At 41.3% G+C, this 259179-nt stretch overlaps 5 protein-coding genes across 7 annotated transcripts; 3 read left to right on the forward strand and 2 right to left on the reverse strand.

The window, feature by feature from the left end:
- Positions 1 to 13823: 13823 nt before the first annotated feature.
- shisa9a (shisa family member 9a) lies at positions 13824 to 82508 on the reverse strand. Its single transcript, XM_033612233.2, has 4 exons — positions 81627 to 82508; positions 80815 to 80921; positions 29630 to 29809; positions 13824 to 16561 (listed from the first exon to the last, which is right to left on the reverse strand). Exons 1-4 carry the CDS (start codon positions 82139 to 82141, stop codon positions 15612 to 15614), a joined length of 1752 nt encoding a protein of 583 aa, XP_033468124.2. The 5' UTR covers positions 82142 to 82508; the 3' UTR covers positions 13824 to 15611.
- A 5658-nt stretch (positions 82509 to 88166) lies between these two features.
- cpped1 (calcineurin-like phosphoesterase domain containing 1) lies at positions 88167 to 140448 on the forward strand. Its single transcript, XM_033611719.2, has 6 exons — positions 88167 to 88381; positions 94013 to 94231; positions 113712 to 113884; positions 116537 to 116662; positions 116848 to 116980; positions 139342 to 140448. The coding sequence occupies exons 1-6, from the start codon at positions 88318 to 88320 to the stop codon at positions 139566 to 139568; spliced, it is 942 nt and encodes a 313-aa protein (XP_033467610.1). The 5' UTR covers positions 88167 to 88317; the 3' UTR covers positions 139569 to 140448.
- Positions 140449 to 188405: 47957 nt separating this feature from the next.
- On the forward strand, positions 188406 to 195932 carry ercc4 (excision repair cross-complementation group 4). The gene is made up of 10 exons (XM_033610934.2): positions 188406 to 188701; positions 190699 to 190879; positions 191181 to 191376; positions 191518 to 191725; positions 191814 to 191994; positions 192103 to 192234; positions 192356 to 192460; positions 193861 to 194527; positions 194621 to 194733; positions 194873 to 195932. The coding sequence occupies exons 1-10, from the start codon at positions 188525 to 188527 to the stop codon at positions 195610 to 195612; spliced, it is 2700 nt and encodes an 899-aa protein (XP_033466825.2). The 5' UTR covers positions 188406 to 188524; the 3' UTR covers positions 195613 to 195932.
- A 1217-nt stretch (positions 195933 to 197149) lies between these two features.
- Positions 197150 to 229832, forward strand: mrtfba (myocardin related transcription factor Ba). 3 transcript variants are annotated; one of them, XM_078163608.1, is made up of 18 exons: positions 197150 to 197328; positions 204518 to 204612; positions 210106 to 210339; positions 215830 to 215907; positions 217964 to 218029; positions 218221 to 218276; positions 218425 to 218500; positions 218732 to 218893; positions 219123 to 219304; positions 219473 to 219595; positions 220491 to 220738; positions 221251 to 221422; positions 222724 to 223746; positions 223887 to 223997; positions 224525 to 224674; positions 224852 to 224986; positions 225157 to 225217; positions 225498 to 229832. In XM_078163608.1, the coding sequence occupies exons 3-18, from the start codon at positions 210183 to 210185 to the stop codon at positions 226007 to 226009; spliced, it is 3312 nt and encodes a 1103-aa protein (XP_078019734.1). In that variant the 5' UTR covers positions 197150 to 197328; positions 204518 to 204612; positions 210106 to 210182; the 3' UTR covers positions 226010 to 229832. The 3 variants fall into 3 exon arrangements, with proteins under 3 accessions (XP_078019734.1, XP_078019736.1, XP_078019735.1); XM_078163610.1 differs by lacking the exon at positions 215830 to 215907; XM_078163609.1 differs by lacking the exon at positions 204518 to 204612.
- On the reverse strand, positions 228780 to 243043 carry LOC144459470 (uncharacterized). Its single transcript, XM_078163680.1, has 5 exons — positions 242447 to 243043; positions 240316 to 240441; positions 239955 to 240107; positions 231597 to 231723; positions 228780 to 231433 (listed from the first exon to the last, which is right to left on the reverse strand). The coding sequence occupies exons 1-5, from the start codon at positions 242721 to 242723 to the stop codon at positions 231325 to 231327; spliced, it is 792 nt and encodes a 263-aa protein (XP_078019806.1). The 5' UTR covers positions 242724 to 243043; the 3' UTR covers positions 228780 to 231324.
- Positions 243044 to 259179: the final 16136 nt, after the last annotated feature.

A 259179-nucleotide genomic window follows, 5' to 3' on the forward strand; every position in this document is an offset into this window, starting at 1 on the left:
ACACCTGGTGTGAGATCGCAAGATGGTCTCTAGTGTTGGATAACTGTCGTCATACAAATAAACTAAAGATTTTGAAGATTACAGTGGGATTATGACGACAGTGTGATCATAATATGTTGATGATGACGACAATGTTGTCGGCTAAACTGATGGAAAAAAAAAAAACAGTGACAACCAAAACAACTACGAAAAGATGATGATTGTGATGATGGTGACGATGCCCCTGACAGTAGAAGTAGAGATCAGTGCCAGATGGCTTAAAAACACACAGAAAGCTCTTGTTGTGCAGCGCCGCTCTGCTGAGCAGGATTGGGGAAGGTAGAGAGGGATTGTCAGGGGAGCGGGAGGGAAAGCAGGTTTGCTTTGTTTTGAGTTAAATTCCCTGGACTGTTTCCTCGCTGCCAATAGCACTGGCAGTAATTAGTGTAAACTCACATTGTGTGAATATGTGTGTCTGTTGTGGTGTGTATTTGTATTCGGATGGGTGTGAAGGCAACATTTGTGTGCAGTGAAAAGGTGCTTTTTTTTTTTTTGCCTTGCAGTCACAGTTCATTTGAAGGTAAAAAAAATAAAATAAAATATTTACAACCAAAACAGTAGGTTTGATTTTGTTTGGCAGTGATCTTCCGTTTGAAGCCCAAGGACACATTAACTCTCTGGCTTCAGCTCTGCATGCATGAGGGGAAGCAGCAGGGGAAAGAGGTATGAGGAGAGGACCCAGGAAATGTTTTGTATGGTGAAGAGATGTTGATTTGAATACAGTGACTTTGTAGAATGAAGCATATTTCATCTTCCCTGGGACTTTTTATCTCTGATGTTATTTTTAATGAAAGGCGTATTGCCAAAAATAATCTCCAAAACTCCAAGAGGTGATACTGATACTATTTTCAAAGAAGTATAGAGGTAAGTAGCGGAATTCTACACTCCTGGAGCAACTGCTTTGTCAGAAATACAACAAATGGTGTATCTGTTCACAGGTAAACAAACTTGCATTATAATAAAGAAAGACCGTCACTGGCATTTTTCCATCATCACAGCTCACTGTGCTCCCTCCTGTATACTTTATACTGTCAGAAAATGTAGGAAATACATATCTACATACATATCTTTCTTTGTAGGCTCATATCTGATGAACGGTCATTGTGACAAATACACTGTGTTCCCTCGGAGGAGGCAGAGCGGGTCATCCACTAATCAGAAAATTGTTGGTTCCTTTCCTGAATACTCCAGTCCGTATTTCAAAGTATCTTTGGGCAAGATACTGAACCCCAAATTGTCCTGATGGCGATGCCATCATTGTATGAATGTGTGTGATTGTTTAACTTAGTAGCAGGTGGCACCTTGTCTGGTAACTGGCCACCAGTGTGTGAATGTGTGTGTGAATGGGGTGAATGCGACAAGTAGTGTAAAAGCCCTTTTGAGTGCTCAGAAGAGTAGGAAGGCGCTGTACAGGCGGAAGTCCATTTACTATTTACTGCTTCACAATAAAAGCCACCCACATAACGCCTTTACAAACACCCCTCTATCCCCCACCCCTTACCCCTATGATCTAACATCTCACACTTTACAGCTGGAGCACTGGTTCTTGAACCACTGAGATCATTAGAATGGATATCTGCCTGCAATTGGGTCCATAGGGACTGGGTGACCAGTCATGTCAGATATCACTGTAGTCATTCTAACCCAAAATTCATACACTTTGTTCGATTCCCAAACCATGAGTAAGAAGAAATTTTAACATTTTTAGATCACATTTAAAAAAAACACAATTTAATCACTTGATTACTAACTTTTTAAGAGGTGATACATACCAAATACTTGACTGTGCTCCTTGTAGTGTCTGAGATACAGTCACCTATTTTAAAAATCGCACTATATTTAGTCTTTGGCCACATGGGACTACTGAATACTGAGAATACTTCCACCAAAGGAAATGTAAAATTTCCGTTGTGGGCAGAAATTGGTGCAGCTCTAAAATAGCATCAGGAAAGTGAGAAATAAAAAAATTACAAACTCTAGTATCAAGGTAGACTATTTATATCAATGCAAATACATTGAATGGCTTTTCCTGAAAATGAAGACCATGTACAGTTTATAAAAAAAGGTTTTTATTTCATTAAAACCTTAAGGATTGTTACAATGGATGATGCACGTTGCCACCTGTCAAATGTTCACTGTGAAGAAAATTAGAACAAGGTGCCTATTTAGCAGCGTTTTACAGACAGGAAAGTGGAAAAACTGATTTGGAATTTGTTTGAATTGACATCTGCGAGACATTTAAGTGTCAGTCTCAAAAAACAAAGAAGCAAGCAGCTGAGTATGAACGTGGCTTCAACTTTTGCTTTGCTGCTATATATAAATGTGTTTCGGAAGTTACTCCAATCTGTTCTAACAAGATCTATTTAACATCAAATGTTTGCTGGGAAGCGGAGAGCCAAGGGAAACAGAGAGGAGGAAAGTGGGAGGGGAGATATGGATAGAGGAAGGAGGGGGAATAAAGAAGAGCTGAAGGACTGTACACCATCTCTTCCTGAGGACAAAAGGACAAAGAAACAGCAGAGAAAAAGAGACGGCAAAGAGAGGAGCTTTTTTTTTTTTTTACATAAGTCATCTTTTATTGCCACGTAAGAAAGTCGTATATAGAACAATGGTGATATACTGTCAGATGGCAAATCATCAACAAAAGAAGAACAAAAATATCCCTGTCATCCCTCCCCAAAATAAGGAAAACAGACAAATTCATAGAAACACTATGGTAATATATTTCTGGGACAAAACGTCTGCTATATCTCTTTTACTAACAATATTTTAATAGTACCAAAATACAGCTTTTTCCATAACGTAATGTCACAAATTATAAAGTCAGTAAACAGTAAAAGGACAATGGGGCATCACGGTGCATATTATAAGCTACTGTGCAAACAATAGTGGGAGATGGGCTCTACCATAGAAAATATGCTTTTACTAGTCACGCATAAATGCAGTGTTGGGGCCATATGTATCCATATACACATATGCATAAATACCACAAACTGGTCTGGACATCAAAAATAGAAAATTGTATTTCATATAACTTTGTATGTAATGCATGATTAACACCAAAATGAGTTAATCAATGAGTTATTCTATAAAAGGATATGCTTGCTAATGGATAGTAGTCATATCGCAAATAGCTTATCGATTCTTCAAAGGTAATGGAAAATCCCTAGGCTCTGGACCGAAGCAGAGGTCAATAACCAGAGAATTTTTTCACATCCGCTGTGATTGATATCCCTCCGTTAATTCTAACAGCAAGTATATTTAATATATGTTTTATGATCAAAAATCATACATATAAAGCACACCATAGGAGCAAAACCCTTTTAAAAACAGATGTTGAGCGTTACTGGACAACAAACACTGCATCGCCTCTGTCTCCGTGTGCAGACAGCTCCAGATTGGTGAAAACATTGCGCATAAAGACTGATGCTATACAAAGTCGTAAACATAGCTGACAAGAACCCCTTTGATAATATAGTGATATATTGATTTTTTTGATCATACAGATGCTGCTCCTCATAGGCTGTAGTGATTACAGCTCTATCGAGTTCAGCAAACAGCGACAGTAAAGGATAGAAAAGAAAAGAGTGGAGGAAAACCTGGTGTTTGAGCCCTTAAGTGTCATTCCAGATGTACTGTACATATGCCACCTTCTGATCATAAGAACGCTGCTCTTTCTTTTCCTTAATGAATATAGTATACTAAAGAGCATTCTGCATTTTATCTGCTGTGAGTAAAGGGGCGGGAAAAGACTTTCTTCACTACCTCGAAATGAATATTTACAGACAACTGGATTGTCCTGATTCAGTCCGACATCAAGAACAACCCATGCTTCACATCTTTAGCATAAATGGGATACACAGTGTAAAGAAATACCCAACATGAGCTGACAAATACATGTTCCAGTGCATGTTAGTAATGGCCAATCTGTCTGAAGGAATCCATGATTGATTTGGGAATGTACTGAGTCGCTGCATTAATGATCAAAACAAGTCTGAGAGTCTGTGACAATACTGTAACAACATGAAATGTGTGTGTGTGTGTGCAAGCCAACAGTCATCTCTGATTCACAGCTTCCCAAATGGAGCTGTTAGCGTTCACGTGCCGTGCGCCGCCAACATTTTTTGCGATATCAATAATTCAAAGCTTCCTCCCTATCAAGTGTTGACATTAAGTCCCTTTTCTGTCTGTGTGTGCCACTGTGGACTGAGTCCCCGTTGCAGCACTGCTGCTCTTTCCCAACGTTTCTCTGGGTTTCAGTGATTAAAGACCACAGTGAGAACTCGTAAAGCCCCCCCGGCCACTGGTCCCAGTACAGCTCCTTTTCTGTCTCTTATTGAAATATTCCTTGTAGATATTCCACTGTGTGGTTTTCTCCCGGCGGCTGGCCGCTCTGCTGAACAAGAGAGGCTTGATTTCAGCACAACTTGTCTAATGGGGTTGCTTTTTTGTATTAATAAGCCTCTCTCTCTCTCTCTCTGCTAAAGCAAGAGAAAAGAAGTCGGACCATAATCCCGATTATCATATCCCATTCACATCTCACCTGCCATTTTCTGCCTTTCAATAAAGCTTGCATTGGCTAATGGGAATATAAGCTTTTGTAACTCTCAGTTTTGTTATTGTTAGCTCTTGTTGTCGGTAGGTGGGTGACTTTGTTTGGTGTTTGCCACCCTCCAGTTTTTCCTCTGACTTGTTTCGAGACATTTTATTCAACTCAAGTTTGCTTTTTGACGTGAAATCAGACAGAGAGACTCAAAACACTACAGCAAGAGCAAATAAAAAATGAACAACACCCAACTCATCAAATACTGCTGCTTGGTCAGTGGCCCTAGCGACCCTTTCAGGGCCAGCGTCACAATGTCAGTTTTTTAGCTGGAAGCAAAACATGTCTCGCCACCACAGGGCTGTAGGCTACACAGGAGTCTTAAAATGTTGTGATTGTCAAAAATGCTCACATGTGCAGCACACGTTTTATATCAGGTTATGGAAAAAGTATTTACTGTTGTAGGGATGAATAGTGTTATGTGTATTAAGGGTCATCATGTCCACCTAATCAGAAATTGGGGAGGTAGTAAGAGGAATGTTGGATTTCTCCTTAATGCTGACTTTTTAGCGCATTAGCTAATGTTAGCTTCGATAGCAAAACAAACCAAAAGAAACCGTTCAAGCGTTTCCCTCTTTTGTAAGATTGGCATAGAAATCAACCACAAACTGGCCATGCCACTTTCAGCAATCCTGTCGAGTCAGCCATCCACTGAGTGAGAGCAGATGGGTCGGCCAGCCTGGTCCCGTTGGTCAGGGTCTACTTATTCAAGTAACACTTGAAGTCCCGAAGAAACGGAGCATTATATTTCTATATGAATCAATAAACGGTTAAGTTAATCACACTGCTACTCAGAGAGTGCGTTTCTCTGGATAACCGAATGGTACATTCCGACAGTGGTACAAATTTACAAATGGTCCAGTTTGTGCCAGAGTGCACTTCGGTACTTGGAATGAATCTTCCTCCATTGTCTAAAACAAGCCAACAGAACTTGCTACATATCACTAGTTAATGTCTGTGGAGAATTGTTTTGCCTCCAGCTAAGCCCCGCCCACAAAAAAAGTCATAATGTTTACTAACAGTAGAAGGGTCTATATGTCAAAATATGTCACTCCAGGTACCCCTCCAGCATCAGTTTTGAACACTCAGGGACGGCGTGAAACTTTCCATGCATTGTGTCATTTCAAAATAGACTTCCCTTTTCACAGGAAGTATACAGTTTCCACTTGTTAAATGCATACAGTCTCTTTTCAAAATAAACTTAGAACCTTTGTAAAAAAAACAAAAACAAAAAAAACCTAAATTTTAAGGTTTACTTTTTAAGGTTTAGGCAACAAAAGCACATGGTTAGGATTTAAAAAGAAAACATCCTGGATTGGCTTTGTTACGAACATGATGTCACGTCAAGTGACATATGTCACGTGACATACATACATATTACAGTGACTTTTGGTTTCACATGAGAGACAAACAGCTCCCATGCAAAAGTTTGTTTTACATATCCACCTCCCATCACACTCGCCCTATGTGGACTTAATTGCTCTTTAATCTACAGCAGTTGCTTGGAGCTTGAAAAAATGCTGCCACCAGTTGTGTCTCAAACTGCCGCTTTAAAGGTACGTCTGTGCGTCACTATCTGATGCTGTGGGCCACTGACCAAGTGTTGGTATTTGATGAGTTGGTAGTCAGACTTGATTGTACATGACTATGAGAGGTGAGTCATGTTAGTGTGGTGGCTCAGATAATACAGGACTAAAACATTATGTTGCAGAGACCGGGGCAGAGCACAGTTGGCATTATTTTGGCGGTTGGAAACCAGATAGGGATTATTGTTGTTGTTGCCCTAGCTATTAATAAGCAGCATATTTATTGTAAAACTGGCTGTGAAGTGGCATCTGTATATCAAAGGACTGCAAGGAACACAGTGTAGTGAAAAAACAAAACAAAGAAACAAAAAAAAACATCTAGTGTCACAGCAACAAACTGCACATAGCTCAAGCTAGCTAGCTTGTGTTGCCAAGGTAGCTGGTCTGTGATGCTTCATAGCAAAGTAAATAAAAACACCCAAGGCTGAGCCCAGTGCTCACTGAAGTTTGTGTTTCAATTTGTCACTTACTTTGAAATGTCCTCGTCAGACATCAGAATTTACATGACTAGAGAAAAAGGTCCCACTTGTCTTGTCTGATGAATATTGAAAAGATGGGTGTAAATTCAGTCAAAATATTGCTTCTATAAAAAACACCCACCATATACAATTAGTCATTAACTTAAGTTCACAAAGCCGGAGCGTACCCAGCAGAGGCGTTAACACCACATAACTTCAGACTGCATGCTCGGCTGGCCTGATTCTTGCTCCTGCCTCTGTTACTGATCAATGCGCTGGTGAAACGCTGCACCCTCTAACTTGGGTCTGATTCCTATAATTAGGCCAATTGCACCTCCACTCTTCATTTGACTTCCATTCAGGCAGAAAGAAAAACAGAATAATACAGAAAAAAAGCTTTAAGCTGTGACAGGCAGTGCACCCACAGGGCAATCAGAACCTGAATGCTTTGGAGCAATGAGTTCACACATAGTGGTCATCCCTAATTTTGGAACTCATTTGGCAGTGTCACGGTAGGTAGTAAGACACAAAGAGGTGAAGGTGATCACTGACACTTAACAGCAAGGTGTCAGTTACTACAGAGTGGCCAGCTGGGTGAGGGAATTTCTAATTGACCATTCTGACCGGTCACACCAGAAGGTGGCACACTGAAAATCAACCATATGTCTTTGCTAAATACATCACCCAGGAACATGCTAGCACTGGTCAGTCACAATAGCTCTTCAAGCATCTTACATTTTGTTCTCAGGATTGCACGAGAGTTATTTGTACCAGCAACCCCTGCAACCCCTGTCTCAAACTGTCCGCAAACCATGCCACTTTTGTAGAGCAGCCTATTCTCCGGCAGAGGAGGTAAAATAAAACTGAATGGGGCTCAACAGCTGATAAACATTGACTGCTTCCTCCATGAGCGAATGCACTGATCCCGGCAAAGCCATTGAAACGAAGTGCCTTCAAATGCTTGTGTGACTGGGCCATGGCGAATTCTGTTTATCATACATCTTATAGATAATTCCTTACAGAGATGATTCACTCTCTGCCCTATTCATGGTAGTTTATGCCGTTCTCTTTGTAAGAGTGAAGCTACAGGAACTCGAGCTCCATCAGCAGAAATCTCTTAAGAAGTGTCCTTCAGAATTACAATGAGAACGAAAAAAAAAAAAAAAGAAGAAGAATGCACAGTTACTTTTTTTCTTTGGATCTGGCAGGTTTACAGTAGTTTATTAGCCACTGAATGTACCTATTATTACACTATGTTGAGCCAGTACTGATAGTAAGCGCAAAGACTATTTTTCATTACAAACCAATCGCCATAATAAATGTTGGCATTTTATTTTTCTGCAGACCACAGATATGTTACATTTGTACCGAGGCTGTAAACATGAACTCAACATTGGGGGAGACTCAGGGTGCTTTCAGACCTAGAGTTCGCTTGCTTTGGTTTGAATCAGGGATTAATTTTGTTATATGTGTTTTGCATAATTGCCTAGAGTTGGTTCATGTTCTCACGGCAGCATTTACAAGCAGACCAGATAAAATGCATTGCGCGAGAACGCCACTCTTGATTGGTCAGAATTTCTATGTGGGAAAAATCCAGGAAGTAAACAAAACGTTGAAGAAGAGTACACTTGCAAGATAAATGCGACACTTTCTAATGTCACAATGGAGGGACAGCTATGCCGGTTGAGTTTAGCGCTGGTCATCGTGGACTATATTGCTGTCATTGTTCATTTTAAGTAAACCATACAGTTTGAAAATGAGGAGTGGCTCCAACTAGGAAACAATGTTTTGATGCACTGGATGCACTGAATGTGCATATTAAGGCAGTACAGGAGGAGGCGCACATTAATAATCCCCCGGGTCTTTAACGTGCTTATGCTTGTTTAACCCAAACAATCATAATGCAACTGCAGTTGATTTGGATCGAGGTTGGAACACGTTGTCACCACAAACGAACCGCACCAGAGTTCGTTTATAACCGGACCAAGACCACCTCTTCAAGAAAGTCTCAGTCCAGTTATTTTTATGCTCATCTGAGTGCGATTGCTGTGTTCACACCTGCCTAAACAAACCACACTTACAGGGCAAACGAACTTGAGTTTGATTGAGCCGAACCAAACAGGGCAGGTGTGAAAGCACCTTAAATCCGCAGTCCAATGGGTCCAGAAAAAATTACAAATTTGAAAACTCATCTCGTGTTATACTATATTATTTATCTTAACCAAGACAGCACAGTATTTTACATTGGTTTGGCCTACCCACAGCAGTTGAGCAAGGGCTTTTACTTAGGTATGGCAACACCACTTGGACAAACCACACGTAGAACAACATTTCATTGTAATGCAAGAACAGGTATGGCAATTTGTTAAGTTTATTGCTAATGATTATTTTGGATGGTCATGTGTGTTTGCCTGCGTCAAAAATGTATGTTTCAGTTTCAAATTTATGTTATGACAATGTTGTGGTTAATGTGTGGTTAGGTTTAAGCATAAAAAACCTTTGGTTAGGGTTAGGAACACATGTTTTTGGCTAACACAGATTGGTCACCACAAACATGACTGGAAATGTCTCGACATGCCATCAAAAATACTGCTTTTGTTCGTAAGTGCTGTATCGTAGGCAACTGGACTTGCTTGCATTTCTTGAAGACGTTTCGCCTCTCTTCCAAGAGGCTTCTTCAGTTCTAACTGACTGGTGCAGGGTCACAGGCTTTAGACTCTGTGTGGATGTGAACCCTTACAGAGATGTTGAGGTCACATGTGCGCTTGTATTCGTACCAGTCTAAGGGCATTCTTCCCAAATTGATAAGCAACAAGTCAGTGAAGATTGTCAGTCATCCAGGTCATGGTAATCATAAGTGCTGTATTGTAGGCAACTGGACTAGACATTGAGGTCACATGTGAGCTCTTCGTTTCAGAGACTTTACGACTCTCAAACTAAGAGCTCACATGTGACCTCAACGACTCTGTAAGGGTTCACACCCACACAGAGTATAAGGCTTGCAACTCAGCACCAGTCAGTTAGAAGTGAAGAAGCTTCTTAGATGAGAGGCGAAACGTCTTCAAGAAACGCAAGCAAGTCCAGTTGCCTACAATATACCACTTATGACTACCATGACCTGGATGACTGAGAATCTTCACCGACATACTGCTTTTGTACTGGTTTGCTTGGCAGCTGTCTCGTCTAAGTGTCACACCATCCACCGTTTCTGCTCATATACATGTTAATATGAACTATGTTACTTTGGAAATGTTGATATGATACGTCTGAAACATACAAATGTAGCATAACCATTGTTTACAAAAAGGTACAATGCCAATTTTACTCTGGCGACTGGGCTGTTTATCACCAAATAGTGTTGTCAAAATATATAAAAACAAGAATTGCACAATAAATCTTCTGTTCCAGAGTGTCTACTGGCTCTGTTACTGAGCTGACTGTGTCCTTTAGTCTCTGCTGTGGCATTTTTTGTCTGACTGACTCGTCTGATGAAAAATGTCAGACGTGACTGCCTCCTGGATCCACTCATCTGTGGCCCTGACCCTATCAGCCGTGACCCAGCCAGCGCAACCAATTCCCCGCTTTCTATCGGGTTTATTTTGGCTTTTACCGTGTGGGATGAGGGTTTTTTTTTTTTTTTGGTTTGTTTTGTTTACCAACTGTTTCCACTGCCCTGCCTGCTTACCAATTGTTCCAGTGGCTGCGTTTGCAAAGCTGAATGGGCTTTAAGGATGGAGCAGTACGTGATGGCAAGGAGGGTTCATATTTCCACATTTCCGCCTTGCTGGATTAAGTCAATTGGGTCCGATAATGCACATCCCGAGCAAACATTGACCTGCTTCTCAACTCTGCCGCAAACAAAACCACCAGCTGTCAGGAAAAGGAGGAAATAAATACAAGGTGGAGGGGGAGAAAAAAACAACAACAAAATTTGCAAAGGATTCCCAACGGAAGCAACCAGGTTTATGGGATTGTGAACTCCATTTATATATGATTCACTTTGTTTGGCTCGTTTGTTTGAGTTTTGACTTTGTCAGAGAAGATAATCATATGCCGGAGTTGGATTCACACACACACATACATATCCACACACATAGAAAAAGTTATAAAGAGTGAAGTGTGTGCAGCGTTGAAGGGGACACACAATGGTACAAAATTGCAAACTGAATTACATTTTTTTTGGCACACAGAATCAATCACTTATATTTCCTGCTGGAACAACGCACACGGGGGAAACCAATCATTCTAAGGTGTAGGGGGTGAATTATTATTATTCACTGTCTCATCATGACTGTACTCCACTATCACTGAAAAGATTCATCACAGCCCCGTTTTTGTTTCTCGCAGATACTTCTCCGTTCAGACATGGAGGGAGCAAAGAAGAAGATAAAGGGGTGTGAAAGGAAGTGAAGAAGAGATGAAAAAGAAAGAGATTAAGAGAGAAAAGGCTATGTATATTTATATATATAAAAAGCATAATATCAGTTGTCGCTACAAAGGGCCATGGTCTGGAGTTTCACAGTCTTTCATGTACAACAGGCGCAGTAACAGTACGGACTCTTTTGTCTCCCTGCTGCGATGACGCCTGCCGCTCGGCACTGTGGGAGCAGAAGGAAAGCAGAGTCCACCCTGTAATGTATTCTGTGTGAGTGTGTATGTGTTAGGTGTGGGTGTAAAGGTGACACATTTTAATGCTCTGGTGACCTCTTATATCAGTGCCTTCAGTTTGGTCTCAGGTTTTCAGTCATATGACCCTGGAGGCAGCGGGGGGTTCCACAGCACAAGGCAAAAAACATCCCCTCCTGTAGACCCCCTTATCTTACTCTCCACTGGCTGAGCTGTTTCGTCTTTTGATTTAGACGCTGTAGTATTAGACCCCCCTGTGCAGCTCAGATCTACATGCGGTCTGGATACACAGCGTACCCAAACTGAGTGCTGCTCTGCTGGAGCTTCCATTAAAATGTGTCACACTGAAATCCACTCTTTTTCTCTCAGCAGATTGTCATGTGCACCCTTCCCTCTTATATTTACATGCTTTAAAAATGACAATTTACACCTTTTTTTCACTTTTTTTGCACGCACATTTCCAGTACATAATTGCATTTACGGTTACACCACCTCCAGAGATGGTTTAAGCAATCCAGTCATAATCCATCCTCGCTGTGTCTTTTTTTCCCCTCCTATATTAATGTGGCTAAGCATTGTCTGATTATACTTTGATCACTTAAATATGCATCTTAATCACAAGTTTAAAAAGGGTCTTAGAGGTGGAAGCAGCACTTTAGATAACAAGGTCAAAATGATAACTGTGGCTGCAGCTGCTAATAAATCTCACATCATTACAGAAGAAGCAAATAGGCTCAGAGAAGCACTTAGAAGATTTGGCCTATTTGTCAAACTTAAGGATTTATTTTTATGTTTGAGTCATGTAACCCAGATAGTTTTTTTTCTCTCCCTGCTGGTTGTGATGTTTTTTTTTTTTTTCCAGCTAGAGCTCGAGTACAGTGAGTGATCTAATCAAACCTAGTTTTTTGTGGCAGTGTCTTCTAATACCAGAAAAAGTGGTATTTTTATTCCACTTTTCACAGTTTCTTGCTTTAGTCTAAAACTAGAGAAGTAGAACATCCTATGCAAAATCTGTGCAGAAATGAAATGTTTCCAAAGCTAAAATTTGGTCCAACTATTGAAATATGTGAGGCATATAGTTGCTCAATTGACCCATATTTCATGTGTGCTGTCTGTGCTTGCCTTAATGCATACATATTTATTAATCAGTGGGTGACCACAGCTACATTAAAACTGCTTTATTTTTGCACATTTTATTCATTATTTTAAAGAAATAGTTTGACATTTTGTTGCCTACTAGTATCTACTTAACAGTTTTTGTTCAAATTAAATAAACTAGATATATAGATTAATGAGCTTTTGAGATACTTGAATGCAGATTTTGTTCCTGTACTATTGGAGAGAACCAGGTTAGCTGTTTAGCTAGCAGACTACTGACTGTAGCTTCACATTTAAAGATCCAGTGTGTACAATTTCGGGACATCTATAGCTCTTTTGCATATGATGTCATACATTGGTGTCTACAATTTGAGCTATTTACAGCTCTTCCAGTTGATCAAATTGAGAAAAAACAAGGCTCACTGTAAATCCTAAAAAAAGTGGACGTAAAGGGGAGAAGTAAAAAAAAAAAAAAAAAAAACTCACTGAGAAACAGCGGTGGATGTGGATGAAAAAAAACTCTGTCCTCTCTTTGGAGGAGCGGTGTTAACTAACATCAAATGTTAACGCATTATTTAACATGCCTGAAGTTGGATACCATAACAATATGCTGTTTCAACTCGGTGTTTTTAGCCACAACCCAGATTTTTATGGTGTTTGCCAGACCTATGGAAACAGATGACCTAATAGGTAGAAAATAGTGGCTAAAGTTAGCTAACGTTAGCTGGTAAGGTTAGCCTGACAACGGCGCATCCATGTACAGAGTTGGAATATGAAATACTGTATACTCAAGCACATTTACTCACCCTGCCAAAAACAAAATGGCAGTCGTTTCAGCCATGGACCCAACCGCAAACAAAATAGTTACAGTCCACTAGACTTTTGTACGTTTTCATCGGCTCGCCGTGTATTGTCAGTAACGTAAGGAGGTCTAGAGCAGTGGTTCTCAATTGGTCCAGAAACCGGGTTCCAGATTTGTCTCTAGTCATTTGTTCAAAGTCCACACACTTAAAAATATTTAGCGTTATACTTGTGTTTGGCCATGTCGTCAAGCTCGTTTGCTGTCTCTGTTAAGTAGGTATTTGTTATACACTCACTCTACAGCAGGAAACAGTCCCTCAAAATAAAAGCTCTGTGCTGGATATTCACTGTACTTCAAAATAAAGTGTGTCTTTTTAGAAACTTGACATATTCGCTAACCCTAATCCTAACCCATCAGTTGGGAACCACTGGTCTAGAGGACATAGTAATTCGTAAGGGTGATCGTGTCCACACCGGACAATGCTGTCAAGTTGCTGGAAAAAAATTGCTTTCCTTTGTTTTGTATGGATCACATCCACCATTAGTTTAAATTTTCTGACGATACCTGCTGCTTGCAGATTCATACATATTGTTTATGTTGTCATGTTCATCTTTTTCCAATTCAGTGTATGGACTTATAACCACCTGCTCTTCATCTGAATTTCGCGCATCATAATAGTCACATAATTGCAAACAAACTATTGGCCAAAATAGTATGTGATATTCAAAACTGTTTTTATCGGTTTATAATTACTTTAAAATAAGGATTGTGTTTTTATTACCTTAGAATGAGTTGTTTGTACCTACATACCAAGTCCGCCATATTGTTTCTACAGAAGCCAAGATGGACAAACCAAACACTGGTTCTAGGTAGGGCCAGTCACGTTTTCATGTCGGGTACTGTAGTTCTCCTGCACGCTTGGCACATGAGAGAAGTTTCAGTTGGTTGCAATGTGCAACCTCGCCACTAGATGCCACTAAATCCTACACACTAGACCTTTAACATGCAGACATAAAAGTGGTTTTAATCTTCTTATCTAACTCTAAGCAAGAAAGTAAATGCACCTATTTACCAAAACTATTCCATGAATTGTGCAACCCTTTTGTAAATAGTTTTCTAATTTAAAAGTATTTACATATCCAAAACTGTATACCCTGTCATTGAATGGATAAGATGGGTACTTCTGACGTAGCTGCCATTTCTGAATATTTTCTTGTGTTTCATTTGATAGTTTTAGAGTACTGTGGTGATATTCACTGATTATTCTGGAGGAGCACTGCACGGAGTTTTTCAAATGCAAACTGTCAAATTTAAAGACAACAAATATGCAGAAATTAAACAAAATATCAGCCATCTGTAGCTGAATTCTTAAATTATTGGTATCATCCTTTAAAAAACTCCATTTTGGTCAAACCCTGGTGTGCGACATTTCTACAGTATATGTTTCAGTGTGTTTGTGTGAAAACATGTCTGCATGTGCATGACTGTGCGTGTGTGTACGAGAATCATGCTCCGTGGAGCCTCTGCTAGCTGCAGCATCATCCAGATGCTGCCTCCCTGCCTCCTTATCCCTCCTCCGGGCCAGCTGTCACCACACAGACGGGATCAGAACAGAACAATGCCAGTGTGACAGCCTCCATTCTCTGTGCTGGAGCCTTGTGGAAAAAGGGCGACCTTCAGCTGCAGATCTTATGAAGGCGCTTCTGAATAGCCACAGTACAAAGCCCTGCATGTCTGCAGTCCAAAGCCCAGCGCCCTCATCATGTGTGTCTGTTTCAAAGCCCTCAGGAGATTTATGGGGATTGAATCATAAGGGAATGTTTTTTTCTTTCCAACTGTTCGATGCTTTGTTGGGCAGATGAGCAGAACTCGTGTTGCGAGATTTGTGGGTAAACTTGCTGTGTTTCTTCTTTCCCACAATGCTTCGATGCGTTACACTAAATCCCTTATATTGCTTCTCAGGTTTGGTTCATAAAGCCAATCCATTTTATTATCAGCACTTTCCCACTTTATCATCCGTGTGTTGAACTGTAACGCTCAGATATTGTTGTTATTACAGAGTAGATATTAGCTGTGAGGCAACACTCTAATATCACCACAAGTGTACACACATCCCTGCTCTGTAGGCGCTTTGAAGTTATGGTAACAGATGCCACCGACTTGGACGCTGAAAGGTCTGTTCAGTGATTTGATTGGTGAACTCTGTCTGTGAAACGAGGACCACTCAGACACAGTGTCACTGTCCAACCACATTCACCGGTATACCAACGAGCCACACAAACACACACATAGATCTGCACCCTTGACCAACGCAGGGGTTGGTGTCCTCACTCAGAGATTACTTGTGCCACCACCACATGCATCCTTTTGCCTTTCATTTTCTCCCTTTCTCCCTTCTCTCACACAGTCACCTCTGTCTTGCTGTTGGTCACAAAGTAGGGCTGTGTGGGGAGGAAGTGTTGGCTGTGGCTGTGGCCCCTGGTGCCGTGAAGCTGGTTGGGCTCCAGCACGGTACACTGAGGCCTCTTGTGCCCGTAGGTCTTCCTGCGGCCCACTGTCTCAGTCCCATCCCAGGCCTTAAGGCCCAGCCCCATCGTATGCCCAGACGCAATTGTGTTGGAACTGTACACCATTGGGCGGCCCATTGTAGCCGAGCTGGAGCCAAGGGAGGTCTCAGCGGCCCTGGAGATGCCCAGGGACGTGCCACCTGGCATGGTCCCTGCCATGTGTGCCAGGGAAGTAGACCTGAGTCCTGGTGGCTTGCTACTGTGGCTGTGAACATGACTGTGAGTGTGAGAGCTGTGAGAGCTGTGGCCCACATGACCATGGCTGCCTTTGGGTTTCTGGCCATTCGGCTTGAGTCCCCCACCTCCTCCGGCACCGGCTATGTGCCGTTCTGTCGGGAGGGTTGAGACAGAGGAGATGCTGGGCATCTCAGTGACATACGTGGCCACTGGCTCAGGAGTCAGTGGACCCAGGGAGGTCATAGGGGTCATGGAGGTCATTGGGGTCAAGGAGGTCATGGGGGTCATGGAGGTCATAGGTGTCATGGAGGTCATAGGTGTCATGGAGGTCATCGGGGTGAGGGAAGTCATGGGCGTCATAGAGGTCATGGGCATCATAGATGTCATTGGGGTCATGGATGTCATCTGGTTGATGGTGGGGTTCATGGGATTGGAGGCCATTTGGTTAGAAGACATGGGGTTGGTCGTCATCGAAGGAGTCATCGACGTCATGTTGCCCATGGAGGGTCTGGAGTTGCCCATGGGCTGGAGAGGAAGCCCGCCCTTCGTTGGCAGCTCCACCATCAGCCGGCGCTTGTTGTAGACTTCACCGTTGTACTTGGCAGCTGATAGAGGAGGCAGAGAGAGAAACAGAAGGCTAATGAAAATGTTACATGGACATGAAAGAGCTGCTAAAGAGCACAACTGAAATCTTGGATTAACTGTTGAGTTGTAAATGAATTTGCTTCCTCTGATTTGTCTCTTTGCTCTTTTTAGACTGTCAGTGGTGAAAAAAATGATATCCTTAGTTTGTCCATTTTGCTGCTGTGGAACAGAAAGAAAATAAAACCGTTATATAGAGTGACTCATAAAGTAAGACTTCCAGCAGTTTGCAGATCGGCTGCAAACAAGACATGTGAGCACACACACACCACACACTGGAAGAAGTTTGGATAGAAAACATCCCATCCCTTTTAACTCCCACAATCTAAAAAGGTCACAAAACAAACCCCATATATTTTAACTTTTTAGTCAGCCTACCCTCGTCCACTGTAACTGACCAAGCAGGGTGTCAGGGCCACTGTAAACGCCTGCATAAAGAGGCCCATCATGCCACCGGGGGAGTGAAATAAAAAAAAAAGCCTAGAATGTCTCCTCCACCTCGCCTCTTCCTCCCTTATGAAGCCAAGAAAACATCTCATTTCTGTGTAGTGGGAAGGTGTTCACTGTGATAAAAACGAGCATGGCACATGTTTTTTTCCCCTTTTGACGTTTCAAGATTTCAAGAAGACCTTGTTGACTGCCTTTTCTAAGGAGGAAATGAAGGGTAGTGCAATGTCAAAGCCAGAATGCTTTTTGATACAAAATTATGGATCTGTTTTTTTGCTTCTTACAAACTAGTTGCAGAAAGAACATTCCAGCATGCTCTGTAGTGGTCATTCTTCCAATATGTCAGCATTTGCACAGTTGTGGATAGTAGACAAAATTGTATTGAAGTAAAAGTATTGTTGCTTTGTAATTATATTGGCTCAAGTACAAGTAAAAGTACTAAAATGTGAATAAAAGTAAAAAAGTATCTTGAATAGTGAGTAACTTCACGAGATGCACTTTATTACATCAATGTATTATGGTCAAACAGGTCCTCAACAGGTAATAACAAAAGCGAAGTGCTAGTTTGTTGTCATTAAAATATCCAGAACCAGACCAACAGAGCCAAACTGGTGTTGTAGCAAACAAACCACCTGCTTAGGACCCTCATGGTGAGCACATGGGCCCCCAAGAGCACTTGTCCCACATGCGGTGCCGGGCTGCCCTATACTGCCCCTGTGCAGAGCTCTGCGAATCATACAAGGGCCCTGCCTCCCCCATGTGTCAAAGTGGGTGTCAGTGTGTACTACTTTGATAAGAGGAGGAAGCAGAACTATCCTTCTTGTCATGAAAAGAGGGTAAAAAAACACCATGAGAGTGAATGAAGGAACAGCAATCAGGTAAACTGTGTTCTCTTCTCTCCAAGTTTGATGTCAGCAAGTTAAGTACCGTTAAGTTGATGTACTAGCAGGCAGTGCATCTCTCTCTAGTCTGTCTGTCTAACGATAGCAAGGTAGTACATCTCTTTGTCTGTTTGGGTCTTGCTTGTTTGCTAGCCTCTTCCAGGGCTGTGTTGTGTGACTCCATTTCTGACAAAAGTGGGAGTGAAATACAACTATTTATTACCTTTGATTAATGCCAACAGGCAACAATGTTTTTGAACCGCGGCTTGGAAAAGATAACCACGTTGCACGTGAACATGTGTTCAAATGCATTTGTACAAAATGAAACTCATGCATTCCAGCAGAATAAACCTCTGTAGGGACCAGTCCAGACAATAGACCAGGGTTTCCCACAGATTCATGTATTTGTGGCGGCCTGCCATGATCAAAACATCTGCTGCCACAAATAGTTTTTTAATTTTTGGAGCTGGACAGTTTAAAGAACCATTCAGTTATTTATAGCCCCACACTTTTGAAGCGCAGAATGCACTCTTGGCACAGATGGAGCAGCAGAACGTCAGGCGCATTGAAAGTGAAACTTAACTGTTCATTCTACCGGGTCTGAACTGTGCCTAACTCTGCTCTGCAGCAGCCTCTCCTCTCCATCAATTTGATCAGATCTGAAAGGATCAACAGATCAACGATCCTGTGTTCATGGACCCACTGAAATATCTGAATTAAGAGAGGAGACACGTGCTTTAATAGAAAAAAAAGAACATTTTTTTTGATATTGCATGTCATTATAACCCCTGCGCTCTAAGCACCTGGCGCTTTTGCCGGAGTGCTTTGAACGCCTTGAGTTGAAAAAACTTCAATGCAGAGCGGAAAAATGCCTCATGTCATCTCCACCTTTTCCCCATTGTCCACTCGGATGATTCGAGAGGCGGGTCTTCTGTGGCGGTCATGACAACAAGTTTACAGCTGGCAAAGGAGAAACTGGTGGTGCTGATACCCAGAGCTGTTGTCAAACTGCCCCCGAGTCATCCTAAAATATGCCTGGAGACGGCCATCATTGAGGCGAAGCTCCTGGACCAGCTGGTGGTACTCCCCATGATCCACCCTCTTTTTTAAGGTCTCATGTACCCACACAGATCTCTGTTTCCTTGCCCCCGACAAAGTATTAACTGGCAGCCTCTCACCCTCAATCAGATACAGCAAGTACCCTCTGAGGGAACATTTTAGGGACATGATACTAATTACTGTCAATTAAAAATAAAATAAACAGTACATTGAATACACAGGAATGTTAGGAGGTGATGGGGTGGTTGCCTGGCAACAAAAAAAAGGTGCAGCAGGCGTTTTTTTTTATTTTATTTTATTTTATTTTTTTTTACTAGTGGCATTCGGCAAAAATTTTTAAAAAAAAAATAGACAGTGTGGCATCCTGTGTGATCAGGGCCTTATTGTGTATAATCACTGTGATTCGGTCTATAGCTAAATGTATCGGTAAGAGTAGTCAGAAGTGTGAACTGTCATGCATTTATCGCAGTTGTCCTCTCCACTGCAAGTCCACTGCAAATGTAACTGTCTGTAGCTCAAAACATTGAGTGAAAGGAAATCATTTTTAGACTGCTTAAATTAAGAGTAGTGCTAATATTTGTGAATGTAAAAACAGATGATTCCCATTGCCATATATTCAATAGTGTAGGATTATTGGCTCATGGCTGCAGTCTGTCAGTAGGTAAATGATTCAAGTAGCTGTGGAAATTTGCCCTTAAGATATCAAAATATATCCCTTATGAACATGTTAGCTTTGCAGCTTATTGAAATGCTACCACAGAGTGTAACAGGTGCATTTTTTTGCATTTGCATATTGCATACACAGCTTAGAAAGTTATTTTGACAAATTATTCCTCGGGGGGTAAAGAGTATGAGGAAATTCGTGCATACAGTACAAGCATGTATGCTCTTACAAATTCACAGCCAACTGACACCCACACATATTTATCTACCAAGCTTCACTGTGCTCTGTGTTGGTGTAAGCATCTTCCCGTATCTTCCGTGTGTGTTTGTGTGTTTCTTTAGCCTTGGAGCAGTCAGGTTTTAATGCCTCACATTTAGTCTTCCTCCTGTCACTCACTGTCACCCAGCTACAGTCTCTCTTATCACTGCCAAATGTGACCTTTTTTCCCCGTCAAACTCACGTTCACAGTTGAGTCATTACTCCTTAGCCCGTGTTGCCTCCACGTCCTTGAAGATAAAGTTAACACACTCAGCGGGTTTGCTTTGCCGCTGTAACTATAAATCTACTTTATCGCTCTGTGAACGGGGAGCGAAACGAGTGAGCGAGGGATAGCAGAGGTGTTTGTGAGAAGAAGCAGGGGAGGGAGGGAGGGAGGGAGAGCGGCTTCTCACCCGCTGAGTCGCCGCTGGACCGCCCCTGGGGATCAAACCTGCCCAGGCGACAGGTGAATCAATCCGGCAGCAGTGAGCTCAGCGGTACACACATCCAGCAGCATACGTGAGTGGAAATGGAAAACACCGCTGTTATGCAGTGTGGGCTCTGCATGCCTCTGCCTGAGAAAGGCCAGCATCCCACAGAGACTAACACACCGTATGCATCAGAAAATCAAGCACTGCTTCTCTGAAGTGTCAATAACATAAGGGCCTTATTAGGGTTAGACCAGTATGTCAATCTGCTTTTTATTAGCCAGTCAGCTCGTCTACTGCCATGGTGATGGAGGGTTTAAATAGTTTTAAAATCTAATCTATTCCTTAGATTATTTAGTATTTACTGTAAGTGGGTGGATCTTCCTGTCACAGTGCCGCCACCTTACCCAGAACATCCATTAGTCTGGGACTTTTATTGTCTTATGATGAAGTAAATGCTGTCTGTGAGGCTTTTTCATCCTGAAAGGTAGACTCTTTACATCTGAATGGCTGTATTCTTATGCAGGAAAATGCATCTTATGTAAAGAGAGTCAATGTTGGCACAGGGTGCGAGATGTTATCTGAGCCAGCTCGCTGTCACAGATCAGTTGCGATCTCCCAATACAAGCAGAGAGGCTGAACTATGGGCAGTTGTAGCACATAAAATGGGCTGTTATAGACACGGGTGCAGACTGCTTGGGCTTTGTTAGAAAATGCTAGAGAATGTAAAAGCTTATGGCCCATAGGACTTAACGAATCAATGCCTGATATCAGTGGAAGTAAGCCTTCAGGTGTGCTGTCGTCCCAACTATTGCCTGCCAGTCTTGTGCGCGAGCTGGGGGACCGTGGAGGCTCTGGTGATGCGGTGGATGTGGTTCGTCTGCCCGATCTGGGACCATGTAGTTGTATGATGCACAGGCGGGCACTGCCTCTAAACTCGCGAGTCACCTTGTGAGTTCGCATGGGGTGGTGTCTGTGCTGTGGGCGTGCAGCAAGTGTGGGTGGACTTGGTCGAACAGCCACCAAGTATCCTGTCACTTACACAAGTGTCAGGGTCTGGTGGCTACGGGCAGTTTACTTGGGCTTTCCGTTTGACCACGGTTTTTCTCTGCACAAGCGGCGCGCGCACACAGCTACCTACGTTTTAGCGTGTCTCTGAGAATGAAATTGTTGGTGTCTTGCATCAGACTGTCTTAGTCTACCCCCAAATATCTCAACAATTATTGTATGGATTGCTGTGGAATCTTGTACAGACATTAATGGTGCCCAAAGGATTAATTCTACTGACTTTTGTAATTCCCTAACTTTTCCTTTTGTGCCACCAGGAAGTAAACAGTTTTTGTTTTTTAGTAAAAAATCGTACTACAGCCAGATTTTTTTAGTTTTGTATGTTTTAATAGTTTTTTTCTGTATTTCCGTATTAGTTTTTGTTTTCAGTAGTTTTAGCTAGGTTCCAGAAAAGGTTTGCTTGTTTTAGTTTAGTTTTTATTGTTTAAAAATGTTTAGTTTCAGTATCGGTATCAGTTTAGTTATATTTTGTTTTTTATTATAATATGGGAGGATTTGTCGGGTGCAGGATTTAAGAAATTCCAACTACACCTTGGCGCTACCAACTCACCCTTTTCCCCTTTAAGAGCAGTGGCCTTGTGGGTAACCTGTGAGGCTGTGACGTGTACTTCATGGTATGTGTGTGGAGGGAAGCAACTCTCTCGGGGTGTCACGGTGAAGACGCATGCAGCAAGGAGTGATGATAGTCAGAAGAATTGAGTATCTAGATAATCTAAAAGCTACTGTTAAATCTCATGAGAAGGCCATGTTTGTTTGTTTTTGTGGTGAAGACAGCAATATTAGATTGTTGGTGAACGGCACCTGAACGCCTCACCATCCTTCCGGTCCACCAGAAGTTAGTTATCAGCTAATAATGAGCCGAGCTAAAATTAACGGTTTGTAAGCCAGCGTGTTCCTAACTACAGTTCGGAGCTGGTAAGGTGTCACTATAAGAGAGGTAACACTGGTAAACAATATAACCTTAACATATTAATATAATTACAACTTATAGAGTTAGGTGAGGTTACGTAATGTTAAGCATCAAATAACTTGCACTAACTTTGAGTTTACTAACATTAGGTAACGTTAGCTAGCATTAACTAGCTATACTAATGTTGTATACAGTAATGTTAGCTTACAGCTTACAACCACAAGGTTGGTTTGTTTTAAGTTTTTTGCTGCCAGACATTACCTAACTTTATAAGTTACAGTTATATCAAAATATTAAGGCTGTGTTAACGTTACTTTGGTGTTATTGGCGGAGGTTATGTGACATATAAGTTAGCCCGTTAGCTCTGTAGAATATAGTACAGTGGCATCCAAACATATAATACACCAATTTATTAACAATAAGTATGACAAAAGCGCAACAAACAATACTATGTAGCCTAAACGTAAAACCAAATGTGATCAGTCTGCTTTTAAAAGGCCTTGTAACATACATCAACGTGTGATACATGTTACTTATACAGTGACATGGACGTGATGCAATATATAAAATATATGCTCAGTTAGCTACTTTTTAACGATAGGTGTGATAAAACAATATCCTGTGTAATATAATACAGTGGCATGTATTTATTATTGAAGACCAATAAATTTCCACTATGGGTCCTAGCAAAGGAGGCAGGTTCAACTCTGGAGCTCTGCAGCAGGACACTATTAAAAAACGTAGTCAGTAGCCATCATTAGGAGACTGGCTTTATTGGGCAGCATCCCACTTGAGATCCTGAGAATTTACTTTGAGGTCTGCCCTTGAAAAAGAACTTATTAAGGAGCATGTAGGAACATGTCGACTCTTCATGGTTTAATGGCAGTTGTTAGATTTAGTGTGTGCATTAGACGTGGGCCATAATTGGTCGTTTGCACTTGGAGAAGACGGCGTCCTCCTTTGGGCTGTGTTACAGGTCTACATCCAGGGACCTTTATTAGTCAGGTTTTGCCTTGGCTGCAGTTAGAATCCGATAAAGTGACCTTATATAGATGCACAAGGGGACAGTGGAGATGGCTATTGATTGACAGAAGTGAAGCTTATCAGCTGGATGGTAGACCATTGGGAAAGTGGCAGAGGCAATTAAAGAAAAGGAAAAAAAGGCAGTTGGAGGGAGCTGTGGGGAAATGGTGTTGATCTCAGACTTGGTTCTATTTCTCATGGGGTCAGCAGGCAGCCAGAACACCAGCCTGTGTAGCGGAGGAGAAGAAAAGAAAAGCAAAGTCCATTTATGTTGCTCAAGATTAGCGGAGCTCACACAAAGGTAACTTCTGAAAGAGCCACGGCTGGCATTTTGGTTTTGTTTGCCGTCATTTAGTCGTCCCCTCTCCCTCTCTTAATCCACACACACATTTTTCACAGCTTGTGTGTGAGATGTCCCCATCATCAGACTTGCAGCTCGCCTCCTGGAATCCCAGACTCCTGTGCTGTATATCTCTGGACAGGTTTCCAATCATTTCATAGGAACCTCTTTGAATACCACTTGTGGAATTGAAATCTGTCAGTCAAGTAAGCCTGAGAGTGGGGGCCTCCCTTCAATTACAGAAATGGAATCAGATATGAGTCACTGTAAGGAAGGATCAAGATCAGCAGCCCAATGATTCTTTAAGTAGCGATATGGAGCTTGATAGATTGAGAGTTGGGGGCGAATCAGGGGGCGAAGAAGAGATGGTACGTGGGAGGGCGAGACAAAAGAAGCAAAAAGAAAAAAGTGAGGGAAAATTCAGAGTAGAGGGCAGGAGGCGGATAATAAAAGTGGCGATATGAAAGAGGAGAAGATGGGAAATAGAGAGAGGTGGGAGGGAAGGAGCGGGAGAAAAGGTGAGAGGAAATGAAGGGGAAGGGGGAGAGGACTGGCGGAGGGAGATGAGGGAGAGAAAAATGAGCCAAGACATTAAAGGTTAGGAGAGCAAACAGGAGGAAAAATGGTCTGGGAGATGTGGTGACGGGAAGATGAAGGCCATTTTAGATAAAAAGAAGCAGAGAGAAAGAAGTAGGTTCGAAAGGGGCTGAGGAGCAGGAAGGGGACAGAACTGTCAGACGTGCTGAAAGGTCTGAATGCCATTTCGACATCGTTGCCTGGACCTGATTCATTAAGGACCCAATTCAATTATCACAAAGGGGGTCTTGTGTAAATCCACATGTACAAATTTGATCCACACTGGTAGTTTTGCACATTTTATCCCATTAACTTGTAATCCGGTACAATTTATATCACTTCCGACCATTTTTCAGAGCCTACCACAGCTTTTTTTAGATTGATTTCATGCCCTCCAGCCAGTCACTGCTCTCAGAACATGTCAGTGCGTTATAAAAATCAACTTGCAGAGAGTTAACACTGCCTCAGAATAGTAATCAATCACAGCGAACATTAAAAATCCCCCTCCACTCAAAAATTGTTCCTGGAAATTTTTGGAAATATCATGCTTCGATTCTTGGTGTCTTTGATTAGGAATCATTTCTTGATTCAAGAAATAGAAAAATGGGTATTAGTTTCAGGCTCTTACTTAAGTGCACTGTGTGTCGAGCCATTCACTTGTGTTTTTTAGTCTGCTAAAATGCAATAGGAGACATAACTGGCAGTTATTAAGTTAAATGGACTTGATGAAGGTCACTGTCAAGCACAGAAAAGCAGAGGAAAGTGTGTGGGAGTATGCAGCTTCTTTATTCAAAAAAGCTAACAGCATTAATTTGGGAGAATATCACAGTCTTCTGCCTGTTTGAAAATAATGAAATCAAAGTGTAATTTACCGACCATCACTGGATAAATGTCTTTCCTAAAACACAAGTGGGTTTATGTGTTCAGAGGCGAAGAAGTGCGGTGCGCTGAAGAAGGCTGTTCCTGCTGCAACAGTAAAACCAGGTCTTTGCATTGAAACAGACTGGAGGCGGATTCTTTTCTTTGGTTGATGAGCGCTGTCAGATGGTTTTCACACACTTAGGATGTTATCACTCCATTGAATGAGCGCTGTCAGTAGTTATCAGTCTCATAGATATTTTTTAGAAAAGGCCTGGCTGCTACACCTACTAGTAGGTTCACTTGGCCATTATCAGTTGTCATCTTTGTAATTATGACAGAAGCCAAGGAGGAAGTCAGGTAACATAATGTCAGTGTAAAGAGTGAAAAAGTCTACAGAGTAGATCATGGTGGTGAATGGTTCAAACAAACACAGGACTTTCACCCAGGAGACTGGGGTTCGTGTTGCATGTGAAACCAAAAGTCAACACTGACTTGTTTTAACTGACGTACGCAAGTTCGTCAAATCACATTATTTACTTTACTGCTTATTATGTACTTATAATACACTTACGTTAAACCAAACCATCATTCCTTCATTCATTCATTTTCCGTAACCACTTATCCTGTTAGGGGTCATGGGGGGGCTGGAGTCTATCCCAGCTGACATCGGGCGAGAGGTGGGGTACACCCTGGACAGGTCACCAGACTATCACAGAGCTGACACATAGAGACAGACAACCATTCACACTCACATTCACACCTATGGGCAATTTAGAGTCACCAGTTAACCTATCCTCAACCTGCATGTATTTGGACTGTGGGAGGAAGCCGGAGTATCCAAAGAAAACCCACGCTGGCACGGGGAGAACATGTAAACTCTGCACAGAAAGGCTCCCCCAGCTAAAGGCCCGAACATATTCATACACGGAGCGGACTCCGTGGAGCTCCGCCCGGACCAAAAGCAGACGTCCGCAAGCTCTGTGTGTGCAAAGCTCAGATTTTACGACCGCGCGGACTCCGCTCCGCGCACCAGTGACTGCTCGGCATGTATTTTTCACATCGACGCGCAAGAATTGTGGGTAATGTAGTGTGTGACATTTTTACAGGAAACTACAACGCGGAAGTGCGCTCGACTATGGAAGCCCAAATGATTGCAGACATTCCTCGCGGAGTCCGCTCCGCTTAGAGTACGCCTGAGTATGTTCGGGCCTTAAGGGTTTGAACCTCCCACTCTAAGTTCAAACCAGAAACCCTCTTGCTGTGAGGTGACAATGCTAACCACTGCACCACCGTGCCGCCCCAAGCCATCATCTTTTTTTCTCAAACTAACTAAGTAGTATTGGCGCCTGAAAATTGAAAAATTACGAATCTGCTCCCGATGACAACTGCTAACGGCTGATAACAACCATAAACATACTTAAGTAGTTGGTGCAGCAGGACCCTTGTAACCCTCCTACGAGTCTGATAATGCCCTTTTAATCTAGTGATAACATTCAAAATAGGTCCAATTTTGTACAGAGTTGCAGCGTGTTGATTTATAAGTTAGTTTTCTGGTGTTGGACTTGTAACGTAATGGGTGGTGTGGTATGAAGTATTCACAAAATACTTCGCCTTTATGTTGGAAAGTTAAGTATTAAGCTCCCTAATAGGGTTGGGTCGGTTCTCGGTAATACCAATTCGGTCCGGTACTCCGTCTTGGACCGGGTTTTATTTTTTGAGACCGACCAGACCGCATACTTGGGCAGAACGTACGTGGAGCGCACGCGGAGGTCCGCCCGGTAAAAGTGGATGTCCGCAAGCCCTGTGCACGCAAAGCATGACCGCGCGGACTTTGCTCCGCGCACCAGTGTCACACAAAAGACTGTTCGGCATGTATTTTTCACATCGTGGGATTTTTCACGGACATTTTTACACGTAGTCCGCTCCGCTTATAGTAAGCCCGAGTCTGTGAGCACCTGTGTCTGCCTCTTCATCAAGCGCACAGCAAGCAGGAGAGAGAGGGGGGTGGGGCGGGGACTCCTTTTTTTTTCTCATACCGACGCAACCCTACTCCCTAATGTACCCAAATTGGCTTTTTGTGTGATTGTTTGTGATTGGGATTGAGTTCCACCATTTTATTCTGTCAACATAACTTAACTAACAACCTGAAAATTAAAAAAAAAAAAGAAAAAGAAAAAGATTTTTGGACTTAAGTCAGTCGAGGATCCTAGAAGAAAAGAATCCTGATTTCTACTTAAGTTTAACTCTTCAGTTTCATACTCATCTGTTGTGACGTGTATATACAGGCAGGATTTCGTGACATCACAACTAGTCTGGAAGCCAATCCTGATTCAATATAACTTACATAAGTGTGATGTGGAAACTTGAAGCCTTCAGCACAAATATACTGAGAATTGCCTTTTCAGTGAAGGAGGAGACGTCTTTGTGGCATCATTAAACCATCCAAAGGAAATATTGACATAGCCTATTCATTTGCATACTGATTTTTAATAAGGGAGAAAGATGAAGTGTAATTTTTAAATATTTTCAGCAAAGTAATTAAGTATTTTGGTATATGACTTAAAAATGTCTGGGAGGGATCTTAAACAGTTTAATGGATGAAATCTGACCTTATGCAACATGCACATCTCTTCAGATTTGATTCAAAGACAATTTATGGTTAGAAAGAATGCTTTTGAGCAGCAACATCTAGTGCTTCAAAGGAAAAACACATCTTTGAAAACTGTTTCTGTATAGTAAGTGCATTCTCAGTTTGTAATACTTCACAAATTCCAGTTATTTTGCTATAATTAAACCTTTCCTTGAACCTATTTTCCGTCAACCAGCCTCATCTATTTTCCCTCAAGTTAAAGATTTTCTACATTTCCCAAAATGCCATCCTCAATCCCCAGAGCTGTGCTGCATCCATCTGTTGGTTTTATGTGCGGTTGAGATGAAAGGAAAGCTGTAGCCTAACATCAGAGAGTAAGGTTTTCCAGTTGGGAAACAGTGGGGTTGCGTCTCTTCCTCAAATTGCGGCATGTCTTGTGGCTGCACTGCACTCTGCTCTATTGAAGCTCCTGTCAGAGGAGAAATTGGCATCTCTGCCTCTCCTATGATGGATTACTTCTCTCCTGGTTGAATATTGGTGCAAAAATACTGAGTCGACAAAGAATCCCTTTGTTCTCTGATCCTCAGGGACGGACACCAAGACGTCCTCCTTTGGCATTTCAGATAACTGAACAATTTTCTACAATCAAACGTAGCTGTAGCTGAAAATAACCACTGTCTACTGTCTATATTTGGCCTGTTATCTGGGAATGACAAAAATACAGTACACCATCAAATAATATGACAACAGATGCCAGGGTCCAAAACTCAGGATGACAGTGTTAATCACCGTTTTTCATTGATGTTCTTGCTGGGTGGCTTTCCGTTAAGCTCAACATGATGTGTCCACTTATCACTTATTATTCATCTGTTTAAAATTTTGCTGGCAGTTATATCGCTACTATAATTACACAACGTCGTCTTGCTTCCAGGGCACAAAGCAGTGCTCATCATAAACAAGCATGATAATCTATTACTGTAACATGTCTGGGGATGAGTCACGGCCCTCTACATGCCGCGTGGTGCAGGGAGTAACATTTAGATTTACTATACAGAGAAAGTTCACACCTACAGTACATTTGTCATCTGAATCAAATGTTTTTACTTTCCGCTGCTTGGCATGCAGAGAAAGGCTTTGTGAAGACAAGCCCTGATTATTCTCTAATAAATGCAGACAAATGGCATCTTGCAGCTGTTTATACAGATATCTGGATGTGTTTGTGGATGATATCTGGCGTGAGTGGGCTGAATTCAAGAGAGGGCAGGGTACCTGTCTAGCATAAACAAGCTGACATGCACTGAAAAATTCACAGGTGAATCTCAAATGAATTCAGGTTATGAAATAGTGATGCCGCTGCCAATAGGAGATGGGCATGGTGAGGCGAATTCAAATCAGCTGCGCCGGCAAACTGAGCTCATTGAATTTGGTGGCGTGCATTAAGCTGTCAAACAGCTTGATAAGCAGGCTGTTTCTTTTTTCTTTTTTTCTTTCTTTTTTTTTTTACAAGACTTACGTTTTGGTAGTGTGATCAATAACACCTGTCAGATCTGCCTGCAGGACTGCTGCAGTTCATTCACCTCTGGAAAAATCATCCTTTGTGTTTGGATCAAAAAGCGTTCAGTGATGGGAAAAAAAGAAAAAAGCAAGTAATTAATAAAAGCCTCCAGATTCACTGCCAGCTCATGCAGATGCATCAGATGGTGACTCCGCTGACACAAATAAGGGAAGCCCCAAGATTCATTTTGACGATGATGCACCCTCTCCAAACATAGCTGGATCCAGCAGCAATGACAAGAAAAACCCACCCGTTTTATAAAAAACCAACAGCGCAGTATTGAGTAGCCTACGCTGCTTATCTCACACTGTAACTGTTCTTCAGTTTGTCTTAAAAGTGGAGGATAATAAGAGAACTTGACAGACACTCACCCACAGCCTTCAGGGAGGCGTACTTGTTGAGATCCTTGTTCTGCTGCTGCTGCTGTTGCTGGTGCTGCTGTTGTTGCTGCTGCTGTTCGTAGACATGTGCCAGCTGGCTGAGGGCAGGGTAAGGGTGCTGCTGGCCCATGTTTGAGCCCGGTGCCACGTTGTTGTTGATCTGACCTCCCTCTGTGGGTAAGGACACATGACAGGACAAGGTTCAGGTTTAAGACAGATATGTGGGAGCGTTGATGGTTTAAAGCGCCACTTACAAGCATCCACTTACATAATAACCCCCCCCCCACACCACCACCACCACCACCACCTTTTTTTTATACTGTAGGATGTGCCGCTTTAGAAATGATGTCCCTGTTCCACAGTCCTCAGGACACATTAACAGCCATTCATGTCACCACCATCAGCTGAGGGCCTCTTACCATCATTCTACAGCTGCTGCCTATTATATGTCATGCTGCCTAATACACACTTGGACAAAATCCAGAGTGTATATGTGTACACTGATAGGCTGCATCTGCTGTCTGTTACATGAGATTTGCCAGTAATTCGACGATGCCTGCCAGTGCATTTATGTTAGTGCTTGAGCTTAAACACTCACTCCCAAAATACAGATTTCAGTGTATTGCTGAGCTGACATTTTTTTTGTACCTTTGACTCACCAGCCTACATAAGGAAGACTAACAGCAAAAAAAAAAAAAGAGAGTGTTATCCGAGGTTCTTTAGACATCCTGACACTTTGAGAATTGTCTGTCTCAACAATGTGTCCTTCAGTGAGCACTTGCTCCAGACTGGGGTTAAAGACTTTCCAGCGAGTTTAAAAGTTTGAAGTAATTGAGTGAGGGAATGTGTCTTCTCCCAGGATGCCCAGGATTTCCCACCATAGAGAAAGTTTGACATTGAAAACAGAGCTACATAAATTTAATCATAAAATTAAATTTATTGCATTTTTCTGAATGGATTTTCTCCACACATTTTTGAGATAATATTTGTGTAATGTTTTCTAGTAGAGAAACAATTCTCAAAATGCCAATCAGACAGAATCATTTAATCCACAGTTTTCAGCATATCCTCTTGACAGCATTTTTCTGAGTAGTTATATGAGACTGTATGACCGTCTTTATAGTGCTGACCTGAAGTTAATGCTGCTGCAGTAGCAGGAAAGGAAAATCTGTCACATGAAGCCATTTCACCCATTTCAACAGAATCATTGTTCTTTGACATGGCATTTGGCGATCTTATGCTCTCATTGCTCCAAATGTTGAATGCTTTGCAATCCACCCTATGCTCTGATTTCAGGATGAATGTCTGCATATCTAATTTAGTTACTTATGGATCTGTCTGCATAGTTTACAGATTATGTGCTTGGCTTTGCTCTCATAATCTAAAACATATTTCACAACACATCTAAACTATAAACTGCTGTTATAGCATTGAAATGTAGTAATTACATAATTCCTGTAAGTAATCAGTTGCATACAAGTGTTTAATAGCCTATATGAAATATACGATTTGAACTATTTAATATTTTAGCCATTATTTTAGCTAACATCTTATACATTAATTTTAGCAAACTATTTCAATTGTTTGTTAATTTTCGCTATTTTTAACTATTTATTCATTATTTTGAGCAATTTCAACTATATATCTGTTACTTTTAGCTAAGTATTTCAACTGTTAATCCGTTACTTTGAGCTATTTTCAACCATCTGTCCATTATTTTGAGCTATTTCAAGTGTTTATTCATTACTTTTAGCTTACTATTTTTTAGCTATCCATTTCAACTGTTTATCCGTTACTTTTAGCTAACAATTTCACGTGTTTAACTGTTCCTTTTGGCTAACTATTTCAACTTTTTATCTGTTAGTTTTAGCTAACAATTTCAACAGTTTATCTGTTACCTTTAGCTAACTATTTGAACTATTTATCCGTTACTTTTTGCTAACTATTTCATGTGTTTATCCGTTACTTTTAGCTAACTATTTTATAGCTATCCATGTGAACTGTTTATCCATGACTTTTAGCTAACTATTTGAACTGTTTATCCATTACTTTTAGCTAAATATTTCACATGTTTATCTGTTATTTTTGGCTATTTCAAGTGTTTATCCGTTACTTTTAGCTAACTATTTCACATGATTATCTATTATTTTTGGCTATTTCAAGTGTTTATTACTTTTAGCTAGCTATTTCAACAGTTTATCTGTTACCTTCTGCCAGCTGTTTCAACTATTTATCCTTTAGCTATTTTTAACTGTTTAGCCATTATTTTGAGCTATTTCAAGTGTTTATCCATTACTTTTAGCTATTTTTTAGTTATCTATTTCAACTGTTAAATCTGTTACTTTTAGCTAACTATTTCAACTGTTTAACTGTTACTTTTAGCTAACTATTTCAACTGTTTATTTGTTACTTTTAGCTATTTCAACAGTTTATGCGTTACTCTGAGGTAACTATTTGAGCTGTTTAGCCATTACAACTCTTTAAATTGTTCAGTCCTTACTTTTATGTATTTTAACCATTATTAATTTTAAGTATTTAGAGTTATTTTCTTACTCGCTAACTATATTTAATGCACTCTCAAATGCAACCTGTGTTACAGCTGACTGGCAAATGAACATAAAACATGAGTGTAGGGAGGTGGAGAGATAGTCTGCGACCATAAATGTGCAGTGTACAAAAAGAGCAGTTACACTTAATGGGTAGTGAAAAGGCAAGATGGCTTTGGAGGAAGAAGACAAAGCGAGGATGAAAGAAACAGAAATGATTTTAAAAGGCGCCAGATTGTTTACACAATATTATATGTGTATTAGCCTATTAACATGATATCGATATTTCATATTTTAATATCACGGTTATGGTCAATATTAGTACATCATGACACCCCTACCTGAGCTACTCCACAATCTTTCCTTGTTTCCATGTGTTTCTGTTAATATCACCATCCATTAGTTTGTGAAGTTGCCTAATGTGCCTTTAAAAGGCTTAAATCTTTTCGCCACCTGCCTCTGGTATAGGAGGTAACAGATGTCTTAATTAAAGTATTCTGGTTGCAAAAGTTTCTAATGTATTCCACTAATTTAATAAGCAGTAATTAAATTTCAAAAAGTGTGTTGAACATGAGTCTATTCTCCAACATCATCTCAGCATGTACAGCCCGAAGTTATCCAGTGCCTCTGATCCACAGTAAATCATCAAAAAACGTATGTTGGTGATTTACACAAAAAATCAGTAGGCTATGCTGTGATTGTGATTAGCAGGCAATCAGCACATTTTAAAAGTAGCCCTCGCAGCCATGGCTATATCTGATTAATGAATGGATCAGCCTTCCTCTACATCCGCACCTAAAGCTGCACCTCCTCTGAAAGACACAAAAACCAGATGGCAGGATATGTACAGATGGGTATGGAGGGCGGTGCCGGCAGCTTGACAGAGTTGTATGGAGCAACAGGGAAGTGTAGCAGAACTTACTTTAAAGCACAGCCGAATGTTAAAATATGTGTGGGAACTCAGAGGACACTCTCTTCAGCATTGTTCTCTTGCTGTGCTGAGCCTGATGGATAATTGCAAATTCCTGTTACTGAAGGCGAAGGTATCCTTGCTCAGTGAATACGTTCTGTTAAAAGCCCCTAATACTGCCACTTGATAATTTGAGAAGTACAAAAAAGCTGAGATACATGGAGGACAGAACGAGACGAAGAAAAGTGAAATAAGGAGAGAGGGATGAGGATGCATAAACAATGAAGAGAGTGAGAAGAAAAGTTAGAGAAATTGCTGCCATAGAAACAAAGGAGGTGTGTGGAGCACAGAGGGAGCTAGACAAAATCATTCAGGCAGAAAGCACAAGAATATAGACAGACAATAAAAGATGGGCAATCTTAACACAGTCCTATAAATACAAGCTCTGTCAATGCTCTGTCTCCTTTCAGTCCTCTTATAGATGCTCATACAGATGGCCTTTTGTTGCTCCACAGCAAACAGAAGGGGAAGTCATGTGGCCACAACCCGACAATATTGATTTCCTCCTCCATTTTCTCCCTGTTCCATCTCAGCGGCCCATTGTTGAGCCACGAGGTGCACTCAAAGGCCTTAAACCTGCACAGTCTAACTGTCAAGCAAAGCAAGTTGTGTTGTTACTAATTAATCACTTAGCCCTGGCACTGACTCAAACCACACATGCACACACTCTCACACACATACATACACTGACTGACAAGGTAGAGAGCGAGTAGAGACAATTAAAAAGAGTGTCAGTGAGACAGACAGCGTGAGGTTGTGTAGAAGAATGAATAAGAGACAAGATTCCCCAGTGTGATGAAATGTCCCATGCTGCTTGGTGAAAAGGAAAAGACGCATGTGACGAAAGTTCATATAGACATCTGGCTTACTAAAGGCTACATGGATTTAAGTAAATGGAAACAGCTGAAGGCATTGATTCACAATGATGCTTGAGCCCTCCTCCCTCATGCATCTAATAGAATCTCTCAAAACACCAACACTCGCTCCAGTCACGATGAAAGCCGGTCCTTTGCTTCATTTTTCATAGGAGGCCCAAATGGCTGGCACAAGGTCACCAATTTTCTCATTTCGTAATGGGTTTTGCCTGGTTGCAGAGCACAATTGTAAAATTAAATATGTTATCAAAGCACAGGTGCACCTCCTTGTTTTCGGGCACTCTGCCATGAACTGGCTCACAGTGAATGCGTGAGCAGTCATGAAAATGGCAGCACAAAAGAAAGACCTTACATTTATACTCCATACTAAACTGGGATTGTATACAAATGCTTTATGTTGTTAATAAATAAAACATGGGGAGATGATATTTAAATAATCTCTTTATCACAGCGACTATGAACACAGTGTTAAACTGGACTCAGGTCTGCTCTGCCAAGCTGGCTGGCTGTTGAGGGTGTGACAAGCTGGCAATTCAAATTACAGCCTCGCTGAGCCACAGATAAACATCTGGGTACAACCGTGTTGCTTTTTGGCTTTGAGCAATAGTTGGACATTTTGGGAAAAACACTTACTGGCTCTCTGGCACAGAGTTAGATGAGAGGATTGATACCACTCAAGTACAGTAAATATGTAGCTGGAGCCAGCAGCAGTGTAGCTTAAAGTGGACCTATCATGTTTTTTCTTATTTTCTGTCATACAGTGATATAATGTTGTGTAACGCAGGCAAAGCTTCAAATAATAAGGTAAAAGTAATCCCCAGGCTTCAGACCGTTCTCTAAGAATAAGCCTAGAAGATCCAGTCGTTGCCATGGTAATCAATATCAAAATTGGTATTCTAATGCTTCGTTTTTTTGGTTTGTGCTTTTTTCCCCAGTAAACTGATCAAGGAAATTGAAATGTGGCGCAAGTGTCAGACACAGATGTCTGACACAAGCAATTAAATTGGCTGTGTGACGAGGAAAAGCAACAGGTTAGTTGAACTGGAGACTGGTTTTCAGCAATTGTAGTGAAGCCTTCTGGGTTATTGATAAGCTACTGAAACATTGCGTACAATAGTCCACCTTCTGACTTTTCTTCCATCTCCTACTCTTTGTGACACACACACGTAGTAGCACTAAGTCCTACCAAAGTAGGGTTGGGTTTGGGTGGCCCCATTGCGTATGGTCAAAACTTTGAATATTCGCTGGTAAAAAGCGAACGTTAGGGCTATCCCGCATATCATTCGGGATAGTCCTAACGTTCTGAATACTGTTTCCAACTTTTTTTCTACTTGCAAGACAGGCTGACATCAGGAAGTGACAGATTTCTTTATATGGTCATCTGCTCCAGGCACACAACTGTAAGTGTTTAGATTTCATACCCTGCTACATACAGCTACATGCTAACGTCAAAACATCTCCAGTTATGAACATTTTTGTTTAGAAGCTTTTATTGGTGATTTTCCAAGGTAGAAAGTGCCGCTATACTCTGTTACAGTCGTTCACCGGTGGCAAAAACAAGGCAGAGATGACCAGAGTGCATATGCAGAAGACCCAGCAACACTGATCAATCAGAGCAGAATGGGCTTTTTGGGAAGGGGACGTAAACAGACAGATGCTAAAACAGAGTGTATCAGACAGAGGGTAAATCTAGGTGTTCCACTACAGACAGTATGAGAAAAATAACAAGATTTTTGAACATTAAAAAAATGTAGAAATGTTCTAGCGGAAACCCAACATACAACTAGGAACTTGACAATAATAATAGGTCCCCTTAAAGTTAGCATAAATTATGGAAACGGGGTAACAGCTAGCCTGGCTCCGAGCAAACGTGACAAAATCAGCCTTCTAGCACCAACGATTAACATGATATTATTTTTATTTAACTTTATACAGAGCCAGGCTAGGTGTTTCCCCTCTTTTTCTAGTCTTTTTGCTACACTAAGATAAGCTAAGCTAAGCTAAGCTAATTATCTAATGGGCTGGCTGTAGCTCCATATTTAGCATACAGATGTGAAACTTGTATGAATCTTCTTATCGCCAGTAAGCAAACAAGTGCATTTCCCAAAGTGTTAGACTGTTCTTTTAAATGTAGCCTAAGTTGGAACCATAGCAAAGTAAACCACGTCCAAAAGGCTAAAGTTGAATCTGTACACTGCTCTCATAATGATTTTAATCATCTGTTGCTGCAGCTTCTCCATGATGGTGTGAAGTACAGCAATAACAAATGATTAAAATTATTACAGGAGCATAAAAGAACAAGCGTTCCAGGCTAGATTTTGCCCTTAATACCCCCTGATTTATCCAGCACCTGTTAAAAATGTTATATTTGCATCATCTAATTTCAATAGTAAACTAATTTTTAAAGAACAAAAATTAAAAACAATTCAACACCTCACGAAGTCTGAAAGTAAGAGCAGTGATTCATGCGAGAAACCGCAGCAGTGCTGTTAGGGTTAGGACTTGTGGTTACAATAGGTTTACTTGTGGATTAACTGGACACATTTTCTGCAGTTTATCACATTATACCACAACATTTTAAGTGATTCAGCCTATAAAAGTTGCACTGCTAATTGTCCTTTAAGAAGCACCCTTTGCCAATTCATCTCTCTTGCTCATGCGTAAGATCCACGACAAGAATTAATGCTGTGTACTGCTGCTCCCTGTGAATCACACTGTCCCACAGTTTTCTACACTATTTACTCTAATACACTTCTGCCTCATAGTGAAAAACAATCCGCAATCTTTTCTCCTCCGCTTCTGTTTGCTTACACAGTGCTATAATTATTTCAGGTTCATAGAAACACTGTGTTAGTTCTCAGTTGACAAGGGGCACAAAGACGAAGTAAATTTGATCCAAAAGACATATAATTGATGACATCGCCCCGTGCAATCTTGAGAGATAAAGAAAAGATCCAAATATTCTGCTGCTACTGCTCCAGAATCTGTTTGTTAAAACCTCTCATCCCCGTGATTTGTTCTGAGTTGAAAAAGGATCACACACACAGAGTGAGAACAAACACCCAGATGACATCATCACACTGTGAACCCATTCACCAGGATGACTGACAGCTGTCACCAAGATGCCCATCAGGATGATGAAAGGGATGCAGTGGGAGTCTGCTGGTGTGGTCACAGTTCGTCACCAAGCTGAACCAAAACACACTGATTCTCTGAGGTCACCGTCGTCTTTTAACTATCTCCACTGACAGCCAGATTTAATTCCTGCTGCTGCTGGAATATTTCCCCAAGATTAGTGGAGCAGCAAACTACAAAGAAAGGAAAATAAATTGGATACAGTTGGGAATCAGTTTGACAAGCAGTGGCAATTACAAGCCCATTGTGGTTTAAGGTATTGGGTCAAACAAAACGGAAACTAGAGACAAACTAAGATCCCACAACAATGCTTCTCTACTTTAATTTAGGGTATTTTAGCCACAGAATGCCTTCCTCTCAGATACTGGCTCCTACTTTGTTTTTACTGAACATCTCAACAGCTTTAATGATATAACTTGCAACAGTCCTGGCAACAGAATAACAATAAATGTGCAGCAGTCAAAACGGCCAAGTCAGAGCTCACTGAAAAAGCCAATGTGTTAAAAACAAGAAAGAATCTGAGATACTGAAGGAACCTGAGGAGAAAAAATGCTGAGTAGAGCTCAATGGAACCCTCCACCAGAGTCTAATCAACTCTGTTATTTAGTGCTTTCACGACAAAGCTAGATAGATGACAGCTGTGTAAAGTGCTGGGTTAAAGGTCATGAGGTCAACAAAAATCAATAGATTTGGCCTCTTAGTAGCACGATTGTACAGAGAACATTGTGTTTATGACCAAAAGACATGATCATCTGAAAACTGAAACTATGAGGGTGACGCTACAATAAAATATTTTTTTTCCTGAAATTTCATATTGTTAAACATATCTCATGACAGTCTGGACATTGTGCTGTATGTTGGTCACAGACAAATAGATGGTTACATGTGATCACATAAACAGTACATAGCAGTTATTGCTGGAGGTACAATAGGTGCAGCTAATCCTTAATACTGAATTCCTTCATTCATTCGTCCCATTTTTCTAAAGACTTTTCAAATAAAAGATTCAAAAGGCCTTTAAAATTCCTAATGAAATTTTGATCATCTGCTCTTGGGACCCTCTCAGTGCCTTCAGAATAAAAGACTGAAGATGGATGTTTAAGATTCTTAAAATTGTCAGTCCAACCTCCAACTGAACCTCTGCACTTTGTACTTTCTTGTAAATTCTTCTTTTCTGTAAATTCTTCTTTCTTGTAAAGTCTTAGGGGGATGTGGAAGATCACAGGTCTCTGGTCTCTGAAGTGGCCTTTCTGGGTGTTACTGAAAAATATTTATTGTTGATTGTCTACGTAATCCTGTAAGGGGATGTAATCCTGTAAGAGGGCTTTTACACTAACAAAGCAAAGTGGAAAAAAATGCTTCAATAAGACTGCATCGGTGCAGCAGGGGATTTACTGTATGTTGCAGACTGCTCTGCTTGGCAAAAACATGTGCAAGCACAAATAGATAGTCAAACACTTTATTGGGTACCTTTTGGAGCAATATGTGTGAGGTTGAGTAATGTGTGCCAATAAAAACCCCAACTATGTCAGTGTATGTAAAGGTCAAAGTTAGATTTAGACTTTGGGAGTGATACCTGTTGGGATATCCAGGCCCTGTTTTGCTCACATAGTTGTTTAGTCATGTGTAGCAATGTTCTCCATTGAAAACAATGGCAGTCTCAGGCCTTGCTTGTGTGTCTGGTTTGAAAGGTTCAGGCTAGCCCCAAACTTGAAATACTAATATTTTCTGCTAGCTGTGTTCGCCGATCAACCACAGCATTAAGACCACTGACAGGTGAAGTGGATAACATTGATCATCTTGTTACAATGCAATGTTCTCCTGGGAAACTTTGGTTCCTGGCATTAATGTGGATGCCAATTGACACACCCCACCCACCCAAACACTGTTGCAGACCAAATACACCCCTTCATGGCAGCAACACTCCCCATTGTGGGGCCTCTTTGGATTGGACTTGGCTTTGACCTGTCTAGGCATGGACACAGGGTCTGTTGGTGCTGTCCTGTGGTATCTGGCGCCAGGGCATTGGCAATGCATCCTTTGAGTCCTGTGGGCTGCAAGGAGGAGCCCTCGGGGTTTGGACTTGTTCCAGCATGTCCTATGGATGCTCAGGTCCTATGAATGCTCAATCCGATTGGGATCTGGGGACTTTGGAAACCAGGTCTGTGTCTTGAGCCCTTTGTCATGCTGGTAGGGCCATTCCTGAGCAGCTTTTGCAGTGTGGCATGGTGCATTGTCCTGCTAAGGGGGGCCAACACCATTGGGGAGTGTGGTTGCCATGAGGGGGTGAACTTGGTCTGTAACGGTGTTTGGGTGGGTAGTTCGTCAAGTATCATCTACTTGAGTGCAAAACAACCAGTGTTACTTCATCCACCAATGAATGTCATGTCAGTTTTAACAAAACATGCACAAGTCATGAAAGAACTCTTTGCTCATATTTTCCTGCTAAAGTAGGGAATCCACAATTCTGATCAAATCCGTCCAGGTACACCAGACTTTTATAGGTAGACTTTTTTTCCAACTCACAGTCCATTGAATAGCTGCCAGAACATTTCTAAAGGTCAGTTATTATGATTTTCCTCGGACCTTGTTGAGCTTGATAAGATGGACGCCTGGCTTTGCGAGATTGCCTCTGCCCAATATGAAAGATTTATCAGTACCTGTTTACCACTTTTTCTTAAGACTTGCTCATGACACTGGCTCCTTGTAAAAGTATATTGTAGAAGTGGCTGTAAATTGGCTGAATCATTGCTCAATCACTGACAGGAGGGAACTGGGAATGTATGTATATAAAGTCGACACAATGTACTGCTTAAGGAATTGAGGGTAAAAGCGTTGGATTTAATTATGCATTCGGTTTTAAATGTATGCTTCCCTTTAAACCATATTTTGAACGTTAAAGAAGAAGACATTAACATGAATTCACCCTGCAGGGCGAAGGCGCAGGAATGTCAGGATTACAGTAAGTGTGACTGCATTGATGAGACAGCGTGTGGATGATGAGCTTATGACCGCCAGGTAACAGACAGTGCAGTCAGCAACATGAGTGTGCACTACATAACACTGCAGAGGCCAAGTCATACAGCACCAAAACACAGAGTAATTTCAAAGCCGCGCCGTCTCCCTCGTGGGAAGCCAGACATCCAGCTTGGAGCAGTGAGGCAATCCTCCTGGGGCAGATGTGGTATATCTGTGCTTTTCTCATGTCCCAGACAAGAATATATTCTGTTCTGCTACACACACTGAAGGGGTGGAAGTAGGGTAGACAACACATTCAACTGTGCCCCTTGATGTGTATTGTATAGTTGTGTGCGTGCAAGAGAAAATGAAGAGGAAAAAAACACAAGCGAGACATCAAAAGAGAGCCAGAGCACATGTATGTAGGAGTGCCTCTATCTCATGCTTGGCCTGACTCCATTGCTACTGGCTGTACAGTGTAATTTCACTGCTTGTTTGATTCGCTGCTGAAAATTGTAAGCAGCTGACTCATCTATTATTCCCTCTTTCTCCTCACTCTGCAAATGGATAAACCCTCTTCTTTTCTTCAGCTGTAAAACTGCCTCTCTGTCATTACTCAACCCTCTCCATCTCTCTCTTCCTCTCTCTTGTCATGGCAACAGTATTCTCTCGTGTAGTATTTGCTCTGCAGCACACGGCGAGTTCGCATTGTCCCGCAGTCACCCGCGCCCACATATCAACAGGCAGGCAGGCCGGCTGTACTGTACTCTACTGAAAAAGTCATTGTTATGCAACCTATGTTATGCTGCCTGCTGCTCTGTCGGTCTGTCTGTTCATCTCCCTCCACTTATTCTTCACGTGTCTGCTTGCCTCCTCTGAGCCTGTTCTAGGTCACATCCTAACGGCTTTGTCAGGCATTGTCAAAAAAGCATGCATGGTTTATTGAAAGACTTGCTCCAGTTTGGTAAAGAGGCAGTTTTATGAGTCATCTTCGGGTATAACCGAGCAAAGCATTTTTGACGTTGAAAAGATGTTGACACAAAAGTCTGCACCGACGATGAAAACCTGTGTAAATAGAGCCTCAAAATGAAAGATGAGACGTGTGCAGTTGTCCAAAGCTGCTGCCTGTATTGTTTTGTGAAACTGGGAGCGACAGTAAACATCTTTGTGATATTAGCTCAGAGCAGTTACATGAAAATTCATGCGCCAAGAAATGCATCCTGAGACTACAAACGGGCATTCTCTAATGTGTGAAGCTTTCTGTATTTATTATGTGGCTTTGAGAGCTCTTGACTCGTCCAAATCACTCACCCTTATGTGACAGTGTGCACACATCCCATGTGTGGGAGTGTGTGGGGTCCTCTCTGTCTCTCTGCATATGCATATTTAGTCACACTGAAAATGGTAAGCAGGTTATGTGTGAGCCTGTGTGAGGCGGGAGACTGGAGCTTCCTCTTTATTTGCCGTCCTGTCTGTTTACAGTACATAAGAAGCACTGCATCTGTCTTGACCTCATCCCTTTGGTCCATATCTCTCTCCTGCAGCATGGAGGACAGGGAGGATCACAGAGCGGGCAGAGGCCTCGATATGCGACCGCTGAGCTCACGGGAATTTTGCCAGGAGCTGGGTGTAAAATCCCCTTTGTATGGTGGGCGGTAAGGTGAGGGAGTTCATGTGGAGGCTTGAGCAAGGAAGGCGTGTTTGGGCTCCGAGGGTCACACCTACGTGATTGGTGGGCACGGCAGAGAAATTTCATCCAATCCTTATCTTTATAAATATATAAACAAGAAAGTTTGCTCGAGTGAGAGACAGACAGACAACGAGAACAGAACAGATGTCCGAGGCTTCGTGGGTCTTGCTACCTGCTGGCACTGTCAGCAGTGGGGGGCAAGTTTGAAGTGTTAGGGCCAAAGAGCTCACAGATAGAAACTATTTGACACCAATGTTTATTGCCTGAAGGAATGCCAGCTATATGAGAGCCAAGAAAATGGCATACAGCTTTTAGAGGTGCTTCTAAAGTCACTGAGTAGCCTACTTTACCATAGTAATTCCCAATCAGGGATAGTTGTTGCCTGGATTCCAGACCCTTGAATTAGAGGTTGACAGATTGAGTGGATTTTTAAAGGCCACTACAGTAACGATAGTTTTGACCAAGGACAAAATGATAGCTGATTAATCTGCTGTGGAGTGTGGCCTATGCGTCCATCAGGCACAACTGGAGGCAAGTTCCGACTATAACGATAGTTTGTGAAACGTCTTATTGGCGCCAGTTTATCAGCCACCCATAAATCGGTCAGCCTCTACTTTGAACCCCCTACTTCACTGAGTTCAAATTGACTTGTCTGGCATCATAACATGAAACAATGGATTCTCAGTCAAAATAAAAACCAACCAGTGATCTCCGCAGGGAGGACTCAACCAGGACCAATGAGGAGTATGAACAACAATGGCAAATGCTACAAGATAGACTCAGCTATCGAGGATGCTCTAAACCAACATGTCTTCTAAGTACCACAGGAAATTTATCAACATCTTAATTTGTTTTACTTCGCACTGCTCACCTCTTAACACCCCAGAAAAACAAGTATGTTGGCCATGCTACGCATCAGTGTGGCCTTAAAATAACGTACGTTTCAAGCAGATATGTTGGTCTCTAGTTGTAGGTTAGGGAAAATCGAACCCACCTTTCCCACAAAAGCTGATTAGAGTGGATGCAATGTCAGACTGAAGATGGAAACAGAGTGTAACAAGTTCTATCTGTTATCAAGTAAGGGTAGTAATACCCCAGGGAGTAATTCTGCAGTTGCCAGTAGGTGGAAATTCATTCATTCATTTAACGTATCCACTTATCCTGTTAGGGGTTGCAGAGGAGCTGGAGCCCATCCCAGCTGACACTGGGCAAGAGGCGGGGTACACGCTGGACAGGTCGCCAGACTATCGCAGGGCTGACACATAGAGACAAACAACCATTCACGCTCACATTCAAACCTATGGACAATTTAGAGTTATCAATTAACCTAGTCCCCAATCTGCATGTCTTTGGACTGTGGGAGGAAGCCGGAGTGCCCGGAAAGAACCCACGCTGACACGGGGAGAACATGCAAACTCCGCACAGAAGGGCTCCCACACCCGGGATCGAACCGGCAATCCTCTTGCTGTGAGGCGAGAGTGCTAACCACCACACCACCGTGCCGCCTTTGTTGTTTCTTTTTGATAAGAAAAAATGTGTCCACATTAAGTCAGCTATTACATCTTAACACCCCAAGTTGAGACAAAATATGTGCTAAAACTACTCAGACACAGTAACAATGCACTTCAATGTCTCTGAGAAATTAGTCTTAAGCACAGTGCTACAGTTTGCTGCTTCACATGAAAACATCACAAATCAACACGAAAACATCTTAAAATGTTAGAGACATTATACATTCAACATTTCAGTGGCATAAATAAGAGCCTGTAAGAGTTAAAGTTCAGAGTGTTGGAGTGCTTGTGTATTTGTTGCACATTGCTCTATTGCACTAAGATTTAGAACTAAAGTTCAGCAGCTTGATGGAGGCTGGAACAAACGATAGCTTCAAGCGGTCTGATTTTTCATTTTGGCACAAGGAGTTTTCCTCATGATGGCAGAGGTTCATATTCAGAGAAGAGGGGATGTTGAGAGCCTGCAATGATTTTTGTTGCTTGTTTCATTACTGCCTGCTTGCACAGGCTCTGTATGGGCTCATATTGTTTTTTTGCCTATTACCTTCATAGCAGTTTTGTGCATGCTGGCAAGCTTGCTTTTCAGTTGCACTGTTAGGTTGCCAAACCATGCTGTGATTCCGTATCTAATGATGTTCTCTAGAATTGCCCGGTAAAACATCAGCATGATCTGGCGGCTCATTCCATACTGCCTCAATCGCATTTAGAAGTAAAGTCTCAGCTGCAATCTATTGCACAGGATATCAATGTGTGTTTACCAGCAAACAAGGTTGTCTATGTGGACAACTGAGTATTTGTATGAGGACACTTGAATGATTGTCTGTTTTTTCGATGACCACCGTCTTATGGTCAGTCAAGGTCCATTTCCTGTATTTTGGTGACATTTAAAATGAGATTGTTAGTCTCACACCACTTGATGAAGGTGTCTTTTTCCATCGTTGTGCAAAAAGGCAGGTGCTGGACCAATAAAAGATAGCAATAAAACATGAGGAAAGGTTCACACACTGTAGCTTCCCTGAGTGCAATTTATAAGCACATCCACAAGAGCATTAGCTTGAAACATCACTTGATGATGTGCTAATAAATTGCACTTAAGGGAGCTACAGAGTGCAGACCTTTCTTCATGTTTTATTGCTATCTCATCTTGGTGCACAGACAGGTCCGTGTCCTTGGGGAGATGGCTCAAAATCACAGTATCATCAGCAAATTTTATCATATAAGTATAATTATAATTATTGGGGTGCACTTTCTTGCAGATCTTTGTGTACAAAGTAAAGAGTATAGGTGAAACCACACAGCCTTGTGTGATCCCTGTATTGCTGTGTATGGACTCTGACAGTGTCCATTTGACCTTCACTTGTTGTGTCCTAAAAAAGAATAGAACCATCTAATCAGGGTAGTGTCAACATTCATATCCTTTAGCTTCTCTATAACCAAATAGGGTTGCACAGTATTAAACTAAACTAAAATCAATAAATAATTCAAGCATAAGCTTTTATCTTGTCATAGAGATAAAGTGTGAAATATAGCAAGCAGGGATTTCTAAACATTAAGCTTAAAGTATAACTGTTGGAATGGAATGTAAAAACTGCTGAAATAGATAGCTTTTGGAAATGGTGAAATAGCTAAAAGTATGTGGTTGATATAGCTAGCTAAAAAGTAAGTAAGTACCAAGTAGCCACTCGCAGTATTGCAGCTGAAAAGCATTTTCCCCATAGACCACCATTATAGAAACAGATGTCTGTAAAGCTGTTGACAGGATACCTTGAAGTGCAAACAAGGTCAAATATATAATCAATTTTTGATCCATGGGGGTTTTATATTTGTAAAACTTTCCTCAAGCCGAGAAAAGCAAATTAGAAATCTGTGGGCCACGCAGAAACTTGCGAGTGGGACCAATGGGAAAAACAGCGCATATATATATTCGCATATTCGGTTGGCCATATACCGTCATGTAAACCCACAAGCCAGAAATGTTTTTGGCGTATGTGCCAGGCAAGCAATTCCACTGGACTGAATAGGCACCAACTTGGGGTCTGGTGTCTACTTATTACACTGCGTCTATGGTACATGGTTAAAATTGTTTACTAAAAGTAGGCTAATGGATAAGTAGTTGAAATAGCTAAAATTGATAAATGGTTAGCTTAAAGTAAGCTAATGGATAAGCAGTTTAAATAGCTAAAATTGATAAATGGTTAGCTAAAGGAAATTGATAAATTGTTGATATGGTTAGCTACAGTATTGTAATGGATAAATGGTTTAAATGTTTAGTTAAAATTAAAGGCTAAGCAGTTAGAATTAGTAAGGTAAAATTGATAGATGGTTAGCTAAAAGTAAGCTAATCGATAAGCAGTTGAAATAGCTAAAATTGATAGATGGTTAGCTAAAAGTAAGCTAATGGATAAGCAGTTGAAATAGCTAAAATTGATAAATGGTTAGCTAAAAGTAAGCTAATGGATAAGCAGTTGAAATAGCTAAAATTGATAAATGGTTAGCTAAAAGGAATGGATAAATGGTTGATATGGTTAGCTAAAGTAGCCTTCTTGATAAATGGTTGAAACATTAAGTTGAAAGTAAAGGCTAAGCAGTTGAAATAGTTAGCTAAAATTGATAAATGGTTGAAATGGTTAGCTAAAAGTAGGCTAAAGGATAAATGGTTGATAGCTAACCATAGCTAAAGAAACTCAGTGGATAAAGGATTGTGCATTTAGCTTCTGCCACTATCATGAATGTAAACTTTATTAAGGCAGAAACATTTACAGTTCAAGTGTATAAAAAATGCCATAAAAATATCTACTTTTATATAGTTAATGATGTGAAGTAACACCCAGTTCTAACCACATTTGGAACTTGATGGATGGTGTCACTAGCTATGTGTCCATCAGCCTGTTTAGATGCGCATCTAGAAGTATCGCATCGGAAAATTATGATGGAAACACCAAAATTCGAATTAAAATCCCCTGATTCGCACAAACTAAAATACGCTCGCTTTAGCTGGGTTGGTTGATTCGAAAAAATGGTGATTCGCAAAGCGGGGGATGGAAACAGTTATGTTCGAATTAAGTCTGACGTAGCTCACCTCTCTCCATGGTGATATCCACACTCCAGGTTGGGAAGGCGGTAATGCATTTACAAGCTGGTTGCCAACTGCCAGAAAACATAGAAGAAGAATTGCGAGACTTGTTTTGTTTCCGGTTCTGCGGAAAACTCACAGAAGTTAGTAGTTTTCACCAAAGTCCGTACATTTAATGGAAACACACAGGATTCGTATTTCTTTTAATGCGCATTTCCCAATGATTCGAATCACTTTTGGATGGAAACATAGCTACTGAAGGGGAACTTGAGTTCATCTCTGGGGGTACATCTAAAAATAAGGTTTTGAACCGCTGCTTTAGTTCACAGGACTTTGCAGTTTGCCAACACATTAAAGTTTTAGAGCCACAAAATGGAAACTTGCATACACACTTGGGGGCAAAAGCTAAGCATATGCAATATGATAAAATACTTAACTATAATAAAGGCATGTCACTGGCACCAGCATTCCTTTATTATTATTTGCCCACAAACATTGCCTCAAGGACTTGGGTGTGCATGGCCATGAATAATATATCTCATGTAGCTTAGCCTTAAGGCATCTGTGTGGCACTCAGTACACCACACTGTCTGTCTTCTCCAGTGCAATGTGTCAGATCCTCAGCCTTATATATGGCCTTGTTTTCCAAACATTGTTCATCTCATTATCATCACCATATGCTGCTAGCTTTGTCTTCGCTCATTAGCGCATCAGCATACTCCCATTTAGGAAGAGATAGTGAGAGAGAGCTCAGAGGGGGGGCACGACGGAGAGTGTGCCGTGAAATGCTCGGGAGATACAGAGAAGTGGGCTACAGAGAGATGTGTGCAGCCAACTCTATTCCAAAAGCGATCACATATCTCTGAGTAATTCTCATGAGAGCTGACCATTAAATAGATAGGAGTGTGATGCAGAGAAACCGTATTATTGAAAAGTCTGTCAAGGAAAATGGCGGCGGGAAATGATAGCAGAGAGAATAGCTTATCTACCCTTAATTGTTCCTCCCTGAGCCTTTGAAAGCACAATGACTTCCGTTGCACCCTTTTATGATTAGAGCCTTCCGTCATACCTTCCTCATTTTGAAGTGCTATCGATTTCTATTGTTCCTCACTTTTTTTTTCTCACCTATTCACAGAGGAACCTTTGTAACAGGATTCAACAACCATTTCCCTCTTGCGTTGTCTTGTCAAGGGACAATGCATTGACTCGAGTCTCACAGGACAGTATTAAAGCTAGTGACTGAATCAATAGTGAGATATGACTCTGATATCTATAAAGACCTGTTTAAACAAGAAATATCTTAGTTCAAGGGAATCATGTTTTTAAAGTGAGCTGTGAGGGAATAAAAGAAAGATACATTATCAGTGTCAAAACAATTCTGATAATGACCATCACTGTCCCTTGAGATCCTTCTTTTGAACGCATTCCATTATTTTCCTTTCCCACTGCTTCTGACACATACTGTAAACTAGGACAGTTGCATTAAATTTTTTTTTTGTCTGTATCCAACTCCTAAACCGTAGCAGATGGGGGCAGCCATTTGTAACGGCATCATAATGTGTCATTGCAGCTGACTTCACACTTGTATTTAAACGGAAAAAGAATCTACCTTGTGGCATCTACGCTGCACGAGTGGATGGAGACAGCTCACACGTGAAGGGCGTTTGAGCAAATGAAATGCCAAATAACACCTCCGGATAACAAGACCTGTTTATCAGACGCTTAAAACCATAAGTCCTCTGCGCTGCTGGGCGCTGACAGATGTGTGGGAGAATACCAGGTAGAAAGCAGAATGTGCAAAAAGTTGTTTGGAAAGGAAAGCTGCTGAATACTTCCTTATAACTGTAATTTCATGTCAACGAGAAATCAGGCCAACAAGAAATCACGCTACGCTGGCCTTGTCTCTTGTTGTGTAGAGTGCAACTGTTGAGAAAGCTTTGATAAACAGAGCAGCATGATGGACAACCAATAATAATTTATAGTATTACTGTAATGTGACGCTGTAATGACCATTAAAGAGCAAAATGCTCAGAATATAATCATGATCCAGGGAAAAATTGATCTGACTATATTTCTTACCAGATACCTGAATTCAGATCATTTACGATACGAATTCCTGATCCAATACTAGTGCTGTCTTTTACCTGAATTTAAAATCTGTGTACCACACCCAGTGGAACTTTTTGGGATCATATTACTTAAGGTAACATCAGGCTGCAGTGCTAAAAAGTATAACTCAGTGGTTGACACTGACAAAGAAAGTCCCATCCACTTAAAGGTAAGAATTAGCCCAAATAATGATCTGGCATATCAGGTCCCTTGTAAGGATTTACGGTTAGTATAACAGCAAGACATGGTAGGGTACAATCACTTCAATGTGATCTCATCCCTACTTATCATATTTTGATGTGTGGACAGAAGCCCTTAGCGTCATGATGATAATGTCAGGGGGAGCCTTTTGCGTTACGTTGCAGGGGTTCAACGATTAGGTTTAGGCAACAAAACTTCTTGGTCAGGAAAGATCAGTCAACTCACATGACTAAACTTGTGTGACAAAATAACTAAATGTTGACTGTTAGTTTCACATGGGTCAGGAACACTGGTCTTCTGGGTCAAAGTCCTGTGCTTGTCCGACCCTTCCATCTCTCCTTCTGGCCGCCCAAGGTGGACTTTCTCACTTTTTATACTACGTCCATTGCTCTGAATGTCTAAAAATGACACACATAAGTTTATATTGGAGCTGGTTGAAAGCCTGGTGTGTCTCATACAGCCACCAAAGGGTACACTGTGCTTCAGTATCTGACACCGAGTTCCGATTCCGTACCGATTCTCTGGATCGATATTTGCCCTGACACTGACCTTACCAATTCTCCTTTTCCACCAACACTGAACAGAGGAAAACCTTTTTTTAACCTGAAGTACCAACCATAATGACATCAGTTGCCATGTAAAATTTTACAGATTGGAAAAAGAGGATGAAGAAGGCAACATTGGAGACGTTATTTAAGAAATTGTTGGGAAACAGGAGCATGCAGTGGTCTCATCAATACGTAGTTAGTCCATGCTAGTTGGTCAATGTTTTTTGGTTAAAATATATGCCTGTAATATCAGAACAAAAGCTTGCAAGTTATCACTGCAGTCCACCATTTTATTACTGCTGTTACCTCCGTTGGGCATTGTGCAATGTCCTCTGTTGATGGGACATCCCTGATTGCAGTGGTTATGCTCAAAACTAGTGGAAATCTGGGCTGGTTTCTGGTTGGTTGGTACCAAGGTTCCAAGAATCCTGAACAAAACTGGTTCAAGAACCAGAGGTAGTTTGATGAAAAAGGGTATATACGAGAATCAGGTATTAGCCCTGATGTGACAATCACATTAAGTAGTTTCTTCATGTGTGTCATCATATTAAGTGTTTTCACTATCAGTTATATTTATTTCGTCAAGATGGACTGTTAGTTTTTTGTTCTACAGCACTCCTTGGCCTCTTGTTACTTAATATAAATATAATTGCAATGAGCTCCTTATAGTGAGGTTTATCGATTTTATAGCTGGGGAATAAAAGCCCTGAAAACCTTGAGAAAATGTTGGAGCGGTGCAGCCTTACCACAGAGTGGTTAGATGTTAGATTTACCCCTGAAAACTAACATTTAATCTCTCTTCACTGTTCGTTTTATTTCAACTAAAGGAAAAACCTGTGCATGTTTTTCTCCACACACACTCACCAGATCCCTATAGGGTGTCAAAGAATTTCTTGGCATATCAAAATATCCGAATTCAGTTTTCTGTCACATGATTTTATCTCGTAAGTACCTCGAGCAGTCATCTCCGGTGGCTACAGACTGGGTGTTCCTGCCTGTGACAGGGCTCATCAGTCACCGGGCCACAGAGAGAAAGACAGGCAGACAGCGAAAACAGAGAAATAAATACCTGCTCCACTAAAGCACATGATTGACAAAGAGGGGCCCCTATTCATCATGATGATGAAGCACCACTCAAGGAAATAGAGCATCCGCAATAACATCTGGGCCTATTGTTTTTCTCAATGATCTTCTGTCTCTCTCACAGAAAAATGTTCCATTTTTAAGTCATGGCCTGATTGTCTATGAATGTTTGCCAGAAAAAGGTGCCAGGTTTCTAACTTATTGTGTCCTTTGTGTTTGGCTAACTTTTCCTTTCCTCTGGGTCGCTATTTTCAAGTTTGTTTGAGTGTTTATGAGCTTCCTGATTGGCAGGATGCTACCACTGCAGTGCCACCTTGACTTACTGGGATGTACTGTTCCCCTCCCCTCCCTTCTGCCATTCAGTGTTATGAGTCAGCAGTGGGACTGCCGGTCCATCAACTGAAGGCAACATGCTGTTACAGACAAAGCGAGACAGACATATAGGGAGGGAGGAAGTGGGAGATGGTGATGATAATGATGTGTGTCTCCATGGGGGGTTGACACCTCTGACAACATGTCAGCAGGGCCGACCCAGATTCTGCAGGAGAGATGGGCAGGACAGTGCTTTCCAGTGGTTGCTTGTAACCGCCTGACAGCTGGTTATGGTATTTATGATGACAAAACTAAAGCAAAACATATGTGAGCTAACTTTGATTTTGTAAAAGGTTCTTACACGGTGTTAGGCATGTATAAAAGTTGCTTGTATTTGAGTCACGTGATTGGTCAGTTGGTTCACACTGAATATCTTATGAATTATGAGATGAATTGGAATGAAATTCGTGGTTCCCAGATGATATGTCTTATGACTATGGTGATCCCTTGACTTTTCCTCTAGCACCACATGACATTGATATTTGTGAGTGAAATATCTCAAATTTTGGATGAGTTGTCATGAAATTTGATACCCTGCTACGTACTACATTTTTGGAACCAGTGACATCATCAGGTCAAATTTTCTCTTTGTCCAATACTTTGGTGTATCACCAAAAATTTGCTAAAATGACGGCATTCCCTCAGCTTTGTGTTTACTGCTAATTACAAATGCTAGCATGCTAACACACTAAACTAAGACTGTGAAAAAAACAAACATTACCCTCTAAAGATTAGCATGTGAGCACTGTCATTAGTTGGGTTTCCAACCAAATGTAGAGCAACCTTTGACAGAATTTTGAGAAAATTGCCAAAAGAAAATGCACACTTTTTCATCAGTTACTGTATTGGGAGTTGCTTCATAAAGACAAGCAGTAGGCAGCGCTAATTCTCAAGTCAGACGCCATTATACCAATGCAGAAGAAGAGCACCAGTCAAACCTTAAACAAAGGAAAGCAATGGACATATAAAAATGGAGAGCACACTGGACACAGGAAATACAGTTTTGAACAACTAATATTACAACTATGCATTCTTGGGTGCCTGGGTGCCTCCCGTTGGACTGGTAGGAGGCCCAAGGGCAGACCCAAAAAACGCTAGAGGGATTACATGTCTCATTTGGCCTGGGAATGCGTTGGGGTCCCCCAGGAGGAGCTGGAAAGTGCAAAATGGATGGATGGATGGGCTCTTGGAAGAGTTCTGGTAACAACCCTGTGTGCATAAGCACGTTAAAAGCCATCCAGAGATGATGAGAGCTTTCAGTAGCCTATGCAATGATGGTACGTCATCATTTATTTGCTTTCTATTGCATGTAGTCGCATATAAGCATGGTCTTACTCCTAGGACGTCAATACGCAGCTATGGCAGAGTCCACAGCATCACTATAATACATATTTAGCGTCCATATGAGATGCACTGGGCTTTCATCCAGCTCCAATGTAAACTCACCAGTGTCAGTGCTAGACTGTCTGAATGAACAGCAACAAACGTAGTTTAAAGAGCAAGATAGTCCACTTTGGACGGATGGGAGTCATTAGTCGTTGGTCATGTGATTCGACACACTTGACTAATCTCAACCCTGAACTTTCCCTTACCCTTACCAAGTAGTTTCGTTGCCTAAACCTAACTGCCGACACCTTCTTATCATGTGTGTTGACTCCTGTGACAAACCACTAACACCTTCTGCATCAAGATCCTGACCCCTTCATTGTCTAGATACAGCACAAAAGCCTTCTGCCCAAGTGTGTTAGCATTTAGCTCAAAGTGTGGTGAAATAAATAATGAATTTACCATAATAACTAATTTAGATGTCACACTTGTATATTTTTTCTGTATTTCAAGAAGCATTTTAATAACACCAGCAATTAGTGATGGCAATATCAGATTTTTAATGGAGGGTTAAGTGATATAAATCTCACCTTAATCCATCCGCCTCTATTACAACAAGGCGGACGTGCTGAAGGCAGGATTCTAATAGCTGATAGTGTTTAATTAAATGTGACCTCAGAATTTATTCCCCTGCAGTCTTTGACCCGCAGTCTGCTCCTCTGGCTCCGCTGAAGAGAAGCTTTATGTTTAAAAGCTTTAGTCTGCTGCACCTGGCCCTTGGGCTGAATCCCTGGCAGGTTTAAGTGTTGGGAGCACAGCTGTGTGGGGCTTTTCTTGGCCTGCGAAGACAAGACAGGGCAGTAGGCAGATTTCCCCTCGCTCATCCCTCAGCAGCCAGCCAGCCAGCCAGCAGCAGGATGAGAAATGTATGACAATAATTGCTGAATTTTAGGCGACTCTGGGAGTTAAATGCGAGCGGTAACGGCTTAAGCTGCGCGCCGCTCACACAGCATCAGAACAATCTAATCAATCCCAGACTGCAATTAACCAGCTTCTTTTTGTTTGGGGTAACAAAGAAAGGGCTTCTAGGTGTATGTCTAGAGAGCCACAGTACAAATAACGATTTGTTACACACTTTCCAGAATCATCTCGAAGCCCAACAGCTCGATAACGTGATGCTTTATCATCATCTACAGACGTAATTTGTTTTTGCTCGCAGACTCATAACTTCATGACATTTAGAAGTTTCTACAAGAACATTTTAACCACGATTCCTCTTTTGTTTCTCTCTCATGTTCAACCCCCCCCCCCCCTCGTTCCTGAGAGCCACAGCAACACATCAATGATGAAGTGAGTCAAAGCGAGGCTGCAGAATAGCCTTGAATCCATCTGCGAGGTGAATAATCTGTCTCATGCTCCTCTAAGAACTAGCTAAAAACACTGATTTTGCCTTCTGTTCGCTAGCTGGGGGTAATCTTCAGTATCAGCATGTGTTGCTTTGCTATGATCTGGAGTGTGTGTTTTGTGTGTGTGTGCTCCTGCCTGAGCTGTGAAAGTATAATTTGCTTTAATTGAACGTGATTAGGTGCTTTATTGTAGATGTGACACGGGTTTGCTAATAGGGAGAAAGGCTTCCTCGGGGCCAGATTGAGAGGCTTGGTGTTTAGAGTGATCTCTCCTCTCCCTCTGTCTCTGCCTCTGCGTCGCTGTGCCACATGTGTGTCTGATATCAGCACACGGTAGGCAACACACTCTTATCCGGGTGTTATTTGTGTACCTGTTTATCCGTCTACTCTCTCTCACTTTGCCTCCTCTTCTCCTCAATCCCGTGCTCCCTCAGTCCATCTGTTGTCGAAAGCATCCTGAGTATTTATCTCTGCAGAGGGAGCAGGTCAGCGCACTTTCACTGCATTGTACACCCAATCACATATCAAGAAGGGCATCTGATACCTTCCCTCAGCTCGTGAAAGATGTAGAATTTGACAGGGAGAGGGATATTCTTTCAGGAACCTCCGAGTGGCCCCCGAGGGATCTCCGCTCTGAGAGGGACAGATTAGCCCTGTGAGTGAATCCCACACTGACTCTACCGCAGGACCTGTCTATTCATCCACAAAAGATGCCTCGGTGACGTTCTATTATTAGCGATATAAACTAAACGCGCCGCTTATTGATGGCCCGCGCTGCAGGAATCGACTCGAGCTAGACATCCATACTCCCTGGGAGGAGAGTTAAGGATGCGAGTGAAAAAAAAATTGGAGAGAGGGAGAGGAAAAAGTAGGTTAGTGAAGAAAGACCGGCTGCCTCACTCCATTTGTAAGCAGGAGAAAACAAGCACTGGCAGGGTGCAAAGTGTACAGTGTGTGCGCCATTGCGTTTTGTGTGTGTGAATGTGTTGCTGTCACTCTGTTAGAAAGACAGTAGCTGAAAGAACTGTGCAAAGAACAACAGAAACGGTAGTATATATTCATGCATGTGGATGCACATTGTCACATGGGTGTTTGCACCCGGCGTCCATTTGTGCAACAGTTTACAGCTGCTTTCTGTGTGAATGCCTTTGTTCCTCCACGCGCCTTTGTTACATACACCGAATGCTACGTGGTAGCGTTCGTGTGAGGGTCCGTGCAAAGGCAATGGTCCTGCAGAGTGCCAACGCAACTGTCGGCTCTCCTGCACCGCTCCGTGTCTTGGCAACAGGGAGTGTGAGGGAACCAGTGCAAGCAGACAAAGACACCTCCTTCTGTTTGACAAATGCTGCAGAGCAGGGAGGCAGGCGGGCTTGAGATGGTTTCTGTGCAACAGCATGGGGGTAAGAAGTGGGTCACAAGGAAATCCCCATATGGACGACCCCCCCCCCAACCCCACACCCTACCCCGCTGGGCACTGCCTGCACTGCCAGTAGCCCTGCAAAAACTAACCCAGAGCCGAGAGCAAGATGCACAGAGGGGACAAATGCTTGCCTACATTTACAACCAGGTGCTTTGCCTCGATACAGCTTGCGTGTTCTAACAATTCATATGTCACGTGACTGCATGGGCATAGAAAGACAAGCATTTCTTGCATCAGTTACTGTCACTTAATTTTGGACAAGATTATACCATCACCCAGATGATTTTTGTTTTGATAAGCTACCGATGATGGTGTGAGCAAAAACTACAGAACAGCTTGTGGATCAGTGAAGTCAAGGAAGAATGTCAAGAATCCTGCAAAACAGACAACCGGACAAATCACACACAAACCCAAATTTTGTCTAAAGGTCACCTCAGAGTGCGCTAATAAATGCAGCTTCATCAAAAACAGAAACCATGCTCGGTGCCAATGTTGTTGCAAAAAACCAGAACACATCTCCAGAGGGCAAAGGAGCATCAAATGTCGACCACTGAGGAGTGTCAAAAAGTAGCTTGGTCAAACAAAATCCAAAGCATTCAGTTCCTCATGCTGATGGACAAACTAACCTGAATCTGGGTCCTGGTTTAGGGTTTGGCACAAACATCATACGCTTCATGCAGTCGTGTTCTTTGGTGTCAGTGTCTAAGAGTCTGAATATTGTCGCTGACCAAGTTTATTCCTTCTTTGCTACAGTTTATTCACACTTGGATGGACCCCTCCGGCATGATAGCACACCATGGAACTAAACAACACTTGTCGTGTCACAGAATGGCTCCAGGACAGATCTCCTGCTGTAGCTTCACTGGCCTGCACAGTCTATAAGACGATGCAGAAAGGTCCATTTCTACACGGTATAATACTCACACATCTTCTATAACCTATACCCAGATGATGTCACGATGAATATTTTATTCTCTAAAGGCCAAGAAAGGTGCTAGTTAGATGCACATAATAACTGACTCAGTGTACGTGGATGCAATACACTTGTTGACACATTAGGCTTTAACTGACTTTTTTGCAGGCTGACAAAGGTTTGCACTCAGAAATGAGTCTGAAACTCCACATAAAGGGAACATAAGGCAAAGACTACTGCTGTTAAATGACCACATTTGATGGCATGATTTTACTGGATTAACCCTACCCAGAACACATCGAGACGTTTAATGAAGGTTGTTTTAACAAGACATCCAACTGTTAAAAAACAGTTCCAAAATTAAAATTGTGTCAACTTCTGCAACATTACCTGGCCATAAGCTGGATGTCCTTCCTGTGCATCCATGCAACTGTTCAACAAGTAATAAACCATACCAATTCATACAGGATTTGAGCCCCAGTCTACAGGGTGAAAGACCTGCTCTCAACTCATTTATCCACTACATTTCTTACTCTTTATACAACGTCACCTGACTTAATGGCATAAAGCCCTGAAGGTCAACTTCTTCCATGTGTGCTCAAAGACAGTTTGGAGAAAGACTTTTGGCTCTTACAGACACCAAAGGCTTAAAATGGTGAGACAGAACTCCACATATAGATATCTAAAAATGGCGAAAACATGTTTTTTACATGAACAATATATGCGCCGAGTAGTATTAGTCTTTGGACTTGAGGTGGATGTCACGGTGTGGCCGTCCAATACATTCTAAACCCAGCTTGTCAAGTAGCACTGCTTTGTCAGTGGACCTACACAGAAAAAAATGACGTGCTAGGTACCCTCCTGCTTCAGTGTTGGACGTTCAGGGATGGCGTTTCAGTTTTCAGACAATTCAGCGTGTCAAATGCTTCCATTTTCACAGCAAATGTACAGTTTCTGTTTCTCAAAATAAAATTCAATGTAAGTAAAACACTTCATTTTTAGGTTTACTTCTATAAATTTACGCTACAAAAGTTTGTGGTTAGGTTAAAGCAAAAAAGGCATGTGGTTAGGTTTAGAAAAACATCATGGTTTGACTTAAAACTAGCATGGCTGTTACTCATATTACGTAAGGTGACATAAGTCAACTGACATACATCACTGGCATAGCATGCTGCACATACTAGCACACCATGTTGTTATTAAAATAACTTGACAAACAGTGAGCTCCCGTGTGAAAGTCCAGACTTTCACATGGACTTTCACACTCCCACCCATCCTCTGTGGACTGTCTGGCTCTTTATACTACAGTAGTTGCCTGCAGCATCAGAAACAGCCGCCGCCCAATGTGTATGGCACCGCCGCAAAGGGTGCCTCTGTCTGCTGCCCAGGTCCACTGTCAAAGTGGCGATATTTGACGAGTTGGAAGTGTATTTTTTAAAAAAAAAAAACAAAGCTGCATGGATTTGCTTTTGTCAAAGCAATAATATAATCAGTATTTCCTGTTTTGTAAAAGAGGGAGGAAACGTTATCATCTGGTCATCCACCTCATCACCGCGTTGCAGCTTTTGGCGCTCAACCAGGACCACTTTGGCCAGGGGGACGTCACAGTCTGAGCAATGATTGCTACTTCACACACATTTTAGTCAAGTACAAACTACTAAAGTCTGATAGCTGATAACTTTGTCCAAGCTGTGAGCTCCAGACCACAATAGAGCTCATTGTGACGAAAAATCTCAGTCTGGAGATTCACACCTGAAAGCGCTTCTCACAAGGAGTATAACACAGTCACAGGAACACACACATTTGCATATATACTTACTGTACATACAGTCTCTAGCATTATCCTTGTCTCTTCCCCTGTTTTCTCTCGCATGCATACACACACACACACACACCGAACACATGCTTGCACACACTTCTGCACCCGCTGTCTCATACTCATGTCTTCCCAAATGAACTAAATCTAAACTGGTTAATTATGAGATTCATCGCTGTTAGCACCTGTTAGGTAATTAATGCCAATCACTGCCTTCTGGGGAGGAAAATTATCCTCCATAAAAACACGGTTTAGCTAGCATCACTCTCTGTCTCTCCCTCTCCTCTCTTGTTTCCTCCTTCCTTTTCTCTCTCCCCTGCTTATTACCCTCCAACAACCTGTATGCCCTGCGCCTGCTGTTAGCAAATCATCCCAGAAAATAAATAAGCACTGCTATAAACAAATGTTGCAGCCATGGCCATGCTCGTGGATGAAGTAGTCTTGGAACGCCATCAACCACAGATGGGCAGACAGTGTAGGAGTGCGGACATGGTGGTGGATAAACCTGAGATGTCAGCTAGCAATCAGAAAACAATAAATAAATTTAGGACTGGGCTAATGCTGGGATGGTAATGGTGCTTCTAGCCAAAGAGTGGTGGTTGGCAAAACAAGCTTGTGCTGCAGCCTCACGACTGTGTTTTGATATTCAAACAAATAGTATTCTATAAAATTTTAAGACATGATGCAAATTTAATCAGACGTGCGCCACTTGATATTAAAACCTTCACTCCGGGGTAGCTGCAGCTGTAGAGTAGGAGCCGGGTGAAAGATACTTGAGCGTGTGTTTGATTTTCTTCTCAGAATTGATATTGATACATGTCTGGCAGGTTGCAGATGTGCACTGTAAACATTGGCCTCTGAAGATAATGATGATAATCTTCTTTCCAAACACTGGCTTGTATGAAAGCTGTAAACTGTGCTATTGGCAGATAGACAGGCTATTAAAGGTGTCACATTTTAGCATCAATAAACCATTAACACAAACAAGAAATAAACAAACAGATTACCACTTAGAAGACTGGCAGTCTCGGTTGGGCCGTACTCGGCACTTTGAGATTGCTCTACAACACAGAAGCATTTATTGCTTAAATGTAGAAAGAGTCAAAGTCCAACAGTAAATTTAATTCACTGAGGAGCTAAAAGAAAGATTTTAGAAAGCAGCAGAGTTGACTGGAAACATGATAGTAATTTAATAAACTGTAATAAACAGTGCCAATGACAGGGCATGTGCTGCAACAGGGGAAGATTTATCTCTAAGAATTCGGAGTAATTTTTGAAACAACAGGTCCTTGATGTCAGACAGAGGTTGACAAAAGCAGCTCATCATTCCAGGTCAACTGTTGCCGGCAAATGTTGGCTTTTAGCTGTTGCAAGCTCACTAAGTGGCTTAACCTTAGCAGGGACTGCCCATTGTTCCAACAACCCAAAATTCTGAAGCACCATTTGTCCAAAAAATGTCCAATTGGACCAAAAGCCCATTTCTCTAATGGTCTGTTATCCCAAAACAAATGCTCATTGCTCTAAAGCCCCATGCAGTTAGACAACCCAATCGCAGGGAAAAATTCTCGCATGGAATGTTTCTGTAACCATGGATACATCACATTTGCACGTTATTTTTCTGCAGATATGTTGAATCTTTGTTTTTCAAGAATACTGTGATGAACTTGTGGTAAAGTTAAGGCACAAAACCACTTGGTTATTGTTAATAAAAAGATCATATTTTGGCTAATCCACTGGAAAAGCAGGGACAGGTTTTGTGGCTCAAACACTGCTGGGCCGTCGGAACAACCCAATGGCACCAAAGTTAGCTATATGAATTGTTTGAAAATGCCACCTCCGGCTACTTTTTAATGTTTCCAGCCGAATCTTTTTAAAATGAGAATCCTTGAGAAAAAGTCTTAAACATCTACTTTAGGGTTACATACATGATATCATGCTAAAGACTGAAGCTAAAGCTAATGGATCTAGGGCAAAATGTCCATGTAAAAGACATGGAAATAAAAAATAAGTATTGTTCTTGTATTGCAGTGAGCTAGTTAGTCCTTATTAAAAGTAGGCAAAAGAAAACTGTATGATGAGACCATTTCTTTTTTTTTTACCTTAACCCTATTTGGCTGCTTAGTTAGTTTACAAACTTGTTCATATCTTTATAATACGACTTTATGCATGACTTTAAGGATAAGGAAGGTGAACGTAGTGCTATCTCAGGTAACAGGCTGGGGTTGCTGAAGGATAAATTTCTCCAAATTCTAAAAAAGTGGTTCCTGTGTTTGTCCAAAACGCAAATGTCTAAGAATTAACAATATATAATCTTTTAAAAAATACTGACCTTATCTAGCAAGTCACATTACAAAGTGTTGAGCAAGACTTAGTTTTTAGTACAGTTACAAATGTCATTGGGTTTTTGAATACATTTTTCTGGAACAGAATGTAATAGCTGAAAAAGACACCAACCTCCAAACTCTTTAGATGCAGAATATCTCTCGTTACCTCATCCGCATTGCTTCAACATGCACAGAAATCTATACCATGAGTTCTTTTCATCTTTATGGTTATTATGCTATGATTGGAAAATTGCTGTTTGGAAGAAGGGCTTAGCGAATAGTCAGTTGTTTAGAATGATACTATGAATTATATGAAGGGCGGCATGGTGTTGCAGTAGTTAGCTTTGTCCCCTCACAGGAAGAAGGTTCTCAGTTCAAATCCAGGGTGGGGGTTCAAACCCTGGAGTGGGAGAGCCCTTTTGTACGAAGTCTGTATGTGTGTTTTCTCTGGGTACTCCGGCTTCCTCCCACATTCCAAAGACATGCAGGGTAATTGGTGACTCTAAATTGTCCATAGCTGTGAATATGAGCGTGAATAGTCTGTCGCTATGTGTCATCCCTGTGATAGTCTGGTGACCTGTCCAGGGTGGACCCCCACCCCCGCGACCCCCACCAGGATAAGCAGCTACAGGAAATGAATGAATCATATTTAATTTAACAACGGTATATTAATGTTTTAAAATGCTAAATGCTGTATGTAGCTAATCAAACTCCTCATCTAATTAAGGCAGTGACTTTGAATTCCTAAATTAGACAAGGCTGCACGGAGACTTTAGCTTAACTGAACTTTTTACCCACAGAGAGTAAAGTAGCTTGTTTTCACATTCACGGAAGAACCCAGAAGGGTGTGGGATGCATTATAATTTAGCAAGGTACCTGGAAATAGATATTGTGGGTCAGGGGGAGGCAGTCATACATAAATCTAATCTGTTGCGCAAGCAGCGCTGCATGGAATGAATTATACATCTTTTATGGCTTTTAAGTGTTGGTGTTAGGGCAGAGCCAGGTGGAACAATGTACACAATCAGAGAGGAGGAGACATATGGGACGGGCAAAGAGGAAGTGGCTGACTGTTTGGATGTATTGAAGGTGCAGATTAAAATCAATACAAACATATGGCTGGGCTAAACGACTCAGGTACAGCAAGATGGAATTCAATACAATGCCAAAATAGCACGAGGAGCAGCAGAGTGAAATGTTTGCACTTAAGGCCATGCATGTAAAATGTCACACTTTTGCAAGGCACGCACACATGCATAAACACACTTTGCATACAAGCACGCACATGATGGCAGAAACCAGATCTGAGTTGGGCTTATGGTACAAAAATGAGGACTTAAGACATGACCACTTAAATACTTGCTGTAACTTGAATCAAGGTTTTATCTTTGAAATCCCAGAGCAATAAAAAATTAATAAACAGCATCAAGCAGACTTTGCATAGCCACCAACCTTCAATATTTTATTACTAGGCTTGTGCATTAAAAGGACATGTAGCCATTTATACAACACTAATATAGCTTTGAAAGTAAATTGTTCAGATGTCATGTTATCTTAATTGTCAGCATTTAAAGATCTGGAATAGTTGCATCTTAACTCATAGGTTTGAGTCTTGACATGGAACTTTTCTAATGCTTATGGTAAAATTGTACTCACAGAATTAGTTGCAGAGACCAAGGAACACCTCAACATCACCATAAAATCTGTTGGCCAATAAAATCGAGTGACACCACATGTCTGGTGTCACTCGATTTTATGACCCATCTTATAAGTCACCACTTTAGGTAGGTTATCTAAACCAGTGGCTCCCAACTGGTGTGTACGGTCCAAAAGTGGGTTGTGTGTCCATTTTGAATGGACTGCAAGTGACTCACAAATGTGTCAAGTTTGTAAAAAAACACACTTTAATTTTAATTACAGTGACTTTTCAGCCCTGAGCTTTTTTTTTGAAGTGCTTTTTCCTGCTGCAGAGTGAGTAACTAATGGACTGCTACTTGACAGAGACAGCAAACTAGCTCAACGACATGGCCAAAGGAAGTATGGCACTGAATATATTAAACTGTGTGGACCCTGAACCCATGACTAAGGAGAACTCTGGACCCCATAGCTGGACCAGTTGGGAACCACTGATCCAAACCACTTTATTTGGAGGTGAAACTCAAAGTAAGGCGTGGAAGTACAAGAGGTCAAAGCTTATTATAAACTGCATAGTCATCTTTGCAGATTGGACAGTATACAAGAACTCAGCATGACACAATAGTTGCATAGTAAAACGTCAATCAAACTACTACTCTATAGAACACTGCTGCAGATTAAACTCCACAAAGAGACAGCACAAATGTTTTTCCAACAATGTAATTATTCGTTTTTGTTTACCGAGGTGTTCTGACGATTTCATCACCATCCATAATTACTTTCTTTGTTTGTGTTTTTCTACAACTTTGAGCAGCTCCTTTGTGCATTGTGGGAAAGGAGTGTAGATTACCAGTACATTCAAAAATCGTCTGACTTTATTTTGTCACTAACTACATAATCAAAACCTGATTTGAGGGTTATGTCATGTGGATTTGGGGCACCTTTGTCTTTACCTTCCAAATAAATCAAGTCCGCCTGGGTGATTGTTTGAATTCTGACTGATTGCCATTGTACTCGTGGTTCTTGCAACATCGGACTTTGTTCAAGTAACAGCAGGTATTGTAGTTTGGTTAGAATAATGTCAAAAGCCGAAGCTGTGCAAACAAGATCTTGGTGGTAATAAACCAGAATTACCCCAAAATTAAGCTGACAGAAAGCTGGATATGTGAGAGAGAACAAAGTTGGAGTTGCTTACAGGTAGTGACGGATCTTTCTAAAGGCTACACCCAGAGGTGGAGCACACCTTCCACACACACATTATTATCCATCCATCCATTTTCTAACCGCTTATCCTCTTGAGGGTTGCGGGGGCTGGAGTCTATCCCAGCTGACATTGGGCGAGAGGCAGGATACACCCTGGACAGGTCTCTAAATATCCCCATGTCAGCGTGGGTTATCGCAGGGCTGACACATAGAGACAGACAACCAATCACACTCACATTCACACCTACGGGAAATTTAGAGTCACCAATCAACCTATCCCCAACCTGCATGTCTTTGGGCTGTGGGAGGAAGCTGGAGTACCCGGAGAAAACCCATGCTGACACGTGGAGATTATGCTAACTCTGCACCCGGGATTGAACCAGGAACCCTCTTGTTGTGAGGCGACGGTGCTAACCACCACACCACCGTGCCGCCCACACAGTATTATGTTAGAAATAATTGAACATGAGGTACATGGTGGAGTGTATGTGGACAGAAAGTGGACATTAGGAGCTCAGTGCAAAAATGAAAGAAGACGACGAAGAAGATGAACTGGAGAAGCTTAAATGTGCTAGGTCTGGCACTGCTTACAAGCATATTTGTACCAATTGCCTGTGCAGACACACAATTCATACAGTATATCCCCATTCATACAAACGTACAATATACACACTCCAAACCCCACTGACTCTGCCCTTTTCAGTTCTCCATCTGCTTATCTTCTGCCTCCTCATTGTCTACCAGCAAAAACATGAAATCAATGTCTCTCATCTTCTACATGTAAACTATGTAAGACTGATGCACCTGCCACAATCACATCAAAACTGTTTGTTCACACTTGACATGTAACAGACTCGCAGATGCTACAGAAAATGCATACTTTGTACTCAGAGGAGCTTTTGAGCAATTCAGGACGAAATGAATGTAAGAGCACCCAAAGCCAACACCGCCACAACAGTGGAATTTTGCCATTGTGTACTCGAAGTCGAAACGCAACAAGGAGCATTGTATGAAGCCTATCTGCTCTGTGTCTCCCCTACTTTCATATCAGGAGAGGCCTGAAAGATCGATGGTCTCAGTATAAGATCTCCTCACTCAATCTTTCGCCAGACACTCGCCGCCTTCCCTCTGTGGGCTCCGTTCCTTTTTCCACAATCTTTCTTCTCTCATCTCTGCCTCTCCGCTTGCACTCTCTACCCGTCTCATTTTTTTTGTTCCGTCACTTTATTTCTCTTTCAGGCTCTATCTTTCAGACCTGGCATGTACGACTACTCTCTGTCAGCCTCCGTATATCAGAATGGGAGGGAAAAAAGGCATTTTCAGATCCCCTCTGCTTCCATTTCCCAGGATTCCTGAGGGGGACTGATTCAATCGCTGCCTGCTGGTGAGGTTGACAGTGACATCTAAAGGTACCTCTCCCTCTGGATGCCTGTCTCTTATGCTTCTCTAGAATTCCTATGCCTCTGCTCGCTGCAGCACTCGATGCAATTGCCGTCTCTCTATAGTGAAAAGTGTCTTTTCTTGTGTGACTGAAGATGTTTATCATATGTGCAAACACGTACAGAGTTGTATGATTACAGGCTGCGGGTAGACACTCAAGGGAAGTATTAAATCTGCATACAGGAGCTCTATATACAATAATGATGCTGAATAAAAGTTAAATGCGTCGTCACATGCAAAGTACTGTATATTATATATTACTGGACAGCCACCTAAATTAATGTGCTCTCTGATTTTCCAATAAGGTAAGGCCCGTCGGGATTATGAAGCTCATTAAGTTGCTTTGTGCACAGACACAGCGGCATGCTGCTGCCTGGGATCTGATGAGAAGATACTGAAATGGTGCATTTGCATTTATGCATGAGACTAAACACAGTGGCCAATGAAAGGGCAGGAAAGCAATTTCAAATTTCCATATTGAGTCAACAGGTTCACCAAACCAAAGAGTGTGCTTTTGGCAACAAAGGATTTCTGTTGTGTGGCTTTGAATTTCCAAGTGTACCCAAATCTCAGTTATTCATTCAGGAAGCACTGCTGGCATGCATGTGCTTGGATTTTCACAGTGACACACCCAGCACATGTGTAACTGCTGGTTGTTTTATAGATGTATTATCTCGCTTAGGTTCACTTAAAGAGGAATGGTTGATCAGACTCTTTCACATTCAGTTTCCACTCCCAGGTTTTTTTTATGTTAAGTAAATGATCAAATGATTTTGGGTAACAAACTAATTCTCCAATGATGTACTTCATTTGTGCCATGGCTTTACTTTCTCTTGTGACGAGTATATGCAACAATGGCTGCAAGCCAGAATGATAAACAGATAACTTTGCTAGCATCAATCGGAATCTGTGTATTTAGCTCTATTTAGTATGTTCCAAGTGTTTATTTGGATTCGGATGTTTTGGATGAAAGTAATAACTTCACATTTTGGGAAATACTGTTATTAGCTCTCATTCCAAGAGTTAGATAAAAAGATTGATACCACTCTCATATCTATACACTGATTCTGAAGCCACACCTAGCAACTGGTTAGCTTAGCTTTGCATAAAGACTGGAAACTGGAAGACACAGCTAGCCTGGCTCTGTCTAAAGGTAACAAAATCTACCAACCAGCACGTCTAAAGCTCATGAATTAACATAAGATCTTGCTTCTTTAATTATTACGAAAAAACAAAGTGTAAAAACAATCATTTGTGGTTTTGTGCGGGACTATTTTTTTAGCCAGAAGCGCTAACTACCCTAGGCTGACCAAACGTCCTCTTTTGCCCGGACATGTCCACTTTTCACGTCCCGTCCGGAGCGTCCAGGGGTTTTTATAAACTGATGATAATGTCCGGTTTTCCGTGTGTTTGTGTGTGTGTGTTAGAGTACGGCACGGGCAGCATATTTCTGTCCGAACCCGAACCGAGCCCGACATTATTTAATGACCAAAGCACTGAGTTTGTGTCACACAGTGGTTACAGGCTATTTAACAGGCTGGGCGTGCGCCGTGGGTGCTCAGCTGTGGAGAGGGAGACCTCCATGTTTGAGACGGGAGCGGGAGGCGGGAGGTCTGACTCTTCTAACCAGAGGAGAGGGAGAAATAAAACAAAATAAGATAAAATAGAAAAAACCTGTCTCCCTCTTTTATTTTATTTTCAGCGTTTGATCAAGGCGGAGGCGGGCGGCTGGAGGTCCGAGACTTCCAGCGAGGAGAGAGGGAGAAACAAACAGCCAATGTGTGTCTGTGTGTGTTGTGTTCAGGTGTTGTCACGTAAATAACAGTGCCCAAGCAATAGACAGGACAGACAATAGGATTTTATTTATTTTTACACTGTATGTGTCCCGTATTGGGGCCTATTTGAATTTCTGTCTTTGAGAGATATTATTTTGTAATATAACTGAATTTTCTATCCATACATATAAATTTTAAATATATTAAAAATATAAGGCATTTTTGAGTAAACTGCGAGTATCATTTAAGTAGGCTATGTCGTGGCTGGCCGAGTGTCCTCTTTTTTGGAAATCAAAATATGGTCACCCTAAACTACCCTAAACCTTGTTGTCACCATGACGTTGCCAGACAACCAGCCAGAGTTGTTGCATAATTCACAGGTAAGTCTCAAGTCTTTGCACTCAAATCCCAAGTCAAGACTGACAAGTCCCAAGTCACGTCCCTAGTGCTAAACTCTGAGTTTTGAGTCCTAAACAAGCAATATTGTACTCTTAACCAAATGAAATGCCATTCCAACAACAAAAATAATAATACATTAATTAAAATCATGATTGCTTTTTGTTTTTAACTTTTAATGCAAGTTTGTTGAAAGAAGTGTGACTGAACTAAAAACTAAACTAAAAAGAAAAGTGCTGACATTGCACTTTGATAGCGTATAGCACTATTAACCAGTAACATTACCACAGTTAGCTCGCTTACTACGTTAATAATAACCTTGATTTACGGCTCTTTGTGCTGCATCAGATGTCCAATGTCCAATGTCCAATGAAGTTGGACGTTTTTTGGTTTGTAACCATGTAGTTTTAGTACGCCGATGAAATTATCTTTGTAAAAAGAGAGAGATGACTGGTTGCTCTGTATAATCAAACAGAGATCAGAACCTCATGGAGAACAGGAAACAACAACATACACAGGAAGGCAATCCAGGTGCTCCAAAAATATTGTAATAAGGAAGGAAATACTAAAAAGCCTTTGTTGTAGTGGCTTAATTATAAAAAGTGCCAACATGTTCGACCACTGCAGGTCTGCGTCAGGGCTTTAAAAACATGGAACCACCGTGTAGTTTTTGTACGCCATCGAAATTATCATTAGTTTTATTTATTTACTGTTTTTTTAAGTGGCGCTTAGCAACATTACATTAGTTCTTGGTTCAAACAAAGTGGATCTGGAGAATTAAGTGTCGACCTGCTGGGAGTTATTAGTGTTGACGCTGGTTAATTCAGGGGATTAAGGTAAATGAATAGATTTGTGGTACGCTTTTTACATGACATACATTTTAATCTCAGGGCTTGGGGGAAAGTGTCAAGTATTTTCAAGTTAAAAGGCTCAAGTCCAAGTACAGCGACAAGTCACTTGTGAGTCGAGTTTTAGATTTTGTCACGTCGAGTCTAAACTCATCATATTTGTGACTTGAGCTGAAGTCATGTGACTTGAGTCCACACCAGCGGCTGTTTCCTCCTTTTCTCGGTCTGTATGTTTGGCTGAGCTAACTCTCTACTACCTTTCATTTCATATTTAACACCAGAGTGAATTTTTTCATTCACCTCTTGGCGAGGAAGCATTAAGTATATTTTGTAACATGCCATGCTACTCCTTAAATTCTTCTGTATGAAACTGGGTCACCATTGCAATCCATTGTAACTGCTGTTAATTCAAGTTGACTGCAGCTGTCTTCTGAGCAGCAAGCAAACTTTTCAGAGTCACCTTTTATACTCAAAGTGTAGCTTTTCAGTGGATCTGTCCTTTAAAAGATTTAGAAGCAAAAGTAGTTGAAAATCTCACTGATAATATTATGTATTCGATCAGTGTGTTCTCCTTGACTCTCTCCTTTGACACTGCGGTGGTTCTGGCTGTGTGCAGCTTCTACTAACAGTGTCAGGTTATATGTGGGCAAAATAAATAAAAACAGCTTGACTTTTCCTGAAGGAAGAGTTACTGAGACAAACACACAAAAAACTGTTGATCTGCTGGTTTAAATCCTCCAAGGAGGGAGATTTGTTGTTCAACTGTTGAGTCATTCCCAACCTCACGGCACAAAATATATGTAATGTTCTGAACGTATTTATCTGTGCTTTCTAAGCCTGTTGCATACATACACAGTAAATGGCTGCAGACAGAAACACACTTCTGCTTCTCTCTGGAGAAAATGGTGAGAATGTCATGTAGAAAGCGCAACAAAAATAACACCAGGAGTAGAAGGAGGAACAAATTCTGTACCCAACTACTACCATAAGAGACACGAAATGCCAAGAGAAAAGGCAACAGTGGCCAGAAGCCGAGCGGAGCTGAGAGAAGGGCGATTGCTGCAATCAGAAGGGTGGAAAACAAAACTCCTTCTCTGTATTTGTGAGTCGTTCCAGGCTGGTAATTTGCAGGCAGGCAGACAGGCACAAGATCTGTCGGAGCGAGAGCCCAGCATCGTGACGCATTTCGCCCAGCCACATGTCCCCTATCCATGGGCCAGCGCCCAGCAGGATGGGGGGTGGTGGGGGCGGGGCTGTGAGCCTGTCCACGGGTTTGTGTGTGTTCCGTGTTTGTGTGTGTCCATATGTATGTATGAGGATGGGAGGGTGAGCAGCAGGAAGGCTGCCAATGTGTCCCTACCTCCTCGGGGCAGGGTGGCGAGCGAGCCAGGCCATACTGAAGCCCGCAGGCGAGAGAGAGAGAAAGAGGTGGAGTTTGCGATGGGTGTGTGTGTAGGGAGGGTGGCATGGATGGCGCACGGGGATTGGGGGGGGGGGTTTCACAAATGTGCTCCCACGTGAGCTTTCCCTGCCTGTGACTTAACATTGCTGGTGGCATCAGTCAGCTTGCCAAGCAAATCTGCTGCCTGCCCCCGGGCCGTGTGAAACACAAGCCTGAGAGAATGTATGTGTGTATATGGAGGGTGTACTCGTGTGGGTGCCTTTTGGTGTCCATATGCATGTGTTTGCATAAGGACGAGAGAGGGAAAGAGAGCCCTCAGCACCTTAGGGACATGGGAAGTGATCTGTCGCTTTGGCCTGTTCATGCAAAACAGACTGTTCCCTTTCAAAGCCAAGACTTTCAAAATGCACACACATGGAGACGTGACGCAACACACAGCTTCTTATAATACTGTAGGTGTAATAAGATGACTGTACTCAAGGGTGTTTCTAGATGTAGGCCTATCACAGTCAGCAGATGAACTCAAGTACCCCTCCATTAAGCCAACCAGTCATATTCCAAATGTGTTCATGTGAAGTGAATTTAAACTGGATGCTATTTCAGTATATAAATATGAACATTGTAGCATACTTCTTAATGAAACTGAACTGTCAGTGTTTAGGTTGGTTTGGTAAATGTTGCATTTGTACCAGGCCTACTTGTGACATAAGCTAGACGAAACCAGTAGGTGACCCAGTAGCCTACTTTTAGCTTACCATTTACCATATATCCATTATTTGTGGCTGTCTTTTTCAAATGTTTATCCATTATGCTGGGCTCACACCATGAGTTACACAGCAACAGGCTACAGTTCATTTTCACAGGAAGCTAGTGACATGAAGCTACAAAGTGACACCTGACAGCCTGACGAGCTACAAAAGAAAGTTGCGTTAGCCTTGACTCTTTTTTTTTTCAACGCTAATGACATAAATAATCAAATAATCTGATGAATTTGTTTCTTGCTGTGTTACAGTGTTTTTTAGCTTAGTTAGCTGACACTATGCTAGCTTTCTGTTCATTGTGGTGCACATGGGGATGCAATGGGATGGCGAAATGTGAAGTTAAATGAGGTTCAGACACTGATCATAAGCATAGATATTTGGAGTTATTTCTGAGTCGAGGTTTTTTGTGGCAAGTAGCAGACAAACACAAGTGCGTTACAACAAAACTCTGTTCACAAGCGCTTGAGCAATATTCCAACATTCCAACGGCAACTTGGTGTTAATGTAGCAAGTAACACTGTTGCGTTGTTGCTCATAGTATGAACACATCATCCCAGCCAGAATTTGTATGTGGGACCCTTGTGGGTAGTAAATGGGCTGAAAACTGGCCCTATATTGGATTGTCCATGTGTTCCATATTGACCCCATGGAAATTGCCCACATGGTTGGGTTTGACCAAGTGGGTCCCACATGGGTCATACTGGGGTTATTTGGGTATAAAGTGGGTATGGGTACAAAATGGGCATCTTATCTGGGGCCAATTTGGGTAAACCCGCCCATGTGGGCAAATATGGAACACATGAACAATCCCATACAGGGCACATTTTTCAGCCCATTTACTTCCCACAAGGGCCCCACATACCAATGTTGGCTGGGATTTGGCTACTTTTAGCTAACTATGTATCCATTACTTTGAGCTTTGAACTATTTCAACCATTTATCTGTTACTTTTAGCTAAACATTTCAATTGTTTATCTATTACTTTGGCTAATTATTTGTCCATTACTTAAAGGTATTTTAACCATGTATCCATTAGGCTACTTTTAGCTAATTATTTTAGCCATTTATTTGTTACAGTGAGCTAACCAGTTACATAAACCATTTTACATTTATAAAACTATTTCAAATATTTCTCACTTTTAGCAAACTATTTTATCTATTTATCCATAATTTCAACTAATTATTACAACCATTTATCCATCTCTTTTAGCTAACTATTACAACTATTTATCCATTACTTTAGCCCTCAATGTTTAACTATCTATTATGAGCTATTTCACCATTTATCCAATTGCTATTTCAACAGTTTATCCATTATTTTTATGTGGAAATTCAACTGTTCACCCATGAGGCCTACGTTTAAGTAACTATTAAATCCATTTATCTATTACTTTTAACATACTGCTTAAACTGATATGCTTGCTTGCTCAATAGTTTTCATGCGCTCTCAATCACAACCGGTGTTGTTCAGGTGCTACCAAAGGCTGTATGAGCATGAGCATGTGGATATATACTTTTTTTTTTTAATCAAATCAAACCATCTGAGACCAAATTTGTTGAGCAACTCCACAATCTTTCCACATACTCCCTGGCAACTGCAGAAGTACCCCCAGGGGTTAAAGTACCCCTAGTTGGGAATCCCTGACATACCCCTTGAGAGGAGAGCTTCTACTGTGAGTACTATTAGAACACAGCTGGAACACTGTTGGGAAGTGGCAGGAATGTACATACTATTAATGTCAGCAATACAAAAGATTAGAGCTCGATTTTCCTATTAGAAACAGTATAAAAGGAAAACTGTGTGAGAGTAGCTGCAGATTACAAAGGATTTCACATAGCATAACACAGCTACATGTTATAGGGCCTAAATAGACTCACAACGCTAAGATTCAGCTTGCCTCAGTGTATGTCTGACAGACAGTGAGCTTTTTATTGTTAAAGGGAACATAGCTGTTTCCTCAATAGCTCCCCAAACGCTTTGTCTGCAACGACAAATGCGAGGATGCATGCATCGAGTGCCTCTCAATACCTAAACACAGCCAGAATTACAAACAAAGCCCTTGACTTGAGAACTGTTTAGAGCTATCTTTGTTAATAATTAACTTTTTGTGTGAATTCATATTCATACAAAAAATAATCCCAATATTTGCAAAAGGCTTGACTCATTAATTTGAATAGTCGATTAAGGAGAGTCAGTGTAGCAGTTAATTAGAAACCAGTGGTGATAACCACCTGTTCAAACATACAGATGGGAAGTCTGTCTGCTTATCCCATGACTGCCTGCGACTGCTGTATCATTACAGATAGCGTAATGTAAATGAGTCTGAAATAGATGAAGACAGATGAATGTAATGTTGCTCATCACACTCAGGATTGTACCGAAGTGCACCACAGGTTATGTGCATACATAGGCATGTATGATATAAGCCGACGTACTCTTGGGCCCACGTGTACACCTGCAAACACACACACACAGACACAGACGTAATTACCTGTCAAATGCAAGATGTGACTTCCTGGGAGTAAATGAAGTGATTAATATTCGTGGGGAGGGTGGGGGAGGAGCTGAGGTTCGCCTGATTAGATGTTAAGATATTCACTGTCCCTATTGCTTCTTTTATTATAGCACCACAATGACAAGATGGGAAATTACACGCTGGGTGATGCAAGACACTAAGGACAGAAAAGGACAGGCGGCATGCATTAGGCCAGTCTCTCCGCCCGTCAAAATACTCTTTGATTCCTTTAAATGTCCACAAAATGAGTGCTTGTTCCAATTTACATTACCTTCCACAGAGAAGCTAATGCTCAGTAACAGGAGCAGCTAGGGGTCGCCTGCTACTTCTCCAGGATTACGGAAAGGAAGATAAAGGGAAAATCACACTTTCTTCTTAAGTTTTTCTCTCTTCTCGTTTTCAAAAAATCTTTTTGCTTCTGTTCTCCTTCCAGTCCTCAGTCTCAGTCCTCTCCCAGGCTGTGTTGACACCTCTCTGGCCGGCCTCCCTCTGTGCCTAAACTGAGTGGATGTCTGCTGTTGGTCGATGCCTGCCGGCTGCACGGCCCCAAAGCCCTAATAAACAGGAATCTAATGGCGTCCCTGGGCTGCTGAGGGGCCTCACATTAAGGTAATTAGGCAGAGAGAGGGTGCAGGAATGAGGCCATGGAGAGGAGGAGGATACACTTCTGCACTTTGTGAGAATCTGAGACTGTGACTTGCTGTCTTTTTGCCTTGTTGTTCATGCCAGCCTGATTTACGCCTTCAGTTTATTTTTCTATGGTAGGAACGATACTAGAGCTTGTGTGGCACTAGAAAGCAGCACCGAGATGTCTGAAAGCAGTGTGATTTGTCAGGAGTGACGAGCAGTTCCGACAAACTAAATCACCTTTAATGCAAGGTGTTGTGAGGACACAGATGTTGACGTCTGACAGCTGGAAAAAAAGGTGGATTGTGTCAATGAGTGCAGACAAGTACATTATGTGTATATGTCGGGTTATATGTGGACTGAAATTAGTTTAGTCTCTAATTTTAGCATGTCTTTCTCTAATGGCCATTTGACAGGGTGCTGTCCTGCGTTCCATTTACCTCGCAAGTTGAAGCTGGAAATGACGTCACATCCGAGTTTACCAAGTTTCATTACAAAGAGCTGGAAAACCAAGTACCAGCAGCAACAACACCAGGTTAGCCATTATAAGGAATACTAGTTGATGACAACACGTTACATGGTATATTGTGCATCCAAACAACGTAACAACAAGTCCACTGATAGAAGTTGGACAGTGCTGTATGTACGACTGACTTCAGAAGACACAAATAAGAGGGAAGTGCCACTAAATAGTATTACTATTACTACAGCTTTCAACACTGATGCATGGAACAGCCATCTTTGAGGTGTGTGAGGTTCCCCTGACTTTTGTGGGGGAAGGGGGGGCGGTATGGCACCCCAAGACCGCAGGAGCACCCAGACCCCAAGACCAGGGAGGCGCAGAGGCCGCAGGACACCACGCAGGCCCAAGGACCCGCCCACCCACCGCCCGACGCGGACCGCCCCCATGGGCCCCCACCAACACACAGGAGAGAGCGGCCTGCCACGAGCAGTCAATCCCCCATCAGGACCCCCTAGCAGAGGGCCCAAAAACCACAGCCGGTCAGGAGGCAGAACCCTGGCAGGAACCCACAGAGCCCCCAGGGCGCCACCTGCCACAGGGCCACGGGACCCCCCAGACACCGGGAACCCAGCAACACCACCATGATGTAAATGGGCTCCCTGGCTCCAACCCTCAGCCCAGGAGGGCCGGGCCCCACGAGCCACGCCATGCGTATCTACAGTGTGTGTAAACCCACCACCCCCCCCTTACTATGATTTTCCAATCCCTGACGGAGAAACATTAACCCTACACCGTGAAGGTATATCAAACTTCCCTCCATCTTGCCAGCACCCAGATCAGCAAAAATTTATGCTAGCTCTTCGGTTGTTGTTAGAGTTACAGACTATTGCCTCATTTTTTAATCCCTATGATCACCATGGACACCAAGAGTTTAGAAGCAGATCGAGACAGAGACACCCCTCTCTCTCTCATATGCAACTTTAATCACATCACCCACCAGCAGGAGTGTTTACTGGTGCGGTGCAGCGCAGTGCATTCTGGTAGTTGTAGGTTTTCTACTTCTTGAGCAAAAGGGAATGCAGTCACCGCTTTTCTCTATTTCCCCTTGTCATGTAGCACCAATTTCAAAATTATTTGTGTCTTTCTATTGCAGACAGCCTAGTTTTGTGAACAAACCGTCTCCATCAGTGAATGTTTGTATGAAAATGGGCAGTAAATTTGTTACTAGTGTGTCTGTGTGTTTTTGTGTGTGCTCTAAACTTGATTTTTAGTAAATAGGCCGTGTGAACAACAGTAAATCAATAAAAAAAAGGAACCAAAATGAATATTTTCCGCAATGGCCTGGATGAAAGAAACCTAGCTGTAGATATAGCAGAATCTTAACTATCGCTCCAACGTGCCATGAGCTATGAACGACAAACTCAGGGATGGAACTTCAACTTCACCTGCTTTCTTGCGTCGTTTGAACACGAGGACAGAAGCTGAGCTTCAAACGGAGCTGTTGCTGGAGTGACGCCTCCCGGATAACTACCTCCAGCTCTGTCATTTTCTTTCTGGCAGCCTCTCTTTTTGCTTGTTTCTACGGCCTGTGCAGCGGTGTGTGTGTGTGTGTGTGTATGTGCGCGTGTGTGGGTTCGCGAGCTGGAGCTCCTCTTTCCGCTCTGACACTCTGCAATCAGATGTGACACACTGAAGCTTCAGATGACAGCTGGGAAGACAAGGTCACACAGTCACCTACTTTTAACGAAGGATATGCACAGCTCCTTTTGACAGGCCAACACACACTGTGTGCACACTGCACGCATACACCTTCACACACACACACACACACACATGTACACACAGTCACAAGGCGGAGCAGGAGTATTTTGCAGACAGGGCCTTTCCTCGTGCCTGTGCAATCTCTGAAGCAATTACCTATTAAAATTTCATCCTTCCCATCTCAGAATGTTTAGGGAAGATTATAACTGCTGGGGAGGTAATTAAGCCTGCAAATGGTGAATTGAGTTGTGAATACAGAGTAATGTGTGTGAGTGTGTGTACGTAGCTGTGTGTTTTTGTCTTAATAAAACTAATAGTGTGGCCCACCTAAAGCTCTTTAGTGTGATACCCAAAATGACAATTACAGGACTAAGAAGTACAATATTGGTCTGGAGGAATTGTTCAGTGTAATAATTCATGAAGATAAATACTGTTTTCTAATAAAATTCCACCACTAAATTCTTCATTCGACTGTACAGGGAGTGTAGTAACAAAGAGATTAGCTGCTGCTGCTGCTTGTCAATTACACTTAAGAGACTCTCGAGACTTCTGGTGCTCAAAAACTGTACTGAAAGTCAGCCTGAATTTAGTGGTAATGGCTCAAAGATGTCAGAATTTTCCACGGCAATCCAAACAAGAGCGTAGCTTTAGTGCGGCTTCAGAAATGGTTGCTGCCATCAGTCTGGGTGTTGCCACTAAGATCTCTTGACTCCTCACACTGTTCCCTCTCCTTCCAACTGTTCTCCCCTCTTTCCTCACCCCACCCCATCTTTGTCTTTTCAGCTGTTTGATGCTGGAAGTGAAGAGATACGGGATTTTTCAGCCTTTTAAGGATTCAAACAAAGTCTCTGGGTTTGGAAATGACATGAAAGTCTGCCAGCCGACCAGCCCACCTGGGGATCGGTGGTTCTGGCTGGTTCTGGTTCACAAAGCAACCAAAGTGTCTCTTCTTAATATGCAGTAGGTTGTGGGATATGCAAAGGGACCCACAACATAACAAACACAAACCTCTGGCTTTTGTATCACTAAGTGATGCTCTCTCATAGTGCTGGGTGATATGGAGGAAATCAAATGCGATGATATTTTGATATTGTAAGGTTGACTATTGGTGCTTTCACAAAATATACAGACAATGAGATTTCTGACAAATAATCATCCATAGTGTGGCTATGACTAAGTGTGTAAAGGCAGATAATAGAACAGCTAGAACAATCTGGTAGGTTCAAATCCTATTGCCAGAGAAGATGTTATTACAGTATTACAGGTTGCTACAAAACACCTGTGTTTGGAGCCTAAGAAGCTGATGGAAACACAACAACTGGTTGCTACAAAACACCTATGACTGGAGCCTGAAAAGTGGCTGAAGAAACAACAACAGGTTGCTACATAACAGACAGGTTTGGAGCATAAAAGGCTGATGGAAACACACCAACTGGTTGCTACAAAATACCTATGTCTGGAGCCTGAAAACCAGACGGGTTTGGAGCATAAAAAGCTGATGGAAACACACCAACTGGTTGCTACGAAACACCTATGTCTGGAGCCTGAAAAGCAGCTGAAGAAACAACAACAGGTTCCTACAAAACAGACACATTTGTAGCATAAAAATACGATGGAAACACACCAACTGGTTGCTACAAAACACCTATGTCTGGAGCCTGAAAAGCTGATGGAGAAACAACAACAGGTTGCTACATAACAGACAAGTTTGGAGCATAAAAGGCTGATGGAAACACACCAACTGGTTGCTACAAAACACCTATGTCTGGAGCCTGAAAACCAGACAGGTTTGTAGCATAAAAAGCTGATGGAAACACACCAACTGGTTGCTACAAAACACCTATGTCTGGAGGCTGAAAAGAAGCTGAAAAAAACAACATGTTGTTACAAAACCCCCACATTTGGAGCATAAAAAGCTGCCGGAAAAACCCCAGTGGGTCGCTACAATACACCCACTTTTGGAGCCTAAAAAGCTGATGGAAAAATACTGACAGATTGCAACAAAACACCCACGTTTGGAGCCTCAAAAGCCAGTGGAAACACACCAATAGGTTGCTACAAACATTCATGTTCGGAGCCTGAAAAGCAGCTGAAAAAACAACAAGTTGGTAAAAAACAGACAGGTTTGGAGCATAAAAGGCTGATGGAAACACATCAACTGGTTGCTACAAAACACCTATGCCTGGAGCCTGAAAGCCAGACAGGTTTGGAGCATAAAAAGCTGATGGAAACACACCAACTGGTTGCTACAAAACACCTATGTCTGGAGCCTGAAAAGCAGCTGAAGAAACACCAACAAGTTGCTACTAAACACCCATGTTTGGAGCCTGAAAAGCGGCTGAAAAAACAACAACAGGTTGCTACAAAACACCCACATTTGAAGCCTAAAGAGCAGTTCTAAAAACACCAATGGGTCACTATAAAACACCAACATTCAGAGCCAAAAAGCAGTTGTAAAAACACCAATGGGTCACTACGAAAGATCCACCTTTGGAACCTAAAAACCCACTGGAAGACATAGACGGGTTGCCACAAAACACCCACGTTTGGAGCCAGAAAACTGCTGGAAACACAGTAATGACTCAAATATCCGGTCTGCAGCTTGGCAGGTGTTTTGTTTCGTTGTTCGTTGTTGTGTCACCTGTTGATATGATATGAATAAAACATGCAGATGTAACGTATTCCTGGTTTGCATAAGTATACAACGCCAACATTTTCCTCTAGCCACATAGCTGTAAGTTCTATATATTACATCTTTTTACCATGATGCAGCCTTAAAAGACAATACTTAGGATATTGCGATATCCAGAATGTAAGACGATATCAGGTCTCATATCACGATATCGATATAATATTGATATATTGCCCAGCCCTGCTTTCTCACTTGTGTGGTACATGTGATAATGGTTACGAATGATCAAGAAAGCACATATTTGAAATAGGGGTTTGTTTATTCTTCTACACCTCTGTTAACAAATGCATTGAATTAAGTGCTAACGGTGGAGACCATATGAATGATAAGCAGCTGTGGTCATCAGTGATTCCCTTACAAATAGCATTCTGTGACTGACAGTCGCACAAGTCCCAAAGGAATTTTCTCCTCCTATATAAGCAGTTGGAAAACCTGCCAGACCAGATGCATTGATGCCGGTAATAGGGCAATCTAGCCATAAGCTATAATCAATATGTAGTTGGTACTAAAAATAGATTTTCCAGCACAATCCTGCACAACAAATTCCCTTTGTGCACACATACAGTGGCCCTTTTAACCCAAACACTCATCTTTACTTTCGCCTCTCTCTTCTCTTGTCTTCTCTCCCTTCCCTGTCCGTCCTTTGCATTCACAGCAGCGCACTTAATGAAAAATCATCTTGCCCTTTTCAGTCTATTTATCTTCCGTTAATCACTTAAAACAAGAATAACATGTCCATATCCAGCAAATCCATATCTAATTCCTCTCCCCTCCAACCGTGCCCCCGTGATGAATCGTCTCCCTTGGCCGACGGAGGGACCCATAAACCAATCAGATGGCAGTCGGGGAGGATCCCACTAGATCACAGAGGTTAATAACATTCCACATGATTACCCACAACCCTGAGGATTAAAAGGTTCAGGGGAGCCGGTTCCACATTGCAAATAATAATCACTATTTCACAGCACTGTCCTCCTGGGCTCTCAGGTGAAAGGCCGCCACGCTATCTCATCTCTCCCACACTGAGGAAGGGAAAAAAAGACTCAAGCGGACCCCAACACCTACTGAAACACCTACTGATATTTATCTTTTTTCATAGTAGGGATTGTTTTTAAGACTGAGACCCTCCTCCCCACCTCTGATGCTAAACCATATTAATGAATGCAACCTTTCTTTCCCCTTTTCCATGAGATGTGCTCTCATCATGATGTTGATGGTGCCTGTGGGCGTAGTACTTCATGCTGAGTAGGGTTATGTCACCTTGTCGTTAGCCAGGGGAGCTGTTGTAGGATTGCATATTTATCTCGTTCTCGCAAATAGAGTTAGTTACTCAACCCCCCCACCAACTTCCTTACATGAACCACACTTCCTTTCCTCTTGTCTATTATACCACTAAGGACAATAGCGCCCTAGTAGTAGTGTGCCCTAGTGTGAGCTTTCAATCACAAACCTGCAGTGAAGAAATTGGGGGATGGTATTGGCACTTTAACAAAATTAGGAAGTGTGCTTGTAGGAGGCAAGATTGGCATGAAAGAAAGAACTTTTTAGTCTTGTGTTTAGGGCAAGAAATCACTGTTTTCTCAACTCAAACAAAAGCAAGCCACCAATACGAACGACATTCTTGAGCCGCTTTATTTACACTGGAAAATTGCAGAGTTGGACCAATACCAGTATCAGAAATGCCTCCGATATTGCCTAAAACGGTAGATCGGGTATCAGCAAGTATTCTATGCAATTCTATGCAACGATCGGTAGCTTTTCAGCAAGTGCTCCGGTGTGGTCGTACCCCTTCTAGAAGCTTCGTAATCTAAGCATGGAACAGTAGTGGGGGCGGGGTTAGAGACTTTATAAAACTAACAGAGCGAATAATGAATGTTTTCTGTATTTATTTATTTATGTTGATGTATACCATGATGGATTGAGCTTGTCGACTAATCAGAGGTTGTGTTGCTGACTGTGTAAAGGCGCTGTTCCCAGAGGACATGTGCAATAAAATAAAATGACATTCACCTCCATCCTACTATCAGCAGATCTGTGCTGAAGATAGATTGTTTTTATTTGGCTTCTTGACACAGAAATAGGTTAGTAGTATACAGCTGTTAATTTTTTTGTTCTTACGCAATTGTATTGGCTGATAGGCAAGTTCAGGTATCGGGAAGGAAATAATGGAACTGGAACACCTCTAGAAGATTGCAAAAATAATCTCATGCAACTGGCAAATCTTTACTTTTCCAGCTTAACTTTCCAGCTCAACACCAGATCAAATAACTGGGTGAAATGGATTTATTTTTTTACTTCGCTGTGCACCAAAGGAGTGCAACGCATTCAAAAAGGCAAGATGCAGTCTGTTTGATGTGCCATTTCAACAGATTTCAACTGCAGTCAGAAGGAATCGTACAGGGTGCCATTCATGTATAGCTCGATAGTAACACGAGACGGTCCTCTAACAAGGCCGGCGAGAGTACAGCCACTTTGTGTGTCTCAAACAAATTCATCTTAGATCTGCTTTGTGTTTTGGCACAAGGAAGGTGATGCAACTTTGAGGGGATCTGAATGCTGTGTGCCGACTGTTTCCGTGTGTGTACTGTATGCTCAGGTCTGTGTGCTCACATTTGAGTGTGTGTGTGTGTGTGTGTGTGTGTGTGTGTGTGTTTTGTGAGGATTCATCTGTTTGATCTTCGGTGTTAAAACACAAAGAAGCTCTGTACTGTAGCAGCCCACGGGACACAACAGAAATAGATGGCATTCATACACTCTGTATTCCACCACCACCACCCTTCAAACTCCCAGCCCCCCTGGTCCCCCCTACACAAACACACTACCATCACCACCACTTACTTCCTCACCGACTCACACACACACACCCACTTCCCCTTTTCTCTCTCTCATTATATCATGTGGGCACGAACCAAAATAAAACAGTGAATAACGGTTTGGATTTGAAAAGCTGCAGAGAAAGGCAGGCAGATATTCTCTTTCTAGCGCGTTATGAAATGGATGGATATCTGGCCGCTGCGAGATAAAACAAAACCCAATGCTGTCATTTGAAACAAAATAGGAACAGGCCTGCAGGGATGTGTGTGTGTGTGTTCTCCCTGTGTGTGTGTGTGTGTGTGTGTGTGTGTGTGTATTGTATCTTTGAGGATTTTCTGACTACGCACCATCAGCTTGATATGGGTTGAGCCCAGCTGGGATGAATGACTCCTTACATCACTCCAGATGACTTCATAAGGGCCTCTGACACCAAGCTGGACACCTTTAAGCATCTTATTTTGCTGACACACACCCCGCCCACACTTCTATATGCTGTGCTAAGTTATACACATACAATAATGAGCTGCCCAAAAAAAAAAAAAGAAAAAAGAAAAAGAAAACACTCACGGAGGTTTGTGGCCCTGGAAACAAAGTGCTGCGAATGCATCCCTAGGGCCTCCTCCCCACGATACTGCTCACCTGGACACCCGCCCTGCAGCACGCTGGCGACGGCCCTGTCAGACACACAGACAGAGGGAGGAGAGGAGAGGAGAGAGACAGAGAGGCGGTGATGGATGAGGGATGCAGACATGAGGAACTGTGCATAACATGGTTAATTTAATTATTCAGTTGGGCTGCACTGCTGCACAAAATCTTTTCATGAAACTGTGAGGTGCAGCCAACTGGATACAAAAATGTGATTCCCTGATGAATGGGAAAGATTTGTCCTGTTTTTTTTTCTCCTACTGCACAAACACTCCTGTCTATTAGATTACATTATGAAGGTGTATAAAAGCATTTTATCTCCAGTCACACACAATGGAGCGCAGTGCCCATAGTGAAAGAAACCGCCCCCGCCTGATGAGAGGAGAGTAGCTCACGTAATGTTATGCTATATGCCACAATGGCTGGATTGACTGGAGTGGAGGGAGCATATGCAGCATCCACTTTTTCCACAAAGAGTGTCAATGCAGGAGATGACACGGTTGCCAAGGAACCACAGCTCTGTGTGTGACACATTATATGCCCAATGCATTATAAGCTGTAGTGTTATGTTGCTACGTTTCATTGCCATTATACACTTGTGGTGTGCACAGAGGCAGATGATAGAACAAGTTGCGCGCTCCAGACCACTGCGTGCGTAGGCTACTACTGCAAGTGTCTTTGTAAACAAGCGCACTGAGAGGAGCTGAAAGGGAGGGAGGGAAGGAGAGACTTACCTGGACATGTTCTCTCTCTGAGGCCGGTGCGCCTTTTCCAGCCCCAATTTGGTGAAAATCCCCACAAGAGCCATGATGGCCACTACTCCACATATGATGTAAACAATTAAGTTCGTCTTGTCTTTGGTGCTGTCGTGCATCTTGTTCATTTTTTTGTAGGGAGTCTGCCCGGTCTTCATCCACACCGGAGTGTCATAATTTTTACAGGTGCTCTGGTCCAGCCGCGAGAGCTTGTAGGAGCAGCAGAAGCGGAAGCCACAGGTGCCGCAGCAGTACAAATAATTGCCCGTCTTGCAGGTGAACGGCGGGTCCCACTGGCCCATCACGTCGTAGTAACCCCGACATTTGTCCTCCGTGTGCGGGGTCTCCTCGGACACGCTCTCCTCCTCCCTGGAGCCGTTGGAGGTGGCGATCATGACGAATCCCCCGAGCAGTCCTGGCTCCCCGTCAGCCTTGCACACGAGAGCCATAAGTTTGAGCAACAAGAAGCCGAGGAGAAAGTATTTCCCTCTCATCGTGCCGTCTCCTCCGTTCAACTTCACGCGGAAACGAAAAGACTTGGAGAGAGGGGAAAGGGCGCGCGGTCATGATACGCTGAAAAGTCCAGGAACACACATCCAAATAGCAACGCACCGTCACCCGCGCCGATGAGCATCTTTATTACCATATCATCATCCAAAAAAAAAAATAGAACAAAAAAAACGCGCAGAATAAAAATCACGGTGGAAAGACTTAATCTAACTAACTGCTCTGTAGCGCGCGCTCTCTGCTGCGCATCTATACGTCTTTTCAGAGAGGCGTTTGCAGGCTGTAAGATTTGGCGTTTTTCGGGAGCGCATTACATATCCATCGGTGCGCTCTTACGCACAGGAGTAGGCAGAGACACAAGCCGCACCGAGGATGAGAGCGCAGTGAGCGAATAGAAGAGCCGAGGGTGGGAGAGCCTGGTGCGCAAAAGGAGAGGAGGAGGAGGAGGAGGAAAACATGGGGAGGGAGTGAGACTGCCAGGGCTGCGAGGAGAGAGAGAGGAGAGGGAGGAGAGGGAGGAGAGGTAGAGACTTATTGTGAAATATTATGATAAAAGCCCCGAAATACGCACATCACTACTTGGTTTTGCCGTCGAGGAAAAGCGTGGGAGCCTTTTTCCCCTCCTTTTTTCTCCACTTTATTCATTTTCAGTCGTAGGTTGCCATTGTTTCAGAAATCCTGAAATCACAAGCTTAATGTGCTACAATAGGCAGAGGCTGGCACAGCTTCTAAAGCTGGGGACACAGTTTGAAAAAGAGCCCTTCAACAAAGATGTGGCCCCGGGAAGTAATGCCCACCAGATCCCCGGGGGACTTTGCGGGAAACAGAGTAGGGTTCTTAAGCAGTAATGCTCATGAGAGCCCAAAAGACACAAGCTAATACAATAAGTTGATCCTCAAAACAATGGACATAGTGTCTGACACAGATTTTTTTTTTTTTATTCCAGATGAAAAAGTGAAGAGCTTCATTCCCAAATGATATCCAACAGGAGAATGTCTCTGCCAAAGCCATAGCCATGGAGCCAACACTTGTATGTGGGGCCCATGTGGGTGCAAAATTGCCCCCATATGGGATTGTCCATGGGTTCCATATTGACCTCATGCCAATTGCCCACATGAGTGGGTTTACTGAAGTGGGCTCCACACTGTTTATGCAAGGGCAACCTGGGTAGCATTGGGCTCATTTGGGTAAACCCACTCGTGGGCAATTGACATAGGGTCCATTTTCAGCTCATTTACTACCCACATGGGCCACACATACAAACGCTGGCTGGGCCCCTGGGCGTCTATTACTCATCATAAGCATGAACAGCTACAGTATACAGTGTTAGGCAGGCCAGCCGTGAAGAATTTTCTGCAGGGTATTAAATCATAAGATCAAATCAGGAGTGAACAAATTTTTTTTTTCTTTGTTTATTCATTAAGTCTTGAGGCTACTTTAATCACATGTTGGTCAAATTGTGTGCAGAACTGAAATAGTGTAAAGAGTATATGGCTGTCAGCTCTCAGTTTTCCAGTTATACCCAAGACTGTTTAGGTACCCCTGTATGCAGAAATATTTAAATACACCATTTTGAAAATTGGCAATGGTCTTTCTTCCCTCACCAAAATTTAGCATAATTTTGGAGCGGTACTTGGTCCCCTTTCCGACAAGATAGCATAACGTGGTTCACACCAATGGATGCCATAGGTCGTCTAGGATAAAATGATACCTGTGTCTTTACTCTAGCTTTCAAACTGAGCCTGATACAGCAGGTTTTCTTACTAGCCTGCCTCACTTCTCACCTTCAGCTCTGCCTGTGATACCTGCTGCTGTTTCACTCTTTTTCCTCTAGATATTTATCCATTGCCTCTCTGCTCCTTTCATTTCTTTTTCTCTCTGTACCCTGGCTTTTCTTTTGGGAACCCCTGATTTTTGGTGAGGCACTTTGACTTAACTGGCTGCAGTCCACCTCACATGTTTACATTAACAGCATTCATGAGTCCTCTGCAATACGCATCTGACCTCCTCTGTCAGATGAACTGTACCATTTCACAATACCTGTGGGGATTGGGAGCATCAGATGGCACATTGAAATGTGTTTTAATGACCTTTTCATGCCTCCCCCGGCCTTAGGCCAGGGTCATTTGTATCCTTTGACCCCCCTGATGGCGGGCCAGGCTGTTATTTGCTCATATCACTGCAATCAACAGGCCTATATTTGGGACGGGCTTCTACATGGGACAGGCCTTTAATTCCTTTCGCACAAAACTGTTTCTCAGCAAAGGCTGGGAGATACAATCAAATTGTTTATTTAAACCAGTATGAATAGCACATGTATAAGAATTAGGCTTCAGATAACATATCAATTATGAATCATTTATTTGATCTAGCTCCAACAGACAGCAAGTCAGAGAGAGAGACACTCAAAAATCTTGGCACCCAGCAAACCAACACATCACCACGTTATTCTGTTAAAACAATACTCACAACTTGGATTAATTTTTATGAAAAAACCCCTTGATTGTTTTTTATTTGAGGACCCTTACGGAATAAAAGAATATGGATAACTTACAGGGCAATTGAGGATGTAGCCAACAACCCTGTTTTATACATCCAAAGAACTTGTAAATATTAACTGCTTCAAATGTGTAGCCACACCAGACTAGTAAAAGGGACTGGGCGTTTAATTGAAGGTTTATGGTAAATGTAACATTTGTTAGAAAATGAATCAAATGTAATAAGTTTAATCACCCTGATGAAGTAATTAAAGTTACATTACTTTTATTTTATTTTTTTTTACATATATTTATGACAGGGTAACTAGTAATCTGCAACCTATAACATTTCAAAAGTAACCTTCCTAACACTGTTGTATTCTACGCGAACATGCAATAAATGAAAGCGACTACTACCTTTATAAATTACACATGTAGCGCAACATAAATGACTGACACTTTATTTAGACTTCCTGGGCTATGTGACAAATATAACAAAAAAGACATTAAACATGAGCCATGTTCTGCTGGGGTACGGCAACACCACTTAAGCAAACCACATGTATTACTAAGGTACACCGTGATACTAGAACTGGCAGTAATAATAATGGCAATGTATTACGTGTATTTATGATTATGATTACATATGCTGATGGTTATTTCGGACAGCGGTGCTTGGTACGACAGCACTCACTTACCAGTATATAGCCATTTACAATTACTGCCTTGGTCTCTACCACTTATCTTTTTCTCAAATAAAATAGGCCTGTGCCATAAGAAAAACACTACATATGGTAGCTGGCCCTATACTCTGTATATATTTAGAGGATATCTCACTAAAGTGCGGTTGTTTTTTGTCAAGCAGGTGCTGTGAGAGAAAAAAACCCTCTTAAACTGCCTGAGTTGAGCTGAAGAGCATAAAAAAATGAAAGATAATTACCCACCTGCAAAACATTCTTAGCCCAGACTGTATGAACCTGTAACACAAGTGGTTTGTGTTGACTAATTTTGTGCTTAAAAGCAGACCTTGAAAAGACCTTCAGCGTTATTTGAACTATCTGGATGCAGTGAATGCGAGCGAAAGCAACATTGAGCACTCATTCAAATATTAAAGCAGCAACCAGATAAACAGTTTCCTCAGGTAAAAGAGGATCATTGTGTGGGCCCTGCTGAATTTTGAACCACCTCTGTCCGTGGTGCTGAAAGGCTCCGGGCTCTGTCCAAGGTCCTTCTCTCTTTGCGCACAAGGGACTGTGGGCGATCACAGGGCTTTTACAAACAAAATGATTTGATTGGATTCATGTATTTACACAATAACACAAAACAGCTGAACTAAAACAAGAAAAGAAGAAACAAGTTGTGCAGGTGAGTTTAAAAAAAACCCTTGGAGATTTATACAAACAATCTCACCTCAAGCATTACAAGGTTGTGTAATCAGCAGAAGTAGCTGCAACAAACAAGCAAACATAGCAAACATGAAAGTAACAGAGGGTTTTTATTTTTACAAAACATTATACTTTCACACTATAAAATTACTAGGAAATTAAGTATTTGAAGCTCAAACGTTTTCTTGTAGAGGACCTTCAAATACCCAGTTTTATATGTGCCCTACTACCCTGAATGTTTTATAAATAGCCTTGGATTGAAATATTACTATACATGTTTGTCAAAAATAAGAATAGGCCTAAGGAGTTGTACACATACCATATATTTTGCACCCTCAAATACATTCTTTTCTATGTAGGCAGTAGGCATGCATTAAGCACACTCAAAAGCCAAGCACTTCTTTTTGAGGGTGCAACAGCTGTGCTCTGAGATAAAAAGACCTCAACTTTTGGAACACAACAGCATGCACCGCATGTCATGAAAAATCAACCACAGTGGGCAGATATCTTTCCCTTCTTTCGAAATATTAGTCTTTGGTAAATATGGAGGAGAAGTTGATCATTTTAGTGCAGGGCTACCCAGAGCTTTACCTCTGTCTCACAGGCAATATTTTAATACATATTTAAAAGACAGCACCTAGAAACTTTGGATTTCTGATAAGTAAACTGTTATATGGTGCTGCTCATGGTTACTTAGCAACCTCAGATGCAACTTCCACGCTCTTGAGGGTGGCACTGAATAGACACAAGAGTGACCCAGCGCCCGACCTTGAGTTTTCCAGGTGGTATGTGGTGGCAGTAGCTCAGTCCATAGGGACTTGGGTTGGGAAGCGGAGGGTCGCCTGTTCGAGTCCCTGTCCGGACCAAATATGGAGCATGAACTGGTGGCTAGAGAGGTGTTCACCTCCTGGGCACTGCCGAGGTGCCCTTGACCAAGGCAGCCCCCTCACTCTGACATCTCTCTGTTTGTGCATGTGTGTGTGTCCTTCGGACCCGTGTGTTATTGACAACGGAGTGAAAAATTTAATTTCCCCTCAGGGGGATTAACAAAGTATATAAAACATGTGTACGGGCCCTAATAATAATAATAATAAAAAAAGCCACAGCATTCCATTCCATTCATACTTGTACTTTAATAAATGCACTTAGTTACATTCCACCAGTGTTAACATAAAAACATACATTTAACTATTTTTCCAACTCAAGACATGAATTTTTGATGATTGCATTTGTAAAGAATTCTGTACTCAGTACCAATCTGTAGCATCCCCAGCTCATTAATGGTCTGGCTCTCTAACTGACGGTTCACGAAACTTTATTTTCAATAATGTATCTCCAAAAATACAAAACATAAACACACTGTAAGCAATAGAATGAAACAAAACAACAACAAAATATTACATTTCTTCCTTAGCTAACAAACTTTAGGCACACTGGCCCAACAGTAATGTAGCATTTTCCTAGCACACACATGCTCATTTAAACTCATGAGAAAACTATTAAAATATAATCATAAAACAACACAATATTAAACACAATATGAAATAAAGTGTAGACAAACCTTGTGCCCATATCAGCAACAAAACCTTTCAAAATGAGAGCGCCCACCTTAAAAATTTAACTAACACAATAAAAGCAAAGTATATGACTTTAATAAAGCATGGTGAAAGACATTTACAAATCACTTACAACTACTAAAATTTTCTCCTCACAATTCATAACTAATATGTAAAATTTAAAAAAAGATTTAGGTGTATAAGGTGCCAGAGTGCTTTAAAAAGCATCACAATCGTGCTTGTTCATTTAATTGAAAAAAAAAAAATAAAAAAAATCCTGTGGAAGGGCCCCCCTGGACCCCCTACTGAGGTCTGGGCGAAGAGCCCCCAATGTCTTCACATCCTAGAAACGCCCCTGCTTATCAATACACATATACATACGTATATTTAAAAGCATGTCGCAGGTTAGACTTCATTAAACAGTACACATTATAGGCTAAACCGTTAGAGTGGACACATAAATGCGCTGCTGTCTGAGTATTTGTGAGGACAGTCTGCATTACGCGGCCACACTGGGGGCCGCTGCAGAGACAGCCACACACACACACACACACACACACACACACACACACACACACTCACGGACAGGCATACTAGTCGATCACCGATAGTCACCAGAGTCAGCGAGGCGCAAAGACAGCTGGGACGAGCCAACAGTTACACAACAAACCTGCCCGGAGGCTCCCTGACAGGCTCACAAGTCACACACTAGTTTGCTCGGACAACTGTTTAACATTTGGATCTTATGGCTGAGAGTGAGGATATCTTCCTCAGGGCTAAACATCGGACTTTCGGCGGACTGACTGAAGGTAGCTGTCACTAACTGTCATTAGCTTCGTTAGCCTCGCCGGTTAGCCAACTCACATGCTAACCCTGCGGCTAACGCTGTCTGTAACTTGGGTGTTACACAAGTCGGTGTTACTGGTTGTAGGTCAACGGTGTGGCAGAGCAAACGAAGACACTTGACAGCTTTTGTGTGGCTTTCTTTGAATAAGCGGGTCAGTGTTGGCAGCCGTAGCGAGGCTAGCATGCTAGCTTGTGTTTACAAAATAAAGCGCATGAGTAGAGCTCTGTTTAACGATAGCGTTAATGAATCAAATCAGGGCAGGAAAACAATACTCTGTGTTTGTTGCTGTTTAGAGGTGCTGTAGCCTGCTATTAATAGCTGTAGGTAACACTTGGTGGTCATTTATTGTGAATGGGCTAACACTTCAAAGTTTAGAAACCAAATCTTGTTTGGTCCACTTTGAGTCCTGAGGTTCTCCAATGAGGACTTCTCTTTTTACATTTAAGCACATTTCTGCATTTCAGGAAGAGTTGCACAACCTGAATGATTGTCACTGTGGCAAACCTCATTTAAGTAGATTAAATTAATCTAAAATGTTTAATTACTTAAGTGGTTGAGCCCTGCAGTCAGAACATTCAAGGATTCAAACCATTACAGTAATCACACTAACATGCTCACTGATGCTCTGTCAACCTTCCTGTCTGTTTAGTCTTTCAGCACCAACTGAAGCAGTATAAGAGAACTCGAGGGAAGAATCTGAAATGCTCCGTCTTTTATTATTTGCTGCAAAAGCAAGCCCCCGTGTGCTTTCATCTCAGATGATGATTAATTTTGTTTTGGATCGCACAATCTGCCACCTGAGAAATCTGTGCGATTTATGTTTGAAGTTGTGCTCGACCAGCGCAGCCACACAAGGCTGCTGCCTCTTATCTCCTGTCATGGGAGCTTTGTCGGCTTCTGCGAGTCCTGCTGGTTTTTCTTTTTAATTTCTTTTTTATTTGTGTGTGAAATAGTTCACACATCTGACTCCAGAGAGAGGCATGGTGCTGTAAAGTACCCTCAGTGTAACAAAAAGTTTGCAGGATTTCTGAGAGCGTGCCGGTAGCTCTGTTCAATCTTTGCAGATTGTGGCACTCACAAAGAAAGTGGCTAATAACTCAGGAGTAGGAGCAACATGCGTGTGGGTGTTCATGCACATTTACATGTTGTATGTGTATTTGTGTGCACAGTTGCGTGCCAGTGTGATTGAAAAACTTTCCTTTGCAAAGAAAAGCAAGTCTTACCTGCTCACTTATGTGTGTATTGTTAGGCAGTGATTTGCATATGCAAACACTCAAGCTGAGTTTAGAACCTCTTCTCAGCTGCAGGAGTTCAAGTTTTTGATCTGCTTAAAAGACAGATCTGCTCTGCATCCTCCTAAGAAGTAAACCCCGATCGACTGTCATTGGCTTCTGAGATAAAGTAGGAAACATAACTTTATACTGCAGCGGTCATGGCAGCTGTTAAAAATTAAAATTCATCAGCAGTCCTCACTGTGTAGTCATAAGTTAAGATCAAGGCCAGGCTAGTTTGGTCTGAAGGCATTCTGAAGTAATTTGGTTGAAGAGATAATGATGATAATCATAAAAGTCGAATGTGTTTCCCCTCACGGTTTTATAAATGTCAGTTACACAGAGGGGATCATTGTTAAGCTTTTACTCGCCTGATTCCCAGGAGCAAGACACTCTTTGTCACTCTTTCTTTTTCCTATCTTTGTTCAAGTTTCTCTTGAGGACAGAATTATCATAAACTCATTTGGGAGAGAGACACATGGAGAGCATGTTAAACACAGAGGATGCTGAACAGCTAGCAGTTCCCGCTGAGTGTGAGTGAGGGGATTTGCGCAGAATGCAGATGCAGAGACTCTCCACAGTGACAGCAGCTCATAACTACAGGGCTGCTTTTCACATCCTCCGGAAGCTAAATGAGTTGAGCAGAAACTGTTTACACCTGCTCTTTGCATCTGTCTGTTTGTGGGAAACAAGGGGACTCCATTTCCATATCGCTTTGCCCTGGCTTTCTCTCCTGGCCTTCGTGTCGAACTTGTCATTACCATCAGCCAGGCGGTGTCAAGTGTCTGCTTCCGTTCTTTACATGGAATGCCAGGAACAGTCCTTGTTAATGAATATTTGAGTGATTAGAGTGGTTACACAATATCAGGATTATATAAAACACTTGTTCTTTGCCATTCATGCTCCAATGTGTAGCTGTTTAATTATTTAGCGTTGGATACTCATGGAGTGAGCATGCACAGCTTGAACAAAAGGCTGTATGTTTCCCGTCCGGATCTTCAGTTCTCAGCAGTCCTGCATCCAAATCACAGCACTTTCACCTCATCAAGCATTGTGTTGATTCCAAGAATAAATACAAGGCTTTCTGTGTGAAGCTTTCACCGATGGCCTTATACCACCGAATGACTAATGCTGTAATGACACCTAATCACTAAAGCTTTTATATTTGCTACCTTGTGCAGTGCATCCTTCGACCTCAACACTAGAGAAGAAAATGTTCATTTCCTGCCAGAATGTGAATAACTTGCAGAAAAATCAAAAGGTCAGCTGCTAAGGAAAGCTGTGTCCATTAAATGAGTTACGTTTGAGTGAATGTCCGTAATTATATGCATATTACATTAACACGTAAGGTGACATTTAGCCAGTAGACCCTTTCACAGTGATGTGATGTCATCAAAAATGTGCACGTGCATGTTGGCTACGGAAGTGGCGCTTTGTTCCAGCCATCCAGACCAGCTGGCAAGCTTTAAGCCTTGAGTTAAAACTGCTACCAGCATTAGAATTTCTGGTTGTTGAGTGTTCGGTTGTCAGCATCGATATTCCAACAGCGGTCTCAAGTTCTGCAGAATCACGACAGGATCATGACTGTTTCAGAGCAGAAGGTGTTGAGGTTTAACAAGTAATCATGTTAACCAAGCCCCCAGAAAGAGCACAGGACTTTGAAGCAAATTTTACACAGTGGAATTATAATGTCCAGTAGGGTTGGGCGATAATACGGTAATAAGGTATCCCGCGGTGTCTAAAAATAGCAACAGTATCAGTTTCATTACCGTCACTAAAAAAAATCTGCCGCGCATATAGGCCTATAGGGGCCTGATATAATATTAAATATAATTTATTTAATGCCTAAATAATGAGTGTTTGTCCAGTATCTATGTATGTGTGGTTGAGTTTTCAATTTAATACTATTACAGTTTAAAACTAATAGTAGGCTATAATGTTTCTCTGATAACTGCCCTTAACTGTTGTCGGGAGATGACATTTGATAAAGTTTTTGGATGTGACGTCGTCACGTGACAGCTCGGACGTGAGAAAGAGAAGAAAAGATGGCAAGCCGCGCATCAAGCGAGTTGGTGCACAGAAAAAAAAACAAAGAAAGAAAAACAACTTCTGCAAGCAGCAGCAGTAGCAGGTCCAGTGGCCATCGGAGTGAAGGAGGGAGAAGCGCAACCCGAACCACCGAAAAACAGATGACTCTGATCAGTCTCCTTCAAAGAAGAGCAGATGCGGTGGCAGGTCCAGTCGGCACCATACGGGAGCGAGCAGGAGCAGAGATAACTGCCTGTTGTCGCGAGCCTGTTATTCAGGGAGACAAAGACCTCCTTCTCTGGTGGAAATGTGATGGAGCCAGGAGTTTTCCTCTGATGTCAAGGGCTGCCTGAAAGTACCTGTGCGTTTGTGCCACAAGCTCTCCATCAGAGCGCCTATTCAGCACCGAAGTTGTCAATCCACTACATGCCCTGCTCCAGCTGGAAAAAGTAAACATGCTGGTTTTTCTGGCGAAAAACCTTGAATCGTTTTGAAGCATAGGATGCTGCTATAGTTATCATTATACTTTGTTTTTATGTCATTTTCAATGAGGAGTAGCCTGTTCTGATGGACAGAAAAGTTTGGACTTGGAGAGGGTGAACTTTTCAAACCAAATGTAGGCTCTAAAAATAAACCAACGAACAGTATTTCCCTTTGCGTTCTCAGGATAGGATTATATATGCCCATTTTCAGTCATGCCTTGTTATTTATTGTACAGTTTTTCTTATTTGATGAGACCTAGTACTGGATGCTGTAGAGCAGTGCTTTTAATTTATTTGATTTATGTTGATAGGTTCTAAAAAATAAACCAACGGACTTTACCCGTTGCGGTCTCAGGATACGCTGTATAGCAGACATTATCGTTACTGCCGTTGTTATTTATTGTTACTTTTTTGGAAGTGGACTGTAGCTTTCAAAACCCCCAAGAAATGACTTGTTTCACTGTTGACAATATGGAGGAGCCACATGATTACAACATTTTATCCCTATTCAAGTTACCGTAGGGCTAAACTGGAAGTTAGCCGCTCAGCCAGTTACTCTCTAGTGTGCTTGCTGTATGGGCTCTTTGTTCTGTAGGAAGTAATGGAGGCCCACCTCAAACCCTGCATTCATTCCTCTTTATAAATCCACGGTGCCACTGAGCTATTTTTATAGAAGTGACCTAGACCCCGCCTCCAACACTGTATCGAGTTGTCTTTATACATGCATGGGATTAGCTGGTGACTCAGACGAATCACGGCAGCTGTTAAAAAACACAAACAGACCATGTAGTTGTCCTCGTAAAAACGTTTTTATCAGTTTTAAATACATGCTCACCTGTGGCTATCATCTACGCCAACTTTTTACATAAGTTACTACAGGCAATCACAGACACATTCAGATGTTATTCACCAGTTGACAGGGTCACTTGTTAAACCAAAACACTGGTGGCATATAGGGCTGCATATATAAGCCATATATTAAACTTGTTGACTGGACTAAGGACACCATCCAACAAAAGCAGAGTTCATGTTTGCATAAAAACTATATCATCCAGCTCTGAACTATGGTAGCTAGCAAGCTAACAAGTCAAAAAGCAGGTAGAATTCCCTATTAGGACCTAACATTGGTTGTATGGTTTGTTAATTATCACAAGCCTCAGACATAGCTGTCTTGTGTCCCTGTCTTTGGCTAGGGAGGATTTCTGATTTCAAGACTCGAAACTTCGAGTCTATGACATGTCATTTGACGTTCTCTACATGACCACAGATAACGTAATCGTAACCATCCAGTGATGGTTTCTCTTCTCTAGGTTGCTCCACCAAATACACATATATATCTGGCCACCGAATATTGGGCCACTTGCTATTGTCCTCTACCCTCTCACTAATAGCACACAGGTGTAGAAGTCAATTATCATTCGTCAAAGTCAGTTTGTCAAAGTCAGTTGGGTTGCATTCGTAATCTTTGGTGGTTAATGCCCCTTATATATGTCATCGTACAGCCCTTTGTCAACTATAAAAGAATCTATAATTAAAGCTGGATACAGTTGTGATTGTCTCCATATTTGTCATTTTGTGTACTTATTGCTAAGTGCTCAAGTTGTGAAGACTGACAATCAACAACATTTTTAGCAAACTGCATGGAACCCAAAATTTGTGTTGTGTTTTGCACATGTAAAACACTAGATAAATTTTTAACACGCTGAAGTAAATATGTGATGATGCAGCAGCTTTAAATGAAGTTTCATTGCATTGTTGTCTTGGTAGTAATTGGTGTCCTTCTCTGTTCATTCTTGTCTCTTTTTATTTCAGATGCAGAGCGTGAATGGACAGGACCGTTTTGCTTCATCCAGGCTGCGGACCCCCAGCTCGGGCTGATGAAGGCCTGGAGGGATGGCGACTGCGACGGTGGAGGGGATGAATGGGCCGAAGAGGTCGAGCTCACTAAGCAGGCCGTGGAGGCTGTAAACCAGCTCAGACCCAGGCCGAGGTTCATGGTGCTGTGTGGCGACCTGGTTCATGCCATGCCAGGTAGGGATAGAGCAAATTAAGCACATGCACTACACTTGAAAGATAAAGTTTTCAAGAACTACATGAGAAAATTGCTGCTGCCATCTCTCATCAAATGGAGAGGTTGTCATTTCGTTTTTTTGCCCGGTAAAGTCTGAGAATGAACATATTTCTATGTGTGTCCTGCTGTTGCAGTGTGATGAAACGCTGTTTTGAAGTACATTGCTCTTTTTGCTAAACATTGAAATACTTTCAAATTCTCTTAGCTATAAATACATGCTGAGTTCTGAGTGCTATAAAGAAACTACAACAGCACATGCTTACTACTGAAAACAAGCCACAGCAGCTAAGAGAGGTTCCTGTGGGCAAACCAGACACTGGCATCAACCAGAGTAGCTGCCAATTATCTGCCTAATGTTGGCGGACATTATATCAACTCACAGATGCTGGTGGTGCGAGTTTAAACTCCACTCAGCCTTTTTTTAGTGAGACCAAATGACACAGTGCATTATCTCGTGGCATCTGGTACATCACGCATGCTCATGCAAATGCTGCACTTATTTCAAAGTGTTTGAAATGGCTCTCCCCAAATTACAGATAACAGCAAACTATTTAGAAACACAAGCTGTGATTTCACGCACGATACACTGTTTCACCAATCAACTTGTTTTATGCCTCGTTTGTATTCAGCACTCCCAAAAGCTGTGTGTTGACAGATTCAGCGCCCAGAGCTGATATCTTGTTTTTCATCTAGCAGATCAAAGGATGGTTCTGAGCAAAGTTAGAAATGATCAACAGCTACCACCCAAACACTGCTAAATGATGTACTGTTCCATCAGCCATTTATAGAGACACTAGATGACCTTTGAGATTTGAGTTTTCCCACACAGGTCGTGAGGCTGCATCCTGCTTTTATTCACACAATACAGTTTTTTAATATGACTGACATTCATTTTCATCCGTAGTTCTGTTCTTATTGTAAAGTGATCTTATATTAGTTTGGATCTTGGAGAAATTAAACTTATAGTGTAGATCCAGGCAAGAAGATTAAGTCATCTATGCCTCATGATTATTAGCTGGTCTCTGCTGATCCATTAGTGTGTCTGCATTCTTGCAGAGCATGGGTTGTGGCACGCAGAAAGGTAGTAGAGGAGATGGCTTTGCTTTTAGAGTTGGGCCAGTGCGAAAATCTTCAAGATGTGCGTTACTGAACAGCAACAGATTTAAGTGAAATGAAGGGCTTTCTTTGGCTTGCTTAAGGTTGTCTTTAAGGCTGCAACTAACTTTTTTTTTGTTATCATTTAATCTGCCCTATATTTTCTAGATCCACTGATTGTAAAAAAATGCTCTGTGTATTAATTTCCCAGAGCCCAAGGTGACATCTTCACACGGTATCTGACCAGCAGTCCAAAAATCCAAAGCTATTCAGACTATTATAATGTATGACAAATAAAATCAACAAATTCTCAAATTTAAGAAACATGGAATCAACAAATGTTCGGCTTTTTTGCTTAAAAAATGACTAAAACAATTATTCAATGACCAAATAGTCAGTAATTAAATTTCGGTTGATCAAATAATCAATTAATCAACTAACTAGCAACTAGCAATATCACAAGCACCAGGAAGAAACAAGTTCTTGTCGTCTCCATGTGGTATTTATAACCCCTTCTAAACAGCTTGTTCAAGGCTGGGATCATCGCGCTATTATCCCGTATCAGTGTTCTGTATAAAAAGTAGGATTGTGGAATGGATGGACAGAGTTGTCTCGCCTTAAGCCAGCAGTGGAGGTAGTAACGGCGCCGAATCTATGTCTGTGTAAATAGGACAGCCAACAAGACAGGATGGGTGTGACATTTTCACTATGTTTTATGTGTGCAAGGTTTAAAAAGCAGCTAGAAGCAGTTAGCGGCTAACTCGAAGAAAAAGAGCAACCAAATATTTCTGCAAATTGGGAAAACAATGAGGTCCGGGTGCTCTTTGCCTTCAAGCAAAGGATGGTATCAGCTGCCGTAAAACAGGGACAGTAAATAATTGTTATCACCAAGTTCATGCCATTGTTATTGTTAGTAAAGCACTGCTGATGCATATGTTATATGTCACACTAGAGGCAGACGCTGTTGCATTAAACATTGTGCCCATCACACCTCTTTTATCTCCAGGATCTCCGTGTACAAAGGATTTATGTAACTGAGTGCTTTACTTGCTAGTGGCCAGTGCTGCCTTTGCAAGCTGACGTTATTCAGTTTGAGCTGATAAATATATTATTATTTAAACTGAATACATACAGACTTATGTATGTGCCACATCAGGCATTTGTACCGCTATATCAACCTTTTATTATTTTGAGGTCAGACCGATCAGCTGTGTTAAACTCGGCTCTGCTCGCTCCATTTCCACTGTGTGTTTTAGTTTCTGACCTGCCCAGCATGAGATGACTTTCTGATTAGGCAGGAGAGCTGCTCTGAAAGGAGCTATTATGCCAATGTCAAATATATTTGTCAAAACTGCAAAATGTGACAAGAACGTTTCTGACTGAAACCATCAAAATGTCATGCCTTTTTCTGTCATATATGATTCCAAATCAGCATGCAGTGTAATGTGAGTCTTATTGTGCAGATGCGGCTGTCGTTTCTGAGCCTCGGGCAGAATTGTTTTATTTGTGACCCCGGTGCAGCTGGTCGGAGCGGATAGTGATGACCTGTGAAATCGATGCATGCATGCACCTCTGGAGATAGTGGATGGCATTTGACCGTAATATGTAACATTGTGGATGGGTATATTAGATGTGGTGCTTTGCTCTGCTGAATTATGTCCAGATGTGGCTGTCAGGTGGGTGTGAATATATAGAATGTTGCAAACCTTTCCTATATTGCATCCATCGCTGCAGATTCTCAGATATGTTGTTAGCAGAAGGTGAGAAAGCTTCCTGACATTCATCAGTCTTTAAAGAGAATGGCATATGTCCTATATATGTACTGATTAGTGATTCTCAGCTGCCCTCTGAGCCAGTCCTAATCTAATTAATGCACTCTGTGAAGTACATCAGTGTTGGGATGGTTCAGCTACAGAATATTCCTAATTGAGGTAGGTTTGAACGTTGGCCCTCTGTTTTTCCCCACCACAGTCTGTAAACACTGTACTAGGATACCTTTTTGTTCAGTCAATTGTGAATAATCTCTAACAGTAGTGAACATTGGTTTCACTCCATCAATCTTACGTTGGGAGTTAGACATGTTAGATATCTTGGAACCAGGACAGCATGCCGACGTCTTTTGCCTCAACGGCAGCTGGTTTCAACGATTCACCAGATGCTTTCACTGTCTAGCCAAACTAACAGATTTTCAGAATAGAGCGGGGGTTTGGAAATAGTTGGTTACCTCCAGAAATGGCTGGTCGAGTAAAGGAAATAATCATTTTGCTGCTCATTTCCCACCTTGTTTGGAGCTGACACGCTGTGTTTGACTCACGCTGTGTTCAGTTGTTGCTCCCTTCTGTTTGTCTGCGTCTCTGTTTCAGTTGTGACAGAGATATGATGATTAATGCAAACCTGTAAACATAAGCCAAACAATTTCAGGTATAAAATAAAGCACCTTTTAAAGCAGTTGACAGTACTCATGTGTTTCCCAGACATTGACTGTGTAGCTTGGTGGGCATTAGTGGCAAGTGGATGTCTTTATTGAAATCGTAATGAAATGAGTGACTACAGCATGGTGTGCATGTTTCTCGATGTCCAGTTGCCTGATTTGATAACAGGGTAAGAGGACGGGCTGGCAGGACCCACTGCAGAGTTAATGTTCAGCAAAAAGAGCCGCAAGCCGCCAACCAATGCAAACTACCTTTGCATGACAATTAGGGAGTAGCATGAGGTGCCTGCCTGGCTGCCTTGGCCTCGAGGAATGGAAACAGAGAGACAAAAGGAGTCAGCGGGCAAACCTGTCTCTCTCTATCTTTGCACGTCAGTGTCTCTCAGTGCATCTGTTTGATTTGATCATGATGAAAGAATCTGGCCTTAATCCTGATTTCAAGATTATGTAAGTTGTTTAGGAGAATATTTTGTTATATGTGGTGCAGTATGTCATCTGTAAAATGTCCTTGGCCCCTGTTCATAACATTTGACTCAAGGCAAACTATTCACATGCAACACAGATTTGGCTTGGCTTAGTCATAGAGCAACTCTTGCCTTCCTCTTCTCTTTTTTGGGTCATAACAGCCACCAATTTTAGTTGCACAGCGACAGTCATGAACACTCCTGGAGCTGTCTCCCACTATCATCTAAGAGTCTTGCTGTAGGCGTCCAAGCAGGGTCTGAAATTAGCACCCGCCAAATGTGGGTAAATTGTTGGCAGTGGCGGGTAAAATCGTCAGGCCATCCGCTACTTTGGCAGACAGGGAAAGGCATTTGAAAGTTGCTTGTAAATACTACATAAAAGCAAAGCTATTGGCTGTAGAACCTTATTTGTTTTGATTGACAGTTGAAGTACACTGAATTCTTACCCAAATCCATCAATAAAAAGAAACATACACATACATACACGCTCACTTGTTATTGTAACAACTTCCTCAGGTGTCAGCTCTGAAGGAATAGGTCAGTGCATAGTGAGTGTGTGGTAGATAGAAACACATACAGAGAGAGAGTGGATGTGCTGAGAACAGAAATTAGCAGTTGCCAATTCGTAGTTGCAAAATTCACAGAATCTAGAAAGCCAGCCAAGATGTGGTTCAAATGTGAACCGTACCCAATCCTAGTTACAAGTAGAAGTCCTGCATTCACACTTTTACCCAAGTAAAAGTGCGCAAATGTTAATATTGGATAGGTCCCCAGACTATCTTAGGGCTAACATATAGAGACAGACAACCATTCACGCTCACATTAACACCTACGGACAATTAAGAGTCACCAATTAACCTGCATGTCTTTGGACTGTGGGAGGAAGACAGAGCACCCGGACAAAAACCACACTGACACAGGGAGAACATGGGAACTCCACAGAGAGGGGCTTCCCCACCCCTCTTGCTGTGAGGCAACACTAACCACTGCACCGCCGTGCCGTCATCCATATAAGTTTGCTAAAATGAGAGTTTTGTTTCAAGCTCATCTGATGTTCAGATTGCCCATGTTTGTTCCCAGGCAAATGAAGATGAATACAGTGTTATTATTAATTCAGGGAATGATGGCCGAAATAACTAAAAGAGGATACAAATTGTATGACAGTGGACTTCTCATTTAACATGCAATTCATTACCAACCAATCTCCAAAAAGCTGGATCAGTTGCTGACTAAAATACATTTGATATATATATATATATATATATATATATATATATATATATGTATATAGATATAGATATATATATATATATATATATATATATATATATATAGGTGGAGGAGGTGTGTCCAAACTTTTGGCCTGTACTATACAGTACAGGCCAAAAGTTTGGACACACCTTCTCATTCAATGCGTTTTCTTTATTTTCATGACTATTTACATTGTAGATTCTCACTGAAGGCATCAAAACTATGAATGAACACATGTGGAGTTATGTACTTAACAAAAAAAGGTGAAATAACTGAAAACATGTTTTATATTCTAGTTTCTTCAAAATAGCCACCCTTTGCTCTGATTACTGCTTTGCACACTCTTGGCATTCTCTCCATGAGCTTCAAGAGGTAGTCACCTGAAATGGTTTCCACTTCACAGGTGTGCCTTATCAGGGTTAATTAGTGGAATTTCTTGCTTTATCAATGGGGTTGGGACCATCAGTTGTGTTGTGCAGAAGTCAGGTTAATACACAGCCGACAGCCCTATTGGACAACTGTTAAAATTCATATTATGGCAAAAACCAATCAGCTAACTAAAGAAAAATGAGTGGCCATCATTACTTTAAGAAATGAAGGACAGTCAGTCCGGAAAATTGCAAAAACTTTAAATGTGTCCCCAAGTGGAGTCGCAAAAACCATCAAGCACTACAACGAAACTGGCACACATGAGGACCGACCCAGGAAAGGAAGACCAAGAGTCACCTCTGCTTCTGAGGATAAGTTCATCCGAGTCACCAGCCTCAGAAATCGCAAGTTAACAGCAGCTCAGATCAGAGACCAGATGAATGCCACACAGAGTTCTAGCAGCAGACCCATCTCTAGAACAACTGTTAAGAGGAGACTGCGTGAATCAGGCCTTCATGGTCAAATAGCTGCTAGGAAACCACTGCTAAGGAGAGGCAACAAGCAGAAGAGATGTGTTTGGGCCAAGAAACACAAGGAATGGACATTAGACCAGTGGAAATCTGTGCTTTGGTCTGATGAGTCCAAATTTGAGATCTTTGGTTCCAACCGCTGTGTCTTTGTGAGACGCAGAAAAGGTGAACGGATGGATTCCACATGCCTGGTTCCCACTGTGAAGCATGGAGGAGGAGGTGTGATGGTGTGGGGGTGTTTTGCTGGTGACACTGTTGGGGATTTATTCAAAATTGAAGGCACACTGAACCAGCATGGCTACCACAGCATCCTGCAGCGACATGCCATCCCATCCGGTTTGCGTTTAGTTGGACGATCATTTATTTTTCAACAGGACAATGACCCCAAACACACCTCCAGGCTGTGTAAGGGCTATTTGACCAAGAAGGAGAGTGACGGAGTGCTGCGGCAGATGACCTGGCCTCCACAGTCACCGGACCTGAACCCAATCGAGATGGTTTGGGGTGAGCTGGACCGCAGAGTGAAGGCAAAGGGGCCAACAAGTGCTAAACACCTCTGGGAACTCCTTCAAGACTGTTGGAAAACCATTTCAGGTGACTACCTCTTGAAGCTCATGGAGAGAATGCCAAGAGTGTGCAAAGCAGTAATCAGAGCAAAGGGTGGCTATTTTGAAGAAACTAGAATATAAAACATGTTTTCAGTTATTTCACCTTTTTTTGTTAAGTACATAACTCCACATGTGTTCATTCATAGTTTTGATGCCTTCAGTGAGAATCTACAATGTAAATAGTCATGAAAATAAAGAAAACGCATTGAATGAGAAGGTGTGTCCAAACTTTTGGCCTGTACTGTATATATATATATAAAGAGAGAGATAGTTGTGAAAGGAACCCAACCCAAAAGAGTACTCATTATGCAGAATGGCTTATTTTAGAGTAACACATGTAGTACAATTGGAATATAATCATTTAGACATTAATGTGTTCTTAATTTCAGTGTTGAAGCTGGTAAAGGTTGAGCTCATTTTAATAAGTTTATATGCTGCAGAGCAACTTAATCTACAGTAATATATCACTATTTATTAGTTGACTATATTTTGTATTATTAATAGTTTGAATATGCACAGTAACAGATTATTATTATTATTATTTTTTTTAAAAGATTTATTTTTTTGGGCTTTTTGCCTTTAATATACAGGACAGTGTGAAATGGGGAGACAGAGAGAGTGGGGGGACGACATGCAGCAAAGGGTTGCAAGCCGGAGTCGAACTCGCGACTGCTGCAGCGAGGCATCACCTCTATACGTGGGGCGCCGGCACTATCCACTAAGCTACCGACACCCCGCACAGTAACAGATTAAATGTCAAATAAAAAGTAAATATGTGTAGTGGAGTAAAAGTATTAAGTACCATAAAATGGAAATACTCAAGTAAACTACTGGTACCTTAAAAGTCTAAGAACAGTTCTTGAGTAAATGTATTGTTACATTCCACCACTGGAATTTAGCATGCATGTTATGTTTTTTGCGCAAATATATCACTGAATGACATCATTTATTATAAAAAATGATGTCTAAATGATTTAGATGTTATTCCTTCATTTAGTGCAGACTGTAGATTTCAAAAGTGGCAGATAGAATTTCTGTGTGGCAGACCAAAGGAAAAAGAAAACTTGCCTGCCACAGTGGCAGGTGATGAAAAAGTGAATCTCAGACCCTGCATCCAAGTATCCTTATCATCTCCATGACTGCACCATTTAGACCAAAACATGGCCGCCATCCATTTTCCCACATCTCTCCCCCCGTCTCACTCTGATCTGATGCATTTATAGGTCGCAGCAAGATCTATTTCAGATGCACAGTGGGACAGTAGATAGTGTAAGCGTGGGGTTTAAACCTCGAGGCCTTGGGGACCTTTAAACGCCGTGGCGTCAGCCCTTGTTACTGTCAGCCCCAGCAGAGCAGGTTGTGTGTGCCATCCTCATTACTCGCCATGTCCGTCACTTGCCTGGCAACTGGGCCGCTGCATCAGCAGGGAGGAGGGAAGAGATATTATAGCCGGAGCTGCTACTTCCGTCTCCCAGCTGACATTTCCCCTTAAACTGTTTATTTACAATACAGAATGAATGGGTGGCGGCCAGGGGAAGCTGGCTGTCAACCGGTATTGTCAACACTGCTGCCTGTCGGCGACAGGAAATTGGCAACTGTATTTCTGTTCCCACGGATTTCACTCTCTATCGCTCCTCTCCTTCGCTCTCACATTCTGCTTTCCTGTCTGTCTGTCCCTCTTCTCTCCATCTTTCTCTCTCATCTGTCTCTTCTCTTTAGCGAGCAGCTGCGGTCTCATGCCTCATACCTTATTTTGACAACCTTCATTTGAAAGTCTGACACCGTACACAAACACATTTATTCTTGCCTCTGATGAATCTATCTAAAAGCGTCCGTGTGAATTAAATCTAGTGTGGAGGAATCAAAAGTTGTGTGTGTTCTTGTAATTGTTCTGAAACAATAAAAACCAATAAGGTCAAAGTGTTTGTCACTGTTGTTACTCACTCGAGATGGAGAGAATCCCTGATGGATTCAAAGACTTTTATTCTCTTTCCATCACAGCGGTCCACGAGGTACAATCCCATTCCCCCAAACAAAACTAGGTCCCGCTTCCTAAAGATATGCTGGTCAGCGCTTGCTCCCACAACACTGTGTCATCCAGACCTCTACTGATAGAACGTTCCTTGATCCCAATTCCCTGTCTCGTCTCCAATCCAAGCCAATCCCCAAGAGACGCTTTCTCATCTCAAGGACTTCCTTCAATCTCTCGCACTCACTTTCCCGCTCTCGTGTCTTTCTCTCACTTATTTTCAAAGCTGACAAATGAAGAGGATAAAGAGCAGGGAGGGGGGCGTTAGCGGAGGGAGGAGGTGGGGAGCTGATTAGATTAGAGAAACATGCTGGACTTAACACTCTCCTAATGAGCACTACAAAGGATCCAAGCTCTGTCTCTGGGGGTTCGTGAGGGATGTTACGCATGATACATGGGGAGAACTGTTCCAAGTATGTGTGCATATCTGCAGTGTGTGAAACTCATAAAGGTGAAGTAGAGGTTACATTGGGACTTCCCTGTCCTCTCTCTGTAACTGTGGAAACCTGTTTAATTGCCATAAAAGGCCGATAAAACGGGACTCTCCATGGGATTCTTAAGAAGAGGAGTGGAAAGTATGAAGACTGTCTAGGGAGAGTTTGGTTTTGGGACATGTGGAAGCATTTTGGAATTTTTTTTGGAGGAGGTGGCTGAGCATGGGAGTTCTGTGTGTGTTTTTCTGATGGGATCGTCTAGTTCCCTGTGGGCTGTAATAGTTTTTTTAAGGGATTTGGGATTACCAAGAGGTGTAGAAGTTTAGAAATGTCCTCCAAGTCTTTCAGGGGGATTGTAAGACAATCCCAAGCCAGATGGGATATTTAGACTCCCAGATTTCTCTGAGTTTGCCCTGGTGTCTTCTCCAAAGCCCCTCTCACACATGCACCACAAACCTGAAACCTGAAATTATCTAGACATTACCCGGCAGAGCTGTATGGGAGAACACAAATGGTGAAATCAGTTGGATCAGACATTAAACGGACTTTACCTTGCCAGCAGCCAAGTCCAGAGTCCGTGTAATGTCTGATTGAACCCATGAGTAAATAGAGCAGGTAACTGTCTTGAGAAGTCACAGCGAGTGAGTGGGCGTGTTGATGACACTTCTATGATGTGGCTAAAGCAAAACCAGGAGAAAATAAACATCCGAGGGTGAAGAGGAACGGTCATTTACACAAAGGCAGCACAAGCACGTCTAACTGGTGAGACGATGAGATTCAGGAACCTTTGCCTTTGTTGAAATCTTCCCGAAAATTCCAAGGAATGGCAAGAGACTTTGTTGTTTGTGACGAAATACCGAACTATCTATGTGCCTGTGGTGTAATCAACGTCATGTCCTTCCTCCTCCAAGCTCTACCTGCAACCCCTGGCCTAAACCAAATGTAGTATGTTCAGTAGTTGAGAATGCTTCTGACAAGGACAATCTCCTTTTGTGTGCTATATGTGTGAAAGAAAACTCCAGCCAGTTTTCATAATTTTCCCAAAACTGACAATCTGATATTGATGCCTTCTTTACACAACATTTGTCCACATGTGCGAAGATGAAAAAGTTTCAGCTTTCACTGTCACTTTTCACATGAAAAACTGAATGCATGAATATCTTCCAGGTGAAACCATCTGAAAATGTGTGCCAGTGGGACCTTTTTTCCCATATTCAAATGTGGCCATTCAGAGCAGCTCTAAACGCTTGTCACAGTGTACAAACTAGTTCTCCTCCAGCATAACTTGACTTTTATCAGATGCCCAAACCACCTCAATGGACTCCTTTCAATGTGGAGCTTCCCTCTGATGTCTGGGCCCAGCCACACTGTGAAGGAAACTCATTTAGGCTGCTAGTATCCAGGATTTCATTATCTCAGGTATTACCCGAAGCTCATGACCTTAGGTGAGAGTTGAAATGTAGATTAACTGGTAAATCCTCACTCCTCGTTGCACCAGTCCAACAAAAGCCTGCATAACTGCTGATATGTTTATGCAGTGCTCACGGCATATTGCATTTATGTAAATAAGGACGATCAGAAAAACCATTGTCAGCCTCTGTGGACAGTCGAGAGTTTTTTGAAGGTAAAGATAGTTCCTGCAGATGACAACAAAGGAACAATAACACAGTTTCAATTATATTGGCTCCATTGCTCTTTTGGAGGAAAATGATAAAAGTTGATGGAGAAAAAAACGTTAATATATTGAACACACTCACAATGCTGAAAAGAGCTGACATTTTCTTCCTTCTATCAGATCTAAACATGGCATTAATCCATGTCTATGCATACCAGAATCACCATGATGTCAACCATGGTGAACAAGAGGTATAAGCTTAGCTGATGTCATGCGGGGATGTCTTTTCAGCCCAATCTTGACCCAAGTTCTTTAACATTGGATATCTTACAATTCCAAAGTTGATTTGACACTTATATTTATCTAATCCCAATGTTCAAAACTATATAAAATTAATTCACATTTACTCACTTTAATTTTAGCTGGCAGCAAAATGCTGCACTGTAGAGCCAAGCTGTCGTAAAAGAGAGCAGCACTGCTTAACAAGCAGGTTGAGGTGGCCAAAACACATTAGAGTTAAGTAAAGAAAGGAAATACAAATTATATAAAACAGATCCTTCTGGCACCTAGAAACTACACAACTCTCAAAGTTGTCAGATTGCTGCACTGATTACATTACACCGCAATCTGTCTTAAAACGGGGTATCTTAAAGTTGTTGGGTTTTGCACATTACACAAGTGATTGGGGGGGCAGACATTACAAGACATTTCACAAGGACGAATTCCAGTAAGGTCTGTCTGGTCTCCAGACTACATTAAAACATGCACATGAAGTGATAGACTAAAATATGTAAGAATACTCGTGAGACAGAAGTTCTCTCCTCCAAAAATTGATGTCCACAAGAAGCTAGTGAACCAAGTTGTTTGTGTGCTGATGTGCAGCATTAAAACAAGAAAGAGAAACAACTCCTTTCCTTTATAAACCCTTTTACAGTTAGTAAGCAGTATGATGTTTTGGGTGGGTGAGACTTGGCTGGAGGCAAACCAATTCTCTACAGACATTAGCGAGCACTAGCTAGCAAGTTCTGTTGGCTTGTTTTAGACAGTGGAGGAAGATAATGTGAGTGGCGCATTCAGAAATACTTGTTCCGAGTGCCGGAGCGCACTCTGGCACAAATTTGACCGTCGGGAAATTTGGAGCACTGTCTTAATGTACCATTCAGTTATCCCAGCACCGCACTCTCAGAGTAGCAAACGCACTCTCGGCACTCTGTCTGAGAAGACGGAGCAGCAGAACGCAGAGTGGAGTGAATGTGTGATTAACTTAACCTTTGTTAAGTGATATAGAAATATAATGCTGCGTTTCTTCGACCAACAGGGCTCTTATTTTCGTTTAGAGCGTCAGACTGAATTTATGAACACACACTGTCAGGTCAATCACTCTCCAGGAACAGGAATGTTACTTGAAAAAGTTAACACTGACCAATAAGACCAGACTGGCCAACCCGTATGATCTCAATCAGTGGATGACTGACTAAGTTTGTTGAAGCTTATGCTAGCTAATGCACAAAAAAGTTAGCGTTACCAACAAAAAATCCAACATTCCTCTTAATACTGCCCCAGTTCTTGATTAGATGGACAAAATAACCCTTAATAGACATATTGTTACTCTACAACAGTAAATACTTTTTCCGTAACCTCATTTGAAGTGTGCGCTGCAGATGCAAACATTTTTGATGATCGCTTCCATCCAGTCCTTTCATTTTATTACATTTAACCATAGTTGTCTTTGTTTTGTTGACGGGCAGTGGCCGTCAACTCCTTCTACTCCTTCTAGCCATGACTCCTTCTATTCTGTCTCCCAATAACACAACAAGACAACATTTTAAGACTCCCACATAGCCTATAGCCCTGTGGTGGTGAGTCATGCTTTGCCTCCAGCTAAGGAAATTACGTCATTGTGGCGTTGGCCCTAGAAGCGTCTTTGCTTCTCTTGTTCCATGTCTTGCGCTCTCATCAGCTTTAAGTCATTGCTGCTGTCATCACTGATCAAAACAAATTCACATTTTAAAGGATTTTGATTTGGACTCGCAGACTGCTCCAGATATTTAACCAGCTAGATCTCTCGGACGTGTGCAACACTTAGGCGCATCTCTCAGATCACACAAAAAAAAATTCCCACATTGAAGTTGTCACTCTCAGCAGCAGGATTTGATCTGCCACTGATCTGGTTCTGCTGTCGGCAAGTTGAAAATAGGACTTAAATCGCACAGTTTAAACTTTAAACATAAGGTTCAGCTCAGGACATGTCAAGTTTTATAGTGACAGTTCACAGGACATTACAGTTTACACGTTCTCCGAACCCATCGACTTCCGGCAGACGGCGATACAGCCTCTGGGGGCAGACCCCCGATTTTTTGGCATTCCGGTTTGAGGAGGCGAGTTTCTGTTTCTGACTTCCGTTTATATATAAGTAAATATGCTGAACCACTGCGATGGATCCAGAGTTTGCAGTGACGCCAATTATGTTCCGCCTCGTTAGTTCACCGCATGGAGCGTTTAACCTGGCAACAACTGCAGCCGGCTCAAACGTGATAGATCAATATCACACGGACTACAAACAGCCTAGCACCGGAAACCAGGGCTCTTCCGCTCTTCTTCCGGAGGCAAGATCTCTGGGGTTTGCCTACAGACTCTACATTCACTGAATGTAGAGTCTGTATATAGATACTACAGTTTACAGTACTTTGGGTGCATTTCAGTGCACACAGAACTGATCCAGTATATTTTAATCTAACAAAACCGTGTGTGTGAAAGGTTGTGCAATGCATTTAATACAACTTCATTCTACCTACCAGCTTGTCATGAACTGTAGGCCAGTGCCACGTCAGCACAACCTGTCAGTGCCGGTGCTGTACATGCTCGAGTTAGTCACAAATATAGAGGTGAAAAAATACAGTTGTTTAAGTGTAGAAAATGTATGTGACAGCAAGACCCCACACACTGAGGCCTGTGTGCAGTCCTGACTCTCGACTGAGAGAAGTGGTCACAGTGTTGGACAGGCTTAAGGAGAACCTGGCAAAGTCTGCTGTCAAGGTTTGAGAATCAGAGTGTTGCAATCTCATTAAATGAACAAGGCCTTTCAGTCAGAGTTCCGTAGAGAGCAGAGAGCAGCAGTGTGTTTTTATTTCTGTATACTGAGCGCCGTACATTTATCGTTTATGCCAAAAGAGTAAGGCAGCATGATAAAATGTATACATGAAAAACATTTCTCACAATGCTTCATGAGCCTTCATTTTTCCTGCTTGTTTATGAAATGAACTTACCTGCAGTGTTTTTATTACTTTTTTGTGCACACTCTTTGTCATTTCTTAATATCAGGAATACTTTTGGAAATGGATTCTCATCACAAATCCTCTACTCCCCCGTGTATTCTACCCCTTACCAAGCAAGTGGTCATTTGCACAATGTCCTATAGCAATATTACCAGTGGTTAAAGGGGAAGTGAAAAATATATCCAGATAAATATGAATCCAGATTTATAAGATTTATAATGAATAAGCAGTCTTGACTTTCCAAATGCATCAGGACATATGTATCCAAACAACCTACAAATTTTAAACTTGGTGTCTTAATGTCATGCCCATAACCACTCCCCATTAATCTAAAGCAAGGTGTCTCAAATGCAGATCGATGAGGGAACTGTATGGCGGAGGATTGGTTTACGCTGTGTAGTGCTGAAGGATGATTCATGGATATTGCCGTGTTAGCGGATGGCTGTAGTTGAGGGCAAGCAGCTGGAGGTGTAAGGAAGCAGAAGGCAACGCAGCGTCCCTGCTACTCTCTGTGGATACCAGTGCTGTTTTTTTTTTTTTTTTTTCATATTTATGTATTCAAAAAAGTAAAATGTGGCAACATGGTCTTGTGTGAGCCCCTCCCTGCTTCCCAGGCACTCAATTATACACATTCACACTCGGGTGGTGTCAAGCATGAAACATTTTTTCCGTTTTTAGCTCACAGGCTCCATTTTAGATTTATCTAAGCTTGTAAAAATACTTTGAGAAACTGACCTTATAAAAATAGAAACAAATCTCCACTTGTGAATAAATGGTTCAAATCTATCAAAATTCAATTGTCTGTAACAGCAGGGTTAGTTGAGAGCTATCAACTGCAACAGTTGCGACAGCATTTCAAATGACAACATTTATGCCCCTAACTCTCCGTCCCAGCTTCATTAGTGTGGCTGCCTTTGTTTGTATGTAATTGTGGCAGCGGTCAAATATTGTAATTGTGGAATAATGAGTCTACATTGTTGTGGCTTTTCTGTTTTCTTTAACACTTTGCTTCAGACTGGCAGCTCCCCAGAGCCCAAATTAGATATTTAGTTTTTCTCAAACTGTGCTAAACATCATCCACTGGAAACCACTGCTAATACCGCTGATCTGTTTATTGATAATCACTGATTATTGCAGAGTGTGTAAAAATAATGGAGGTAGCACAGTGACATCACACACTGGTTTGTGGACTCCGGTTTTGAAGCCTCAAGTTAGGCATTACAGCCATAGCCATCTTGTTTTTTACAGAGCCAGAAGTGACTGTATTTGGACAAAAGGGTGGAGCTGTGGAGGATGGAGTGAAGGATCTGACTAAAGCCCAGTTTAGACCAAAGATTTGCGAAAAGACAAGTTGAAACAGGCAGCTACTTACAAAGTGCCATTCTGCAATGTTCTAAAACCCTGCCGGTTTAGACCAACACAACTAGATGAGATGGTGTATCATCTCTATGCAACAACCCTCTACAGGGTTTAGCTCACCTCTGGAGCCAGCCTCAAGTGGCCATTCAAGGAACTGCACTTTGTGGCACTTTCAGTTGGCTTCATTTTCCAGGCCCCAAAGGTTGCACCTTGTTGATAACACTGTAAACTGACAAGTAGGGTATCTTGATGTGCATCACAAAATGTAATATATAGAGTTGTACCGATACCAGTATCGGAAATGCCTCCAATACTACCTAAAATGCGGCATCGGGCATCGGCGAGTACAGCCTATGACCAATCCGATACCACGCACATATCATTTGAACATCGCCATCGCAATGTGCGCATGTGCAATAGTCACATCGCAGGACATGCAATGTTTTCTCTTTTTGTAGAACATGTTAACTTTTGTTTTGTTTCAGAAAAGCAGCTCTGAAGTTCTGCCCGTTGCTCCGCTCCGCTCGCCTCTCTCTCCCTCTCTGATAACAGCAGCCCCTCCCCCTCTCATGCACACGCTGCAGTCACACACTGAAAATGAGCGGCATGCAAGAGGGAGAAACAGTAAAGGAGGATTTATGCCTGGTACACACTACACGACTTTTCTGCCCGTTCTGAAAGTCACACACTGTCACATTACATGATTGTGGAGTCATAAACTCATGCCGTGACTTGACCAACAGACATGACACACTACACGATGGTACACACCAATTATCCCCGGTAGACTTTCACGATGTGTGTGACGTCATCGGGTTATTCTTGTCCTATTTTTATTACTTTTACTGTTATTTGAGTCACTGTGTCTGTTCATGTACCAGCAGAAATGTTGTTGTAACGTAAAAAGCGCCAGCAGACGGCAGGAGCTACATTTGAAGCACCGTATGTAAACATAAAAGTCACTGGTTTCTCCACAACTAGTTCCTACAAACATTTCAGAATAAAAGCCTATTTAGAAAATGGAAGGATTCTCTCAGCCGAGGTTATGAGGGGCTTTTAATTTGAAACAAGTTCAGGAAGTGTTGAGTTTGAAATGACGGCGCGATATATTAACTTTATCAAGGCAACGGGAGCGGATATGAAGTAAAAATATAAAAACACAGAGGGAATGATAAATAACGGCCCTTTTATAATGTAGTCTGTTTCAAATGAAGCTGGTAGCCTCTGTAGTTGTGGTGAGTAAAAGCCCACTATTTTTTAATTTTCTTACTTTAAGTCATCTGGTGAAAATTCTTGTATTTGTTAATACAAGCCCTACATTCTACTGTAGCCTTTAAAATGTCTTTTTTTACCAAATTGTGTAGCTGCACTTCAACCTGTGTCAACACTGGATAATAATAATAAAAAAAAGTTTTATGGCATTCATTCTACTATTATGTATTTATTTCTTAATATTTTACATAGAGTTTTAGGAGTTGAGACATAAAACAATTCATATCCCATCCATTTTTTAGGGATGTCCCGATCCAGCTTTTTCCACTTCTGATCCAATACCAATATTACAGACTTGAGTTTTGGCCGATACCGATCCGATCCAAGCGCGTATTATACATATTCACTTATTTTGTTGTCAGTCATGTTAGAAAAGGTTTGATCAAGCGATATGATCCACAACAGTTGGTATGAGAAACTGACCCATTTATTGTTTACAGGGTTAAATAAACAAACTTTAAACTTGAACATTAACATTAAATAAAAAATATAGCTGGTTTGCTTTGGCTGCAAGAAATCTTTAAAATGTTTAATATTGAAATTAAAATAGCAACAAGAGTCCACACACTTGTGCTTTGGCCACCTATTAAATAAAAAAAAGATTAACACCACAAGACATTGTTGACATTTAACAAACAATGCAGCCTTTCCTTTTCAGTTATTTTAGTAATGTCAGTGCCAGCCTGGTGCTGCTCTTTCCTGGGACCAACAGAGGGGACAAAAAACCACACACAATATTGTACAATTGTTTAAACAAGCAATAGTCCATCCATGGCTCCAGTTTCACTAATTGTGCCCGAAACAATGCCATCAGTGCTCTTTACTTAAACAGTAAGAGTATAAACCGAATAAAAATATCACTCTCAAAAAACCAGAGCAGAAAACAAATAGTCAGTTAACTAAACTGACCGCTACTATTCCTACCCTTCCGTCCATGTGTGTCTGCCATCTGCAGGCTGGCCTGGTGGATTGATAGTAAGAGCTGGAGCAGATCACTGGAATGGACTGCTTGAATCGCAAAGTGCTGGGCTGATCGGAAAACCTGGATCGGAGTCTGTGAAAAACTGGATCTGAGTTCTTGGATTGGCATTTTTCCATGCAGTCCGATCCAATCCGATGCCGATGCACATTTTTTGCTAATATCGGCGGCCGATACCGATCTGAATATTGGATCGGGACATCCCTACCATTTTTATTTTATGCGCTGGTATCGGATCGGTACTCGGTATCGGCATCGGTCTCAGGAAGGAAAAAGTGGTATTGGTACATCTCTAGTAATATATAGTATAATAGTTTCAGTTTCACTTTTTGTGGCACAGAAGTAGTTTCCTAGAACAAAACGAAAGAAATTTACCAAAACAAACTGCACCCTCATGCTCCTTCTATTCTGCATTTCTATTTTTATGTTAAATAAAAAGAGCATTTTGTGCATGAGTGTTGTAAGGTTTGATGAAAGGAATAATCATGATCACTATGACATGTTGTAAATTATAGCTTACATATAGCTTTCCCAAGTAGTAGATATTGACCGAGACTTGCTGGAGCTGTGCTGGCAGCTCAACTAATTACAAGATTTACCCTCAGGTGTCATCAGCCCATGTCAGGCTCGCCAGTGAGTTGCAGTACTTTACGACATTGTTGACTGCTAGCGATGATCGCTGAACATTTTATAACACTAATCTTATTGTTCTTCTTGAAATGCAACCTCTTTATATGTGAGGAAATTGTTATACTGTAAATGTATATTTCACAGAAGCAGTTACTCTCTAAACCTGAGTGGGAATGCAGTAATCAAAGTGTCACACAGAATCTGTTTTACATAACAAAAAAGGCCTTCATGTCTCCTTTTGTATTTTAGTGCATGTTTGTGTGTTTGTATTGACAATTTGAAGTCTGACGGGCTGGCTTAATTATAGAAGAGAGACAAGTGAAAACGACGTTTTACCTTTTATCAGGGATGCGTTTTAAACTCTGCATTCTCTCGCTCTGTCATGCACAAGATGTTCTGTCGGGAAAAGGCTCTTATGTAATGAGTCCTATCCAAACATCCAAGGAAACGTTTGCTCCAAAAGTAGGCCAGTAAAATAATTACTCAGATGAATAAAAGGGAAATGAAATAAGAGAGGAGAAGAGGGAGAGGAAGGAATAACTTAAGAGCAGGGCCTGATAGGTTTGTTTGATATGCTTTCTAAATTATGAATAGGCTTGAGTCTCTCCCATTCTCTGTCTTTTACCTACACTGGGACTGAAGTCATGTTTTGTATGCTTGTCCTTTGGCATATAACTCCTGATTGTAACACAAACAAATGAACACCTTGTAAAACCAATAGCCTCATGTGTCTTGGGCCAGTGAACCGCTCACCTCCGAAAGGTTGGGTTTGCCATGTGGACCTGGGAGGTTTCCACCAGAGCACTACTCATCATGTCAGTAACCATGGTGATGTAAAGTCGAGCTGTACAGACTATTGATCATTTTCTGGGCTGTCATCGTTATCATCCAAATAATCCCCTTTCCCTTAGGCGACTCTCACCTGTAGTATCCTTCACACTCACATTCTGACAGTTTTCATCCCTTTTTCTCTCATTTTATGTTTTCCAGGAAACATGTTTTTATCAATATTGATTTTTCTGATCCAAATCAGTGTTGTTTTGTTTTTCTGTGCGGATGTTTGTAACTACCAACTAATAAGTTCCCCTTTCCTCCCCAGACACTCCATTCAGAGAGAGTCAGGAGCAAGACCTGAAGGCGGCCTTGAAGGGGACAGATCCCACCATCCCGCTGGTGTTTGTCAGTGGGAACCATGACCTGGGCAACACTCCTACTCCAAGGACACTGGAGCAGTACTGCAGCGCTTGGGGGAACGACTATTTCAGCTTCTGGGTAAATGCCTAAAACATTTAGTAGCAGTAGTAACCATAACATCTAGTCGCATTTGACTCAGCATTCACTTCAGAGGGGAACATAATGACACTGTGTCCCAACAGCAAGCAAGCAACTATTGCATTGCATAGCACAACACTGGAGCTCCTCACTGAATCCATTACATATGTATTTCTGTTACATTATGTAAACAAACAAGGTACCTTTCAACTGTATACTTGAGATCAGACTATTATATTGCAATATTTACTGGAAATGACATACAATATAGCCAACAACAAGTAGGTTGTTAATAGCAATGGTCATTAGCAGTAAACTATCAGCTCCCTGACGGTCTGACGATCTCCCTCCATCTAGCTGCCACCTTATGCTGGTTTTTGTAAAGAAAAAGGAGGAATCATGTAGATAATTCCTCATTTCAACAATCATGAATCAGCCATTCCTCGTCCAGTATTGCACTTTCAAAGCGAGCAACAGGAGTAAATAGAAACAGGGTGTGCGATAAAAGTTCAGCTCAAAATGGCACACTGCATCGCACCCAGAATGCTGCCTGGTAAATGCTCAGTCTCATGGAGCCAGACCATCTCCACAGCGCTGTACATGTCAGCGCTGTGGAGATGGTCTGGAAGCACCATATTATCATTCTGCTACAGGGGAAAAAATCCTGGGTGGCGATAAAGGCCAAAATACAGTGACTGTGCCCTTGTAAAACAGTGTTGGGGGAGGGACACACAGTGGCAGTGCTAACTGTTAGCATCACACAGCTAATGTTACCAAATGGTTATTAACTGGTCAAACCGTATCGTTATCTGTGTGAGTTTGTTGGGACAGTTTAAGGGCTCAGTAGTTGGGTTTCCATCCACCTATTTTTATTCGCATTTTCAACAATTGCAGAAAAAAACTTCAATGGAAACGCCAGAAATTCGAAAAAAGGCCGAAATATCGCAAAAAAGTTTTTACGCTTGGAGGGGGTGGAAAAGTCAGCGTATCGATATTAGGGAAGTGCGATTTTTGGCAATGGAAACAGATTTAGTGAATAAACGATGACGTAGGCTACCGAATCCCACTTCTACTTCACACACACAACTGTGTGAACTTAGAGAGAGGTAATTACTCCAGTGTCAGGTGAGGTGTAGGCTATTTCACAACTTACCTGAATAGACTGGACGTGTTGAATACCGACCTAATACATATCATGTGCGCTTCCTGGTGTACCAACACAGACAGCATTATGTAGGCTACGCTGATAACGCTGATTTGAGTGTGATGAGAACTCTCGCAATAGCCAAGAAGTTCCCAAGGAATCTCTCCATCTTGTCGTAGTCATGGATGTGCCAGTAGCTGTTTACATCAGTTGTGGACATGAGACACTCTCAATGACGTCATCTCACGGCGCCCTCTTCTTCTACGGGTGTTCTTTTGCATTTTTATTTTTATTTTTCACGAGAAGCGCCACCTACTGCTCAACCTGTTGACTCCCAATAGTCGCAAAACAATAATGAATGGAAATGTGCATAAAGTCACATTTTCTTTTGCGCGTTTTCACAAAATTCACTTAAAATTTGCGATACATTTGGATGGAAACCCAGTTACTGTTGGGTGTTAGTGGTGCTGCTGTGTAAGCTCATGCTTACTGAGAAAACTCACCGAGAGGAGAGAAGCTCCATTGACGACTCCGTTATCAACAAAACGTTTGCTCATCTGTCAGGGTGTCAGGACAGTCTGGGATCGGACCCTCGGTGCAAAAAGGATATAATTCAGGTATTGTTTGACTGGAGACGCTTCAAAAGATGTGGCAAATCAACTCTGACTGGCCGTGTCAGAACAGATGAACTTCGGGTGTAAGAGTCCTATAAGACGGAGTCTGGGCTTTTCTGAGGTGCATTCACTGGTTGATTTAGGCTTTGTAAATCTTAACACCAGTTCACCAAAAGAGTAAAGCAGGCATGCCTTAATCTTCCTCAAAACTTGCCATGTAGGCATGTAGGTTGTTAGCTCTGAGGTTGTTTTTGTTTCCATTAGCAAAGGGGATTTTTAAAAAATGGTAAAAAGGAGATAGCAGAAGGATGGGAAATGCTGGCCTAAATAGCCGGCCAATGGCAGGCTCATAGCCACAGTCTACATCAGGTGAGTCAGACTAAAATTGCCATGACATCATCCGCGTTATTTTTTCAGACTTCCTCCAGAGCCACAGAGCATTATAAAACAGTTTTTACAGGCCCACCTGTGTGGGATTGTGTTTTTTATTTTTTTTTTTCATGTTGAAATCTCTGTTGGCTCTTGACTGTCATTACTTAACTTCCGCCCAGCATTAACATACATGTAGGCCTACTCCCATATATACAGAGTCCTGTATACATGTGTGTACCCACTTGAACCCACTTTAAAAGCTTTAAAACTTTGTACACATGCTCACTTTGCCCATGAAATGATCCGTGTATAAACAGTAGCAGTGGAATTCTTTGAATAAAATGATTTGCCATTGATCTTCTGTGCGGAAGTTAGGAGTGAGGTGTTTGTGTGAATAGAAATGTATAGAAATAGAAAATGCACTATAAAGTGAACCCCTTGTTTCTATGTAAGTTGTTGTTATAGTTTGAAAAATGGATAAGGTGTAGTTCACTAACATCTACCACATCTCTTCTGTCTCAGGTGGGTGGTGTCTTCTGCCTGGTTCTGAACTCCCAATTGTTCTATGATGCCTCGGCCTGCCCTCATCTGAAGGAGGCCCAGGAGATATGGCTGGAGGAGCAGCTGAGCAGAGCCTCCTCCTCAACGGTAGAATTGCATCACCGACATTGATTCTATTCTTGTCTGATTTATGGAGACGCGCAGCTAGATAATGTCTCCCCTTTGCCATGTCTGGACGTTTTGGATAATTGCTGCAGCCATTAGACACAACAATTAAAATTTTGTCTTTGGGGATTGGTGCTGAACCCAACCCCTCACATCTGTCTGTACAGGAACCCAAACCCAAACACATCCTGGTGTTCCAGCACATTCCTCTGTACCTAAAGAGCCCAGATGAGGAGGATGACTACTTCAACCTGCAGAGGGTAGTCAGGCAAGGCCTGCTGGACAGGTTCAAGAAGGCAGGTAGGACAGCAAGGCTTGTTATTGTGATATAGCCTAAAAATATTGCAATGTTATGTACAGGCCATCTTGCATAGCTCAAATGCAGACCTTACAGTGACTGTGTTCATTATTGTGCTCAAGGGCACTTTACCATGACAGACAGTGTGCGTCGTCTCTTCTAACTACGAAGTCTCGTCAATCCAGATTTGTGTATATCTTTGTTTCTAACTTTGAGCTAGAAGTCACATAATAAATAAAGCGGAGTGTTATTGTTTTGAAAGTCACACAGCTTCCAAAACTATAAAATATCAGCAGTATATTTTGTAATGATGGATTTAGGCCACTGTGAAGTGGTCTTAAATTTCATGTCTTAAGACGTCTTAGCTAATATTTCTGTTAAACCTGTTCATTTCCAGCATATCTATCTTAAGCACAGTTAAGATCCCAGCCCAGAGGATTAATATGCCATTAGCCAGAACCACAGGAGGAGCTCCTGGCACACACACACACACACACACACACACAACACGGGCGCAATTGAGTTAATTCATGCATTCACTCCCTATAAGAAGAATAATTCCATAATCAAAATCCATTGTTGTCGGCTTAGAAGAGTCTGAAACAAGGGTATCAGGCTGGGAAACTCTCACAAGGACAATAAGTCTTTAAGTAAGCGCACACACACACATACACACGTCCTATCACACTCTCTGGCCACTTCTGCACAGCTGATTGACGGGACCGCTCATTCAGACACGTGTCATGCTTCTCAATCATGCATCAAGGTGACTGTCGGGGAATGGTATTAATTTCATTATGCAGCCATTATTCCAGCTTGTATTTAACCATGTTGGCCCGTTTTGGTCTGATGACCCCTCACTCTCATAATTGATTGCTTCTCTAAGGGAGTACTGGTAAAAGATTTAAAGGGCAATCCGTACAGGCTTTTTATATGCAGGAACGGAGAGTGTTTCTGTATGTGCGGAGCATGCTATGCGCAATGTGTCCTTTCTCATCCACACTCTTGTTCACACATGTCCTGCCTCCAATTATAAATTCAGACTACATGCAGGGCATGTACTGTATGAACTATATACGTACATGTACATGGTTATTAATAATTGATGACAGACATGCAGCCGCTTGCTGTAAAGCTGCACACACTACATGACTCTCACATGTTTCGTATGCACATATGTGCAAGTACACTATGTGGTACTTCCAATTACTGCGAGAGCAGGGATGTGATTTGGGACGGTTCGTGATTTATCATGTCATGTCGTATTTTGCTCATCGCCTTTCTGTCCAGTCCTGTTCCATACATAACAGTGGGTTCAGGCACAAATGTCAAGCTCTGTCTCTTGGATTTCTCTGGAAATTTCTACTGCACGGATGGAGACCTCGATGTTTCTGTAAAGTTATCCTTCAGTTTTGTGTGTCTATAAAGATTGGTAGTGATTAAGATCATAGGAAATCCAAACTTCTGTATGAAAATTACAGAAAAACACTGTGAAATACAGCACAGCTTTGTCATCATTAGAAGCTTTTGATGAGACAGCTAAATGCACTAAATCTAAAATTAAAATTTGATGACTTGACAAAAGGAATCAAACCAGTTATTATTGAATTATACAGCCTTTGTCTCTCAGTTCTTTCTGCTCTCCTCTGATCCCTCGGTTTCTCTTTCATGCTCCTCTCTTCTTCTTCTACCAGGAGTGTCTTGGTTACTGATGCTGTGGCGTTTGTACTCTACTGTAGTATATCCTGGAGGCATGCTTGAAAAAGAGACTGACTGTCATCATCATTGTGCCCGGTGTCAGTTTATGATAGAGGTGCTACTGTACATTCACACCAGATATTGATCAGAAAATAATTTTAGATTTATAACCATGCTCGCAGCGTGGCTCTGTGGAGGGAAATGTCACTTGGTTGGTCAGTTGTTTGTTGTTGTTTTTTTGTGAAAAATTACATACTGACATCGGTGATCCCTTAAGGTTTTGTTTTGTGCAATCATCAGGTCAAAGTTTTAATTTGTCCAATTCATTAATGACGAGCATATCTGAGCTGTAGGGTCCGTGTACCATTCGTTCATTTGAATTTCAATTAAGAACAAAAAAAAAAACAATAAAATGGGAAAATGATTTGTTATTTCATTATTTGTTTTTCAATGTCCAACAAAAAACAGATTTTGACTTCTTTTTCAAATATTTCATTTAGTGCGCAGGTCAAAAATAGAACATTTAAAAAACGGTCTCGATCCCTTTTTTTAATTTCATATTTAATCTCTCTCATTTCTGTGCCCCAGAAGTTATTCAGCCTAGCGCATACTTAATTTACTGTCTGATACTGATAGTAGGCTGTTGTTATAGCTATTATAGCTGCCTTGGAGTCCCAAGGATTATGCGCTTGTTGTCGCGACGTAAAACATAACTTTGACTCTGTAACATCGGCATTGCTCTCGAAGGCTCTGCTAGATCAGCAGTGATCTTGTCTTCGTCTGAGTTTTGCCACCGCTGCTGACGCTAACTAGCTTGTATGTGAGCCGTTACCATTGGCTATGTGGGGGAAAAAAGCTGTGGATTGACTTCCGGGTCATACATAAAATAATAAATAAATATCAAAATCAAAATCGAGACTGGTTTTTAAATGCTGATGCTAACTAGCTTGTATGTGAGCCATTACCATTGGCTATGTGAGGAAAAAAGCTGCAGATTGACTTCCGGGTCATACATAAAAGAATAAATGAATATCAAAATCAAAATTGGCATCGAGACCGTTTTTTAAATGTTGTATATTTGACCTGAACATGAAATTAAATATTTGAAAAAGAGATCGAAATCAGTTTTTTTGTTTGACATTGAAAAACAGACAATGAAATAACAAATCATTTTTCCATTTTATTGTTTTTCGTTCGTAATTGAAATTCAAATGAACGAATGGTACGGGCCCTGTAGCTGTGTACTTGTTTTATATTTGTGTGTTTTAAGGATAAGGAGAGATGAGTATATGAATTATTTGGGAATTTTATTATGTAAAATAGGGGTGCACCGAAATGAAAATTTGTGGCCGAAGCCGAATAATATTAAACGCTTGGCCGAATATCGAGTACCGAATACCGAATGCCGTTGTTTAGTTTTTCATTAGTTTTTGCAGATTCGGCAGGATTCGCCATTTCGTTCTTGCTGCTGGTTGAAATCTGTACTCACACAGCGTGCTGAATGATTTATTTTCCCCACACAAAACTATTTTTAGTCGCAAATGCGAGTGCGGTGACGGACGGAGTAAAATATCGCCACACTGCCGACATTTTACTCCGTCTGTCACCGCACGCTGTTTGATTGCGTTATCAAAACATGCCACTATTATTCGGCCTTGCTTTTCACTTATTCCACCGAATACCGAATGTGTGTTTTTTTTGCAATATTCGGCCGAATATATTCAGTTACCGAATATTCAGTGCATCCCTAATGTAAAACTCATATAATTTCTATATTTTTACAAAAGTGGCTCACACATTTTAAACTTGAAATCTACACTAATACATAACCAGCTACATCTCAAATACTAAGGTTTTTTACTTGCTGTACCCACATCTAATAAAGAAGCAGATACATTAGTTCTAGTGTCATAAGCTTTGTGTGTTGAGAAATTCCCACAAAACAAAATTCCAAGAAAAACTAACTGACTTGTTTGTTTTTTGTTTTTGTTTTGTTTGTTTTTTTTTTGTTTTTTTTTGTATGTTTGCTGCAAAGCGAAGGAATTGTAGGAACTTCCAAGAAGTAGGAGTTCCCCGCAGGGCAAACAGGCGCCTGGTAAAAATATCTCAATGGAGAGACTGTAGGTTTTTTTTAAGGAGAAAACAATCGAAACGAGCGAGGAATTGCAGAAACTAGGGTTTATTGTTAAGAACATATTGAAGAAAAACAGAGCACTGGGGCAAGTGTGTTGTTTGTCTTCCTGTCTGCACGGTAAAGGGCTCTGTTTCCTCTCAACCGTGGCAAATCATGTCTCTTCTGGACATACAGTGGTTACGATAATCCCCCCCCCCCCCCCCCTTTGCATTACGTTATTCACGCATCATCTGCCTCCCATGTTGATCTGTCTTCACCGCTGCACCCTATGATCTGAAGCACCCAGATGTGCTCTTATACTCTGGTGATCATTACTGTCGTTACAGTAAAGGGCAGCATCATTAACCTCACACGCACACACTTATGTATCAAGTCCTCACAGGAACAGTTAAGCATTAGCACAGATGAAGCATGAATGTCATTTTTCTACTGAGATTTTCATTAAGTAAGCCGTTGACAAGGATAAATCTCTATGTATGTTTGTGCTGGCAGCTCTCATATCATTTTCCTTGGAAGACAAATGTAGTTATATCAACAGTTGAAGGATTACGTGTTTTATAGCGCAAGAAGAATTTGGTTTCAAGATCCCTTACTGGAGCGCCGGAAAGCTCTTTATGATACTTTAACAGTGTTTCTTTGTAGCAATAACATATGGATGTTGTTCAGAAAGCTTTTGAAGGATATTCTTCTTAGTTGGCTGCCTCAAAGTTCTTATTGGTTCTTATTTTAGCAAGAGCGAAACAGCAGTCTGGCAAGAACAAAGAGGTAGAATTGGATAGCTTTCCTTGTTCTTTGTCTTGTAATTTAAAATTCCACTGAAAGCGTCCTTTAAATGGAGTCGCTGGATGTTACACAAATGTGTCTTTGGCATCAAATCAATCCTCATAAGTAAGTACATGCCGCCATGTGTAACTGAGTTCTAAGACCACTGCTGAGGTGTCTTTTGTGGTGTCGTTTGACTTGTAGCAGCCTGGGATTTGGCTCAGCATTTGTGAGGTTGTTATTGCTGCTTTCTTCCGCCCCCTCCCACCACCACTCCGAGCACATATGATGGAAATAGAGAATATAGTCCCCTGCAGACAAAGAAATACATTTAATTGATTTTTTTCCCGTGCTGAGGTATTTTTCATTTCTCTCCCCACTCCCTCTTCTTCTAGCAGGATATGGGTGTCAGGGAGACGTTTGAGTAATTGTGTTTATTTTGTACATGTTTTGTGTGTGCATTTTGCATATAAATCACTAGGCAGCAGTGCATTTTTCTATGCATGATATATTCTACAGTGAGTATCTATAAGTTATCTCAGCAGCACAGGCGCACATGGGAAAGGTGCGACACCAATTAGTCTTCCTGTGGCTCATCAGAGCGAGCAGTTCCACCCAGGGAACTGTTGACTGCATTCCAGCTCATATTAATGACACACTGTCTCTGCGTGATGACCCCCTCTCTGGCAACTAAAGTACCTTGCTTCCCCCTTTTTAATTGCACAAGCAATTACTATGGTTTCTGATCTGACAGTGATTTGGTTGATATTAAATATCGCCTTTAATTGTGCACTTGCTCTGTGTGTTTAATATCTTTTGAGTTGAAGCCAAGGCACCTGATTATAAAAGGACATGTTTTAAATGTTCAAATAAGTCTGTGATTTATTGGCTGCTTTGCAAACTTGTTATGACAACCGGTAAACAAAACAACAAGACAAGTTGTTCTTACTTCTTTTGGGATATTTACGACTTGGTAGAGGACTTTGCAGTCAGTACAACACAGCCAGTCTGTTGGTAACAATCACACAAAGCCCTAAACACCCTCGAGGAAGTTCTTTACTGTTATCATGGGTACGTCTGTGCTTCCTCGTCACTGTCATACCCGTAATCATAGTAAATAACGCTCTCTTTGCCCCAACCTATGCCAAGTTTTCAGTGCATGAATGCAGCCAGCAGTTAGTTACTGCAAGCAGAGGAAAAAAATTGTAGCTTGCTTGCTCGTTGAGGATGTCGAATTCAGAGAGAGCAGGTTTTATGCACATCCAGAATCTCTTCAGAGAAGATTGAATTCCAGTTGCCGGGGACCGGTGTCTCCTTTCCGAGAGGCGAGCAGAGTAGCAGAAATCCCAGCAGTGCTCTCAGCCTCTCCTCTCCTCCGAGATGGAGTACTGTAATTAGATTTCTCTCCTCCTCCTCTTCCTCCAAGGTTAATATACTACATTCAGGATACCTTCATCGCACATACAAACAAGGCCAAGTGAACGCACGCACAGGTACACACACTTACGTGCTGCCTCCAAACCCTGTGCATGCACAGAAAAAAAACAAAAACAAGAGTGCGGCTGAGAAATTCATTGGAATTCCCAACATTGCTAGCGGCTGTAGAGTTGTACATACAGTAGCTAATTAGAGTCGAAGATAAGCCGCGCGCCACTCTGCATAGTCTCTCCGTCTTCCCCTCTCTGTCTCTCACTCTTTCTCTCTCTCTTGCCGCTGGTTGTCTTTATCAGCAAGGGTCCTACGCTGTTCAAAAGCGAAGACACATTTATCGCCTACTGGGGATTTGATAAGAGGCCACGGTTAAGCCTTTAACCCCATTGTTTTAATGATGGGAGTGAATAATGCTTTTGCTTTCTCGTATTCTTCTTCTTTGTCTCACTCTGGCTTTCAAGCAAAGGTGAGGGATGTTCGGGGGTATTCAGACTGAAAAGAGGGGCTGCGTTGGATGGGGTGTGTTGTTTCAGGTACTGGTGAGATGATGCAGTCCAGGAAGGCCAGTTTGAGTAATGGGTTCTCGGGGCTAGAATGCTTATCAGACGTTGAACCAGTGCACAGTGGTTAATAATACTGTGAGGATTGATTTACAATGACCGTGGCAGTCAGTGTATCCTTCCTTGCGGAGATCAACAGATAAATATTAAAACTAACAACCAACCTTACAGGAACGTACTTGGGCAGGAACGCAGTGGCCTCACTGAAATGATTGGGAAGGCCCAATGTTTCTTAACACACGTCTTAAGTCTGATCCATCATGTCTTCATGCTCTAAACATGAGTACTGTTTTGTATTTGTGGAGCAATCCTCAACGCTTCTGTTCATTTACTGATTTATTTATTTAACTATTGAGAAAGGTCTTGCCTTGTTTCCGCCTGATTCCGGCGCTTCTCTTTCCTGCGGCAAGTTGAAAGTCATTAAGATTTAATGGGTAACCATAGATACATACGACTACAATGCTCTTGTTTACATACTTACTATGCAGCAGAAAGGCCCTTATCAAAACGAAATTATCATATTTTTCATGACTGTATCATCATCTCTCAGTCTGTTAAAATGAAACCAGCACTATGATGTCGTTTTTCAAAAGGGAGCTAATGTTGCCTGCTCTATAATGAATATGTGTTGGATAGTTGAATGTATAACTGCTTAAAATGTTATATATATATATATCACCAGACGAACACTGACGAACTGTAGCTGTCAAATAAATATAGCATAGTAAAAATACATATTTCCTGCTGAAATGTCGTAGATTCCAACAGTGGGAAGCATCAGAATACAGAAATACTTAATTCGCAGTTCTGTCCTTAGCTTGTTGCAGCTACATCTCACCTCGCACGTTCTCCCCTGCTGCGGGTTAAGCGGCGCCACAAGGCGTTTTACGCTCATATCTACAGCGAATATGTTCTGAGCTGAGAGCTGCCAAACGTGGGTGACCTATGCTCGGCACTGCGCCTGAACGCCTCCTTTGTAGACACTGTCAGAGGACTGAAGCTGCTGCTGCTGCTCTGCTACCTGCTGCTCTTCCTACGCCTCCTGTGTAGACACATGCACTGCAGGTGTGCTGTAATAGTACTTATAATAATAATGTAAAATTTAAAAATTGCTGAAAAAGAAACTTTGATCTGAAGGCTCTTTTAGGGTCCTCCCCAGGTTGGGGTCCTGGGTGCTTCCAGTCACTAACCACACCCCTGTCGTCCTTAAGGCCCTGACACACCAAACCGACGGTTGGTTCTTGGGTCAGTGTTGGGCCGTCAGTGATCATCTGTTGCCCTAGTCACCTCGGTATGTCATTCGCCATTGCCCTTCGTCAGCTCCTGTTGGCTTTTTTTTTTTTTTTTTTTTGCCAATTCAGCATGTTGAATCGACGTCGGCAACGTTGGGGCACAGCAGTGAATGAAACTACTTTGATTGGCAGTTTAGCTCAGCACACAAGATGACAAACGGAAGCAAGGAAAGTAAACAAAGAGCTAAAGTCAAAAGGGAGTGAGATCACAACACACTTGTTCCAGAAGGTAATTTTTCTTTAGCCATTGAGTTCTTCAGCAGAAACGTTTCCTGATGGTTTGTGTTATTGTTTACTGGCACACAGTAAATACGCTCTGTTCTTTCATCATTGGATTGTTAATTGTGTTAATGTGCTAACTGGCTAAATAGCGTCAAGACAGTCTTCCGGTGCCCCTCCAACATTGCCGATGCCAATTCAGCATGCTGTATCGGCCAAAAACAAGCGGACATGGGCTGACACACCAAGGCAACTAGGGCGACAGATGCCCTCTGATCATCCAACATTAACCAACAGCTGACTGTCAGTTTGCTGTGTCAGGGCCTTAAAGACAACAGGGGCGTAGTTAGTGATTGGAAGCACCCCAGACCCCTTCTAGGGGAGGTCCCTCAAGAAGCCTGAAGTCCAAAGACTGACAGATACAGACTACCACCGTCTGCTGGTTTGGAGAGTACTTCCTCTCACACAGGAGCAGAAGGTACGTGCTGGTTGAATGAAGTCTTTGTGGTGTGTTCATGTGCAACTTTTTGACTGAGACATGGCACCATCAGACGATGCAACAGGGGAACTTCATCACCTCCAGTTCTCTGAAGTTGGTTTGGTGTGTCTGGGCCTTAGGGAAACATACGGATCATAGCTTGGTGAATCAGGATGATTAGGTACCATGTTGAGTACCAAATGGCCAAAAGGCATGCATGCTCTCAGAGGGATAGATGACATGCTGACAACTTTCATTTTCCAGCTCCCTCTGTGATAGCGCGCGTACATGTGTGTTTGTGTGCATGTGTGTAACTGGAGAACACAGGGAGGGGATGCAGCAGGGTGACTGATGGCTGAGAGTGATTTATGGTGATCCGGGGCTGCAAGATGCCTCACCGTGGCTACATCATTTTGTATCCCTCTGTCATGCAAATTATCAACAGCCACCATTTCATGATAAATTATTTCCCCAGACCTGCACTTTAATGACAGCCGCCCTTCAGTACGAGCGCACGCGTCCCATGTTCACTCCCCCGCAGCCCGCTTTCACAGATGTGCAGATGACAGCGTTGTTCAGAACTACACTAAGAGTTTGTGTCAAAGAGAAAGATGGAGAAAAGGAAGGAGAGGTCTGAAGGGAAATGGTTTCCCGGGAGGTCATCACTGATAGCGGGAGGTTTAGTGGCAAGATAGGAACTTAGCTCGCAATTAGCAAATCCAATCTTGTACCCTGCAAAATCAGTGACCAAGAGATGAAAGGGAGATGATGGAGAGCGGGAAGGCAAAGAAGGGGAGGGCAGATTGAAGGAAGGAACATCAAACATGATTAGATGTGGACGGACGTTTCTTTACTTCCTTTATTCCTTTATTTTGCGCTCTACCTCAGCGACCGCTATTAGCATTTAAATAGCAAAGGTGTTTCAGAATATTCAAACACATCCAGCAATTAGAGCGAACATGGCTCAAATGTCTGCAGCATATGAATATCATAATAACAACAAAATCTAGTCGCATATTGGCAGGGACTCCTCTCTCCTTTCTCTGCATTTTTCTGCAACTCTGACCAGAATTCAATTTGACTCTGGGTAATTTTCCTCCGTTAGCATTCAATATGTTTTCATCACCCTGACTGCTTACTCTGGGTATTTTCTGAGAGCTCCAACCCCTCCTCCCTCCTCTCCACCCCTCCCCACCCCTGTCTGTCAAAGCAAAGGCCAGTCCCCTGATGGGAATCTTTATCACAAAGAAAAGCACAAAAGAACCAGCACTGTTTCAAGGCTGACAGGTAAATGGGATTTCCGCAGAGACCGAGACAAGATGTGGAATTATCGGCACAGAGAGTGCATGTTTTTCACGAGGGCACCCACTCAGCAAGAAAAGGGAAAGGGAAGAATGAAGCAAAACATGGCGAAGACACAAAATTTGGGTTGAAATTAGACTTAAAAATCCTCCGCTTTATGTGATACTGCCATTTAACATTCTCTGAACACGTACTGTGCCTACTGTCTGCGTATAGCTTAGTGGGTAAAGCAAGATACTTAGCATGGTTATGTCTTTCATTCTGTATATGGTTGAATGGGTTCAGTATTGTCAGAGGAAGGAGAGGAATTTCATTCTTAACATAGCTCAGTGGCTAGAGCCATGGCACTAACATTACCACAGTTAAGGGCCGCCCACGCTGATTGTACTGCAAGGCACTTTGGATAACAATGCACAGAAGGCGAGGTGTGCTACTTTGATTGGAGTGAGGCAAAGTGAAATGAGTTGTGTATCGTATTTTTTTATTGTCGAATAAGGGCCATTATCCTAGAAGGGTGCCAGCTATCATTATCCTGTAGGCAGCAGTAGCCCACAGCAGTGCACGTCAGTCCTCAGGCTCTAAAGTTGTCATTCCAGCAGTGAACTACAGCAGCTGTTCACACTTATGAGTTGTCTTTTATGGTTAAAGGTGGGAACATTGTGAGATGAGTTGCTGCAGTGTTTCATAAAAAAGTTTACAGCATTTAAAATCTCAGTTTCTTTAGTGGAATGACTTGCTGGCCAACAACACCTACCAAGTCTAAATGAAGCGTGATCTCTGGGGCTGACAAATGAAGCCAACGCGAAGTACCAAAAACTGCAGTTCCTTTAATTGCCACTTGAGGCTGTCTCCAAGAGCGAGTCAATCCTCATAGACACCCATGTTAAAATTCCTGACTTTAAGACAGAAATAAACATGTTTACAAAAGGTTTTGGTCTTTACAGCTAATTTACCCTCTTCATGACAGCTTTACTTGATATGATATGATATGATATGATGAATTGACTTGCCTGTTTACATTTTATTAAGGCTTGAAGTTATGCATACATAAGGGCGTGATCAGGTGACATAAGATAAGATTGGTTAGGAAACATAATATAGGCAGAACCCCAGATTCACAGAGCATAGGTGTAGCTGGATCCACAATCTGGAAATCCATCGGCAAAAAAAAAAAAAAAAAAAAGGATTTTTTTTTCTTCCTTTACCTCTGGAGGCACTGCCCATAGTTTTTCGACTAACGGAAGTGCAGGGGCCTCGGGGATCGCTCAACCCCTTCACTTCCGGTGGTACCCCCAGGGAATCGCCTTGTTGTTTACAAATACTTCCTTTCACATTTTTCACGTCACTATATCACCGTTTAGACTAATCTGATGTTTGTAAAGTATATAAACACAATGACTGAACAAACATTACTATTTCTGTGTGCACGTTTTGTAATTAATAACATGGTTATCGTACATTAGCTGGGCTAACCGTTAGCTGTTAGCCCCGTTAGCAGTGTCTGTAGCAACTCAGTAACTCAATAAACGGTCCGTGAAAAAAATATTTTTTCCAGCAGATATCTTAGTTACAACATGATTGAGCTACCAAAGCAGTTTTGTGTTGCTATGTGTGGTATTTATTCAGTTTTGGGAAATCACGATGTCTAGAGAGCATCAGTGGCTGCAGTTGACAGGGACAGCTAACAGCAGCAGCAAAGCTAACATCAGGATGTCATCTGTTAAAAGCCTCCTGTTGTCGGATACGACATGAAACTACTCCAGTTAGCTTGTTTCAGGTTTTGTTTTGTTTTTTAAATTTAACCACAATAGCAGCATGGCCAGTGTCGGTCGCCAAGCAGGTTCATCATTTTGGTCCAGACTGGAATAACTCAACAAACCCTGGATGAAGTGAAATGAAATCTGTTACATATATTTATGGTTTCCAGAGGGTGAACCCTAATGACTTTGGTGAAAGAAACCCTTCCCCAGTTGCTTTTTCTTAGATTTTTTTTCCCCGGTAAAGGGTTTTTGAGGGGAGGTCCTTATCTGCTGTGAGGGTCCAAGGACTGAGGCCAATTGTGAGGCAGGGATTTACATCTCCATGTAATAGGACTACCTGATTTAAGCTCTTTCTTTAATTGATGACGCGCTTGTCTTGAGTCAATAACATTTAAAAGCAGTGCCCTGTGTGCAACAGTTGTTGGAAGCCAGGCTGGTGTTACAGTTTTGCTTGGCATTTGACACTTATTACTTTGGTCTAAAAGGGGTCACTGTCAATCAATAGTTATGTACTATGTCATTACTAGGGTATTTGGGGGTTTGAAATAGTTTTTTTGCTTTTTATTTTGTGTATTTTTCAGTTTCAGGCAGGCAATCTCATCCTCCACCCCTTGCTTTGAAAGAGTGCTTTCCCCTGCATTCATTTTCTGGCAGACAATTTCAGAGGTCAGCGTCATCTTCTGACTACATTACAAAGGGGACTGCTTTTTCAACTTCTTTATTCTTTTCTTTTTTCAATTGTTTATCTTTTATTCATATAGAAAATCTTTTGGAGATTGAAAATGCTTTTCTTCCTCAGACAGGCCATCTTTTCACTCAGAGAGTTTTTTTTTTTTTTTTTTTTGAGCAGACAAGGGCCCAGGTGGAGTGGTTTGACTTCTAAAGCCGGCGTAATGACAGGGCTCTGAGAGGGACGTGCTCTAATGAATTCAGGTCAGGGTGTTATCTCTGGGCCTTTGCCAAATTGTTTCTATGAAATCGGTTTTGCTCGGTAAGAGCCGGTGGAACAAGCCGGCGAAGGGAGCCGATTCATTCCCACAACATACAAATTGTCTATTGGTTCAGTCCACTTCAGTTGTCAGCTATACTTAAGACCTTGAAGGAAAGCCTGCAGTGTGTCATGACGACCTAACAGAGATCCCATTCTGCCTGATAGACATTAGACAGGTTAGCCAAGCGCAACTCTCCAGTGACCTTATGGATTATTATTCATTTATATTGTGTAAATGTATGATTTATTTATTGTTATTTTTTGTTGAGTGTCAGATGACATGATTATTACCACTATCATGTCAGTACACTAAATATGAAGCTACAGCCAGAAACAGGCTAGCTTAGCTTAGGACAAAGACTGGAAATGGGGAAACAGCTCACCTGGCTCTGTCCAAAGTTAAAATAATCTGCCTACCAGCACCTTTAAAGCTACCGAATTAATGTGTTATACTGTGTTTGTTACTGCCAGTCTTTATGCTAAGCTAAGCTAGCCAGCTGCTAGCTGTAGCTTCATATGTAACAGACTTACATGAGTGGAGTAACGATCTTCTCTGCTAAAGTGGGATTTATACTTGTGCCTACACCGTAGCCTACACACATGGCCTATGCCGTTGTGAGCATTTATACTTGTACGGTGGTGTGTCTGTGTCACTCTGCAGTTACACCTCCAAAACACTAGTCAACATCGGGGTTTCTCTGAAGTGCTGTAAAGTTTAGTTGATTCAAAACAAACTCAAAACACATGAAACATGGCTTAGTAGCGACACAACATGCTAATGTTTTTAGCACAAGCCTAAGGCATTTTACATTGTATAAATTAACCTAGCAGCTAGCAGACTTTTCCTCTACTCATGTAAAACCAGGGACAACAGCAACATTTAACAGAGGTAACTTTACAAAATTCAGCTCCATTACAACTCACAAGGTTCACTGAAAAAAAACCTTCTTATACTAAACCCGTTAACATTATTAGCACAAGGCAGTGGCATTTTACATTGTATAAATTAGCCATGTGTCGAGCAGAGATTTCATCTATTCTTATGAAGCCGGGATAAGTCACAGACAAGACTTAAAATGCTATTTTAGTGGAGGCTGTACTGTCTTCACAATTTTGTGTTTCTTATCTGTGAAATAAAAGTAAATAAAAGCTTTGTTTCCACTGAGGGAAATTGTTTCAGCTTACAAAAACAGACAGGAGGTCTGTGTTGCCGCAACATGTAGTTACATTTCTGGGAAGGTGTACGTCAGGCTACGGTGTAGGGTACAGTTCAACTCAATGCAGAAGTATAAAGAAACTCTCTACAAGAAAGTGAATGAGTGCTTTTCTGTTTGCTGAAATGATTAACTGTATCTTTAAAAAATATTTGCTTATCAATAATAAGGTGTCCTAAATGTTATTTTATTAAATCACACAGAGGAACCATGTCTCGACCCTATCTGCCAAAATAATCTCCATTCTACATGTGCACCAAAGTTTTGTTGGATTAAGTTCACAAGAAGTTAATATATTGTAGATTCTTATTATGTTCTTCATAAAACACCCTTATGCACCGTTTTTGTTTGGCTTTTTGTGAATAAATCAAAGGCATCCATGGAAAGTTATTTTAAAACTACATTTAAAGGGGACCTAGGCCCATTTTCAAAATTTGTACATGTCCCTTCTATGGTCTAAGACAGCCACAAAATATTATTTAACATAAACAACTCACTCCCAAATCCAAAACTAGAGTGCAAAAATTCAAACTTGTGATGTCATAGGGTATAAAGTCTGGAGCTGCTCCTTGAACAATGAATGATAAAAGATGTCAGATGATGACACTGAGAGCACCCAGTAGAATACTCTAAATATATGGGTACATTTTCTGTTTCAGAACTGAGAACACTACAGTAGAATAAAGCTCATTTGGGTATTTAAAAAAAGGAAACACTCTGTGGGTCCACAAAATCAGGCTTCCATTCATTGTCTATGTAGCAGTTCCAGACTTTATACCCTATGACGTCACAACTTCAAGATTACTCTTCTGGTTTCTGGCTTTGAGAGAAAGTACAGTAGCTCATGTTCACAAATATTGATCAAACTTATAGGCCGTGGAAATAACATATTGGTGGTGTTCCCTTTAAAGTGGAAATTGAAAGACATTTTCAGTCATCATTTAGACATTTTCATTAAACCAAAATGGTACATCATGCACCTGGAAGAAGTCCCAGACTGCAGACATCAGCAAAAACTGAACAGAAATTGATGCCACATGGTGTCAAAGATGTGGGAGCCCTGAACAGCATGCTATAATGTGTGAAATTTGTCTTGTGAGTATTTATAACCTGGCTTTACCCAAAGGTAACAATATCCACCTCTCAGCAACTCTAAAGCTCACTAATTAAAACGTTAAATATGATTAAACGAGCCAGCCACTGACTGTGGCTTTATATTTAGCAAACAGATATGGGAGTAGTTTGAATTTTCTCATCTAACCCTCAGCAAGGAAGGGAATGTGTGTTTCCCAAAATTATGAACTATTCCTTTAATGTGTGCCAGGGCCTTCTCCCGTAGCTGTTCTGAAGGTGCTGCACAGTGGGGCCATTTGTGACTTATTTCTCCATTTTTAAAGCTATGAACAAGAAACATACAGCCACATGGATGCATCACAAACATGTCACATACATACGGGGGAAGCTCACTGCTGCTGCTTGGCGGTGTCATGCGGTGTGCGTGTGGGATGCGGCTCATCAGAGACACGGCGACAGAACTCAGACGCACTGACACATGTATACATATGCACACTTACACACTCCCACACACTTTATTCGGCATGATTAATCACGGCATCTTTGGGAGTTCTAGAGGAGGTTCAGAAAAACAATCTCGGCTTCAAAAAGGTTTTTTTTTTTCCCTTCTCCTGCCGGTCTGTTCGTCATTATTATTACAGGATTAATTCCCGTCTATCGCTTCTTTACTATTGCTGTCTTAGCGTCTTCCTCCCACCACCTCATCTCTCTGAGGTGATGAAGAAGTCACAGCCCTCATGCGGATACTGTAACAAATCCAACACTTCCACAGTCAGCGTCGCTATCTGAGTCATCAGGTGATCCCATCAAACATTTTCCCTGGTTCACACTTCTGCTGCTGCTTTGTTTTCATTCGCAGGGTCTGAATAATTGTCGATGAGCCGTGTGATTCCTCGTAGGACAGATAAAAACACTTAGTGTCTGTCAGCATAGAGGGACTACACCACAGAACACACACATGCCTATATACACACAGTCATACAGAATAATGAGAACATGTTTTGACCTGGAGGACATTTGTGGCCCTCATCTAGGAATAACATCAAGGACACACATGTACACACATTTGTGACTGGACCAAAGTTGAGCCAGGCCAGTTATTCAGTCACCTGGAGCAATGGCAAGGTTATATGGAAGGTTATTATTCGTGGACACATATACACGAACAGACTCATGGAATGTGTCCATAATAGGTACAGTCGGTGTCTCGTCATGGTCAGGGAGCGAGGTCAGCGAGGGGAAAAACAGTCCCTGTAAATGCTGGAAAACACATTATTTTTTAGCCCACATAAGAGACAGCACTATATTTACTATAGATATGATTAATTAAACTTAGAATATCAGTACCCTACAGCTATTAAATGAATTCCATGCATGTTTCGAGCAAGCAGCAACCTCTGGGGCTGAAAAATGAAGTCAACACAAAAGTGCAAAAAACTGCAGTTCCTCGAATCGCCACTTGAGGCTGGCTTCAGAAGCCAGTCAATTACCACAACTACCCATGTTAAAATGCCAACTGTACAGCAGAAATAAACATGTTTACAGCCTGGTTTAAAAAGACGGTTTTGGTCCCTATAGCTAATTTCGCCCCTCATGACAACTTTACAGGGGTTGATATTTTTTTTTAATAACTTACCCGTTTTCATTTTTTTTTTAAGGCTTATAGTTATGCATAATCAAGGGCGGGCCACTTTGAGTGACTGACATGACTTAGGCAGAAACAGACAAGTTAATGTACTAAAGTTTTAGTCACATTACGTTTAGTCATGTTTTGTCCTCAGAGGTTTTGACCAGTAGCTAAACAGTCTAAAACTGTTTGGATACAGCATTAGATCCTTTTTGTTCAACCACAAACAGCACTGAAATCGCAATCAGGAAACCCACCAGACTCTAAATCTAAATAATATTAATTTAAACGTGTATAGAGCCAGCATTTTATCACATCATTAAGGGTGTATTTCAACAAAACCAGAGTTGGTTATGGTTAGAACAGTGGAAAGACAAACCAAGATGTAGAGCTGGGCGACACTGCTAAAAATATTATCACAATGAAAAACTTCAGTTGATATCAATCATTATCACAATAAATGTCAATCATTATTTTCTTTCAAGTTTTAAAGTTCATTTTTGTAGTGAAAGTTTGCAGAAACTAAATTGTTAATTGTTATTTAAGCTATTTTAAGCTATTACTTAATGACAGAACATTACAAACACTTAACAGACAGCAGAACATTTCACAAATCTGACATGGAGTCAAAACAGTTATAATCAAAGTAATGTCAATTAATAAAACAATTTATAGAGGCAAAGAAATCTTAATTCTTGTCAGGAGCATGTCAGACTCTGTGCAGATGGTTTCATACATTTTGTAAGAGTTTCAGGAAACAGTGTTTTAAACCCACAGTAGGTAATTTCGGTAGTTTCTCAATCAAAACAGCAAACAACAGAAGATGGACTTTGTTGACGTTGTGAAGTAGTGTGGGATCATTCATTGCTGGTGAAAGTTTATCTGACGTGACTCAGGCAGAAATAATGTGCATGTAGGATTTAAGTTATTTAAGTTTTATTCATGTTAAGTTTAATTATGTTTTGTCATTTCATTCTAATGAAATAGAAAAAAGTTAGTCATGTTAACTTGCTAACTTACCATTAGCATTAGATGAGCTGGCTACCCATGCAGCTACTGTAGCTAATTATGTGGTGAATTCAATCATGGGATAGCCCAGTGGTGTGGTACGCATAATTAAGGGTGGTTCACTTTGAGTTACCCAACAGATCCACCCCTCGCTCCTCCATCTCCACCCTCTCGCCCAAATATGGTCACTTCTAACAGCATGTTTTTACATCTGATTTGTTGAACTAAGGGTTTATTTCAACCAAACCAAAGTTTGTTATGGTTGATCAAAGTAGGTGTTGTCACGGTAGCTACGTCCATTATTTTCACAGTCTGTGGAAGGAAAAAGCATTAAAGTGGATGTAAATTGATGGTTTGAACATACCTTGTGTGATTATATTGCAACCTGCCCACTGCTCTTGCTCAACACTGGACTAATTTCAAAAAATGTTGCTCCCATTAATCACTTAGACAAAAACATGACAAATAGGGTCCACTTTGAAAAATACCCTTTAAGTCTGTATCTTTAACTTTATTTGACATGCAAACAACCACACAGCAACTTTTCTAAATTCTTTGTTTTCCCCGTCGGCGTAAAAGAATGTGACTTTTTGTGGGCGTTCCCACAAATACCAATTTGATATAGCTGTAGGCCCACCCACACATCAGGAGAGGGTTGGCTTCACACAGCGCTGCCCCAGGTTTTGATTGTAAATTAATTTAACCCAGGTATACACACACATACAGGCCTAAACCATCAATTTCCATTTATGGCAGATTAATTATTTAATGGTCCGGCATGTGCAACTGCTGTCCTCACATAGCTCTGAACATTAAAATAAATTTAGGTCACATTTGTATTCTGGTGCTGTTTGATTATGCAGAGTGGCGGAGTTGATGATTCGGGGCAATTTCACGGTGCTGACATGGAAGTAGTAACAGCACGCGGATACATAGTTTTTGTTGTCCTTTTTTTTTTTTTTTTTTGGAGGGATCTTCCTCGTCTTTGTTGTGCAGATTTCTGGGACAGACCAATGTCTTTCTCATGCTCAGACTGCAATTTATCCTCTTTTGTTGCCAGTTTTCTTTTTTTTTTCTTTTCTTTTCTTTTTTTTTTTTCTTTTTTTGGCTGAGTGTCTCTCTGGAGACGAGGCAGCGAGCAGCCAGACTTCCCTCCATGGAAACACTTGCCGTTGGAAAATAGAGCAGCTCATTTTCTCTGCCGAAAGCCTGCAGTAGACTCATTTTAAAATCAAATTCCCTCACCTTTACACGCAGGCACTTTGAAACATGCAGGCGCACGCAGAGTTAAAATACACACATGTACTGTATCACTATTTTTACGAAGAAATTTCACAAATAATATAACCTGAAACTGTTATGTCGTTCCCTTATAGTCTTATCTTCAAGCATAAAACGCCTGACCAAGTATTTTCTTTAATCCAAATCCTGACCTCCTGTTTACCCCTCATTCAACTGTAAATTGGCCAAAAATGACACCAACTTATCAGAGTGTCGAATTTGTTCCCCTAAAACTTAAGAAACAAATTCACACAGTCAGAAGTGCTACTTTCACACACACAGCAGAATAACTCATTTTGCACCCCTCATTCACAGTGAGGCTTGTTTCGGCATGCCATTTTAAGTGTGCAGTCATTTCAACTGTAGTGACACAGTGTCAGTGCCGCAGGGCCGAGCCATACCCTCACCGTGCTATTAATGATGTTGTGTGTAATTGAAAATAAATTGAAAATCGTGGCTCCCTTAATGAAAGTTCCCCAGGTTTTTCAAAATATGCTACAAGTGAAAGGCTCCCAAGTATGTCCTGTTCTTTCTTTCTTTCTTTCTTTCTTTCTTTCTTTCCTCCAACTTTTTTCTGTTCTTCCTGTCCTCTTCTTTCTTTTTTCCTTCCTACCGTCCATCCTTCCTTACCATTTGTCTTCCTTTTCTTTCTTTCATTCTCTCTACTTTTCTTTTTCTTTCCCCCTTCCTTTCTCCCCTCCTTCCTTATTTCCTCCCTATCCTCCTCTCTGTCCTTTATTATTTCATAGTTTTCCTTTTCCTTCCTAGGTTAAGGCCCAGACACACCATACCAACTTCAGAGAACTAGCGACACCCCCTGCTGCGTCCCCTGCTGCGTTACGTGGCATCGGCATGTCTTGGCCACAAAGTTGCAAAAGAACACACCGCAAAGACTGCAGCCAACAGCCAACAAGCACGTATGTTCTGCGCTTGCGTGAGAGGAAATAGCTTTCTACACCAGCAGACGTTGCAGTCTGTATTTGTCATTCAAAAAGGGAAACCGGAAGACTGACGGAACGGATTTAAGATGCTAGTTAGCCAGTTAGCACATTAACAATGTGATCCGATGTTGAAGAAACAGAGCATTTTTACCATGCACCAGTGAACAATAATGTTTCGGCTAATGAACATTGGATAAAGAAAAATAATCCTACCTTATGGAAGGAGTTTGTTTTGAGATCACTCCCTCATGACTTCAGCTCTTTTTTTACTTTCCTCGCTTCCGTTTTGATTCTGGTGCGCTGAGCTGAACTGCCAGTCAGAGTGATTTTATTCACTGACGTGCTGAATGCCAAAAAACAGCCGGCAGGGGCCAACGAGGGCCAACAGTGTAGGACACACCGCACTAACTCGGGCAATGACAGATGCTCACTAAAGGCTCAACACTGACCGATGGCCGACCATTGACTTGTTGTGTCAGGGCCCTTATGTTCATTATTTCTGTCATCTTCTCCTTCCTTGATCTTCTCTATCTTTTCTTTCTGTCTTTACTCATTTATTATTTCATCCTCTCTTTCTTTCCTTCATTCTTTCTTTCCTTCCTCTCTTCTTTCTGATTTTTTTGTTCTTCTCTCTCCTCCTTTTCTTTATTTTTTCCTTCCTTCCATCCTTTCCATTGTATCTTTTTCTTACTCTCTGTATTTCTATCTTTACATTTTCTCTCTTTTTTATAGTTTCTCTTTTCTATTTCTCCTATTACTTCCCTCCGTCCCTTCCTTTCCATCTCTCTACTTTCCTGTTTCTGTTTTCCTCCCCTCTACCTGTAAAACATTTTGTCCAGACAGTTGTAGTAGATGCTAATGCATTAAAGAAATGATTTTAGATTACACTTTAGCAGTGCACTGCTGTTGCATATACTTATAAAATGAACAGGTGTGACTAATAATGGTATTATGTTAATGTGTAACTAAATTATTCATTTATCCATCAGAAACTGAGTAGCAGGTTCTTGTTTGGGCTGTGAAGTGAGTTATTTAAAGCCAGGAATCCCCCGGTGGAGCAAACATTGAGCAAACATTGATGACTAACCCTGTAAAGTCCTTGTGGACATATTTTGGTCATCTTGGGCCTCGAGGTGTTAATAATTGTACACCGTGCACCTTTATTTGGGATACGTGAGGGACAGAGAGGTCATACGTGGTGTGAATTGCATGGCACCCTACAGAGCATGATACCTATTCATAGTAACATCCCAGATTAGATCAGTGACGTAAGCAGAGGCTAACTCAGGCCACTAAAAAAAACAACTATAAAGCTGTGGTAGGCAGTTTTATTTTGGCGTCATTGGGAAAAACAAGCCCACAACAAACCTTGGGCGTATTTTAATGGTCTAAAAGAACACAAACTTCTGCACCCCTCCTTGTTCTGCCTTCAGGCTTTAGAAAATCTAGGCCATGACGGGAGATTTTGGGGAATCACAGGTCATTTCAGAGAGAGGGCGTTCCTGTTGGTTGTTCTACAAATGTAGATGCACATGCATGTCCCTTTGATGAAAGCCTGATTCAATTGCAGAAATTCCTGCAGAGAAAGTTGCTATTCCAGCATTAGCACCAACTGCCTACACTGCAAAGCAACCCAAAAACAAAAAAGATGGACTTATCAAAAAGATAGTCTGACAGTAAATGAGCGAAAACGTGTCAGTATCGGCGAAGTGTTTCAGAGATGGAGAGAAAATTATGCTAATAGTTTAGCCTTCTGCTAACCGGAGCCAAAGGCTCATGACTGCATCTAAGTTCAAGTTTATGTAGCTAACGTTAGCTAGAGCCTCAAATCACAGTGTGTCCTCCACCTCACTTTCCGCCGCAACAGACCACCTCACTGGGGGGAGAGCAGACAGCAGCTTCGGAAATGGTCCCCCAGTCATCAGCCACAGCAACCCAAATCCAGCCAGTGCGAACCCAAGCTCCAGGGAATTGCACAGCCCCAACTCTTCACCGGATATATAAACTTTATGTTGCTGCCATTACACAGGTTAGACCCAGTGTTGCCGTTGGCCACCAGCCTGCTGTGACACCTGGCACCGGTGAGGTTTGCACTGGCCAAATTCAGGACTCTACAGCTGCCAACCAGAGGTCTATTACAGAACTGCTGCCTGTCTTCCCCCCGCTAAGCAGTCCACAGAGGTGGAGAGTGAGGCGAATGAACCGTGGGGTGGATAGCAGCTAATTCTTGTCTCATTTTGGTCTGATAAACAGAAAAGGAGAGTAAAGCAGGGAGGGGCTGAGAGAGTGGGCTGCAACTCTCCAAAGGAATAGGATGAAATAAATCCAAATGTATGGGAAATACTGGGTCACTGTATGAAGAGCGAGTACATGCCCGTGGTTGTCTGGTGGGAGGGGCTTAGGACAGAGGGAAGAGCTGCAGATTTTGGGGGGTCACCCTTTTTTTTTTCTTTTTTTTTTTTTTGTTGCCTTTTCCAGATTTCTGCCTATCCCAGCTCTAAGCTCTTGTGTTCCACCCATTCTATGTTTGGATTTGTGTAGTTTCTTCTTTGATGAAATCTAGCACTCTCACACCTCTCTCATTGCCACAGGGGTGAAAGCTGTGTTCTCTGGCCATTACCACCGAAACGCTGGCGGTTGCCACGGCGGCTTGGACATGGTCGTGAGCTCTGCCATCGGATGCCAGCTCGGCGAGGACACTCATGGCGTCAGGGTGGTGGTAGTGACCGCCGACAATGTCATCCACCGCTACCACAGCCTGGAGCAGCTGAGTGCACAAGGCATGGACGAGGACCTCAGGAAGCTTCTGCAGGTCTGAAGGCCAAAGGAGGGAAAAATCACAAACATGTAGCTTGTTCTGTTTTTTTTTGTTTTGTTTTGTTTTTTTGTACAGTTCAAGCCCCTGTTCTTAGAGGCACACAAGAAGAGGTTTTTGGAGACTGGCATGTTGGTCAATTCATATCAGCAGATAAAAATGTGAGATATTAATTCAGTCATACAATATGTTTCTTGTAAATCATTTCTACCAGCAAACAAGTCTTTAAAAAGGGTAAAGTTGACCAATGGCTCAATCTCCCAGAATTCTACGTATTCATTAAAGTGAAAAAAAAATATGTATGTTTGACTGAAAAGTGGTCAATTTAAACCAACACAGACGAGACTACATGCCAGCCACACATTAGAAAGTGTACAGAATCTGGAGCCTTGACTTTAGTTCCTCTCTCTGCTGAATGTTTTCCTGGGAAATGAATCTCTGCCCCCGGCGACCCAACAGGGGCACATAAAGATCATTGAATGTGTTCTAAAACTGTGTTCTAAGTCAGATGTTGTCAGTGTAACTTTAAATGTATCCAAACTTTTCTATCGTTAAAGTAAAATTCCACCCTGAAACACTGAAACCTCATTGAAAACAGCCCCTGCAGGCAGCCTCTGCATTTTCTCCCTATTTCTGCAGATAACCGTGGCAACAGTGCAAACAGAGATTCAACATAAAAGAGGAAACAGAAAGAAGTTCTTGACCAACCGTTGACAGGAAGGCAGACGTGGCTTGTGTGCGAAATTCACTTAAGCAATGTTTAAAGGCTTTTGAAAAGCATCATGGGAGATGTAGGAACTCACTAAGGGATATAAAAATAGATCAGACAGGCTGAGACAAAGTGTGGATAAGGAAAAGATATATTTCATTGTCATCCCAAAAAGTCTATTGTACTGAATGTAGCATGTTTATGTTATCTGACATGTGACAGAATTAAAGGGTGGAATTTTCCTTTAATGATCCTACAATAACCAGCTGTTGTAGCTATTTCTACTAAGCTTGCTGTTGCTACAGTCTGTTGCCTCGTTGGCTATCCTATGCAAGCTATTCACATTAACATATTGTGTGTGTTTTATATGTTTAACGTGGTACAGTGTTTAAAAGTGGAGCTGACTGCTGACCTCTGATCAGATTATGAGCTGTCTGTATATAGCCTCTTACACTGCCCTTACAGGTAAAAGACAGGAAGCTTTTTTTTTTTACTATCCAGTATACAGGGAAATATTTCGCAGGGTGACATCTGTAGCAATAGTTACACCTGATCTACTGTTTTAAAAAAAAAAGCCTTTGTTGTGACTCCCTCCACAATAAAAGCCACCCCATGTGTTGCCAGTTTTATACTTTTAATGCAGCAGCAGCAGAAAATTACCAGCTTTCATGAGAGGTAACAGTAACTTAATACAGCTCTGATACAATGTTAGACAGAAAACAGCATGGCTAATTTTAATCAGATAAAACAGCAAGGCTGAAAAACAGAATTTAAAGCCAGCGCAGGAATGGCGGACCCCACCACCAAGAATGAAAACTACTATATGGAGAGGTACTGCCAGAATGGAAATAAATAGAAAGGGGATTATAGAAAAAATGGGTTTTATTTTGTGAAAATCTCCAGGATTATCATTTTAAAGTCTCAGTGAAACAGAATTTAGAGTGTCTTTAGCTACTGTGCTTTGATGTATTTTCCACTTACACAGAATATTTGAGCCACATACACTTACAAGAAGGATTTTAATCAAATCTCTTGCATTTGGTGCATTTGATTGGAACACTTAAAAGCGGCGGGCTTCAAGTTAAGCACGATACGGAGCTACAGCAGACTGTTGGCTCCACACACCTCCATTACCTGGGGCATGTTCGGTCTGAAAACAGTCTGCACTGTTTTGCTCCAGTTTCTGGGTTGGAAAACATGTTTCCTGGAAATCTTAGTACACTATCTGCCAGGGCTTTATGGATATGTTTGCTCTCGTTTGGTGGGTGTGTCAGATGTGTTACCAAATTAGCAGCAATGTGTATATCCTCCTGAGACCTGACCTGGTATGCATTTTTAATTTCCCCTAGCTGTTTGGGGTTAGTAGGACACGATAAGTATAAAAAACGAAACATTGTTGACGATAATTAAGTCCCAGTGTCCTCAAACGAGTGCTTCCTAATTATCAGTGTCTTAGCTTGTTACCGTTACTAAGATTAGTCAAACATGTTGCCATATCAAACTACAAACATTATTAATCATAGAGAAACAAGTTTCAACCATAACATTTGATCAGGTTTTGGACCTTTTGTGTCAAGATAAGCTGCAGACTGACTTGGCAGAGATGGCTGCCATCTTGTTTTTACATGGATTAGTGTATTGTGGTCTTACCACCACTAGATGGCGCAAAAAAGTGTCCACAAAGAAGGACAACAGGTTTAAGTCAAGTAGAATGAAGCATGAGGTCCTGTAAACCCAAAATGTGAAGACACAGGGACTCAGGAGGATATAAACCCCGCCATATTAAAAGACTGTGTTTGCGTTGGTAGATCAAGAGGACATGGGAGAGATGAATGAATTAGACCTCTCCTTAATAGTTTTGGAAATGAAAGCAAAGGTTTTACCCACTGATATCCAAACACAAATATCTTCCTATCTCTGTTCATTTTGTTCGTTAGCTACAACGACCCGCAAATGATGAAGTGTAGTTTTATATGACCGTTATCGCCCAAATTCTTTTTTGATTGGATGAGCTAAACGCCTGAGTGCTGGATGAGTCATCAAATGTTGAAGCAATTTTGAAATAAAAGATATTGCAGGGATTTGGATGTAAAAATGCTCCAATATGGAGTTTTTTTGTTGTTTGTTTTTTCTTTGTTTTTTACCATATATTTGGCATAACAAGAGATAAATGAACAATTAATACAGGGACACCGGATTAGAACTGGGAAAGTCTATTTTCCATTTCACTGGGTTTTTAATGTCAGATCCTTTGTTGGGGATCAGACTTTATTTGTGCCCGAACCCATTACTCTAATACAGATAAATTACTGTAGTGCAAGTGTTGCAATATCCATGTGGTTTGTTCTAGCTGCTTGTTTATGAAAGCAGACTGTTGTGTTTTTTGCGATGGAGATATTTCATCATAGGACCAGAGATGAAATCAAAATCTATGATGCAACACTTAACTTGTAGATCACGTCTAATCACTTTAATCTGTTTAGGATGCTGGCTGTAAATAAAATGAATGAGGTGTGATTGTGTTAAATGCCAACCTAAAGGACTGGTGTCAGGCTGATAAATCGTAGTGATAGTGATGTGATTAATGGAGGGGAGAGCACAGTATTTCCTGACTGTTTAGTCATAGCTAAAACAACCTCTCAGTGTTACAGCCTGCGAGCTGCAGGCTTATTTGGAAGCGCACAGTCCTGAAATTGTCTTAAAAATGGACATTTCTGCAACAAAATGACTTTCTCTCTGAGCCCTAAATGACTCTACTCGATTACACTATCCCCACACACACACACACACACACACACACAGACTCTCACACTCACTCTGACCGACTGGGAATTTAAGGGAGTTGTCATGGCAACCCTTTAGCAACACATCTGTGTGTGTCGGAGAGCGAGCGTGGAAGAGAAAGTGTACGTACTCCCCGGCTGTGTGTGTGTGTGTGTGCGTGTGTCCGTCCGTGGTCTGGAGGGTACTGTAGGTGATTTTCCATCAGCGACGCGATTGCTGACCTCATTTCACACTGACGGATTCTGTCTCTTTTCCAAAAAGTCAGCATGTGATGGAGGGAGGAGGGGGGGCGTCTGAGAGGAATGGATAATGAGTGTGATGTGTGAAAGACGACTCAGTCCATCTCCTTCATTTCCTGTCTGAGAAGGAACCTTATGTCCTTATCTATTTTTATATCCTCATGGTAGCCGAGCTCAATCACATTGTTCTTTATCCTTTTTTTTTTGTGTGTATATGTGTGTGTGAACTTTGTTTTAGAGCACATTTGCTCTATGAATCGGGGAACATCACAGGCTTTGACTTGTTCCCGTGTTGAATTGTGAGGAAGGACCATACGGGACGCCATGACTGTGACACAATTGGTTGTATTTTTATAATAAATGTTGATTTTATCTAATGATGGCGGTGTGTAACTGTGTTTATTATACTGTTAGCCACTCTTAGTACTATAAAATGTGGACTTGGACAAACAACTTCTCATGCACTTCTTTTTCTAAACAGTTATGAGACTTTCTTGAAAGTTTTTGAACTTCACAACTCAGATATGACAACAATAAATTGCACTCTGAATTCTTACATCAACCTGTTGCTCTGTCATGTCATTCATACTTAAATAGGGGAGTGTTTCATTAACCAAGATCACCAGTTAGCCCGGCTTACTTCAGTAAATCAGGCTTATTTTCAGGAAGTTATGTTTCATGAAGGAGGTTTATATAAGACTGACCTAGGTTACCATGGAAACCTGTTCCCCCACTTATCGTGTCCAGGTCAGGATAGTTATCAGATGCCTCACTTCAGGCTGAAAGGAGACGTGTGTAGGATTTAGTGGCATCTAGCAGCAAGGAATACAGATAGCAACTAGCTAATACTCCTCCTGTGTGCCAAGCATGAACTCCTGGTTAGGATTCCTTTAGTGTTCATTGTTCAGGAGGTTTTTACCAGGAGCAGAATTATCCTCCAAGGTTTCCTCCTCTCCAAAACAAAGCGACATGGTGATTTAAACACTGAATAAAGCAGTTTTACATTACAAATCAGTGTTTCTCTGATGCTGTTTAGCTCACTATAGATTGCAGTGTTAATTTTGACAGCCAGTGTAAATCTAGTCTTATGCTGTGTCTCAAATCACATACTTCTGTACTTACACTTAATATTTTGAGTGCACAAGTGCGCTCACACTGAGAAGTATGGAAAAATGCACTGCACTATGAGTACCCGGATGGTGCGTTCAAAACAGTCAAGAAGTTGAGTGTGGAACTATGGACACTTCTCGCCCTCAATGGTCGCCATCTTGACTACATTGCGGAAGGGGAGGGACCACTAAGCACCGCTATACTGTTGTCGGGTATAAGCCAGCAGTATGTTTATTGGGTTAATTTAGCAGTCTGTAATGATTTCGTACCGAGAATGATAATGCTAATGCTAGTTTGCTAACTAGCTTCTTTGCAGTCGTCATTTCCGGTGAGTGCACAACCTGTGTTTGGTTTGAGACAACACTACCTTGTCCAAATTCATGCACTACGCCAATGAGTACATAGTGCACGTAGTATAGTACATGGAAGTGTACTAACGGAAGTATGTGATTTGAGACACAGTGTTAGTTTTAGTCTTGAGACAAAAATGCTTATTAGTTTTAGCAACATTTTAGTCATTTTCTTCCATCGCAGTTTTAGTCTAGTTTTTACGGAAGCGTATTGCATTCACTTGACAAATTAAAAAAGCCCTATTTTTCCGAGTATTTTTTTCTGTTTTTCGGAGTAATTTATTTATTTTTCTGTTTTTTGGTGTAATTTTTTCTGGTTTTCGTGGTAATTTTTTTCTGTTTTTCGGGGTATTTTTTTTTTCTGTTTTTTGTGGTAATTTTTTTCTGTTTATCATGGTAAATTTTTTTCCTGAACGAGGAGACGAGATACTTCAAAATCTCGCGAGAAGCTCCCACCTGGCACCTGCAAGTGACCCCTGCATCCATGGTGACTCCTGCTCATGGATATATTTTGCATCCGTGCTCCTGCTCCTAGACAATTTCAACTACGGGATCAATAAGGGTAAGGCACGTAATTAGTTACACTCGGGGTATGATAATCTAGCTATGTTTTAGATGGGAACTGCCCATTGGTCCGACAGCCCATTGGTTCGACATCCCATTGTTCTGACCATATTAGACCCATTGTTCCGAAGTCCGTTCCGAAATCATCATGATGCCCTGTGAGAAAGGTCAGGGGTCCGTTTCACAAAGCAGGTTTAGTGAAAACTCTGAGTCTGTTAACCCTGAAATAAGGGAAACTCTGAGTTTTCCGTTTCAAAAAGGGAGGTAACTCAAACCAGAGAAAGAGGGGTAACTCTAACCTGTTTCAGAGAGAGAGGTAACTTAAGCTCTCGGTTAGTTACCGTAGTAACAGACTCTATGAACCTAACCTGGTCAGGACCAGGTTTTTCTCAATGAACCTCGAGTTTCTCTCTGTCTCCGCCCTCTTTCAGAGCCACACACTCCATTTGATTTCCTCATTCATTCAGTCAGCAGGCGAGTTTTGGCTTAGCCTAGTTCTGCCGTCTGTCATTTAAAAAAATCATTAAAGAAATCAGAGTCAGTATATTAGAAGTCCATTAGGCACAGTAGGTGGCGACTTTTTTCACTAACATGGCATGTCCTTTTGATAACGATCCCGTGGATGAAGGTGCAGCATTACTGCGCAGAGAATTAAATATTCGTTGGGAGATGGTTATCAGACCGCGCATAGATGTTCTAGCATTTCCACACAATTATCTTTTTGAGCGGTACTGTTTCACGTCACAGTCCATCATCTACATACACAACCTAATCCGTCCTTACATTTGCAACATTACCAATCGTAGTCATGCTCTCACACCCCAGCAGATATTGTGTTTTGCGCTGCATTTCTTTGCAAATGGAAGTTTTTTGTACAATGTCGGAGACGCTGAGCACTTGAGTAAGGCAACTGTATGCAGGGCGGTCAGAAAAGTGTGCTCGTTTTATGGGCATCTGCCTTCTTTCTGTTGGCTGAGTAGAAGTCTGTGTTAGTTTAAATAGGCTTAATTATTTAACAGAACATGATATAGATGAGAAGACATTTATGTGTGTGAAAACAGCATTATGTTGGGGATAAAACAACTGCACAGTCAAACAGCCACTTAATATTTACTTTACAATGTATAGCGTGATCAAAATGCGGTACCCCCATGAGATTATGCCGAGGTCTTACCTGTTTGAACAATGTTTTAATATTTCATCCTAAACTGCTGCCAAGTGCGCTTGTCCCCCGCAGGATTGCACCTAAATGAAATAAATTAATAGGCTACCATTCAAGCAGTTTTCCCCTGTAATATTATTGTGATTGCAAAGGACTAGGCTACATTTAAACTTACGCATTGACCCGAACAGCAATGTTGTCCCACGCCGTCTCCCTCTCTTTTGCAGCTGCAGCGGTGTTGCACTTCTTTTTGAAAACGTGTGCAAACTCGCCGCATGAGCGCATTAAGATTTTTAATTCTAATGGGGTGAAAAACGCAGCCCTCCTCTTCCCCGTTGCCATGGTGACTCGTCGAATCGGGGCTCCATTGATGCTGGCTTTTTATAGTTGTGGTGCACGCGCTAAACTCCAGGTAAAACTACTCCGAGTTGATTAAACTGATTCAAATCAGCTGTTCTGGAACCGGAAACTCAGAGTTTCCTATCTCAGAGTAGATCAACTCAGAGTTCAGGATTAGACTCAGAGTTTGTTGAACCTGCTTTGTGAAACGGACCCCAGGTTAGGTTTAGGCACAAAAACCACTTGGTTAGGGTTAGGAAGAGATCATGGTGTGGGTTAAAATGAAAAAGAAAGTGATAAACACATAAGCCTTGAGCCTGCTCCACCTCAAGCCTTTCCCAGCTGACCCAGAGCTGGTCGCGGTGCACCATGGGATGTCAAACCAATGGGCTGTCGGACCAATGACATGGACCCGTTTTAGACTGCATCCTTCTAGTGTAGGCCTATCGCTCAATGTAACAGGTTAGGTTAGTAACAGGTTGTAACAGCGTTAGCTGACAAATTTGTGATGAGTAACAATGTCCAGCATGATGGAAAAAAACTGTTAGCTTAAAGTTACCTGAAATCATGCCCATACACGTTTGTCAGCTAACGTTGTTACAACCTGTTACTAACCTAACCTGTTACACTGAGCGATAGACCTACACTAGAAAAATACACAGAAAAAAATACTCACAAAAACAGAAAAAAATACACCAAAAAACAGAAAAATAAATAAATTACTCCAAAAAACAGAAAAAACAGGGCTTTTTTTGTTTGTCAGGTGAATGCAATACGCTTCCGAAAATTCAAAATGTTTTAGATCAGCTGTGAAGACCAGCATCAGGTGGCTTCTTGCTCCACTGCTGTTTAGCGGCTAACAGTCACCGCTGCAACTAACAAACTCCACACATCAATTCAACACTTCACTATTCACAGTCAGACACATGCGGCTGATTAATTACTACTGAATTACAGCTCACAACTCGCACCAACGACTGAAGCCGCTCTGTTGTGAGTGTTCATGCTAGCTAGCGAAACATCCTGGCACCGACTATTTACTGGAGATCACCAGCCTGTCGCTCATGCAGCATTTGAAGATAATAACAAGCACAGCCGCTCTCAGCTTTCAATGTCCGATAGTCCACCACTAACATTTTCGTCACGTCTCGCCTCATCAACGAAAATGAAACACAGATTTTGTCTTAGTTTTTATTATCAAGATCTATTTTTAGCCTGAAATTAACACTGGCAGATGGGTTGCTAGCCAATCACCTGCTAATTTGTGCTCCCTTATTTTCTCTGATAACTTAAGATCCAGACGTTCAGGATATTTTTTCGAGAGCCGAATTATCTGCAGAGGTTTCTTTCTCTCTAAAACAAACAGACCCAGTGATTAAGACTCGTAAAATCACTGAATAAAGCAGTTTCACTAAAAATAAGTGTTTTTCCAATGCTGCTCAGCTAGTCGCAAAGGGGCTGCTAACTACAGTGGCTGTCATGAAAAACGAATGGCCCTGTCCAGAACCAGTGTTTGATTTCTCCATTCTGGGCTACTGTAAAAACATGGTGGATTCATGGACAAGGAACCACTCCCTATGTAGATATAAACAGCTTCTAAGGTAATAAGTAACATTGATGCTTCTTTTTTTAAGGGGATTATGTACTAAAAAAAAAACACACATTCCATTTCTGCCAATGTATTAAATCCTACACAGTGGACCTTTAATCACTGCTGCAATCAGTCTGCCAAACTGAAACATTGTATTTTCTCCACAGTTCCTTCATGAAGGTTTCCTTTCACGGCTGCACTATAATCAGTGAATCTGCAGTAGGGCAGAGTCATCACATTTGACACTTAATAACTGAAATCATGAGCTCATATTTTTCTCAGTCTAAAGTAAAGTTCTCAGAGTCTGACATCATGGGTGACCTGGAGATAAAATTGTAAAGTTCTTGTAATTCTTCAGGGCAAAAACAAGAGCAATAATGTCGCCACGCTATGGTGAGTTAGACCATCAGCTGTACTGGGACTGCTCTCTCCTGGCTGCCTGTGCCTCTTTCCAGATGTTTGGATCTAGATCTTCATCCTCCAGCCTCTCCTCTTGTCTCTCTCTCTCTTTGCTGTGTGTGTTTGTTCATTCTCCTATCTGTGTGAATGACGTGCGCTCAAGCTCTGTTCTTGTGTGTTTGGGTAGTCTGTTCAGTTCCAGGTTCTTATGGTGGAGAGAAGGTTGTGCGGCTCAGGGCTGTTTGGCGACACTTGAAGTTGCTCGACGTCCTCCCGGCTCTATTCTTGATATTCTGTACCTATCTTCGCTATCTGATTTTTTTCATCCTTGTCCACTGTGTACACTGTAATAATCCATACGAAAAGGCCCCCTGCTCTGTTGCTCTTCCTGAGGTTTCTACCAATCTTTGTGTGTAGAATGCTGTACAGTATTACTTTGCTAGACTAATTTCTTCTTTCAGGGTTTTTTTTTTTTTTTTTGGCATTTTTGCCTTAATGTGACAGTTTGGCATTGAAGAGGCAGAGCAGAGAGCGGGGTATGACATGCAACAAAGGTCTGGGCTGGAACCGAACTGGGGACATTGTGCTTATGTGGCATGCGCTGTAATCATTCAGCCACCAAGGCACAACAAACCCTGCTTTTCTGAAAACACCACTCAGTATTAATCCTAATAAATCCAAGTTTTTGATGATGTACAGTACAGGCCAAAAGTTTGGACACACCTTCTCATTCAATGCGTTTTCTTTATTTTCATGACTATGTACATTGTAGATTCTCACTGAAGGCATCAAAACTATGAATGAACACATGTGGAGTTATGTACTTAACAAAAAAAGGTGAAATAACTGAAAACATGTTTTATATTCTAGTTTCTTCAAAATAGCCACCCTTTGCTCTGATTACTGCTTTGCACACTCTTGGCATTCTCTCCATGAGCTTCAAGAGGTAGTCACCTGAAATGGTTTCCACTTCACAGGTGTGCCTTATCAGGGTTAATTAGTGGAATTTCTTGCTTTATCAATGGGGTTGGGACCATCAGTTGTGTTGTGCAGAAGTCAGGTTAATACACAGCCGACAGCCCTATTGGACAACTGTTAAAATTCATATTATGGCAAGAACCAATCAGCTAACTAAAGAAAAACGATTGGCCATCATTACTTTAAGAAATGAAGGTCAGTCAGTCCGGAAAATTGCAAAAACTTTAAATGTGTCCCCAAGTGGAGTCGCAAAAACCATCAAGCGCTACAACGAAACTGGCACACATGAGGACCGACCCAGGAAAGGAAGACCAAGAGTCACCTCTGCTTCTGAGGATAAGTTCATCCGAGTCACCAGCCTCAGAAATCGCAAGTTAACAGCAGCTCAGATCAGAGACCAGATGAATGCCACACAGAGTTCTAGCAGCAGACCCATCTCTAGAACAACTGTTAAGAGGAGACTGCGCCAATCAGGCCTTCATGGTCAAATAGCTGCTAGGAAACCACTGCTAAGGAGAGGCAACAAGCAGAAGAGATTTGTTTGGGCCAAGAAACACAAGGAATGGACATTAGACCAGTGGAAATCTGTGCTTTGGTCTGATGAGTCCAAATTTGAGATCTTTGGTTCCAACCGCCGTGTCTTTGTGAGACGCAGAAAAGGTGAACAGATGGATTCCACATGCCTGGTTCCCACTGTGAAGCATGGAGGAGGAGGTGTGATGGTGTGGGGGTGTTTTGCTGGTGACACTGTTGGGGATTTATTCAAAATTGAAGGCACACTGAACCAGCATGGCTACCACAGCATCCTGCAGCGACATGCCATCCCATCCGGTTTGCGTTTAGTTGGACGATCATTTATTTTTCAACAGGACAATGACCCCAAACACACCTCCAGGCTGTGTAAGGGCTATTTGACCAAGAAGGAGAGTGATGGAGTGCTGCGGCAGATGACCTGGCCTCCACAGTCACCGGACCTGAACCCAATCGAGATGGTTTGGGGTGAGCTGGACCGCAGAGTGAAGGCAAAGGGGCCAACAAGTGCTAAACACCTCTGGGAACTCCTTCAAGACTGTTGGAAAACCATTTCAGGTGACTACCTCTTGAAGCTCATGGAGAGAATGCCAAGAGTGTGCAAAGCAGTAATCAGAGCAAAGGGTGGCTATTTTGAAGAAACTAGAATATAAAACATGTTTTCAGTTATTTCACCTTTTTTTGTTAAGTACATAACTCCACATGTGTTCATTCATAGTTTTGATGCCTTCAGTGAGAATCTACAATGTAAATAGTCATGAAAATAAAGAAAACGCATTGAATGAGAAGGTGTGTCCAAACTTTTGGCCTGTACTGTACACTGATGACATTTTAACAGGACTGTTGGGCTTTCAGTTTTGTTTATTTTACTATTCATGTAACGCAGGTTGAGTGTATCCACCTCCGTCTGACTCCAAAAAAAAACACCTCCTCAATTCTGTGTGCTAAATGGATGATGATTCTGACGTGCATCAATCACTTCAAATTTAAAATTTTGTCTGTCAGTACAGACACAAATCTGGAGTGAGGCATATCATGAGCTTTGCAGAACAGCCAAACCGCTGAGGCTGCTGATAAGATGTGGCATTTTAACATCAAAATATCAACACGTTCATCTTCAACTAAATCCAACTCACTCACCGCATTTTGTATTCATATTTTCCCACTCTCTCTGTGTTAAATCAGAGATTAGCTGACTCCAGCACAGCCAAGGGGGGTGAGCAGGTGGGGATTGTTTGCTCGAGGACTCTGCAGTCAAACGGCTGTTATTGAGCGCAACAGCAGACATTGAATGTGCAACTGACTGCTTACAGGACATTAATTCATTCATTAAAGCGCACACACACCAGGGCACACACACATTTAGAGTTATTCTGCTCTGAAATTGAGATTGAATCTTAAACTTTAGCGCTGCAGAAATGTGATTTGTAAACCATTTCTGTTGTGATACTGCAGATATAAATAAATGTCCCCACAAGATGGACGCTTTCTGGACAGACTTGAGGTCAGTCTCATGGCCTTTGCTCCCTGCTCAATCATTGCAGGCGATTTATTCTCTTGTGACAGATGAAAGCTAGTTCCTGTTTATTGATCCAAAGCGCTGATGCAGTGTCTCTCAGTGCTCGCACATGTAAAGATATAGACATACACATAGACACGTGTCCATAAACACGCTACACACACATGAAAGACACACTCATCTCTGTGCATCACTTTCACCCACTGCTGAGGTGTCGAGACCACAATACTGATGCTTTTGCTCACACAAGTGTGCACTTCAGCTACACGTAGGGTACTCAGGTTAGAGGTCACCAGCTTTTGACATACATAAGAGGCCTATGTACAGACTGATAACTCAAAGGAAACATTTCCACCAGAGACACAAAGAGGAGCTTGTTTTAAGTTCACCTGAGTGTTTCGGCTCCTAATGGAATCCGAGAAGTGATCATTACATGGTGGCAAGATCAATTTGGCCATCAGATATTTTTGGCTCCATGCTGTTAGCCGTGTGCGCTGGGTATCTGTGGAAACTTGCAAGACACACTGTAGGTGAAGGATCCAGTTTAAAAAGAAAAGACCGCTCTGATGTACTCCACTACTCATCCAAGGTTTCATCAAAGTTTTCAGACTCAAAGTAATGACAGCTGAGGCAGTTGAATTACATGCTCCATGAGTTAGGAGTCCCATTCCTATTGTTGGAATAGAGAAAGCAATTTCACAACACAAATCTTCTGCGGTATAATGCCCGAGGACTTAAATCCACTTTTGTTTGGTTCACTCAAATAACTTCATGCTGGAGTCTCAGCAAGGCAACTTTACTTGTATAGCACCTTTCAGCAACAAGGCAATTCAAGGTGCTTTGCAGACACAGAGGCTGTAAGAAAAGAAACACAAGGCAATATAAAAAAAGACAAATGTAAAAAGACCCATTTAAATAGGATTTAAAAGCGTAAATTGAAACAGAATATAAAAAAAAGAGACTAAAAATGACAGTGCAGTTACAGCTGAGTGCAAGATATGAATAAGTAGTCCCAGGGTTAATTTAATAAAAGCCAGTGGTGCATAAAAACTGAACGCTGCTTCTCTGTGTTTAGTTTTGACTCTGGGGACAGTAAACAGACTTGTCCCAGACCATCTGAGAGGTCTGGGAGCAGCTGTTTAGAAATATATTATGGCTTTGAACCAATCAGTTTTCTGTTCTGTTTGTATGGCTTAATAAACAGTGGTAGTAACAGGAGTAGTAAGCCTTGTTTACACCAAGCAGTCCAGTTCACTTCAATTTGGTACACTGTGAAAAGTTGTCGGTGGTACCAATGGAACCGCTGGGGTACCTAGCACACAGATCTGGTACTAAAAGGTGGAGCTGTGAACACTGCAGTTTGTCTATTGGTCAATAGCGGACAGTCACTCTGCTCAGGGCTGAGTTGTGGCTGGTTTTGAAGCTCATGTAATCACTGTTCATACTGTGGTAGGTTTTTCATATATAAGTAAACCAGAACCATAAAATGAAAGGATGTTTTGCTGCCTCTAGCAGCAGCTATAGATTGGGGGAAAAAAACGTAATTCACTGGGCCAACTGCCAGCGACTTTTAAAGTGGAACATTAACTTGTAATGTTACTCAATGCACGAGTTATCGATGTAAATCCATCAGTAATACCTTAAATTTGAACATGACAACTTTGACCATTCCATTTGGATGACATACACTTTTAGTAATAAGCAGATCTTCAATAATTTAAAAAATATATACTAATTTCAACCAGATTATGTGAACTGCATATATTGTAGTCCTCTGTTGGAGAAGAAAACGTGATGGAGCATTGTTCCATTGCGCTCCGGCAGCACTAAACCCCTGCTCTTGCCTGACAAGGATTCAATGCACAGACCCGCTATTTTTAAACATCTCACTCCAGCCTTTTTTTGTTCTTTTTGTTCTGAAAATGTCAGCATGTAACTCTGTTCTGTTGACAATAAATGGGGTACAGACTTCCCTCTGCATCACCGGTGAAGAGGAAATACAGTGAGCTCTGGATGGAGAACTTAGCGACAACAACCCCGCCCACATTTAAGAGTCCTTTCTGCAGTGGAATTGCTAAATGGATCTAGGGTCTAGGAATATCTCTATAGGGGTTACTTTTGGGAAGGAATTAAAAAATTGCTATGTGAAAAACTAGAGGTGTAATTTCATCTGGGGTATAGCATGACCTCACACACCCTCTCTCTGTGTTGATCTCCAGCCCATTGTTTACAAGCCGGTCCGGCTGCGCGTTCATGTACGTTCATGTGAATCCCCCTCCTCCTCCTCCTCCCCCTCCTCCTCTCAGAGCCCTTGGCCCTCCCTCCCTATAAAAGGCTACAGCCCCTGAGCAATGGCAGCGCGTATTTTCGAAAAGAAATGGCAGAGAGCGGAACGTCCACCTGAAGACGACCAGGATCTGACATTACCTCTAAAGAAACAACAGTTGTTGGCAAAGAAGTTGTCGAATAAAGAAAGGGACAGAACTCAGATTAACATTGGCCTTGCATTTCCAAGGTGGAGAGCACTGCAAGGGCTAAAGGGGCTACAATCTGACTCGGAGCTAGCTCTTCTTCTCCTGGACAGGTACAACATAAAGTCAAATGTCTGTTTTAATTAGTGTTACAGTAACGTTAGGCACATGTCGCTATGTCGATTCAATTAAATTTAATGTTACAATCGTAGCATGGGTTAATGTCCAGAGCTTGAGTTATTAGTGGCTCGGTCCCAGCAATGGGTCAGGCGTTACGGTTGTGTTAGGTGAGTAGCCCGGCAGCCCAGCTAACATTTGCAATTAGCATTGTAAAATGTAGCCCGGCGGGCAGCCTGGCGGCCGTGTTTAGCTATTCCCCTGCCTACTTCAATGATGATGGTACCTGTAATAAATGCAATATATTTGCTGAAATGGAGGTGAGGCTCAGTGACTAGAAGAGCTGGTAGAAGCGCTCCATAGCTGCAAGCTACTCCAGTAGCCGTAGTAGCTCTAGTGCTAACTCTGGGAGCTAACGCTAGCCGTCTCACGGAGAAGAGTTGGAACGTTAGCATGGCAGTCGACTAGTGCTAACGCTAACGTCCCCACGCTAGAGCTCGTGGGAGCCGAGAAGCAGGCTCCGGGAACGTTAGCATGGCAGCCGACTAGTGCTAACGTTAACGTCCCCACTAGAGTTGCCACCCGTCCCGTTTTTCCCAGAATTGTTCTCTTTTTTCATCAGCTGTCCCGGGAAAAAAAAATCTCTCCCGGGACATAATTTGTCCAGTGTTTTGGGGAAAATGCAACAGCAGCAGGCCAAGGAGTCCATCCAGAACAACGCATTGTGCGTCCAAATTCACACCTGTTCTTCTCTATGGTTTTTCTCTGCGACCGTGCGTCATAGCGAGAAACCACGCATATCACGTGAAACAGCGGAATCGTAGCTTTCCGAATGTTTTCACGGCGAAAAAAAATGATAAAGTTACACTAAAATGATGTATAACAGAGCTTTCATACAGCTTTGCACACACATTACTCTTGGATGGATTACTCGCGAACGCAGCATCACACAGAAATGCCACGCATATCACATGAAAGCGCAGGACTAGAGCTTTCCAGTGATACCACACACATCATTGTGCTGTCATCCCATCATGCTATAAATACAGATCAATTCTCTACCAAATAAAATCCTGATGAATTTCTTTACAATCCATGATACAGATCTTGTTATCAGTCACTTCATATAGTGAGGAATATCGTATCTTACCACGTCTTAGGCTTGTGTGTGTTTCTCCCTGTCTATCCACATTTGTAGTCCAGCTTTCAAGATGCAAATATCTCCATATTGTCCAGTTGACACTCCATCAAACTTTGTATGACAAGACCAGCCACTTCACCTTTGCGCACCCAGACAACCTTAGCCTAATTATGCATGCTGACAGGGTCGTATTCACCATATACATTGAGGGGGACACGTGTCCCCCCCATGCCCAATTTTTTTTTTTTACTGCAATCAAAGTGGCAAATATTATCTTGGAGGACATCATTGCACTTGGGTGACTATTTTTCTATGATCTTAGATGTAAATATTGCATGTTTCTTTTAGATAAAACACATTTTTGACTTGTGAATGAGTCAATGGAATTTCTTGCAATAATGAAAAAATACTGGCAATCAAGTCTGCCTGGCACAAACCACATGTTTTGGACAGCTGTGAAGTGACAGAATGTCCCAGCATCATGGTTCTTATATTGCCAGATTCCAGAGAGTCTCCCCTGTTCATATATGGCAGAATATGTCAACTTCCAACTTGCTATGGTGAGATACATGTAAAAATGTAAGAATTTAGTAACACAGATGTGTTTTTTTCATTGATATAAAAATTAATATAAAATACAGGCACATAGAAGGACATGGAATGATGGCAAATCTGGTCTCCTATGTCCGAATTTCATGTTCATTGGTCAGTCTGAACTAGTAATAATGGCCGAGCCCTCCGCCTCAAACATTTGGTCGAGTGTCCCTTTTTTTCACAAATCCAAGGTGGCAACCCTAGTCCCCACGCTTCTCGGCTCCGACTCACTGAGCCTGGCGGAGAAGCATGGGGACGTTAGCACTAATCGGCTGCCATGCTAACGTTCCAACTCTTCTCAGTTGGAGTTGGAGCGTTAGCGTGGCAGCCGAGTAGTGCTAACACTAACAGGAAAGCAGGGAAATAGCTAAACACAGCAGAGACCGAGAGTGAGTGAAAGATATCGCTAACTGCTAAACTAAGCCAAACTAAGTTGGCTGTTTAGGTTTTATTTCCTCGCCCCTGTGGCGAGTGAATCTGCCTGCAGTGAAAGCGGAGGCTAACTGGTGCTTCCTCCTCAGGCTCCACTTCACTCAGCTGCCAACACAGCCTGTTAGTTTCCTCTGTTTGGATCCAACCAGAGCACCGAGCCCTGGTTTGTTATTCAGGTTAATGTGGGAAGAAGCAGCGGGTATATCGGGCAGTTGAGTGAAGCGGAGCTGCGGAAGAAATACCGGGGCCGTCTGGATGTGATAGTCCGTGGAGATGCTGCGGTACTCGCCGGCACAGGTGAGGCGAGTTGGGGGGCAGGGGGGGGGGCGGGGGGGTGTTGGAGAGCAGAGTTAGAGGGAGGAGTGGCTCATGCCACACTTTGTTTTGCTCTACAGGCAGTGCACAACAGCGAACCTAGCGGTGAAACGATTTCGCTTATTGCCCCTTTAAAGCTATGGTAGGTAACTTTTTAGTATGAAATTCGTATGATTTTTTTTTTTTTTTTTTTTTTTTTTTTTTTTATTAATGACACAATAACCTGAAAGAAATTGTTGTGGAATAAATAGAATTAAAACACAGGCTTGGTACATCATGACAAGTTATAGTGTCTGACAAGCAAGCAGAATCAGTTGACATACTACATTAAAAGGTGTTTCCTGTCACTTAAGGTGCTGTTTCCTGTTAAAGTACAGGAGGCAGATGATCTGAAAACAACCATGTGGCAATGGCATTTGCAAGAATCAGAAAAACCCAGTTGTCAGTTATGTCAATCACAACTGCTGTCAGTGAACTGCAGTCAAACTGTCAAACCTATTTCTTTCAGAAACATGTTTTAATGTGATGTTTAGCTGTACAATGACAAAGCTTGCTCTGGCCGGTTGGCGGTGCTTCATTTTGGGTCAACTATCCAACATGACAGTAGAGTCCCAAACATACTCATTTTACAGCTAAACAGTACACTAAAATATGTTCAGTCAGGTACACTCTCATCATAGATTTAACTGTTTATTGCAACAAATGGAGAAACAGTGTGTGGCATCATTGGTGTATCAGGGATCATTAAGTCGGAGGCCATGCTTAAATGGACAGTCTTGTTGTGAGAATAGGCTGTGATTGGTGTGTGACTGATTAGAAGCAGTGATCCAATCAGCTGGCTGCCAGCTGATTACAGCTGGGGTTTACGCCTTCTGTGTCCTGCACGAACAAACGCAAAGCTTCATTTTCTGAAACATTTGAGGGGAGAAATAGGCAATGCAGTAACAGAATCTGGATTCATATTTGATCCGCACTGCCGAGTTTGGCAGTTTGACCACAGTTCCCAAGCAGTGATCTCTGAAATTGGCCTGTGATTGGCCAAATTCTCCCATCTACACTGACCATGCAAAGATGTAGAAATCTAGTGTTTTTGCAGACCACTTGAATTACAATATGCTCAGGTTATTGTGGGATTTTTACTCGTGACACCAACATTAAAGTGCCTACCCGAGCTTTAATACTTGATATAATTTTAGTAGGCTAATTGTCCTTAATGTAGCAGTATAGAATTTGCTCTAAAGCATGACTACACCAAGATTTCTGGCTTGGTTTGTGGTCTTAAACATTAGGGACTGAAGGTGAGTGCTGACTATCCTTATTCTTGGGGTTCAAAAACAAATCCAATCACTGATTTGTTAAATGCACTCAGTGCTTCCATGGTACCACAGTCACCTGGTGATATTGTGTCGTCTGCATGATTATGGTTTGATTGTTTTTGTTTGTTAGTTTTATATATTTTGAACCAGTGGAAGAATGTAGATGCTGAACAGAAGAGGCCCGAGAATGGAGCCTTGGGGAACTCCAAGTCATTTTTTTCATACTCAGTGTGTACCAATCATATCGTCAAAGTCCCAGTTTTTCAGCCTGTCCAGTAATGTGTTGCAGTAGACCATGTTAAATGTACTGCTGAGAGCTAATATTACTGAGACTAAGACAAAACTTCCACTGTGTTTCAGTGAGTGTCATTGAAGGCCTTGACAAGAGCAGTCTGTGCTGGGGTGTAGTCAAAATCCTGTCTGGAAAACATTGAAACAATTGTTTAGAACCAGGGAGGTGTTCCGCTGTTGAAAAGCCTTTTCACTGATTTTACTTAAAATGTGAGATTTGATTTGGGTCTTTAATTATTCATTAGTGAGTTTTCTACATTGTTCTTGGCTTAATGAGTGAAGGTTTCCGTGCACATAAAGCTAGGGAGTAGAAGTGTTGAGTGTTTGCAGCAGATCTGATACCATGCAGATAAATACTTTTGAAAAAGCCTGTAAGAAGAATATCAAGGCAGCAGGAAGAGGACTTCAGTTGTTTTATGGCTGGCATGATCAAATTGCGTGATGCTATTTGAATTAGTTTCAAGTAGACACAATACAAACCCCATATCCCATATAGAGAGACTGACAAATGGTCTAGTTTTCTGAATTTGTCAGCAGAGAATGAGGCAAATTTATTGTATGACATAAGTTCAGGGTTTGTCAGCCTGTCAGCAGTGGCAAATACGCCACGTGCATTATTCTTATTTTGGCAATGATGTCAAAGAAGGACCGCCTTGCATTTCTAAGTTCTAAATTAAAAGTGTGAAGTCTCTCTTTATAGATGTTATAATGAACCTTGTTTTTCAGCACCTGTGTTCAGCTTTTTGACACTTTATGTTATTAATTTTCACCAGCATGGCATTTCTCCAATGCTTTTTTCTTGCCAGACACTGCCTTCACCTCAGTGGGGGCAACGGGCATTAATAAGATTGGTAATTTTAGAACTTAAATTATCTGCAAGATCATCGACTGAGACCCAAGAGAGGGCAGGTGTGGAAGAGAAAGCCTGAATGAATAATTCACTGGTGTTTTTAGTAATATATCATCATGTGATTAACTGTGATTGACCATTTGTATGCACAGTCAACTCAAAAAACAATATTAGAAATAGTCAGTAGTAACAGTTTCTGCTTGTTCTGGAAGGAATGCTCATGAAATTGAAGTAGGGAGGGGTTGACTGCTGTTATCTTGGTCTAACCAAGGTTCAGTTAAAAACTTAAAATTAAGACTGTGCTTGATAGAATCATTAATTAAAATGGTTTGCCTGCCACAGACCTGACATCTGAGAGGACTTGCAGTAAATAAGAGATTTGTGCTGTAAACAAAATTATACTCAAATGAATAATTGCTTGCAAAATGGATTAATTCAGTTATGACAAAATCCCTGATAATTTAATGATATGATTATCAGCTTTTGTAGAGAGGTTTGCTTGAACTGAATGTCTGGCCAGGGCTGCTCTGCCCTGAAAGAGCTAGGTGTGAGGCAATAATTCCAAACAATTTATTTAGCAGTGTATCCAGTCACGCAGTCACATCATGTTTATGACAGGCTTTATTAATAAATACAGGTGCATACGTGCATAGATACACACACTCACAAAAACAATTTGCAATAATCAGATTGCCAAAATGACTTTAAGGGTGCTTTCACACCTACCCTGTTTGGTTCAGTTTAGTTGAACTCAAGTGTGTTTGCCCCCTAATCACGGTTCGTTTGGGCAGGTGTGAACACGGCAATGTGCACCAAAACAACCGGACCGAGACCAACTCTTCAAGAAGGTCTCAGGACAAAAAATGTAAAGATTTTTTTCAAATGGTGTGAAAAGAAAAAAAATATTGTCTGAAGTTGGCTTTAAGTTGAAATAGCTTCTTTCTCGAGCTTGGAAACAGTAGTTCACAAAACAACCTCATGACAAGGCCCTTTTGGTAGCTGTTCTGGAGCTTTTGATTATACTATATCACATATATTTCTTTGCTTCGTTGTGGCAGTGGAAACAAGTTGTAGGCCTAAACAGAGCTCAGACATATAACCACCATAGAGTTAATATACTGAGCATGTTAGCAAACATTTGCTTTTTAACCCACCCAGCTGATACACAGTAACATTAGTATTCATGTGGAGTAGTGCTTCAGTGTACATCACAAATGTAATCCAATATTCTCTCTCCTTTTAGCTCTTATTTGCTCTCCACCAATCTTTCTCTTTAACCGCTAAATGCTCTGCTATTTCAGCAGCTCGTTGCTAACTATATCTGTCTGTAGTTTGGTGCTGCAGGTGGGTTATAGTTAGGGATGTCAACAGTTAACAATTTATTAATTAACGTCAGAGGATAGTTTTGACCGGTTATGCATGTCAGTCTATAGGTTAATGTTACTACTCTTCAGTTTACTGCACTGCGCACCACCCAGGTCGAGTGAGAGCTAGCTCATGGTGCCACTCATTTGGTGATTACTGTTAGTAAGGACCCAAAGTGTTGCTGTGGAAAGACTGTTCCCACTGTCTGCTTCGATGAGTTAGTTGCTGCTGACAGGAAACTTAAAACTGCAAATAAGGTCAATTATGACTCTTTCTATTATGTTTTTGTTTTTTTTTTGTTTGTTTTTTTTTAATCCATGGAGGGTTTTATATTTGTGAAACTTTCCTGGAGCCGAGAAAGGCATTTTTGAAATCTGTGACATCACAATGTAAAGTTCATGAGCCGAGCAGGAACTTGTGGGCCGGGCCAGCAAAAGATGCACTACTGTGCATTTTCAATGAATCAAGCTGACACATAGAGACAGACAACCATTCACACTCACATTCACACTTATGGCCAATTTAGAGTTACCAATTAACCTTCATGTCTTTAGACTGTGGGAGGAAGCCGGAGCACAGCTGGAAAACCCACACTGACACAGGGAGAACATGCAAACTCCCCACAGAAAGGCTCCCCCACCCCAGGGTTCAAACCAGGAACCCCCTTCCTGTGGGGCGACAATGCTAACCACTGTACCACTGTGCCTTTTATTACAATAAATCTATGCTCGGACCCCTTCAGCATTGTTAAGTGTGTTGTTACCAGGGTTAGCACGGCTAGTGGTGCTAACATAGTTAATGCTAAAGAGGTTTTGCAGGTCAAAATGAAGCCGCTTACTCACCAGGGTTACCTCAGGGGAGACTGGAGGGTAGGCAAAGTGTTTCCACAGCAACAATTTTGCAAGTTACCAGCAGTAATCAAAAATAAGTGGCACTGAAAACAAGCTGCCACCTGGCCCAGGCAGTGGCTAAGGCTAACATTAGCTAACCAATGGAGCCTGGATGGTGGGCAGTGAGCACTGTGTTTATGCATGTTAAAGGCTGACTGTCAGGCTATCGAAGGCTAAATTAACTGAAACTGACATCCCTATTTATAGCCTTGTAGGTTTTAGCTGCAGCTGGTTCACGCCCACTGCTCTCCAAAATAGTAATATTGAGGGTGTCAGACCAAAACTGAGCTAAAAGACACTAAAACAAACTGTAGAGCTGAGGGGGAACTCCAGAGTCTGGTGATTATTTTCTGTGGGTTTGTCACTAAACATTCTGCTTTCACATTACACATTTTTTATTTCATCTATTGTTGATATGAAAATGTTGATCATAGCAGCTTTAAAGTGCTCAGAGAAATGGAGATTTGACAACTGAATAAATTCCATCTGCTGAGGAAGATGCTGGGGTAAGATCAAAAGCAGAGCATTAGCTACTAACTGGACTTCGTGGTTAGATTGTTTTGTCAACTCATGTTAAAAATAAACTCTCAGTCATTTAAAATCAGCCAAAGTGACCATCGCTACCCCATGAATATCCTTGCCCTGCAAATATTAAATTAAAATTGGCATTTAAAGGATTGAAGTACAAGAACATGCAGACACACTCAGCCAGGCTCCAGTTCCGCCACCCCTTCATTTCTCCACGCAGTCCACAGGTGTTGGGGGGAAGCAAATGAAAGTTGGCGTATCCAATCATGGCCTGACGTCAGGGTGCCACCCCTTCTGGTAGTGAGCCCGCTGACAGAGCGAGCCATCTGGGCAGCAGAGAGCCGGCGACAGGCCCATCCATCCCTGCGCCCTGCCCTCTGGGCCTGCAGCCAGCGAGACAGACTGGGAGAGCTGGCGGGGATCAACGCTCCTCGCTCACTTGCCAAGATGGAGCATGTTTTGATGATTCTAGCATTCAGCGGGGTCAAAAATGTGCATGTGTCACTTTATTTAATGCGGTGGGTTGGTTTCAGCCACGTATCGTCTGACTGGTCACAGATGTATCCCAACTGTTGCATTAAGGCTGTAAATAACTTGTCATATTTTCACATAAATATGTATATGTTTTTTCACCATTACCAGAAGATATTAAGTAGTCATGATTCGTCTGTACATGTTTTGACTGACCTGTGATCTCCCAGTACATTTCTCCTGTGTTTTCTCATCTTGACAGATTTTCTTACATTTCCATCATAACCAAAAATCAGTGCCGGGGGAGACACTGCTGGTGGAGGGGTGAGGCAGCAATGATAGCAACGAGACACAACATGCAAGAGAGTTTTAATACCCTTCGGCTAGGTTAATCATGGTTGACAGAAAAGTACATGCACATAACTTAGTGAGTTCAGCGGATAATAATTGAGAGGTGGAGACCGGGTGTGATGAGAAAATTAAAATGATAATTGTCTTCCTGCTTGAACTAAAAGTTCCTCTTTTTTCCTCATTTAAATTCCAGAGAAAAATTTTCAGCTAAAATGTCACACTTGAAGCGGCGAGCATCCCGTAGAGGAACTGTGTTTAAGCATTCATGGCATCGTGCTACCCACCCTGCTGGAGACATCTTTTCTGTGGCCAAGCACTAACCTGCAGGAGAACTGCCTGCAGACACAGCAGCTAGTAAACTGAATTTTGATCCCGCCAAGCTGAGGTGAGTTTTTTGACCTTTGAACTTTTTCATCTGTCGAACTTTTTAGTCAAGCTAGTGGCATGGCTCTGTGGATGGCAATGTCAGTGTCGTTTAGGTTGGTCGGTCTACCATTTTGACTGAAATATCTCAAAAAGTATTGGATGGATTGCCACTACATTTTGTACACACATGCTTGGTCCCCAGAGGATGAATCCCTGTCTCTTTGGTGATCCCTTTTTGTTTGTTTTTGAAGAGAAATTACAGTGAAACTTGGAACAGACATTTGTGTCGCCCTTAAGGTGAATTGTCATAACCTTGTTGATCCGCTGCTCTTGCATCTAGTGCTACTGTCACGTCAAAATTTTAATTTGTCCAATACTTTAGTTTGTGACTGAATACCTCAAAGATTTCTGATGTCCCCATTAGCCTTTGTGTTTAGTGCTAATAATAACATGCAAACATCAAAAACCAAGATGGTGAACATTATACATGCCAAACATTAGCGTGTTAGCATTTTCATTATAAGCATGTTAGCATGCTGATGTTAGCATTTACCTTAAGTACAACCCATATACCACCGTATAAAATAATTGACAAAGCTACCATGACGTCGCCAATTGGTTTGTGGATTCCCGTTCTGAAGTCTTGAATTTGGTATTTCTGTTGTCGCCATCTTGTTGTTGTTTTTTGTAGCCAGAAGTGACCATGTTTGTACAAGAGATTGAAGCTGTGGAAAAGCAAGGGGTGGATGTGACGCCTCACAGACAGCCTGTCACTGAAGGCAGCCCCGCCCTTAGAAATGAGTAGCTTCAAGTCTTACTAAAATGTAAATGGGTGAGTTATATAAAAATTCACCCACCGTGCAGTCATCATCAGTGTTGAAATTAGCTATAGAGACCAAAACTGTTTTTTGTACCAGGCTGTAAACATGTTTATGTCTGCTGTAAACTCAAGCATTTTAACATGGGGGTCTTTGGGGAGTGACTCGTTTGCTGAGCCAGCCTCAAGTGGCCTTCAAGAAACTGCAGTTTGCGGCACTTCTGTGTTAGCTTCATATTTTAGCCCCACGGGTTGATGCTTGGGACAGTCTCACAGAGCTGCTAACATGGCTAAAGACTCTTTCCTTGAGTTTCGTGGTGAAAACTTTCCTTACAATGCTGGTTAATTTTAACAAATCAACCACAATTATGAGTTTCATCAAAAACACATTGTTATTTCTGCCTTACACATAACAGTTTTTCAAGCAGTTTCACTGTTGCAGATGAATTTTCAATGCTGGAATAAAATCATCAGAGCTTTAGAAGAGTTTTGGTGCACTCCCTTGATCTTGTTGTTGGTGTAAGGTGGTAAAAAATCTCAGTACAAACTGTCATGCTTTTTTTCTTCTTCTTTTTTTTTTAATCATCCTGACGCTCCAGTAAAATCCCACAACTTTATTGTTATCGTGGCCTCTTTGTCTTGGCTCATGCAAATAGTGAAGTTCAATGAGTTCAACACTGTCAACAACATAAAGGTGTGCTCCTTTCAGCACCAGACAAGAAGGGAGCAAACTGGGTGGACAGTAAACATAGAGGGGACTCCGGAAAGGTGCAAGAACATGAACAAGTCCCCATTCTCTCTGCCTATGGAAAAGGAGGATAAACTGGTGGAATTGTAGAGCAAATAAGAGTTGGTGTTAAATTCATTGTGTATCTGATCCACCAACCAGCCCTTATTCTAGTGAGAAATCCAAATTTTTTTGGAACAGTTCACCTCTCATTCCCTGACCTCCTCCCACTAAAATAATGCAGTTAATCTATTGGCGAACTGAGGCAACAAAATTCAAAATGTAACACTTGTATGCAAATACAGTTTATCTATATGAATTATATTGGTTCAGATTTGAAAAGAATAGTGTCAACATATGACACCTTTTATCTTGTGTTTCTAGAGTTATGTGTTTTTGCAGACACCGAATAAATTGATAATATGCCATATTTCTTAAAGGGAGTTTGATGTAATATTTTCCACCAGGGATAGGATGGTAAATAATCTTAAAAGGGATCTGGTCTTGCAGTCTGTGACTGAAAACTCACATTGTCTTTAGATGCAAGAGTGTGTCAGACTTTAGTCTTTTAAATGTCTTTTCAAAGTCTTCTAGTGTATGGTAGGCATTACTGGTTATTCAATGAGCCTTCACAGTCCTTTATTATTTCTATCTGACTAGGCTCTGATGCTGTCATATTCATGTCATATCCAACTTGTAAATGATGCTCACGTCAGCGTAAGTCACAAGGGAAAAGCTGCTTTTTATTCCGTATAGTCGGCCAAAGTCTGTATTTCAAGGTGATTAAACCCAGATTGAATGAATATACTGCTACATTGTTATTCAGGGGTTATAGGTTACTACCTGCTGTCCAGTGATGTAAATGCTTGCAAGTCATAAACATGGAAATGTAGATCAAACATAGATGACACAATATACAGTACGTAGAAACAGGAAGTGAGCCAACAGTCAGTGATTAAAATCCTCACCATGCCTGTGTGCCAACAAAATGGAGAGGGATACGTTACAACACAACGTAAAATGAAAAAAACCTAAACTCTAGGCAGGAAGCCAATGTCATTTTTCTGAAAAAATGTGTTCTTGTTTGGTTCATGAACATTTAGAAAAAGATTATTATGGTTGCGTGTGTGTATCCTGATACTAAACAGATGACACTGACAGTCATTACTCTGCAGAAATCCTCCAGTTCTTCAGTCTTGTTCTCTCAGTCTAGTTAGAGTGGTGGATTTGCCCATGGATTTTTTTTATTTATTTATTTATTTTTTTTGTTCACTTAGTCAGATATGGAACAGAAGGCTCTCTGTGACATTTACCCACAATACTGTTCTTCACACCACCACCAACTGGACTCCCACTCTCTCAAAGTGAAGATGGAAGATTGTTTCAACAGTTTGTTTGGACGTACAACACACAACCTCCCCAACAACTAGACACCTGCTGACTAAAAATGGCCGAATGCTGTTATTTACCAGCACACAGGATGTGAATGTAGTGGCTGAGAGGCGGAGAGAGACAGGAGTGGTTCATCAGGACAACAAGGAGCACCTGCGCCCACCCAGCTACACAGCACAGTGTGTGTGTGTGTGTGTGTGGGTGTGTGTGTGTTGCACTACGTGTGTGCAGTGAAAGCTTAGGTTGTGAGGACATGGGGAGGACAATTATGTGCCTACATTGTAAGAATATAAACTGTTGGATGACTCCCTACATGGAGATATATTATTACTAGTGCACATTGAGGGCTGTACTGAAGACCAGAATCCAACACCTTTGATCAATGTTTGCAAGGCATTATACACCAGAAATATTTTTTGGCTTTGTAAAACTAATTTCACACCAGCGTACTACAGTTATACACACTTTGCATCCATCTAATGTGTGAACTTGACATGTTCTCCTGCGATTCCTGTGATCACAACACCGCAGTTATATGTTAAAGTTAGCTCAGTTGCCAGGAAGGCCACCTACTGAAGAGCTAACAGAGTCATGTTAAAGATCTCAGTATTTTCACACATACATTAACATGAACAAAGGATGCTTTCAGGTGGTTATTTTTGCTAATGTACAATCACTGTAATCACTGGTATTCCTTTGTCATAAGCTAGAAGGTGGAAACCATTGGCTTAAAACTGTCCAAATCTTTATTTAAATTTAAAATATATATATATATATATATATATATATATATATATATATATTCAGATTTAGTTGTCAATCTAGATCAAGCGGCAACCTCTAGGGTTGCAGTTCCTAAAATGGCCACTTGAGGCTGGCTCCAGAGAGGTGAGTCAATCCCTTAAGACACCCATGTTAAAATGCCCAATTTTACAGCAAAAAGTAAACATGTTTGCAGCCTGGTACAAAGAAACAAAGCAAGCAAACAAACAAACAAACAAACAAACAAAAAAACAGTTTTAGTCTTTATAGCTAATTTCAACATTCATGACAACTGTACAGAGGGTGAATTCTTTTTAGAACTCTCCCATTCACATTTCATTAAGGCTTGAAATTACACATATTTAAGGGCAGGGCTTCTTGAGTGAGTAACTGGCTGCAAGGCATCACCACAGTCCGTAAGTCAGATCCAGCCCTCACTCCTCCACACCTCCACCCTCTCATCCAAATTTGGTCACTTTGGGCAACAAAAACCAAGATGGCGATGGCCAGAATGCTGAACTTGAGGCTTCCACTAACCAGTGGGTGATGTCAGGGTAGCTACATCCATTATTTTGTACAGCATATGGTCTAAATATGGCTATATGGCCAAGTTTCACTTGTATACTTTTGTCAGTGCAAATTAAAAACAGACACTTGGTTTCCTCTTGACTCTGTCAACTAGTGTCTTGAATATTTCTTAAATGTTCTTGCTGGTTTTTTAGCTTGCTGCTGCCTCGCTGGTTTGGAACAGTCACACTGGATTTCGTTTTTACGCCCTCATAGTTGTATGTTGATTGAAAAAAAAAAGTTCCATGTGGTCATAATGTGTCCTTGACCACCTCCAGAGGTAGTTTGGCCAATCAGATCAGAATCCGTCCTCAATGCATTTTGCGTGCATTTACACCTGTGCTTTTATGTGGTCAAGCACTAGCCAATTGTAATCCAATCACCCAAAATGCATTGTAATGCAAAGTGTAAAGGAGGTCTCAGACAAATTACCTAAATTACCTCCAATTATTAATTTAGAGTTAATATCAAAGTTAAGTCCATAAATGTTGACCAGAGAGTGGGAGTAAATCTCATCAGTTGCAAGAAGATATCTACCTTTGTTTTCTTCTATTAGAAGGGTTAAACATTTCATCTGTATATGATATGGTTAATAGAGCCTGAGCAAATAACCCTATTTTATTCCTGTTAATTTCCATGGAAAGTTTCCACCTTGCATATTCCCAATATCATGTGAACCAATGAGCATTATGGAGTTATTTCTTATTTTAATGTGTCAATAAAGGTCCATCCATCCATCCATCCATAAATAAAAATACATCCATGGGACATATATTGCAGTCTTGTCCTGTAAGTGTACATGTATGTTATTCTATCTTTCAAAGCCACAAAATGTTAAAATCAGATCATGAGCATATTTGTCCCTCACTCCTACAAAAAGCGTTGCATCATTAGCCAGGAACAAGATGATGTAACTACATTCTTTCTGTCTTTTTTCATCAACCTGCAGCCGCAGCAGAGTCAGGTGTATTTCACACAGTGGTACTTGGAATATGCCCACTGAGTTTGAAAGTTCAGAGTTCCTGAGGGCGCTAACCAACTTAAAGTTTCTTTTAGCCAGCAGAGCAATTTGCAATGTGGCATAGCGGCCATTTCCCACTGTCATCACAACACTCTCCCCTCACTGCTGCATCGCTTCCATAAGACCCCCAAGGAGCAGCAGAGTGTAACAGCTGAATAGAAGTGAACACGTCTCTAAACCGCCTGCTATCCCCTGAGAGGAGACACACACACAAACACACACACACACACACACACACTCATTCTCTCTTTAATACATGTACACACACACTCACATATTAACACACTTACACAACTATGATAATGAGCACACATACTGTGAGGCATGTGTGAAGGCTGTATATGCATACCTGTACTTAGAGACGCCCGCAAATATGCTACATTTTCTTCGTAAACACACACACACATACACACATTGAGTATAAAGGTAGGTAGACATTTTCTCTTCCTACCTGTCAGTCAACATTCCCTCTCACAACTCTTGCTTTAGCATATGACAGCCCATCTGCATGCCATTACTGTGGGTTTCGACACTAATGGAGCCATTTCACCAAGCAATAAACTGTAGGGGAACATTAGCACCCAAGATGCAGTCTAACATCGCACTAAACTGACGGGTGCCGACGTGCTGCGCATTGCTGAAAGTGCCTCCGGGGTGAGGCAATGCAAAAATCGTTCTAAATATTAATATTCTTTAGTTTCTCAGAGAAGGATGAAAAGATGAAGAGGAAAGCCCAGACTCAATGTACATATGATCCTCAGTCAATCACGCTCCTCCCTTATAGCGCAGTGGAACATTGGGCTACTCAACAGGGACTTGGATAAACAGGACATATATGTGCTTATACATGAACTCACACACATTAAAATATATTACAGAAATCCGAGGATGTACATGTTACTCTTGCTTTTGCAAAGAATGTAGTACAAATGCACAATCAAACATTGTTGCAGTGTTTGATTCAGGATGGTTCCAGTAGCTATTTCATGAGATTTCGTCCATCTATTCATTTTCATCCGCTTATCTGAGGCTGGGTTGTTGGGGGCAGCAGGCTGAGCAAGGTACTCCAGGGGGGGATTTTGAGGTGTTCCCTCACCAGATAAGAAATATAATCCCTTCAGTGTGTTTTGGGTCTGCCCCAGGGTCTCCCACCAGTTGGATGTGCCCAGAAAACTTGTAACAGGAGGCGCCCAGAAGGCATCCTGATCAGATGCCCGCACCGCCTCAACTCAGCCTTTTTTAATTTGTCAGTGCGACTCTACTCTGAGCTCCCTCTAGATGACTGACCTCCTTACCCTATCTCTAAGGCTGAGCCAAGCCACCCTATGGAGGAAATTTATTTCAGCTGCTTGTATCCACAATCTCACTCTTTCAGTCACTACCCAAAGTACGTGACCATAGGTGAGGGTTGGGATGTAGATGGATTGGTAAATTTAAACCTTTGCCTTTTGAGTCAGCTCCCTCTTTGCCACAAAGGTCCAGCGCATCGCCCTCATCACTGCTGACACTGCACCAAACCGCCTGTCTATCTCACACTCCATTTTATCTTCACTTGTAAACCAGACCCCAAGATACTTCGCTTGTGGCAGTCTCCTAACCCAGGGTGGACCATTCCACCATTTGCCACCAAAGAATCATGGTGTCAGATTTGAAGGGCGCTGACTCACATCTTGTCTTACTTTAAATTTAAAGGCATTATTTAAGTGTTATACCTTAAACCCTCAACAGCCTTGGCCGGAGGTAATATATGTTTTCTGGTTATCCATCCATCCTACTCTTGTGAATGCAATATCTCAGGAATATCTTGAGGGAATTTCCTCAAATCTGGCACAAATGTTCACTTGGACTCAACCATTAACTGATTACAACTTGGTGGTGAATGGTCTGCGTGACCTTTTGGTCACAATTCAAAAATTTGTACATTACTTATGACAAAATCAAATGAAATGGTAAAGTATATCCAAAAAGGTTAAAGGGCAACTTTTCTGTGACATCATAATATTCTGCAAATCACTTTTCTGACCACTATTCAGCATTATATCTCAGGAACAGAAGGGGAGACATTTGTTCAGATACTGAATAGGTGACACTAATCTTGGGTGTCCACCGTGAAACTGTGCTGATTATGAAGATCTTCTGTGCTGTTGGGTTGAAGATGTGTGTGAAGCATCCATGTTTTAGAGTTTGTAGCTTCTGCAGCAATATCCATATTTGAAGTATTGTCTATTATCATGGTTACAACTTTGTGTTGTAACATGTTCCTCTGGTAGTCCACCTCAAGCTACAGGTGATTGTCATTACAGCATGCGAAAAAGCTCTCTATCAGACCTCTTTGCTCCTCTGTAAAAATAGTCTCTAAGTGAAGACAGCAACTTTATCACTGGAAATTATTCTTTAGAATCTTACATGTCAATATAACGATAATGATATTATAATGTGCTTCTCACCGACCCGCTCCTGCTTTTCCAGCAACTTTTGTGCCACCAAAAACATTATGTGTTTTAAGCCAAATCCTGGTCTTTTCTTAACCATGACTAAATGTTTTTTGTGTCTAAAGCTAACCTCACATTTAGCACAACATTTTTGACAAATGTAGCGTATTTGTGGTTTACGGAAACATGCAATGCAAACTTTTTTTCTGGCAATTGGGTTGTGTGTATTTTCTGAGAGACAGGTCTTCAGAGCAAGAAGTGTTTGTTTTTTGGGATAATGAGATGTTGGAGAAATGGGCTTTCGGTCCAATCAGATATTTTTTGGACTAACAGGACTTTTGGGCCGTTGATACAATGAGCAGTCCCCCACCTTTTCATGCAGGGATTTGCCAGACGTTTGCAGATGAGAACACTCTCAAGCTACTTATCAGTTTTTATCTGCATAAACGAGCTCAACACTGTGAATGCCTTCGAGGAAAGGTTGTCTGAAAATTTGGGCTGCTGAACCCCTTTTTCAATTATTGTTGTGTCTCTTCATGCTTCGAGACTTTTCGCCCCATCTTGAAGTGTGGCTGTTTCTAACAGGTAGGAACATTTTTGCCCCAAACATTGTCAGACAACAGGTACATATGAACTATTTAGTTTTGAGCATAGCTACTGACACATAAAACACACTCACGGCAACAAGAGGTCGCTTGCTCTGAAGGTGTAAACATTGTTTTTTTAAACGAACAACCAATGCTAGATCCCACCTGAGGAGAAGAAGCTGCTTTAGATGATTACCTGAGTGTTACCTTAGTAACAGTTTATATATTTTTTGCACAATAATTCAAAAATACCTTCCTCAGGTTTTTCTTTTTTATTATTTTTTTTTATGTCTGTCCGAAGCGTATGTTGATATTTATGCACTCACATGAACATGGTCCTCACAAGGATGCAAGTGCACACAAGTCCTCACAAGGATACATAAACGGGCACAAACACTCACATGTGGTTGATTCATTTAAAATGAGGCTTCCAGATTCCCTTCTGTGTGCTTATGGCCGTGATTGCATGCCTTTAACATGTTGACATTCAATTTTAATCCGTCCTTGTAATTAGACAGGCCCCAACACCATAAGCAAAAATAGAGGCAGAGTGATTAAAACAGGAAAATCCAATCACACATGCTTCTTATGTCAGTGAACATTCACTGATGAGGTGGCGGCTCCACATATAGGATATAATATAGTAACAATTACCCTCTCACATATACTGTCAAGCACACAAACACACACATACAGGAGCATTTTGGCACACACAAGTAGCTGTACAACCAAACGCACACATGCACTACCACAACAATACTAATTAATCCAGATATCTTTTCCCACACAGGATATCCTTGGCTTTCATCCCCTCCTCAATTAGATTGAACTTCCTACTGTTATGTTAGTGTTTGGATTAGGAGGAATTATGGAGGAATGCTAATGTTTTGAAATCCTCCTTTGCCTTTGACTTACTGCATCAGACGCTTGACAGCTATCTGGCTGATATAAGGAGAAGTGTGCACTGTGTGGATCTGAATTAGTGTTTATGCTGCACACACATGTTAGCTAAACCTTCACTTCGTGCTAGCATCTCTAACTAACTAATACACGGGCCTCATCCAGTACTTCCATCACGCTTCCCCTGCCCTTTTTCTCGTGCTCCAGAGCTGAGAGGTCAAAATGAGAGCAAATGATTCTTAGGATGTTTTCTGTGTGAACTCTGACATGTTCTTTTATCTCCTTTGGGACTCTGACAACAAAGACCTTAACTTGAGTCTTGATAATCACATGAAACAACATAGCTGACATTTTCTTTATTAGCTAGTTAGCCTAGCTGACCTGAATGCAAATCAAGCCATTATACTGCAGGCCTATGCAGTATTGTTAATTAGCAAACCTGCTAAACTTCCAAGGTCACTACATGGTCACAAATGAAGGATAAAGTTAAGTGTAAAGTATCGCATTCAACTCATTGTAATGCCAGTTCCTGTTGTTGACTCCTGATGGCTCTCACTGTTGATTGTCTTATTAATAGATATAGATTAAAATAACTGAGAACCAAACGCCCACACAGGTCTTTTCGGTTTATCTGGCTGATTAGACCTTGGCTGAGCTATTCTGAGTAAGGTGTGAAATAACTAGACTTCATGTACTAATAAGCGTAAGTTGTCATGTCATTGCATGGAAAGCACAGGTGTAACCGGTAACATTAATGAACGCTTCATTCTATTCGCATCTGCCAGTAAACCATGCAAGCGGGTGGGTATGGAACAGGGCCTGGAACTGGTGCGTGCAAGAGTCATGCACACCTAATCCTAACACATGCTGTAAAAGGAATGCTATCGTTGTTAATGTGATTAGTTATACTTGTGTTTGATGTGTTGTCACCTGTGCTTTTCAAGCTGTTACACGTCAAGATGTCTGCCCTTAGATGTAGCGTGAGGGTGATCAAGCACCGTCTGTATGTGTTCACACAGCCCTAATGAGAGGCCTAATTAGGTAAAGTGAAGACACCTGTGAGAGTGTACCATCAGGCTCAATAATACTATCTGTTGTGGCACTTGTCACAGGTAAATAAGACTGAGACTAAAGAGTCATTTAAAGGATGTTTGTACTTTAAAGCTAAGTAAGTCAAAGGTAAGAAATTGTCCAGCATATTTTAGAAAGAAGAGTAAATGTTTTTAGGACTTGAGGAGTCTTTGACACTCAGTTTCTCTCTATAGACCAGTAGCGTTCTTTTTGTTTTGTGCATTTCCAGATCCATGTAGAATGGTTTCCTGTCAGTCAAGCCAGCAGATGGTGTAACTGTAGTGTTTGCTTTCAGTTGCTAAGATAGCAGTGAGGTAGCAAACTTCTGGCACTGGCTGAAGCCACAACACACAAAGAAATGTTGGTCTTCATTCTTAAAATGTCACTGCATGTCACAACAGCTGTGAGAGACAATAAAGTATCTTGTCAGACAATTACCTTGGGCACTTAAATGGACATTAAATAAATCTGAAGTGGGTATTACATTCGTGGTGTGATGTACTCAGTGCAAAATGCTAACGCTGAGTAGCCTAGCCTGGTTCTCGGTTAGCAGTATATGCTTAGACAAAAAAACAAAAAAAACTGAGCATAGTGTTAGTTCGGGCAGGACACAATGTCAAGCTTAGCTCACAACTCAGCTATATCAGCTGATCTTTCACCCACCGTCAAGTGATGGAGCAGATGATTGATGGAAGGGAGTCAGCTGATAGATCACATGATTCCTTTCTTTGCAACCAATTGGCAACTCTCATTCAGGACACCTTATTTAAACTGCTCTGACCTGCCTACTGTTGCTGCTTCCTCTGCAAGCCACTTTGCAACTTGCCTCCACCCCAGCTCCTCCTTTTCATTTTGTGTCTGACTTATCGATTTAATTTCTGTTTGTCATTAATGCTGCTCTGTTCTCTTCCCAGGTGGTCCCCCTGCCTTAGGTTTTCCATATCGGTGAATGGAAGAGCAGAGAGGTGTGCTCTCTCTGCCTCAAGGCTTTCGATGTAAGCGTGTGGAATGGCAGAGAGGTGTGCTTTCTCCGCCTTAGGCTTTCCACGTAGGTGCGTGTAAGAGGTTTTCTGCGTAGGCCCAAGGAAAGGCATAGAGGCCCCAGAACAGAGCCATACCGCCAAATATAATGCTGCAAATGGAAATAAAGTTTTCTTTGACTAAAGTGTCCCTGACTGAAATTTAGTTATCTCAAAATGTAAAAACTTGTAGCAAAGGATAAAGCTGGCAACTTCAGTCCTCTATAGCAACTCTTGTCACATTAACAGTAGGCCGATAAATCATCTGTGATTCGTTTATTCTATTCTCATACATCAAAATATTGCAGTACAGACGTGCCTCAACTTTAAAATGTAACATTCTGTACATATCTTTGCAACAGTTCATGAACAATCTAATTTAAATGTCCAGTGTGTAGTATTTAGGGGCATCTATTGGCAGAAATATTATATGATATTCATATGTTTTCATGAGTGTATTCTCACCAGAAAAAAACAAAGAATTATTGTGTTTTTGTTACCTCAGAATAAGCCCTTTATATCAGCATATGGATCGGGTCCTCTTCCATGGAGTAGGCCATGTTGTTTCTACAGTGGCCCAGAACTGACAAATCAAGACAAGTCATTTTTGCATTTTTTGTGTCAGCTACGGTAGTTCTCAACTAGCAACTGGCAGCCACTGGACATTTTCAGTCCGCCAAAGCTTTCCATTCGGCCTATTATATTAAAGAAACCCCAAAAGCAACTGAGATGGAAATAAGCTTCAGTCCGGCCCATTTGAAAAATTCTGGCCTTTGGACAAATGTAGTCGATGACCTCTGTCCTATAAATCCTACACACTGTGTCTTTAAGACATTTTTACCCCACCTTCAGGAGTTCACGAATCCCTTAATGCCAGTATCTGTATACATGACGATAAAGACATGTTGGTGCCTCCGTTTCGATGAGGTGTTGGTGTTAAACTAAGCAAACCACATCCAAAAGCAATCACTGTAATGAACACAGAGTTGAAGCTGTTATCAATCCTCTCAAGACAGCGATATCGGGGTATTCCACTGATGTGAAGGATGGTTCTCTGCCTCAAGGCAAGAGGTTCAATATTGTAGCCTTCAATTCTCTCAATGTCAAGAATGATGCTTTTAATGTGAAAACATAAACGTCTATACCAAGGTTTTAAATTCAACACAAGCACCATCTCTACCCCCTACCATCACAGAGTGATTGGAGGTTCGCCTCTCCAGGACATCGCTGGTAGAGATCAAATCAGCCTTTGAGCTGCCTTGATTTCTGCTTCTCTCCTTTGGTTCGCTCTTGTTCTTCCTTGCCTCTCTACCTCTGGTCCAGGAAGTGCAGTACTGTGAATTTGAGGTCTGCCGGTCGATAACAGGCCTCGGATCCTGTCGGGATTCAGGGTTTATTGGTTTATAGACAGAGGCAATGTGTATCCGCAACATCAAACAGAAGGCTGGGGAAAAAAATACGATGAAAACAGTTGCAGTTCTCCTATGATCGCTCATGAGAGGGACTGAGTTAGATGTGTTGATAGATCCTGAAAACTCTGCGTGTGAGTCCCTCTGCAGTGTGGGTAATTTCCCATTTAGTGCCTGCGTCCTCACAAACACACTATCCCTTCTTCGCCCTGTATCCGTTTCTCATATCCTCACTAAACATTGTCACACACACTCACACGTGCGTCACTGACATCCACTCTAGCCTGTAACGTGTCTCCCCTGTCACCTACTGACACCATCCTCTAAACCTCCAGTCTGCCAGCCGCCTTGAATTATTCATCTAATATGCCCATTTGACAAAAGCCTGCCATTGTGTTGGTTCGCCAAACATTACAGGCAAGAGAAATTTGTTTATCTGTCTCTCGGAGTCTCACTCCTTCACTTCCTGTTATTGTCTTTTCCTCTCCCCCAGCTCTCCCCTCGGTTCCTCTTTCTCATCTTTTCTCACAAATGCCACGTTCCCCTCCTGTTTATTGCCGTCCGCTGTCACAGTGATTTGCTAAAGTGGATGTGACAGGCAGCGAGCCTTGTTCATGCCTCTTATAAAAGCCATACATTTGCTTCAATAGAATTTTTCATCTCATTCCTTCTGCTTCTTTTGCATGCTGTGTTTGACCATGAGAGAGTGCTTTTTCTTCCCCACTATGATGTTTATTCCCTTGGTTTGTCACTGATAATATATGCAAATTGCAGCCCTGGAAATACGTAGGTCTCTTTGCTTTTGGTAATCAGCTTCCCACCATTACGTAAACAAAGAAATTACTTCTGTGTGTGTCATTATGGTTGAGCATTGCAGGGGCTGCTTGACTGGTGCTGCTTGACCCAGCTCTGAGTGCCAAAATGCTCCTCTCTCTCATCTATATTTCAGCACGCTGAGGGTGTTCTGTAATAATCCCAATTTGTGAACATGCAGGCACCACTCTGCCATTTCCAAGCATGGTAATCTTTAGTCACATTCCACTAAGGTGTTGGAGTTACAAGGGTCATGACAGCCTGAAATGCTATACACGTAGAGCCTGCAGCAGCCATCTTCTCCATCATTTCCACTGAAATTCAGCTCATACAGTTTTGCTAAATTTGTGACTGCTCTTAGCACTAAAAGGCTTTCAGTGAGTCATACTTTTTCAGAATTTGACCCTGAGTTGGTTGGTTCAACCTGAGGTGCTGTCTAACAGTTTTCGGCCCCTTGCACCTTAATTACAGAGAGTACATCTGATACTGTTTGGAAAATAGTCCATGCGGGTTGGAATTGAGGTTTTTAGTTTTACATTTCTTACAAAACCTTTACCAAAAAGAAAAATATTAACACTATTTTGTGGCAGGGCTGCCCTTTGGTTTTAGGATTGGAATCAGCCTAAAAGGAATGACGAGTCTGGGTTGAAGGCAGAAGTAACTAAATAAGCTCCCATTTCTGCAGTGACATTTCACTAAAACCCACACAATAATAATGTTGTATGGAATTTTTTAATCGCTTAAGCTAAAAAAGTATGACATCTCCCACATGTTAAAAAAAATATGGTTATGGGAATACCACTCAAATGATAGTTTTGAAGAAATTAAGTCCAGTTTAATAGACACGCAAATCACAGAATCAAAACCCATGAGCCTCTGCTTCATGAAATAAATTGCAAGCTTATCATAGTACATCTCCGTTCAGTTCTCATGTTTGCGTTCCAACAACAACGGACTGACCAGGGACCTCTAACTGTGTCATGTCATGTCTGCTGCTACCCAAAAACGATTTGCTCAAGTCCTCTCCATGGATGAATAAAGAGAACCGGATACAGTGTTGAAGGCAGGGCCCTGTTTATTTCTGTGAAAGATGCTCTGTTCCACATGGAGCCAAAAAAGTTTAATTTCCAAGTATAAAATTACCTGTCTATCTTTCGAACTGTGGGGCCCATAGAGCAGGTGTGCTAGTGTTTCCTTAAACCCTGCCTCCCAGCTGCTTGGTCCCAAGCTCACTCACATAATAACTCTGCATGTGGCTATCAGTGAATTTACAATTTTTAGGGCATAATGATTTCAGTAAGGGCTATTCACTCTGGGATGTTGATGTAACTTGAAAGAAATTATTTCATCTCTCATAATGTAAGGGTGAATCCCAATTCTCATTCTTACCCCTCCCCCTCCCCCTTTGTCTGCGTCTTCTCCTTGCCCCTCTATACAGAGTTGAGCAGGCTAGAGGTAGAAACGGCAGCAGAAGTAACAAGAGTGGACACAAACAAACAAACGAAAATGCCGTCGTCTCAGGTTGTAACACACGAAAGGAACACCAAAACGTTAAATTCGGCAAAACTGCTCCAACATTGTATTAATTGTATCATGAAACATGAGTGCCGTAATTATAATATCAATTTAAATGCTGAAAAATACATTTGTGCGATTCTTTGAGAGATCGTTCAGCCATTGCTACATAAAAAACTTTCGCCGGCCGTCTGTTTGATAGTTACGCACTGGATGATGCAAAATTCCTCATAGCCCTCTCTTTCAAGTGTTTGTCCTGCGAAATCTTCATTTCAAGGGCTATGTAGCCCTCGGTCTTGGCCCTAGCCCTTATTCCAAATGAAATTGAGACACCCCTACCCCTCACGCGAACACGTTAAACCAAGGGGAAGGGGAAGGGGGAAGGATAAAGGATAAAGTCTCATGACATCATGTGACTGACCCAGAAGTTGTAATTACATGGTTTGGCCACTATGAAAAAATTGACTTCAAAGTCTGGCAATGTTCATGGGGCTTGGTCCTATCCCCTGACTAATAATAATAATAATAAACTTTATTTATAGCACCTCTCATACAAGAAATGCAGCACAAAGTGCTTTACAACAAGGGCATTATAAGCACTGAGTGCTTCACATTAAACTAGACAGAATGAACATAAAACAGAACTCGTTCATAAAATCATAGAGTTGTAAAACTATAAATCATAGTAAGTAAGTAAGATTTTGAAAGAGTTACAGTAGTGTTAAGCGTAAATAAAAAGTAAAAGCATAAAAAGAAGGAGTTTCAGACCTGTATCATGAAGTCAGAGCTAGTTAAAGGCTAAGGTGAACAGATACGTTTTTAGCTTTCTTTCAAAAATATTTAGCACTCTATCTTCCCTGATATCTGTAGGTAGTGTGTTCCATTAGCTTTGGGGCGTAATTAACAAAGGCTGCATCCCTGATCTTCTTCTGGCTGTTGCTGAGAACCTCCAATAAACCAGCAGCAGATGATCGCAGTGTTCTTGGGGGCAAATAGTTAACAAGGGTGATAGCAATGTAGCTCAGTCCCAGCCCATTTAGGGCTTTGTATCAAGGTGGAGGATGTTAAATCAATTCTAAATGTAACAGGAAGTCATTGTAGAGCAGCTCAGACTGGCCTGATGTGCTTTCTCATCATAGTTCTGTTTAATAGCCGAGCTGCAGAGTTTTGAATGAGCTGAAGTCTCTCAGTGTTTTTTGGGAGGCCAGTAAAAAGTGCATTACAGTAGTCAATAACCTCTCCTGACCCTAACAATTTGATTTCAGTGGCTAACCCCAACCATCTTCGCAACCATCTTTGCATAGAACAAATCATGTCTCAAGAAAGGATTAGGCAACGACAGTGTGCCGCTGACCTCTTGCCATCTGGGCTGGATGCTCTGCATGTTTTCCAATTCCAATTTCACAATTTAATGTATTTCAGATTTTTACAAAATGGTGTTCTTTAAAGCAAGAAAACATGAAGTGCAAGTCGATTCATCATCAGAAACTAGCAAATAATGTCGGCTTCCTTTAATTACGAGACAGGGGTTTCATATTCACACTGTGGAGGTCGGAGAAAAACGTCAGTGTTCTTTTTATCCAACCAACTTCAAACTGGTATTCCACACACAAACTTTCACATTTGCCTCGGCCAATTTAATCCATCCGGGGGACCAACTGCTGACAGTAATCAGCCCAAATATCTGTCATTTCACTGTCAGTTAATGTGTTCAGTTTTGCTCTGCCACCACAGTAATAGCATCTTAGCTAGAGTGCACACATCCATGGTTTGATATTTTGGGAAATACACTTTTTTTGCTCACTCGCTGTGAGTTAATTGAGAAGATGTCACTTTGATGTCTGTATAGTAAAATGCAACATGTTTTCATCCCAGCTTGTCAAATATTCAGTCTGAGGACTTTCACACCTACATATGACGCACTAGGTATCCTCCTGCGTCTGTTGTTGACGTTGCGGTACGCCATGTCAATTTACACTTGTTACATGTATTGTGTCTTTTCAAAATACACTTCCATTTTCATAGAAAATGTGCAGTTTCTGCCTGTCAGATACATACAGTCTTTTACAAAATGTACTTACAAACACACTTTGTATTTACATTTATTTCCTTGTGCAACAAAAACACGTGGTTAGGTTTACTGTTTAACATGTTAATTAGTGAGCTTTAGAGGAAGGCTACTGGTATGTGGCTACTGTGGCTCAGAGGAAGAGCAGGTCGTCAACTGATTGGAAGATTCGATCCCTGGCTCCTCTAGTCCACGTGTCAAAGTATCCTCGAGCAAGATACTGAACCCCAAATTGCTCCAGTTGGCTGTTCCATCGGTGTGTGATTGCGCGTGAATGGTTACTGAGTAGCAGGTGGCACTGTGTATGGTAGCCCAGGCCACCAGTTTGTGACAGTGTGTGTGAACAGGTGAGTGTGACATGTAGTTTAAAAGCGCTTTGAGTGGTCGGAAGACTAGACAAGCGCTTTACAAATGCAGTCCATTTACCATTTATGTGGCCAGTCTTTGTGCTAAGCTAAGATAACTGGCTGTTTGCCGTATCTTAATAAAGAGTGCTCCAGGAATGAGTCCTAAAACCTGGAAGTGACTTAGCATTTTAGCACTCGCAGTTCCCTTGTCTCAAAGTCAGTGGGTTTTTGTTTAGATGCCTGAAATAAGGTCTGGGGTTAACACAAAGACTTCATGTTTTGTTGTATGACATAAAATATGTCAGACAGTTGCTAACAAGTGGCTAAATGAGACTACAGAACATCATCATGCTGAACACGGCTTAACAGCCTTGCTGTGATGGGGATGTTGAAGTCATGCAACCGTGGTGTAGTTAGTTTATAGCCTAACGTTAGCTTTTTACTTCTGGCGATTACATTTAAGCTGCAAAAATCACTAGCGGTGTTCATTTGTGAAGTTTATCTTGCTGAACAAAACATGTAAGTATCATAAAAGTTTGTTTGCAACAGAGCTTATTTTCTGCAATAATCCAAAACCCAATGGAAAAGTTTCATTGGCTTTTTGGAGCATCGTCTCACGCCGAAGTGGTCAAAATCCGGTGCTTGGGCAGTGACTTGCGGCATCAGAAACCAATGAAAAAAGGCGTCCGGCATGATACGCAGCCGGTTGCTGTTATAGTTTAACGGCGCCAGGTGGCATCAGGGGGAAATGCGGTGGGACAAGGACAAAAGTTAAGGCGGCAAAGGTCTAACTGTGGTGGATGGGTCCAACAAACTCCAACCTTCACCCGTGAGAGCAGTGTTCCCGTAAGATTCTAAAGCCAAACCCTGTTCTTTTTTTCTAAACCTAACCACTTGCTTTTGTTGCCTAAACTAAACCACGTGTGTGTTGTTGAAGGAAAAAAAACATCAATTTGTGGTGTTGTACCGACATACTGTTAACTTTCCTGTGAAAATGGAAGTGTATCTTGAAAGACGACAATGCATGTAACAGGCAGAACTTGACACTGTGTCCCAGAACGTCAACGCACCCAGGGTACCTTGCGCTTAGTATGTGGACGTAGAAAGTCCATGACCAAACGTCAATATGTGAAGAAGTCGGAGTGAGAATGTGTTGCTTTTTGACGAGGGAACCAGGCACATGCTAACTTCCATGTCAGCCTACAGGAAAGCGTCATCCTTGGAGCATTCTACTTACTGTCTAAACATGAGAGTGTTTAGACAGTAACCTTCCGATCTAACTCTCGGAGAGAAAGGAAGTGAGTGTATTTCCCAGAGTGTCGAGCTATTCCTTTAAAGAGAGTGTATGTTAACCTCCAGAGGCGCTGAGTTTGGCCCTTAGAGCCGAGCTGGCTCTCAGGCTTAGCCCTCCATTTACAACAAAACCCTGCTGCTTCTCTCTTTTCCTAATGAGGACTGGAGGGATGTATTGGGCCTTTAGCTGTTTTCTCTTCTCCCTCTCTTTTTTCCCTCCTACACTGCAGTCAGACAGGCAGTGTTAAATATCTCGTCTTATTTTATCCTCCAGCCTGCCATCAATTTCAAGCTGTTCCCCTCTCATTTACAATAGTGCCACACCATCCATGGTATCAGGATGCACATCAGCTGCCAAACCTTTTACTCATCTCGCTCGGTGCAAAGGGGAGCGGATGAACAGTTTTTTCGCCACAATCCCTCACATGTGCCAACCAACCTGACGCTCCCTCTGTGGGAAACATGCTGGTTCCTCCAAGCACATTTATGCATCATTTGATTCAATTTCATGTACCATAAAACTGTAATAATAGCAGAATCAGTTATGGTGTTTTTTTTTTCCTCTCTTCCCCTCTGTCAGTTCTAATGGTGTCGTGTTGATGCTCCATCCCAAATGCCTGCTTCATGTTTTCATCCCAATATTAGGCTGCAGAAGAGGATGGACAGAAACGTTCTCACACACAGATCACCCCTGAGGTAAGCCCCTCTAAAGTGAGATGTGTGTACGCAGAGCACAGCGCTCCACTGCTCTCTATAGGCTTGATCAGGACAGTGCATCACTGTAATCCTCCAGGACTCATTTCTGTCTTTGTGTGAGTCTGTGCACTGGGAAAATGAATACATGAGCCCTTGAAGTCTGAGAAACGTTGTCTTTGTGTAACTAAAGAGTCACTTTGAAAATCAACTGGAAGCCAAACAGAAGGTTGCAGATGTAGATGTAACAGACATGTTGGAGATTAAATGAGTCACTGTTGTTTCTGTGTAACTTTTTCTGCCGTTGTTAGGATTTCACATTCACATAATGGCACTTCTACCTCTATATTTCTATGCAACGACCTCATACAACCTTTTCATACCGAGTCTCATTTTTCTTTGCACGCTGGGCGTCCTCCAGCTTTCCCCTCACTTCCATCAGGCTTTCAGTTTCAGTTCAAGGCGCCTATAAACTTCCCCAGTAGCACTGTGCTCTGCAGGCGAGGCAGCGTGGGTCCGACGCTGCGTCTCCTGCTACCTTCGGGGTCACCTTTGATGTTGGATGGAGTTGTTTTTAAATTTCTCTCTCGCTCTCTGCCGCTGCATCTCTGTCGACAGCACACCTGCTGAAATTTCACTGTGAGATCATATGGAAGGGCTTAAAAATACTGGCCTAGGAATATTACGACCCACTCCATGGCCAAAAGTATGTGGACACCCGATTACTGCAAATTTATTAGACTGTTGAACATCTCATTCCAAAAATATGGGCATTATTATGCTGTTTTAACAGTGTCTGGTCCTCTGTGACAGCCTTTCATAAGATTTTGGAACCTGGCTGCAAGAATTTCATCCATAAGAACATTAGTAAGGTCAACAGTGGTGGAGGACTACCATCTTTAATTAAATAAAAGCACCAATACAATTATGTAAAAATTCTCCATTACAAGTAAACGTTCAGTATTCAAAATCCTACTTAAGTACAAAAGCAGTCTCATCGTATCATCGCCCAAATATACATAAAGGGAAAGTTCATCCCAGGGTGGGTGAGCTGCCCTCTTGAATGATGAAAATGAGCGGATGTGCCCTTTTGGCTACTCTCTTGTCCCCATGTCATGCAGTAGCCTAGGTGCCCTTTTTTCCTTTTCACCCCTGCCCTTCAAACATCCTGAGTCCATTACTGGTCATAGGGATGTCTGCCTTCTCTCGATTACAATGGAAGTAGATGGCACTCAGCTTGTGGTGCTCAAAGCGCCAAAAAAGTACATTTGAAAAACTCAACAGCAGTGTCTCTTTCCAAAAATCATGACCCAGTTACTCAAGATAATCCACAGACCTTGTTGTGAGCAGTTCCATGTAGGAACTATTTTCTTTCTACTGAAGAGAGAGAGAATAGTTCCTACATGAAACTGCTCTCAAAAGGTCTGTGGATTATCTTGAGTAACTGGGTCATGATTTTTGGAAAGAGACATTGCTGTTGAGTTTTTCAAACTTTTTTTGTGGTGTTTGAGCGCCACAAGCTGAGTGCCATTTAGTTACATTATATTCAAGAGAAGGTAGTCATCTCAACATCTGATATTTCCATCACACGGCAGTTCACACCAAAACAATCTATACTGATGAGTAGCACCACAGGTAAGAGGAAAAATATGTATTTTAATTTGGGGGTGAACTGTCCCTTTAAAGTAACATAAGTAAATGTACTCTAGTTGGCTGAAGTGAAGCTATTTAGGTACAGTCAAGTTATGTAGTCCAGTGGTTCACAACCTTTTTTTTTTAATTTTGTGTCATGCACACTTACGTACATGTGTTGCAGTAAAAATCCAAAGTACATGTTATTTCAGTCCAGAAACAAAATACTCTAGCAAGGAAATTCAGCCACAAAAGGGGGTTCTGGGATGATTGCAGAGGTAGGAAAGAAGAAAACAGAAAGTTCTGCAACACAAATGTGTATCAGTGGTTTTGATTTTTCTCTGTTCTTTGCTTTGCTTGTGATAGACTGGATAATGTGACCTTTTTATACTTTAAATGAAGCTATATGAGGAGTTAAGAGTAAAGAAAGTGTGTGATAGAACTGCCAACATATAGATGCCATTACAAGGGGTCCTAACTGCTTTTATTGGAAGAGGTCATAAACCAAAAGTTGGTTAAATCTTTATATTTTACAAGATCATCAGAAAGCTGTCACTTTGTGTTGAAAAGTGGTGGGGACGTTAGGGCTCAGATTAGAAAACATTTGTCTTCAAAATACTGGTATGGAATCTTAGGCAATGTAATGCGCAACAGGTATAAGGTAAAATAGATAATTATGGCAAGTTGGGGAAAACAACGGCACACAGTTTGATATAATCAGTGTCACTTGCGTCACTTGTTGTCAAGCTAGTTGCTGTCTCTGTCAAGTAGCTGTCCATTAGTCACTCACGTTACATCAGGAAACAGCACTTTAGAATAAAAGCTCTGTGCACTGCATATGAAAATAAAGTGTGTTTTTTACAAACTTGACATGTTTTCAAGTCACTTGTGGTCCATTCAGAATGGACTGGTGATCTAGTGGTTTGGATTCAGCTCTCTCACCACTCAAGTGTGTTCAATTCCCAGTCAGGGAACTAATGTTTTGGGCGGCAGTAGCTCAGTCCATAGGGACTTGGGTTGGGAACCGGAGGGTTGCGTGTTCGAGTCCCCGTCCAGACCAAAAATAGAGCGTGGACTGGTGGCTGGAGAGGTGCCGGATCACCTCGTGGGCACTGCTGAGATGCCCTTGGGCAAGGTAACCCCCAACCACTCGTGGCGCCTGTCCATGGCAGCCCCCTCACTCTGACATCTCTCCACTTTGTGCATGTGTGTGTATTTTGGACCTGTGTGTTAATGACAACAGGGTGAAAAAATTGAATTCCCCCTCAGGGAGATTAATAAAGTATATAAAATTAAATTAAAAAAGACTTGCAACCCACTGTTGGACCACAACCCACTGGTTGGGAACCACTGGCCCAGGCTATCATAGGTTTTTTCTATATAAGATCTTTATCTGCAAGGTAACCACAGTGGTCAGATAAATCTAGTGGCAGGGTAGTGGATTGGAAGTATAAAGTAGCATAAAATGTATATACTCAGGTAATGTTCAAGTAGCTGAAAAGTATACTTAAAGGAACAGTGTGTAAAATTTAAGGGGATTTACTGGCAGATTGCAACCAACTGAAACTTCTCCTGGTAAGGATTAATTCAGTGTTCATTGTTTTTATTGGGAGCCCACTTATCCAAAGAGGTCTCGTCCTCTCCAAAACAAACAAACCAGGTGATTAAAACTGGTAAAAACACTGAATAATGCAGTTTTATGCTACAAATCAGGGTTTCGCTGATGCTGTCCAGCTTGTTGCAGATGGCCTGCTTGCCCGGCACCTGCAAATGTGCTCACCCGTTATCTCAGATTTCTCAGAGAGCCAAATTATCCACAGAGATCTCTTCCTCTCCAAAACAAATGGACCTAGTGTATTTCATGTTAAAAAGTCTGTGTTTTTGCGACAGTGGTCATTGCAGAGGAGCTGCTAGCTATGGTGGCAAACACGAAAACATGGATGACCCTATCTACAGCCAGTATTTGTTTTGTCCCTTCTGGGCTACTGTAGAAACATGACAGTGCAACATGAGGATGTCGAGGACCTGCTCCATCTGTAGATGGAAAGGAAACACGATGAAACTTAGAGGAAAACATATTTATTTTATTACATTTCATTTCTGCCAATATATCCCCCTAAATCTTACACACTGGACCTTTAAGTACAGTGCTTGAGTAAATCTATTTGTCACTTGCCATCAGATGTTGAGCGATGACGGCCTGGCTTATTGTCGGCATTCCAGTTCATGTCAGAGGTGTTGGATGGGGTTGAGTTGAGAGACAGGCCACATATCTTTGGCCATGTAGTAATTATATTCTGCTATATGAGACTTTCCATATTACTCTTCCTTCACTTGTTGACAGCATTAATGAAATTCATTAGTGATGGAAGAGTCCCTGAAATATGAGCTTTAATTATACTTACGTAATTTCTGCAACAGTCCTTCATCCCTCATTTATTCAAAATCAGGATATTAAAAGAAATTAGTTTCCCTGACAGATTCAATCGACAGTGTTAACACACACACACACACACACACACACACACACACACACACACACACACTCTAGAGTTTCCCATGTCACTTCAAGGATAACTTGAACTAACTTTGCAGAGTAGAGTGAGAGAAAGAGAATTGTCCAGATAACTTTTTATAATGTGTCCCACTCAAGGGTGTTGTTTTATATAATCTGACTCCACACTGACTCTGCACGTCACAGAGGATGAGTGACGGATGTAAACATCAAAGTGGCCAAAGTCAAGGCTGCAAGTCTCAAAAGTATGGTGAGTCATGCCTGTACTGCTACGTAACAACACCCCTGTGAGTTTGTATGTTTGTATTGTGTGTGTGTAGTGTGTCAGCAGCGGTGGGCTCAGCATCGTCCTGCTCCTCTGCTGCCGTTCATGAGCACAGACCTATTCTGGTCCCCTCCTCTGTTATGGCAGAGAAATATGGGCTGACACAACAGTGAGTTCTACAAAGGCCCAGCTGGCAGGCTTTGTTATGCAAGCATATTACAGCACTGTTCCTGTCGGTGCATTACAGGAATAATCCACCCAAAAACATGTTAATACTGTCACTAAAACAGCTATTGGCGCCGTACCCTGTATTTCTGGGCCCATTTTATTGTTTGATGATTGTGTCTTATTGCTGCAGTTAACAGCACGTGGGTTGGTGTTTGACTGGTGTGAGTTTTTCGTGAGTCTGATACTGTTATCATTGCGCTGATGCATCCATAAGACAGCTATTTTTGGCAGGTCATAACCAGATATGATATTAAAGATCTTAAAATGTGGTGTTTAATGCCAAAATATTGTAAGATTTTCCTTTGTTCGGGAAGAAAAAACCACTAAAACAGAATTTAGGCTTGCGGTGTTTCTTTTTTTTTTTTCTTACCAAATAAATTATGTATACTGCACTACTAACCATTCTCCAAAGTGGTTCAAACTTTATTTGAGTATGTCCTGAAATCAACGTGACATTATCATTCTGTTTGAATGCATCTGAGAGCAGAGACTGTTTTTTCCTAACATAACTGGTGCATTCACACACTTATGGGAAAATCTGACATCAAATTGTTGTGTGTTTGGGAAGTCGAAACTGGAGAGGCAAACAAAAAGGAGTGCATGAATTTGGGTCTGGTGTGCAGTCAACTCTCAAATCTCACAAAAAATGCAGGAAATTCTCAACAAGGAGGAGTTTCATTTTTATGACAATGTGGAAAAGATATTTACGAAGAAATAAAGCAAAAAAAAACACTGAAATCATTGTGAATTGTTTGCATATTAAATAAGCCATCAGCAACTGAATTTGTGTAAAAGCATAATGAAGTTGATACAGCGGAATTTGACATCAGTAGATATAAAACAGTTGAAAGGTTTTGGTTTTAATGCCTGTCTTTAACCCGCTGTAATCCTCCACACCACTGGGTGGCGCCGGGTCTTAAACGTCACGCCAACTGTGACGTTCTCGTTTGTTTTTACTGTCACGTGACCGGATGTGCAACTTCAAAACATTGACTAACAGCTGCAAGTGGACTTGTAGTGTCTGTCTCACAATGATTTTTGTGGATTATAGCTAACTTTTATCGCCGGGAGTAAAAGAAAAGTTGTTGGTTGTAGTGCTCGCGTGCCTCCGAGATGGCGGGCCCGCTGCTGGAGTTTGAGACTGAGATGTTTCTGAGTCTGTTCGGTAGTGACGGGCTGCTGGTCGTGGCGGAGGGGATGGGGATAGACCGCATCCTGCTGCAGTTCATGCGGGTCTACTCGGAGCAGGACAGCCTGGTCCTTCTGCTCAACACCACCACACCTGAACAGGTGAGGGAAACAGCGTTAGCTTGACGCTAGCTTACATGTCTGTGTTAAACTCCTGATAACTTGACCGTTGCTAACCAGGCGACGTGTGGCAGCAAGGAGGCTAAAATGAATAACGTTACAAATATAAACTGTTTAGTTCCTCGAGATGTAAAGAAAGAAGCCTTGTAGATAGCGTGATTTACAGAAATATATCTGTTTGAAAATAATCCGTAATCACTAAGTCCTATCGTTTTATTTATTTCTTTTTGTTTTATTTTACTTGGCGCATATTACTCTTTCTTAGCTCCTTTTGCCCAGTGTTATATAGCCTTTAAACTGTTTTAAATTGTTTTTATCATTTTCTACTAGGGAAGCATGATATTGTTTTTTGTTGGCCGATATCCGATATACCGATATATAACAACTCATTTGGCCAGTACCTGATACAGATATGGATATATCCACTTTTTTCCCCACTTAATTTTCGTACTCATTAGGGCTCTTCTGTAATGAAATTATTGCATGCATACTGGTATCATAATGGCCCACCAGCAGATGGAGACATGAAATACAATACTTTTCAACATGTGTAATATTCATTCATTGTGAAAATTTGCAATTCTGATAGTTCATTTTAAAGCCGATAATGGCCAATACTGATGATGTACCGATGTTATCGTGCATCCCTATTTTTTTTCCATTTATTTTGGTAAAGCACTTTGTAACTTTGTTTTGAAAAGCAGTAAAGCACCTCATAAAATCACATTTGTTATTACTATTAGTAGTAGTGGTAGTATTTTGATTTGTTAAAGCAGGAAAAGCACAGGTGGAATTAATAACATTATTGATGGCTGCATTCCATTCAGTTGAGCCAGTCTCAGGGGTCTGATAGTGTCCACGCTCACTCACTGTTATGACTTACTGGGACACATAGCTAATGTAATGGATCCATCATTAATGTTGTTATTTATATCTGTGCTTTTCCTGCTTTTCCATGCTCTTAATGGGGTTTATACAGTAGAGCTGCAACGCTTAGTCAATAAATCGATTATTTGATGGACAGAAAATCACTTGGGAACTGTTTTGATCATCAGAATCAGAACGCCTTTTATTATCAATGTATTATTAAAAAACAAAATGAAGTTAGGAGTGCTACTCCTGTAAGGTGCTGCAGTTAAAAACCATATCCTTAATACATCCAATTATCCAATTCGTGTAATACTAAGTAATAAACAGTAAGTGTAATAGGTTAAAAAAAAAAAAAAAAAAAACTACACATAGTATGTTTCTGACTGTTGCACAGTTAATCATTTATGTAATTTTTCAAACAAAAATGCCAAAAATGTGACATGTCCGGGTTCTCAAATGTGAGGATTTGCTGCTTTCTTTAATCTTACATTATAGTCAATTCAATATATGTAGGTTTGAAATGTTGGTTGGACAAAACATGACATTTGATGAGGTCACTTTAAGCTCTAGTATATTGTAACAAGCTGTTTTCACTGTTTTCTAATGTATTGTAGATCAAACAATGAATCCAGAAAATAATCTACAGATTATTCAGTAGCAAACATAATTGTGAGTTGCAGCCCTACAGTACTGTTGAGCATTACATAGCCTATATGTCATAATTAACTACACTACTGTAATACAGCACTCAGTGCTTTTAGTTTCGGCTGCCTTCCCGTGTCTGATTCTTTTATAAATTTCTGGGGCATTATTGTCACACCTCATAGAGGGAGCAGCCAGTGGCCTGTTGCACTGTGGCATCAAAACATTTTCATTTTATGCTTTTACTTTATGAAGCTGTAGTCCCACATGCCCTGCCCTTTTTTCACAGTGTGATGGACTGGCTGAAGTAAGCAAGGAGACCTTACAGAGACATAATATTGACAGTCTTGCATGACTCTGGAGTATCAAAGTTCAGAGTTTCACTGCTACATCTTGCTGCATCCAGTGTGTAAAGGTACTTAGAGCAGGTTTAACAAAAGTCTTTCTTTCTTGTCCTCCCTTCACAGGAGTATTTCACAGAGCAGTTGCGAGCGGAGGGTGTGACCCATCTGCCCAGGACAGTGACCAGTGACGTCAATAGCACGGAGCGCTATAATGTTTACACTGAGGGAGGAGTGCTGTTTGTCACCAGCCGGATCCTGGTGGTCGACTTCCTCACTGATCGCATCCCTGCTCACCTCATATCAGGTCAGACGACTACCGGATCATGGCTAAAATGACTATATAGTGTGGTTTTATTTCATCACCAACAATTATTAGTTTCATTTACTTAAAGAAGAACATTTGATTGTGTACTTTGTATTTGTATTCTGCAATTTTATGTCAGTTATTACAAAAACCTTTACACCTAACATCTTTTAACATTTGATTAGTTGGCTTGGACCTGGTTAAGAACATTTCAGTGCTAACAGTCACTCAGTGTGGTCTCAGTGCCAAACAAAAACCCAGACTAACATGCACAGACTATGTTTGCACATCACTCCCGCAGGCATCCTGGTGTATCGTGCCCATAAAATCATCGAGTCGTGTCAGGAGGCCTTCATCCTCCGCCTGTTCAGACAGAAGAACAAGACCGGCTTCATTAAAGCCTTCACCGACAAGGCCACGTCCTTCTCCTCTGGTTTCTGCCAGGTGGAGCGTGTGATGAGGAACCTCTTTGTCAAGAAGCTCTACCTGTGGCCCAGGTTTGACAGAACATAAGACATTTTTCACAGCAGACATTTAGACCTGCCACAGCAGGAAAAGCACATCTGTAATTTAATAGAGACTGCATTCTTCCCTCATTCTTCTTTGCCTTTGCTCTCTTAACCTGCTTCATTCAACAGGTTTCAAGCATCAGTAAACTCAGCGCTGGACAGACACAAGCCAGAGGTTGTGGAGCTCCATGTTTCATTGACGCCGGCTATGAGGGCCATCCAGAGCTCCATACTGGACATAATGAGCGCCTGTCTGAAGGAGCTGAAGCGCTACAACCCCACCCTGGAGGCAGAGGACCTCTCCCTGGAGAACACGTTAGGCAACGCGTTTGAAAAGGTCTGTCACTGTGTTAATGACATCGATTAAGCTGCTTTGGTGTGGAATTTTATTCTGAAATAAAAAATTTGCTTGTTTTTATTCCCAGACCATCCGTCACTATCTGGACCCTTTGTGGCACCAGCTGGGAGCAAAGACCAAGGCCCTGGTCCAGGACCTGAAAGTGCTGAGGGTTCTCCTGCTCTACCTCACCCAGTACGACTGTGTCACCTTCCTCAATCTGCTGGAGTCGCTGCGCTCTAGCCAAAAGATCTTCGGATCCAACTCAGGTAAACAAGATCTTACTTGGAAGAACTTTGGGGTAAGAAAAATATTTTTTATGATTAATCACCTTTATCCATGTCTGATTGTATCGCGCCTGTTGTTGTGACCATCAGGGTGGTTGTTCCTCGACTCCAGCACCTCCATGTTCATGAATGCCAGAGGTCGAGTGTACCGCTACCCTGAGAGCAAGAAGAAACTCAAAGTGGGAGCAGAGGCAGAGAAACAGAAGTCCTCCTCTGCTTCAGGTAACTGACCAACAAACTGATCTCTGACAACATGTTCTTCAGAGTAGATAACAGCAACGTTATCTGCTTGTATGTGTATTGATGTAAAATGACTAAAGGTTGGTGTATGTGTGTGTTTCAGAGTTGAAGCGGGAGCTGGTGTTGGAGAAGAGCCCAAAGTGGGAGGCTCTGACTGAGGTACTGCAGGAGATTGAGAAGGAGAACAAGAGCCCTCAGCATGAACCAGGTCAGAGCTCAGTTCTGTTAAAGCGCTGCAGGGGTCCATCATGTTCACAGTGTCATCTCTAATCTATGGATTTGCATATAATGGACTGTATTAACAAAATAGAAACTACCTTTTAGTTTCCAAAAGGTGGTTTTGTCGTCCATTGAAACGACCTCAATCTGCATAGGTGAAGCATATAAGAAGATTAAGTCTGCAAATTGAATTAAATCTTAAACAAAGCTGGCATTTCCCAGTCATCCTTAACTTGTGCTGATTAATCCTGGCCCACTGCCTTGTGCTACTGTTACTGCTACTGCTACTGCTACTGACTTAATCAAACATATGTTACATGTGATACTTGCAGTACATACAGTGAAGGAGAACTAGTCCCCTCGAATTTTGAGAGTTTACCAACTATGGGATAGGGCTTTCTTTCAGCAGATATTTTTGCTTGTCATATCAGAACAAGGTTGAACTACTAAGATCAGCGATGGCTGCATTCCACTTACTTGTATCAGTAAGCCAAATCACTGGACAACAACAACCGTGATGGCCACATGACCAGTCATAAAAATCCAGTGCTTCAAATTCAAAAAGAAACTATGACCAAACAATACATTTCCATAACACAAAAAAACTTATTATGGTGGATACAATATTCTCTGTCTTAGTTTTGGTGCATTAGGCTTTCTATTAATCTTGCTAAAGAGCCAACACAACACAATACCTTCAGAAAACCAAAACAAATAGGGGTTGCTCAACTCATTTTTTTTTTAAATAACTAACAAATGTTTCCTCAAGTCAGTGTACACAGGGCAGTGGAACACAAAATGACAATCATCCTCACCAGCACCAAGGTCACAAAAAAACATAAACAGGTTTTATTTTATTTAAGGTTCAGTGTAGTAATCCTCTTTGCTTTGAACATGGTTTCTGAGCTTTGGCTTCTTCCAAATCTCAACCTTCCACTGTTCCTAATGTATCCTTAGTTGTTTTTCTTTGATCTTACTCATGTTATGTTGCAAATTATTGCTGAAAATAAAAAGGTAAATCAGAGAAGTTGAAACAGTTAGCTAAAACTGATGGAAGTCTCTGAGGATACAGGCTTGTCTCACAATGGAACATTAAGGCCCTGATCACACAGAAAGCGTTTCAGCAGCTGGAGGCGGCCTGGGAAATTGTTTTTAATGAGAATGAAGCTTTTTGCTTGCGGCGCCTTGCTGACATCTTTGCCGGAGCGCTCTGAACTCCTTGAGTTGTGGTCATGACAACAAGTATCACAGAAAAGTTTGGAACCGCTGTAGTAAGCCATGTGAGTCAGCGTGAATGCATCACTATTAGTTGCCAGAAGGATGCACACACTCACCTAACCTTGACATGTGCGTGTGTATCTGTCTAACTGTCGAACATGTTGCCCCCAGGTCGTGTGCTAATCTGTGCCAGTGATGACAGGACGTGTGCCCAGCTGCAGCAGTACATCAGGCACGGCTCTGACTGGATGCTTAACCGACTTTATGCCCGCACAATTGGTAAAAGTGACTCTGCGGCAGCTGCAGCTGCTGCCTTTGAACTCGACACACAGAAGAAGGGCAACGGCTGGCCTAAAAAAGGAGCCAAGGGGAAGGAGCCTGCACAGAAAAAAAAGCCCACAAAGAGTAAAAAAAGGCCCTCCCTGACCCTGACCCAGATGATGGGGAAAGAGGAGACAGGTGAAGCAGCCGTGATGGGCAGCAGTGGAGATGAGGATGAACTGATGGGGGAGGATGGAGAGGAGGAAGAACAGCTGCAGCTGGATTTGTCATCAGATGCCTACTATGGTGTCCTGAAGGAGCCGCTGACTGTTATTCACCCACTTAAAGGCCTCACTGACCCACACAGCTTGACGCGAGTGCTGCATGAGGTGGAGCCCAGCTTTGTGGTGCTGTACGACGCTGAAATCAGTTTTGTCCGCCAGCTGGAGATCTACAAAGCTAGCCGGCCCGGAAAGATGCTGAGGGTGTATTTCCTTATCTATGGAGGCTCGACGGAAGAACAGAAGTACCTGACGGCGCTGTCGAAGGAAAAGAAAGCCTTTGAACATCTGATCAGGTCAGAACCATTTCCTTCTCCTCAAGTACCATATGAGTATCTGTTGATGTGTGTCAGCTTCTGATTGGTGCTTGTATGTGTGTTTCTCTGCAGGGAAAAGGCAACTATGGTTATCCCAGAAGAGAGGGAGGGGCGACAAGACACCAATTTGGACCTTGCTAGAAACTTAGACCCCGCCAATGCCACCACCAACACCTGCAATGCAGGCATGTCTATTTAACTCATTATTTAAAGGTTTAAATTTGCTCTGTTTTTTGTTCTCTTTAAATTTCCTGAACAGTGTCCCAAGTTTTCTAGAATAACTGTCTCATTATTTTGTGTTTCCATGTCCTGTCCAATAATCAGGAGGCCAGGAGCAGCCCAAAGAGCCCTCACGAGTCATTGTGGACATGCGGGAGTTCCGCAGTGAACTGCCGTCCCTGCTGCACCGTCGTGGGCTGGACATTGAGCCCGTCACCCTGGAAGTAGGTGACTACATCCTCACCCCGGACACATGTGTGGAGCGCAAGAGTGTCAGCGATCTGATCGGCTCATTGCAGAGCGGCCGCCTCTACACCCAGTGTCTCTCCATGACGCGCTACTACAGAAAACCAGTGCTTCTCATCGAGTTTGACCCAGCGAAACCATTTTCCTTAATGGCCCGATCGGATTTCCGTCATGAAATATCGTCCAACGACATTTCTTCAAAACTCACCTTACTCACCTTGCATTTCCCTCGGCTCCGTATACTCTGGTGCCCGTCCCCACACGCCACAGCTGAGCTCTTCCTGGAACTGAAGAAAGGTCGCCTCGAGCCCGACGCCGCAGCAGCTCAGGCAGTCACAGCCGAGTCAGACACAGTGGCTGAATCGGCAGACCTCTACAACCCCGGACCTTATGACTTCCTATTGAAAATGCCTGGGGTCAATACGAAAAACTGTAGGGCACTTATAAAAAGTGCAGACAGCCTGGCAGATTTAGCCAAATTCAGCCAGGAGACGCTGGCAGAAATACTCGAGAATGCTACCAACGCTAAGCTGCTGTATGAGTTTCTGCATAATGTCGCCGACGTCTCTGCTCCTGTGCAGAAGGCCAAACAGACATGATAGACAGTTAACAAATTTCCCCTGGAGGGGTTAATGAGGTGTGCTTTCACCTTCATCTGACTTATGTATGTAAGTACATATTAGTTTTGCATTATAAAGTTAAGATGGCAATGGTGCTACTGTAGAACGATGCAGACTGAATTCATGTGTTACATTTGTACAGTACAAGATTTTGTCATCAAAAGTGAAATATGTATTATATTAATGTACAGAATGAACTGCTTTTTCTATTGTAATGTCTAGGTTATTCTGAAAATTTAACATTTGTGAGATCTTTTTAAATATTGTGGCGAAAAATAATAAAGTCCTTAAATATTTTAGAACTGTTCTGTAATTGTTTTGATTGAATTTGAAATAATTAAAAGAAAGACAAAGCTGGCAGCACCATATACTCTAGTCACTGTTAGTCAGAGGTGGAAAAAATGCTCAAATACCAAAAAATGAATGGTACTTTATGTATTTAAGATCAAGATGTCTTTTGCAGGAAAGACCTGGGTAAAGCGGACAGAGAGAAAAACAAACAAAGGGACAAATGCATACAAACAAAAAACACACATAACATACATAATTACTAATAATAATCCAGCCTTATAATATGTATAAATCTGAATGTCATTGTCACTGATTGTCATTCTGCACAATGAGTACTTTCACTTGCAAAACCTAATTTTCATAATACTACTACTTTTACTTTAGGAGTCTGAATGCAGAGCTTTCACTAGTATTGCTACTTTTATAAAGTAAAAGATCTCAATACATTTTTCACCACTACATATGGGGTGTTTAGTTGCACAAAAAATGTCAAATAAGTCCAGAGTGTCAACAAGTGCAGCTGTCCATTAAAAGTTCAGAAGTAAAATGTGCATCGGCACAGATTTCAGGGGGCACACTGGGGACTTGTCTCCCTCAATGTTTAAAACATGCATTTGTCCAACCGCACTACAAACATAAGTAAGGTGGAACTCCAAACCTCTCATTTTAAGTTGAAACATAACTTACGCCGTTGAAAAAGTATATTTGGATTCCTACTTTTTGTCCACAACAGTTTCAAGTCTTGGAAAATGGATCTCTATCTCTACAAATACCAGTGCTTCATACTAACACTTACAGTCTTTTAGTAACTCTAATTTGCCTTTTGCCTTCTTTTACCTTGTCTGTTATTTTCCACAGTCGTCCTTTATGAGGTAATCTATTGAACTACAGTTGAACCATCACTCTCAGAGCATGATGTTCTTGTTCTCGGGCTCTGATGCAATCCATCAGTATGAAACACTTTCCTCATGGCAAGTGGTTAGTCAGTGCAGCTCACAGGAGTGATCTGGCTTCACACGTACGCTTTTACTTAATATAAACAGGGCAGTAGTAACAGTTTTTCCTGCATATTTAGTTTTAATAATGAGAAAAATCTTATAACCCATTTTATCCCCTAACAGAGGTTTGGTATAGTTTAACTATGAATCATAATGTGATTTCGTACATGCTGACCGGTAAAAGAGAGCAGCGATCCTTCCGCTGCGCCCCCCAAGGCTTCCAGCGTCATGACGTCACTCTGCATCCGAAGCTAGACCAGTCGCAGCCATTTTACTCCGCGAAATAAACTTCAATCTCACAGCTAGAGGAAACAACAAAATACACAACCTAATTCCGCTGACATTATGGAAATTTCACTGTGAACCGGAGCACGGACGGATTCGGGTTTCACCTCTTCTCATTTCGGTAAGACCACAGAGCCGGGGCGGCGCTGTCTTGTTTTTAGCATGTTAGCCTGTGTTAGCTAACCCGAGCTAACTAGCGAAACTGTGAGGAGGTTGTTGTTGAGGAGCTTTTGTGATATGCGGACAGAGGCAGCAGGCGAGGCTCGGTAAGACTGCACCGCAACGCATGGACAACGAAGGTTTGACTGTAATTAACCATAAGATATATAGTTTAGTCCCAGGAATGGTGGCTACGGACGCGGTAGGTTGTCATTTATGACTGGCACTGTCCGCAGCGCACTCACCTGTCAGATTTAAAGTAGCTAGCCAGCGTTAGCTTATCCCACACCCACCCGCCTCCACCACTGCGATAACAGTGGCTGTGGTGGATCCGACAGCCATGTCAGCCAATAATACTAATATAGATAAACGTATTCTCGCTATTTAAACAAGTAAGTTGTCAAGTCATTGTTTGTGAGTATGGTGTTTGTGCGCTGAATGTTTATCTCAGCCATTTCCTCTTGAGCCAGGATGCTCTCTGAATGCTGGGGCATGGCAAGCAGTATTGTGAGTTGGCACCCCTGTTACTCAAGTAATACTATCCACGCACGCGGTGTAATGAGGCCCCCTCGCGCTTACACAAACCCGATGATGTTATCTTATTGCCTGCCAATCGATTGAAGCGAGCAAAGTGAGGTAGTGCTGCAGCAAATCCAAACAGGTCGCGGTGTGTGTGAGTTATACAGACAGGCAGGATGTGGTGATTTCAGAGGCGGCCCCATCCAGTCACAGTCTGTGTCTGAAAAGTGTGAATTATTAGCGTTAACTTAAACACTGAACTCGTGGTAGGATGGGAAAGTAATTATCCCAAGGCTGTAGGCCATATATCCCTGCGTGTTTTGCTTATTCCAGCCCCCCAGTGCAGTATTAGTTTGCAGGGAGACTGTCTGCTCAGATCACCTCAGACAAGGGTTTCCATGTCTCTCCCTGCAGTGAATTAAATTAAAATGAAACCAAATATCACAGTGTAGGTAGATGTGCTTGCATTTTATAGTACCTGATTTTTGTCCACTAATTTTAGATTGGTTCTCCCCTTACAGTGATTCCTGCAAACCACACTCCTTTGACTTGCAGGAGTAATTAGTACTGACATGCTAGAGTTATCTTCCCACAGAGAAGCTCGCCACACGAGGCAGTTCATTCACATTTGTTTTAGTTTCTCAGAAACTTCTTTATATAACCAGCCTACATAACCCTAATTATAGGGCACACTTGCTGTAAGTTTGGCTGTAATGGCCTTTCTTTTCATAGGTGAGACAGTCCAGTGGTGTTTGGCCTCCAGCCATTGATCCTTTTGTACCGCTTTTTTAGAAGACCCTTTCAGCAGAGTCCACAAAGGCAGCCACAGGAAGGAAACGACCCCACATGTGTGTCTGTGGGAACAGAGCAGAACAGTGACTGGAGTGAATGAGCCACAGTGATGACATCATCTCTGTCTTATCTCTGGATAAAAGAAGACGTTATTGTTGGAACCAGACACTGTCTATTTAGGGCCCAGAAAACTGCAGACTCAGACTGTAGTTTGGTATGGACCAGTTCTCATGCTGCGTTCGTGTGTGTGTATGGTACATTCCATTGGCATCTCTTAGAATTAATGGCATATAGGGCTAGGTGATATAAGCAGTAGCCTTATTACACAACATAGCAAGCAAGATCTTGTTAGATAAGGTGGTGTTCATCGGCTTAAGCTGCATAATGATATGTATAATCATGCCGGTTTCCCCTGATTTCATTTTCTGAGATGTTACCCAGCAGGTCTTTGTTTTCTAAGGCGGTTCCCGGTCATCCAGGACACAGGATATCTAGTTTTCAGACAAAGCTTCGACAGGATGGGAGACCTTTTGTTTTTTACAGTTGTGCTGTGTAATGGTTTCATCACATTTTTCTTTCATAGACAATTGCCAGTGGTGTTTTTATGTCCTTTAACTGAAAACAGACCCCCAAGACAGTTTATGGTTTATTTACTCTGAGACCAAGGCTGCAGTTTTCAGCTATCACATGCTGTCAGTTGAGTGAATGTGTGAGTGTTTATATGTGTGTGTGAGTGCCGTGTGAAGGCTTCACAGCCAGACCTATTTGTAGTAAAGTTGACCTATGACCTGGTATGCACAGATTGCGAAGTGGTGGTATCTCTGTGTCTGCTGCTGTTGTGGATACACAGCGCTGTAGTTGTGTTTGTTACTACTGAATGGCTGCAAAATTATTGATTTGCTGATTGTTTTTGCTCAAAGTAGGATTATGAAATAGTAGGTTCCACATTGTTTCACATCTTGACTCCACACCCACAAAAGAGGTTGTATGTTTTTTGTTGTTGTTAATTTTTATTTATTTTTTTAGTTCAATCCCATCAGCCAACAATTAAGACAATCAGGAAGATGTTTGCCGTCGAAGGTCATAAAGCTTCTCACCTGCGCTGCATATGGCTTTATATGGTTGTGTGAGAAGAAGAACAGCCTCGGGGGCGGACACACCCAGAAACTGTCGTCATACTACTAAATTGTTGACATAATAGATTACCTAGTTAAACTCTGAACTTCTAGTGCTGCAGATAATAGAACACAGATGAAACCTGAAACCAGTTTTTGTTTTTTTGTTAGCCTAATTATAGAATCCTCCCTGATGAATTTAGCTGGATCCGAGACGCTAGCATTGCATTATGCTCCACAGTTAGCCTTGGGCATGTTGAGGAATATCTACAAACCACATTCATTGTCTTACTGCACAACAATGAGGTCACATGCAGGTGCAACCACACTCGAGCATGTGTACTCACTCAACAAAGAAATCCCAAAAGTATTAGATATAAAGCAAAGGGATTGTCAGAATTGTCCTAAATTTACTTTCCTCAACTTTGACAACTTCTAATTCTAACCCGATGATTGCCTGATGTTTAAAACTATTCACAATCTCGCACCCTCTCCTGCTAGAGGATGCCTGGCCTATCAAGGCAGTGGCAGTAGGACCAGAGCGTCTGCTAGGGGTGGCTGGGTACTGAAGTTCAGAAAGGCCTCCTTTGGTCAATCTGCTTTCCTGGTAAATATAGGTGGCATAATGGCATGAAATTCCTACCTTGAAGAGGCAGTGTAAAAGGGGCGATTGAAGACTCTGTAAGCCAACCTTAAACTCCGGCTTAAGTCAGCACAAAAGTGTCATCAACAGTATTTGCCTCTACATATTGTATATCATACTGGCTTTTATTTATTTTATTTTATTTTTTTACAGTGTTGGACTTTTATTTATTGTGCTGTCTAATGTGTTGTATTTACTGCTCTGTTGTTTATATACACTTGGCAAGGGACAACAGATTAGCTGCAAGCTAACTCTAGTGAAATTATTTTTAATCGTGTGCTGTCCTTGCAAAAATAAACAATAAATAGAATAAATCAAACTGAAGTCTGTTGGGTAATGGCAGTGTTATTGTCCCATAAATAAAGCGTCTCATTGAGAAGTCTCTAACAGCGATGTATTTTTAGCTACTCCAGTGAGAGTACAGGCATCAGTAGATGGCATTGTTAGTTTGTTGGGTCTTTTGTTTCAGTATCTAGCAGGGCTCTTTGACTTGTCAGTCTCATTTTGTGACTTTCCAAATCAGACCAGGATATGACTGATACTCCAAGCACTCCACAAACTCTTTTCTTTGCCTTCCTTGCTAGCTGTATAAATACTGATTGAAATTGTTTGTTGCCTCTGACTATCATTATCTGCATTACATTGATACCTCATATCAGTGTTGTTTTGTTTCAAGAATAAGAAATGCAGTAAAGTGCTGTTTTTCCCTGCTGGTGGTGATAAAGTTTTATCTACGGAGATGACTCTCTTCATCATTGCCTTGATGAAGTGTTGAGTGGACCAGATCACAGGTTGTTGGCAACACGTGTAGCAAAGAAAGCAGGCGATGTGTTGACAGGGTGCGCTTGTTAATATTACTTGTGGTTGCATGTTACAATGTTGATGATTGACTTCAAGTGTGTGCTGTAGCAGAATGATATGATACTACGCCGACCTACCCAAACCACTTTCTACCCTCTATTGCCGAGCACACCTCTGACTCTAGTCGTGTGTTTACTGGTACGTGTCTGTGCCGTGTGCCTGCGTTACCCTTTGATGAACACATGGTACTTGTTGCCTCGTGCCATTAAAAGAGCAGTCCGGGGCAGAGCAACACGCAGTGCCTGCCATCTGGATCCGCTCTTTGATTCTGCTGGGGCAGCTCCGATGTTTATCCCACAACGCCCTGTCAGCCGTGACAGTTGTTTGTTCCTTTCATAGCCTCCTTTCTCTCTCTCTCACTTGTTCACCCACCCGCGTTCACCCCAACACACATACACACACACACCGCATGTAGTGCTCTGACTGTTGGAATCCTGCCGTCACTTCCTGTGTCTTGTCTTTTGCTCTCACCAATTGAAATCCATTTACCATCAGATTGATAGTTTGGCTTATGGGGGCTTTTTGTTTTTGTCATTTAATACATGCTTTTTATGTACAGTACAGGCCAAAAGTTTGGACACACCTTCTCATTCAATGCGTTTTCTTTATTTTCATGACTATTTACATTGTGGATTCTCACTGAAGGCATCAAAACTATGAATGAACACATGTGGAGTTATGTACTTAACAAAAAAAGGTGAAATAACTGAAAACATGTTTTATATTTTAGTTTCTTCAAAATAGCCACCCTTTGCTCTGATTACTGCTTTGCACACTCTTGGCATTCTCTCCATGAGCTTCAAGAGGTAGTCACCTGAAATGGTTTTCCAACAGTCTTGAAGGAGTTCCCAGAGGTGTTTAGCACTTGTTGGCCCCTTTGCCTTCACTCTGCGGTCCAGCTCACCCCAAACCATCTCGATTGGGTTCAGGTCCGGTGACTGTGGAGGCCAGGTCATCTGCCGCAGCGCTCCATCACTCTCCTTCTTGGTCAAATAGCCCTTACACAGCCTGGAGGTGTGTTTGGGGTCATTGTCCTGTTGAAAAATAAATGATCGTCCAACTAAACGCAAACCGGATGGGATGGCATGTCGCTGCAGGATGCTGTGGTAGCCATGCTGGTTCAGTGTGCCTTCAATTTTGAATAAATCCCCAACAGTGTCACCAGCAAAACACCCCCACACCATCACACGTCCTCCTCCATGCTTCACAGTGGGAACCAGGCATGTGGAATCCATCCGTTCACCTTTTCTGCGTCTCACAAAGACACAGCGGTTGGAACCAAAGATCTCAAATTTGGACTCATCAGACCAAAGCACAGATTTCCACTGGTCTAATGTCCATTCCTTGTGTTTCTTGGCCCAAACAAATCTCTTCTGCTTGTTGCCTCTCCTTAGCAGTGGTTTCCTAGCAGCTATTTGACCATGAAGGCCTGATTGGCGCAGTCTCCTCTTAACAGTTGTTCTAGAGATGGGTCTGCTGCTAGAACTCTGTGTGGCATTCATCTGGTCTCTGATCTGAGCTGCTGTTAACTTGCCATTTCTGAGGCTGGTGACTCGGATGAACTTATCCTCAGAAGCAGAGGTGACTCTTGGTCTTCCTTTCCTGGGTCGGTCCTCATGTGTGCCAGTTTCATTGTAGCGCTTGATGGTTTTTGCGACTCCACTTGGGGACACATTTAAAGTTTTTGCAATTTTCCAGACTGACTGACCTTCATTTCTTAAAGTAATGATGGCCACTCGTTTTTCTTTAGTTAGCTGATTGGTTCTTGCCATAATATGAATTTTAACAGTTGTCCAATAGGGCTGTCGGCTGTGTATTAACCTGACTTCTGCACAACACAACTGATGGTCCCAACCCCATTGATAAAGCAAGAAATTCCACTAATTAACCCTGATAAGGCACACCTGTGAAGTGGAAACCATTTCAGGTGACTACCTCTTGAAGCTCATGGAGAGAATGCCAAGAGTGTGCAAAGCAGTAATCAGAGCAAAGGGTGGCTATTTTGAAGAAACTAGAATATAAAACATGTTTTCAGTTATTTCACCTTTTTTTGTTAAGTACATAGCTCCACATGTGTTCATTCATAGTTTTGATGCCTTCAGTGAGAATCTACAATGTAAATAGTCATGAAAATAAAGAAAACGCATTGAATGAGAAGGTGTGTCCAAACTTTTGGCCTGTACTGTATGTGATTATTGTTTTTATTTAATGCCATAAACCTTCAAGGAATCAGCATTCCCCCGAGATGTATATATAAACGCTTCAAGAAATCAAAGCCACAACAGAAGCAAATATTCACTGCAGTAGCTGTGATGCTGTGGTCAGGGAGGTACCTACATAAGCAAACATAACATAGCATGTAGTACAAGACCATTATCTGCCCAGAGTGTCAGTAAATTGACACATCAGTCAAACCATAATCTAGTTATCTATTTTTATACTCAGTGCCTAAAGAGTCCTGAAAGCTTCTATGTGCGCAGTTGATTGATTGTTATTCTGAGAGTCTCTTCCCTCAGATTGCAGCTTGATGCTCCATTAAAGCTGTTAATTCATCAGCGCTAAGAGTTTCTATTGTCTCTGCACGGAGGATCCACTTCCATTGTCATACAGACCACTGCAGGTTTTTCCTAGCAACCCGAAAACATCAAATCAGACCTCGATGCAGCCTTGAGTGTCGGCTAGTTTCATTCAGGCATCTTTAAGTGGCACTTATCATCTGGTTTATTCTGCACTTATCTTCAAACACATCTATTCATGCTACATCAGTGTCTGGTTCGGCACTGTGCGTGTATGTGTTTTTATTTGATTATTTTTGAATGGGTTTTCATTTGCAAGCATAATACTGAATTAGTTTGTTGTAGTTGCTCCCTGGCTCTTTAAAATGTATTCCTTTTGAATTGATTCAGTTTTTTGGGGGGTTGTTTTTTAATCTTGTTTGCTGTAATATTATATCTTTTTTGTTTGTTTTATGTTTAGAAAAAGTATTTTACATTTTCATTGACAGAAGTTACTTCTTTGGAATAAACACTGGAAGAGAGACTGAGGCAGAAAAGACTTCCTACAATAACTCACTGAAAATTAGATATAAAAGACATTACACAACTGAACATATTATTCAGTGTCAATCTTTTTGGTGTGCAGGATAGAGGTCGAATCCTGCTGGATCATCTCTTCGAGTTGCATGTGTGATATTTATATTAGCTCCTTTTTGTCTCCTGCAGGTTTGACTCCATGGCTTAGTGTGACTCTTGACAGCAATTAACCCGGACGTCTCTTGCCCCCCCCCCCCCCCCCCTGCTGTCCTCTGCCACTTCAGGTAGGCATGAACTCACTGACTGAAGGAGTATTATTGTTATTGACTCATCAACAGTTGTGGGTATAATGGGGTATAATTATCTGGTTATCAGTGAGGTGTATAAACTACACTGCAGACTGAAGTCTCTACGCACAGTGACCTACTGAGGGACGGCTGACTCATATGAACTGTCCAAATGCGCATCGGCAGATTCACATTATAAACGTCTGGTGTACAGAGTGTCTGTATTGTTAGTGTACTGCACCAACAATAGATTTTTAAAGGCCAATATATTTGTGATGGTTTGGCAAAAGCCAATTAATCGGCCGATACCCCCCACCCTTGAAAAGTTTTTTTGTCTGTGTCAGAAATCAACTAAACATCTAAGTCAAAGTAATACATCACTAAATAAATATATGTATCTGGCACTGAACTGTGAAAAATTGAAGGGGGACTAATTTTTTATCTTTTGAGCTTTCATTTTTCCTCAGATTCAACCTTAGAATCTCACCATGACTTTGTGTATGTAACTGCATGTAAAACGCGGATCAAAGATGGGCAATATGTCTTTTAGTTGTATTTGAAATCTTGTATTTCAGATACTTTGAGTATTTTGTAATTGGTAAAAAAAAAAGATTTAATTGTATTTTTGTAATTTTGTAATATCGGATACTCAAAATACTTCCTCAGTGAGTCATAAAACATAAAAACCAAGACTAGGTTAAAACCTATTATATGGCTGTACTGTGTATGAAACACTGAAGGCTTGTAATTTAAAACAGGAAGTGGTGGCATTCACTCAATCACAGACTATAGCTCTAGTACGAATAGCGCCGAAACAGCTGTTGCAATCCAGACTAAGACTTAATGTGAATACATGTTACAGTACACTGAGACATAGTCACACAACAGAAGGGACCTGCTCTGTGTGGAGTAGTACACTCTGATCAGCTCCTTTTTGCATCGCATTTAACACAACTCTCCCCTCGTCAGCTCTGGTCGGTGATGTATGTTCATGCAGGACTGGTGGAGGCTGCCAACGTCCACATCGTAGGCAATTTCTGCCAATAATAACAGTTTGTAAAACATCTGATCGCGCCGATTAATCAGCCAAACTGATGAATGGGTTGACTTCTACTTTGATACTCTTGTCACATCTCTGCATCCAGGCGCCGTCTCACTCCCTCTTCATCTCCTTTCAGTTTTTGTATCCATACAAATAAAGTTACATCCAGTAACTATTACTATGGACAGAATGTTACCAGCAGAAACACTGGGTCCGTTCTTGCAACTTTTATACGAGATTGTGATGTTTATTGCTTCAGTAATATGCAGTCTTGCTTTCAGCACACAGCACCATGCCCTCATTGGGGCAGCTCCAGTCTGCGTTCATCTTTGCCCATATGTGAAGCCTTAAGTGTTGATAGGCTCCGACTCGTGATGTGTAACCTGTTTCAAGGCTATAAAGTGACAACTGCAGGCAGGTGGCTTTAGAGCCAAAGTAGCGCATTTTTCAATTAATTCATTTTACTGGCTATTTGATTTGAAATAGATATGTTGTAGTCAACGTGGATATTGCGGCAGGCAGCAACAAACAATCTGTGTTTGTGTACTTCTTCATAAACCTTTAAGTGAAACTAATATTATCAAACTTCCTTTTCAAGATCTACAGCTTGGATCAGTTTATCCTATCAGACTAAAACGCTAAAGTTAGTGACTTTATCTTTTATGTGATCCCAATCAAAATGTGGAGCACATAAAGTTGGATAATTTAACTAAGGATATTAGTTCTGCATGAAGGGCCAGATACTTAAAAAGGGAATTAAGTGCTGTTTATTCTTCTGTCACAGTTTGTGTTCCAGCTCTTTGTTAGAGAAGGAAGATTATTCTGCAGTGAGGAGTGAAATGTAGTACCTGGGTGGCTGATGTTAAATTTCATTGCTTAATGACCTCCTACTCTCACTGAAAGACAACCAGAGAGAGATGAATACCACGATGACCAGAGTCAATTTTCGTAGAGTCCCCTTTCTAACAGCCCAGAAAAGGCCTTGCACCACAGGATGCACAGTTTGGTTGTAATCTATGGGAAGTGCTTACATGCTACAGAGCAGAGACTGGTACATCACTCATGATGTTGTTACTGGAGATCTGTTAATGCACTTCTGTCACAGAAAACCACTGAGGTTGAACATCAAGGCCTGAATAACGTCTGCAGCGTGGCGTTTTAGTGGCACTTCATCATCATTAAGGGCCCAGAAAGTGGCTGCGGGTCAGGAACCACCTTTTACAGAGTAGGGTAATTTTGCAGTCGTCACCAGATTCAACATGCACCAATTCAGATTGCCAGTAAATGACAAGTGAACTGGAGTTGACTCTCATGTTAATACTTGATGTCTGATTATGGGGCTGAATGCACATTCCCAAAATGTCACAGACATAGCAGGTAACAGTTACTAGAAAGTACACAGGAAGTCTTAAAGACAGGGGTTTCGGGTTTTAAGCTGCGACTGTGAAATAATTACTTGTAGTCACTCAATGTATGATGGTTCGACTGCCAGGTATAGACAAACAGCACCAGTACTCTGTATATTTATGTAAACGTAGCCCAAGGAAAACCTTTCTCATTTATGGCTAGGGCTGATTTAGTTTAATCATTTATTCATTGATTGTTAAAAAAATAGGAGAAAATAAGGTGGGATAATTGTGGAAAAAATGCAAACATTTTTAAAAAAAAGACAGTGCAACAACTCTGGTCTGATTTTTTTTTTTTTTTTCTCCACTTACTTGAAGGAATTCCAGCACATAATCAGCAGCTCATTTAGGTTTTCTCTTAATTGTTCTCCCCACTTTCTATTACCACAGCAGGGCTCAGCAATGAAGGAAAGCCCTTGCCTTGGGCATGTAACATGCCACGTCGGGCTAGTAAATCTAGAAGCTCATTTGCCCAATCAGGCAAGTGGGAAAGAATGATTAAACATGTCTTTTTCCCCCGAGAAAATGGCGGTGGGTGACGAAAACCTTTATGAGCTGAAGTCCAGGCGAGCATTTCAGTTATCCTGGAAACAGGAGTTTAGCTGAGTGGCGTCAGACGATATTGGCGAAACTTCAACTCTGTATTTGCTGCAAGTTTGAGAGCAAGCAGAGTAAAATGGGGTCAGTTTTAATGACAGTTAACTTTAGTCTTTGTTGTTATTTGCCAGAGGAATTTCCTGGGTTTGAGGACATTTGTGGCTTAGCCGGAGGGATCCGCCCCTTGGAACTTTTTTCGATTAACAAGCTCTATTTTGCTTTTATGCTTTTATGCTTTTGTATGCACTCTGACACTTTATTTACAATCAGAGTACAAGTTTAAACCTTTACCAGCTGTAACATTAAAGTGATCAACACATGAATACATCAATAGTCAAATTATATTGTATACTGTATATGTGACGTGCTTTGTCAAAAGCAGTCAGAAAGTCACAGTGGCTCATTTCTAGATAAATGTGTTTATATGTCAACATCTCAGTTTGTTGTCTTTTTTTTTTTTTTTTTTCTTAGATTTTAAATAAAGTCTCGGCTCTCAGAATATGAAACTCTTATCACCAAATTCAAACAATGAATACAGTTTTTAAGTTTGTAAAGGATGGCAAACTAACAGCTAACACTTGTCAGCTCGACGCTGGTCGACACTCAGCGCACTTGTCCCTCCCTCCCTCCCTGAAATTATGAATGAAAGGCTTAATATTATAGAAACAAAGCAAGGCCTGGGACAGTTGTTTTTTGTCTAATTTTTAGATAAACAAAGTCATGGCTTTCAGAATAATTACTGGCTACTGGCTTGTCGGCGTAGCATCACGCGTCAAAATACAAGTGTTGTATTTTCTTTTGTCAATATGTACATGCCACACAACCTTAGCTTGGTTAGATTATCCATTGTTCAATCTGGTAGGTCATTTTAACCATGAGCACCAAAGTATAATTCATTCAGATCCACCAGCATGGTAAACAGGAGAGACGAAAAAGCTGAAACATAAGGTCATAAGGTCAAAATGTGTGCCACCAAATGAATCCTAATGACTATTAATCCACGTTGTGAGTATTGTCATGTGAAGTCCATTGCTAACTGTATGCTAACGTCATTCGTCAAATGGACCACAGCTCTACCAACATAAACTAGTTCCTCAGCTTCCTTCACAGTTTTGTTGGGTTTGCTTGTTTTCGTCACCTTAGTGGCTACAAGATATAAGTGTCCCCAAGCTTTTCTGAGCATTTTTCACCCTGGGGCAGCCCCTGCAGTACAGCATGCGCTCCCAGTTTGGCAGGCCACTGAGCTCTGTCATGTAACATCCTTGTGGCCACCATACTGCTCTCATTCCTTCTCTTTTCATTCAAGATGCAGACCTACAACACTTTCATCTTCTTCAGTCGCTATGAACTGCTCAAAGTGGAGAGCTATTTGGGGCTAAAGAAAAAGTCTTTGGAGCTAAAGCCCAGACTGCCCAGGCTAGGCAACGCCCATGTTATTCGCTAACCACTGATAAATATAACAATTAGCAAACGTTGAACTCAGTACAGGAATATTATTCATTGAGGACGACCATTTTTGGTGTAAACTAGAAACTAATAAAGCAGAACAATGAACAGCTTTATCTCTACCAAAAAGTCAGTGTGTATGTGGGTGAAAACATTTCACTTGCACTCAGTGACAGAACTTTTCATATAGATGATGATATAATCTTTAAAAGCAGATCAAGAGATGATGAAACATTAAGGGTTTAGGATTTGTTGTGTTTGGATACATGACATGTCATCAGCACTCAGCAACCAGTCTCTCATAGTCCCCTAGTCTCCCTGGAACGTCTAATGCCTTTGGCACTTGAAGGACCTACAGGGAGAAATAAAAGCAGCCATAGGAACACAGTGGTCGTCAGCCAAAAGCAACACATCGGGGTGGTTAGTAAAGAGTGCTTAGGTCCTGGAATGACTAGATGCGGGTGCTGCTGAAGAGTGATAAATAGCATGCATGTTCAGACTGAGCACTCTGTCATCTGCTGGGTAAGAGGCTGCTGGGAAGCCATGGATACTAAACTGTTTGTTTTGCTCCCCGAAATGTTTCCGTTCCCCCTGTTTGAAACCGCCACAGCGACGTCATATTCCAGATTATGAAGCCTGTCTGAACAGAGAGAACATTCATGCACACGCTGGCGTTGTTTCTCACGAGCAGTGGTTTGAAGGCGATTATTCGGCATAATAGCCAACCCAGCTCGTTTAATGAATAATTTGGGCTGCCACTGAGCTCTTCCAGATGGCACAAATGAAATGCCACCCTTAGCATTTCACCATTTGGGTGAAGTAGTCATACCAACAGGATGATGGTTATTATTCTGAATTACTGATGTTCATGAGGAGCCCACAAGATCCTTGAGTGACGTATTCCTGCTGTTGAGTTCTTCAGTGAAAGGAGCAAGGAAGTTAATACATCTCCCTCCAACTCCTCACTCTTTCCTCTTCTTGTTTCTTGTATCCGCACAGGTAGCAGCGAGACACAAACCCCAAGGGACGGTGACCCATACCCCCCCTCCCTGTTGCTTGCCTTCCCCTCCTGGGGCATGATGGAGCTTCAGGCTTCTCACGGGCAGCTAGGAGCAGAGGGGGATTGCGAGATGTCGAGTCTGCTGATGCCCAGTCCCCAGAGCGAGGCGGTGACCCATGAGATGGAGGAGCTGTCGCTGCAGCCACTGCCTCCACTCAATGAACGCAAAAATGGTGAGGATATGATGGCTGCACAGGCCTGTCGTGGCATGCTAGGACTGGAGACACATGAAACAGGCCACCGTGATGAAAAAGTGACCAAAAAAGATTTCTATTTTCAAAATGCTCAGGCAGTAGGATGAACAAATGACACTATAAAAAGGCGGAAAAAAACAGTGAGGAAGAAGATATAAAAATAAGTTATTCTTATTAGTCACAAAATAAAAAATGTACAGGCAGTTAAAATGTGGATGTGTCTCCTTAAACACAGCCACTGAAATTGAGTGATGGAATTCAGTTTTGTTTATGTAGCACCACATCACAACAAAAGTTAGATCCTGTACTTCAGTAAAAAAAAGCCCTGCATTCAAAATGTTCCCAGTCAGTATTTTACTTTTATATATCACTGCTGCATTCATGTATGTTGCATTTTACTGCTGTAGATGTTTACGTTTTTGCCAAGCTGAACTCCTGTATATACTGAGGGGCAGTGTAATCTACAACAGTGTGTCATATTGTGTAAGATCATCACATGTTTGTAGCTTGGCTGTCCTGTCAGAACCACAAACCTCTAAAAGGTTTTCATGGTTTCCGAAAAACAGGCCTGTTTTCAGCTTTATGATGATGCATTTTCCAGCTGATCCGGGCTTTTTTTTTTTGTTGTAATACTTTGTTTTTATTGTTTCCCAGCACAAAAACATGACATAAGACAAAAGGGTACAAAAAAACAACACAAAAAAAACATTTGAAAAATTCTAGTTTGCCCTGTCTTATGAAACCTGTTCATCCCTGTGACATATGCAGTTGCTCAGTTGTCCATCTCTCTGGACATCACTCCTCCTGAGCTCCTTACCTATGAGTTAACAGTTCCATATATCATACATGTCATTCACAATTTTCAGCCAGTCATCTTGTGTTGGTGGTTCTGCCTCGCACCATCTCTACATGACGGCCTTTTTACAAGCTGCCAACAAGATTTTCAGTAAATATGTCTTCTCTCAATACAGTGTCTCCTGTCATCTTGACAAAATACAATACCATACACGATCAAGGTATTCTAATGCTAGGTGCTCTTTTTACCATCTTTTCTTAAAACAAAATCTATAAAATCAATCAGTCTTTGTGCAGCACTTTGCATGGAGCACCTTGATTGGCTGTTGAACACTACAGGAAACAGTAATGTCACTGCTAAAATAAGATGACAAACTCTATGTCGCAGCTACACATATACATAAAGCTGACACAGTAAAAACGAAATGAAAGGTTTTCTAAAAATCTGATTCTGCAGTCGAGCCCTCGGCTATTTGAAATGACTCAAGTAAAATACATGCACCTTGGATTTGTACTTAAGTACAGTACTTGAGTAAAGATAGTTACATTCCACCACTGGTGACACTAAAGTCCACAAAAAATAGCTTAATAGTTAATATATGTATGATGACATTATGCTCTCTACATTATTTGCAACTCCTCCAACACGCTGACACTTACAGCAGCCCTGTTTAACCTTAAATAACCTTTATGCATAGATGGCCTGCACACTGTTAATGTATGTACACATGCACACAGGCACGTACTGCATAAATAAATACTATTGAGTTCAAAATGGGTCATTAAAGTGAGTGAAACGTCCATCAGCGTTTCTTTTGTGCAGTGCACAACAAAATAATCATCATGCGAGCCAGCCTCCATGTTAGTTTCTCATTACCCTCACAATGTTGGTGTTTTTTTGGCAGCCACACGGGACTGACTCAGACACTGATGGATGGGTACATGATTACCAGGCTTTAGGAGTGGGTTAACTTCACTGCTGCCTTTGCCAGTTCCTAATCATGGCTTTAGATGGTGTAGGGAGATCAGTTCAGCGCAGTCACTGTGATATTGATCGCCGCAGTCACAAAAATGTAATTTGTCAGATAGCAGCGAACAAGCGCAAGGTGCTGAGCCAGAGCTGTGGATTAATCGCGTTTTGGATAATAGTAGGATTTTGTGCCGCTGTGCACAGTGGCTGCTGCTGTCTGCGGGAGAGCGCAGTAAAACGTCTCAACGGTGGAACATTTTTGTGGAATGTCAACAACAGTAGTAGCACCCACTCATCATCTCGGCTTTTGTCATTTCCCTTCTAGTGAGAACACACACCTCATACTTTCCACCCTCTGAGCCATCCCCCAGCATTTTGCCAACCGCCGAGTCCCCTCTCTCGTATTGGTTTTAACATGCAGGTTTTAATCTGTCTACCATCATGACAGGTCTGAGTGTCTAACACCACTTCAGTTGTGTGTGGCAGGACACTGTGGCTCAGAGAGCCGGGCGAGAGGGAGGAGTGCTGCTCCGTCAGCAAAGTGGGACGTCAAGGGCTGTGAGTTTGTTGTGACAGGCAATGAGAGTCTGGCCAGTGAGAGGTAGCTCATTATGTGAAATCAATAAGGTTACTGATAACAGCAAAAGTCTGCTAAGAGGGTAAAGGAGTGCACAGCAAAAAACACGAGAGAGTCAAAAGTTTCAGAGTGAAATAGGATGATTATCGGCTGCTCTCCAAAGTAGGACGCAAACTTACATCCACAGCATTTTCCGAAGTTTATAAATAGCCAATGTTGCCTGTAATTAACTCTAGAGTCTCACTCTTTAAAGAAAATTGTTTGTTGAGTAGCTGCTCTCTCTGTTGTGCAGGAAGTCCATTGCAACTGTGCTCTTGTATTTGATTTATTTTTGGAATTCAGTCTTTAGTCAGACGTGCAAAAATAGGCCAGAGTCACGGGTGGGTGCACACAGTCCTCCCCGTCCAGTATTTAACACTCAGTGTTTGCAAGTTCTGTTTCAAGTCAGAAAGCTGTCAGTCTTCATTAGAACGTCTCACACACATCACAGGCTGACCCACTGGGAGGTCTCTGGCTGTCTGATAGTGATAAGGTCAGATTATTTATTCTGTTAACAGGGTAAAAAAAAATAACTGGGGCAGTGGTGTCAGTTTTGTTTTCCTTGTACTTTAATCAGGCCGCTTTAAGGAAGTAGTGCAGCATTTTGGGAACACACTTGTTTGCATTCTTGCTGAGGGTTAGATGAGAAGATTGATAGCACCCACCCCTTTTAATATAAAGCGAGAGGGTTAGCTTAGCTTAGCATGTCCAAAAGTAACAAAATCCACCTACCAGCACCTGTAAAGCTCTTCAGTTAACACTTTATATCTTGTTTCTTCCTACAAAAAATCAAAATGTAAAAATGGCAAGTTGGGGATCAAAAGCTGTTTCTCACCAGTGAGCTGTGAAAATATGATGAGGGAATACAGAAAATCCTCATGTGAATTTTTCGCATGACAACAATGCACACCAAGTGTAGTGTGAATTATCTGTCTGTGTTCCATTTTTTTCTCCTAAATAGTGCCCCTGTCCATTTCACACAACAAAAACTTATCCAGATAGAGGATGTCTTAAGGGCTGACGTTAACTACACAATCATCTAATCGGACCCCAAATTTGATGCTAAAGCTACCTGTTGTGGCTAGCCCCCTTCACTGACCTCGATATAATGTAGAAAGTGCAAATCAGCTACAGTATCATTGTCATTGTATCCCAGCTGAAGCAGAAACCAAATTGATAAGACGTTCCCCCATTTTGGCAGCAACTTAGACCTGGAGGTATGACATCAGTTGGAACAAAGGATTTCGTTGGGCAAACCTTTATAGCCAAGTGGAAATCCACTGAAATCGATATCCTTCTGAATAATGTTCCCCTGCACAAATGTTCCGCAGGGGTGTGCATGCCTTCATAAGAACCCACAAAATCAGTTTGTGTAAGTTTTGTGCAAATATTTTGGACGAAAGTCTGAGCTTTGTGTGAAATGGCTTTAACAGGGTTATGTGCGGAACTCTGTCTTGGCTAAATGTAGTAACTTCCTGGAGTCTTTACTGGTGTCTGGAAACCTCATGGTGATGTTTTTACACTTTGGTTTTTGTACTGATTAAACAAGTGAGATGTAGCATGTTAATTAGTGATCTTAAGAGCTGCTGGTAGGTGGATTTTGTTACCTTTGGACAGCTGTTTCTTTCTGTTTCCAGTCTTCATGCTAATCTATGAGAGCTGGGCATAGCCTTAGCTTCATATTGAACGGACGGATTCGAAAAAAGTGTTCGTTGTCCCGTCTAACTCTCGACAAGAATACAAAAAATGTCAAACTATTCCTTTAATTAATGCATCATGTCTGTAGAGATGTGATTTCTGGTTCTTAAAGTACCACTGATTTCTCTTTTACCACATTCCATCAGCCATGTGTGGTCAGCTTGTGTCATATTTGCATTATTGAACAAGGCGTAAATCCACTTCTAGATAGTATTAAAAATCTCACGTATTAACTGCAGGTGAAACATACATTTTTCTGTTAGCCTGTGTTTCCCTCATTGACCTGCTAACTGCGTGCCTGTCTCTGTGTGCATAAACAGCTCAGTCATGTCATCCACCTCTCGCCTCATTCTGCTTAGGTCACAGGTCAGCATGTGTTCGTCAGGCTGAGCAGCATTTCCCGGAGGAATTGAGGACAATGCCACTGACTGGAAGTCTATATATATCACCTTAAACAAACATGTCCCTGCTGCATATCTTTCTCCAGCTATGTGCCGAGTGTAGTTGGGTCAGAACGGTTCATTTCTTTCAGGCAGGTATAGCTTCTGTCCAGTAAGCCCTGCAAAATGTCTGTACAAACAGGAGCCAGATCGATTTCTGTATACAGTTTGTTAATGTTTCACCACAGCTCTAACTGGAATTAAAGCTGCAGCATTCCAGAGTATGCAAAAGGTTATGACATAATGTATGACAGCTTTGTATAGCCATGAAGTTGATGTTGTTGATCACTGGTCTTACCCTGGTCAAATAAGTTGCACTCAGTTTCTCAAGTTGGTGAGGCCAGCTGTTTCCTGTTAGAGAAGGACAGCTTGTATTTCTTTGTAAGTTTTGACACATCCTTTCCTGTGAATGCAGAAGTGGCCTGTGGTCAGTATTTAGTTTTTAATGTAACTCGTCCTTCTCAGGCCCACTGTCAAAACAATATGAAAGCTACAAAACACATGTGTTGTTGTCTTCTCAGATTGACGATACATGTGTTATCGCCCTTTGTCCTTAGTCAGTGCTGACTCAGACTCTTTACCATTCCCCAGTAGTTACAAGGAACCAGTGTAGACATCACATCAGGCTGTGCTGGGATCGCCGACAGCGAGCAAATAAGCCATCCTAAACAGGCTGAGTGAGAGAGGGAAGTATTTGTGGAGGGTAGGAGGGGTTGTAGCCCTGCAGTAAAAAAAAAAAAAAAAAAATCAGGGAGGGAAAGAGGGTTAGAGGACGGGCCCAATGTTGCTCCTCTCATTCTTAGTCACATCACATCATTCAGTTCATCTTTTTGCACCGTGGCTGAGAGAGGATATCACTATAAGCTACATGTTTTAGGCTTTCATACAAAGGCTGTCACCTTGGGATCAAATGGCTTAATCACTCCGTTGTATTTTGGACTGCTCCGTAGGCCAGGACTCTCTGTCTCAGACAATGGCCTGTGTGGAGGTAGAGACCCCCAGTGACTGCTGCATTAGGTTCAGAGAAGGTGAGCACTCTTCTTTGTTGTAGCAGGTTAGTGGGCTAATGGTGTTGGCAGCTTGTCCTGGAGTTCTGGAAATGTGGTTGGTCAATAAAACCTCTTTTATATACCTAGTGTTTTGGTGGTGGGTGTCCGTCTTTGTTTCTCTTGTGAGTGCCCTCTGGCGTTGTTTTGGTTTTGGGTTGCAGTGGTCCAAATGTTAAAGCAGCAGGATTGCGAACACGTAATTACAGCCTGTGAAATGTCATACCCTGGTGAAGAGAGTTCACTGGGAAATGGAATGAAACACCATCTCGTCCTTTCACAGCTACTGAGGATTGAAGATGCACTAGGTAGCGCAAAGTTTGAATTACACCGTGGCTTCCGGGGGAGCCCTATCCGTCAGGGGTGGGAGGGTGTTGTGCTCATGCATGTGCACACATGAAAGCACCCGCCTATGTGCAAAAACATACTTCCAATACATTTCAATTCATATAGAGAATATTAAGCCTGGGACAACACAAAACAAAAGTAAAAGCAGAAGTATTTATTGGTACAGTGCTTTTTTAATGGCGTAGTAAACATGCCACCGCACAGTGCACAGGCAATGGTTTGTGTTACTTTTTAAATACACTAGCCCTGAGCCGCACTTGCATGGGACTAATATTAACAGGGGACCTTCCCTTGTCAGTGTTTCAAGTGCTTTTACTCACATTTATTGGCATTATCCCCCAGATATATGATAGAAAAATGTTCCATACTGCATGCTGCCATGCATGAAATCCATCGTACTCCAAAATTTAGCCCCTCTGATAGTTTACTCTTTCTGTGAATGGGTCTCCATGCAGTGTAGCGAGACGAGCCTCCTGAATTTGCACCCAGAAAGATGTCAAAACTTTAATTCGTAATTGCCAACGCCGCCTCTACCATTCTCAGCTGGGAAAGAGGCAGATAGAAGGTGCGTAGAAAGCAAAAATTGTGCAAAAAAACTATGTTAAACCAATGTTTAAACATGATATCTGCATTTGATGTCATAGGGAACGTAAGTTGTGGTGGATTTTTTATTTGATAAATTATAGAAATGGCAGATTAAAACACGATTAAGATCACAGATGCTCTCTGCAATTATTACAAATTACTAGAGGTTCCCAGGTAATACATGTCCCATGCAAATAGGTCTGTAGGCTGCATCCCATGACATTGATTATGGTAAATTTTTTGCACTAATAAACAGACACGTTGACAAGTGCTTTACTGTCAGCCTATTATGTATTTCAAGAACCTACATACACAAGAAAATATCAAATTATGGAGGAAAAAACTGTGACACCAAAAATGAAGACACTTAAGAGCTCCTCCTAAATTTCTTTCTGAGGGCAAATTTTCTTTTCCTAGGATGACAAAGGCATGACCTGCCCTACTCTCCCTCTGATTGACAAGTACTTGTTGCCTTCATTGGTTGGGTTGGTTAGGTTTAGTCAAGAGGAGTGAGATTGATAAGGGGTAGGGTGAGAATGTCAGGGTAAACCAGTCAGAGACAGCGTAAGGCAGGTCATACCTTAATCATCTTAGGAAAAATAAATTTTCTTTCTGGGGAGCCGAGCTCCCCGTACCTCACACGTATTTCGGACCCTGCTCTCAGAAGCGAAGTTATTATGTAACAAGATAGGACTGACTGTCTGGAGCTAAAGTCTCCTCGTCAGGCTTTTAATGTCAACTCAGTAATAGCTGATATGTGCACTTCTGTTTGTAGGGTAATTTTCATCCTGTGTGCAAAATGCCTTTATACAATGACGTTATCGTATGTTGTCAGCTTAATGACTAGAAAGCAGGATATGAGCGATGTATCAGGGTTGGCAGAGGTTAGTATGTGGTTACCTTCTCTGCTTGATGTCGTATTCTTCCTTAGTTCTTCCCTATTTTCCCTTTTTATTTTTATATTCTACCTCATCTGGTTAATCTTCTGTCAGCTGTTTTCCCTCATTTTTCCTATAATGTTTTTCCTCTTTTTTTCTACTTAACATTACAATCAACATGCCTCTGCTTTTCTTTATAATTTTTTTTTTTGCTTTTACTTTTTCAGTCCTGCAGTTAAGGCTTCAGCAAAGGCGAACCCGGGAGCAGCTGGTGGACCAGGGCATCATGCCACGTGAGTATCAACGCTGCCAGTTGTCCATCAGTCAGCAAAAAAAAGCTGATGTGGTGTGGGCGGGTGTATGATAACAAGCTGGGACCCTGATAGCTGAAATAATAAACATGTTTGTGCTTTTTAAAAAGAAATCCAGATCATCTGTCCTTAAAAATTGTGCTCAGACCTGATGAGAATGTGATGTGTTGCAGCTCTGAAGAGCCCGGCAGCTTTCCATGGGCAGATTCGCAGCCTGGAGAGAGCCAGGGTAAGACACCCAGTTTGGAAATAAAATGATAACTGTGGATTTGAGAAGTAATAATGCACTCCTGGACTGTTGTGTTGCTCGGTGCAGCAGAAACAGAACAGAGCATGGAAACTGAGATGGTTTACTGACTGTCCGTCTCTCTCTTAAGACTGAGAATTTCCTCAAGCACAAGATCCGCAGTCGTCCAGAGAGAGCAGAGCTGGTCAGGATGCACATCCTGCAAGGTACTGGTGATTCTCATATGCACGTATTGTATTATCTAACGTTCCTTGTGGACCAGCATAAGAGAATTTAAATGGGCTACAGACACAGCAAACAAGAAATCTACAAGCTGACATTATTCAGTATGATATCAACTATGTGTGACATGTTTCAATCAATCAATCAAACTTTATTTATATAGCGCCTTTCATACATCAAAAATGCAACCCCAAAGCGCTTTCTCTGTTCTTCAGAGACTGGAGCAGAACCGTCACTACAGGCCACCCAGATGAAACTGAAAAGGGCCCGGCTGGCTGACAACCTGAACGAGAAGATCGCTCAGAGACCCGGCCCCATGGAGCTGGTGGAGAAAAACATCCTGCCGGTGGATTCCAGCGTTAAACAGGCCATCATCGGTGAGAGACAGGAAAACAGTTATCGTCAAGTGACTAATGTTGCCGTATTAGACAGCCAGTGCTTTTACAGCATTTTTGCTTTAATGGACACTTATAGGAAGAGGTCATTGTTTGATGGGCCCTGCCGGGAATTGGAGAGGAATGATGATAAAAGATGTGTTTTACTGGCAAAGAGATAAAAACAATGTGAGTGGTTAAGTGCTGGAATTTTGTTGCTGTCGTCTCTTAGTGGGTCAGGTGAATTACCCCAAAGTGTTGGATGAAGACAGCAGCGATGCCCTGTCCCCAGAGCAGCCGGCCAGCCAGGAATCTCAGAGCTCTGTCCCCTCTCCTGGGGAGAGCAGAGTGCCAGAGACGCCCTCTCCAGTCCCCGCACCACTACCACCACCAATACCCAACACCATACTGCAGGTCAGACACAGGGCTTGCTACACTGGTGTTTGTACATGCCTGCCTTAATAGCCCCAGGTTTTTCTAACTACATAACATTGTTACCATTATTATTGGACTCTGCAGTGTCTACAAGACGTTAGAGGTTTGCTTTGCAGTTTTAAGTGTCTCTTTGCTGTGCTTCTTCAGGCCTTCCCAGTTGCCACACAAGTGATCTCGACCATTGAGCAGCCCGTGAGCCGCCCAGCTGTCACTCCGGCACCGCCAGTCACCACAGCTGCTCCTTCAAAACCAGGCCCAACACTGGTCAAAGTAAGGACTTTTTTTTTTCCCCCCACCTTTAAGGCTCAGTCTCAATACACCCCTTACCCCTACGTTTTAGGCGTCTCTAGAGGTCGAGTGTCCTGATTCTTGTTGGAATGGCGGGGTAGAGCGAAGTGTGAGGGCTACATGGCCCCCCTAAACATCAGCAATATGGCTGTAGGTGTAATAAAAGAAACCAACAAATGTATTTTTGTTGTTAATTAAGATTTAATGATCAATAGCCATTCTTTTATTTTAGTTTAATGCTTTTTCAGTGCATTAAGGTCCCTTTTCTATAACAAACATAACAAAATAAAATGCTAGTAGTGTGTTGTCTTGGTAGCAAACCAGCTAACATTATATTGTTATTGCTCATTTTGACATATTTCCATGTCACATTCCTTTACTTTGATGGCATATGACGCCCAAAATTTAACTTAAGTCCAGTCCACTTGTTACCGCTCCTCTGGTATCAATGCAGACCGACAGGATAGGAGCACAGGTTGCTAACGTTAGCCTACAGAGCCCCTCTAGTGGCCTGGTAATGAAGCATTGTTCATTTTTATTTGCTGACTTGTTTGAGCGATTGATGTGCATGTGCATCTATGCTTTTTTATCTCCATCAGATACATGGCACATGTAATTGTGATGATACCGTTGTTGCTATAGTTGCATCTGTTTACATTAATGACACCGACAATTACTGATGACCTATCAGGGTCTTGAAGGGAAAGACTTTAACCACTAACCCTTATAATTCTGTTTCCAGGGGCAAATGGGCACTTAGAAGCGAGGAGTAGTGGTACAAATAAAAGACTTAGGTTTCGCCTAAATATGATATCACCTCTTACTGTGATATCTGAATCCTGTGGAAAAAACTTTTCCCTGTTTCCTCCCACAACAGCAAAGCCAGCAGAAGTCTCCCTCAGAGAAGAGCCGCAGTAAGAAAGGCAAAGAGCCCAAGTCGAGGGTGAAGAAGCTCAAGTACCACCAGTATGTTCCCCCAGACCAGAAGCAGGAGGCCAGCGAAGCACCCATGGACTCTTCTTACGCCCGACTGCTACAGCAACAGCAGCTGTTCCTGCAGCTGCAGATCCTCAGCCAGCAACAGCAGCACTACAACTACCAGACTATATTACCAGCACCACTCAAGTACGTATATGAAACATTAATAAGAAAACATTTGCAGTTGTATTGTTTTATTACTGCTTTGGCTTGCTTTCATAACCCTATGTAAAAAAAGCCTGAAAGCAGGCCAGATACTGCTGTTTTCAATGACCCAGAGGGCCATTAGCTAGTTTCCAATAACAACTCAGCGTCTAATCATATAATAACTAACAGGATGTTGTTTCACCAGCTGCTGTTTTCATAAATGTCCTCACAGCGCGGCATGGCAGAGCTCCCTTTGAACCGCTGCACTGAGGTTTGGATGACTGGCTTTGTTAGTGAGGCGCAGGGCACAGGATGGATGCTCTGTTCATATTGGGAACACATTTCCTCTTTCTCTTTCCTGCCTTTCTCTCTCTTTAATCATCTCTCCAATAATACTCCTTTGTCCACCTCTTCCTCTTTTTTTGTTTCTTTTTTGTGATACAGAAGTAGTGTAAATTATATCCTTAAAAATAATAATGACTTCATATTTTTGTGTTTCTCTCTCACTACAGGCCCGTGGCCGAGGGTCAGAGCAGCAGCGCCGGCAGCCTGCCAACCTCCATCGTGGTGTCCTTGCCCACTGCACCTCCACCTCCCCCCGTGACTCCGGCTCCGGCTCGTCCAAACAACACGCTTTCGAACCGCAAGCCAGGAGTCTTGCCTGCCAACCTGGAGGAGATGAAGGTATTTGGAAACCCACTTGTACCAGCAAACCCCTCACCCATGTAGCCTGGAACAGCATGTCCCAGCAACCTCGAAATCAAAGTAGCCTAAAGGGAGAAATTACCCTTTTATGGGCCCACTCAGCTGTAGAAGTGAACTGTGTCGCAGCCAGTACAAGAATGTTTTCATAGGAATCTGATAACTCCACAAAAGATCCAACAAGGTTTTGTTAAGTGTTGTTAAAAATATTGATTTATTGATACACATCAGTTCTGAATATTTGAAATGTTTCAGTACTTATTTTCCACAGTATTGACACACCGCTCTCATCTCTCAAAAGAGCTGACACACACGCACCGCAGTGCCCCCATAGCTCCGCCTCCCCTCACTCTTACGTACTGCTAATGCACATCGAACATTTCCCACTGCTGCTGCTTCACAGTAAAAGCATTTAACATTCATAACACAGGTTGAAAGGGGTCACAGGAGTGTGTTTGTCAGTGAGCAATCTTTCATCAAAAATGCATCTACAAAACAACACAACCATCATTTTCAGCATTTTTTGACAGTGGATTAGTTTTGAAAAATTACAGGCAGTAATGGAAAAGTCATGAGCAGCCACAGTAAGGTGTTACATGAGGAGCTGCAGGCGGCAGACAGGCTAAGTCCAACCTAGTGAGGTTATGGTTAAACCAACTTTCACTTTGACTGCGTCCTGCTGTCCACAGACTGTAGTGTAAATTAAGTCCACAGTTGCTCACAGAATGATGGTGAAAAGCCAGTTATTCCCTGACGTCTTTATTAAGATGCCAGTAGTTTGTTTTGCTGCCCCCAGAACTCCCCGCTCAGAAAGCAGGAGAAACCACCAGCCTCGTTCTGTCCAACCATAACTAATCTAAGAGCACCGGTAAAGCTTACTAATTAACTCATGGATTATACATACATTAACAGTATTTTGCTGTTTAATACATGCAAACATGTTATAAGTTGTGGTTTTATTTTAGCTTACATGCAGGACTATTTCTTTGCAGAGATCAGTGACTTCCTTGAGACTTGGTGATGGTGGTTGCTCCACTAAAGTCACTCCAGGAAGTGCCTGGCCCAGTCAGAAATAGTCCCAGTATAAGGTCAGATTTTGTGGTGTTGGACCGCAGATTGTTTTTAAACTTTGGACTGAGCCTGGTTAGCTGTTTTCCCTGCTTCCAACTGGCTGTAGCCTCAGAAAAAAAGCCAACGTTTTGACCTTTTCCCTTAAAATCAGCTGCACTTCTCCTCTTGCACCCTTCCAAATTGATGATATGATAATATTTGTATTTTTCCAGGTTGCTGAGCTAAAACTGGAGCTAAAGTTGCGTGGCCTCCCTGTGTCGGGAACAAAGACTGATCTGATAGAAAGACTGAAGCCTTTCCAGGAAAACCACAGCACCTCTGCTCCTGCAAGCATTCCTGCCCCAGCCACTACCATCCTGTCCTCCGTACCCATGGAGGTCACCACCACCACTACCACCCCTGCTATAGTTCTTCCAGTCCAGCAGGTGGCTAAAGAGAGCACTAACCCCACACCCCCAGTCTCACCCATCCCCAATGATCGCTGCGCCCCCCAGCAGGATGTAGGCATGTCCGAGGCTCCTTCTGAGACACAAACGGTGAGCTCTGGCTGGGCAGGTCCACAGTCCTCACCTCTCCCCTCTTTCCAAGTCCCAGAAGAAAAGGACAGGCGGCTCCATGAGAAGGAGCAGCAGATAGTGGAGTTGATGAGGAAGCTGGAGCAGGAGCAGAAGCTGGTGGAGGAGCTGAAGATGCAGCTGGAGGTGGAGAAGAGAGGCCAAGGGGGCTCCCCTACCGAGTCCGCCATGAACCCTGTTCCTACCGTCCTGAACTCAAATGTAGTGAAAGTGGAGGGTGCAGTGCTGTCAAACTGTTCATCCACTGGTGCTACAATCCCCAACTCCATCCTGGGCTCCCAGACTCTCTCCACCCTGCCAACTGTGGTCAAGCTGGAGGATGTGACGGTTTCTTCTGGCAAGCCGCTCCAGCTCCAGACCCAAACCCAAACCCAGCTCATCACCCAGATCCAGCCCCAAGCCCAGCCCCAACTAACTAACAACCCACAGCTGCTCTCCCAGTCACAGAGAAGTCCCAAACTCCAGCCACAGTCCCAACCAGCAGCCCCCAGCCTGCAGCAGTTCTTCATCAGCCACCGTGGTGGAGTGTCCCAGGTGTTGGGTCAGCCTCAGACCTTGTTAACCACGACCGGCCAGGCTGGAACTCAGATCCTCCTCCCAGTCTCACTGCCCAATAACGCTACTGCAATCCAGCTGCCGAGCACCACTGTCAGCCTGCAGGTAAGTCTGGAACAAAGTAGAGTGACATCATGTGTTGTGACGTCTGTTAGAGAACTGTTTACCTGCCTCAGGGGCTTACAAATGAGAAAACTATGTGTAGACTCACAGTTGTGTTCTTAAACTCCTTCCTCTTGTCATAGCCTGTCCTTCAGGCCACAAACCTGGTGCAGGCCTCAGTGCCTCAGCTGCAAACCACTACGATGGAGACGGCACCCAGCCAGCACTTAACCAACCAGAACCCATTGCTGCAGGTCAGTCCCGCCATGTGGTTAGTCGCATTTCTGTGAGGACACTGTGCCGCAGTGACTTTTACTAAACCCTTCATTTTGCCTTGGCTGAAACAATAATACTTATGTGTCACTGTCACATGACAGTAATGCGCCCTGTAGTGGTGGTAATTTGAGAGGCACTGTTGGAGCTGATGTGAGCACGGCTGACGACGATCCAATAGCATTCCTATTAAAGGAATGCTTCACCCACAAAATAATTATTTGTATATTAATTGCTCACTCTGAGTTTTATTAACTTCACGATGAAACGGTATATTAAGTAAATTTACTGTACTTAAAAATAAAGTTGTTGTTTTTTTTTTTTGAAAGTCACTTGCAGTCCATTCTGAATGAACCCGCAACCAATTTTTGGACCTTGACCCACCAGTTGGGAACCGCTGCTTTAATCTATTTTTTACTAACTAATATATTGTTGGACAGATGCCCCACTTGCTGTATCTTCAGTTCCTCCTTTAAAACGACTCTAACATTAGACTCTGTCTCAACAGACTCTGACTGTGTGCAATAACACTACTGGAGTGGAGAACCAGAACAGGCCTGAGATGAACACTCAGTGTTTCCTGAGACGCTCCCCAGATAACAGGGTCTCACCACGGGCTTCACCCAACCACCACATCTCCAACGGACCCCTCAATAAGGTATCAGTGCTGAGTTATTACCGTTTGGTTCAAGCTGTCCTAGTTGTTGGAAGCTTTTTGAGATTATTCAACATATCATTTAACAGTTTTCCCAACTTAACTTGTAGAGTTTGCTTCTGTTGACAATTTTTAATCCTGCCTTACTGGATTTTCTCCATCTCTCTCTTATTCCTCCAGTCTCCTTCTCCTCAGCCCACGTTCATCCTTCAGCCCACCTCCATTGTTACTCAGCCTCCCAAGACAAGAGAGCCTCCCCGCTACGAGGAGGCCATCAAACAGAGCCGCAACATGCACATCAACAATGTTTCACAGGTAAGACACACACACACACACACACACACACACCCAGCACCGCTGTATCCTTCAGAATACAAAACAGCACGAACGCGTGAGAGACTATTTTCGGTGTTCCACCCTTGAGAAATTGTTTTGCTTTTGGTGAACAGCCTCGAGTCTCTTAACCTCGTTGACTGTCTTCTCAGGTTCCCACGGCAACCAGCCAGCAGATGGATGACTTGTTCGACATTCTCATAGAGAGTGGAGGTAAGGAGGTGTACAAACCCACAGCATTCTGTTAGTATGAGTAAGTTAAAAACAATCTAGTCTCAGGCAGACCGCTGTGTAGGCTGCAGCGTTTTCAGTTTGGTGACAATACAGCTTATGTTACATGTTAGGTCACATCTTATAGTTGAACGTGCAATGTGTAGTGCAAATAAGGTGGTTTTTGTTGATCAGTGGTATGGAAAACATTATTATAACAATTCTAAGACGCCCTCATTGGTTGAACTCTCATAATAATCTATGTTTTTATCCCCTCCTCCAGAAATCACTCCCTTCATCCAGCAGGACCCTCCCGTGTCTCTCAGTAAGACCATCCCGGTCACAGCAAACATCTCCACCCTGCCGGTCAACACCGCCCTCTCCAGGCCGCCTCCACAGATCCAGGTGGCTCCCCCGGCCACCCTGAGCCCGGCCGTCGGCCCCAGCCTGCCCAGCCTCTCCTCCCTCGCCACAGACAACCAGCTCGAGGCCTTCCTGGAGGGCACGCTGGCCGAAACAGCGCCGGCGTCAGACCCACGCACACGGGGCCTGATGGAGGAGCTGCAGGCCCAGCTGATGGAGCAGCAGCCTTACTCACCCATGGACACATCTGAGCTGTCCTTCTGTGATTCTTCCTCACCTTCCTCCCTCAACATGGGCCTGTCTGACCCAGGCCTGGACAATATGGAGTGGCTGGACCTCACCATGCCGCCAGGTCCGGCTGGGGCACTCACGCCACTGGGGATCCCGACGGACTTCCTGGATACACAGGACCTGCAGCTGCACTGGGATTGACGGACGGATGGGTGGATGACAGAAAAAGAAAGCGTGGGGAGGTGGCAGAGCAGATGAGCCAGGAGTGGATGGATCAAAAGAAGACTGACCACCACAGAGAGGTTGAGTTTAAAATATGAAGGAGCACCATACCACTCTTACAGTACATCCATACCATCTGTAATATTCCCACTATACTACAGTAAGAGATGCTGTACAGGCAGTGCACTGATTCAAGTTGAACTACAAGCAGGAGTTTGCACAGCTTTAAAGAGGCTGGCCGATCAGCCACAATAACGTCATCACTAAGGTGATCGTGGTCACCCGTCGCATTAGTGATAAGGGATTTTAAACAGACTTTTACAGTGTCTGATGTCACGATTTTTAATGAACAAAGACGAGGAGACAGAGCCAAATGAATTCTGGTAGCATGGACTGTTTGTAAATACTCTTTAAACCACACTAATACAGTGTCTCAGACAGCGTCTACACAGTATTGATGGTTGATATCACCCGTTTGTTCCTACTGGAGGTTTGGCTGGTCGGCTTTCAGTGTGAACACTGCGCCTCAGCAAAACATAGAAGAGAAGGCCTTTGTTCCGCCGAAGCATACTGTGCCATAGGAGGTTATAAAAGCTGGTCGTTAGAGCACAATAATCATGTCGCTCTAAATGACAGGTCGCTTACTACAGATGAAATCTAGCCGTAATAAAGAAATGAAAGGAGCTCTTAATAAAAATCCACATGAGGCTTGTGCGTCATGTCAGTGCAGCCTCCGCTACTGACCACTCCACCTGGAGAAGCTTAGAACAAACCAGTCTGAGGTGCTGGACAGTCGAATCTGTTTGTCCCCTTTATGATTGAAGCCAGACGCACTCAGTCAGTCACTGAGCTAAAGGGATTCCTAACTGAGAGCCTCACTGCGGTCCAGTCGACCACATACTGTACATTACGCGTTTGCTGACTAATCTGATACGTCCTATCAGATGTGACTGTTTCTCTCTGACCTAACACGACACCCGCGGTCAAGCTGACGAACCAATGACTCTAAAGAACAAAGACTCCAGTCGAACAACGACCTGCGTGAGAGCTATGCACATAAGAGGCGGAGAGATCCGACGCTGCGCCTCCTTCACCTCAGAACAAAGGAAATGTGAACTTTGCATATCCAAGGTGATCGTCAACGGGAAATGATCGATATGATTGGGATCATGTGGCCATTCGCTCCAGAGATACTGCAGTTGTTGTCCAAGTATCTTGTTTTGAATGTAACTTTGAAAAATGGGACTTCACTCACAAAGTTGGCAGCTTTTTTTTTTTTCTTCTTCTGATCGTAAACTGACATCAAACAGTGGAAAGGGAACAAATATCAGTTTATGAGACGTGCAGACACACAGTAGAAGAGGTGTGAGCTGCACGTCCTATCAAGGAATTAAGATGTCTGAGCTTTATATTTAGCTGTCCTAGAGTATCCCTGCACTTTGTATATGTGTGTTTGTGTGTCTATATGTGTGTGTCAGGGTGGGGACTTACTGCAACACTAGCCAGTAAACATGGAAGTTGCCTGTAGCTGATGAATTCTGCTTTCACAGCCCGTTTATCAAGTGACCAACCATCATTTGGAGGAATCAGAATATTCTAAAGTAATATTTGGCCGGTGAAAGAGTCCAACTCAGCTACTGCAGACAAAGTTAGTTTCCTCACCAAGTGTGTGTGTGTGTGTGTGTGTGTGTGTGTGAGAGTGAGAGAGAGAGGGAGAAGCAAGAAAGCATGTGTGTCCGTCTGGATTTGTCTTCCCGTCTTCTGCATGTCCACCTGTGTCTGTGTGTGCATGATTGTTTAATCTCTGGGCAGCTTCGAGCTCCTTCTCAGCCGTCGCCCACAAGTTGTCTGAAGAAATTTGCAAATATCTATGAAATCAAATCATTCGCTATCCAGTCGACATATTCCGAACTCTTCAAAAGGCTTCTGATGACTGTTTACTGTTTTTATCCGTGTCGTTCAGTTGGTGTCCTACAGTCAAATAAACGCACAGACACCTTCAAGGTGTGATCTGCAGTGAAGAGGGCTTAGCTACTTTTTAAAGCCTCACAAAATCTAGATGTTTATTTTTACCAGATTGCATCAAATCCCCCGCGCTGTTTCTTTGAAATCTAAATATTGGGTAACTGATTTAGTGTCACCTTTTAGGATATTGTTTTGGGGTTGATGCAGTCTTACTGTATGGCACTTTGAAATAAGATTGCTTTTTTTAAACCATCTTTTTTTAGTTACGTTACATTCACAGTTCATTTTAACCACTTAAATCTGTCATTACGTCCATGGGCTTTAGAGGGCGCTGCCTCCCTTCTGTTGGGGCTCATTTCCACTTCCAACTGTGGGTACTTCAGGGTCATTTCCAGCAGGAAACACATTTCAATTTTCAATTTTTCTTGCTTTTTAAATTTGTATTTTCTGCCTGTGTGATGCTGACTTGCTGTTCACCAGCAATAATTTGGTGGCCTGAACAAACTGACTGAGAGCCCTTTACGTCAACACTGTCTTGTCAGAGTGGTGCTCTTACTGCTGCAGTTACACATCGTATCATCAGATCAGGCCAAATCCTAACCATCTGAACACCTGAAAGAGTCTAGCCAAATACTGCACAAACCTGCCCCTGGGCTTTGTCGTATTTCAGTTACTTTCCTACAAACTTGTGTTAAACCACCTGTTCAGAGATGACCTCATCGTCTTGGTCCCTTGTGATACCTGCTTGCAGGTGTAGTTGCATTTCCTCTTTTTACCGCATTGCTGGGAGTGTTAGATCTTACATAGGATGAAGAGTAAAAATCACTAGCTGATTCATGTATATCCTAGAAGACATGACGAGTTGATGGTGTTTTTATTTCCTTCAGTGTGTCAGCTTTAAGGCTGTCACATTTGATATTTTGTTGCCAAATAGGCAGTGGAACATATTCTCACATTTTGTTAATTTTCTCACCTTTTTTTTGTATTTATCACTTCTTTTCTTTTTTTAGGGTGAAGATGAAAAGAAAAAAAAACATTTAATCTCGTTTTATGTAAAATCTGTAAAAGAGGATTTCATGTGTATATTTTCGGTTTGCAGAGTTGTTGTTTTTTCCATTTTATTTTTCATATCAGACATACACAAACCTCTTGGCTTCACGTGTATGTGATTTACGCTTGATGTGACACCACTCAGCGTTGGCAGTCGCGGTTGCTGACTGGCCAGACAGGGACAGCTAAAAGCAATAAAGGCTGCTCTCCCTTGATATACTGTACTGTATGTCAGATCCTGCCTTGATTTTATTAATGTAAGAACCTTTACTACAGAGTAATACAGTTTATAAGTTCAAAGGCACTTAATATCTGAGTGGTTTGTTTGAATAACCCTCTTAATGTAGAGGTATGTGGAGGCACCATCAGTCTGAAGAACTCCTAAAGGTTCCTGTCAGCTTCCATAAATGGGGTTAACAGGTGTATCAACTTCTGCTTGTCCTCATTCACCCGCACATTTATCATCATGTTAGCATTGTACATTATTGCGATGGAGAAGCTGAACTTAAGAAAGACGAGACAAGACGTTTCATTCAAATCAGTGTATTTTGGGGACATTTACATCTGTCATCGTAGCCGAGTGTCCTCTCTGTCTCCACTACCCATGCCATGCCTCTTGTTGTTTGTATGCCATATGTTTTGCACATTGTGTACATATTTATATAGATGTAATGCATATTTTTCTACATGTGTAACATCCATGGGTTCTCTATTTTGTAAATACTCAAAAAGATGTATATAAGTACTGTATGCCTTTATGTGTCAATAAAATTTGGTGTACTGTGAACGCCTCTGCAGATGTTGATTACAGAATAAAGTACATTTTTATGTCTCCACGCCAGCAATAGACGCTGCTGGAGGCATTGTGTTTTGGGTTGTCCATCTGTCCATCCGCCCCATTCTTCTGAATGGGATTTTTTTTTTTTTCAAATTTGGCACAAACGTCCGCTTAGAGTGAAGGATAATTTCAGTAACATTTGGTGTTTGAAGGTAACTGTGACCTTGCATCTGTCTCATTTTGTAAATGCGATTTCTCAAGGAGGACTTTAAGAAAGTTCCTCAAATATGATACAAATGTCCACTTTGAGTCAGGATTAACTGAGTAGAATTTGGTGTTCAAAGGTCACTGTGACTTTATGTCTGTCTTATTTTGAGAGTAAGATATCTCAAGAAGGCCTTGAAGAAATTTCCTCAAATAAGACACAAACGTCCACTTGGATTCAAGACTGAACTGATTTGAATTTAGTGGTCAAACGTTACTGTGACCTCACTGTTTTTGGCCATAACTCAGGAGCTCATCTGCTAATTATGACAAAATGTCACACAAAAATCTAACAGGTTGTAATGATGAAGTGATGTTATTTTATAGCCAAAAGGTCAACTTCACTGTGACATCACAATGTTTTGCAAAAACATTTTTCTATGTCTCCGAAGAATGGGAGACATTTGGTCAGATACTGAATTGGTGAAACTAATCTTGGGTGTCCACCTTTAAACTGTGCTGACTGTATAGATCTTCTGTGCTGCCACATCCAAGCATTCATGTTTTGACACACCTGACTGGTTCATGGAGCCATAAAACCTGAGAGGCTGTAATTTGAGTTTTATATAATGTCACAACATATGAAACAACTGGCAGGAGCACAGAAACAGAAGAATTGAGTAAGCACTACATTTGGTGTGTCGCAGCTTACAGTGTATCAAAACAGTTCTTTGTTGGGTTATAGGCCATGTTTGCATATGAACAGTGATTCGTTTCCACTTTGCTCTCAGATAACATATTCCCAGAGATTTATTTCCATATACTTGACCAAGGAAACCAGACACAAAGTTCAGTAGACTGTTGACAAAGCATGATACTGTGCTCTAATAAACAGGACTTGATCATTTTACATGGAGGGATTAGTTTGGAGTAATTTGTATCTGAAACATTGACTACTGGAGATGTTAATAAAGTGAGAAGTGTTTTGAATGGCAGTGTTTGCATTTGCGAACTCAGAGCTTGAATCCATGTTATGCAGATATTCTGGTAGATAAAGTTTCACAGTGTGTAAGTCAAACATGCAGTAAGAACAGTAGGTTTTCCTCAAGTTATCTGAGCCTTTGTGCCATTTGGACTGACAGCGTAGTCGACTCCAGGCACATTGCTGAGATCAGTTGTGGAGTCAAACAGCTGAGTCCCAGACAGCTCCATGACCACAGGAGTTGGTCACTAAAGCACATAGGCCGTGGATCATACTGTACAAAGCACAGTAGCTGTTTAAACAGCAGCCTTTAAGTCAAAACGGCTGTTGGATATGAATGTTTTCCTGGCACCGGGGACACTGGTGGTGGACGTTCTTTGTACGCCTCGTAAAGAAAGGGATTAAACAGCAGCCTGCAACACACCTGTGGAAGGAAGGAAGAAAGAACAGGGATGTGAAAGATCAAAGTTCAAAGTACAAGTAAGTGTGTTTTACAAAATGTCCACCCACTTCGTTAAGACTACTTTTAACTCCGCAGTCTGTCAGGGTAAAAATTTCGACAGTAAATCAGGTCCAAACAGACGTACCCTGCCAAGGTGCACAGGCAGCAACTCATCCACGCAGCCTCGCCCACTCTGCTGCTGGTTTCTGTGAGGACGACCTCTTCACAGAATGGACACTTGGTGACCGCTGGTGTCCAACCCAGACTGTCAACTAGCCCACGAGATAGACAGAGCACACTGTTACCGTCTCAAAAGATATTCAAATACAGACAAATGCATGACTGCTGGGGTGAAATCACAATCCTGCCCTCTGTTATACACCCCCAATAATCAGAAAGTATCAAATTGTCACTTCCAGTAATGTATTGATCATAAAAAAGACTGTAATTTTTTTTTTTTTTTAAAAAAGGCATAGTATAGTATGCCATGAAAAACTGATCAACTGAAAAGTAATCGCACGCCATAAAAATTTTAATAAAAAAGGTCATAGTATAGCATGTCAAGTAAAAATGTAATAAAAACATCATAGTAAAGCATGTCATGAAAAGTTGATTGAGAATGTCATACTATACCATGTCATAATTTTTTATAAAAACATCATAGTATAGCATGTTGTGAAAAAAATAAAAAGTCAAACTTAAGTATGTCATGAAAAGTTGAAAAAAAAGTCATACTTTAGAATGCCACAAAAAATTGAATAAAAAAGTCATACAATAGTTTGTCATAACAATTTAATATAAATATCATAGTATAGGATGACATAAAAATAATATATAAAAACATCATAGTATAGCATGTCGTGAAAAAAATACAAAATTCACTATAGTATGTCATAGAATAGCATGTCATACAAAAAAATTAATAAAAAAGTCATACTAAAGTATGTCATAAAAAGTTGAATAAAAATGTCATACTTGGCATACAACAAAACAATTGATTAAAAAAAAAGTCACTATAGTATGTCATAAAAGATTTAATAAAAATGTCCTACTATAGTATATCACAACAAAAAAAAAGTCTGATTATAGTATGTCTGGAAATGTAATAAAATGACATAGTATAGCTATGGTATGTCATGAAAAATAAATGAAAAAATCATACTAAAATATGTCATAAAAAAAATGTCATAGAATAGCATGAAAAATGTGACAAAAAATGTCATAGTGGAGCATATCACAAAAAAGGTCAAAAGAACACCAAAGTATAGCATGACATAAAAATATTATAGTATAGTATGAAAAAATATAGCACAGCATGACATAAGAATATTATAGTATAGTATGAAAAAAATATAGCACAGCATGACATAAAAATATTATAGTATAGTATGAAAAAAATATAGCACAGCATGACATAAGAATATTATAGTATAGTATGAAAAAAATATAGCACAGCATGACATAAAAATATTATAGTATAGTATGAAAAAATATAGCACAGCATGACATAAAAATATTATAGTATGAAAAAATATAGCACAGCATGACATAAAAATGTTATAGGATAGTATGACAGGGCGGTAATGCACCTATTGCTGGATGCCAACCGCCGTAAAACAAACAAGAAGAAGAAAGAAGGATAGTATGACAAAAATATCAGAGTATAGTGTGTCATAAAAATATTGTATAGAAGACTATGAAAAGAAATATCATAGTATAGTATGTCATAAAAAATATCATTACATAATTTAGAACAACATGCTATATTATGAAGTTTTTATGGAATTTTGAACGACATATACTATACTATGACTTTTTTATACTATACTATTAATTTTTTTTCAATTTTAAAGGACATACTATAGTATGACTTTTTTCCAATTTTGAACAACATACTATACTATGACATTTTTATGCAATTTTTAACGACATACGATACTATGAAGTTTTTATGTAATTTTGAACGTTTTTATGCATTTTTTGACGACATACTATACTATGATTTGTTTTGCAAATTTGAACGACATACTATAGTATGATGTTTTTATGCAATTTTGAAGGACATACTATACTATGACTTTTTTTGCAATTTTGAATGTCATACTATATACTATGACTTTTTTTGCAATTTTGAACAACATACTATAGTATGATGTTTTTATGTAATTTTGAACAACAAACTATAGTATGGTGTTTTTATGCAATTTTGAAGGACATACTATACTATGACTTTTTTTGCAATTTTGAAGGACATACTATAGTATGGTGTTTTTATGCAATTTTGAACATACTATACTATGACTTTTTTTGCAATTTTGAACAACATACTATAGTATGATGTTTTTATGCAATTTTGAAGGACATACTATACTATGACTTTTTTTTGCAATTTTGAACAACAAACTATAGTATGGTGTTTTTATGCAATTTTGAACATACTATACTATGACTTTTTTTGCAATTTTGAACAACATACTATAGTATGATGTTTTTATGCAATTTTGAAGGACATACTATACTATGACTTTTTTTGCAATTTTGAACAACATACTATAGTATGATGTTTTTATGCAATTTTGAAGGACATACTATACTATGACTTTTTTTTGCAATTTTGAACAACAAACTATAGTATGGTGTTTTTATGCAATTTTGAACATACTATACTATGACTTTTTTTGCAATTTTGAACAACATACTATAGTATGATGTTTTTTTGCAATTTTGAACAACATACTATAGTATGATGTTTTTATGCAATTTTGAAGGACATACTATACTATGACTTTTTTTTTCAATTTTGAACAACATACCATAGTATGGTGTTTTTATGCAATTTTGAAGGACATACTATACTATGACTTTTTTTTGCAATTTTGAATGTCATACTAGATACTATGACTTTTTTGCAATTTTGAATGTCATACTATATACTATGACTTTTTATGCAATTTTGAACAACAAACTATAGTATGATGTTTTTATGCAATTTTGAACATACTATACTATGACTTTTTTTTTGCAATTTTGAACAGCATACATATAGTATGATGTTTTTATGCAATTTTGAAGGACATACTATACTATGACTTTTTTGCAATTTTGAATGTCATACTATATACTATGACTTTTTTTGCAATTTTGAACAACATACTATAGTATGATGTTTTTATGCAATTTTGAAGGACATACTATACTATGACTTTTTTTTTGCAATTTTGAATGTCATACTATATACTATGACTTTTTTGCAATTTTGAATGTCATACTATATACTATGACTTTTTTTTCAATTTTGAACAACATACTATAGTATGATGTTTTTATGCAATTTTGAACATACTATACTATGACTTTTTTTGCAATTTTGAACAACATACATATAGTATGATGTTTTTATGCAATTTTGAAGGACATACTATACTATGACTTTTTTTGCAATTTTGAATGTCATACTATATACTATGACTTTTTTTGCAATTTTGAACATACTATAGTATGATGTTTTTATGCAATTTTGAAGGACATACTTTACTATGACTTTTTTTTGCAATTTTGAACAACATACTATAGTATGATATTTTTATGCAATTTTGAACATACTATACTATGACTTTTTTTTTGCAATTTTGAACAACATACTATAGTATGGTGTTTTTATGCAATTTTGAAGGACATACTATACTATGACTTTTTTTTGCAATTTTGAATGTCATACTATATACTATGACTTTTATTGCAATTTTGAATGTCATACTATATACTATGACTTTTTTTTTCAATTTTGAACAACATACTATAGTATGATGTTTTTATGCAATTTTGAACATACTATACTATGACTTTTTTTTTGCAATTTTGAACAACAAACATATAGTATGATGTTTTATGCAATTTTGAAGGACATACTATACTATGACTTTTTTGCAATTTTGAATGTCATACTATATACTATGACTTTTTTTGCAATTTTGAACATACTATAGTATGATGTTTTTATGCAATTTTGAAGGACATACTATACTATGACTTTTTTTTGCAATTTTGAATGTCATACTATATACTATGACTTTTTTTTGCAATTTTGAACAACATACTATAGTATGATGTTTTTATGCAATTTTGAAGGACATACTATACTATGACTTTTTTTTGCAATTTTGAATGTCATACTATATACTATGACTTTTATTGCAATTTTGAATGTCATACTATATACTATGACTTTTTTTGCAATTTTGAACAACATACTATAGTATGATGTTTTTATGCAATTTTGAACATACTATACTATGACTTTTTTTTACAATTTTGAACAACAAACTATAGTATGGTGTTTTTATGCAATTTTGAACATACTATACTATGACTTTTTTTGCAATTTTGAACAACATACTATAGTATGGTGTTTTTATGCAATTTTGAAGGACATACTATACTATGACTTTTTTTGCAATTTTGAATGTCATACTATATGACTTTTTTTTGCAATTTTGAACAACATACTATAGTATGATGTTTTTATGCAATTTTGAAGGACATACTATACTATGACTTTTTTGCAATTTTGAATGTCATACTATATACTATGACTTTTTTTGCAATTTTGAACATACTATAGTATGATGTTTTTATGCAATTTTGAAGAACATACTATACTATGACTTTTTTTTCAATTTTGAATGTCATACTATATACTATGACTTTTTTTTGCAATTTTGAACAACAAACTATAGTATGGTGTTTTTATGCAATTTTGAAGGACATACTATACTATGACCTTTTTTTTGCAATTTTGAACAACATACTATAGTATGATGTTTTTATGCAATTTTGAAGGACATACTATACTATGACTTTTTTTGCAATTTTGAACAACATACTATAGTATGGTGTTTTTATGCAATTTTGAAGGACATACTATACTATGACTTTTTTTGCAATTTTGAATGTCATACTATATGACTTTTTTTTGCAATTTTGAACAACATACTATAGTATGATGTTTTTATGCAATTTTGAAGGACATACTATACTATGACTTTTTTGCAATTTTGAATGTCATACTATATACTATGACTTTTTTTGCAATTTTGAACATACTATAGTATGATGTTTTTATGCAATTTTGAAGAACATACTATACTATGACTTTTTTTTCAATTTTGAATGTCATACTATATACTATGACTTTTTTTTGCAATTTTGAACAACAAACTATAGTATGGTGTTTTTATGCAATTTTGAAGGACATACTATACTATGACTTTTTTTTTGCAATTTTGAACAACATACTATAGTATGATGTTTTTATGCAATTTTGAAGGACATACTATACTATGACTTTTTTTGCAATTTTGAATGTCATACTATATACTATGACTTTTTTTGCAATTTTGAACAACATACTATAGTATGGTGTTTTTATGCAATTTTGAAGGACATACTATACTATGACTTTTTTTTTGCAATTTTGAACAACATACTATAGTATGATGTTTTTATGCAATTTTGAAAGACATACTATACTATGACTTTTTTTTGCAATTTTGAACAACATACTATAGTATGATGTTTTTATGCAATTTTGAAGGACATACTATACTATGACTTTTTTTGCAATTTTGAATGTCATATTATATACTATGACTTTTTTTTGCAATTTTGAAAAACATACTATAGTATGATGTTTTTATGCCGTTTTGAAGGACATACTATACTATGACTTTTTTGCAATTTTGAATGTCATACTATATACTATGACTATTTTTTTGCAATTTTGAACAACATACTATAGTATGATGTTTTTATGCAATTTTGAATGTCATACTATATACTATGACCTTTTTTGTGCAATTTTGAACAACATACTATAGTATGATGTTTTTATGCAATTTTGAAGGACATACTATACTATGACTTTTTTTGAAATTTTGAAAGTCATACTATATACTATGACTTTTTTTTTGCAATTTTGAATGTCATACAATATACTATGACTTTTTTTTGCAATTTTGAATGTCATACTATATACTATGACTTTTTTTTGCAGTTTTGAATGTCATACTATATACTATGACTTTTTTTTGCAGTTTTGAACAACATACTGTAGTATGATGTTTTTATGCAATTTTGAAGGACATATACTATACTATGACTTTTTTATGCAATTTTGAACAGCATACAATATTGTAACTTTTTTATGCCATTTTCAGCGCCATAATATACTATGACGGTTTTATGCAATTTTGAACGACATACTATACTATGACTCTTTTTTTAAATTTTGAATGACATACTATACCATGACGTTTAATGCAATTTTGAATGACATACTACTCATAAAACTGTAATAACAATGTCATAGTGTAGCATTTTTTTATAAAAACATAGTAAAGCATGTCAGAAAAAAATTTAACAAAAAGTTATACTATACTATTTCATAAACATGTAATTGAAAAATGTCTAGTATAGCATGTCAAAAATGTTTTATATAAACATCACTGTATAGCATATCATAAAAATGTAATAAAAATAAATAGTATAGTATGTAAAAAAATGTTTTTAAACAAATGTCATAATATAGTGTGTAATAATTTCATAGTATAGCTTATCATAAAAAATGTAATAAAAATGTCATAGTACCATATGTATTAAAAATTAATTTAAAAAGTCACAGTATAGCATGTCACAAAAAAATAATAAAGTTGTGGTCTAGTATGTCAAAAACATTAGTTAAAACGTCATAGTACAGCATGTCATCATTTTCAAAAGAAATCATTGTATAGTATGTCATAACTGTCATAGAAAATGTCATAGTATAAACCTCTTAACCTAAACCTAAACATAGTATAGTATGTCAAAAAATATATAATAAAAATGTCATCATATGGTATCTCAAAACATTATTAAAAGAGTCAAAATATAGTATGTCATAAAAATTTTATTAAAGGGTCATAGTACAGCATGTCATAATTTGAAAATAAAAATCAATTTTTTGAAAGGGAAATCATAGTATAATATGTCATAACTGTCATAAAAAATGTTATAGTATGGTATGTCATAAATGTCAAAAAAAAGTCATAGTATGTCTTAAAAAATGTAGTAACAAATGTCATAGTAGAGCATGTCTAAAAATAATAATAAAAAAGTCATAGTATAGTATGTCATAAAAAATAATTTTAAAAAAGTCATAGTATCATATGGCAGAAAAATTTTAGTTAAATAAAGTCATAGTGTAGTATGTAACAAAAAAATTATTTAAAAAAGTCATCGTATAGCATGTCATAAAAATATAATAAAAATGTCATATAAAAGCATGTTATAAGTTATTTAAAAAAAATCATAGTACAGCATGTCATCAAAATTAAATTTAAAAGTTATAGTATAGCATGTCATAAAAATGTAATTAAGTTGCCATTGTATAGTATGTCATAAAAATTTAATTTAAAAAAAGTCATAGTATAGTATGTCTTTAAAATGTAATTGAAAAAAATGTCTTGTATAGCATGTTATAAAAATGTAATTTAAAAGTCATAGTATAGTATGTCAAAAAATTATTTTAAGTCATAAAACAGTATGTCATTTAAAGTTAATAAAAAAGTCAATATATAGTATGTCATAAAAAATTAATTAAAAAGTCACAGTATAGCATGTCTTAAAAATGTAATAAAAAATGTTCTAGTATAGCATGTCATAAAAACGTAATAAAAAATTCATAGTATAGTATGTCTTGAAATTAAAAAAAAATCATAGTACAGCATGTCATGATTTTTTAAAAGAAATCATAGTATAGTATGTCATAAAAAATCTAATTAAAAACGAGTCATAGTATAGCATGTCACCAAAATGTAATAAAAATGACAGTATATTATGTCATAAAAATTTCACTTAAAAAAGTCTTAGAATAACATGACATAAAAAAATTGATTAAAAAGTCATAGTATAGTATGTCTTTAAAAATGCAGCAAAAATGTAGTATAGTATGTCATAAAACATTAATACAAAAAGATGTCATAGAATTGCTTGTCATTAAAATGTAATAGAAATGTCATAGTATAGTATGTCAAGAGAATATTGAAATAGTCATTGTACAGCATGTCATAATTTTGTAAAGAAATCATAGTATAGTTTGTCCTAACGGTGTCATAAAAATGTAATTAAAAACAAATCGTAGTATAGCACATCATTAAAATATAATAAAAAAAATTCATAGTATGTCTTAAAATATGTAATAAAAAAGTCATAGCATAGCATGTCATAACATTTCTATTAAAAAATAAAATTAATAAAAATGTCATAGTATTATGTCCACCCTTACAAGCATCGGTCAGGTTAGAAATGACAACCTGTAGAAAGTAGGTCAGTAGTTCCCATGCAATAGGCATGGGAACTACTGGAACTTTGAGAGTGGTGCCACTCAGGTTATTACGGCCCTGCATGACTGACACTGTAATATAAAGTATAATAATAAAGTATGTAGGTGTACATGTGAGCAGCTTACCTGGAACAACTGGGCCTGTTGGTGTTTCAGTCACAGGCCTAGCTTTTACTCTCTTCTCTGCTGTCCTGTCCTCCTGCTGGGGAGGTGGCAGAATGTAGATCCCCCCACGGGGTGTCTCAGTTTTATAAAGAGAGGAACCTGCATCCTGTTGACCTGATTTAAAACATGAGCAGTGTCATTATGCATTAGAAACATCTTCATATAAAAAAGGTTGTTCTCACACAGTAAGCAGGGTTGCCATTACTGAGCTACTGACATGTTAAGTTACTTAAAGCTGCTTTAGGCTACATTTTACAGTGATGAAAAGTCATAATTTTAAACTCTAAAACTCTAATATTCAGTGAAAAAAGTGAAGACATGCCTTCATTCGCTCTGAGCTTTGAGTGTTTTCCCTTTTTCTCCACCTCCTCCTTTTTAACCATCAGTTCCTCCAGTTCCCTCTGGATGGCCTCCAGCTCACACAGTCGGTCACTGTCCTCACAGGTCACTGACGACACAGCATGGGAGAGCAAGTTTACATCGCTGAAACAGACGTATACCATGCTGTACCTGTTACCCCTTTTTAACCATCAGAATGTAGCCAAGAGGTGTTAGGCAAGTCAATATACTGAAAAATGAATAATACTTTTAGTTAACTAAAATGAAATAGCCTATGAATAATAAATACAAAGCGTCAGTTCATTTTACTCTTCTGTTTATCTGCCTTCCTTTGACTCAATATGTTTTTTATCCCTGGTTTTTGTTTCTCTTAGGTCTTAGCTCACTTTTGATGTTTTATTTTATGTTGTCCCTATGCAATATTTCCCATTTTCCTGATGATGATATGATCATGAGATGGAGCAGCGTACTTGAGATGGAAAGAAATAGGCTACTAACTAGCTCCTAGTTCGTTAGCTAGCTTTGCTGGCATTAGCTTGCTGATTAAAATGCATAAGTGCTAAAAAACAAAACTCAAAATGACTGACTAAAAGATAAATATAGGCCTAAAATAAATTAAGTTTTAATTAATTTCATCGACTGAATGGTGGTAAGGTAGGGGAAGCCTTTTTATTTTAATTTGATTTTGCTGTACTAACTAACCAGCACCTAATTCGTTAGCTAACTTTGTTGGCGTTAGCTTGCTTGCTAAAATGTTTTATGAAAATAAACTAGTAAAAGAAAAAAAGAGTATAAAAATTGAGATGAAAATTATTTTATTAACTGATTGGTGGTAAAGGGAAAGCGTACAGATTTATATATATTTTTGTAATGTTGATACCTTAACTAACAGTATTACATATTTATTTATTTAGGGCTCCACAGTTCTTAATGTGAACATTTAAATTAATAATAAAAAAATAAATCAAGGATCTACTTTTTGGTTTGTTTTGTTTTTTTTGGGAGGAAGAAGAAGAAGAAGTAGAAGAAGAAAAATATCAATGGTAAATAGGAGAAGTGTCGGACCCAGCACATTCAGCACCCTACACAAACTTCCGCTTGCACCCCAGATGGCCTTTTCACCTGTCATTTTTTCTTAAGGCTCATTTATACTCCCTTTACATAAAAAATAAATAAATAATATGTCCATTTCAAACGCTGTAAACATCACTGCCCTCATACTTCAATAAATATTTTCTTTTTTGTTTTTGTTATTTTTGTTTGATCAAGTGGTGAGACTATACATACTGGGCGATGTACTCTTTTCCCGGGTGCATGGAGCACTTTGCCTACCCTGCTGCCCCAACCCGGCCTCGGATAAGCAATTGAAAATGGAGGATAGTAAAATGGAACAAGGCGATACAATCTGGTAGCTGGTTCAAAATCTGTCAAGACTGACAAGCTGAGCACATCTACAAGTCCAGGAAGCAGTCATGACTTTTAAACATAAAAGTGGCAGTAAGAAAGGATGAGAGAAACAAACGGGTGGGAATAGTAGCAAAGCTCCCTAAATCAGATTCATCTGGCTTTTTTATTAACAGTTTCCAGTGGTGTGTGGGCCTTTTAAATAGTAACTAGGATGCATTGGGCCCGTCACTGGATGGCACTAGAGGGCAAAGTCAAAAGTTTTAGACAAGATACTGGGCGATGGTGGAGGAGATCCTTATGATGTACCTTTAAAGGGAGGCAACGTTGTAGACAGCAGTGGTCTTTGGACATTGCGACATTTGGACAGAGATTTCTTTTCACCAATTCGTTGCGTTCTAACATTATTTAAAATTCTTCATTGTCCTATGGTTGTATCTTGGCACCTCTCCTCCTGCCTATTGTTGGGCTACTGAATAACAGACACACCAAAAGTACAAGGCAATTCATCAGCAATCTAGCAATGATTAAAAGAAATGTATTTTTAAAAAAATGTGGCACACAAAATGAGTGTCTTCTAATTTGTACTTTTTTTTCCATGTGAAGTGTTTCACACTCGTGATATAGAATGTTTTTAAATTAAATGTTTAAATGCAAAATGTATTATGTGTATGTAATTGGGAAGCACTTATTTGAGTAGACTGACTCACTTTCCTCTGTACTCTCGACACCACTATCCCCTGCCTTCTTCCCGAGGCGCTGCATCTTCAGCAGAAGGACACGTCTGTTGTGAAGCTGCTTTATGCGAAACTCGATAGCCTGCACCGGGGGTCCGCTCCCTGGCTCAAAGGTCCACTGGTTGAATTCAGGCTGGGTATAAGGTTCAGAGTAATGCTGCTCTTGTTCTTGGTCCAAACCGACGCCTGTGTTCAGCTCAATGCTCTGTGTCTGCCTGTAAGACAGAGGGTGCACCTCACCCTGTGACATCCTGCTTTAAAGACCTGAAACAAGTTTTTTTTAAGCAGTTTTAACCACGCCCCGAATCCTTAAATTCAGTGCAAACCAGAAACCAAAAAAACCCGCCCAAAAACACCTCCAAACCAGAATCCAAGTTCTTCCAGGTAAGGCTAGACTTCAAGGCTCTGTTTTTCATTTGCAGCACAGTCAAATAGAAATCTGGATGATGTCAAATGTTTCTAGCATTTCAGTCTTCTCTCAAAAATATTCTAGAAAAATAAATAAAAAGTTCCAAGGCCTTGTAAAACAGACTTATCCGAATGATATGTTCTCATCATCCAGTCAGTCTTGGCTCATGACACTGAAAGTAGCTGTAACACAGACGTCACTGAGTATGGTTCATACGGTTCCAGTGACCTAAACAAATTGCACAAACAGATGAGGTTGTAAAACATGCAAATGTTGTCAGCATGGAACACATGGAGGACAATGGACAGTAGCTAGAGCTTCACAGGAAGACAGTGGCATAATACAGTATTTCTCACAGAGTGTGGGCATAATTTGACTTTTGTGGGACTGTAGGGAAATAAAGTTCTGTAAGCAGGGTTTTTGTTTCATCTTCATATGTCTGTGGCTCAAAATATAACACAATGTACAGTAGTGAAAGCTGACCTCAATGAAAGGGTCAGAGTTCAACTTCAAATTATTTATTGTATTTATTTAAGACATTTTAGGCAAGAGATTTTAGACAACTCGTGCTGCGGAGAGGGGTGAAAAGAAAGACGACATTAGACATATTGGCTACCTGGGTGATGTCAAATTGACAGCCAGCAGGAAATAAGTGATAAGAAGTTCACCAGATTATGCAACATGAAGAGGGAAGTAGACCAATGATATCACTGCCAGTAAAAGTGTAGCTATATTAATCAATAGCATAGGTCCCTGCAGTCTGCAGCCAGCACGCAGACAACACAAGTTAAAAGCCGATAATAGACTGAATGCCAAGGCATCAAACTGAACATGGGGCTACAGCCACACTGTGCAGCATACATTAAACAAGGATCACTGCCTTACCGAAACATTCTTAAAGGTCGAATGTGCAGGTTTTAGGGGGATTTATTGGCAGAAATGAAACATAATACAATAAGTATGTTTTTTTTTTTTTTAAGTGTATAAACCAACACATTCTCACCTCATCACAAATTGACGTGCTTGGGTGTGTATACACTTCCGTTTTCACATGCATAGTTCACATACAGTGTCTTTCAAAATAAACACACTACGTCAGCGCAACATCGCAAATTGACTTTGTTTTTCCCTTCGACAACAAACACATATGGTTGGGTTTAGGAAAAAAGAACAGGGTTTGGCTTTAAAATCTTACAGGACACAAACACCACTCTCTTGGGTGAAAGTCTGTGTTTGTTGGACCCCTCCACCACCCATCCACCACCCCTCCCCACCATGTATCATGCCCTTTTTTCACTGGTTTCTGATGCTGCAAGTCACTGCCCCAGCGCCAGATTTCGACAACTTCGGAGTGAGACCGGGCTCTATAACCACATGGCAAAAGGAATCATTATGTTTTCGTTCCATAGAATGATACGATTAATCGTCATAACGATTGGGCTATTATTTGCTTGAATCGCTGAACTCAACAGGCATATATCAGGGACAGGCATCTATATTGGACAGGCCTTTGTCTCCAGTTCCTTTAACATAAACTGTTGCTCAGCAAAGATGGGAAAACTGATCATTTTGTTTTTGAACCAGTATGAGTATTACTTGTATAAAAATCAGGCTTCAAATAACATAATTTATGTGAAATGTTATGACACTTGTTTCACGGTCCCAGAGGATAACAGCACCCAGCCTACTGGCACAACACCACTTTGTTCTGTTAATACAATATTCATAACTTGGATTAATGTTTGTGAGAAACACTTTTGATTCTTTTGATCAGTGAACCCTTACAGACTAAAGGAATATAAATAACTTACCGGGTAATCGAGCTACACCGGGCTAGTAAAAGGGACTGGCCGTTTAATCGAAACTAGGCTTTTAATTGAAGTTTTAGGATACATCTGCATGGGGAGCAAGTCCTTGTCCACAAAGTCTTCCATGTTGCAACGGCATGTTTCTACAGTAGCCCAAAACAGACAAACCAGACTCTGGCTCTATATGGCAATTTGAGTTTTCGCATCACTTCAATCACTGTAGTTAGCAGCCCCTCTGCTTCAGTGTTCTTACCGGTTTAAATCACCAGGTCCATTTATTGTTGAAGAGTCCTCTGTGGATATTGTGGCTCCCAGAAAAAACCTCCTGAACAATGAACACTGAAGGAATCCTAACTGGGAGTTCACACTCAGCACATAGAAGTGTCAGCTGGCGGCAGTCTGCAGTTCCCACCACTAGATGTCACTAAATCCTACACACTGCTCCTTTACATGTATACTCTGCAGGAAGTGTTGGCTTCTGTTTGCAAACAGGGTCAGCAGTTAAAGTGAAAGCCAACCCCAGCTTTGTCCACTTAGCTTTTTGCCGCTCTATGTCTGCGTTTTTTCGGCACTGTGTCTGTGAACTTCTTGCTTATGGTCTGGCACCTGGTTGCTACCTTTTATTAGGTCCTGACCACACCTGTGTGCTGTTTCTGGAAATGTCCCAAACATAGCTAAATAAGAAGAAAATAAGACAATGCAGGCAGAGGGCAGGGTCTTTGCAGATAAATAGACCTCCACACTTGAAGGGGGTCACATGTAATCACTGAGAGGGATTACTTCTGTATGAGCCTATACTTTGTTTTTTCTTAAGGAAAAACCCCACATAGTATACTTTTAAAGCAAAAGGTACAAATGGCATTTAGAATTAATACATAACTCAGGTGATAACTGTACTCACAATTTGTACTTCAAGCATAGTCATCAGGAAATTCACTGTGAGTAAGACAGACAAAGGAATGCAGCTTGGCGTCATTTGACCAACCTAGGTTTACAGGACAAGTAATACTCTCAATCAGAGCTAATAGAGTACACTTTGTACACTTGGGCTTTGCCAGGACAGAACAGACAGCCTTGCCTTGCTGTTGGACAGACCCCTTTACTATTTTACCTCGCAGAACACAGGAGTTTCTGGTCTATCACTGCCTTGATCAGTTAGTTAGTTTGTGTCATCGTGTGAATTTGGTGTTTTAAAGAGTTAGTTCATCGGGCCAAAAATGAATTTCTTCCTATGGCAATTACACAATTAAACAAGGCATGGGCAGGGGTGTGATGTATATAAATTATTACCCAATGAGCAGTGCATCTTAAGCAAGGGCTAAGTTTTATTGGTTCGACTATTTTTTCTAGACTATTTAGATTATTTATTCTGTGTGTATATGTGTAATTGATGTGTGATATGTCTGTGGACCGGCAACACCTGTGTTCTGCAAGATAAAATTACTGTTTTTGTCAAAGGACTCTGGTGTCTTCAAGTTCCTTTGTCAGGGCTGTCCAGTAGCAGTACTCCTGCCTGCTTCTCCAAAGTGACAGCGTGCCAACCACTACCTGCTTGAGGTAATACACTGACTATGGTTAAGTACCTGTACTTTGATGTTGATAGTTCATTAGTCAATGATTAACTAATTAACAAAATGAATAATAATACATAAAAATACATAAAGAACTGTTAATTAGTTGTGTTTATATTTTTTTCAATGAAAGTCCAATACTCTCAGCTGCCAAAGGCCATGGCCAGACTCTAGACATAGGTAAATCCTTATGTCACAGTTGGTTATTGGTCTAAAAATAACATGCATCCTTGTGGTGTTTGGTGGCACACAGCGTACTGGCCTGTTCAACTGTGAAATGTGGCAGTTGGCCCAATAAGACAGTAGCCAGCCACCATAGCATCAATAAAGCCTGGAGCTAGTTTACAACATCCGCAGAGCAGATGCTGTCTGACCTATATTCCACACACAGAATCACTCCATACATATACATCAATCGCAGTGAAAAGGGTTGGCGTACAGATAAGGAGTGTATTTCATAAGCCTTATCTGTGACCTCTTTTAATTTCCGATGTCTTTTTATACCATGTAACAGTCTGATAAGGTGTTGTCATCAGTGTTTATTCACATTTCTATGGCACCACGAGGTTATCTGGGTCACTGTACTTATGCCAGTAAACACAGATGTAGGAGGTGAACAAGAATTAGGATTATACATTTGTACATGTTTTAAGCCTTTTCAGCATAAAAAAAGAGAGCAGAACTTAAAAAGGATGTGTTATTGTTCTAGCAGCTGACCACTAGATGTCAGTCTCTCACACTAAAGCAGCAGGTCAGGCCTACAGAGGATTATGTCCTCAGTTTTCAGGGCTGACGTCATCAGTCCTGCAGTGGCAGACCTCCATCCCTCCATCAACTCATCTATTCTTTCATTCATCCCTCAGTGCGTGTACCAACCTGAAATATTAAGGAGCTTTGCACACGCTTCATATTTTTCTTTCCCTCTCTCCTTCCAGTTTTAAGACTCACCGTTTGTGTGTGGGTGTGGGTGTGTTAGATGCCTAAGATCAAATAACCTTAAAGTATGTGTGTGCACCACCTGTCAGGGTATTAGTCACCAAGGGGAGGATACACACAGTCATTGATGGTCAATGAGTTTCATTATTCAGCAACAAAAAGTTCTCACGTATCTTTAGACAATAGTCTTACTGTCATAGAGTTAATGTTTAAATTTGTACCAACGTTGCCTCTTAACCGTGTTACTTACAGGGCTGGCTCCAAGAGTTTTCAGGATTTGCACACTATCCCCCAGTCCAGAGGTTTATTCACCCAAAAATATTTACCTGCTCAGCAATACAGTAGAAAAGTATAGTGAATATAGTAAGGTATCAAGCACCTTAAAGGCCAGATATTTTTCTCAAGAATAGGTGGAGACCAAAACGGAGATAAAAGTTAGTGGGCGTTAGACTTATAATCGCCAGGTGGCCAGAGACACAACTCCAAGTGAATGGTAATGTAACTGCTAGTAATGTAGAAAAGCAACTGCAAACATGTTGGACATAGCTTTATAATGTGATAGTCACTGTAGTGCTCACAGCGTGTTTAAGTAACACAGCTAGTTACAAATCAAAATAACGTTACTTGTAGGCTGTCAACATTTTTCAAAATAATTTTATTATTGAACACTGATTTTCCATAGTTAATCACATTTTCAATCACGTTTAGAATTTCATTATTTTGCAATTCAAAACAGTTTCGAAATCGACATTAACAAGGTGAAGCAATTCTTACCAAAGTGCAATGCAAGTGCAAGTACAATGTTGACAGGTCAGTTCCCACCCATTTAGCCAGCGTGGTAGCTAACTTGTTCCATTTAGCTTCATCCACACTTCTGTAGTGATTCACATACTCCATGGCAATGCCATTGCTCATTGACATCAGTCTGATTAGCTGCACCTGTGTGATCAGCTCCTGGATGGGTAGCTCAAACTTTAAGTGCTTCAGTGATAGTTTAATTCCATTTGACACAAAGTGCATATTACTCTTGATTTGTCAACTGAGTCATCTGGGAAGTTTTTTTAAGTGAAAGAAGCCATTCAAAAGTGCAATGGTGTCATTATTTTCCATTACTGTGGCAGCAGAAAACAGGAAGTTGCAGTGGCGTCTTGACTACAAGTGAGGGTGTGTTGAGAGGTCAAAGTAGCAGCGAGAGATTAACACGGTTAAAAAGATAACACATAATGTTCAGACCATAGACTCTATAAAAAAGATGGACAACATGACAGCTCCCCAAAAGTGAAGCCAAAACAACTCAGTCGCCTCCTGGTGGCTAGATGCAGTACAGGTCATAAAGCCCACGCCCAGCATGTTCGCGGAAGGGACATGAGCCAAACTAAAAAGTCAAAGTACACATAGGTTCTTATCATGCTGTTGTCATTCAAGTGTTTGTTTTTCTTATAGATTTGCTTTTAATTAGAAATTCAATACTATAAAAATTGGGTTTCACATCATGATTGGCAGCTATGTGTGCCAATTGGTGTGCTCATTATAAATGGTTCTTCTCATGATTGGTTGGATGGGTGTTTGTGCAGGACCTGGAAACTGCAGAGATCCCTACTGTGCAGACTCTGGCTCCAAATGACACCACCAGCTCAAGATGGCAGCGACCATATCCAGGGTATTTTGGCTTTAAGTCTATGGTTTGGACCTTAATTGCATTGCGATTAACATGTTAATGCAGACAGCCCTAACTGCTTCTGAACATACTGTAGTATAAACAAACATAAACACTCCTGTCTTCTGGTTTCACTGTGTTAACATGTCCTTATACAGTATATTCTATATTTATGCACATGTTGTAGGCCTACTGTGTTTCAACATGCATTACAACAAGCAAAAGAGACTGGATATTAGACTTATCTTCTCCAGTGGACCAGAGACATGAATCAAAATGAATGCTGTGAGAAAGCAACTGTTTGCTAACATGTTCAATATATAAACCTTATAACGTGATTTATGTGGATACTGTGCTCACAGCTTGCTTTTCCCAAGTGGCCAGAATTAAATAAAGATACATTTTTCACAAAAGAACAGCCAATTGCTAACCTTACTGGCAGGCGTTCGCTTGTGAGCTAACATGTTAATGTTTGCCAGCAGCACACTGAGCTCGTAAACAGGAAAATGTAGCTCAAAATGAAAGTAAGGTCTTAATACTGCAATTATTCATGACACAGCACAGATGTTTGAAACACTAAGACGCTTCACACAGTGTCGGAGCAGCCCTCTATATCCCCAGCCATAACAGTGGGCTGTTACATAACCGATACACAGAGCTGCTCCATCAAACGACTTAATCTTTCACTATAAAATACCTCAGTGCAATGATATATAGGTCAGTCTGTGTTTACTAGCTGTACTGTTACTGTATAGTAGAGGAGACAGATGATTTTAACACACTCTGCTGTCCTGTGTGTCCACCAGGCAGCATGTTTCACTGGGTCGCTCCCTCCCAGAGGACGTCTTGCTAATGATGACATACAGTTGCTGAGAGGGTTGCCTCATCCCGGATTAGTGTGGGTGTGTGTGCGTGTGTGAGGATGTGTGTGTTTGTGTATTCCTATACTTATGAGGACCAAACTATGTAGAAGTATGTTTTAAGTTTTAATTTTAAACATACTTTTACCATTATTTTACTGCCATTTCTTTGCAGTTGTACGTTAGTGTAGGGTCATGACTTGTGTTTAAGATCACCATCGGGCACAGATAAGGATGGCTGTGACGAACGTCATCATGGCAGATACTCACGAGTGTGGTATGACAGTGTGTGTGGATGTTCCTGTTCTCTTGTCTGAACAAAAGCATTGTTAAAACCACTTCCTGTGCAGCAGCTTGCAGCTGGACTCTGACTAATAGGAGGAGAATTTGAATACACACACACACACACACGCACGCACACACACACACACACACACACACACACACACACACACACAGCAGTTGCACTCATGGTCTCTAACACGTTGGCTCAATATGAGTGGCAGCAATGATGTCATCAAACTGGGACAGTTTTTTTTTTTTTCTGCCGGGCAGGGCAGACAGGCGAGATCACTGCACCACTCAGGCTGATCAGATTGGAGGAGAGGGAGGAGGAGAAGTGTGTTTATGTAAGGGGACAAGTAAGTGAGAGAGGAGAGAAACATAAAGGGAAGAAGAGAGGAGGTGAACAGAGGAGGAGAAGGAGAAAAGAGGACGAGAGAGGACGTCAGGAACGCTGCCAGCATGCAGGTCTAATATGAAAAACGATGTCTGCAGCAGCAGCGACAGGCGAGGGAGGATGGATCCAGTTCTGCATCAGAGACACTACATCACGTTCCCCACAGACAGCCTATCTGCACACGAGTTATGTTCACACACATATCGCTGCTGTAAATCATCTGTTGCAACGAAAGGGGTTATGTAATAGAGTTTGCCTTTAAATCTCAACGTGGCATCATTCAGCTGTAAAAATTCAGAGATTAAAACCACACCTCATTGTTGTGCCTCGAACGCATCACAACAAAGATAAATCACGGTGACAAATCACAAGAGTTTCCTGGGGTGGTACCACAGCGTGCCTCCCTGCAGGGTGCAGGCTCATTTGTCTCAGGTGAATTGACTTGTCAACACACCTGCACTCGCTTCTGCTCACAGGCCCTGTTTAACAAGTTACATGTAGTTTTTCAACATGTGTGAGCCACTAACATGGGGATTCTGACATGTATGTAGTGAGATCATTCATCTACATTGAATGTAAGAGACAAGATTATTGCTGAGAAGACTCTTCCACTTGGTTAAGTGCTTTGTGGCATTAAACAGCAAGAGGGTTCTGTTTTTCCAGTGTTATGTCAGTCTTCAGGGATAATGCTATTTTTAAACCTTTAGCCGTGCTAGCAGCATTGCTCTAGAGATGGCAAGTAGTCGGTCTCACTGGAATATCTTATCATCAAGTATAGACTGGCACATTTCGTACTGACATTCATGGTTCCCATGCTGAATGCTAATGACTTTAATGATCCCCTGACTTCTGTACTTTTCTCTGATATGTCTCTACGACTATTGGATGGATTGCTATGAATTTTGGCACAAGCATTCATGTCTCTCTCAAGATAAATTGCAAAAACTTGGGTGATTTTTTAACATTTCTTCTAGTGCCATTATCAGGTCAACATTGTCCAACGCTTTGGTTTGTGACCAATAACCTGCAAACTTAGGCCCAATCCCAATACCCCCCCTTGTCCACTACCCCTTAGCCTTTGGCCCTTGCCCACTACCCCTTGGCCCTCAAAATGAAGCAACGAAGGGTAGGGGTAGAAATCTTTCCCTAGGAATTGGGACACCACTCACTACGTCACTGCGTCGGTTATGTTTTTAAACAGGAAGCTGCAAGCCATCTACATTTCCAACCAGCATCTACAATGGAGTCTCATTCATCCTACCAATCGCGTTTGCCGCATTCATCATGCTTCGTTTGATGAACGACAGACAACAGGGGACTTCTGCTAGCTAGCTGACCAGCTAACATTACGAGGCAGCATAGTAATACTAGCTGGTGTGTTATCGTGATGTGAAAAGTCCGACAATTTTGCAGAACAGGACAGATGAGAGACACCAGATAGTGCGAGCTAGCTAGCTAGCTAACAAGCAACCTGACGACGGTAACGTTGGATATGTATGAACTTTTTTTCCCGTCTCTTACTTGGTGGTAGCCATGATGACGTCTACCCCTCGCTGGCAAGTCAGCATCTGAAATCCCTTGCTCCGAAGGGCTAGTTTCTACTGAACTACATCTGTCAACTGAATTACCACGCAAAAGGAAGAGTGCATCTACTCATGGACAAGAGGCTTGTGACAACGTGAGAAGTGAATATTAACAGCTTTCTCCTCAGCTAAGCTATAAAGTTAGCTCGCTCAAAAGTTCTAGGTGAGCTAGCAGTAGATACACGCTTCCTTCTGCACAATAATTTGGTTGGTGAGTGTGGTTTGGTAGAAAGAAAATAGCCAAACCACACTCGCCAACCAAATTATTGCGCAGAAGGAAGCGTGCATCTACTGCTAGCTCACCTAGCACTTTTTTTTAGCAAGCTAACGTTATAGCTTAGTGGAAGAAGAAGCCGTTAATGTTCACATCTCACATTGTTACAAGCCTGTCGTCCATGAGTAGATGCACTCTTCCTTTTGCGTGGTAATTCAGCTGGCGTGTGTAGTTCAGTAGAAAGAAAATAGTTCCTACCTGAAACTGCTCACAACAAGGTCTGTGGATTATCTTGAGTAACTGGGTCATGATTTGTGGGAAGAAACATTGCTGTTGAGTTTTTATTTTTTTGGTGCTTTGAGTGCCTCAAACCGAGTGCCATCTAGTTCCATTATATTCAAGAGAAGGCAGACATCTCTATGGCTGATATCGCAAGAGTGATAAACAGCACTATAGGTAAGAGGAAACATATGTGTTTTTCATTTCAGGGTGAATTGTCCCTTTAAATATGTAAACTTAACCTTGAAGTTTGGGAAAATGAGGATAAAATGATGGGCAAAACATGTACTGGAATTGTGCAGCCATAAAAGTCTTGGGTTTGGAAACAAAAATAAACATCAGACAGCGTTAATGAATAGCTGATATGCTCACACTGAATGTGATGGCACAAACAATGTGGAATAATGATTTGTCCATCATGAAAGCAATCCAAGGGAGAGAATGGGAAATGTCTGCTCACTCACATTCTTCTGCAGATAATATGTACATTGTTATTCATATATTTATATATCTAAGTGCCGGAGTTGTTAGTTGCATGTTTGCATACACCCCTCAAGCTGTCTTCTTCTTTGCATCCTATTTTTCTTTGATGTACACTGTTGGCGCTCGCTTGCTGCAATGGCCTGATTCCCCACAGGGATCATTAATGTTTCATCTAATCTAATCGAACCCCTGCTGTCACCACAGAGCCGCCTCGCAGTCAAGACACCAGTGCAGAGCTGCAGAGCGGGACTGTAACACAAAATCCTGTTTGAAGTAAAGCAGACAGCGATAAGCTCACACTTGGTCATAAGAATTAAACTGACTGTAAGGGAGGAGCATGGAAATATGATAATATGTCAATTTACCAAGCAGCTGAACGGCTGATGATTAAATTTGAGGCTTTAATACTGAGTGGCATACATCTGTGGCACAAAGGGTTAACAGCCACATCCACTGTTCCTGTGTGAACATCTGTGGCTGTGATGTCCTGCAGTGTAACAACCTGCTAATTCACCTGTAAATCTGTTTTATGGCTCGTTTCTCCTCTCCGTCTTTTGAAAATCTCCTTCCCTTCACATTCCAAGCTCTCTGTGAAGGAGTGAAAGAGTTAGAGACAGACAGAAAGTGAGAATGAGAGCGATCATGTGCATGGAGGAGTGTCTGCAAAGACGGAGGAGGGAGGGGTGATGTACAGAAGAAAGACAGAGGGAAGTGAAAGGGAGAGACAGAAACGGAAAGGAACGCTTTGATGCATGTTTTTAAAAGGCCTGTCTGACCTGTTTGTGCTCTCACTCAGTGATGTTGTATTGACATGTGCATGATGTCCACACGCACACACAGACCATGCATCATGTTGGTTATATGACTCTCTTCCCAACAGCACTGCATGACATGGGAACAGAAACAGCATGCGTCTGTCTCTGTCACTTCCCCCGGTGGTCAGTGGTCTCTTTATGGTCACACATACGTATGCACTCACACAACTTCCCTGCTTCTAGTCTAAGAGTAATGTATTGTTTTAGCACTAGTGTGTGTGAGTGTGTGTGTGTGCGCGCGGCAGCTAAGTCCGGTGCTAATGCGTCCAGCCAGGCAGCACTGATACAACAGTGAGAGCAGAGATAAAGCCGGCTTTGTGTCCAACTCAGGATCTCGGCCACAGAGTGGCTGAAATGGCACACAGCCATTGTCACAGGTTCACTGCGGTCATGCACACACACACACACACACACAGAGAAAGAGAGAGAGAGAGAGAGAGGGCTGGTGTTACCAGCACTGGCTGAAACCACAGATTATAAAAGGTGCAATTGCTACACTGTTTAACATCAGTGAATCATTGCCATATTATTTTGAGACACTGATATAATCACTGTAAACAAACACGGCCGTCCATCCTGGCTGACTGGCAGCCTCTAATGGCTTCTTTTACATTGTGTGCCACTGGAACAGATTTCACAGGAAATGTGAGGGATTGTATCATTAAACAAAACACAAAGACTGCTGTTCTTCCACTGTGAATGATGCTTAAAGATGCATTTACTGTTTGTTTTTTTTGCCACTTGAGGGCAAGCAACAAGCTGTAAATGCAGCGTTGACATCTTATCGCCTCGTGAAGTCGATTGTGTTAGCAAACCATTGCTCATTTACACATATGACAAATATGAAGCAACATTAACACTGATTTGAAAACATGTTTCTGGCCAATATTGACACTCCTTATAGTTCAGTTTTGGTATACCATATCATATAGCTGATCTTGAGGCTTTAGAATGGGAGTCCACAAACAATCGTGGAAGGTTATTAGGGCATGTTAGTGAGGGCAAGTGTCTACGTAGCATTTTTCTCCAGCAGAAAAGCAGTGGGAGGGCACTGGGGAGCGCTTCATCCCAGCACTTCATAAAAAAGTGCTCCCAGTGCTCTTTTTAATGACATGGTATGCGTGGGTGTGTTTCTATGACAACAGTATTGACACTAACATTAAGTAGGTAGCTAACATAATGCTACCATTAACAGAGGGTTTGATACACAGTTAAGAACACGCTTACAATGCGACACTCAGTGTCTGGTCATTTTGCTCCCGCATTTTTTTGTCTTTGTTGACCCGTTTACGGGTTGGGGGAGAGTTACTGCCTCAAGCGAGGGAGTTCAAGTTTCTTGGGGTCTTGTTCACGAGTGAGGTTAGAATGGAGCGTGAGATGAATTGGCGGGTCAGTGCGGCTTCTGCAGTGATACGGGTGCTGCGCTGGTCCGTTGTGGTGAAGAGGGAGCTGAGCCGGAAAGCAAAGCTTTTGATTTACTAGTCCATCTATGTCCCAACCCTCACCTATGGTCATGAGCTCTGGGTAGTGACCGAAAGAATGAGATCGCAGATACAAGCGGTGGAAATGAGTTTCCTTCGTGGGGTGGCTGGACTCTGCCTTAGAGATAGGCTGAGGAGCTCGGACATCCGGAGGGAGCTCGGAGTAGAGCCGCTGCTCCTTCGCGTCGAGAGGGGTCAGTTGAGGTGGTTCGGGCATCTGATCAGGATGCCTCCTGGGCACATCCCACTGGAGGTGTCCCGGGCACGTCCCACTGGTAGGTGGCCCCGGGGCAGACCCAAAACATGCTGGAGGGATTACATATCTCATCTGGCCTGGGAACGCCTTGGGGTCCCCCAGGAGGAGCTGGAAAGTGTTGTTGGGGAGAGGGATGTCTGGGGTGCTTCGCTCAGCCTGCTGCCCCCACGACCCGGCCCCGGATAAGCGGATGAAAATGGATGGATGTTACGTTTTTTGACTGATATATCATACAGTAGCTCAAACAGTGCCAGTGATGTCACCAGTGCCTTTCTGAAAAGTTAAAGATTTTCAATAAGAAGTGTTTGGAACAGCCGCACAAAAAAGCTGGAGCACTCTTTTTTCTTTAGCTTGTGCAACTGCATACACTTTCTCCTCATTTGGGAACAACTGAAACAGACAGGAAAATGCTGAGCTTATGGTAAATGTATTAAATTTAAAACGCAAACATTTGAAAATAGACATTTATCATCTTAACCACATCATTATGTGTTCATCATGGCTAACTTCATAGCAATATTTCAGGGTTTAAAAATGTTACATGTAGCAGCTTAAAGCATTGTGTACAAAGACAGAAGGCATTGTCACATTAGCATGCAGTTGTAACAGTCACAATTCCTCCATCAAAGCATCTTCTTTTTGTCTCAGACAGAACAAACAAGAATCCAAAACCAGGACCACAGCTTGAGACAGGTTGAGTGATTGATGCGCCATCATTAAGACACACAGCTGCTCATTTTCCGAGTCATTTCTACCAGCTCTGAACTTTGACTGCCGCTGACTTGACATGATGCACAGTTCCTTTCAAAAGATTCAAAGCTTTGTTATTTGTTCTTGTCCCCTAAGTCCTGTCCAGCATCCCTTTGACTGTCCGTTTCTGTATTATCAGACAAAATCCCTTCGAAACATCGGCTGATGAATTTCACGCAACAGTGTGTTTTTCCATGATGTGCAACCCTCATTCAGTTGGCACTCTGTCGGTATATATCGCAATTATTTCCTTTTTCACATAACTTTTTCTCAGTCTGACTCATATTGTGCAATGGGTGTGTGTGAATGTGTGTGTGTTTCACCTCTCCCACTTCCTGCTGCTAGCTGCAGCCTGTCCGGTGCAGAGCTGGAGCCTCCACCTGTGGAGAGAACGGGGGGAAGGTGACGTGCCAGGTTACAAACGCACCCAATGTCACTTTGTCCGTTCTGCTCCTCTGCACACCTCCACACAATGCGCAGTGTCCTCTGTCCTGCCCTGCAAGCACCCTGTCCATTTCTACAGTTGCTTCAAACAGTGTACCCGCTAATCTCACGGCTATGCATAGTGTTGCCTCATGCCGACACCAATTTACAAGCCTAGTTTTCTAATCCATGATAATGATTGAACGGTACAAACAGGACCATCCATTTAAACTGGCAGGCTCTAATGAAGTACATTTTAAATGGTGATCACAGGCCCTTTTTAAGCTAGCTTCTGCTCCCTATAGCCTCGGCTAAACTTGTATTTTCTCTTTTATCTGTCATTCTAAAAAGCTGGACCATAATACTTAAGTTTTCTGTCGACATCTACTTCTCTACTTGATTGTTAAACTTGAGCTCCTTATCGTTTTAACAAAGATAAAATCATATTTCTTTTGTTAGCATTGACGAACTAGCTCATTGGCCACACAGGCCTCTTTTGAGCCTATACCTAGCATACTATGCTGTCTTTGTGCTCAACTTGAGCCTTAAAATTGTAATCATTGAATTTTTAAAATTATTGTCTCTCCAAATTCAATTTTTACTTGCTGTTGCTCAAGATTCAAGCTCAAGTAGGACTAAATTTGCTATCAATAAGACAAAAAAATAGTGAAAAATAGCCCTTGGTAACAGCCAGTGTGTATCCATACGTAAAATAAAATGAAACTTTAACTGGACTGTCATTTTTTAAATATGTCCTGTGGACAAAAACAAGGTTGGTGTTCCTTACCAAAACAAATCGTGCATACCCCTAAATTGTGCACTGTTGACATCCATGTTTGCTTGCTAGCGGTCTTCTTCGTCACTGCTTTTGTTGGCACATTGCTACACTTCTTGGTGTGTTTCTGCCACCAACAGTCAATCAGGAGAGTAGCCAGAGACCATCACGTGGGTGTCGCCACTGCCCTGCCCCTTTAGGAGATGAGCAGCAGTCCCGATTCCACCCATTGCAATGGGAAAAGTGAAAGTAAGTACAGATTATGATCCAGTCTTTGGTCCCACAGTCACCAAAGTAAATACTGGACCCACTTTTCACAAGGCACAAATCTTCCGAACATTCTGACATCGAAATGGCTTTTTCAGGCAGACATATCAGGCAAAAAATTAACTTCTTTCCAGACATGTATCTGTCTCAGTAACCAACTCTCACAAGATCTGGTAATAGAATCTCCTCTTTCTGTGGTGCCGAACCATCGGTCCGGTTTCACTGGAGTGCTGCTGACGTAGTTTTCCAGCCGGATAAACAGAAATTTAAAATGACTTATATGTGAAACTGTAAATTCAAAGTTAAAACTGAAATAAAACTCAAGTTTCTTTGTCTAATAATACTATTATTGTTATTATTCAGCTATTTTTGGAGGGGGTATTTAGGGTTTTGAATTTGCATCATCCATCCACACGACATTTACAACACTTCCTAACGAGTTCGGGGATAAGCAGGAGAGGAGACTACACCCACTAAGGAGACCAATAGGTATACCTTTTAATACCACTGTTGCAGATTATAATGCTTTACCTTTTGTCATAGAGCATCTTTGGAATAGTGTGAACAGCGCTCCTTAAAAACGAAACAAGGTTCCACTGTTAAAAACATTGCTCTACAGCACTACTAGTGGTCAGAAACTCCAGAGGGCACCTTTAAGTAATTTTTTAAGTTCTTCTAGTTCTGTTTTAATGTAAAATATGTGCTGTAGAGCACTTAAACTGATTTTATAACATCCCATCTTGTATCTTGAAATGAACCGAGGCCAAAAGAGGCTGGAAATCTTCTCAAGTGTTTACTGAAAATACAGTTAACATCTAAATTGAGGTCAAACACATTTACCAATGGTAAACCCCAAGTGCCCTACAGCAGCTAGCTAATATAGCAATGTTTACACATGAAGCGAGACAGGTGTACTGATGGTGGGCCATCTGTGAGGCAGTTATGTCCACACCATCCAGTGACCCAGAAAACAATGTCCTGCTTTTGTGTGAAGGATAGATAAATTGAACAGAGCAGTTATCGCTCCACAACAGCATACTAACAGTTGACACGTTGATGATAGAGGCTGCGTTTTCTCATCCTCTTTTAATGCAAGTAGATTCAGTCATGTAATCTGATGAATTAAAATGTAGATAGATGGTGGCAGCTCTTCCCAGCAAAGTGCTGACTTCAGAATATGTTGTTTGTTTAAATCAGTAGTTTACTAGAAGTAAATAGAAGAACTGAGTACTTAACATTAGCAATTAAACAATTCAAATTTGTTTTTTTGGGAAAACTAGGAAGGGAAATAAGTCAGAATCAAGCAACAATGGCCTTTGGACCCCATCTACTGCCTTCATATCACACTGGGCCATGCTGTGCTGCTCTTGGACGAACCCTGTGTTTATTACTATTCCTGTTCCCACATAGTTTGCTGCACCGCATCACCCGATGCCAAGCTGTCAGCATTTGCTGGACCT

Source organism: Epinephelus lanceolatus, chromosome 21 (genome assembly GCF_041903045.1).
Source record: "Epinephelus lanceolatus isolate andai-2023 chromosome 21, ASM4190304v1, whole genome shotgun sequence".
Taxonomy (NCBI): Eukaryota; Metazoa; Chordata; class Actinopteri; order Perciformes; family Serranidae; genus Epinephelus; species Epinephelus lanceolatus.

Coding starts and splice junctions, on each gene's coding strand:
- cpped1 (XM_033611719.2), top strand. CDS start 88,318: ATGGCTGAGAGTGAGGATATCTTCCTCAGGGCTAAACATCGGACTTTC. Junction 113,885..116,536: donor ACGACTATTTCAGCTTCTGG/GTAAATGCCTAA, acceptor CTTCTGTCTCAG/GTGGGTGGTGTCTTCTGCCT. Junction 116,981..139,341: donor GGACAGGTTCAAGAAGGCAG/GTAGGACAGCAA, acceptor TCATTGCCACAG/GGGTGAAAGCTGTGTTCTCT.
- mrtfba (XM_078163608.1), top strand. CDS start 210,183: ATGATGGAGCTTCAGGCTTCTCACGGGCAGCTAGGAGCAGAGGGGGAT. Junction 221,423..222,723: donor CCAACCTGGAGGAGATGAAG/GTATTTGGAAAC, acceptor GTATTTTTCCAG/GTTGCTGAGCTAAAACTGGA. Junction 223,998..224,524: donor ACCAGAACCCATTGCTGCAG/GTCAGTCCCGCC, acceptor CTGTCTCAACAG/ACTCTGACTGTGTGCAATAA.
- LOC144459470 (XM_078163680.1), bottom strand. CDS start 242,723: ATGTCACAGGGTGAGGTGCACCCTCTGTCTTACAGGCAGACACAGAGC. Junction 240,442..242,446: donor TGTCGAGAGTACAGAGGAAA/GTGAGTCAGTCT, acceptor CTGTGTCGTCAG/TGACCTGTGAGGACAGTGAC. Junction 231,724..239,954: donor AACAGGCCCAGTTGTTCCAG/GTAAGCTGCTCA, acceptor CTCGTGGGCTAG/TTGACAGTCTGGGTTGGACA.
- shisa9a (XM_033612233.2), bottom strand. CDS start 82,141: ATGAGAGGGAAATACTTTCTCCTCGGCTTCTTGTTGCTCAAACTTATG. Junction 29,810..80,814: donor TTCCAGGGCCACAAACCTCC/GTGAGTGTTTTC, acceptor CCTTACCCACAG/AGGGAGGTCAGATCAACAAC. Junction 16,562..29,629: donor CGCCTCCCTGAAGGCTGTGG/GTGAGTGTCTGT, acceptor CTCCTCTATCAG/CTGCCAAGTACAACGGTGAA.
- ercc4 (XM_033610934.2), top strand. CDS start 188,525: ATGGCGGGCCCGCTGCTGGAGTTTGAGACTGAGATGTTTCTGAGTCTG. Junction 191,995..192,102: donor GATCTTCGGATCCAACTCAG/GTAAACAAGATC, acceptor TGTGACCATCAG/GGTGGTTGTTCCTCGACTCC. Junction 192,461..193,860: donor GAGCCCTCAGCATGAACCAG/GTCAGAGCTCAG, acceptor TGTTGCCCCCAG/GTCGTGTGCTAATCTGTGCC.